Source organism: Periplaneta americana, chromosome 4 (assembly GCF_040183065.1).
Source record: "Periplaneta americana isolate PAMFEO1 chromosome 4, P.americana_PAMFEO1_priV1, whole genome shotgun sequence".
Taxonomy (NCBI): domain Eukaryota; kingdom Metazoa; phylum Arthropoda; class Insecta; order Blattodea; family Blattidae; genus Periplaneta; species Periplaneta americana.
In genome coordinates this window covers 171471431-171724359 of record NC_091120.1, presented here as the reverse complement: position 1 = coordinate 171724359, position 252929 = coordinate 171471431, and the positions used below count along the sequence as shown (strand labels likewise).

The 252929-nt window shown below is 34.8% G+C and overlaps 5 protein-coding genes across 7 annotated transcripts in view; 3 read left to right on the top strand and 2 right to left on the bottom strand.

Annotated features, from left to right (window-relative positions):
- Positions 1–17252: 17252 nt before the first annotated feature.
- Positions 17253–46000, top strand: LOC138698427 (uncharacterized). 2 transcript variants are annotated; one of them, XM_069824318.1, is made up of 2 exons: positions 17253–17610; positions 33550–46000. In XM_069824318.1, the coding sequence occupies exon 2, from the start codon at positions 33565–33567 to the stop codon at positions 37861–37863; it is 4299 nt and encodes a 1432-aa protein (XP_069680419.1). In that variant the 5' UTR covers positions 17253–17610; positions 33550–33564; the 3' UTR covers positions 37864–46000. The 2 variants fall into 2 exon arrangements, with proteins under 2 accessions (XP_069680419.1, XP_069680420.1); XM_069824319.1 differs by lacking the exon at positions 17253–17610 and adding an exon at positions 17628–17754.
- On the bottom strand, positions 44493–116796 carry LOC138698428 (FHIP family protein CG3558-like). 2 transcript variants are annotated; one of them, XM_069824320.1, is made up of 13 exons: positions 116713–116796; positions 116219–116399; positions 105677–105879; positions 103702–103959; positions 102045–102195; positions 97874–98119; positions 87913–87960; positions 77976–78143; positions 74129–75410; positions 68258–68436; positions 65090–65336; positions 63177–63294; positions 44493–59893 (listed from the first exon to the last, which is right to left on the bottom strand). In XM_069824320.1, exons 2-13 carry the CDS (start codon positions 116366–116368, stop codon positions 59737–59739), a joined length of 3207 nt encoding a protein of 1068 aa, XP_069680421.1. In that variant the 5' UTR covers positions 116369–116399; positions 116713–116796; the 3' UTR covers positions 44493–59736. The 2 variants fall into 2 exon arrangements, with proteins under 2 accessions (XP_069680421.1, XP_069680422.1); XM_069824321.1 differs by lacking the exon at positions 87913–87960.
- A 47-nt stretch (positions 116797–116843) lies between these two features.
- Positions 116844–121832, top strand: LOC138698429 (zinc finger matrin-type protein 2). The gene is made up of 4 exons (XM_069824324.1): positions 116844–116997; positions 117746–117966; positions 118707–118780; positions 121129–121832. The coding sequence occupies exons 1-4, from the start codon at positions 116887–116889 to the stop codon at positions 121416–121418; spliced, it is 696 nt and encodes a 231-aa protein (XP_069680425.1). The 5' UTR covers positions 116844–116886; the 3' UTR covers positions 121419–121832.
- On the bottom strand, positions 121206–144968 carry LOC138698971 (uncharacterized). Its single transcript, XM_069825159.1, has 5 exons — positions 144709–144968; positions 137205–138330; positions 135247–135389; positions 127334–127600; positions 121206–123513 (listed from the first exon to the last, which is right to left on the bottom strand). Exons 1-5 carry the CDS (start codon positions 144966–144968, stop codon positions 123456–123458), a joined length of 1854 nt encoding a protein of 617 aa, XP_069681260.1. The 3' UTR covers positions 121206–123455.
- A 13323-nt stretch (positions 144969–158291) lies between these two features.
- Positions 158292–252929, top strand: part of LOC138698423 (proton channel OtopLc-like) — a 707834-nt gene continuing 613196 nt past the window's right edge. Inside the window, exon 1 of the mRNA XM_069824314.1 lies at positions 158292–158572. Coding sequence (XP_069680415.1) covers positions 158560–158572 — 13 coding nt within the window. The 5' untranslated portion in view covers positions 158292–158559. The remainder of the gene's footprint in view (positions 158573–252929) is intronic.

Sequence of the window (252929 nt, the reverse complement as noted above, 5' to 3'; positions counted from 1 at the left end):
CTGCTAGATCTAATAACGCCTCTAACCACACATAGATGGCAGCACGATCAATTTCTACAACAGCGCCTCTAGTATGTGTTACGGGAAACTCAGTAAGTTTCGGATCCTATTATATATTTATCCATGACAATAGCGTGGAGCAGCATATTGCCGTATTGGTATTGGTGTTGTGAAATGGAAAACACTAGAACAAAAAGAAATCGTGGGTCTAATTTCTCTTCGTTCGAAAGAAACCTTCTGCTGGAAATTATTTTGCAATATAAACCAATTAATGAGAATAAACAAACAAACGGATCTAAGTTGAAAGCGAAAAGTGAGGCTTTGCAGAACTTCTGGTCTGTCAAATCACAGAAATCATCCGCTCTGTTTATGTATTCATGGTCATGGATATCATTTTCTAAATAATCCAGATATATAAGTTCAGCATCTAACGCACCAGCCATATTGGACACTTCTATGCTAACAGAGAGAGTTAAATGATTTAACTGCATGAAATAGGGCAGTTAAATTAACATAGGTTTTAGTACCAACAGTAGTTGAAGAAATGCTTCAGCTGTTAAGTTTACAGTTAAAATGGAAAAACACACTGTTATCATTTAAGAAACGTTGAAGAAACCGGCCTATCTGCATTTCTGGATTAGCCCATACGTGCTACCAAAGATGTTGTAGTTATATCTAGACACACTATTGGCGCTGGTGTCGTGTACAAATTTGAAACCTCTCGCGGAGGTTCGCGAGACGACATGTTTGGGGAGCACGAATGATTGTTTCTATAAAGCATTCGGAATTTAGATTAGATTAGATCTTTATTATTTATTATTAGAAAATACCATTGAGTACATAGGCGTTTTCTTAGCGGACATCCTCCTTCACTGTAATATAAGTAAACTTATTTACATATTTTCTAACGTATAATATAAAATGACAGAAGTAAATCTAAATAATGTAACTAAGCATTGCTTTAAATATAAACGCCTTATATTGCTCATAAATATACTTATTAGTTTATTTCTATTTCCTATAAACCGAATACATGGAATATTTTTACTTATGTTACTTTATATACGTCAGAAAATACGTAAATAATTTATTTAAATTATATTACAAAGAGAAGGATGTCCGCTAAAAATGCCTATATACTCAATGGTATTTTCCAAACACCTACGAAATGTAATAATAACCCTAAGTGTTGAGAATCAGAGGCGATATGATTCTTTAGAACTTTCAACTGCAGACATTGATTGCAATTTCCTCATTCTTACATCATTCTCAATGACACAATATTGTGAAAATGTGATTGTATTCATTGCTGGCTTAGTTTTTAAATCATTAAGAAAATATGGCGTAATAAATCTAAAGACAGCAGTAAACAAAATCTCTTTTATTTTTTAAGGAAAGAATAATGGGAGTCTTGTCATACCATCATCTGAGATAATAGAAATATGCCGCTTAAGTGAAAGAGCGATTATACAGATGTTGACAGTTGAATGGCATATTCTTACATCGTGTGAAAACAATGTGATCGAACAGTAGAACACTTGTACAATCTTTCCACACTTGTAGGAATATATTTTAGAAAATGTATCTCAGATTCCTTCCGAGAATCATATTTTAAACTTGTTAAACTGACCATAGAAGTACATAAAGAGTTACTGACATAGCTCAATGGGCTAAAGGCCTGCCGATCCGGAGTCGCACTCGGACGCGGGTTCGATTCGATTCAACGAACTCAATAATAATAATAATAATAATAATAATAATAATAATAATAATAATAATAATAATAATGATGATGAATCAATAGGCAAGATGTTCTTTACACTAGGCCTGAGTTCCATTATATGACTAATTCAAGTATGTGACGTTTATTTCATACTACATTTGTGATAATAAGCTGATGCATGGTAGCCCTACTTACGCTATATTTCAAACCAAAACATTAGGTATGTGTTTTTATTTTACAGGAATATATTATGCAATAAGGAAGAGGATAAATCATAATAATTGTTCGTTTCTCGCCCACATCAAAGCAAACATTCGTTTACAATATAGGCCTAATAAAATGTCTTACACAGGCAGTGTTTTGTTAATAATAGCTAATACTAATAATTTTCTTTTCATCTGAACTATTACTACAATATGCATTTGTATTTCTGTTCGCTCTATATGTTGTCAAATAACTATACATCTTTGGTTGCGGTATCAAATTGCTACATTCTTCTTTCGTTTCATGTCAATCTAACGATAACTAAGGTAGATTATGTTCATAACGTGGTCGCTTTAAATGTTAATAGGATTATTTTTTTCATTTATCCATTCAGATTGATTTATAAGACACACCAAACATATATATTAAACATTCAGCATTGTATAGCACAGCCATTTGTTAGCCGGTGCTTTTCCCAAAGCATGGCGGCGGACGCAAGCTTCAATTTGTCCCTACTCTTAAACTTCTGCGCAGCCTCGGCTGTAGGGGCTCGCGTGCTACATGCTCTGCCCATCTCAAAGGTCTGGATTTAATGTTCTAATTATGTCAGGTGAAGAATACAATGCGTGCAGTTCTGCGTTGTGTAAATAATAATAATAATAATAATAATAATAATAATAATAATAATAATAATAATAATAATAATAATAATAATAATCTGTGGTGCCACAGTCCTTGAAGGGCCCAGACAGACCAGCCGGCTGTTGGCCTCACGTTCACATTTCGATTTATTATACACTACTGTAAAAAAAAAAACTGAAAGCGTGTTTGGTCATGTTTTACCCAAGTTACAAACTTGGAGGCAAAGATTGTTTACTACAGTTAGGGCCTACTTTCATTCTATATCTTATGGTATAATACATACTGTAGTTTTGCAACGTGTAGAGACTGGGAAAACAATTTAATAAAATCATCCGAATCATACTCGTTCATTTTACAGGCAATCTTGCAGTCGCATTTAAAAGATGATACAAGTGTGATTATTATTTCAAGCAAACAAAACGATCATTTTATAAACACTTCTACTACAGTGCTGAATCTAACGAATGAATAGTTCCATGCAAATAAACTAGCACTTTATGTTGATAAAACCAGTGAAGTCAAATTTAGTACACACAATAGTGCTCAGGTTTCTTACAGTATTCGACTAAAGCTATGGTTCCGCTACGGCGATCATGGATCATCGCCGAGCGAACAACGCTGACGATCAGAGTCCGTGGATATCCAGAGTACCGCAATCGTTTGAGCCGGCAAATACCGACAAATCCGCCATTGTTAGTCCAGCGCGCGCTATGCAGTATACAGTTGTATAGGGAATTAATGTAATTTAAATGTGAAAAAATGCAGTGCTGCTGTGTTCAGAACTGTTCACAGAGCTGAAAAAAGAGCACATTTGTTTTCTCTGTGACAAGGTGAAAGAAATAAGGAAAAAGGAAAGAAGTGACTATAAATATAAAAAGGAACGATCCGCTGCCTAAGCGAGCATACATCGTGAGATTAATGAGTGACTGTATTTTGATATTTATTTTTTCAAAATTTGGGCCCCAAAACATTTTTATAAAACTAATCTAGAATTTAAGTTGTTTCAGCAATTATATTTCTAAGTAAAAAAAAAAAAAAAATGAAAATCACGTACCAATTAGGATCAATGTCAAATTTTTACCATCCTCTCCCTTTCAAACCAAGTATTTCTGAATTTAATCCTATTTGCTATTTGCAAGAATGACATAATATATTTGTGAAGTTCTGAATTCATTCTTGAGGCAAGAGTGTATTGTTTGGCTCGATTGGAAAATACAAAGACCGTAGAAACTAGAAATCCTACCTTGGAATCCATCACAGAAACACGCACCGTCTGAACCGGGCTTTAGACTGATGTGAAATTTCAATTTTCTAAACTATTCTAGGTAGATCTATGAAATTTTGTACTTTTAATTTGTGATTTTAAATTGTGTAAATTTAGGTTTTCAAAATTTGCTACTATTTTGGCCAGAATTTTTGTCTACATACGTGTCAGACCTTCAGAAACGAAACTTACTATATAATTTTCCTCTTTATTATACTAAAAAAATTAATTAAAACTATTTAATGCACTAAAAGTGTAAAAAACAGAAAAAATTCAACTCGAGCGTAAAAAAAATAACATTAAAAAACACCTCTTCTGGCTGATATGCAAAAGGGAAAAGGCGTTATTCTGTACAGTGAATTCACTCCCTCTAACAAATGGATAACTAAGCCCGATGGAATGACTAGCGGTGAATGGAAGGAGGCTATCAAGATGACTGCCAACGTAAGCGCTGTAAGAGCCATACCCGGTAGGTCTCAGGACAACCACTGCAGGCGATGCCTCAGTGAGATAGAAACCCTTGGACATATCCTGGGAGCCTGCCCTTATGGCGAAACATTGCGTATACATAGGCACCATGCAATTAGAACTAAATTGGCCGATGCCCTTAGAAAACTAAAATACACCGTCTATGAAGAAATCCACGGAACCGCCGACAATGGCAGTAACAGACGAATTGACATAATCGCCATTAGTGAATCCCTGTCTCAGGGTATGATAATCGACCCCACCATCAGGTTTGAAACGTACAAAGGACAGCCCGAAGACGTACATGAGGAGAAACGAGCAAACTACGTTCCAACCATCCCGTATTATAAAGATAAATACCAACTTCACGATATCAGTGTTACGGGATTGATGTTTGGAGCAAGAGGAACGATACCCAACTTCTGTTCTCAATTCTGTAAGACCCTAGGACTGCACAAATCTTTTCTGCACGAACTGGCCCTCCTCATAATTAAAGAGTCAGTCAAACTTTTACGGAACCACGTATATGGACTCTAATTCAGTGTATGGAAAAAAATTGACGCACCATTATAATTTTTCTTTTCCCTTCTTAGCTTTCATTGATTCTTTACTTGAAATTTTTTTTCTTCTGTAAACTACCTTTGTTTGTTTGTGTATTTGTTTGCCTTTTTTCTTATTCTTTTAGCTCTCATCTTCTATTTTGTTCTTGTATTGTTTTGTATGCTTTGTCTAATGGCAGCCTCTAATTTGAGGAAGCTCTGATAAATAATATATATATATATATATATATATATATAATCAGGCAGTACATCTCACTTGACGATATGTGTCAGAGGAAGGACATTGTTTGTAAGCATCTGAAGTCTGATTAGTGGAATATGTAGCTAATCGGCGAAGTATACATTCGAGAGGGAAAGAAAGTTGCCACCCTACCCCATTATCTCCTGGCCTAGTTGTCTCATGAATGATGCCTTATTGGTGGTACTTATGAGGTTCAAACCTGCCTTCGGACAGTTGACTAAACAACAACAAAAATGAGTGTTAGGTATAATACTGATAGTAAGTTTTGTTAAGAACATATTCAAAAACCTCTACAAAAAATCATGCATGTAGTACAGAATCTGTAGAAAGAGTAGCATTTTTAGCAATGCAAAATTTACAGAAAATTAAAGTGGAGAAAATTGACTGCAAAAGTTTGGGATAATAATAGTGAACCAGGTTTCTGTCTTTTTTATTTTCTAGGCATTTTGAAACATATAGAACTAGCATATTATATACAGAACTTATCCTTATATACACTACCATGCTGTGCACACCTAACCTACACTAGTAAATAAAGATGACTAAAAAAATTATGTAATCTTATGAAAACACTATAATAGATAAATATTATTTACAAATCACTATGGACTGCAGACACTATTATAACACTAACAATACAACTGTTAGAAACTTGCAAATATTTCTTGTATCACAAACAAAAACCAAGCAAGGAAAACACATTGTTATGGCTCCAACAACAAGTGGAATTTTCCTTTATACAAGAGTTGTGCTCTCCTTTGTAACTGAATATCTTTTAAAGGAAAGCAGCCTTTGAAGTAGGTCTAACATCGAGCGTATTCCGAATCTCACCGGTGAGCAATCCGATGGCATCACGGTGTTCCGGATTCCACCGATGTCGTCATTGATGCTCCACCGGTGTTGCACCGGTACCAACAACTTGTAGAGGTGGTGGCAGTCTCCATCAGCCGCCATCAGTGAATCTGATTGGTTCTTGTATAGGGCGGGAATTAGCAGACGAATAACATCGTGCAGTGTTGTGTCATGGCGGTGTGTTCTGCTTTAGTTCTGCTGTATTGTTTGTAATGAGCACAACGTAAAGCAATATGTTAATGGCTTATGAGCGAACATGTCAACGGACCCGTTATTACTACCGGTTCAAGAAATAAATTGTTTATGCTATCTTTTCTTTGAACGAGATGGGAGTATGAAAATTTCGCAAAATTTTGCTAGCGTAGCACAGACAACAACTTGTACAGTCGCCATGACAGCCATCGATCCTTCCAGCAGTTTTGTTCCTTATTTCGCTGCAACGTGACGTCATTGATGCCACCGGTCCGGTGTTGGATTCTATGAAGAAATATTTCGAGAAGTCGAGAAGCTACACTGGCTCAATCGGAAATCTAATATAATAAATAATGTATGAAATATAGTGTAATTTCCAAAATGGTCGCAGAATTCAGAGTGGAGGTCGTGGACGGATAATTTAAATTAACAGTCAGAGCCCGCAGCCTTTTAAAAATGTGATCCTAAACAGCTGATAGACCGGTCGTATGGTCTTGAAAACTGGCAGAAGGCATCTTTAGATCATAAATGAATTTTTAAAGATAAAAACAAAGAAACTATTCTTTTTACCAAAAGTGACAAAATCTCACATCAGTGTATTCTTGGGAACATTATACTGAAATTACTAACTTCCATATTTTTAAAGCTAAACTCATAAAATGTTAATCACTAGTATATCTGGTTGATAATAACACATGTACAAAATTTCGTCTCTCTCTATGATAAGTGGTTTGCATTTTATTAATAACTTAATTATATAGTGTATTGCTTAATGCAAAAAGTCCCTTGCGTCACAATTTACATTATTTTTCATTGATATTCACTTATAAGATTCTTTATATACATTGGAACAAACATTACTATTGGAATTTTCTGTACAGCGAATGGGTAAATTACTAGGAATTTTTATGACTATTAATTTGTTTATTTTTATAATAAAAAATTCTAGTAATTTACTTATTAATTTTACACCAAAACCCTATAGTAAGATTTGATTCCATGTATGTAAGTGAAAATCACTTAAGAATAATGTCAATTGTAGTGTAAGCGACTTTTTATATAAAGCGGTTCAATATTTAAAAAAATATATATTAATAAAGTACAAACCACGTATCATAGGCGGATGCAATTTTGTACACTTGTCACTATGAATGCGGCAGTGCTGACATCAACTCCTTCATAGTTTCACTTGGACATTGTTCACTTTATTTCGTTTTCTTTCCTTTTAGTTTTTATCGCCATTGTACGGCCAATGACTAGAGTCAAGCGCCACCGCACTGAATAATAATAATAAAAAAAACACTTGTCACTATTAAGTAGATATACCAGTGATCAAAATTTGGTGAATCTAGCTTCGTAAATATAGCAGTTATTAATTTCACTGTTGTGAACTCTTAAAACTAATGAACTTCGAGAAATTTCAGTATAGTGTCGCCTTATATGCGGAAGCCGGAGAGTTTGCACGAGGAATGCAGTTGAAAATGTTTAGATTTATTGTTATTTTATTTGCAATATTGTTGTTTTCATTTGTTACTTGTAATTTATTAAGTTCATGTTGCTGCAATACCTATACTGTGACGTTTATGAAGGAGTGTATTGGACACTTAAATGTATATTTATGCTGTAATAATTATTAAATAAAGTTTTTATACATTAGTACGTTGACTGACAATAATGTTCTAAAATGTAAGAACATTCTTTAGAAGTTTTTGCCGTTCGAATTAAAAATATCTGAGTTTTACTTTAAATATTCCTATCCCTAGCGTGTTGAAAAGGAATAACAATGGCGGCCAACTCGGTGATTGCGCTACTCTGGTATATCCCATAGACTTACTAAATAACCAAAGACGTTTTATAGTTGAACCGCGTATATCCACGGACTCTGCTGACGATGATCGCTCAGCGCTCAACGTCAGCTCATGGTGGTTCCACCATGCGTCGGCTATGCCACTGCCATCGTGATCTAAACCAGGCCGTAATGCAGGATGTGTGACGTCACTCGATGGGGCGGGCTTTTCTATTTGAGTATACGGAGCTGAGTGAAATATATTACTTTAATGCGTATTTCACCGGCATTACCACCTTCATCTCATTCAGACGCTAAATAACCTAAGCTGTTGATAAAGCGTCGTAAAATAACCTACTAAAATAAAAAAATAATAAAGAAGAATTATTTATATTGTGATTTTAATTTAGCACATCTATCTTCCTTACTTGTAGGTCCCTCCTATGAAATAAGTGTAGGTAATTACGTACGGTTGTGTTACTTCATCTGGTAGGTTAGATAAATAGAATTCAATACGACCCAGTATAGTAGGGAACAAATAAATAATACAATTAAATTGTTATTCAATGCAATGTGTGCATAAGTTCCGGCTAGTTCTATTTATTTGTTGCATAATGTGGCAGGAATAATTATAAAACTGTGTTATTCTTATTTGAAGATAATTCACCATGTTAACATAACCTATTTGCGCCAACATTTTAAGTTGAGAACGAAAGCTATTTTGAGATTTAATAAAGAAGAATATATTTAGGATAAACTTCAGAACACGGTTATCTTCCTTACTTTTAGCCTAGATCATATATGTAACAGATAACTCCTCGCTACGTTAAAATCGGCAGCACTTTGAAGAGAACAACCGCCAGGATCGCTACCCGTCTGCCGTAAACGAACACGAGATGGCAGCACAGTCGCTAATGCAATTCAAATGGAAATTATGACCTGACTCCTTATGTACAACTAGATGGCAGCGTAGTAAACCTGTCAAAAGTTGTTAACCTCAAAGCCTATAAGCCCGACATATCTGTTACATATATGATCTAGGCTTATAGGTAGAAAATTCACCACAGTCCCTCCTATGAAATGTACATACGGTTATATTACTTAAATAGGGTTAAACGAGCGCTGAGGTATAATTCCGGTAACTTCTGAACTGAAAACAGTTGAACTTATTTTTTGTGGAGATGCATTTCATCCTCTAAGCAAGGCATAATAAAAGCCTGAACTAACCGAACTAATTAGTATATGCAAGGTGTATGAATACGAAGGGAACTACCTCAGCGCTAGTTTAGCCCTGGTAACATATTAAACTAATCAGACTGGAGTACCGTATGAAACGAATAAATACAATTGAAGTGTAGACAAATTGCATTTACAAGTTATACGTAGCGTTATGCTTAATTATGATGCATAATTGCGAATATAGAAATAAGGCAAGTACTGATAGAGTAAACATAACCTATAATGTCAACACATCAAAATATGCGTGCGATGCAACTGAAAATTGAATGGTGAATTTGAAAAACGACTTAAGTCCACATTTTGGGGGTTTTGAGTTGAGATCTGATTATGTTACTGTGTGCAAGGGGCATCGTCTAGTACCAGAATGACTTTAATCTACGACTTTTGTATAGTTTCTATTAGCAGGAGAATATTTGGTTAAGAGGTAAAACGACTTTAGTCCTGGACTTAAGTTGTTTTTCCTGTCAAGTACTGAAGAAACTTACATAATATGTAATTTTAACCGTACACCCAGCTGACAAATTGTTTTTTGTCTGTTGTCATTGGTAATTGTTTTCGAACTTATCTCACGTTTACCATTCCTTCCAGTGCATCCTTCAGTAGACAGTTCTATTCAGCCAGTGACATAACCAATTCTTCTACTTCTTGATCATTTTCAGAATCATTTTTTCTCCACACTTCCCAACACAGTGGTTTATCCCCGATCAATGAAACTAAAATTCAGGATATTCGTAAAATGCTTAAGTACATTCGTGATTAAGAAGACGTGAATACATTTTACGAAAACATTATAGCATGGGAGACAACAAAGAATTTAAAGATGAAACTAACCTGTTGTCTCGTTATAACACTCCTAAGAGTTATCTGTGCTCTTGTGATTAACAAATTGTTCAAAATAATGTTGTTCAACAATTGCAATAAGGTTATTTTATGATTTTAGTTTAAATACATTTAGTTAAACATGTTGATGTGTCAGTAATCTAATAATTATAATGCAGGATTGAAGTTAATTTGCAGAACAACTTAAGTCCTGAAGGTAATTAAATTTTTTACGACCTGCAGAAGAATACAAAAGTATGAATTTTTATAACAAAACTATTTCTATTATATATCTCTTACATATAAAAAATTATGTTGTAACAATATAGGGTTCAGCGAGGCTAAAAACAGTTTTCTTTAATTTTCTCAAAACTACTTCTAGGGACTTAGGTCGTTTTGCAAATTCACCATTCAATTGTTGAAACGTGCTTAAATGAATGTGCAAGAATTTCGTAATGAAGTGAGCGTGCTTTATTTCAATTAATTACAATACTAGATACTGTAACAGTAATGAAAACTATAAGGTATAATTTTTCATAATATACTATATGTATCTCGCTTTTAGTTCAAATTGTGTATATTATCAAACGTCGTATTATTTATAATGTAGATTATTCACACATAAGAAGGGAGCAATAATTTAAATTTAATAAAACAAATAGGTAAACTAACAATAATGGATTAGACAAGAGTAACATCAGTAAGGCCTAATCATAATTTACTTTACATCCCAGTCAATGTTTCACTTTCACGTGTATATTATTACACATATTTACTGTTTATAACACCAAAAATTCACTTAACCACATAAGGGCGCAATATTTAATCGAAATAAAGGCATGTATTACATATACGAACTTTGCCTGCAACAACGTAATTTTCACACCAAAAATAATATTATACCTTATGTTGCAAGTGAATTGTGTCTCAAGTGTCTCACAATCACTGTTTAAAATTTTACTGACGCGATTACACTGCATTTCAGAGAAATATATGTTATTTTTCATGTACTGCAACTAATTGATATGGTTGAAAGACCGCCCTTCGCGATCAGCTGTTAAGCGAGTCACGTGGTCTGCCTTACGGCCTGTATTAGATCTCGATGGCAGTGGCTATGCGGTTTCCTTATGCAGCGAACATCGCCGTCTTTGCTGTAGAGAATAATCGATTTCTAAGAATCGACAATCAGTCGATCGAGGACATCGCAGATTAGTATCGATTGTCTCCAGCTGTTTAACAATGAACTTGAGAATTTACAAGTTGTTAAAATGGCTTTAAATAGGGAAGAAATAATGACTGTATTACTTCTTCAGGAAGAAGAATATGATCGAATTAAATATAATGTACACCAATAGACAGAAGTCTCCAAACCAATGATATGTTTAAAACCAGACGTACAGAAGGATGTTTCAATGCGCTAATTTGTAGACATATACTTAGGCCTACTGATCAAATTAAATCAAAGACTATTTTACACTGACCATAGAGCAGTTCAATTTTATTTTGTCTTTAATTGAAGGTGATGTGAAGAGAAATCCTACTTATTTGTTGAAAAACCATCCAGCGAGAAATTGTCTATTACTTTAAGATAGGCCTACCGGTACCGTAAAATGATATTGCAATTATGTTAAAACAATTATTCATGTTTATTAAATTCCATAATTTTCAGAAATATGTAGCTTTCCTCCGTCTGCTTGTTACAACGTAATACTCGACAGGTGCTAGAGCAATACCAAGGAGACTGACCACATAGGTAGGCTACAGTAATTCATTCTGGATCTCTCGCATGTTATTTTGGTAAATTAACAAGTGGAGTGGGGTTACAACAGTGTTTAGAATATATAGGTAGGCATTAAAGGATTTTTATTCCGTATTGAAAATACATGTGGCTGCAGACTAATACTAGGTCCGTGTTTATCAATATACAGTATGTAGCTAAAGCTCACAGAAGTCAGTGAAGGGAAAGAATATTGTGCCCTCTTTGTTTTAGCTTTTCTGGAAAAATACCTGTATTTTCCGAGCGTGCAAATCATGTCAACAAAATAAATTAGGCCTACACTGTTCGTTATAAATTGTAGTGGTTTCAATATTCAAGCTATGGCCAAGCTATTCAACTGAAATCTAATGATAAGACACACTTCATTTGAATTTTAAAATAGTCTCGAGTAGGCTAATTAATTAGACCTACATTACTGTAATCGTCGTTATTAAAGGTTGAAATTTCATGGAAGAGATTCTCTTGACACCCTGTTTATACATCCTTCTTAAAAACACTCAATTCGGGATTTTTATAACCACTGTCATTAAAAAGTTCATTTGTAATATTGTTTTTCTAATGTACCTATTCGCATATTATCCTATCTCGAAAACAAGTTACTTTACCACCCTTCCCTATAATTTCACCAACTTCCTTCCTCAACATTTATTTTTTATGGGCATCTCTATATACTTTCGAACCCATATCATACAGGCAGGATCACTGGAAACAAAATTAATTAAAATATCATTTATTGTTGAGGTTCTAAATACACGTTTTGAAGCCATATTGCTTTACTGTCATTCTTTTGTTTTCTGAATGTACGACGATCATCGCTCTCAATTTGAAGTCAAATCAATCCAGAGCGATGAACGCTGACGCACATCGCTGCAGCCAGCGATGAACGTCGTATAGAAACCAGCTCGGTATACGAGTATATTGACACGTAGAGCTAATCGAGCGGCGTTGTTCGCTCGGCGATGATCGCCGTAGCGGAACCATAGCTTAAATGGAACACATCTCAAAGAATCTATAATTACAAAGTTTTTTGGTTTAGAGTTGGATAATGACTTCAACTGGAAAACACACATAGAATTTATTACTCCTTATGCATTAAGATCCTTATCTGCTATTGGTGATATAAACTTACTTAAAATGTCATATTTTGCATATTTTCACTCTGTAATGAAATACAGATTAATATTCTGGGGTAACTCGTCTGAAGCTAAACACATTTTTGTTTTACAAAAGAAAGTTATAAGAATAATGGCTGGCGTGCATAAAAGGATATCACGTAAAAATATTTTCCGAAATTTAGAAATCTTGACCTTACTTTGTGAATACATTCTTTCCCTAATAATGTTGTATATTAAAAACCAAGATACATTTAATACTAATCAAGACATCCATAATTTTAATACAAGACATAAATCAAATCAAATCTACCTTCTGTTAGTCTAAGCTGTTATAAAAAAGGAGTTCGCTATTCATGTGTTACAGTCTTCAATGTACTGCCTAATTATCTTCAGGGGTTAGGTACAGCTTACAGTAGTAAATTTTTTTGGAAATATTCAACATTTTTTTCCTCCATTACTATATCTTGTACAATAATGAAAAATGGTAGGTATAAAACACTGTACTTCCGTTATATGAAAAAAAATGTATATATACGATTAAAAAAATATATATATCTATATTTTTTTTTTCAAAGTTCGAAATGTTTGCAGTTCACAATGCATTGACAAAGCGTTTCCCTCATAACTCAAAAACTTGTTAAATTTTTCATCTTCTCTCTCTTTTATTTTATTGCTGAAACTCGTGTTTACAATATCATGCTATTTCAACTACATTACTTAATGAGTAACATTTTTTTTATTTTGTGTAATGGAAAATATTGATATTTTACCATTTTAAAAAGAATTTGTTTTTTTATCAGACAATCTATCAAAGGTAGAGAAGTGATCTTGCATCATATTGTGAATATGACATACATAAATAGACATAAAAATTTCATCACAGAATGCTGGATAGTTTTTGAGTTATGTGGGAAACGCATCATCACTGCACAGTGAACTGAATTTTGAAAAGAAAAATTTAAAAAATTTTTTTTAAATGGTAAATATATATATATATATATACAGGGTGTTTGAAAAACACGGGGCATAATTTCAGGTATGTATTTCCCACATGTAGACAATCAAAATAGTTCATTACAACATGTGTCCGGAAATGCTTTATTTCAGAGTTATGGCCTTCACAACATTGAAATTTACCAGAACGTTTTTCTTTCCGCAGGTCGCTGCCATCAAAGGAGACATTAAGAGGACACTCTGACAGTTCATTCCGAGGCGAAGGTTACATTCAGTGTTGTGTAGGCGTTAGACTGTGCAACATATATTCAAATCAAGAGCTGGCAGAGATACACTTCATGTACGGTAAGGCGGACGGCAATGCTGCGCTGGCTCGTCGTTTGTACCAGGAGAGGTACCCACAGCGACAATGTCCAGATCGGAAGACATTTGTACGTCTCCATTACCGTCTGTGCGAGTATGGAAAATTTAACTCTCCTGGTTTGGGAAGGGGACGACCAAGATCTACAACTCCAGAAGTACAGGAGGAGATTCTGGAGGCTGTGAACATGACTCCTTCTATCAGCACACGAAGGGTAGCGTTGCAAGTCATTGTTCCTCATACGACTGTCTGGAGACTGTTGAAAGAGTATCAATTGTATCCTTATCATTTGCAACGTGTACAGGCCCTGTCACCAGCAGATTACCCTGCACGAGTTAGGTTCTGTCAGTGGTTCTTGCAGCAGTGTGGTGTAAATCCGAACTTTCCTGCCTTAGTATTATTTACAGATGAAGCACAGTTCACACGAGATGACATAACAAATTTCCACAATCAGCATGTATGGGGCAGGCGTACACAAACTTCCTGGAAAACACCATACTTCATGTTTTAGAAGACACTCCACTGATCAATCGTCAACACATTCACTTCTTGCATGATGGCGCTCCTGCATACTTCAGTCGTACGGCTCGCCGGTACTTGGATCGAAGGTTTCCTGATCGATGGATAGGTAGAGGTGGCCCAATTGCTTGGCCTCCACGCTCACCTGATCTGAACCCTCTCGATTTCTACTTGTGAGGCCATTTAAAATCATTGGTTTATTCGTCTCCGGTGCTTGATTTGGAATCCCTTCTGAATCGAATTGTGGCATGTTCTGAGGACATACGCAATACTCCTGGAGTTTGGGATCGTGTTCTCAGATCAATGAGACATCGATGTGAGGTCTGTATTCAAGCAGAAGGTGGACATTTTGAACATTTTCTGTAATGACAACGACCTGCGGAAAGAAAAACGTTCTGGTGAATTTCAATGTTGTGAAGGCCATAACTCGGAAATGAAGCATTTCCGGACACATGTTGTAATGAACTATTTGATTGTCTACATGTGGGAAATACATACCTGAAATTATGCCCCGTATTTTTTAAACATCCTGTATATATTTTTTCCATATAGCAGAAGGACAGTGTTTTACACCTACTAATTTTCGTTATTGTACAAGATACAATAATGGAAGAAGAAAAAAAGTTGAATATTTCCAAAATTTTACTGCTGTAAGCTGTACCTAACCCCTTAAAGCTTTGAAGGACAATGAGAAAAGGTTTAGAAAAGAATTAACCAAATTTCTTCATACTCATACCTTCTACACAACTGATGAATTGTTTATGCTTGTAAATTGAATTATTCTACTTAATTTGAAATGTTCAATTTTATATAGCTCATCTAAAATATGTTTTTATATTGACTTAATCTGTTTACTATATGTATTGTATATTTTGTTTAGCCAGATTCAAACTAAAACTGGCTTCCTTGGCATCTGACATACGGTATTTATCGAAAAGCACGATAGACAATCGCATAAGATAATATTAAAATGTATCCTAGACCTTTCACATTACAGGTGAAACACAATAAAGTCTTAAAATATTGCCAATTTGCTAGCCACAAATTTGTTAATTGAATGGAACATGAATACTGCATAGGAACTTACGTCTTTATTGCATTGTTGATTTCATTATTTTTGGTGCAAGGAATATCTTATTAATTTATTTATCTTTGTACTATCAATAAAAAAACATGTTTTATTTGTAATTATTTTAAGTGGCAGTCTTTGTATGCAAGTAATCTATTTACGCCGTGTTCTGAAGTATAGCTAATTGATTGCAATAAAACCCTATTTTCGAATCCATAATAATTTACATCACTACTCTGAATCTTGATCTTACCTTGGTGCATAAAGTAATACTGAAAAAACATACGTTGCATACAACGAAAGCAATGAGTAAGCACAATTAATATCACTTTAGAATTTCCCGCCTCCACTCAGAATTGCCAAACCTACCCATGCTCCGGCTTGTAACTGAAGAAGGCTCTGAATGAAGGTGATAATGCTGGTGAAATGAGTCCGGGGTCCAGCACCGATAGTTACCCAGCATTTGCTCATATTGGGTTGAGAGAAAACCCCGGAAAAAAACCTCAACTATACTTGTTTTTTTGAAAGATGGGCCATGACAGGAGCGTTGCGATCGGAAAAACAACTGAATGTCACATAGCGTGGTAGGCCTGTTGCTATGGTAACAACAGTTGAGTTGCCAAACTTAGTTTCCACGTGGTGAGTGCTTCACAGCTCTCTCGGTGACATTTCTGTGGTGTTTGGGTAAAGGGGTATAAGTCATTTTTTTGTCCAGGTGGAATTTTGTTCCCCAGATGAACACACAAGTTAAATTATACAAGTGGGTGTGCAAAAATCAAAGAATACAAGCAGTTGATGTGTTTTATTTGTGTAGAAAATTATTTGAAATAAGGGTTCCAAGTTTAATTTTCATTTATCTCCGAACTCATTTTTATGACTTATCTCCCTTTACCCAAACACCACAGATTTATTCTGCATACAATGTTAGCATTGGTACGTTTCGTCTCTGATTCTCTGTCGATTTTTGTATTATTTTCTTACCTTCGCGTCAATTGTCAATGAATGTTTTAACGTCAGTCATCTCAACGACAACTGCAAGCTCCATCAGCTGGCAGCGTGGTAGTCCATATTGGCAACATGGCACTGTAGTTCCACGCTCGGCCGCTTCACTGTCATGTCCCATCTTTCAAAAAAACAAGTATAAGTAACTTGCCCCGACCAGGATTCGAACCCGGGCCAACTAATTTCGCGGCCAGACGCCCTAACCGTTACTCCATACGTGTAGACTGTACTCATAGATAAATATGCTAGAAATTCATGGGGTTTCCTATGAAGCTAATGAAAATGTTAGTCGGTTAATGCAGAATGTAGAGTATGCACTAAGAGTTGATATTAAAAACAAATATATTGATGCACGATTGTCAATCACAACTCTGACTTTTAGATCCATTGCTGACGTCAGTACTTCAGCGAAACGAACGATAAGCTCTCCGGTCTTAATCGGCGCCCCGCCTTGTGTCATGATCAACTTATATTTGCCAAATATGGCGAATAATCTGAGTCACAAAATCATGTGACTTGTTATCATGGTCTTCGCGTCGTATCCGTTATAACTGTATTTTCGTGGCACAGGCTTATTAGGGTTATTACATCATTTTGATGCAGTTGTACACGTTGCAATAATGCCCTTTTGTGCATTCACTTAATTCGTATTGTTAGATTCTGAGAAGTTTAATGTAATCCTTTTCAATAAAAGCGAGTGAATGAAGCTTTTGAGTACGTGACTGTCAATGCGAAAAGACTGGTTATGTAACTTAATAAGTTACATGCACATGTGGTTTATTTGAAGTGAAGTAACGTCTTCTCGAGACTGTTATGTCAAATTGTAAGTTTTATTATGATCTATTGTCATATTGTGAGATAAAGTGGCGTACAGTGACTTGATGTGCGGTGCACGTATTTTTTTAGCGATCGAAGCAACGGAGTGACAGTCTAGAATACGAAGATCGGGTCGAAAAATCATTTTGAGGTGTGTGTGTGTGTACCGAGAGAAGGCCGGGCCAACTCCCTCCCACCCTCGAATGCCAAAAAAGATTACAAAGTGTTATTTTAGCAGTTATTTTACTTTAAACTAGCGCTGAGGTAGTTCCGGTGGTTTTCGAAGTGAAAATCGTTGAATTTATAAGGAATTTTTTTAAATGGAGAACCAGTTGATCATATATGCAAGACATAAGAAAAGCCTAAACTAACGAAACCTAACTTGTCACAGATTCGTATATGCAAGGTGTATAAACGGAGTACGACGGGGACTACGCTCTGCTCTAGTGTAACCAGATGAAATCAACGATTTTCACTTCCGAAATTACCGGAACTACCTCAACACTAGTTTCACGCAAACAACCTAACCTCATCTCTATAACGACAACTTACCCAAGTAGAGTAGACGAAGTGGTGAATACGCGATAACCATCGTCTCATCAAACCTCATCTTGTCACGGACAAGTGGGACTATCGGTACTTGCCACAAAAATGTATATCCCCTGATAAAATCCAACCTCACCTTGTCACTGATAGTGGTGGAACTACCTACTATATAAAAAAAAAAAATGTCGAAAATGTAGAGTGTTAGCGTTTGGCGATGAACATCAATCACAGTATAGGCACTCGAAATCCAAATGCTCTTTCTATAAAAACTTGACGGGATGGATCACGAAATAGAAAAACATTTATTTCGACACTTTGTTACTGAAATCTGACTAAAGTAAATAACTATTATGAAGCACACATTAATGAAATCCACATATCGTACTTACTTCTTCTTCTTCTTCTTCTTCCTAAAACACACGTTTTTTTCGGCATCGTTGTACCAATCTGCTTCTGAAATACCGGTACCTATTTCGGCATTCTATAATTCTCACACGTACAACTGTTAGGCAGAAGTATAATTTTTTTCACCGACACAATCTAACGAAATATAGCCTACAGTACTTCCATCGTAGTACATCCTTGACTTACAGCACAAGTCGCACTCATCGAAGCCAGAGCCTCTGAACTCTGAAGACAGACTAGACGCCCCTTTACACAAATCCGTCATTCGCCAATAACAGAACACACCCCCTAGTGCGTCATGTGTCGTAAAGACAGCTGGTTCTGCTTGTAATTTAAGCCTTAATCTAACCACGTGGATACAGCCAATTATCGTAATTTTCTCAAAATAAAAACTACATCATCATTCTCAGTTCATAAATGAACGGTAAAATCAGCCGGTTTCATTTCGAAATCCAATAAATACTAGTAGCCCTAATACTACTGCACAACAAAAGAAATAAAAAATTATAGCTATTGAGTTTAGTCATCTAAATCACAAGTGAATAACCCTTAAAAAACGTAAATTATTTATTTAATCCAGGGGCGTACACAAGGGGGGTTACCGGGTTTGAATCCCTTCCTTGAAATTAAAAAAAATACATATTTAGATTTGAATATTTTTTATCTATAATCGTTTTCCCTTCTCTAATTTTTCACTGTCACAGTAACAAAAATCTACATAGACATGAGACAAAACCCTCCTACCCCTCCTTCAATACAATCCGTGTTAGGTGCTATGGCACATTCGTTTTATAACAGTAGGTAATTCGAAATGTTTGGCCTACATATAGTCACGGACAGAAGTATAAGTATATAATACAGATTTCAAAATTTATATTTCACTCTATTTTTTTATTTTTATTTTAGTAGGTTATTTTACGACGCTTTATCAACATCTTAGGTTATTTAGCGTCTGAATGCAATGAAGATGATAATGCCGGTGAAATGAGTCTGGGCTCCAGCACTGATAGTTGGAATGGAATTTAACTGAGGGGGGGTGGCACAGTTGGCCCAGCACGGCGACCTGTTGACATCTACTGCGCTAACCCTCGATATGGAATGAGTTGCATGCCACAGATCCCCTATGCGCACCGACCTAACCACATGACTCCCTTAACGACCTATCCCTAAAGCCCACAGAAATCCATATACCATTATACCATTCCTGCTTCGGCAACTTCCCCCAAGGTCCCCCTGTCGGTCTGAGGCGAAACTCCTCTCCCCAAGTAGGTCCGTCTTGGTGCTCGTTGCAGAAGCCATCCAACGTCGCTTAATTACATTCCATGGAGGCCGGTTGAGAGAGCCTATAGCTTCGGGAGGCCGCTGATAGAGTGATCTGAAAAACCAGAAACAGGATGATGAGGAAAGGATGATGGGGGAGGAAAGAAAGTGGCGAAGATGAGTGAGGTTCCAATTCCTGATACAGTTACCTGATATTCATCCATAGGAGTGAGGGAAAAACCTCGAAAAAACCTCACCCAGGCAACTCGTCCTGACTGGGAATAGAACCTGGGACCACTGGGTTCGGAGTTAGACTCGCTAACCCCTCAGTCACAATGATGGACAGAACTGATAGTCACCCTGCATTTGCCCATATTGGGTTGAGGGAAAACTCTGGAAAAAACCTCAACCAGGTAACTTGTCCCAACCGGGAATCGAACCCGGGCCACCTGGTTTCGCGGCTAGATGCACTAACTGTTACTCCACAGCTGTGGACTATTTCACTCTATTATACATATTATAACACTGGAACTGAAAATAAATTAATCTTCACTACTGTAAGTACCAGTATAAAATAATATTTTAGAAATCAAAATAAAAGTTACTATAACACAGAAAATAAAATAATTATTCTTTTTGTCTCTGATAATGTTGGACACAAGTATAAACAATACAATTTTGGTCAGTTTTTTGCTTCCACACGCAAAATGATCACTCATTTAGTAATACGTCGTTAGCTTCCCTTTTCTATGAATAACCATCGTAACAGGGGCGTATTTTGCGGACTACCGGAGCTACCAGCGGTAGCCCAAGGAAATTACAAAAGAAAAAGTTTATAATATAACATAATGTAATAATTTTGTATTATTAGTTTTACCATAGTAATTAAAATTAAAGTAATTGTTAGATATATTTTGTGTAATAATAGGGTCAGCGGTAGCCCAAACCCTTTAACCAGTATACACCCCTGCATCGTAAGCCTGTTTTTCATGGAACCAACAAGCTTACTAGTGACTTCTGTCCCTATTTCTCGCCACTCTGTCAGAAGCATCTCCTTCAATTGTTTTTTGCTAGTAATGGCATGTTTATGCACTCTTCCGCCCAATTATCCAAAAGATGTTCGATGGGGTTAATGTTTGGTGACTGTGACGAACAATTTCTACAGTATATTCAGGATCGTTGTCCTATTGGAAGTAGGTAGTAACTGTCTGCCAGGCCCAGTTTATTTGCACTTTTCTCGAGATTTTGCAAAATATCTCTCTATGTAATTATATTTATCCATTGTCCCAAGCTCACTCACCCCATTAGCTGTCATACATCCCATACCATAACGTTACCACCTCCATGTTTTACAGTGGATTGGATATTATTCAAATCCCACTCTCTGTTCTTTGTTCTCAGCACCAAAATTCGTCCATTATTTTGAAAAATGTTAAACTTGCTTTCATCAGAAAATATAACTTTTTTTCCAGAACTTAGAATCATTGGACACATCTTCATTAGCAAACAACGCTCTCTTCATATTTACTTTGCTTATATAGGGCTTCTTTCTTGTCACTCTTGCATGGTACCCATTTTTAAGTAGTCCTCTTCTTAGTGTATGGGGATATACGTCTTTTCCTAAATATTCTTTTGAAAATTAAAAAAAATTATGGTTATTTAACGACGCTCGCAACTGCAGAGGTTATATCAGTGTTACTGGTGTGCCGGAATTTTGTCCCCCAGTTCTTTTACATGCCAGTAAATCTACTGACATGAGCCTGTCGCATTTAAACACTTAAATGCCATCGACCTGAGCCAGGATCGAACCCGCAACCTCAAGCATAGAAGGCCAGCACTAACTAACCAAGGCCGACTATTCTTTTAATTCTACTGTTGTGTTGAAGTAATCCTGGAATTTTTTTAAACCAGTTTCATAGTCTTCCTCCCTCTTAGATGGCTGCCCTGTTCATGGCTTGTTTATCAGTGTTTTTGTTTTGTTGAAATTCCTGAGTACTGTTCTTACTGTAAAGTGGTTTTCTTCACATCTTTGCCTATTTCACTGTAATATTTTTGTTGTTTATGTAGGTTCATTACAATTTCGCTTTCCTTAATTGCCAATTCTTTCCCATTGTGCTCAGTAATACACTTTATCCCGCTTAGAGGAATCGAGAAATAAGTAGTAATGATTTATTATAATACCTTTTATTCCACACCTGTGGAGCAACGGTTAGCGCGTCTGGCCGCGAAACCAGGTGGCCCGGGTTCGATTCCCAGTCAGGACAATTTACCTGGTTGAGGTTTTTTCCGGGGTTTTCCCTCAACCCAATATGAGCAAATGCTGGGTAACTTTCGGTGCTGGACCTCGGACTCATTTCACCGGTATTATCACCTTCAGACGCTAAATAACCTCAGCTGTTGTTAAAGCATCGTAAAATAACCTACTAAAATAAAAAAAAATATAATATCTTTTACATAACTTGATGTAAAAACTCTCCGAGTTTCGGGGAATGCTCAATGCAACTCAATGTGGGTGCCTTGAGTTGCTCTGCAGACATCTAAACAGTATTCAACCTCCTGCCAAGTGTTCTGTGGCATTTGTGATGTGTTGCCTCAGTGTTAGCTCTGCCTCTTTGGTACACAGCATCCTTCAAAAAGCCGCAGAAAAAAAAAAGTCCAAGGAGGTCGGTTTGGGTGGCCTGGCAAGGGGTCCTCGTCTTCCGATCCACCTATTGGTGAATTTTTCATCCAAGAACTCATGCACCCATTGATGATAATGGGGTGGGGCCCTATCCTGCTGAAAAACTGATCCTAGGGAAAGTTGGTCAACAACAAAGTTCTGCAACATGTCTAGATACACATTTCCTGTTATACTGTAGTCTCTACGAAGAAGAATGGTCCCCATCAATCCACACCAAACATTCGCTTTGGACATGTCTCTCTCATGTTCAAATATAACATGTAGATTTTCTGAACACCATACCTGGCAGTTGCGCCTGTTGCTTCGTCAGAGAAAACAATGTTGTCTAGGTACGTGTTGTCATTGTCAATTCGTAGAAGCATTTCAGCAGCAAACTTTTCCTTAAGTGGACGATCATTGAGCTTTATCTGGTGACGAAGGTGGATCTTGTATGCTTACAAATGTAGAAGCTTATGCATGATCCTGTGAATTGTTGCTCTAAGGATTTGAAGCTTGGCACTAACTCTTCATATCAACTTCTGTGGACTTCTAGTGAATGCTGTTAGCACAGTTCGATTGTCTCCTCAGTTACACACCGTTTCGCATGTTTACCAGTCTGTGGAAGCAAAGACCCTGTTTCTCGAAGTGTTGTGTTCCACTTGAGAATTGCTTTATGCCCAGGTGGATCTACAGTCCTTGTATGACGAACACGGTGTTGTACTAGCATAACAGATTTTTCTTCCGTTAGCCATAGCATGCACTGAACTTTCTGTTGTGGTGTCCACATGTTTACCATAGCGTGTTATCCTACAAAATGGCGCCAGGCTTGTTTTAGTGCCCTAGCAACAAACAAACTAAAGTTATGCATAACAAACAAAAGTTATGCCAGCTGTTTTCAGACTTTGTTGCATAAACTTGGACAGTTTCTCTATCTTGTCAGATGTAAATCACAACGATATCTTTATCTGATTTTAAGTGGTGAGCATTTATTTCTCGATCCCTATAAGCGGTACATTGTGTACAGTGTTGATTTATGAAGTAATAGCTTGCTGATGTGCATTCCACAACTAAGACAGTAGGCTACTGATACCTGTTTCCTGGATTTAGTTTGCTGTGCCTATATTTGTGTCCCATCATAAAGTGCCCCTATACAGATACAGATCATCATCATCATCATCATCATCATCATCATCATCAATGGCACGACAGCCCTTCATGGGCCCTGGCCTTCTTCAGAAGTTTTCGCCATTCCTCCCTGTCCAATGCCAAACTTCTCCAATTTCTAACACCCAAAATCTTGATGTCATCCATCACACAGTCTTCCCATCTCAATCTCGGTCTCCCAACCTTCCTTCTTTCCATCGAAATAAATTTAAAAACTCTCTTCGCAACCCTATCATCTTGCATTCTCACAACATGCCCGGCCCAATCCAATCTTCTTATTTTTATGAATTTAACAATGTCCGGCTCATTATATAATCTGTACAGTTCGAAATTATATCTTCTTCTCCATGCTCCGTTTTCTCTAACTGGTCCAAAGATTTGCCTAAGAATCTTTCTTTCAAATGTACATAATAATGTCGCATCTGACTTTGACAATGGCCAAGTCTCAGATGCGTAAGATAGTACAGACCTTATAAGAGTTTTATACATCATAATATTTGTATTCCTAATATAATTTTAGATTTCATATGTCTTCTAAGACCATAAAAGCATCTATTGGCAGATAATATTCGTTTTTTAATTTCAGAACTAACATTATTTTTGTTATTAATTTCAGAGCCAAGATAGATAAAACTATGGACAGTTTCAAATTTAAAAGAGCCTATTTCCAGGTAGGGGGGGTCCATTTATATTAGCTCTCGTGACTGGCATATACTTTGTTTTTTCTTCATTAATTTGTAAATGCATCTTTCTTGCTGCCTTTTCCAGCTTAATAAAGGCCTCTTTCATTGCTGCCTGACTTCTTCCTATGATATCTAAGTCGTCAGCATAAGCCAACACCTGAATCGACTTATAGAAAATAGTTCCCCTAGTATTAATACGTGAATCCCTCATGACTTTCTCCAGTGCTATATTAAAAAGGAGACAAGCTAGTGAATCTCCTTGTCGGACGCCACACCTAGTAGAAACAGGGTTAGACATCATGTTTTGAATTTTAACTATGCACTTGGACAGATACAGATACTTTAATATATTATTTGTTTTGGTGTTTTCAGTTTATTTTCTCTGTGTGTAGTATCTTGCACAACAAAAGGGTGAAGTGTCCTAATAGAAACATTTTTCGATACCTGTATATGTTTAAATGTTAGCATGAAGTTAATGTTTGGATTCCTCTGTGCTTATACTTCTGTCCATGACTGTTTGGATTTACTGGGATTAATCCATTACATGTCTGGCATCTCATTACATATACAATAGAGAAAATGCGAAAATTGATTAAATTACAAATTACATAATTCAGAACAAATTAATTACAATTTAAATTTTCAAAAATAAAAAAGAGAAAAGAGAGTGAAAATGACAGAGTTAAGCCATTCAGTTTCTGGAAATCCCATACAATTTACAAATGTCACCCTGTCTCAGAGAGTCTGTATCTAAACCTGAGCATGTTAGAAGCTGTTCTGAATTCATAACATGTACCAGTATTACAAACAAAGCACTCATTTGTATGACTTGAGGCTTTCCCGGCGTTTGATATAGAATAACTCTTCTTGGGTTCTTCAGCCAGGTGAGTTGGAGATTAGCTTCCAAGCTTTCGACAGCTAGCTTTGCCATCTTCTTCAGGGATGAAGATCCCTGAAGAAGATGGCAGAGCTAGCTGTCGAGAAGAGTTATTCTAAAGCACTCATTTGTTGGAAGTATTCCTATCCTACTTAGGTGTTCAGCCGATCAATCGTGACTTATTAATAGAAAGTTAGTTACTGCTTCCTTTCTAGGTTTATTACTAATGTAAGTGATTCCCAGCTATTTTGTACGTTTTTCCATTCTTTCCTTTTGATTTATTTACTAAGGCTGTTTAATAGGTTTCCATAAATTTTCTGTGAACAAACTTTTTGAGTGCCTTTAGTTTCTCGTGTCCGTGACACTTCTTAAGCTACAGAAAGTGGCAAATGGCATCTCGCTGCAAACAGAATCAAAATGTTGCTAATAAATTTCGCGACTATGTTCTTTAACAATTTAGTGTACTGGTTAAGTGCAAGAGTATAACATCGATTTTTTTTTATGCACTAAAAGAAAATACGTTTTCGAAGACAGACCATGTTATCACAGCAAAATGAAAGAGAAATATGATGTGATTCAGGGAATATCATTGAAGTCGATAATGTGTCTGACACTAATATATCTTCAAGTCCACACCTGTGGAGTAACGGTCAGCGTGTCTGGCCGCGAAACCAGGTGGCCTGGGTTCGAATCCCGGTCGGGGCAAGTTACCTGGTTGAGGTTTTTTCCGGGGTTTTCCCTCAACCCAATAAGAGCAAATGCTGGGTAACTTTCGGTGCTGGATCCCGGACTCATTTCACCGGCATTATCACCTTCATTTCATTCAGACGCTAAATAACCTAGATGTTGATACAGCGTCGTAAAATAACCTAATAAAATAAAAATATCTTCTTCAAATCCTACCTAACCTTATCACTGTAAGTGCGTCTAATTTACACTAATATAATTTTCTCATCAAACCCTGCCTAACCTTGTTGCAAATACTGGCACTACCTCTGAGTAATGTTAAGAATGAGAGAGAGGGGAGGGTGGGAGAGAGGGGAGGAGAGAGAGAAACGTCATGCCTTGCCCTTATGTTGGTAACATTGTGTACTTGGTAACGGCATGGTTGAAAGCTGCTGTACCTAATTCACCAGTTTAGCAAAAGAGATTGTTTATTTAATTATTTTTTAACCAGTAATATTCTCTTTTATAAACCCTGTCAATAAAACAACAAAAGTAAGACATAGTTTAAAATGTAATAGAGAAACAATGCCATAGCCTCGAGGACTGTGGTACAATTATAAATCTTAGGATTATCTGTTGCAGACCTTGGCCTGTCACTTAGCCAAACCCTCTCTAATCTCGTCGAAAAAAAACCTCGGTGTATCACTATCACAATTCTAGTGGGTGCAGAGTGGTATATTTGTACCTAATATTCAATCTTAATTTTTACCGAAACACATCTGCCTTGTCTTCAGGAGGTCAAGGTTTCGATACCAAGTACCAGCTATCTTTTGTCTTGTTGTTTTTCCAAGTCCCTCCAGGCAAATGCTGGAATAGTACCAATTACAAGGGCCATGACCAGACTCTTTCCCAATCCTACAGTAACCCTACTACTTAACATAATCGTCATTTTCCCACCATCTGCACAGGGGTATAGTCGTAAATAAAATAGTATCAGGACGCATCGCGAAAAGTTTATTATTATTATTATTACTACTACTATACTTATTATTATTATTTATTAGTAATGCCGCTGTTATTTACTACTAATTCATACTTATAAAATACAAAGTTGAATAAGAAGCAAGTAAGACAATTATTTAAAAAAGTAGAAATAAAGACCACATGTATGTATTTATTTACACTGCAAGTGGGCAAGCACCCGGTGGCAGTGGTATATACAATATTAACAATACACAGTTAAAATGATAAGCAATACACAATAAAATTTACAATACATAATAAAATTTACAACACATATACAATTTTATACCCAATACAATAAGAATACACAATACAATTTAACACAATAATAATAAAACATAAAATAAAACACCTAATTTTACAACACAACCTACATAATTATGTATAGGTCCTACGTAAGTTTTAATAGTCTTTCACTTTACTCTCATCTCATTCCCTGTAGTGGCACTATGACGCATTTCACTGACACTTTAGCACACATTTCACTGACACTCTGTAACACATTTCACTGACACTATAGAACACATTTCATTGACGCTATAAATTATCACTGATCGGAACTGTTCACTGCACTGTAAAACCATAACTTCACTGACTCACCTCGCTTCACTGATGCAACAGTTCAAATAAGTCAAATAATTGCATTCTTATGCATACTTATAAACAGAACTACATTTAAACTAAACATTTCTAGTCTAAGGCCCTCTTACACGCTATTTTTAAATAATTTACAATTCAAACCAAGGAAGTAAACTCGTCAGGCTAGATAAATACATGCCACCTTAAAAAATTAAATGTTGAATGTCACCTTAATTTTAATTTTCACTTTATACACAACTCTTTAAATTATTCTTGAATCTCCTTAAGGAAGGACAGCCCTCAAAGACCGCTGCAGGTAGGTCATTCCAATCATTTATAGTTCTATTTAAAAATGAGAATTTACCTACATCCGTTTTCTGTTTCCTACATTTGATTTTAAAATCATGATCGTTCCTACCATAGTACGTTGGCTTTTCTAACCGAGCCGTTATGTCTACCCATGCTTTCTGACCTAGATGTGCTCTATACAATGATGTTATTCTAGTTTTCCTACGTCTGTTTTCCAAAGTTTCCCATTTAAGTTCTTTTATCGTATCGTTCCCATCTTCTCTTTTACCTTTAACAAATTTAGCTGCCCTATACTGGATTCTTTCTAAGGAATTTATCTGATATATTCTATAGGGATCCCAACATGTAGTTCCGTATTCCATTAACGGTCGCACTAATGTTAGATATGCTATTTCCCTCGATTTGGGGCTAGCCTTTCTCAAGATTCTCATAATAAAGTGAAGTGCCCTCCATGCTTTGCCCGTAACATTATCAACATGCTCTCCCCAAGAAAGTTTGGAGTTTAAATACACTCCTAGGTATCTACAACATTGTTCTTGCGGAATTACAACACCACTGAATTCGTAATTAAGACTAGTTTCCTCTCGGGTTTTACAAAATGTTATAGATTTACTTTTAGAACCATTTATTTTCATCCTATGCTTTAACGCCCAGTTGTAAATGTTATTCAAGTCTGTTTGAATAGCATCTACATCTGAATTATTTCTAATCTTTCTATAGATAATGCAGTCGTCTGCAAATAGCCTCACATTTGATGTAATATCCTGGCATAGGTCATTTACGTATATTATAAAGAGTAATGGACCCAGAACGCTGCCCTGTGGCACCCCTGAACTTATATTTCCAATTTGCGATATTTCATGACCTACTCTAACTCTCTGGGTTCTACCTTTTAAGAATTCTTGGATCCATAGCACCACTCTTTTATCTATTCCTAGCCTACTTAACTTATCTATTAATATGTCATGTGGCACCAAATCAAATGCTTTCGAAAAGTCAATCACAACTGCATCGATTCTTCCGCCTCTATCTACCTCTTCAGCTAGATCCTGAACCAGCGACGTAATTTGACTATCACATGAGAAGCCTTCCCTAAAACCATGCTGGCGGTTGTAAAACCAGTCTTTCGCATTTAGAACATGACGAATATAATCCGATATCAAATGCTCCATGACTTTACATACGACAGATGTAAGGCTAATCGATCTGTAGTTTCCGACATCTAATTTATTTCCACCTTTATGTATGGGTACCACTATAGCTGATTTCCAGTCACATGGAATAGCTGCATTGTTTATGGAAACATGAAATATACGCATTAAGTATGGAATTATGGCCTCGGAACCTAATTTAAGAATCTCTGTAGCAATACTATCTGGTCCTCGAGACTTCCGATTTTTTAATTTCGTTATTCTCTCTCTAACCCCTTTGGAAGTTATTTTGAAAGTCGAATTTGGTTCACATTCACGGTCTGTGACACAACCACTCCTATCAGCGGGATTATTATTATTATTATTATTATTATTATTATTATTATTATTATTATTATTATTATTGAAAACCGAAATGAAATAGGAATTTAATAAGTCGGCCTTTTCTTTGTCATCAGTTATACTTTCTCCGTTCTGATTTCGTAAAAGCACTACTCCTTCATTTTTCCCTTTTCTCCTGCGTACATAATTATAAAACTGTCTCCAATTGTTACTTTCATCTTCTTTTAAAATAGTTTTTAGAAAATTTTCCTGAGCTAACCTTTTTTCACACTCAAGTTTCTTAATTAATTCAACATATTTTTCCCAATGCTCATGGCTCCGTTTACGTTTGCTAAATGCGCGCCTTGTCTTTTTCTTTAAGTAGCGAATATAATTAGTGTAATATTCTGGGTCCGGATTTTTCTTAATTATTTTAGAAGGTACACATTTTACTAATGCCTCGAAAATTATACACTTAAATTTATGCCACACATTTTCCATATTTCCTTCAGTCCTTAGAAAGTCATCATGCTTTTGTCGTAGAAACGTTTGTAATTCATGGACATCGGTTTTGTTAAAATTCCAGACAGACACTGGACTTGACCTCGGATTTACTGTGTTTTCCCATAAGATTTCTAATAAGACGCTATTGTGATCACTTATTTTATGAAGACTTTCAGAGTTGACAAAGAGAGAGACAGGTCTTAGTAGGTAAACATCTAAGAGGGCATTGTCACGCGTCGGACCATTTATATATATACCACCCGCGCGAAGAGGGATCCCATGTCTGCAGCCCCCCTCCGATTTAGGTGGATTCCGTCTCTTCCGAAGCATCTGTCGTCTATCCAGGAATTTGGATCGACGAAACGCGCACCAAGACACTCCGCTACCCACTCGAAAGCTTTATTCACACGACCCACTTTTCTCCAGTTCACATCCCTCCGTCTGACGATTCCACTGATGACAATCCCAGCTGCCGGATATTTCTTCTTCGTTTCCATCACCAAGTCATATACATCTGCCATGATATAATCAACACCTCTTCGCAAATCGTTTGTTCCTACGTGAAGGACGATGTTTTTCGGGTCCCCTCGTTCCTGATTCTCGATCACGCTTTTCATCTCATTCACTCTAATCCCAGGGTAACACTCTGTCGCCAGCTCCGATTGTAGATTCCCTACGTGTCGAATGATGGAGTCTCCGATGATAACACTTGCCGCACCATGCTTCTTCTTCTCCTCCCTCTCTTCGCCATTTTCCTTTTCCCGTCGCAACAACTTATTTTCGTCCTCCAGAAACTTGATCCGTTGCTCCGCCGTCTCTAGATTCTCCCGTAGCTTCTTCACCTCGTTCCGAAGACCGATGAGCTCCCTGCTGCCTGCCTCGTTCCCGCAGTCCTTGCACAGCCACGTTTCTTCTACTATCTGTTCCCTCTTGATCTTCTGACAAGTCAGATGGAACCACTTCTCGCACTGGTTGCACAGCACGCCTACTCGTAGGTTCTTTCTACAGCTGCCACACTTGACACTGATCACTCCGTTGTCGCTTGCAGGTCCTGGATTCAGTTCGATACCACCAATAATTAGTAGTATCGCGATCACTATGTGAAAGAAGAGACACTCAGCCAGACCTGCCAAAGCTGTCCCTTTCACGCTCCGCTGCATCCTTGACCTGGCCGCCCAGCCGCCTATCCTTGCCCGGTACAGCTCCAACTCACAGCCCATTGCTCAAACCTTTTCTCCGCTGCGAAAAATACGTCCTTCCTCTCCACCGGCCTGAAGAAGACTTCCAGGCTGCAGAAAAAAGTACTGGGTCGGCACCCTGGCACGACTACACCCCTGCTTCTGCAACAGACTGGTCATATGTCAAAGAAATATTGCAACCGGCTCTCCTCTATTGACAAGAAAGTGCATTAGAGGCAAACTGCAGGGGAATGGAAAAAGGCTTAAAAATACAGTGAAACCTGCCTTTGCAGTCACTTTATTTAAACGGCCACCTGGCCAAAAGGCCAATTTTCTCTGGAACCAATTGGATTTTCCATACGTTCAATACAAATTCTCTCTTTATTTAACGGCCACCTCATGCGCCGGCCACCGGCCGGGGTCTATTTGGATTGGAACCTGACTATAACGGTCACTGTCCAACAAAAAATCTTTTCACGGATACTGTCTGACCTATTTTTTCGACGGTTAGAGGACAGGAAGCAATAGCTAAGTGTACAACAGTACACCCTCCATATCTTAGGGTTAGTTGGTTACTGTTTTATGACTCTTTTGTCACTTTCCACTTCGACCCTGCACAGCTATAAATTCTTATTCGTTTTCTAAGGATTCAAACACGGACTTTTTCTATCGAAAATGTCACAGTATGTTTTAAGTAGTTAACCATTCGATTTTTTTGTTCTCCTCTTTGTGTCTTCCTCTATATGGACCAGCTTTTACGAATTTTTCTTCTTTTCATTCACTTGATTCAGAGGAACTGTGAAGTTAGTCTGAGAGAGAAATCATGTTTAACAATAAATTTAGAATGGTGTTGAGTTTAGAGGTGAGACGAAAAATGATTGAAGAAAGTGAGAAGGAAACATCTGCGAGAAAAATCGCAGAACTATTCAAATGTGGAAAGACACAAATAAACTGTATAATTAAGAATAAAGTTGAAATATTAAAAGAATGGGAGGAAGACAGAATCTGTGTTCAGTAATGGGAATGAGTTCGTTTACGAATGGTTCAAGTTGCGAGGTCGATGAAATTGCCTGTAAGTGGGCTTATGATTCAAGAGAAAGCTCTTGAAATTGCGAAAGAACTCAATGTAAGAAATTTTGTTGCTAGTAATGCGTGGTTAGAGTGCTTTAGAAAACGGCATAACATTACATTTCGTTCTGTGTCTGGTGACATTGCAACCAATGTTATTGAAGAATGAAGAAAATAGACTGCCTTCAATTCTTGCGGAATATGAACTCAGAGACATTTACAATGTTGACGAAACAGGTTTATTTTCAGGGCCCTCCCTAACAAAACTTAAGTTTCAAGAAAAAAGATTGTAAAGGGAGGCAGTTGGCAAAAGATAGAATAACCCTGCTATTGTTTTAATGCTGCAGGAGAAAAAGAACCACTCTTAATGATAGGGAAATCATTGAAACCGAGATGATTGAAAAATGTTGACATGGCCTTATTGGAGTTGAAGTGGACTGCCAACAATAAAACTTGGATGACATCATCATAGTTTGAGAATTAACTATGCGATTTCAATTCCAAGATTAAACGACAAAATCGCAATGTGATCCGTGAAATTGGCGTTTCTTCCCCCAAATACATCACATCTCCAGCCCCTTGATCAAGGTATTATCCAAAAATTTAAACTGAGGTACCGCAAGCGAGTTTTGAAAAGGCTAATTGCAAAAATGGAAGAGGTTGACATTGATATGTATGATTGTTGTACGTGCACAGTCCAAAAAAGTCAGTGAAATTCAGTATTTTCATGCTGATTCGTAAAAGAACCGCAACCTTAATCAAGCGGCCACCTGATAAAACGGCCATTTTACAAGGTAACTTCAGATGGCCGCTTTAGACAGGTTTCACTGTAAATAAATAAATATATATATATATATATATATATATATATATATATATATATATATAATAAAATTTCCTAAACTCTGATTGAAAATCCTTCCCTCATAGAAACAAATCCTACAGTCTATGCCACTGGTAATATTTATTTATTTCATCAATCGTTATTCATGTCATGGCGGATTAGATGTATTCGAGTTCTTAATCCGCCATCACTCTCTATACAAATATTACAAAAACTAATACATATTGAACCTATAAGTATTCTCTGTTTACAATAATAATAATAATAATAATAATAATAATAATAATAATAATAATAATCAACTAATAAGTATAACTTACCTCTTTTATTTAAAACTCCTACTTTAGCTTTTTCATTTTTATGCTCAATCTCTTAAGAATTATTCTGTTACTTCATTGACTACTCTTCATAGTTTCTTATCGTGTGACTACTCAACATTTATAATTCCAACTTTGTTAGAGCTTTGACTTTCTCTTCCCATCTAATTTTAACTCTAAAAAGAAATTTTCCTAATTTATGCAGATTGCTGGCATTTAGGTGACCATTCATTTTTTTATAAGCTACTATAGCGTTTATTTGTAGAAATTTTTTATCCACCCAACTGTTTCTCAAATCATTCGTTGCCTGACACTTTAACGCAGTATGCATTGCGTCTTCAGCTAGTCCACACAAAGGACCACTGGTAATATTGTATGTTGGTTTGTTACAGTTTTCCATAATCACCATGAAGTACAAGAAAACATCAGGATTCGCAAATATGAGTGGGGAGTTATACGAAGTGAAGATCTTGGCACTTATATTCAGCAGAAGCCTGCAAAATATGCAGTATTCAACTTACCTGGCATCCAACATGTTGGCAGCAGGTGCATTTGATGATATAGTACTGAAACGTGAACCAAAAGGTGGAACATGTTACGATATCTCTACTGATATGCAGAGTAAACATTTGAAGAATTTTACTATTTTATTCCAACTGAAGCACGAATTGATACCTAGCAACATAACAGACTCGCAACTTCTTCAGTTAAAGGGAAACTTTAGTTTGTTAAAATATTATAAATCTTACTGTAAGATGAAACAAGAATGGAGTCAGAAAAAAGACTTGCAGTTCTGTGGAAAGTTCGAAGACTTTATCTTTGTCTTGTATACAAATAGTAATATGGCTCGTAATGTACCGGTACTGAATCAAGTTGACTGTTCTGATTTATGGCAGAATTTCATAAAGACAGGAGAAAATTGTTTTTGTTTCACAAACGAGTTGTTTCCAGATGTATACGAGTGGTTCCAAAGTTTACCAAAGTGTAAAGATTTATTGGCTCATGCTGTTAATGATGATCATTTTGAATCAGAACAAGAATTACTTGGTTATGTGAAAAAACTATTGGATAACAATGCCAAAACTCTCCCTGATAAAGAGCAGCTAAAAGACTTGCTGAAACAATTAGATTCTTTGGGAGATTTATCAGATCACGAGGAATTTCTTTCTCGATTGTGGTTTTTTACAAGTCAAGCATCTGAAAAACAACTTAATGCTCTAGTTAGTAAAGAAATTGAAATTCTATTTGGAACAAGTACACCTTTTAAAGTGTTTTTGGAAAAAGTTCAGGATTGGTGGAGGAATTCAAACATTTTTCTCACAGAAAATATTCATTTTTGGCAGAAAATGGTGGAGTCGTGTGTTAATGACATTTCGAATTCTATGATACAAACATTGTCAAAGTTGGAAATTGAATTTAAAGATAATGAACTTATGGATAAACTATCGTCAACTGGCACAGTGGTACATGTTGTCAATGATGGAACATACGGTGCTAACATTCTTAGCTTTCTAAAAGTGTATCAGAGCTTAGGAAAGTCTAATATTTTGTTGGCAGATGACAATACATTGCAGAACCGCCTGAGTGAAGCTCTTGCCATGTGGAAATGGTGTAAAGCACTTGTAATTCAGAACAGCTCCTTGAACAGAGATAATGTAGTTAAACAAATTATTGATATTCTCCAGCGGGACCCATATGGAAAGTGTTTAGTTATTATAGGTGACAGTGCTGACAAAGTTTGGAAATTGTGTGAGCAAATTAAATACTTGACATACGACGACTCTTTCAAGATGACCCAATTAGACGAGAGATCTCAGAACAGAATTGGGGAATGTGAGATTGATTTTCAAGGTTACTTAATTAGACTCAGTTCTCTTGTGAGTGTTAATGTTTTATGTGACATAGCAACTGCTGATGATGTAGTTCAGTTATTAACAGGAGACACAAAATTAGAAGTAGGACAGAAGTTAATGGAACAAGATAAGTGTTATATTTCCCGCACCCTTTTACGTAGAGAATGTATTCAACTGAGCATATTCTCTGCTAAACAACCAGATTTGGTAGTTGTTAGTGGAATTACTGAAAAGGATCTTAAACAGCTAATGCCATCTGATGGGATTGTTGAGAAATTCGGAGTACATCCTCAACAGTACAGATATTGTTGGTGTTTGATTATTGATGGAATTACTGATTTTGTTAAGCTCTGTACATGGCCAGGCAACATTCATTGGTTACATAAGCAAGAGAGGTACTTCATTTGGAAGCAATCTAAAGGAGATGCAACTATAGTCAGAAAACACATAGCCCAAAATGTGGATTACATTCGGTACAACAATATAAAAGAAGTAATAGAGTGTCCTCATCAGATGGTATTACTTGTTTCTGAACCAGGGATGGGTAAGTCTACGGAACTGGCACATTTTGCCTTGGAATTAAAAATTACTGATCCATCACGTTGGGTGGTACGTGTCAATTTGAATGATTATGGAGATGATTTCAGGCAGCATGAGTCTTCTGTTATAGAGTTGCTGGTGAAGGCTGGAAAAATAAACACGAAGTTTCAGAGATTTCTCTTTAAACATGAAATTTCTAATGGTGGAAATGTTGATGTTATGTTGGATGGTTTCGATGAAATCAGTCCAAAATTTGTAGAAAAAGTGTTGAGTATGTTGAGAGAGCTTGCAGGAACAAACATAAAAAAAGTTTGGGTGACATCTCGTCCTGTCACACGAGAGACTTTGGAGCTAGAATTATCGTCATTGCCATTTGTACTAGAACCATTCTCAAGAAATGACCAGCACGACTTCTTGCTCAAGTTCTGGGGAGAGAAACTGACATATTCTTGTGACTTGAGTGAATTCATTACCAAGCTCTTGGACCTGACTGTAAGATCTCTCAATGACAGACTTGGAGCCTTCACTGGCATACCATTGCAGACTAAAATGCTGGCTGAAGCATTCTTATCCGAAGCTTTGCAGTTTTGCAAGTCTGGCGACATCAAATTACCTCATAAGCTAGATTTGTTACAGCTGTATGATACTTTTGTTGAACAGAAGTGGCATGTATACTATGAAAAGAACAAATTAGATACCAACAGAGTGGGAGTTTCAGAGAATTGCCAGGTTCTGAAAGAGAAATTAAGAGAGGATTGTATGATATGTGCTCTGCAAACATTACTAGGTCCAGGGGAAATTAAACAGTTACACAATTCGAAAAAAATTACTAGGGAATTTCAGAAAATCTTGAAGAAATTACAAAATTTTGAAGAAAAAATTGGTATAGTAATGGATGTTATCAATGATAGACCCTTGTTTACACACCGAACTTTTGCTGAATATTTTGCAGCAATGTGGTTTGCAGACAATTTTGAAGATGAGGAAAACTACTTGAAAGATAAAATATTTGACCTGAATTTTCAAATTGTGAGAACATTTTTTGACAGGATTTTGGCTGAAGAGTTGGAATTACATGTTGCCGTTTTGAATCAAGACAAAAATCTAATAGAAACTTTGTTGTCCAAATCAAACATCAATGACACAGATAAAGGGGGGAGAACAGCCTTGCATCTGGCAGTAATGAGCTACATTGATAAAAATGAGAATGTTGATCAGAGTGACGTTTTCACAGATTCTGATATTCCTCAATCTGATGATGACAGTTCTAGTAATGTTTTGCAGAACATTGTATCACATCTTCTGGATAATGGAGCTGATTTTAATGTAAAAGACGAGGTATTGTCCTGGACACCACTTCGTTTAGCTGATAAGATAAAAGCGTGGTCAGCAATAGAGCTGTTACTGAGAAAGGAGGCAGATCAGAATGACTTAGTTCTCACACTGAAAAATATAGGAAATGACGAGTACGTGCAGGAAATTTTGAGAGCAGCTGCTAAACACGGTTACACTGATCTTGCAAAGTTTATGCTGCAGCATGGTGTAAGTGTGGACTATCCCATCACTGTGACATATGAATGGGGATCTGATACCAAAGCAACAATGCTGCATGAAGCTTCAAGGTATGGGCAGCTGGAGATGATGCAATTACTCTTACAGCAGGGGGCAAAAATTGAGGCATATGACAGTGCATATGACAGCACAGCAATAATGTGGGCAGTTCAGAGTGATCAAATGGAGGCTGTGAAATTGTTAATAAGTCAAAAGGCTAATGTTAACACTCGTGACTGGCATGACAACACACCTTTCCTCAGAGCAGTTAGAAATGGAAGGAACGATATAGCCATATTGTTGTCGCAACATGCTGATGTGAAAGCTGCTGACAAACATGATTATACTGCACTTCACCATGTTGCTGTACTCGGTAATGTTGAAGTTTTGACGTACTTTCTGGGTCTGGGACTCGATATCAATCACTGTAGCAAAGACAAGCAAACTCCTCTGTGGTGTGCTGCATGGTCGGATCACGTGAAAGATGTACAGCTGTTGTGTGAGCAGGGTGCAGATCTATATATACAGGATAATGTGTATGGATATACACCCCTACATATAGCAGCTGCAGGAGGGTATCTTGACGTTGTTAAGTGTCTTGTGAATCACGACAGTGAAAGCCCTTCATCACGTGACAAAGATAATAAAACACCTCTTGATGTGGCTGAAGAATGGGAGCATCACAATGTGGTTGAATTTCTGCAACAGAAAATGAATGCAAGGATGGACAGCAACCACAGTTTCCAAAGTAAAGTTGAATAACGTTTCGAGATTAAAATTAAAGTAGAATCAAATATTTTCATTTAAATGCTGCTGTAGCATAAATATAACACACACACACAGAAAATCCCAGTCAGGTATCTGCAGGCCCCATACACGCAAGTGAAACAGCTACCTGCCAACAAACTCCTGATCCATAGGGTTCGTATATGTTCCGTATTTTACAGAATCGTCAGTTATGAGGTTGTGTCCCAATGTCCTGATAAACTTCTTCGGGACGCAGAATTGTCCTATATTTTAAGGATTTGCATTTAACATTCTTATTCTTGAACTTTGGTTTACAACTTTAATCAAATGGCAGAAAGTTTCAATATGGAAATTTCAACTGACAAATCTAAAGTGATGGCTTTTTTAGGAAAGGAACCAGTCCGTAGCAAAATATGCATCAATAATAAGATCATCGAACAAGTCAAAAATTTTAGTTATCTTGGTCACCAAATTTCATTTGAAGAAGAAAAGGATTTGAATGAGAAAATTATTAAATTCAACAGAGCAATGGAGATAATTAATCAGATATTCAAACCAACCTTAGTACAAAAACACACGCTCACCAAAATTTATAAAACATTGGCCAGACCTATACTCTGTGTTGGTAGTGAAGCTTGGACGATTCGTAATATTGATTCACAAAGATCAACGGCGGCAGAAATGAGATTTATGCGTCGTACAGCGGGATACACGAGAATGGATCACATTAAAAATTTTGACATTATGAAAGAACTGCAGATTGAACCGATTATGGCATACCTACAGAAATACAGACAAAACTGGAGATCACATATCATCAGAATGCCTAGTTCTAGAATTCCACGCCAAATTTTAAATTACCATCCTGTGGGCAAGAGATCCTTGGGCAGACCGTTCAAGTGTTGGCAAGAGACCGTAATGGGCCACTAGGCCCAATACATGCAAGGATGATGATGATGATGATGATGATGATGATGATTCTTGAACTTAAAAAACATGTAACTGTCAAGAAATTGATAGCTCTCGTTCATAAAAAGTCTTACTAATTGGCAATAACGTACTTTCATGTTACGAGAACAGTGCCACTAGCAGGCATGGTAATAACTATGCTAGTATTCAAAGACTGTTGTCCCGGATGAACTTCATATGGACAAACGAAAAGAATAGGTTATCTGTAGAAACTGTGAAAGCTATAATCATTGTTAAAGTGTTTTTAAATAAGGACTGTGTGGAATTTCATAATTTTATACTGGTAGTACATAATCATTCTTTACTTGTGAAAATGCTTTCATCTGAGAAGTACATTCTGGGGAAAGATGAATGATTTAGTATTGTTTAAAGTTCAATTTTAAGATTGCTATACCGTATAATCATTGTTAAAGTGTTTTTAAATAAGGGCTGTGTGGAATTTCATAACTTTGTACTGGTACTACATAATCATTCTTTACTTGTGAAAATGCTTTCATCTGAGAAGTACATTCTGGGGAAAGATGAATGATTTAGTATTGTTTAAAGTTCAATTTTAAGATTGCTATACCCTATAATCATTGTTAAAGTGTTTTTAAATAAGGGCTGTGTGGAATTTCATAACTTTGTACTGGTACTACATAATCATTCTTTACTTGTGAAAATGCTTTCATCTGAGAAGTACATTCTGGGGAAAGATGAATGATTTAGTATTGTTTAAAGTTCAATTTTAAGATTGCTATACCGTATAATCATTGTTAAAGTGTTTTTAAATAAGGGCTGTGTGGAATTTCATAACTTTGTACTGGTACTATATAATCATTCTTTACTTGTGAAAATGCTTTCATCTGAGAAGTACATTCTGGGGAAAGATGAATGATTTAGTATTGTTTAAAGTTCAATTTTAAGATTGCTATACCCTATAATCATTGTTAAAGTGTTTTTAAATAAGGACTGTGTGGAATTTCATAACTTTGTACTGGTACTACATAATCATTCCTTACTTGTGAAAATGCTTTCATCTGAGAAGTACATTCTGGGGAAAGATGAATGATTTAGTACTGTTTAAAGTTCAGTTTTAAGATTGCTATACCCTATAATTATTAATGTATGTTCTTTTCCCTTTGCTGATATTCGTAAATAAGAAAAACAATAAAATTTGGTTGGTTTATTTAAACCGAAAGTGTCCTGTATTTTTTTAAATATACAGTATGAATCATAATTCTCCCCACTCAAAGCCACAGTACGCATGGCCTAAGTCAGTGTGTGTCTAGCTTACAGTAAGTTAACGTTAACAACAGGTCTTCAGGTGCAAGTGTATTTAATATTATTGTGTGAATTCAAAAGTTCTTAATGTGTAAATGTCTTTAATATTAATTGTGTGTGAATGAAATTTAGTTTATTGAAATGTCACTCCACAAATTAACACTAGAAGGACAATTTTTGCATATGAGGACCGTTTTTGTAAAACTTGCTAACTGCAAAATTTTCAAAATTGAGATTTTGGTGGATTAGTTAACATAAGACAGGCCTCTACATGATGCTAAAGGCTTTTTAGGAAAATTTTATTATTTCCTTCGCAGTAGTGTGTCAAAGTGTGATCGTTTTTTTCAAAACTTGCTATCTGCTATGTGATAGTTATAGCAAAACTTGCAGTTATTTCAGTTTTTTGTGTTTCCTATAAAATTTAATTTTTACAGTTAGCAAGTTTTGCAATAACGGTCCTCATATACAGATAGTTCATTTTACGAGGAATGCTGAGACTAGCAACAGCACGCGCACATTCACTATATAATAGCGTCACTGTGTGCCGTTGTTGCCGTCAATGTGTGCTGTTGCCGTTAGATTTTTAATATGAAATATAGCGTACTTACCAATTACTTCAGATACTGCTGAAAATGACCTCTGTCTGCAGTGAGAAACGCCCTACATCTTTTAAACAAATTATGTGAATAATTTTTGTCACTTCCTGTAGCATTGCATCCTTCAGTTGTTCTAAGTATGGAGAATATTTTTATACATGTTATGTTTTAATAATTTCAAGGGAAAAATTGTTCCGGAGCCGGGTATCAATTACAAAAGGGTCACAAAAGATGCAGTTGTAAACTGAAATGTGAAACAAAAGAATGCAAGTGTCGAGCTGCAGGAACACTCTGCAACTCTAAATGTCATTCCAGCTTATCTTTCTTAAACAAGTAATAATTATAGTTCCTAAAGATATGTTAGTACACCTATTTTACGAGATCTTTACATTTAATTGTAGATTTTTTCATACTTTCAATTATATATTAAAATAACTGACAAAACAGCTATCTAATTTTCTTAGTTTACTTAATTTGTAATTGCAGACCATTTGTGCGTCTATTTACTTTACTTTGCTTTCTCTTTAATTTCTGAACATGTGTGAATTTACTTGTCAATATAATATTGTTGTTTTGTTTAATTTATTTATTTATTTGATTCTTATTATAAATTAGTTAATGTGCGATTGTGTATCTTTTGTGATTAATTACTTTACTTTTATTCTTTTTTCTGTGTATGTTAATGCAATTTGAATCTTTTATAAACTTAATCTAGGCTCATAACTGTATTTATCTGATTTAATAAAATATTTTCTGAGTTCTGAGACTGTCAAAATAATGTTTTAATCTCTTTAAATGTTTTATCCAAGGGACGTTGGATAGACTGCAGATTATCTGGATAAAATTGTATTTTAGTATAATCTTCTTGCTTTACCCGAAGGTTTTAGATAATTCTCAATATAGCTGGATAAATAGCGGTGTATCCAACTTCTAGCTTTACTCGTAACATATATATTCCAACTTCTCTCCAATTTCGTCCACTATATTGCTGACAACAAAGACATTCTATATCACCATTTGTATGTCTATTTACTTGTCAATATAATATTGTTTTGTTTAATTAATTTATTTGATTCTTATTATAAATTAGTTCATGTGCGATTGTGTATCTTTTGTGATTAATTACTTTACTTTTATTCTTTTTTCTGTGTAAGTTAATGCAATTTGAATCTTTTATAAACTTAATCTAGGCTTATAACTGTGTTTATCTGATTTAATAAAATATTGGCTGCGTTCAGCCAGGACAGTGCTAATTCAGCTATTCATTTTTGCTGAGTTACAGCAGCTGTGAGGTCCTGAACGACCACTGCAAAATGTCCGCTGTGTGCTATTGTTCCGTCTACTCCGGAATATATGATACCACTGGTTGTTGTCTACCCCCTCCATTTTCGCTGGCTAGTAGCAGGCTTGCAGCGAAAAAAATTTTGCTATGAAAAATGGCGCCCGCTATTTCAGCGCTGTCAGCCAGCAAGGTGTTCAGTGCTGTCGCTATTTCAGCGCTACCTCAGCGCTGTCCCGGTTGAACGCAACCATTTTCTGAGTTCTGAGACTGTCAAAATAATGTTTTAATCTCTTTAAATGTTTTATCCAAGGGACGTTGGATAGACTGCAGATTATCTGGATAAAACTGTATTATAGTATAATCTTCTTGCTTTACCCGAAGGTTCTGGATAATTCTCAATATATCTGGATAAATCGCAGTGTATCCAACTTCTAGCTTTACCCGTAACATATATATTCCAATCTCTCTACAATTTCGTGCACTATATTGCTGACAACAAAGACATTCTGTATCACTGTAAAAATTGTTCTCCTTATAGAACTTTCTATGTGAGAAATGACATTCTGAAGGTCAAAAGCATTTTTGCATTTAAAACACTATTCGCATCAGCCATCTCGAAACACGAGATATTAACTAAACATTTAGTTTAATATGTTACAATAAACCAGAGTTTTTCAAACGAGATATTAACTAAACATTTAGTTTAATATGTTACAATAAACCAGAGTTTTTCAACCTTTCTCAACAAGTGGCACACTAAAGATGGAATTTAAAATCCTGCGACACACTCATCGTAATCTAAACCAGTGGTTCCCAATCAGGGGGGGATTTTGAAGGTTTTAGGAGAGAGTGTGTTTACTGAATGTTAACTTGTGCTGTGTTCGCTGAATGTTGACTCTTGTGGACTCACTTTTTTACTACTCTTTTCACTTATTTTTCCAGTTTTTGCTACAACAACCTTTATTTTTTCATTTTATCGAGGCACACCAGGGATCATTCACGCAAAACCAGTTGAAAATGGCTGTAATAAACAGTTGTTAACAGAAGAGAATTTTTGTCAACTCCAGTGCTGAAATAAAATAAAAATTACACTCAAACAGAAGGATTACCAATGGGATCACCCATATCTAGCATACTAGCAGAGATATTTTCACACAACATAGAACAAACATACATACTCAACAATGAACACAATAAATATGTAGACAACATAATATACTGGCACAGATACGTAGACGACATACTCATACTATACAAAGGAAACAAACGACAAATACACAAACTACACCAATACATGAACAAAATACACCCAAAACTCCAATACACACTGGAACTTGAAAACAATAACTCCATAAATTTCCTAAACATCACCATAACAAAAGTTGACAACAAACACACCTTCAAAATATACAGAAAACCAACCACCACACATACACAACACATCCAATCACCCCACACAACACAAACATGCTGCATTCAGGACAACGGTACACAGATTATTCAACATACCCATGAGCCAACAACACTACAATGAAGAAGTGAACACAATCAAATACATAGCACAAGAAAATGGTTACAACCCAAACATAATAGACAACATCATAAGAAAGACAAAACAAAAACTCAACAAACACAACACAAACACAAGAAATACATCACACTAACATATGAAAACAAAAACACACACAAGATCGCATCCTCATTCAGAAAACAGAAATACAACATAGCATACATAACAGAAAACACACTACAAAGACATCAACACACAAACAAATAAATACAACCACACAGACGCATACAAACTCACATGCAATAGTTGCGACAGTTTCTACATTGGACAGACAGGCAGATCATTCCAAACTCGATACAAGAACACATTAAAGCAATAACCAGAGAACACAATACATCTACATATGCCGAACACAAGTAATGCTAACCACACATACAATAACATAAATACAGACATGGAAATCCTACACATACAACCCAAAAACCAAAAACTCAACACACTAGAATAATATGAAATATACAGACACACTAAAACACACCCCAATCAAATTCTCAACACACAGATCAATTTCAGAACACACACACTATTTGACACAACTCTTCATCACACGAACGCACCCACACAACAGGCAGAAAAGTTGAGATAGTGCTGAGATCTAGTAGGCTCTGAGGATGGTGTTGAATAGCACCAAAACAGCTGTAAGCCACACATGCTTACGTAATTAACACGAGTAAGATCGCCATTTAATCAATTATTTATATTCAAGTGTTAAAAGTAGTGTAATAAAGATTCAACATGGATAATTATTAAGATTTGTTGAAATCGATCCTTGGAATGAGTTGATATTTTCAAAACATGAAGAAATAGGAACTCACATGCAAGTCTTTGATGTAAAATACAAGACAATGGATAGTCCACTAGACCACACCAATTATTTAAATTGTTTTAATAATGGAGATAAATAGGTATGGAAGGTAAGTAAGGGAAAATAATAATTACGGGATTATAGTACAATTACCTTACACTTGTTTACAACAAAATTTATTTGTTAATTTGCAACACCTTAAAAGTTTCTTTGAAGTCATTCCCAAACATTTTATGTACTTGGGAAGTAAAAACAATTTGAAAATCCATTTAACATTAAAAATGACAAAGTGTACTGTACATTATAAACAAAAGTATTTTTATTATTATTATTCCAGCTAAAAATTACAATCCGTTTCAAAATATATCCCCGTATAATTCCAACTAAATCTTGGCCACAGGTTTATAAACATATTGCTAATGGCAACTAGTACTGTATGTATTTGTATTGTAAAGATATCTTACATTAAGACCAGTCAGTGGATTAGCAAAGCTCATTTAGAGAGCTTATATTAGTTACAACTGTGTGGTCAACAATTTATTGAGAAAATAGAAAGTCTCACTGATTAAAGTGAGCAATGAAGTTCACCATAATAAGATTTACATATATGTAATTCTGATAAACTTAAATTGTGCCTGCAACTATTGTTAGTAAGATAACATTCAAGATCTGTCATCAAATTTGGCACATGTTGAAAGACAAATTCTATGTATAGACTACAAAACTTCAGCTTGAACTGTGTTCTTATGCTTTATTCTGAAAAGTTAAGTTATTCTCTTTGACCTTCAATCTCGAAGATAATTTATAACAATGTTTAACTTCTCGCTTGTACAGAATGCTGTCAGCTTCTGTTTCTCTGTTGATTCGCAGCTTCATCTGTTCATGATATGGCAGACAGGTACAGATTATTCATTTACCATTCTCTTTGCTAATGATTAGAATGAATATTATTAGGAGACACACCATGCAATGGAGTACAAGCTGAAGGAAACACTAAGCAGTGTATCATGATGGATTATTTTTGTTCCTCTTATTTAATGACAAGTATTTTATGTATGTATTATCGGCACACCATTAGCCAAACAGATTTTACATTCTGGAAACTGGGTTCAAACCCCAGTGAGTCCATGTAGGTTAGAATTAATGGCGTACAAAGATACTGTTGGGCTGGTTTTTTCGGGATATTCCTTTCCCTTTTCATAATTTGTACTAATTCACTGTTATTTACCATCATCACAGGTTAACATATAATTAGATGTTCAAATGTTTTCTCAAAACCATTACCTCTTACTAAAAATACATATAAAATACTTCTTAGTAAACAAAAGTTAAAATTTGGTAATACCATCAGAAATGTCAGGCCAAATTTAAGTTGCCAAAATTACAATGTTAGTAAGATACGTAAAAAACAGCATTAAACAATTTAAGTACCAGTCATGAGTAAAGCATGTTGGGATAAACTTCATTACTTCTTTATATATAAATTAAAAACAACATAAATAACAAGCTGTTATATCTGAATTTTCTGGTTTAAGAATGGATCAAAGAACAGAATTCAACATTCCATAATGAATGAATGCAATACAATGAAGGTATCCTATCCTGCTTCAATAACGTGAATGTAATGAAGTGTGCAATGATTACTGTGTTACAGAAAAAACCAAGAATCTGTTCATTCTACCTACTAACAACTAGAAGTTAATATTATTGTAGGTTAAAACAAATGTTTCTTAGTGAAAATTAGAAACGACAATTATTTGGTAAAATCACGAATGTGAAGTTTTACTTCTAACCTAGCCTAGCCTAACATAACCTAATCTAAAATCACATTTTGAAGTAACTGAAAATAATTAATATCTGTTCAACATCATTCTTTTTTGTATAAAGCAATAATCGGTTTTGATTCATGTTTTAGGTTTGGTTGATTAGGTTAAGTTAGACTTATGTGTTGAGAAGTTAAATGCTCATTCCTGTTTCCACCAACAACAGTTTCTGGTTCTTACCACAGAACAAGATTAGTTTTTACCGACAACAGTAAGAACTTCTACTATTTACTAATAAAGATTATGGTAGTAGTGTAAACAAACTCCCGAGTTCTACGTTAACATAAACCAGTAATGAAAATACTGTATATACATGAATACTCCGTGCATATTTTTTCGGGAATTTAGCAAAGAAAAACTGGGGTGCGTGCATTATTTGAAACACAAATAAAATTACAGCCAATTTATTTTTTTTATTTTCTCTCTTAAAATCAGGGTGCGTGGATTATTCGTGTATATACAGTTTATTCATAGCTAGTGTAACAGAATACCACCCCCACTTGATTTTATTACAATGCAAGAATTACGTATGTTCCTGTTCATAGTGGTTCAAAAGGAAGGATTTCATTATTTCAACAAGTCTGTTTAAGGTTAAAATGGACAAACATGATGTCCAACTTAGCAAGGCATGTTATTTTTCTTTCAATGAGAAATATGAACCAATATATTATTTCTTGAAACAAATAAAGGAATAAAAAGACGTATGTACTGTGGATTCCGAGGACACTGCACAAATTCTGGTCTTTTAATAGCCTAATGTGACAAAACTGGAAAGTTAAAAAGTTTCTGATCATGAATAATTGTTACAAATAATTGGAACAAAAAATTACACAACAGTACCCAGATATCTTTGTTTTGACAACTAAAATGATAGCTTGAAGTATATACATACTTCCATAATCAAAATTACTGCTGTACATTGTACTTTTACACTAACTTTACTTAATTTTAATGCATTAAATTTGCTTCTGAAACAACAGCTTTTACAATTCTGCTGCAATTCCCATTATGGAAAGAGAACTACCTGCAAAGCTTAATACCAAATTTCTCAGCTGTAAATAAGTTCATCTGTAAACAAATTTACTTTGATATAATAAAGAAATAAATCCTTCACCTTTTCCCTATTGTGCATAACTTCAATGTAACATAATTTTTTAAATTTTATTTATCTTGTAATAGTGTTGAAAAAGTGTATAATCAAATTCAATTTGAAAAGTTAGTAATTAAAACAAACACACTTTCTTGAATACAGTAATGTCTTAGGTACCGGTATCGCATTATTTAATAAACCAAAGAATAATTCTAATATAGTTGCACTTCCAAAGGTATAAATAAGCACAGTGTATTTTACAAGTACATTTCAATGTTCGTAATGAAGACCATATTATATTTTATGTAAAGTAAGGAATGCTAATCGTATTATTTTAAGCTAAATATTCCACCCCTCTCCCACTTAAGGACAGTTTGGTGTCAAAATGCCACACATTCATACCATACGAATGCCTTTGTATTATGTTAAGACACAGTTCAATACAATTAAGAACTTCCTGTTTGATCTCTCCAATATATTGTTACAGTTTGAATTCTGTTATGATCATTCAAATAAACTTTGCAAAAGTGTGAAGGCCAAAACCTTACTTGTAATACAAAGGCAAAATTGAATGTTCTAACAAGACAAAACAGTAGAACATAGCTTTTGAATTGTGCAACAGTTTCGAAAAAGTTTGTTCTACTGCAGTTCATATTATAACTTTGTCACTAAAGAAAATTGGTAAATAAGATTTTGATGTTTCCAATATAAAAATTGAGGGGTTTGCCGGAAGAAAAGTGGATAGACCTCTACGCCCTTCATCGGGAAAACGGTTTAAAAAGTAGTGAATAATTCGCTACTTATAGTAGCAAAATTTTGTTTTGATTGTACTGTACATACCTGCAGGACAGGGCTGCGTGTGTGATTTAGTCAGTCAGTCTACAAGTAGAGCTAGTGCTGCGCGTTACCGCATACTGTACTGTGTGTGTTTTCTCTTGGTAGAGACTAAGCAAATGTATATAGTTCAATTTAGTCAGTCCAGTTGTTTCCTTTGACTGCTTTTTATGTTCATTATTGTCCAGTAAACAAACTTATGAAACTCGTAGATTCAGACAGAAATATTTTATGTTCTCTAAAGAGATTTGTTACAATATTCAGATTTTTGGGCTTATTGTTATCAGGATTATACAAAGAATATATTTTATGTATTTATGTTCACACAAAATGGAGATTTTCTTTTTCTGTTATATTCAGAGATTTTGCTTTGCATACTTAATGTCTACTCAGTAGATCTGAAATAATGTAAATTACTTTAGAAGAAGATAATAAATGTCATAAAATGTATCTTCGTTTCAATTCCGTGTGCAATTTAAATTTGAAATCTACATTAAATCCCCTAAGCAAATCATATGGATAAAGGGCGTATAGACCTAAGTTTTATATGGTACAAATATAAGGAAATTTAATAATATAAATTGCCTAAATGCTACAAAACATTTATACTCGCTAAGATTTTTAATTTAATGTATAATTTTGTTCACTATCTGTATAACATTTTATTCAGGTGCGTTTTAAAATCTTAGATTGCCTGTATCTCAATTCACCATATTGACGTATACGTCCTTTTTCTGGCAAACCCCTCAATTATTTCATATACCACAATATGAGTGAATAGGACGAATTTTTACTATTTTTTATTTCTTTGTGTCAAGAATAAATATAATAATGAGTGTATTTATTCGTTCACTTATTATGAATGAAAACAGAAACACTCATTATTTAGTCTTTGACACAAAGAAATAAAAAATAGTAAAAATTTATCCCTATTCACTCCTGCATCTCTATTCACCTCATTTTACTATACGATGCTTAATAACATCACCTCATTTTACTGTACGATGCTTAATAACATAAGTAATCTGAATTTCGATTCTGGCTGTATAACATATTTTACTGAGATTAAGTTCAAATAAAATGTTTTTGTGAATTATTATGGATTGTTTGGCAGAACAGTAGAAAGTAGACTCAGGATCCTATTCAGAGATCTCCTTCACCGGGAATATGGAGGCCTATTCATCTTTCTCTAACGGAAGAGATATGATTCCTATCTGCCGTCACCGTTACTACTACTACGACCTTAGTACATAGCTTCACCTTTACTTCAAACAATGTGCTACAAACCAGTACATGTCACTATTAGCTGTACATATCAGGTGAATAGGGCCGCCCATTGAAAGAAAGATTTGAGGGAGCAGAAATTTCAGGTCACCTCTATCCATTAATGATGTCATATTATGGATTGCCTATTTAAGACTTATAAGGAACTGTTAACCCTGCAGTAGCCGCACCACATTTTCACACAACAGTCACTGTGGACTGTGAGTTTGCATGTATATTTAGTAGGTTATTTTACGACGCTTTATCAACAGCTTAGGTTATTTAGCATCTGAATGAGATGAAGGTAATAATGCCAGTGAAATGAGTCCGGGGTCCAGCACCGAAAGTTACCCAGCATTTGCTCATATTGGTTTGAGGGAAAACCCCGGAAAAAACCTCAACCAGGTAACTTGCCCCGACTGGGAATCGAACCTGGGCCACCTGGTTTCGCGGCCAGATACTGTATGTATATAAAAGTGGATTTACGAGTAACAATAATAAAAGAAACACAGACTGTATTTATGACATATACATTTTAACTTACAAAGACAAAAACTCTTTCCAACTAAAAAAATTTTACATTAAATTTGTAAATTCCTAAATAGATAACTTTCATTCCAAAGTCATGTATGATTATAACGAAGATCAATAATAACAACCGAAACTTACACATGGAACACTGTAACATTTCTGTAGGCATGTTCTTTTTTCTGTTACAGTACGCACAATGACTTCTCTCCTTGTTGCCATTTTCAGGTCATTATCTTGCATCGTTTTAAATATTTCACAGATCCTTGACAGAATAGTGGTGGTAAGCTACTCATGGCACCTCAACAGGAACAAAGAACTTTTCCTAATGTCACTGATCGCACGTGACTGTGAGTCCGCATTTGTTAGTTGCTCCAATACCACTGCACTGATCAGAGTTAAGTGAAAGAATGACTCATAACAGCTGCTGAAATTACGTGATTCCTAAAGTCAAGGATATTACAGGGAAAGATAAAAATAAATTCGTACAGAGTGTGAGTCTATACATGACTACTGCGCACAGTGTTAGATCTCCATAGCAGGCAAAAGTTTAACTGGCGAAATTTAAGCTTTTTTAATAATAATAATTAGGGCAAAGTTTTCGATGAAATTGCATCTTTTTTCTAGTAAGCCAGAAACACAGCTGCTTTAGTATTTATATGTTATGTGATAAACTGAGAGTCCTAAGACATATTAATTTGTTAGGGCATATTTTTTCATTTTTTGCCTGTTTCAACTCGTAAGAGGATCTTTTGTTTTAGTAGGTCATTTTTTAGGCATTTTCATTTAATTTTGGCCATAAATCCCCATTATTAATGTAAAATAATGTTTATTTCCTTTGATATTTTCTTTACATATTTTGTCCATTAATACTCATTATTTTGTATAATATTTTAATCGCTTTTCTACACAAATATTGCCATTTTAACATAGTACACCCCATGTAATGGATCAGTCCAACCATCCCTTCAATATAGACGCCTCTATACCTGCTAATTCCGGATAAGAGTGGCCTTGTGGTAGACTACATGGAAACTAAAAGTAAAGTAAATCCATGGCGCTACAGCCCATGAAGGGCCAAGACTGACCAGCTGACTGCTGACCTCACGTCCACATGCTGAAGCAGAGGTGAACGATCATACATGGAAACTACATGAGGTAAAATAATTAATTAATTAAACGACGTAGAAAAAATTATGTAAAATTTAATTTAAATACTAGTATAAATATTAAGTAGTACAAAACCTATTTTCATACTAAGCCAATTATGTAAGATCAATTTTTAGGGCATTTTTAAGGGCATTTTTGAAAGATTTTTAGGTCATAAATGCACTGTTTTTAGGACAATTTTTCATGATTTATAGATCATCAAAATCCTAGCCCTAATAATAATAATAATAATAATAATAATAATAATAATAATAATAATAATAATAATAATAATAATAATATCCTAGTACGAGTACAGTATAGACCTAGTGATCTGTATCAGTCTCTAAGTGGATTTTTTGTCTGTTAGTTATTTCAAGGGTCTGCCAATCTTTTTCCTCTGGGTTGATACTGGAGAGTTATGAGTGTGTATCTGTCTCATGTCATTCTTGAGATGTGCTGTACCCAATTTGTCTTGTATTTTTCAATTTTTTATAAATACTGGTGTACTTTAAAATTCCTGTATCTTTTGTGGTCCATTGAGGTATATCGAGAGGAATTTAATTTCTTATGTTGTTAATTAGTTTCAATCCTGTTCTCCAATGTCCAAGTTTCACTTCCATATAAATAATAACACTGAAACTGATCAGGAAGAAAAAAATTGGCTGGGTCACTGGTTAAGAAGAAACTGTTACTGAAGGAAAGAAGGAATGGTGAAAGGAGAAAAAAATTCGGGGCAGGTGAACAGAAAGGCACAGATTGGAGAATGCTGTGTTTGCAGTGAAGGTTCTGCCCTTGGGCAGAAAACTATAAATAAATGAATGAATGAATGAATGAATGAATGAATGAATAGTTTGTAACTGCCATTATGCTACAGGCTCATAATCTGGTTGTTTGTTTTACTTGATTGTATTTCAGAATATTATTTAATAAGCCTATAATTTTGAGAAATTTTATAATTTTTATTTGATATCTATCTTTTTCGCTTTTATATGATAAATTACATATTAAACTATAGAAAAAAATAGTACTCCCAAGCTTTGAGCAGATACTGCTTACTCATTTGACACAGGTTTTGAGTATATGATCTCATCTCGCATGTCACTTATAGTGTAGGCATTCTGGGAAATGGTAACTCAACTACTCTCTCCAAGTACACGTCATTATTTCTTAATGCAACATTCCGAGTAAGTTTTCACATCCTTACAATTAGTATGGGAGCCACCGGTGTAGCTCAGTTGGCCAAGGTGCTAGTTTGTCAATCCAGAGTTGCACTCGGGTGTGGGTTCCATTCCTGCTTGGGTTTTTTCCCCCCGAGGTTTTCCCCATCCATAAAGAAAATATCAGGTGATCTATGGGAAATCCTTGGCCTCATCTCGCCAAAATATCATTTCGTTATCACCAATGTCATCAATGGTAAATAATCTCGTAGCTGATAAAGCATCGTTAAATAATGATATAAAAAATTAGAATGGGCAGCTATCTATCTGCTGTGAAAATCAATGTGTGCAGTTTGTGGGAGTTTAGAACATGAACTCATTTAACAGTTTCCTTGTTAGTATTATTAAGCAATGCATTTTATCACTTAAGGATGTGATATTTACGTATCTCAAATTACTGATAAGAAGTCAAAATACAAAATTGGCTATATCAATATAACAAACATCAGTCTTTTATGGGTTTGAATACAGCTCACCCATCAGAATTGCATTATATAACAAAATTTACGTTCTCCAGAAGTCTGAAATTACTTTTTCATTTCAATGATGAAAGATTTTACTTCATGTTATATATGAGATCTTCTTTTCACCTTAACTAAAGGACGACCCTACCACCCAATTGTATGATTTGATTATTATTCATTGCTAACAATGAAATATTGTTCTTGCTGTCATGAACATATTAGGAGCAGACCAAATATCAAGGTTTCAAAATGAATATACTACAATAAAACAAAAGAAACTACAAAATAATTTGTACTAATTTCTCAAACATATAATACGAGGATAATGTAATTGGAAATATTAATTGTATCTTATAAAGAATATTTCACAGGGAATAAAAAGCAGGATCTCTAACAAATGAGATTTCTCTTCAATCTTAAAATTCTTGCACTCAAGTTCATACTTGCTTGTATATAACCTGCCATCAACTCCAAATTAACATAAAATAAATACATTATTTGTTGGTGTACAAGATGCATCAGGCATACGAGACACACCCCTTTTTTTTGTTTACATTTTTGAGGGAAAAAACTTCATCACTGAATACTATAATGAATTTACAGTATTTCAAATATAAAGTAATACGTAAGTCTACTTTCAGCAAATACCTAATGTAACTAGGAACGAATACCTTTTAACCTTCTTTGTCAAAACTCAAAAATTCACCTCCAGAGCTAAATGAAGTGTCATTTGAAACTTCTTCTAAATCAGAATGTGAGTTCCCATACAGAAATTGTTCTCTGTACCATCCAGTGCATTAATAATGCCATACTACTTAAATGATTTAACCACCGTCTCAGTTTTCACAGAATCCCATGAAGCTTTGATCCTTCAGAAACTCAATATTGGTATATAAGACGCGTGCTGTTTTTCAGACCTATTTTCAAAGCAAAAGTGCGTCTTATACTCCGGCAAATATGGTATGTCTTAATAGGTAACGTGAAAATAAAAATGTATCTCCAGAATCCTATGGAAATCACTTCAACATACCATATAAAAAGAACGTGAGTCTTTTTCAGTGAAGCAAATAACTCAATCTATGTCACATTTATACTCTTGTTTTATGAAATAAAATGATATAATTTATCAAGGGCAGAAATCAGAAATAATACTCAAAACTATTTACTTACGTATAAAACTTAGCTCTCACTGACATTAAAACCCAGAGATGATTTCAGACTCAAAATATTTAAGTTACAGAACCTCATTACTAGGGGGCGGATGTTGATGAAAAGTCATCTTATTTTTCACATTAGGATGATGCCTATTAATATAGAAATCCTTTCTATGTTAATATCAACGTAAAAAAGTAATTTCTTATATTGCATTTTTTGACGTTTTTGAACTAATAGGTCATTTTTATATTTTTTCTGCAGTTTTTGGTCATTTTTAATACTTTGAAGAACTTTTACATCATTTGGAATGCATTTTACTTTCTTCTTTACCGGTAGATCTATTAAATCATTTTCTAACCAAATAGGTCAGTAATAATTACCTACTGAATAAGTGAATAACAGTTAAGTTTGAGTTTTATAGTTTGGAACAGACTCTAAAGTCCATCCCTCATTCCACTGAAGGCTTCATTTCACAAAACGGAAGTAATATAAAATGCTTGACAGCTAGCTTAGTTTAAGTGAGGACTTTGACTGCTACTGTTCTTTTGTCGGTACGAGGGTGTCTTTAGAATTTATGTTGGAAACTTTCACGATGTCCTGGACAGGACGTTGTGTCCTCAACATGGTCGGAAGGGATGTCTACTGTAGTAGACAGCATTTTTAACACAAAAATTGCAAGATTGCACGCTGCGCCCACAATTTGTTTTGTCATTCACACTCCATCTGGAACATCTAGTAACAAAAATGAAGTGCGTAAGGAGGAGGAGATGGAGAATGAAGGCACTGACATGGACCATCCCTGATTGAAATACATTGTAAACCCTTATTAAAATCTATAGTTTTCCCTTAAAACCTTCGTTTTGTTGCATGCTCTTTTCCTTCATCTTAGCCAAATTCCAGGAAGTTGTCTCCTCTCTCCGAGATTTGCAGGGCAGCCATTGAAACAAGGTGACTAATTTTTAAGAAGTTGTAGTGCGAGTACAGTGAATAATATTTAAATGTCATTTTCTTTTAATCTCATGTCATTTTCCATTAGTTTTAGGGCATTTTAATGATCATTTTAAGTAGATTTTTAGGTCATCAACATCCGCCCCCTACTCATTACTGAAGCAACAATTCAGAAATGAATTTGCTTGAGACAGACCTCAGGTTTTCTTTTCTTTTACAAAACCTCTTAGTGAAAAATGTAATGATCACTGTATTTTGGCACGAACGTTCTCTTTCTTTCGTCCTCCCCCGTGTTTATTACTATAAATAGAGAGGCTTTTGAGATGTAAGTTGCCACGAAAATATAATTTTGTATTTTAAAAAAGTTCCGAAATGCAATTAGAATCAATTCAACATTATTCAATGAACCAACTGAAATCATGACAATTTGAGTATACTGGTTGTATACAAGCAATTGTCAATTATCACATATCATCACTTGAAGAGTTCATCATTGTATAAAATAATATTCTACAGTAATCCATCAACAAGTTGTTTATACTTCTATTTCGTCAAAGCTGGTTGTAATACTGCACAGTACAAATAAGATTCCATATCAGGATAAAATCTCGCTCTAATTCTTCTTTGAATACCATTAAATTAAAAAAAAAAGGTGTTTACAAAGCCCATTTTGTATAAATCTAAGACAATACGTTCGCAATTACGTGCAAAAGAAAGAAAGACACAGTGCAATATTTTTGTAAAGTTAGTAAATATGGTAACCAATATGAAATTAACAACTTATATATTTGTATTAGCACACAAAAACTGAAACAATGCTAATCAAAAAAACAAAAAGCAGAATTTAAAAAACATGTTTATATGTGATTAGATTTTTCATGATGTATCCTACTCTTTCTATGTCTACACTATACCACTACCTTGGCTCACCGAAGATCTGGACATAAAATTCATGTGCACTAAGACTGTGATATATGTTAATTTCAAATGTTTCTACAATCACAGCGCAACGTAACTTTTAAATAACACACCATATAACAAAGAATATCCTAAATTCCGGCAATATACAACACATATTCGAACTTAAAATCAAGGGTCTCTATATAATGTTATATATTAAGAAGCACAAGAGTTTGCTATTAGGAACTGCCTTCATATTGATAATTTTTATTTCAATTGGATTATTTTAATATAGGAGATACAAATATAGTTTTTATTATAGGCCTATGCTTTTTTGTCATCTATACTCACTTCTCCATGTAATCTTCTTTAAGAATTCACATAATTCTGCAAATGATTAAAAGTCTCAATATTTTTTGCTGACACACGAGGGGACTTGCCTGTGGATTTGTATTTGTAAAAATAATTTTTATTTTGTGAATATTATCCCAGATCACATATATAACAGATTGCTCATCCCTATGTTAAAATCAGTAGCACTTTGAAGAGAACAACTGCTAGGATTGCCATCCGTCCACCGTAAACGAACACGAGATGGCAGTACAGTTGCTAACGCAATTCAAATGGGAGTTATGACGTGACTCCTTATGTAACAACTAGATGGTAGCATAGTAAACCTGAAAAAAAGTTGTTACCTTCAAAGTCTATAAGGCCGAGCAATCTGGGTATATATGATCTAGGATATTATTTATGATTTACTATTTTGGCAGATAGTTAGTGAGGTTTAAGATGGGCGCGTCAGTTTGGCAGATAAGTGTAATGGATTTAGAAGTTTTATATATAGGCTTTCTAAAACAATGGGTCAAACAATAAAAATAAAGTCAAAATAATAATAATAATAATAATGAAAATACGAAATACAGACTTAACCTCTAAGTCCTTACATGTATGAAGTCCTTTACATTGAAGATTTGGTGATATGTGACTTATATCTTTATTTTCAATAAAATTCTATATGGATTTTGTGAAAGGGACAACCAGAACTTTCATGAAGAATCAAAGTGTGGACTTATGTTATTAAATTTATCCATAGGTGAGAGAAATCTGAGGAAAATAGTGACAATTGTGAAGAGAAGTGAATACGGATAACAGAGTAGCATATTTCAAGAACTGCTTTCGAGTTCCCTTTATTACAATATAATTATTTTTAAAAAAATCGACATGAAGACATTATTTACAGTCAAATCTCATGAACACTGCTGTAAGGAGGCTTTAATGTGTTTCTGGCTGTAAATTCTAGTCGCGATAGTTGTCTTAGATTTATACATATATTACACCCAAAAATATTCCTGCAGGTGCCATCTGCAGTTGTTGCACTGAACATGAAGCTAGCACAATGACTGGATTAAATTGCGATAAATAAAATATACTTTCATTCATATCTTATCACATGATTCTCACGAACTGCCCATCAACAAAGTATGACAAACTATAAAGCAGTTAAGCATTAATATAAAGAATCAATGGAATTTACACCTAAAATGATAAAACAGCACCACTTAATTAAAAAGAGATCCGAAAGATCTAAGGCTTGTTTCCTATGAATACATAACTTGCTCTTACAACTGCAATAAATCATCTGATATTTAAATTATACTAAATTGTATTCTGTGTAATTAGTAAGATAATATATATCGTCACTATATGGCTGCCAGTTTGAGGGAGGAACTATATTTTTACTACCTGCATTACAAATCTGAACTGTTTGTGTCTTATCCCGAAATGATGATCTTTTTCTGCAATTCGACCATTTTGCAACACAATATTTTCTGAACAATCTCAGCATAAGATGGTTTGGGAAATGTGCTATATGTACTCTATACGAAATTAAAAAAAAAAGTTACAATATTAAAAACTACAACAAAGAATGAGGAATGAAATTACATTACTGAATGACACAAACAATCCAACTGTTGAAGAAATAAAACTTTCCGAAGTAATAATGGAGACTGAAGAAATAATTAACATTCCATATTTAGACAGGAAAAAATATGTTTTTTTTCTTTTCTCTAATGAAAAGGTTTTATTCATTTAGGATACATTCGATTCAATTACGAATCATTTAGTAAGATGGTTAATGAAGTACTAAGTAGATACATTGAAAAAGTTAGAACTAGGTGCTGCAAGAACAGGTTACATAGCAGTGCGCAGATATGGTAATTAAAATAATAATTATGATGATGATGATGATGATCGAAACTGTGTAGAAATTAAAGAAAGTCTTAACAGTTGCTGTAATAACAATAAAGGCGTCATAATTCGGTAGGTATTTGTTTTAGACCTATAATTACTGAAAGTTTCTAGTACGAATTTTGATGAAAACTATCTGTTCATAAAATCTGTAATACTCCGTACTTTATTTTGTGCTGACTAGCTCTGAAGACAAGATGGTAATATTGTGACGAGTAAAATACAATCATGATATCTTGTATTATTTATGCAAGATATTATTTACTTCAATCTCTTCATGAATCATCAGGAAAAACAGATGAATTCCAAAAAATAGAATTGAAAAATAATTTTCACAACTAATATTAAGATTTGTTTGCAAATGTGTTGAATGAGATCAAGAAGTGTACTTCAATTGTAATTTCTGAAATTAAATATATACAATACCTGATCAATCACAGAATAAATCTAATGTACGTAAATTCTGTAAATGTTACAATATTCTACTTCATGTAACTTCACAATTTTATTTACAATTATACAGTTTGGGTTAATCAGTATTACTGACCTATTTTATTATCAGTTTTTTCTCCAAAACTGTCTTAAATTATTTCATATAAACATTTGAAATTTTTCAAGAAACAAAGTAAGGAGTGTGTGGGCTAAAGATACACAGAAATAATAACATATAATGCAAAAGTTGTAAATTATAATTTTGTAACGTAAAGCACAATCGATAGAAGAACTCTTGGAAATTTGTTCTGTCACACTTGCAAGGTCACTGTTGCGTTATCTGCCACTTTAGTGCAGAATGGAATGAGGACAGGATATGCATCAATTGTTTCTTTTTCAGCCAAGATGTGGATACCACAGTGCGTGCTCTAGTTTACAGAATTTATAAATCAGTTACATGTGTTCAGTGGCATGCATGAAGAGAATAAAACATGGAAACTCTCACATGTAAATCTATTTATGAGTGGGCAAGAACTCTAATGAGAGACTCAAAGCTTCATTTAAAAAAACAGGGAAACATGCTAAAAGCATGTGACCAAAGAGACTGTGGATCAGGTGCATCAGTCATTCACTATAAGCCTATGTAAGTCAATTAGAGTATTGCAGGTTCCTTGTTCAACTGTTCACGACATTCTTCACAAGCATCTCCAATTGTGTGCTTACAAACTCCAATTCCATTTTAAACCAGATGATTGCCACAAATTAACTGATTTTGGTGCTGAGATAACTCATCGTATCAATGAAAATCACAGATTATTCAGCATGCACCGCACTTTACGCTGTGGCATCCACATTTTGACTGACAAGGAAACGACTTATGCATAACTTGTCCTCAAACTGTTTCTGCACTTGCATAGCAGGTGACACAGCAATGATCTCGCAAGTGTAGACAAAACAAATCTCAGAGAAATTTTCTATAGCTTGCACTTTACATTACAAAATTATAATGTATAATTCTAGCATTACATGCTGTTATTTATGTACACCTTCAACACAGTCATCTTATATGTGATCTTAATCATAATTAAGACAAATTTCTGCCTTCAGTCTAAGAACCTTATGAATAGGAAACAAGCCTAAGAAATACAACCTTAAAAAAAAAGACAGTCTGGTCCCTTCATTACTGTAATCTGAACAATACATGACATGACTGGACCAGCAGTTCAGTTGATACAAGAGGTAGAAATAGAAAAGTGTGAAGAAGTTTCTTTTTTGCTATTTTGTCGGTCTTAAAAATAATAACTACTGTATAAGCCTCTATCTATATCAGTGCCATATGCAATGAGCTCACCAAAACTCATGTAACCCGAGCCCTACAGTGGCCACAGCCTGTTCCTGCGTGACTGCAGCCAGTTCCTTCAGCCATTCATCCAATAGGACGGCGCACATTACTATGTTCCGCAACTCTGCAGTCTCCGACATCATTATTGAACGATTCAAATACCTGAAGCAAATGTTACTATGTAATTCCTGGAGTTTACAATGTTACAGTGCACAATGTTACAATTAAAACCTGTAATGCATCACATACAACATTATCAGAACAAATGGATAAATCATCTGCATCACATGCATAAAAAAAGAATCCTAAAAAACAGGAGGAGATCCCTACGTCATCCAATGAAGCATTAGGTGAAAATTCAATGGTGAGATTGTAAGAGGCCATAGGGCCTAACACTTGAAGGAAAGAAGAAGAGTGTACAATGGTATTCATTAGAAAGACCAGTAAATCTTTATATACCAGATTTATCATTTCATGGGGACTTTGATACATAAACAACAGAAATACCAAACATATTGTAAACACTATTGTTGCTTTTAAGATCCCTGCTAATATTTATTTTCCACTCAAATTCGTAATTAGGTTAAATCATTAAAATAAATCCGTGGTGTAACAGACCACGAAGGGGGAAGGCTGACCAGCTGGCTGCTGACCTCACATCCACATGGCTCAGAGAGGTGAACAATCTCCAACCAGAATGGAGGTATTGTGTGGTTAGCACGATGATCCCCCCAGCTGCTCCAACTGGTTTTTGTAAATGGATTTTGCTATCTCTCATAGCTCCCCAAATTCATCACGATGTTAGGTGGGTATTGGTCCCATACACTGACCGAAATTTCATGAAAAAATTCCCTTCCCAAGGGGTCTCGAACCAGCATGCATTCCAACACTAGTCTCAGGCATGATGCCTCAGGCCATGACACTACAGCGCGAGGCAAGTTACATCATTATTCCAATTTTAAAATGTTTCATTATATTTTAGTGAATATTATTTATTTTGTTTATGTGATCGTAATCTCTTAAATAAAAATTTGAAAGTAACATTTCATTTATTACTCTTATTGTTGTTTTATTATGTTTAGTTACTATCTTACCTTTTATTTGTAATAATTTTTATAACCTGGCAAGGTGAACTTCTGACTTGGCCTTGTAGGTCAGGACACTACAGTTGACCAAGTGTCTGTTTGTTATGATGAGATAATGTTACAACATTGTTGTTGCACAATATTTTCAGTGTCCAAAGTTTGCTTTGCTGGGTTATATTACTGTGTATTGACGTTACGACAATAATTACAAATATATATATATTATTATTATTATTATTAGTACTACTACAAAAATAATTAAAATGTTAGACCGTAATTCAATCACATTTCTGATAATTTTTTAGAATCAATTAATATAAAGGAAGTAAAGTCAGTGGTGCTAGGTAAAGAATTTCAAGAAAGTATAAGAGCCTACAAAATTTACAGATCATTTCTCGTTATGTCAAAAATAATTTCCAGTAGTTATTATCATTGGTATTATTTTCCATCATAAGCATGACATCTGCTTCACAAAGGCCTGCAGCCTCCGAAATGGAAGATAATTCTATGAGTACAGCAGAATTTCAGAAAGGACTTACTTATTTACTTGCTTAATAGACGCACTTTTTTTCCCACAATTTTTGGATTAAAAATTCAGAGTGCGTATTATATGCGAGGAAAAAAATCATAACTACCTAACATCCCACGTGATAATCACAACTGACTTCGACATTGGACATTCAAGTATACGAGGTCTGTCTAAAAAGTATCCGACCTTTAGCCAGAAAAAATATTTCAAATACCTGACAGGGTTGGGACCCTAATCCCCTTCAATGTAGGCCCCTTGTGCTTGCACACACTTAGCCCACCGATCCTTCCACTGCCGGAAACTCCTCTGGAAGTCTTCTTTTGGAATGGTGTTCAGCTCCGTCGTCGCATTCCGCATTATCTCTTCTCTACTCTCAAAATGGGATCCTTTCAGTGGTGTCTTCAATTTTGGAAACAACCAGAAGTCGCAAGGAGCCAGGTCTGGAGAGTAGGGAGGTTGGTGAACGGTTGTAATTCCATGTTTGGCCAAGAAAGTGTGTATCAATTGGGATGAATGTGCGGGGGCGTTGTCGTGATGCAAGTGCCAGTTGTTCGCCGTCCACATGTCTGGTCTTTTGCGCCGAACTGCATCACGGAGTCGCCAGAGAACATCGTGATAGTACTCCTTTGTCACCATTTGTCCTTCCGGTGCGTATTCGTGATGCACAATTCCACGGACATCAAAGAAAACAGTCAGCATCACCTTGATTTTGCTTCGCACCTGCCGCGCTTTCTTCGGCCTTGGAGACTCGGGATGCTTCCATTGCGACGACTGTCTTTTTGTTCCTGGGTCGTACCCGTACACCCATGACTCATCTCCAGTTATCACGGTGTTCAGAAACCCAGGATCAGTGTTGGCGGTGTCCAGAAGGTCCTGTGCAACGTCACGACGGAGGTCTTTTTGTTCCGGGGACAACAACTTCGGCACGAATTTCGCAGCCACTCGGTTCATGTTCAAATCATCACACAAAATTGCATGTGCAGAATCTTTACTCACTCCAACCTCTTCGGCAATCTCCCGCACGGTCAAACGACGATCTGCCATCACCAAATTTCGCACCCTCTCAACAACAGCTGCACTCCGAGCAGTTTGGGGCCTGCCACAACGCTGCTCACTCTCCGCTGATGTGCGGCCATCTTTGAATCGGTTGAACCACTCCTTAATTTGTGTTACACCCATCGCATCTTCCCCAAACACCTGCTGAATCTTACAAATTGTTTGACTTTGAGAATCACCAAGCTTTTGACAAAATTTGATGCAGTATCTTTGCTCAATTCGTTCAGTCATCTTGCGAGAAAACTAAATCCGACAAACACCTAGAACAGCACCTTACTTGGCGACCACCAGCCAGTGACTGGCACAAGCGAATGCGGTGAAAAAATTCAAGCATGCGCATTACAGTTCCTCCTTCCACCATGCACAGTGGCGCCGCCTTAGAATCACAACTTTACGCGGGAAAAATTAAGGTCGGATACTTTTTAGACAGACCTCGTATTGAGAATGATCGATTGTACAACTTTGGGAACATCGATATATTGAACACTTATGAGCAGTAATAATGTGAAGGATATAACATACGAAATTAATAAAAGATGTAGCACAGATTGTAGATTGTATGTTACCACAAGTCGGCTAGTCATTGAAAATGTAATGCATACATTATGCAGGAAATCCCCCCCCCCCCCATATATTAATGTAAAAAATTGAGGTGTGTGCATTATGCGATGGTGTCTAATATGCGAGTAAATATGGTAATTGACCATAACAGGAAATCAACCAACTGACTATATTTAAAGATAGCCTACATAGTTTTAGAGTTAAACTGTCTCACCTATATTGACCAGGACCAGGTCCTGTATTTTCCAACTGACTTTCTCGAATTGTCTGAGGTTGAGCACGCCGGAACACTGATGACAATGCTGAAGAGAAGCTTCGTCTTTTTGGTTCTCCTGGGAAGGGGGAAAAGTGAAGAAAAAATTATAGAAACAACTTGATGCTATAGAATCTGATTTATTCAGTTCACAGCATCTTTTTAAATTATAGGGACATACATCTAAGTATCACTATATTCAAATATCCGTCCAGAAGAAATGTAGAAGCTGTTCCACAATGATTTAAGCATGACCTTGGATGGATGCACTGTGAACGAAAATGCGTCTACTCCGTAAGATTTCCATGTGCTGCTGCTCATGAAACCTGCGCAAGATAACTATGCCATGGTTCAACTACAGTGGAACACCTTCTATCAAAGCTATTGATCATTTTACAATTTGTACACAATGTCTGCAGATCACCAAGCGAAAATGGATCTAAGATACAGAAAGGATATCGATATCATCAACATCATCATCATCATCATCATCATCCGCCGCCGCCGCCTCCTCCTCCTCCTCTTCTATCTTAGAAAATGTATTTCTATTCTGATCTCAGAAATCACTTCATTTTTCAAATGTGGTCTATCAACATTCAATTCCTGTTTGGATTATAAATTGAAATTTCTTTTGGTAATCTTTCTGCATTCATTCTTAGTACATGTTCCTTCCAGGTTATACTCACTGATTTCATGAAATATGGAATATACATTCTATTCGTTCCTTATTTCTTCAGTTTTGACATAAATACCTTTTTTTTTTTTTTTTTGAAAGTACAATAAACAAATTTTCCTAGAGGGTACCAATTTTAAAGATTTAACCACGTATAAAAAGAAAAACAATAAGATGTATTCACTCCTCCTGAGTTTTTTTATATATAATGGATTGACCTACCACTTCAAACTTAATTTTCTAATTAACTGTACATTTAATCACAAAACGTAATATAAGTTTTCTATTCATTTAAGTGTACCCTAATGTTTCTTTCAATCTGGAAGGTTGTTTCAATTCGATTCCACCCTGTATATGTATCAATGAAATGACAATGATTTGAATACAAGACCAGTATTCTATCACATACTGTGTTAGCTGAAAAGAGTAGGGATACCAAATTTACGTAAATATTATAATATTAAAATTATGACAATTTATTTTCAATTAATATTTGAGGAGAAAAATTCGCTCCAGCGCCGGGGATCGAACCCAGATCCTTGGTTTTACGTACCAAGCACTCTGACCACTGAGCTACACCGAATTCAATCCACAGCACCGGATCGAACTCTTCCCCTACAGTGTTTCCCTTTTGTGGCCTGACTCCAAGTTGGGCATATGCGTTGACATTTATATTCCAAGTCAATTGCCATTATACAAGGAGCGCACTCAGCTGAGTGACTAATTGCCGGGATTCCACAGTAAAGTGCACAGCAATCTGTACAGAGTCATGCACTGCTAGCTAGACGAATTTACTAAAGATGTTATTAATTGTCCCAACAGAATAATATCTGTTATAATGACAATATTTGAGTGGTCAGAGTGCTTGGTATGTAGAACCAAGGACCCGGGTTCGATCCCCAGCGCCGGAGCGAATTTTTCTCCTCAAATATTAATTGTCATTATAACAGATATTATTCTGTTGGACCAATTAATAATATCTTTAGTAAATTTATTTTCATGTAAACAATCCCGCAAAGAAAAAAAAAGCTCCTTTCTTACTAAATGTGAACTTCAAAAAGTGCAAAAATTAAAAAACGCAGAATGTGGATGTGATCAACAGTCTAAATCAGAGTTAGAACTGACAGAAATGTATCAAATCCAAGTCTTGCTTCTTGTAGCCGGAGCTATTAACAAAGAAATCAATTGTAAAACAACATACCTCTTGAGAATGGGTCACTAGACAAAGAGCTTCTTCTACTGCTTGTATTGCTGACACTATTGCCATTATTGATGTTTGGATTATGGAGGGCAAGGTTAGGATTTAATGCTTCCAGTGCATGCTTCCTTGCATTGACCAACTTGTCTTCGCGACCCACCAAGAAGTCTTGGGCCTGAGACACCAACTCCTCGATACATTGTTGCCGAGACAGGTACTGATCTATCTTTTGCTTAAGTGAACCCAAAACCTGAAAGACACAAATAAAATCTCCTGTAAATAACCAAATGTACTGCTGATAAATAAGTACACATACAGAAGTATAACAGGACAAAAAACACTAGAACACAATGCAACAGGCCAGGATAATAGAATGAAATTGAATACAAGAAATAATAAAGAATTTATTGAAAGATGCTGCTTCAAGAGTTATTTACAAAAAATACAAAAAATAAAAGGTACAGAAATAATGATGATTTGAACATAATTTACAACTAGTTAAAAAAAAGAGTTATAAATTTTAAAATAAGCCAAAATGATACATTGACATTATATCGAGTTATACAAAAGTTAAATGCCATACAGATGATTTGTTAAAATTAGCAATGATCCTTTTATTACAAAGAGAGCCATTTTCTTAATAAAGGTGTTATCCCTACAAAATGTAGCAAATAAATTAAGGATAGTGCTCTGCATAAGTCCAACAACTTCAACTGACATCAGATGGTGTTTTGCGTGATAGTAAAGTACAGTCAGTCGATTCAAAGATGTTACATTTCTCCTTGTGCTTTAGCAAAGAAGGGCAGCACTGCTACTTACAGACCTGTTACTAAATCTACGTATTACTCTGTGGAAAGATTTATTAAATCTACATACTTAGACTTCAACTTCTCAGACTCATTACTGGTGGAATCAAAACAACTTCAATAGATTCTATGAGATTCCTCACTAATATTAACAGCATCAAAATTACAATAGAAGAAAAAGCACTGATTCAATATGAAAAACTTATCAGATTACCAGGAAACAATTGGCATTCATACAGTCCTCTATGTAGATCGAAAACTCAAAAAAGTTTCATATCCATTATTTGAGAATTAAAACAGAAAATCAATATCCTGAATTTAAAAGAAAACTTACAAATTAAACCAAACCCTTTAACTCTATTAAATATATAATATAATCTAAATTTAACAGAAGAAATACTGAAATCAGAAGTAACACTGAAATACTGAAACAATTGTCTTTAGAGACAATTAATATTAGGTACCCTCCACAAAACTAGCTTCATTTATACACCGACGGATCCTTGATCTCCAGAAAACAAGGTGCCGGTGCAGGTGTTACGTGCTGTCTCTTCTCACTTTATTGATCTCTTGGATATGGAACAACAAGTTTTGATGGTGGAATCATTGCAATAAGTGAAAGTCTCAGGAATCTTCCATGCCACATCAATAAATTTAAAAATGCAGTTATATTGTTAGACTCCAAAGCAGCTATTCTATCAATAGTCTCTAAACACACGCCTTCATCTCAAACAGCAGAAATAACTAAAATGCTCTCTCAATTAATATCACTCAATAAAAGAATTGTATTCCAATGGATACCATCCCATTGTGGAATCCTGGGAAACGAGAATGCGGATGCTTTAGCAAAGAAGGGCAGTACTGCTACTTACAGACCTGTTACTAAATCTACGTATTACTCTGTGAAAAGATTTATTAAATCTACATACTTAGACTTCAACAAGCAAAATTTGATAACACAATCCCAAGGGAAAAAATGGAACTCTCTGCGTCATACCACAATTAATTCTCGATTTATCACGAAAATTGTATGTAGCTGCATTTAGATTGGCAACAGGCCATGACTGTTTGGCCAAACGCCAGCATAGAATTGGAATATATCAGTCCCCTAACTGCCCATTGTGCAACTCAAACCAAGAAATGGATTAGGAACACCTCAAAATCTGTGCTTCAGTGGCTGACTATGACAATATCTTTGAAAAATATTGGAGTGCAAAAGGTCAAATGGCTTTATTGTCAAACGTCTGGCATTAGAAAACAACAACATTTCTCATAAACTTCCTATCTAATTGTTGGATCAATAACAGTTGACGATGAGGAGATTAGAACAGAATACAGATGAATAGAACTAAAGAGGACAAGGAAAACATAATAGAGGAATTACAACAAAATAGAACAGAATAAAAAACTGACAGTGGAACCCTGGTTCGGATGAATTTGACGTGAATATGTCTTTTATTAAAATTACTTTTTAGGCATAGTGATCCTCCGATAGGATAGCTGTGAAGCTGATTAGGGGTGGTTCTCCAGCTTGGGGGGTTGGGCGAAGGGCTAACAACCCATCACTTGTGACAAAACCCCAACTTCAGCCTCAGAATGGGACTGATTCTTTGGTGCGATCAAAGCAAAGGAATAAGGTTATGAGATTTGGTACTTGTAATGTCACGAGTCTTTATAGAACAGGAGGGGAGGCCGAGACGTAGATGGGAGGATAATATTAAAATGCATTTGAGAAAGGTAGGATATGATGCTAGGGACTGGATTAATCTTGCTGAGGATAGGGACTGATGGCGGGCTTATGTGAAGTGGCGATGAACCTCCGGGTTCTCTAAAAGCTGTAAGTAAGTGATCCTTCGATACAGATGCATTTATGCTAAAAAATTCTCAATTATTATTTATGATGTTTGATTATCAGATTTTGAACTGCAATAGTCCAAATACACCCTAGTCCCTCTTCACTGGATTTCATCATATCCTTCCAGGAGATTTCAGACTTTTTTTTTAAACTAAAAAATATAACTTATAGAATATTACATTTCAATTTGTTGTGACTTTTCAGTAACTAAAATAAATTCTATTACGTAGATTTTCAGCAAGTTGTTTCCTTGAGGGTTGGTGGTCTGTCAGCTGATCTTGATTGTCTTAAATTTAAACTGTCTGAAATTTCAGTCTCCATTGTTACAGTTAATAAGTCGGGTGTGCAGTGATTTTATTGACGTAGTTTTCAGCGTTAGTTTGGTTTTCAAATATAATAACTAAAAGTCTTTGATTGTCCTGAAAGTAAATAAGAACCATACTATCCTAAACCATCATGCAGGTTAGGAATAATAAATCAAGTAAATTAACAACAATGAACACAAATTACCTGAAAAAGTGAGCGGATGCTTGGTTGGAAGACAAGAGAGTGGTTGAGCAGGAAAGAGTGAAGCAACGGCTGGGGATATACAGCAAGTCGGGAGATAAGGCCAGTCAGGTGCAGGTTCACATATAAACTGTTGGACATCATAGTCTCCAGCTTCTTTAGAATAACGTCGAGGAATGGACCTGAAACAGGAGAGATTACAAATTTGTTTATATGTAATGCAATTTAGAACTTGACCAATGGCCATTCTCTTAAGGGGAGAGGATAGTATTTTTTGGTGAAAAATGAGTAAATTAAAAAAAAAAATTCTTTAAAATACTCTGTGATATGTGTGGAATGCATAGCATAACATTTTGTGGGTATTTGTGCCCTTATCGGATGTTGAGTCGTCATTTTTAAACTTCCTGCGGTATTGATTTTTAAATCACTCGCCCACTTTTATTGTTGTTTCCGGTAAATTAAATTAAAAAAAAATTCTTTAAAATACCCATTGATATGTGTGGAATGCATTGCATAACATTTTGTGGGTATTTGTGCCCATATCGGATGTTGAGACATCATTTTTAAACTTCCTGCGCTATAGATTTTTAAATCACACGCCCACTTTTATAGGTTTTCAGTAACTTCATTTTTTTTTTTTTGCTGCATTGCCAGACAAAAATGGATATAATTTCTGAACTATTAAAGATACCTGCATGAAATTTAGAACACACATTCTTTAGACTATTAGCAAACTTTTCTCTGTAACAGAATTTTGTTAATTGATTTCATTTTAAAAATACGTCTGTTTGTTTGCAAGAAAGGAAATCAGAAAATTGTTATTAAATTTTAATTGTTTATTTTACAAACGTAGGGACTAATATCAAAATTCTGTTATAGACAGTTTGTAGAACATGCTTTTGCAAATACATTGCAAAAAATTGTTTGAATCTATCTTTAAAAAAAGGTTTAGATATATCGGTTTTAGTATAATCCTGCATTGGGTATTTTTTTTTTTTTTTCAAATTTGGGCCCCCAAATAATTTTTTTTTTATATTTTTATTTGGTTGAGTTGCCACAGCCATGAGCTCTCTAAATACAAAAAATTAATATTTTACACCAAATAGGAAAAAAGTTTTAAAAATACCATCCTCTCCCCTTAATACATACAATACACGAACAAAGGTTTGAAATAATAACAGTGATAACCAGAGACTGGAAGTTCGGCAGAATGCCTTTTTAAATGTGTTAAATCTATCTTCATTTTGAAAGTAAATCTGTATAATTTATACCTTATCACAGTTTTATGTTGCCCTTTTCTGCCTTTTTTAATATAAATGCCTGATTTACAAATTGGCTTTATTTGATTATTTATCTATTATTTATTAATTTATTATTAAAAATTGCCTACAGGTATATTTTAATTTATTTCTATAATCACTACAATGAAAATGACTTCACCGAATGTATATTACTGTCTTTCAGTCAGTTCATATTCTCTTTGCAACAATAAGTGCTGCAGTGCAAAAATGTATAACAGTAAAGATTTTAATTATCGCTTATGTTTATTTGACAACGCAACAATGAGTGCAGGTCTAACATTATTTTTCTTTCAGTTTTCATTGTGTCGTTATTGTAGCTAGCTAAATATTTCATATCGCAATATATCAGTACAACGAAACACAAAAATGCACTTTCCAAGGCTACTGGGAAGAAGATTTCTTTGCTTCCAACAGTAATTGCAACATCGAGTCGAAAATCTCAATTTGCATTCGACTTATGTAAAGTTTTTCTTGCTGCCAAAATCCCTTTGTGGAAAGTGCAAGGTTGTAGGTCTAGTGCAAGGTTTTGTAACTGCCTTTTATTGCGTATTTTAGCTATTTATAATGTCTTTTTGCCTGCCTATTTTAGCTATTTATGATGCCTTTTTGCCTATTTTAATGATTCATAATGCCTAAACTTCTGGTCTCTGGTGATAAGTAATAAAAAAAAAGAAGAAGAAAAACTATATATGACCTGCATTCTTTGATTCATGCTGCAAGTTTCACTCTGACAACTGAATCCCCTCGTTAGTTCTGGCTACATCAACATGAAAACTATGCCATTAGTTTGCACTGAAGGAGCATAGGGTGTTGTGAACCAACACTACCTCCCCTGCTACCATTATCACAACAAGATATCCACCCAAATAAAAAAAAAATTCGATATTTCCTTCTTTTCCAGACACAAAGTTATTTTTCTCCTGACATTACAATTTATACAATAAAGTAGTATTTTTTTAAATTTAACATTAAAATGCGGTTCTTGCTTTTGTTACTGACATTCTAACTGTAAAAAAAAAAAAAAAAAAAAAAAAAAAAAAAAAAAAAAAAAAAAAAAAAGAATAATTTCAAGGGAAAAATTGTTCTGGGGCTGGGTATCGAACCTGGGCTGCTCTACCGACTGAGCTACCCAGGAACTACACCAGACACCGGCTTAATTTTTCCCTTTATATCCACATACCTCAAAAGCTGCCAGAGACCCAACATTGACTGCACACAAACTGTGTGACTTGAATTGTGGATTTTCTGTTAATGAACAGTGACGTATATTATGCAAATCTCGTTTTCAGATATAGCTCTCTGTTCCTCTCTCAAAGTGAGAGTCAAAGTTTCACAACCATACAGAACAACCGGTAATATAACTGTTTTATAAATTCCAACTTTCAGCTTTTTTGACAGCAGACTGGATGACAAAAGCTTCTCAACTGAATAATAACAGGCCTTTCCCATATTTATTCTGAGTTTAATTTCCTCCCGAGTCTCATTTATATTTGTTACTGTTACTCAAAGATATTTGAACTTTTCCACCTCTTCAAAATAAATTTCCAATAAAGTAAATATGCTCCATAAAATATGAATAACCCTGAAAGTATCATCTTTCTTTCACTGCGAGAAAAATCTGTATCAATGTTTGGAATATGTTCCTGGTAATATTAAAATGAAGGCCTAGAAACAATATCCAAATTTCTAGCAATAGTACATTATAGTACCTGTTATATGATCATACATTATCATGTTTATCTTCCTCCAGTCTTGATACTAAACTTTCGGCTATTGATGCTGATCTTCAATTTATTTTCCAAATTTCTGATGTATCTACTTGTATAATTAATTATGATTTCATGACGCAATTTAATATCATAAAATATGCACCAACTTTATATGCACAAAGAACTATACCCAAAAAAACAACTGAGTAAATCTAATAACCTCTAAAGGAAAATAATATTTCAATGGATATGTAGCTACTGTGACAAAAATGGCAACTGTTACGGATTTTCTGTAATTTTTATGGACTTCCTCACACTATTGCGACATTATGGCCAAAGGGGAAAAGTTATTACAGAAAAACAAAATTATCAGGGCATTATATGTATTTTATTTTTATCTTCTGAAATAGGAGGAAAAATGTGTAAAAAATTTCCAATTGAGATAATTTCTTAAGTATGCAGAAGTTGTAAATATTACAAACAGAAACAATTTTTCATATTAACCTCTTGAATAATTTATTCAAAGATTCCCAAATTTGATTAATGAAGGTGAAAGTGACAGATTTGAAGAGTAATTTGCAGATTACTATTGCGATACTTCCCATGAATACATTATAAATGGATAAAATTGATACAAATAGGACCAAAATTGCAGACTTCAGAAATGAAAATGAGTACAGAACATTCAAGTTGTGTTTGTAGTACTAAGTGTGCCTTACAGTGACTCTCCTACAGAAAGAGTCTTCAGTATTGTGAGAAAATCAGAAAAAATTGAAGAGTTCAGAGCCATAGTGGGCCAAGCGTCATTTATTAAAAACAGAGAAAGGAAGGGTTAAAGTTAAGTGAATACCATAGTTTAATGAAGACTGACATATCATTTATAGTCCTGTAACTCTAATTTCCGGCAGCCAATCGTATTGCAGGTCGGCTACATTTAAACGTGTGCGTCTTGTGATTCATTCATTCATTCATTTCTTAAGGCTTGATAAATACTTAATATAATCGCCCGCCATTTTGGCTCTTTCGTTGGCGTTAGCAGAAAGCACACGAAGACGTTTTTGCCACTCAATTATTTGCTGAATTACAGTGCGTTTGATTTATCATCATAGGAGCTACGACATGATAATGTTTAACAGTGTGGCAAATAGATTCCTCGTATGGTAGCTCAGCAACGAAAGAACAAAAATGGCAAATGATACTACCTAGATAGACTTTATAGAGCCTTCACTTCCTAAGACATATGCAAAGAGGAGGAGTCATGCTGGGAATAACAGCGCCACAACTATAGTTTTAATGTGTATACTTTATATTACTTGCTATATGTTTCCATTAAATTATGGTAACTTCATTTTAACCCTTGTTTTCTATGGTTTTAGTAAATGGCGCTTGGCCCACTATGGTTCTGAACCCTTCAATTCAGGCTTACATTAAACACATCAGCACTGGAATCACTGCTGAACCAGGAGATCAATGTGAAGAAATTTCCAATGTATTTCCAACTGAGACCATTACAAATGGTACCTTTATCCAGTGCCTTTGCTTCAACTGACTCTTATTTTACACACCTATAGATCAACAATAGGCTCTCTTCTGTCAAAGGCAAAAGTTTACAGACCATACAAAAGGAACCAAATGACTTGAAAATGTGTAAAACTAGCCAAGACATAATCAAACATTTAACAAGAGCTACAACAGATCACACTGTCACGCAGTTTTATCTACACTGTTTCACATTCTTCTGATAGTCCTAATTATTTCTGGTGTAATAATCATGAATAAGATTTGGTACATATTCTTTTAGAGAAAATCCATAAATCCTAAATGGAGAAAATTGAAGTAATCAGTAACAGTTGCCCAAGATTCAGCTCTGCAACACATATTCACTGTATCTCAATTCTGTCTACTGACAGCAAGTATCTATAATGAACACCATCAAAGTATCCCTTGCATTTGTTAGGAGAAATCCCAGTTGAAGGCTACAGAGGACTACATTTGGCCTTTTATAATCAGTATTCTGCTGGATACATTAAGAAGATTGATGTAATTGCAGTACCATTTATTTCTGTAAATATTGTGTATTGGTTAAGGCACTGCAGAAAATATGATGATATATGGTATGTAAAATTACGTTTTATGTATATTTAACATGCTTATTTAACGTTAATGTTTCACTTTGCTTTCCATGTTATCGGCCATTTAAATGAACACATATTTCCTCACATTACCATTTTTTAACAATATTATGGATACAAAAACACTCACCAACAGATTTTTTATGTACAATAACAACGAAATTTTTTCAATGTATTGAAAAATGCCTATTAAAGAGAATAACATATAGATTTTCATCTAACAACAATTTTTAGAAATTATGGGCATTTTTAATTTATTGTATTATGATGCAAAAGAAAAATAATAATAATGAAAAAATAATTTTTTTTTAGTTTGTTAATTAACGACGCTGTATGAACTACTTGGTTATTTCGCGTCGATGAGATTGGTGATAGCGAGATGGTATTTGGTGAGATGAGGCCGAGGATTTGCCATAGATTATCTGACCTTCGCCTTATGGTTGGAGAAAACCTCGGAAGAAACCCAACCAGGTAATCAGACCAGGTAATCAGCCCAAGTGGGAATCGAACCCGCGCTCAAGCACAACTCCAGATCGGCACACAAGTGCCTCAGCTGACTGAGCTATGCCAGTGGTCAATAAAAAGTATTAAATTTAAAAAAATCATATCTTGCCTCTGTAATTTATTTACTAATCCCATATATTACTTTGCAGAAACATTCTTCCTGAGCAGGAAAATATAAGTTTGATATGAAAATCTCACAAATCTATTACTAAACATACAATTACTTACCTATATCTGGGGTCGTATTGAAGATGTCCAGATAAGATCCTTCCCTGGAGAACTTTCGATTAAATGGCCACAAGTCAGACTTAGAATTTGAAAAATCTTCTGTACGTGAATAAATAGAACTTGCGCTACCTAGTCGATGCCGAGGTACACTTTTCTCAGACGCACTTGGGTTGCTGATGCTTCCTTCTGTGCTGCTTTCCCTCGAATTATCCCTAGATTCTGGCAGGGAGTTATTTTCCACATTTTTAGGTACACTGGTCTGTATTCTCGTGTCCATCGAAACACCAAGATCTGAATCTGTTTGCCGGTCATCACAAGGTTCATTTTCAGGTGTTGATTCTGACGAGCCTTTCAGAGCAAAACTTTCATAACCACTACTTTCGCCTATGGACGGTAAACTGTGGTAATTCGATGCAACATTAGCGATGTCGTTGTTGCTGGTATTACTGTCTATATCGCCAGAGTTATCGCAAGATTCCACAACAAATTCACTCTCCCTTATTGCAGACATAACCTCACTCTTTTTCCCAGCAAGCTCAGAGGCTGCCTTCTCTTCACCCCCCACAGTTAAAGGACTACCAGCGTCCTCTCCCTCCCCCTTTGTTGTCATGGACATACTCTTTGAACTTTCTTTGTTATCAAGAGTAACAGGTACCGCATTGCTTTCAGTCCCTTCAGTTCCTTCCTTTACATTCACTTCCCTCATATTTACACTTTCGTCTCGACACTGACTTTGGTTAATATCACAGTTCTTGTTTTCTCTACTTGCAGTCAATGCATCGTGGGGCGGATTCTCTCCATCATACGGATAAGTCCAATTTGCACAGGCAGTGGCACATTCTTTGATCTTTCTCCTTGCATCACAGAGATAGGCATGGTAGTTGCCGTACAAACTCTCTCCCGCTCTCAGACCATAGAGTGTGCTAGTGGACGGTAGGGAGATGGGCTGATGATCGGAGAAAGAAGCACTACGTCTATGCTGGGCAGAAGTGGTCAGCATGGCTGGGAGGGAAGGACTGGGCGAAATGAACGAATGCGGGGGCGTGTGGTCTGGAGCAGCTGACGGCCGAAGAGCAGGAACAGACAAATTACAACATGCTGGAGATAACGACAGGAATTTGTCGGAACTGCGGCAGTATGGCTCAATGTCACGAACTCTTCGCCTCTGTGACAGCATCACATGAGTGCATGGCACCAGATGACGGAAAACCAACTCCAGCATCACGTCTTCGCAGTTCAGGTCCACCAAGGTTTCAAACAGAGCCAGAGTCACTAAACACAACTGCAAAAAGCCACAGAAAAATAAAAATGTATTAATTTTACAGCAACAATTACAGTATATATATCGTTCCTCCTCTAGCAAACTAGCGAAAGTGAAAAATAAGCGACCCTGCACTTAAGGTCTATATTGCACTATTTAATGGTGCAATATAGACCTTAAGTGCAGGGTCGCTAATTTGTCACTTTCGCTAGTTTGCCAGAGGAGGGACAATATAACTCCAACTCTGGCTACTAGCAACAGGCATCTATTATGAACACAGATCAAAATACCCCTCATTTCTCGTGAAAAACAAAAACTGAATAGACCACAGTGGACTTTATGTTGTCAGCAAACAGCTGGATACATTAAGAAGACTGACTGATATATATATATATATATATATATATATATATATATATATATATAAGCAAAGCTAAAATTTGGATGGGCAGTACAAATACTTCACGAATACGGCATCACTTGACTCCAACAGTCAACAAAATTATATAATTAGTATACTTTTTCTAGATGTCGGACTAGCTACATGTGCTCTGAGCAGTTTTGAGGTAAAGTATGACCAGGGGTGTGCTGAAGGGGGCTCGCAAGGGTTATGCAAGCCCTTTGTTAAATATTTATATTTGTTCTGAGCCCTTTGTTAACATTGCTCATGAGAAAAAGTCAGTTAAATAAACACACTTTTCTTCTGTTCTACATTCTGCTATGCTAAAGTAATAGGTTGAAAATATAGGAATTTAACGGCTACTGCATTGCTTGTTGGAGATTTTCTATAGTTTCTATTCATGAGATTTTGTAAATGATAGCTTAGGAAATATCTATGGCCCTTTGCCATTAACTATTGTTAAAGCCTAAAAAAAAGTCACAATTTCTATCACCATTAGCAGCACAGAAGCTGAAAGAGGCTTTAGCGTAATGAGTGACATTGCCACTTGTGAAAAAAAGAAAGCTGACAGTCTTGAACTACAGACCAACAGGGAAAAGATCACTAGGTCGCCCTGTGAAGAGATGGTGGGAAAACTTTTGTAGACTGGAACAGTCCATCTAGGACTATCATCTGTTAGGATGATGATGATATGATGATGATGATGATGATGATGATGATGATGGTGGTGGTGGTGGTGCTGATGATGATGATGATGATGATGATGATGATGATGATGATGATGATGATGATGATGATACTTAGGTTACGTTATAGCCAGGGATGTTTAAAGGCCATAGGAATACTTTTACATAATTCACTGATTCAATATGAAAAACTTATCAGATTACCAGGAAGCAATTGGCATTCATATAGTACTCTCTGTAGATTGAAAACTCAAAAAGTTTCATATCCATGGTTCAAGAATTAAAACAGAAAATCAATATCCCGAATTTAAAAGAAAACTTACAAATTAAACCAAACCCTTTAACTATATTAAATACAGAATATAATCTAAATTTAACAGAAGAAATACTGAAATCAGAAGTAAACACTGAAATACTGAAACAATTGTCTTTAGAGACAATTAATATTAGGTACCCTCCACAAAACTGGCTTCATTTATATACCGACAGATCCTGGATCTCCAGAGAACAAGATGCCAGTGCAGGTGTTATGTGCTGTCTCTTCTCACTTTATAGATCTCTTGGATATGGAACAATAAGTTTTGATGGAGAAATCGTTGCAATAAGTGAAAGTCTCAGGAATCTTCTATTTCACATCAATAAATTTAAGTATGTAGTTATATTGTCAGATTCCAAAGCAGCTATTCTATCAATAGTCTCTAAACACACACCTTCATCTCAAACAGCAGAAATAACTAAAATGCTCTCTCAATTAATATCACTCAATAAAAGAATTGTATTCCAATGGAAACCATCCCACTGTGGAATCCTGGGAAACGAGAATGCGGATGCACTAGCAAAGAAGGGCGGCACTGCTACTTACAGGCCTGTCACTAAATCTATATATTACTCTGTGAAAAGATTTATTAAATCTACATACTTAGCCTTCAACAAACAAAATTTGATAACACAATCCCAAGGGAAAAAATGGAACTCTCTGCATCATAATCCACAGTTAATTCTCGATTTACCACGAAAATCGTCTGTAGCTGCATTTAGATTGGCAACAGGCCATGATTGTTTGGCCAAACACCTGCATAGAATTGGAATATATCAGTCCCCTAACTGCCCATTGTGCAACTCAAACCAAGAAATGGATTCGGAACACCTCAAAATCTGTGCTTCAGTGGCTGACCATGATAATATCTTTGAAAAATATTGGAGTGCAAGAGGTCAAATGACTTTATTGTCAAACGCCTGGCATTAGAAAACAACAACAACATAATAAATAAAACTAATAAAACGGGAAAATACTACAAAAGCAGCTATATCTACGTTGATATGTAACAATATTGTACCAGATATGCATGGTCTATGAGATGAACGCAGAGTGAACCTGATAACTGGCTAGTAGATGAGAGGGTCTTTTCTTTTTATTAGTTGTGTAGAAAAACATTATGCTTATCTCAGTCTACTTCTAAATCTGTACTCTATTATGACTTAATTCCGAAATATAATTACCCGAGACTTGGTGTTAATCCTTTGGATGAGGCTGTCAAGGATTCTTTCTCCATCATATTTATCTTCTAGCAAGAAACGAACAAATGAATACAGAAGACCTGGATCTGTTATGCTTCTCAAGAACAGATCGAAATATGCGGTGGCTGCAACCAATTCTTCCACAGTGCTCTGAAATACGTCATTAATACCTTTATAATCCATGGCAAAAAATATCTAAAAGCAAAATAATGTTCCATAAAATTTATGAAAGTATAATATTAATAATATAATACATATAATATGTACACAAAATTTATGACTGTATTTTAATAGAAGTAGTGTAACAAGAGTGGAGAGGAGAAAAACCTTAGCATCTAGACATGCTCAATTTATATTGATTTTAAAAAATTCGCACCCCCAACCTCCAAATCATCTTTTTATTGTCCTTTCTAATAATAGGGCCTATCATGACACCACACACTGACCACTAGTTCTGTAACGTCTTGTTTGCTCTGTACATGGATATACGAAATGCAGATGCAAACAAGTTCTTATGAAAAGTAATTCTACAAAATATGGAGACCTCAAACATTAAAATTACTAACATATTTTTCTTACACAGATACTAATATAAACTGTATTTTTTTACATTTTAACTCTACTCGTCAATCCAATTTATTTAATTTACTTATTGAAGTACATGTATTTAATTCTCGCAAAAAATTAATGCCTATTCAAATAACTATAAATGACTCCAGATGTAGTAACATATGGAAAGATAAAAACTTTTCCAATTCAAGGGCTATTTCACTTCTCTTTCTTTCGCTTTTTTTTTAAACTCAAAATAAAAATTTCAGTTGTTATCTCTTATCCCCCTAAATCTTAACTACAATTTTTTTCTCGTCTTGAACATAATTTTTTTTATTTTACATTTTAGTAAGTTTTTCATCTTTCTAATTCTTTAGGAATTTTTATATAACATATAAAATTTCATAAAAAGCTTAAAAATTAAAAAAAAAAATGTTAAAATTATTAAATAAAAGTAACATAACTTATACAACCAGTGTCGAAACAGTACCATCCAGTTGCATAAGGTATATTACGGTTTTAAATAATTTTAACACTTTTAAAAGTTCTTAAAATTTTTAAATATAATCTTATATATTAATAACAAGTGTCAAAGTGAACCTCAAGAAGAATTAATTTTTATACATTCCGTTACTGTTGTATAACTTTTGTACAATTAATTATTAGTCCACAATCTTTACATTATTTACTTTCTAAAGAAACTTTTAAATTCAACACTCCTAACATGTGAATGCAAGCATAGGATAATTCTGACTTTGTTACATATTTTTAAAGATGACCAAGGTGATCAATATGAACAATTTACATATAGGAACCCATGTCTGGAAATGTTCTGTTTGGCAGTTACAAGCCTTGATATGTGTAATCAATATAGCCAGCTAGAACTGAACTCAAGGCCATATTTCTGAAGTTCAGTTACAGACTCCCTGTTCCTATGAACATTGGTGAATTCTTATAAATATAAATATGGTATCGACTAGTTAGCATCATATATAATACTTTAACTTAACTGATAACTTTGCACTCTTCTTTCATTTCCATTTGTCCTTCCATAAATGAAATGGATATCAGTAAGTTTTCTTAATGTCAATCTTCCCATGTTAACAAGACACTAAATAAACCAAAACTGTCTGTAGGTAATGTTTAACCCAAATAAACGTAACGTCATACAAGGACAACTACATACAGAATGTAACAAAAAGGTATGTCAAAACTTTAGGGAAATATTTCTCACATGTAGAAGATGAAAATATGTTATACAAACATGGGTTCGAAAATGCTTTATTTCCGTGTTAGAGCTCATTTTCTACAACTAGTCTTCCCCCAGTTTACAAATAAGAGTTTGTAATCTGACTGTAGTAGTGTTTACGTCTGATTAGTGGTAGTGGGGTCGTGACGTAATTCTTAGGTTCACAACCAATGTTGATTTGCAACTGTACGTACATAGGTCGTGCAGCTCACTTCACTGCTTGACTATGTCGGTTGCTAAATGAAAGGTTCCATGACAGATGGATAGGGAGAAGTTTACCAATTCCTTGGCCTCCACGCTCTCCGGACCTAAACCCACTAGACTTTTACTTATGGGGGCATTTGAAAGCTCTTGTTTATGAAACCTCGGTGCAAGATGTAGAGAGTCTTCACACCTGTATTGTGGAAGGTTGCGAAATAATACGACATTCTTCAGAGATACATCAGCATCTCCGGGATGCAATGCGACATCAATTTGATGCATGTATCCGTGCTAATGGAGAAAATTTTGAACACTTCTTGTAATGCAGAGTTTCTGTGTGTTTTCCATGATATGTACCCAAAGTTGTAGAAAATGAGTTCTAACACGGAAATAAAGTGTTTCTGGACCCATGTTTATATACTATATTTTCATCCTCTACATGTGAGAAATATTTCCCTAAAGTTTTGAGATACCTTTTTGTTTACTCTGTCTAAACTGAGGTGAAGTTTCAGTGCATTGTCTATGAGTTCGTTTCCAGATGGCTATTTTAATGTACATATTCGCATAAACTTTGTAATGTTTACAAAATCACCAGGGATACATCATGGCATACACTGAAGAAAACAAAATCATTTATTTTACCACTGTCCTCCAGTGATCACACACATCACATTCTGCAATTACCAAACACAACATTCCCAGACTTGGGTTCTAAATCGAAAGTTGTTCATAATGATTTCCTTTACCATCTCTAAAAGTCTGTAAAGAAGTCACAGAATCACTCTGTAGAAAGAAATCACACGTTACAGATCATAATATAATACATACTATTATGATGAAAACCCAATGACGACGAAATTTGGTATATTACATGCATGGATTGCAAAATTTAAAAAACGCAGGATAAGTTCTCACACGGACTAGCAGATGCTTCTTCACAGCATCACACGTGCTTACAAGATGTGCTAAATGTTATTTTTTTTTTTTAATCGCTGCATAGAACTTTCTGTTTTGAGAAGAAGTGTGAGAATTGTATGATCATAAGGCATGAAAACGAGCAAATTTCCACTCTTATTCAATTGAAAAATTAACACAAAACCCATTCATACATTTTCTTTCTATCAGACAAAAGCAGTAATTTCACACGTTAAAGAGAGTTGAGGGTTTTCTGAATTCAATTTAAGAAACTGAATGCACTAATATGACAAATTCTTTGGAACAATAGACATTTTTGTCTTTGAACTAACAAACAGAAAACATATAAGACAAATGAACAAAACGGTTGAAAAAGGAACAGATAATTCAAATGTGGTGCAAGAATGAAAGAGAGAGAGAGAGGCAAACGACAATATTTCCTTAGAAGATTTCTTAATAAACTTTTAGCAATAACTATTAGAAGCTACTTGAAAATCTAACCTTTATATTTGGCTACATAAATGACACATAACAAACATTTCTGAAAATTTACTTTTTGTGTACAAACTAAGATTTCAATCTGTGCTAATACAACTATAGTGATCAAGATAGGAACAGAATACTGATTGTAATTCTCTTTATCTAAGAATATTTTATGTAATAATACTAACAAAACACTAACTAAAATCTCTCAGAGCAGAAATGTTTTCTTTTGACCAGTTTAGTAACGTGTACATTTAATGTACAATGTCGCAACGATAAAATACAAAAAGTTTGGAGAAAAGCAAATGCAAAGGATTACACACCACTTGACAAGGTTTAGTTACGAAATACTAAATATGGTTCATCTCCATACAAATTAACTCCCAGAACAAAAAACTAACTTGAATTCTAGATTGACAAAGCTCTGTATCAAGACTTTGATAACGAACTCCCACAAACCTAATTAGTATTTTGAATGATGCCTTTCTCAGCCTAACCAGGAGAATTTTGATACAGTAACCTTACATTAACTTTAGTAATTTTAAAATCACTTTTGTAATTGTCACTATATTTCAGCCTAGCTAAAGGGGTCATTCCCAGAGATTCTTCAAACACTTGCTTAATTTTCCTTTTTTCCATAGTTCTGGTAACAGAAACATCTCATCTGAGTCGTCTTATTTTAATTTTGACAAGTATAAATTTAAATGATAAATTTCTTTATTATTTGGTTCCGTCCATTCTGATGTAATTCGGCCTTCTATAGCAGAAAATATTTTTTATTTTATAAAAATTTTATGTCTAAAAATCTTCACTGTATTTTAATTCAATTTGGTGGTGCACTATATTTCACACGCTTATAAAAGGGCAGGAAAAATTAATGATTTATAATTATACATTCTGTCTTCCTCGAAATAATTTTATATCCACTAGGGTGTAATAGAACCTTCTAATCATCTGTATTAAAATAATGATTTCTTTAGTTTCTGTATTCTATCATATCTTCTTGAAGTTCTGAAGCTGTTATATTCCAAAAAATTACGTCAAAATTTAAAAAGATAAATGTTTTCAATATTACTTTATACAGAAAAAAAGGGATTTTAGCATGCCATATGTCTGTCTGGGTACAGATTTGTACGGATTTTGTTTATATTCAGCATCTATGAGCCAATTAATCTAGGGATAATGCAAAACATATATCATCTTAATAAAAATTAATGGTTCTCTCATAAAAAAAAACCTTAAAATCGGCTCTAATAATTTTCTGCCTGAATTGCGCGCACGCACGCACACGCACACGCACACGCACACGCACACGCACACGCACACGCACACGCACACACACACACACACACACACAGAGAAAGAGATGCCTTCATATCCACCAAAATGGAGAATTGCTGTGCGCAGATTAATGCAATGAATGTCTGCAATTATGAATTTCATTAATAATGGTGTAACATAGGTTAAGGGTGTTCGAGAATAAGATGCTTCGGAAAATATTTGGGGTCAATATGGATGAAGTTACAGGAGAATGGAGAAAATTACACAATGCAGAACTGCACGCATTGTATTCTTCACCTGACATAATTAGGAACATTAAATCCAGACGTCTGAGATGGGCAGGGCTTGTAGCATGTAAGGGTGAGTTCAGAAATCCATACAGTGTTAGTTGGAAAACCTGAGGGTAAAAGACCTTTGGGTAGGCCGATACACAGATGGGAGGATAATATTAAAATGGATTTGAAGGAAGTGGGTTATGATGGTAGGGACCGGATTAATCTTGCTCAGTATAGGAACCGATGGCGGGCTTATGTGAGGACGGCAATGAACCTCCAGGTTCTCTAAAAGCCATTCGTAAGTAAGTAAACTAATAATGTTTTTTTTTTTCATGGAGACATACTCTTTCCCGCTTTATATCCAAATCTGTGTTGTATTGGACCATTCTGTATCAGGATTTTACTGTAGTAGTTCAATAATATAAGCTACAAACAGAAATATTATTGGTAACATGACAACTGAACTGTGATACATATAAAACATATGGTAAGAAATTGTCACCTTCAAGACACTAATTTTTTTTTTTCTTTAACACTCATCTAAAAACTGTTACTATTTTAATCAGCAATGTAAGCCCAAACATTTCTGCTCTTAAGTAAGGCAATAAAGATCTAAGTCCTATCATTTTATCAAATGGTAAATATAATCACTTCTTAGACTAGTTCTGGTTAATTTTCATGCCTACTAAGAGCCAAGCAATGTAATAAGTGGAAACATACAAGCAGAACATGCACACAAACTACTAAGGCAAATTAAACATTAACAAGCTGCACATACCCACTTCATATTTTTAATAATATTATTAACAAGAAAACACACACAAAATTATTCTGTGTATCAAAGAAGTCACTCCGCCACCCAAAGCAAAAATACAGTATTTACTGATTTGTTCATACATTTTTATTTAATTTTAAGAGAAAGATTAATTTCAAATAAACATTTTAATATGTATTTTATTAACAGTGTTATAAAAATTATATTCCAATCTTTTAATTCAATGAGTGAAATGCAGAACAGGGACAGTTATGAGAAAATATATACATATCTTTTGCAGATTAAAAAACAATGAACGACTTCAATTATCCATGAATTTCTGTAGAAATAAGCAATGCATTACAAAGATGAAAGTGTAAATAACAATAATTATAATTAAAATTGGAATGGTGAACAGTTACAAAGAAAGAAGCAAATTAATAACTATCAATATGAAAAAAAAAAAAAAAAAAAAAAATGTACCGGTATATAATATGTTTGCAAAATGTGATGTGCCAATATGTTCATTCTCACAGTGAACTGACATTTGATAATCACAAATCAGGTATGGCGAAACTTATTTTTCTGTGGCTGTGGAATTTCAATTTTCGTCACTGTTGAACATCATTACATTAAATTATATCGAAATAATTATACTAATCGTTGTTTCTGCTGGATCATCTACCATTACATTTCTCTTTAATGACTAATATTCGAACAATCTCGAGTAAAGGCTGGCTTACAATAAGCCAGGAACGGAAATGACGAGAACGGAAATAATGTTAAAATAAATGTATTTAAATATGAGCATTCACATAACGAGAAACTTGCCGGAGCCTGGAAACGGGAATGTGAAAGTTATTTGTGAATGCTCACATTTAAATACATTTTAACAATACTTCCGTTCTCATTTCTGTTTTATTGTGGACCACCCTTAACCAGTCACATGTCCGACTGTTTAGTTTTGAGGGCCCACTGTCCGGTAGCATAGAGATCTAAGAGTATGTCATTTGTTCATTTCAACTCGAAGCCAGGTAAACAAACATGGCATGTCATGGTAACATTCGTTTCGATGTTAACCAAATTTAAGCAAAATTTACTAACATTGTTTTATAAAGTTCCATAATAAATATAATGGATTTAACCATTTTTATTAAATTAAATCAATGTGTTAGTGTTATGTGATCATATTTCTTGTAATACGTAAATTTTCTGTAAGTTGTTATAGCCTTAAAGTAATATGTTTATATGTCACTTGTTTTTTGTTTTTTAAATCATCTATTATAGCATGGATTTAAATGACTAGATTATAGTTGTTTTGGTAACAGCTGCAGTTTTATGGAGTGAATTAACGACAATTATCGATGATCCATCATATACAAATTTGGAAAATAATAAAGAAAAGTGATTATAGTGACTTGAAAAGACTATTTATTAACAATCGTAAAAAAAACATTTAAAGAGTGTATAAATAAAATTATTTTTAATGTGGTACTGTATCATATTAATTAATTAAAAGTAGGATGTATTACTTTCGTCATACTTCCCATCTAGCTAGAGGAAGTTTGTAAAAAAAAATTAAAAACGAAGAAAATTTCTCACTTAAAATAATAATAATAATAATAATAATAATAATAATAATAATAATAATAATAATAATAATAATAATAATAATAATAATATTTACAGTGGGCCACAAAAAAACCATCTTTTATTCGCAAACAGCCATGGGCCTTACTGTAAATGTTATAGAGTCAAACGGCTAACAGTTACTTATGAGATACGTTTGTAAAAGTTCTCTTTTGGCACGACTATAAAGTTTGTTAAAAGAGGCGAAGTCGAGTTTCACAAATATACGAGAACCAAAAAGATAACTTTATAAATGTGTATCATGCAAGGTTTTTTCTACGATAGCACAAGATTACATTAAACAAAATATTTAAAGTTGAGGAAGTTATAAGATCACAATGTCATGACCATCTAAACTCAGAACCATTAAGAAATAAGTATCCATGGAATTACTGCCCGTTTTATACAAGATCACGATTTCACGGCTGTCTGAACTGCCATAATCAACAAAGTGGTTAAAAAAAGTTGAATGTTACTTCTTGTTGTATTAGGTTTGTTCCAGCAAGCAATTCAAAATGGATTCCGAACTAATACCGAACTTCTTTTGACGCATGCACCAGTTGTATATGGTGTCAGAACTAGTTCGTGATTTTACGTTGTTAAAATGTTTCTTGAACTCTTCTTTCACGTCTTTGGAGTTTCTTCTCATATTAAAATTATATTCATCTTCCAAACTTATCACCTTCCAAATCACTCATGATCGACTATTTTTTTATTTTAACCTGCCTTGTGTCGAAGCATTTTAACCATAACTTCAGATTAAACCATCTGCACATGCGTCAACAGTTCAGAATTTTTTCCAGTTTTGCTCTTCATCAAGAACCAATTTCACTAATTCCGAACGAGTTCTAAAGCAGATTGGAACAGGGAACTGGGAGTTCAGTAACGGTTTGGAATCATTTCTAGTCTTGTTGAAACACACACTGAGCTACTGCGCATGAACAGGCAGTTCAGAATCGATTCCGAACCGTGCTTGAACAAACCTATTGAGTACTACATGTAAAACTTCAGAATAATAACAGCTATGCGTAAAATTTAGATATGAATTTTACATTTGTTACCTATTTGTGTTAATGTGTAGCCTAATATTTAAGTAATGAAAGATCGAGGTAATACATTAATTTCTTACTGAATGAAGTTTGTACACTGAATATTACATTTTCTTTAGTACTGGTATTGCGTAAAATTAACAGCAATGTGTGAAGTGATTACTTACTTTTTTACACATTAGTGTTTTAAAGGCTCACTTTAAGCACTGATAACAGTAGGTAAAATGCAACTTACGCAATCGTAGAAAAAAAATATTACTTATTATTTATGGACAAACATATTTTGCTCACTCGTTAAATACAGTTTCTTCTGTGTTAGGGCTGAAGCAAATATTGCTGCACTACTGCAGCTGTTTTCTTTAAGGAAAAAAAAATGCAGTTGATGAACATTTTAGGACAACTGAAAAGTAAATTCAATTTTCATTTGCAACTATAAGCATCTACCTCGGGGTTATAATAGTTTTTAGCTTATATTTACATCCAATCATGATGCAAATAACGTTATTTAACATCATAGATGTATGTGCTTATATTCAATATTCTAGCACATACAAAATCCTGTAGCTAATACTAATGTAGCAAAGAAGATTCAACATAAGATTCCATTCCATTACAAGAGTGTGAAAATCTACATATTAATGCATCTTAACCAGTCCTTGGTGGTCGAATGGTTACCATGCTTGTCGTTACATACGACTCACGCAATGTTGCCACACTTTCAACTGTTTTTCGGCGACAATTTCTTTAGCTTTTCTACTGCTTAAACAGGAATTTAGTGATTTTTTCAGAACCTATAGTGACAAAAATAAATTTTCTCTATTGATAAAGAACTGCTGGCAACTTTCCGTGCATTTCAGTTGGCAACACTGTACACGAGGATCGCAAACTGAGACTCTGCCAAGGACGATAAAAATCCTCAACATGGTTTTCTTCAGAAACGAAGTGTTGTTGTTCTTTCTAATGTATAAGTTCTTGGAGTCTTCTTTCACTCTCTTGTTCCTCAGTATAGATTTCTAATTGCTTTACTTTTTTTTTTATTCAAGACTCTCATGATGTGAACGTATTATACATACATAACAAACTAGAGGGGACATACAGCTGAGGGTTCCATATTGTAGACTTACGGCATAGAAAATTACACTGTCCCTGAATGAGAGGGCTCCAGGGAAAATTTACCAGCTGTTTCTCACTCAAATCAAAATTCAACTCTGCTAGATGTCATCCTCACCTATCATCAGGGATTAATAAATTCTGCCTTACAGGTGACCCAACTCAAAATTGGTATTCAACACATAAGATTAGCAATGTCTAGTAAGGTGTATGTGACGATTCTGAAGGCATTAGTAACCAATTAACCAACCAACCAGGTATATCAATCATGTCATTTCCATTGTCAAGAGCGTGCAGGTATATACAGTAGTAACACATTCCATGCATCAAAGGAATGTTAGCTCATTAGAACAGAAACCGGTAGCATTGCAACCAAGGTTAGTGACAGCATAAAGACAAAACCATGACGTGTTGATGTACTGACCGCTTCTTGTGGTGAATCTAAGCGGTCAAGAGAAAGTCCCACAGAGTCCTATAAACGAACGCAGCAGGGACGGACGTAGCGAGCGAGGCAACAAGAGGGAGCGAGAACACACACCACATTTAGCTAGCAACCACCATATTTAAGTTAAGAGCACTTTCCAAATTATATTTTAATTTCATGTATGCAAACCCTTGGAGAATTAGTGATATGAGTCAAGTATAAACAATGTTTACTTAAGCTCTAATGCAAGTTACACATTAATATGTGTAGTTTACCAAATTATAGAAAATTTTGACACACAAATTTATAAAAATACATAAATACAGACATGTCTCAAATTATAACTTAACTAAATACCAATTTTTATCAATTATATGTATTCCCTTTCCGAACTTGTATTTAAAGTTTTTATTTCCACTTTATTTGGATAATGAATTGAGAATTTAATTATTAAATTAAATATAGTTTACACACTAATATTTAAAAAATGCATAAATTAAATAAACATAACCAAAACTCAGTAATTTCAATAATATCATATTTATTATGGAAAGATAAATTTTGTACAGCATTAGTCTGTGTATAAAGTTTTTCCCACAGCACATGCAAATGAAACAGAGAATTTCAATCATAAAATAAAATAAAATAAAATTTACGTAGTTCACCAAACTTTCATAAAATTATGTAAATTATATAAATATGGTCAAGTAAAAAGAGTAACTACCCAATAAACTTTTATTGTAAATGATTTCCTATGTTTTCTTATCATTTATCTTAATGTTTTTTTTTCTTTCAAATTGTCACATAATTGTTTTTAATGATTGTTCTTTGTGAAATGATTAGTAGGCCGATCTATTTAACTCTTATTTAGGGCGGCTTCTGTTAATAAAAATTTATTATTGCCTGACGAAAAGTGACAAATTTTGTCATTTCTGTATATTACTGCCTCAATCCTATGTCAAGTTCTATTTCTTTTTAACAGTAGAACGCAATAAAGAAATGAGAATTGTAATTATAAATTAAATATGATCTAAAGAGTTGTCTGTTTATTGTTATAAAATTACATAAATCAAATAAATACTATCATATCAATGAATATATGAACAACTTTATGTTCATGAAGAACAGTGAACAAATTTTGTTGATTCATTAAGTCCTGTTCTCTGAAAGTACAAGTGAAGTTTCTTTCCCAATTCTTACCACCAGAGAAAGATAATGATATGACCTAATTATGGCCTGAAATAATCCTCATCAAATTTAAGGCAATAATTTTTTTATAAGTTTTACTTCATTATAAACATGCCCAATAATCGTATTGTATGTTACTGAAATTTGCTAAATTCTCCACTTAACTAGATTTAATAATGTGCAATGAATTTACCATATTTTAATTTTTCACTTTTTACTTTAGGAGGAACATGATAGCATCACAATTAAGGCATAATGCTGCAAAGCCAAAAGATCACAGATCTGATTCTCAAAGGGGTAGGGACTTTTTCCATTGATCTAATCCTTCCGGCCACACTATGACCATGGGATTTATTCATCCTCTAACAGAAATGAGTAGAGGCATTACCTTGGGTGTAAAGGTGGTGGCCACATAGGACTGTCATTCCTACTGCCATTAACTTCCTGCCACCCGATTGCTTTACAAAAAAATTACAGAAGATATATTATATATACTACATTACTTTGAATTTAAAATATTTATTATCTTATAGAGAACTTACTTTTCATATATAAATTAGTTTGAACTAACTGTATCTAAAATGAAAGGGAAGCCAAAACTGTCTGAAAATTACTACAATTACTGGTTTATAAAGTCTTTTTTTTTTTAGGCTTTACACTCAATAATAATACTTAGAAGCAAAATAACCTTAAGAGCTCTATCCACAAGTCCAGATTGTTCTGTATCATTATAATATAAAGGATATTAAAAATGTATTTTATATTTGTCTTTTGTGGGCAATATCATTTAAAGTAACATATTTCTGAAATATTTTCTTTTTTTAACTAGAAAAACAAGGGAGCCAAGATTTTGTTTATCATAAGGAAACTGAACATAACTTTTTAATGAATTTAAATACTATTATAGTCACAATCATGCCATGGTATGAAAGAAAATTACGCAATCTCGAGCGGGAATCGAACCTGCGACTTCCTGTTCTCCGGTCAGGCGCTCTACCACTGAGCTATCGAGTTCGTCTCACACCAAAGGCTTGGAATTATCCTTTCATACTGGCAACTCTGTTATAGAGTACTGTCCATAGCGTCTGATCTAGTCAGCACTGCTTATGGGTGTATGTCACATCAATGGACGTATATACGTCACCAAACATCGTAAGATGAAGATTACAACTTTTTATACGATGGATATAGAAACACTGTTTAACCCATTAACTTCCCACACCATCACCAAACAGGGCAAAATTTCACGTGCAATTATTATTTTAGAATTTGTAAACCTTAAAATAAAATGTTTCTTATATACAAAACAAGTTTAATATGTACAAAGACATAACCTAACTATACATAAATTACCAGGTGGCTCAAATATAAACGGGACTGATTTGTTTTAGAAAATACTGTACTACAAACTGACCTGTTTTACATATTATCCTTCAAAGTAGTCCCCATGGGCTTCTATACACTTTTTCCAGCGTTTTGGCAACTGTTTTATTCCCTTTTCCCGAATGTCTTTTGCTTGGGTGCGTACCTATTCACAAACATGTGACATCACTGCATTGTTATCTTCAAACAGCACTCCCTCCATGCCAGTTTTAAGTCTCGCAAACAAAAATCACTTGGGGCGATATCTGAACTGTAAGATGGGTGGGGCACTTTACTTTCCTGATGGTTTTCATGGTTTTTCTGGCAGTGTGAGGCCTCACATTGTCTTAAAGGAAGGAAATCATATTTCCTCCTGCTTTCCTCTTTGATCGAATCATATTCTTCACTTCTCCCGAAAAAATGTTGGAATAATATTCTGCATTGATGGTCCTGCGTTCCTGAAGGAAATCAAGATGGATAACTCTCTTCCAATGCCAAATGAATGTTGGCATTACTTTTCCAATTCATTTTGTTTTCAGATAAATCTAGTTTGTTTTTTTTTTTAGTTTTTTTTTTATTAAAAAAAAAAGATAAATCTTATAGACTGAATTTGAAACTTTTATTATATTACTTTTCCAGCTGAGATTGTCCTCCTTGGTTTCTTAAGTTTTGGAGAACCGCTATGGTGCCACTCTTTCGTTGATTGTTGAGACTCAGGAATGAAATAGTGGACCCAAGTTTCATCAGTGATGACTATGGATTTCAGAAATAGTTTTCCTGCTTCAAACCATCCCAGGAGTTGACTGGCCATCTGCATGCGTACCATTTTGTTTTCATTGGTAAGTGTGCGTGGGACCCAATGGGCATTCACTTTCCTGTAGTGCAAATGTTTTTGCACGATAGTTTGTACACTACCAATACTTATACTTAATACTGAAGTAAGTTCTTTTACACTAATGCATCTGTTCTCCCATGTAAGCACATTAGCATGGTCAATATTGGTTGGGGTGATCAATGTTTGCAGTCGACGAGTATGCAGCATGTTCTCCAATCTCTCTCTTCCCTCTCTGAAGGTTTTACACCATTCAAACACTCAGGTTCTGGAGAGACATGCTTCTCCAAACTGTTTTTCGAGTCTCTGGAGAATTTCCGATGCTGGACTCCTTTCCCAGTAAGAAACTTGATAATAATGCGTTGTTCCATGCTAACTGGCACTTTCTGTTCACTCATCCCTCTACCAGAGTTCAGACAAGACTGAACATGCTCATAACTACCTAAGAGGGAGGGGAGGGAAGCAACGTCTCCCTTTCAAGGTCAGTAACGTGCTGGATGGGGTTTTATGTTTGTAAAAAAATCAGTCCCATTTGTATTTTAACCGCCTTGTGTAAGTGGTTGGTGGACAAAAGTATGTTACAAATCAGCAAATTCCATTCCCTGTCTTTCCAACTCTTTGTACAAATGTGTAATCTTGACTACACTACGTGGTTCTATATGCTATCCCCATTAACCACCACCTAAATTACTTAATTCTCAACTACTTCGAATCAGTTAGTCTAACGAAAATAATTGACATAAAACAAGCTAAAATTAAGACTGTCGAAAAAGAATCTATATTTTGAAGCTATAATCAAAGAATTGTTTCATGGTTGCACCCAGAGGGGAATTTACCAATAGGCTATAGAACAGAGCAGGAAATTTTAGGAGCAATAATTTTTTAAGGGACCTTTTACCTCTGTTATAACAGCTAGGTTTGCACAGAGAATGAGTGGTTGTTGAGATGATTATGGAGCTCAAGCATCAGTGGTATGATCTGTAGAGGGGAAATGTAGCCCTTCATTATGGCCTAAACACCTCCAATTGAATTCAGGAATAATTGCTCTGGTGAACATAGCTTTTCTTGTTTACAGCGAGTTAATTATTTACGTTAAAAAACATGAGGACAGACTTAGTGCTCCAGCTATTCTTAATATTAAGCAGAATTGTTGTGATCATTGCAATATGACGATCTAATAAATCAATTTGCTAGTCAAACATCAAAAAGTGATAGTTTAGGAATTTTGTCAATGTAACTGACACATGCATGTTTGTTATGGTAATAATTATGTACTGTGATACATGATCGTCTGCATAATGTTTAAATACACAATAAAACAGCCTACAATTTTCACTGGCATGAAAAGAGCCAAATACGAGGTGCGTCCATAAAGTAACTTTCCCACTCGTCCCACAGCTAGCAAACCATATGTTGTGCGAAGCGACTGTGTGTACGTGATAGAGTAATGCCCTGGCATGGCACATGTGCTAGCGGAACTTCTGAGTGCTCTCAGTAGCTTCGTTTCATTGGTTGAAGATGGATGCACCTATTCCAGCTCCCGCCATGTGTGAAGTTTTTGAATAAACAGGGCATAGTGCCGATTCAAATTTATCGTCAGCTGTGCCAGGTCTATGGGCCTAACGTCATGAGCAAGCAGATGGTGCGTTGCTCCACAAGGTCTTCTGTGATGATGGTTAGCCTCCCACTGAGCTCCTCATCATGCACATTTTGGCGTCCTGCTGAAAATTGTCTACAGCAGCAACGCACCATCTGCTTGCTCATGACGTTAGGCCCATAGACCTGGCATAGCTGGCGATAAATTTCAATCGGCGCTATGCCCCGTGCATTCAAAATCTTTATCACTAATCGCACTTCACACGTGGCGGAAGCTGGAATAGGAGCGTCCATCTTCAACCAATGAAACGAAGCTACTGAGAGCACTTGGGAAGTTCCGCTAGCGCATGCGCTATGCCAGGATATTACTCTATCACATACACACAGTCGCTTCGTGCAACATATGGTTTGCTAGCTGTGGGACGAGTAGGAAAGTTACTTTATGGACGCGTCTCATATCTATAGGAAAAAGACCAGAGCAGCCAAAGCTTCGCATCTGCCTCAGATTTCGCCACTGCCTAGTAGCTATGTTGTCTACAGTTTTCAAAAAGGATTTTTCAAATATAGTGGAAAAAAAAAAAAGTGCAGTTGTGTTATATGAGATCAATGGTATCACATTATTATTTATATAATTAAATTTGGATAATTTTATTGAAATCTGAGATACTGTCAGTAATTTTTACTGACTGAAAGTTGCCGTCACTAACTTCACTATATAGGTATAAATGCAAAATAGTAAATGGACTAATCGTCAGGTCTTAGGAGTTATACAAGAATCTTAAAATTGGATACCATCATAGTTCAATAATCTACTGCATGAAAAGCAATGCAGGGGCTATGTCATATTATAGATGACTTAATTTATTTTTTCACTTGGGATGGAATCTATGGATCATCAGTTATTATGAACCAACAAACCAAGTTCATATAAAATCTCGTGAACATGAATATTCAATCTCTAGTAATTTTGGAACCACAAAAAATAAATGGTGCACACTTGCTAATAAAATAAATATCATTTAACATTATATTCCATTTATTTTAGACATCTGCAATGTTAGATGAAAAGCTAGAGCAGTGGATTTACACGCTGATAAATTGGGTTGGAATCCCAGTGGGTCCAAGTGGAATTTGTGATGAACAAAAACAATGCTTAGTAGGTCCTCACAGGTTATTCCCGTTTTCCCTACTGACATTTCACCATTGCTCCATTAATCATGATTGAGTGGTTGTAGTTTGTCCCCCCATAGTGCACTGAGGGCAAAGCATATTATGGCAAAAATACAGTTTCAGCATGTCATTCCTAGATGACGACATTTGATAAAAAATGTTTTAGATTGTTTTAATTTCCCAATTTAACAGAACAAATCACTATAAAATTCCGTAAATATTTCCAGTTTTACAGGAATGGAAACCCTTTCATAAGAAGTACCAGATAGAGCACAAAACCTCTAAGATGTGTTATAATACCTCATTTTTTTTCATATGAATGGACTGTAATGACAGAACATTCCTTTAGATACTTTTACATCTAACTGGCAACTCCAGTTAAGTTGTGATTGACTTGGTTTGAAGATGTGTTAGGTGTATATTTATTTAATGTTTTATTTAAAGATTTCCACATGAAAAACGTCTCCAACAACAAATTTCTATATCATATCCCAATTTTTTTTAGCTGTAAATGTAAACAGATGAAGCGGTGAAAGAATAAAAAGGAAGGGAAGATATATATAACAACTGCCAGTCGACTGCACTTCTGACGGAGAAGTGAGGCTGTTAAAATTTTTGTATTACTTGTTTCAGAAAGGTCCATCTTAAATCAAGTGGGAGGTGTTTGTGAAACTGCTACCTGTTCTTGCTAGATTTTATAGAAAAACAAATACATTTTGTAATACATATAATGATGAGCGTACATAATGAATGGTGTTTGCAATTATATTGTGTATGTGCACAGTGAAGGTAAGGATGATTTTCTGTAGAAAGAAGCAAGTGACAAAGTCAGTAAACTGGGTAACCATCTAACTTTTTTTTTTCTCATTTTAACTCTCTTTTCATTTTCTTTTGCAAAACTGGAATGATTTATGGTGTTTTTGGGGAAGATATTATTACTATTATTATTATTATTATTGTTATTATTATTATTATTATTATTATTATTATTATTATTATTATTATTCAGATTGAAATTTAACTACGTAATCGGTATGTCAGTTGGTTCCTTTCTGCAGAATGGTATTGAAAGTTTTTTTCTCTGTTGTTGTAAGTGTATTTCTTTGCCTACTTATACAATTAAAAAATGAAACGTGTGACAATATTTCAATAATGTTTCTCAAGAATCCTGACAAATCAAAAAGTAATAATAATGAAGACGAAGAAGATAGTAATGCAGTGTCCAATTCCTCAGTATTACTGGGATTAAAATAGAAGTCGGGGGACGTGATAGTGTCTCATTTAAGGTATAATGCTGCAAGCCAGAAGGACGCAGGTTCAATTCCCAATGGGATCATGAATTTTTCCACTGATCTAATCCTTCCAGCCGCACTATGGTTCTGAGATCTACTCAGCCTTTAAAGAAATGAGTACCAGGGGCATTTCCTTGGGGGTAGAAAAGCGGTGGGCAAGTAGAACAGACATCCCTACTACCATTAAATGCCAACTGTCTGTAAAGGTAGGAGTCTTAACCTCTCGCCACCCTCTGAGCTGATTTGGCCTGTTGACTTTACCCTTACTTTTTAAAATAAAAGTCAAATTTAACTTTGTTTGGTTTAACAGTATACAATAGGTAATTTTACTTCATTTATAACCTCAAATAAAACACAATGTCAAATTTCAAAAGAATTACTGTAAGGTGTTTGTATTATCAGTGTCTATCATCAAAAGGAGAAGGGAAGACAAGTTACAAAATATTTAGACGTGATCTCAAACCACTCTTCAAGGGTTTGTATACATGTATAATATCCCTCAACAATTACAAATATATGAGTTCATAATTTATTTCTATAAACAAGTATAATACGAATTATATCACTTGCAAAACTTCCCTAAACCTTTCAAGATGCATGTAGCAAAATAACTGAAAGCTAGTGCAATATGCTCTACATAAATGAGTAAACATTATATACTTAATGATTCTAGGCATTACTGTTTTAAAATGTACACCCATAATATATACATAACAATCACCTGAGAAAAATCAGAACCATATTTATTTGCAACTTAATGAGAAAAAGCTTCAGGATTGTCCATAAATTATGTTTTTTTTTCTTTCTATTCACAGGTTACATGCATATACTTCATGATTACCAATCTGGTTCGTAACAAATTATTCCACATCTCGACTCTTACAAGCAAGTGTGCATCTGTTAGCCAATACCACACTTACAATCCGCAAATTTCCACTGTTTCACTATATTTGATCATCTCTTTCTGGGTCATCCCCTTTTTCACCCTTCAAGAGAGTTATTTTGATTGTAAATCAAGTCTTTTTCTACTTTTACTGTTTAAATAGCTAGCTGAAACGCAAGCAGAATGATGTTCTAGAACCTATCTTCCAAAACAATTCTATATGTACTGTATTTGTTAATAATTAATATATAAACTCACTCCATCCTGTTCAATAGAATATGATTTTATTAATACAGTGAAACTTCCCTTAACGGACACTTCCCAATAGCGGACTCCTCTCAATAGTGGACATTTTAAAATTCCCCTGCAAAATAACATTGGCCCTTATGATAAAATTCTTCCAAATAGCGGACATTCTCAATAATGGATGCGGACACTGAAATGTATCTCCCAACAACAATTAAAACTTCCAAATAACGGACAGCACAAAAGAAAAAAAGAAAAAGACGGTTGTAAATTAAACGGAATAATAACGGAATTCTTGGCAACAATCATTATCGTGCATTTGAACGTTCTTGTACTTTATTGAAGGTAAGCAGCACAGTTGTTAGTTGTGATATTGTAGTACGTGAGAAGTCCGTACTTTCTTAGGTTGTCAAGTTGAGTGTTCGGAAGTATAATCACATTAAAAATGTCACAAAAACGTAAACGTTTGTCAGTAAAAGAGAAAGTGGATATTGTAAAGCATAGTGAGAAGGAAAAATTAAGTGTTCGTGAGCTGGCCACAAAGTTTAATGTGTGGGAAAAACTCAGGTTAGTGAAATTTTGAAAAACAAGGATGTTATTTTAAAATCATACACTGAGAATGCAATTCTAGATTTCATTGTGTAAGGTGAAGTGGTACAGTGACTGATGTTTATTTTATTTACAAAACATTTACTGGTACGATTTCTCTCTGGATGGATACTGTAAACAATCTCACAATCTCACTGTCTACTGCACTGTACTGTAAAATATAGTGTTGAATATGTATGAGAAATTTAAAGTACTGTATACATACTAACGATTTTCTAAATAGCGGACACTTCTCAATAACGGACATTTAATTTTTCCCCGACGGTGTATGCTATTGGAAAATTTCACTGTACAACCAAGCTTTTCTCAGACACCTGACTACAAGTATTTTTTTTTTTTTAAATTGACAACAGTGCAGTTCACAATGTTTCAATTACGATCTGTTAGCTGTTGGAATGGCAACAGAATAATTAGCAGTGTTTTTTTAATAACATAGTGTGTTCTCAAATGAAAATGATGAGTACTCGTTTATGCGTACAAAAATATTCTGTTACACAGTGCATAGCTGTTACAAGAGTCCAGAATGGTCGCAAATAACCATAATAAGAGCTATTAACAATCAAACATATGTAAATATTGTTTTAATGTGATTTAAAATTGTGTTGATCAGAAAATGTTTACGTAATGTGTACCCAATTGTAGCTACAATCTGAAATGAGGCAACATGTAACCTGTAACACTGCTGACATAATTTATGGACATACCTAACCAATCTATTATTGTCTCCAATTTACTAATAACTAGCAATCCAAAGAGCAATGTAGAATAATGCATGTACATTACCTGTAGCAGTGCAGGCCCCATGACTGGTACCAGAAAGCCCTGGTAGAGGAACTCCAGCATTTGTTTTTTTACAACAGGATGTGCAACCTGCACAACAGCATTGCAGAACTCCAGAGAGTTCATGAACATTGTCAGTTCATTGATGTCGTTCACATCATCTGGGGTAAGACGATGCCAGTCCTCAGTCTCTATGACCAGTTTGCGTGGCAGCAGAGAGTAGAGCCCACTCAGTCCTGTTGCAAGCACCTGACACACAGAGAAAGAAGAAATAAATGTTTAGCACTCTCATGTTATTCGGGTTCGTAAGTCTCCCAGGAATTTCCCATATTTGTCAAACATTTTCTTTGATCTCCTAGCTCATATATTTAAGATTATTCCTTTTATGCTCGACCATTCCGAAATGTAGTAATTATACACCTGGTAGTAGCCCTTTAATGCACCTCATTAAAGTACACCTATTCATTATAATTCAGTTGGTCAGCCAATGACAAATCACCTTTGTACCATTATAAAACCGCAAGTATCGATTATTCTCGGATATGCAATCAAAAGACAATTAGCGAAAAGTCACGGAGTCTGGAAATCCAATACTGTTGCAGAAGGTTATGTTCTGTTACTATAATAATTAGCGTTAATTGTAAATAATATTCAAATAAATTCAATTTGTCATCTCGTTTTTCAATTCTAAATCAATTTCCAGGTTATATCAAGACTAATGTTCATCTTATTCTCTACGTTATATCAAGGTCAATGAGATTCGGCCTCGGAAAAAATCAATACTTTCGCGTCTGCGCACATCTCACAATTCAGGTCAGTTCGCTCCTCACTTAAATAACCATAACATGAATACTTTTGAATAATTTCAAGTTAGAAATATGGTCGAGCATAAAAAGTCGTATGAAACTTGCCTATAATGGTAATTAAGATGCTCGTATGAAAATTATGAAACTCGCTTGCACTCGTTTCATAAACAAACATACTCGCGTCTTAATTACTACCATTATAGGCTCGTTGCATAATGTACTATTATATTTCATTAAAAAAAAAAAAACATATATCGAAATGATAGCCATCCAAATCTTGGATTTTAAATATCGGCATCCTAATCAATTCGAATGAACAAAAAAGAAAATGTAAATTAATTAAAAAAAATAATAAATTTCTTTCTTTATTGTTTCTCTTGTTATTCGGGTTCGTTAAGTTTCCCAGGAATTTCCCATATTTGTCAAACATTTTCTTTGGTCCCCCAGCTCATATATTTAAGATTATTTCTCTTATATTTCATTAAAGTTTAAAATTAATTTATTAGTAAATTTCTTTCTTTCTTTATTGTTTCTCTTGTTATTCAGGTTCGTAAGTCTCCCAGGAATTTCCCATATTTGTCAACATTTTCTTTAGTCTCCCAGGTCATATAATTAAGATTATTTCTCTTGTATTTCATTAAAGTTTAAAATTAATTTATTAGTAAATTTCTTTCTTTCTTTCTTTCTTTATTCTATTTATTTATTTCCTAATTTATTCATTAATTAATTTATTAAATATTCCATTAAAATTTGCATATTGCTTGAAGCCTCCAGTTTATTACTTCCCCCTCCCCCCCATGACTAGGGGGACCAGATGAACAAAGCCAGAATAGGCTATCATTAAAAAGGAGGACTGAGCAGAAAAAAAAAAAAAGAGGACACACCAAAAATTTATAATGAATTTGTCATCATTTGTAATTTAATTAAATACCTTATATACACACAAATACTACATGCATATTTCTTCTGGAATTTAGCAAAGAAAAACGGAACTGTGTGCATTTTTTAAAATAAGGTTGGTATCACTTCACGGTATTACGTATTCACTTGATGGAACTGAGAATGATGTTCTATGGGAAGATGGCGACGACAACAATGATTCTTCCACTAATGATGATGAATAGAGACTTTAATATTTTATTGCGACCAGCCTCATGGTCTAATGGTCAGAGCATCTGGCTATAGTTCATGAGGTCCCGGGTTCGATTCCCGGTTAGAGCACAGGAATTTTTCCTTAAAGGGGATTATTCCTGTGTTCGTCCATGGTCTGGAATTTAGGTTAAGTTTAGATTTAAGACCTCATCATAATCATCCTATCACATCATCGGGGTAATGTAACTCTGCCTTCCAGGCACCCCAACCTCAGAAGTGGGTTACAACTAAGCCACGGCCAGGAGAGAAGACCAGAAATGTCGAAAAGACAACCTGGTGGCATTGGATTAAAAAAAATATATATATTTTATTGCACATATTAACATTAAATTGATAAGTTGTAGGTAGACTCCCGGATGCCTCTACAACAGCATGTGAAGATTATGATGTGTTTCTTAAAATAAATTGATATTTTATGTATACTATATTTTGTTACAAGTATTAGCAAAATAAAATAAAATTTAGTTTTGGAGTTTTCTTTATTTGTTATTATTGGCAGCTGTTTTCGACATTTTATTTTAGTCACTGAAAATGCAGTACACATTAAATCAACGGCTCTTCCTTGTGAAGCAATACTGGATTACGAATTCAATTACGCTACTCAAAGAGCATACCAGAGAGAATTTGGTGTTCGTAATCCCTCCCAAAGAAACACAATACTGGGACTGGTAAACAAATTGGAAACAAATGGAACTCTAGTGAGTGAAAAAGGCAAACATCGTAATCCATAATCGTAAACATCTGCGCATCTAGTGACAGGGAATCAAAGCTCCTGCTTAATTTGACGTTAAAAACTGGCCATTAAGTGAATTTCCAGCCAAATAAATAAAGATTTTTCAGCATTTGCTAAAGAGGTTAGTAATCTCCCAAAGATACTCTACATTTGAGATATAACAAAGTGGCTAGCATCATTTGTTTTGAAATAAATAAAGAAAGAAATGTGTTAGTTCTATATAAATCATTCTGTATATTCTAATATAGTTTAAGTCGTCTACATTTCAAGAAACCACATAAGGCTGGTTACATGACAAACTGCAATTGTCAGGAAACATAAGAAAACAATGCACATAAAAATAACCTTTGTTATCTTACGTACATCCAAGCTCTTCAATACTAAGATAAAATGATGATATCAGATAACGAATACAAACAGAACTGAATACACTATTTCTTCTTATCTCGTCCAGCTGGAATTAGCAGAGTACGTGAACTACACAATACGCTCAATATTTCTGACAGACTAATCGCCAATATTACGAACCCAAACAACTCCTACACTCCCAGTCTAAATTGAATAGAAACCCGGGACAACCAAATAAACTATTGAATGAAACAGTAACAGACCATGAGATCTGAAAGGAAAGGATGATGGTGATGACTATTAATATTACAAATGTTTATCAATTAAGAGAATTCATATTCGTTGAAGTCAAAAAAACTCTAAAATTATTACATAAAATAAACAAATATAACAGTAATTAAAATGATTTTAAGTATGCAAGCCTGATAATGACCAAAATGGCACATTGAAATTACACACATATGGTAACACGACAATGTAAAATAAAAAGGCTGAAGTGCATTTTTTAATGCCTCAGGTTGTCTTTCAACATTTCTGGTCTTCTCTCCTCTCCACTGTTGAGAAAGGCTTATGTGTAACTCATTTCTGAGGTTGGGGCACTTGCCTGGAAAGCTCATTACTTCGATATCATAGAATGACCACATATGGTTTTGTGGCATCAGGAATCTAAACCTTACCTGAATTCCAGATCATGGACGAACACAGGAAGAATTCCTGTGCTTTAACTGGGAATTGAACCCAGGACCTCATGAACTGTAGCCAGGAGCTCTGACCATTAGACCACTGTTGTTGTTTAGTTAATTGTCCGAAAACAGCTCTGAACCTCACAAGTGATATCAACAAGGCACCACTTATGAGGCAACTATGCCAGGAGATAATGGGTAGGGTGGCCAGTTCCTTTGAGGCATTATAATTACATAAAACATGGAAACCTGATAATGTTACTAACTCAAGCCAAAATTCACTAAAATTATTACATTACACAACTCTAACAATTTATTGTAATTTGAGTTAATTTTTTAATATGAAAAGAAGAGGCTGAAAGAAAGATTAAGAAAGCTAAGTTACATCCTTTTCGAGGAAGAGGTAAAATGAAAATGAAAGTTAACTGTTTAAAAATAAAGACGATACTTACTGGACAAACATTAGAATGCTCTGCAATGTAAGATCCAACATTCTCATTCTTCTTGGACAGAGACATACAAAGCAACAAAGCATCACGTGCTTGTTGACCAATTCCGCCCTCTCGGTGGACAAAAGGGATGAGAAGAGTGAAGATTACAAATCTAGAACCACAAAAATGTCACAGATTGTACACAAACTTTCTTTTAATTTATTATATATAATGAACTGAAAAATAAAAAACTCCATCAATATATCCAATGTAATGACTTTATATATTTTTTTCTCTGTTCCATATATTTTTTTTTCTGTTGAAAGCATATTTTGTTCTCCCTCCTACGGAATTTCATATGTCGAAGGTTAGTTTATGCATCCCAGATTGTTCTATGCAGTAACTGTTGTCCTTCGTATGTTCTTAATTCTGATCAATGCTATTTAGCTATGAGATTGCAATGTGTTGTAGTGTGGTAAGAGATAAGGCTTTTTTTAAAATTTGCAGTTCCCCAAGAATCAGTTTTAGGACAGATTTTGTTTATAATAATGGGAAATTATTTTGCTAATAATATGAATACAACTTCTATTCTTTACACAGACGATACCACATTTCTTAATAAACAACCCGATCTTTGTGAACTTTAAAGAAATGCTCAATTTATTCTTCATGGAAGCAAAGAATTGGTCCAAGTGTTAATGGACTTTTACTCAATGATACAAAAACCGAAACTACATTAAAGACTACAGAAAAAAAATTATTTCAAATTGCTTGGTGTGCATGTCGATACAAAATTGACTTGGCTCATACCGATTATGTATCAGTTAAATTACCTAGAGCAAAGTTTCCTAAACTTTCATAACATGCAGCCCACCAAGGTCTTCAATATTTCTTCACGACCCATGTCATACTTTAAGTTTTTATATTCATGAAGTTTTATCCTTTTACTCTGTTAGAATTTAACATTATTTTGTATTATTTCATCTCCTACACATTAGGATTAAGGGGACAAGGTACTCAGAATCATAAAAAAAAAATTTTGATTTTTTTTTTTTTTGTTTTTATATTATTGACTTTTTTTTTTTTTTCCGGATGAGATAAGTTAAATATTGAGTTACAGTTTTTTGATCTCATTAAGAAAAATGTTCATGCGAAATTTCTTGCACTGTTACAAAATTATGAAAAATATAATTCAAACAATTTTGAAAAATGTAATTTTGAGAAAACGAGTGATAAAATAATATACTGCTGGCTGGTATTGTGTTTGCATGGCAGGATATTTTAATGCATAATTTGGTTAATTTTATAGGTATTTTACAATTTCTTTCACAAATGTAAAGCTAAAGGTTCATACTAAATTAATTTAAGCAAAATGAAAAATTAATTTATTTTTCACCCTCAAACGTTTATGTACATACCCAGTGCTTAATGAGCATGCGCAGTAAGTTATAACTGGAACATGTAAAATTCAGGTAGCCCAAATTTTGTTTCTGGGTCTGTACCCCTTTAATAATAATAAAAAAAAAAAAAATTATTCTATAAAAATATGTGTCAAATGAAATGTCCACATTTACTATACTCTTCCAGACCACTTTCAATTCATAACTATTCCAATGCAGTTAAAATAAATTGCAGCAGGAGTTTCTCTTAAGTATAATTAGGATCTGTTTTCACTTACTTGGCCGGACCCTGATCTGGAGAGGCATAGAAGAAGAGGTCGAGTAGCTCAATGTTCTGCATAAGAGAGACGCACAGTTGGTTGAGCAACACAACAAGTCTTTTCTCTACTTCCACAGGAAAGACCTCACCAGCACACGAAGCAAGTAGCCTAAGTAATGGGCGGAGGAAAGGTTCATGGACTAGTAACTGGTGACGAGAATGACTAACCAGCAACTCATACAGCTTGAGCTGCTCCAGACGGATGGCATTTCCATACCTAAGAAGAAAGTGAAATACGCATCATGCAATCTGATTAGCTGTCACTATTTCAATGTTGATTAGTAAGTGTTGAGAGGTGTAAAAATAAGGCACAAACGGTGGGTAAATAAAAGACAATCTTACAATAATTGGAGTTTTGTAGAAAGTAGGAGAATACTTTTTCATTAAGTATATATAAACATGCCATGATGATGTTATCAAAAAATTGTTTTAAGTTGTAAATTATATAAAACAAATTGCACTTCATTTAAGCTTCATGAGAAACTTTCAGATTGGAGAGAAACTCCCACCTACCCACACACTTCACATCCATCTACCCACCCCCAACCACACCCCGCCCCCACACAACCCCCCAGACCCACCTACCCACACACACCCACCTCCACCCCAAACATTCCCCCTTCACACGCACCCACCTACCCACCCCACCCCCAAACACTCCATTTCCATACACGACCCCCAACACCCATCCACCCCACAGAAAAAACACACACCCCCAGCTACCCAAACCCACCCCCACACACACCCACCCACTCTCACCTACCCACACTCACACTCAGCCATATACACACAATTCCCCACACCACACACTCACCCACCCACCTACCAACACACATAAAACACACATCCACACACCCCACCCACCTCCACCTCCACCCCAAACATCCCCCCTCCACACACACACACCCACCCACATATACACACAACCCCCCACACCCACCCACCCCCACAAAGAAAAAAACACACCCCATACACCCACATATACACAACCCCCCACTCCAACCCACATCCACTACCCACACATGCACAACACACACCCACCCATCCCCACACCCAACCACCCACACACACACATACACACACAACCCCCCATACCCACCCACGCCCCACAAAGAAAAAACACACCCACCCACAACCCCCATGCCCACCCACCCCACAAAGAAAAAACACACCCACCCACCCCACCTACCCACACCCACCCACCCCACACCCACCCACCTACCCACACACACAAAACATACATCCACTCACCCCCACACAACCTCCCACATTCACCCCACCACCACCTACCCACCCCACACCCAAACATCCCCCTCCACACGCAGAGTCACTCACATACACGCACACCCACCAAACACCCACCCCCACAAAGAAAAAAACACACCCCACACATCCACATATACACAACCCCCCACTCCCGCCCCATCTCCCTCCACACGCACGCACGCACGCACGCACACAAAAAAAACACACACGTCAGTGGTGAGTAGGACATCTTCAAATTCGGCTACTCTTGTATGTTCTAATCAGGTTTAAACACTCTGCTAACCAGCTATCTTATTGGTTAAACTGCTGTTGTCATGGTTATAAATTTAAGAACTGTATTACAGACTCAAAGATGGCTGAAGTGTGAAATTCTAAATCTCTCTTGTGAAAATTTTACTAAATCAACTTAACTCGCTCTCCCCATATAGTCTTCAAATGCTATTTCTGATGTTATTAAATGTCATTTTCCATTAAACTCTTTTGTCACTTAATGTGTTTCTTTTTTTTTTCAGACTCCCATAAAAGCATATAAATGAAGTTTTATTGTATAACCCTAATATACGACATTGTACAACAGACTTTTACAAAGTGGGATATTAAAAACAAATAAACAAATTTAAATAACTACATAAAATAACGTAACAAAATGTACGATCATTAACAAATACCTTCCAGTGTGAATGCTCCATGCGAACAGTCTGTCTAACAAATTCTCACTGAGAAGATAATCCAAACACGGGCAAGACTGACGATTTTCATTGCTGGGACTGTTTCCAGCTGTCCTTAACTCTAAAAGTAGAAATGTAACCATTTGATCCAAATGGTTAACGACGCCCAGCACATCATCCTGAATTGGATAACCATTGGGTGGCTGAAAAGAGAAAGTTATTTATATACACAATTATACATGGGGTTCACAATAAAAGTAATTGAGCTGTGAAGGTGCAATTTCCAAAGTACATGAGGCATATTGTGACACACATGAAGATGAGGCTAATTATATAAAGTGAATAAATATCACTGCATAAACATGATTACATTCCCACAATAATTTTATACAAAACAGAAGGGAGCGTATTATGTTCCTTCTCAAATACAATTCCCAGAAATACGACTAACAGAAATGTATAACAACATTTTGTTCCTTTGCTGATGGTTTTTGGGGATGAGTGGGTACAGACATTCTGTGTTAAGTTTTTGACCATGGATTCCATGAAATTATTTAAAGATAGAGCTGCTATTTGTAGGAGATTGTATACTAAACTACTTATAATCATGTTTCAGAAGTAATCTAATTATATTTTTTATTTTTGTAGGTCATTTTACGACACTTTATCAACATCTTAGGTTATTTAGCATCTGAATGAGATGAAGGTGATAATGCCGGTGAAATGAGTCCGGGGTCCAACACCGAAAGTTACCCAGCATTTGCTCATATTGGGTTGGGGGAAAACCCCGGAAAAAACCTCAACTAGGTAACTTGCCCCGACCGGAAATCGAACCTGGGCCACCTGGTTTCGCAGCTAGACACTCTAACCGTTACTCCACAGGTGTGGACATCTAATTATAAATTCAATTAATTGCCTAAAAGGAAATTGTAAATTTCACTCATTAGTAACAATGCTACAGTCAGTCAGGGTACCTCAGGCAGAATTACACCCACAGCTCTGCAAGTCAGTAAAATGAAGGAGAACGATCTGTGATTCACACTTTTCAGGTCTGCTAAATGTTTCATTTCATTTCATTTCCTCGAAAAACTCAAAATTCTCAGTAAATATTGGTTTACAATAACTCTTCTCAGGTTCTCAGCCAGGTGAGTTCGAGATTAGCTTCCAAGCTTTCGACGGCTAGCTCTGCCATCTTCTTCAGGGATGGAGAAGATGGCAGAGCTAGCCGTTGAAAGCTTGGAAGCTAATCTCCAACTCACCTGGCTGAGAACCCGAGAAGAGTTATTCTATATCAAATGCCGGAAAGCCTCAAGTCACAAATTATTGGTTATAACAATAACATTTGACGAAATTGGTTCATAATGAACTCATCTATTACTCGCGTGAATTAATGTAGTATGTTCCCTTCCATCCTGTACAGGCCTACACATACAAAATATAACAAAAATACTTGGACTAACTTTGGGATCGAGTTCTCCATAACAAAACAAGAAATGCCAAATAAACAAATATTCGGAAATTACTGATTTATGAGTTATTCAATAACAAAGACAAATAGTGATAATTTAAAACAAACTGATGGAATACATTTATAATGACACATTAACAATGTTTTAAACTCTCAAATCACAGTAAATACTCAAAATATCCTGTGCCTGTTTCAACATATACACATGGACATTTCAGATCATGGATTATCCCACCCTTTCGAAGACCCCAGGACAGTGTCAAACAGTTTTGCAGGCTTCCTCAATACCTTGATGAAGTGCTTCTTTATTTAGAATATTTGTTGCATAAGCTAGGACTTTTAGGAGTCTTCACATATAAAAATCTGAACGACTGGGCGAATGTGCAGGAATGCAGGCCATGCAACTGGTCCTCCCTTACCTAAACATCTGTCACAGTAGATATTAGCAAATGCATCCCAAACAATGCTACTGAAATGTGCTGGTTTATGATTCGGTTTGTCTTCAGTCTGAGAATACAATCTAATACAGCTACTTAGCCCTGCGTCCATTACTATTAGCACACCCATACTTAAAAATCACGAAATGGATATTCTGTCATAGTAACTAAACAGCAGTACCGTAGAAGTGGGTAAAGTCGATCAGTGGGTGTATAATCGATCATTTGTGATTTTTATTGAAAAGTATATTTATCTCAGTTACTTGTTAAAATTTTGTTATGCTAACTTCATTGCCTGTCACTGCAAATGTAAGTGAGAGGGACAACAAAAAGCCTGCGCATGCCAACAATGGGAACACAGTGCATTTACTGTTGAAGTGAAAATGGTTATTCTCAACTTTTTCTCTTAAACGAAAACAAAGTCTTGCAAACTCTAAATTATCGTCAGCAGTGAAAGGAGGCAAGAAGTATATGTAAGTAATTTTGGTTGAGATTGTATCCTGAAATAATAGTTTTGCAGTTCGTAAATGTTAGTATTGAAACTTATTATTTTCAAAAAACTTGTACCTTTGTAGGGTTAGGTTGATCATGCCATCGACCTACTCGAAGCAGATAGGACCAGCAGGAAGAATAAATTTTTTCACCGAAATACCTCCAACTAACACTTATAAACAGAAAAGTGCCATAGTATAGCTTATATTGATGGGATAGTGGGGGGAGAGGAAGACGAATTTATGCTGAATTTCTTGCGTAAGAGAAGCACTGCCAAAGGAACATATTTTGTATACCCCTCTGTACCTGATGATGGGAACAACGTAGTTTCTAAAGTGACATGAGGAGGGGAAGATTTCAAATAATATCTGACATAAACCTAAACAATGTTGAATAGTATTTTAGATTATAATTGAAGTGTGGTATTTCAATGTAAATTTTGAATTCTTAAATCTTTGTTTGTTGATATTTATTTATTTAACCTGGTTGATATGTGAAGTATTAATTTTTTTTATGTTTATATATTGGCAATCATAGTCACGTTTGTACAGTGGAGACCTATAGGCCTAATTGTATCGAACTGTATGATCACAGTAACAAAATATACACTATATAATCCTATAGACTTATATAATAGATTATTGCTTTCTACACCCCTTATAACAAATAAAATACATGTAGTACACTTAATTTGTTTTTAAAAACATAAACAGTGATCGACTTTACTTCACAATATTTTAAAATCGATCTCAAACTAAAAATTCAATGGTGATCGACTTTACCCTATTTAAACAGGTAACTTCGATCACAAGTACAATAAAAAAAAAAAATCAGATTTTGGTAAATTGTAATTCACTTCTTGTAATGTGATTTCATAAGTGAAGAATATGACGACAAAATACTATTTTCTGAGGAACTTCGCTCCATTGCATAACCTCAATATCATTAAAAATTGCAAAATTTTTATCGACTTTACCCTCTTCTACAGTACATGTCAAATGTACGAAACAGACTAACCACGAATGCAAACAAGTTTCCTTGGCAGTGCATGGTCATCTAAGGTCCAATATACATTGGTGTCCATTCCGTAAAATGGACAAAAGTTTTGAATTTTAAAATCATAATTTTGTCTGAAACATGCATATTTCCTTGAATTTTCACAACATTAATATATTTTCTTCTGAAAATGCATTATTTTTGTATTTTCTCGCGAGTTAGTTTGTTGATGATTAGCACTTGCTACACCTGTTTACAAGCAACTCTTCAAGGCCGGTAGCATACTGTATCTGACTTTCTGTCCCGGACAGGATGGTTTTGTCTTGGAATGTTTGTTGTGGCAGTGATTACACACATTCTTAAGAGGCTGCAGCATACTGAATCAAATGAATATCCCGGGAAGAATGTCCATTATAGTATGCTGCAGCATCATAAGAATGCATGTAATCGTCATATCGAATGGTCTGAGACAAAATGTCCGATGCACTATGCTGCTGGCCTAAGTGTACAAAATTGTCCAGTTCTGAGATTAGTGTTATAAAAATATGGTTAATAACCATGCTAAGAAAACTGAAGTTAAATATATTTGCAGATGATGTAGTATAGTAGCAGACTTTAAAGATGGACTCCAATGCTCAGTTTTCCAAACGCAAATTACTTCTGATGAATATGGGATGGAAATTTCAGTCGATAAGACTAAAATAATGGGTTTCATTGGGAAAAATCATTTCCATAGCGAAATCTAAAGTAATGGGTTTCATTTGGAGAAATCATTTCTGTAGCAAAATATGTCTAACAAACCTGCAGAATAAGTATTGTGCTTTAAGTATTTAGGCTACCACTTGAGTTATGACTGTGAAAGGATAGCTCAGCAACATTACATTATTTTGATTATGCAATGAATACAATTAATAACATCTTTAAACCATCACTTGTCCAAAAACATACGAGAATTAAAGATCACAAAACAATGGCAAGACCAATTATAATGTATGTTAGTGAAGCTTGGACCATATATAATGTGATGAACAATGAATTACTGTCAATGAAATGAATTTTTAAGAACTGCAGGTTACTCAAAATTAAACAAGGAAAAAAATACTGATATTTTAGAAGAACTAAAAATTGATAGTAGTATTTCAGAGAAAATTCAAAATTATAGACAGAAGTGGAAATTCCATGTTCTCAGAATGCCTGCTTCAAGAATATCTCGCCAGATTATATATTACCATCCATTTGGAGAAAGAACTTTGGGTCGTCCACTGAAATGCTGGAATGAGACTGTAACAGACCATCAGGCCTAATACGTGGCAGGAAAAAGAAAAAGAAGAAGTATACATATTGTTATAAACAGAGAGATAATGGCCTAAAGTAAGTTATGACATGTTTAAACTTGAATATTATGTGTCCATTTTTCTTATGAGTTAAATATATCCATATGCCATATAATATGAGTTAAGAAACTATGCACTTTTTTTTCATGGAGGTGTTAATAATTCACATCTATCTCTTAAATTATTTACTCCTCTTAGCATTCCTGTTTATCTTCAATCATGACTAAAAGATGTATTATAAAGAGCCTATTTTAATACCTAAAAATATAATAATAAGAAACACTAGCACACAATGTGCATAGTTATTAACCTAGTTATGATTCACAAAATTGTGTTAATAACACTTCTTCGCTCACACTTCGCTACATGGTATCCGTCACATATATCTCCACATACACAGTGATCATTCGGCTGGTGGTATTTTTCGATGCTACAAATATGTAGTGAAACCCATGGACTGCGAAACGTGTCATCACATGTCTCAGTTCGTAATTGGCCTTCTTCCATTCTGTGTTCATCATTGCGTCCGTGGCGTAGAACTCCGTAAATATATCTGCTCTCTTTGCTTTTAGTTCCTGAGTAGGTCCTCATATGCCTTCGTAGATGTCAGTAGCATTTGATATCTTAGATCTTCGATGTAGAAAGAATCCTTGGACAATACGTATGTAAATCGTGATGGGGTGTATTTGGATGGACACAGTGCTTTCTTCAAAAATGTCACTTTGACTCTATGTCTGCTAGATTGTTTTTCCTTAGGTGTTCCCATATTATATCTATTCCATATGTTATTATGGGAGTGATTTTTAGTTTGAAAAGCTTCAATGCTGTCGACAGGGATATCTTATGTAGATTTTTTATTCCGTTCATAGCTATCACTGCTGCTCTGCTCTTTCCTTTATATGCAATGTGTATACATTGCCCTGTGTCTGCATGGTGATCCCTATGTGGGACTCTTGTCAGTGGTTCTGTTCCATACTTTATGATGTCGTTGACTGCTGCTCTACCTCCTTTCCTGAATGTCATTGTGACGGTCTTCTTTTTGTTTAGTAGTAGCTCATTTTTGTTTGCCCATTCTTTCAGGTAATTGAACGCTGTCTGAAGGTTTTCTATGTCTGTGGATAGAATCACCATGTCATCCGCATAGGCGTAGATTTTGACATGTCTGCTTCAATGTCTTTGTAGACATCTGATGTTGCTATGTTGAATAGCAGAGGGCTTAGCACATCGCCCTGCAGCACTACATTTGTCTGTTCCAGTGGCTGAGATCTGTTGATGTTGTCGTCAATTTGCACATAGTTACTTTCCATGATGTTCCTTAATAGTTTTGTGATGTAATTCTTTCCAGTAATGTTCTCTAGTTTATCTATAAGCATTGTTTTGTTCACGAGATCGAAAGCCTTTGTATATCAAAAAATATGTAATGTTATGTTAGCATGAGTTACGCAGATGTAACACGACATTTAGATTACTTTTTCTCAAATATTGCACTCAATGAGATGTTAAAATTCTTGATATCAGAAAGCAAGAAGCAAAATTACTTCCGATATGTGTCAGTTGCAAAGTTTTTAAGTTTGGTCTACTGTTTGCCTTTGTGTTTGATTGCTTCAATGATTAGTGGCAGACTTAATTTAAGTAGGCTACGATGCTTAAAAGTGCCACAAATATAAAAGAGATAGGCCTAAAAGAAGTATACTGCATTAAGTCTACTACATAAGAAAGAAAAGTTGCTACCTTCTTTTTAAGCAAGGAGGCCAGATATGATTATCAGACAGACAGGTGTCAGCCAATCGTCTGTTTCTAAGAATTCTTTGGTGCATGATGCAGACACTGATGAGTCTGCAGGTAAGTTTCTTTCAAGGAAAGGGATGAATTAATGTCTACGAATATTGAAGTAGAAACTTCTGTATTATTAGTCAAATTTGATGATGTATAACCGAAATTTCAAATATTTTGCAAAGTTTTGTAGATGAAGATGATGTTAAAATAACATAGTGCTCAAAAGTGCTGGCAGATGGATTGCTTTTTAGAATCAATGAAGAAGATACATCATATGAGAAACTGAACCAGATTTTATGCAAGCTATCTACATCAGTTGTTGAAATGAAAGGGGACAGAATGTTTTACAAATTTGATAAGAAACTAGATATGAAATAAGTGTGATTGGGTTTATATTATATGTAACACATTTGAATTTATTGTTCTTTTGAAATAAAATATTAATTTGTCATTGTGTATGAAGTAAAATTTTAAAATGATAGATGTGCTATACATCTTGTGATGAAGTAAGAAAATTGCTCTGGTTGGTAACATTATAAAAGACAGTTGATAAAAAAGTTTTGGTAATTATCTATAAATACTGATTTTGGTCTTTTATGAAATTAATTTTTTAAATTTTTTTATTATTATTCCTAATGTGAAAACACATAGAAAAAGTGAGTGGAAAGCAATTGTAGTTTTGATTTTATTATGTTATGTACTTACAGATAATGGCCGATTGGAAATGGGTCAACCATTTTATGTTTGTTGTTTATAAGTGGACAGGAACAGTTTCGTTGTGGCGCATGCACTGACCTGTCATGGAATGACTGCGTATTGTGATATTTATGTGGACATTTGTCAAGGACGTCAACTCAATACATGCTGTCATTCCCAAACGTAACATTCCAAATAGTTTTCACACCTTACAGTTAATCTGGACAACTAATTTATTTTTAGCTTTTATTTTGTCATACAATAACTACAGTAAAAAGAGAAACCTAAGCACAGGGTGGTTTTTACAGAACTTAATATCTACAGAAATCAAGTTTTTCAGTAGACACATTTTTTTTTTTTATTAACTTCCAATTCAAACACAGTATTTTCACAGGTAATAAATATTTACTGAAAAGAGGATAACTGAAATAGAATATGATATTATACATATTATTTTATAAGAAAGTACCATCCCTAAATAGACCTTGAAAATAACAAACTTTCACAAACGTCAACATCTATACAGAACTTTTCTATAATTTTCAAAATGTTTTTACTAATGTTTTCAATTTAAAATTCTGTTATCCTTTTAAATTTAGATTATAATGTGTAGGAAAGCTATTTCTATATATATATATATATATATATATAAATGCATCTGTTCGTTTTTACTACTCAATTAACGAATTGCGAATTAACGGAGGGGGGGGGAGCTTGGGGGATTCCCTCCGTTGGAAAGTTATCCCCCTCTCACAAAATATAATTGTTTTAATATGAGTATACTTTATAAAGTATAGAGTAAGCAAAGAAAATAATATTGATGTATTATCATCACCAGCAAGCTGACAACAATCAATAACTTAGGAATTACACATCTTATCTTAAGGCTGCTCATGGATATAATTATTATTATGATCAAGAAGCAAGACAAGCAACTCAGTGCGACCAAGTGTTGAGCCATATCGAATGAGGATAATAATAATTTTATGTATGGTATTCTCTATCTAGAAATCTATTCCCCCCCTCATCAGAAATCATAATTCGCACTCTGATTTTGTTCAATAATACTTAATGAAGACATACAAGAACAACAGCATTGTTCACTGGAACACACAATGGCACTTAACATGAAGCTTCATCATGATACATAGAGGCAGCATTATCTTCATCTTTCTTCTGGAAATCTTGGCACACGTCTCCATAAAATGTTCCAGCTTCTTCTGAAGATATGTTAAAGTACCTACTTCAATAATTTCTTTATGTCAGCACACTTTTTTTCACTAACATGATTTACAAATTTAAATTCTATAGTTATATTAATCTTCTTTGCATTATGGATTCCTGGCTTAAGAAATTCAACGTCAATACTTGATCCTGCATGTGTCTTGGTAAATACTTGTCCCTTCTCATATCGCAGCACACGCACATCAGTCATTTTGACTGAAAGCCTCTTCTTCAAAATTTCTTGCAATTTGAATTTAATATCAAATACTTGCCAGTCTTCACCAAGAACTAGGCATCTACCATGCTTTCCTACTATCGTATGGTACAGATCTCGTATTTTATCTCCGCCTCTGTGCAACATCATATTTACGGTGGGGAGGTGAGGCACTGGGAGAAAAGTTGTAATGCTTTTTAATATGCCGGCACCCACGTTGTAAGATGTCACTTGAAATTTAACGGCCACTGACCGAAAGAAATATAATCCGAGATCTGTATTCTGATTAGATATCTCACTTTATACTGTATAAAGTTTTTTAATTCACACAAACATAAAGACGTATCTTATCAACTTCTCATTTGCTACCATAAGAGTTTACTACCAACATTGACACTAGATTGCAGCTGATGAAATAAATTAATTGGAAACCGCAAATATTCACATAATAATTTACCATTCTTAACAGGTCAATTTAATTGAAGAAGATTAAGTTCAAATGAAATGCCGCGTAGATGTTCAGTTTTGTTAAAACTCATTGGCAAAAGACCTTAAATTTTATGAAAACTTTAGCAATTTATCGACATTTTATGCCGGTAGATATTAAGTTTAGTTAAAATTTTCGCCATGGTGATGAATTAGTGGGTGCTAAAACATAAGGATACATCAATATTTTTGTGAAAACGCCCCCGATTATTATTGCTTTATTCAGGGTAAATTTCACACTAAGCTATATGTTGGAAATTTAACTCTGAGTTTACATAATGATCAGAACAAAATGTAGTTTAACTATATGAGCATTCAGTCGCACAATCAACTAACGAAAGCAAACATAGTAGTCCTAATTTTTAAATTAAAACTGAGGCTTCCTGACTTCTCATAATTTAGAAATTTTACAGTTCTTCCAGAGGGTGAGGGGAAGGAATTAAACATTAAATTTTACAATATAATATTGCCTCTCATTTGTAGAACAGTATACTTACTGTAAAAATATGCAGCGAATTCCTAAAATTTAGTTTAAAAGGCGTAAGAAAGTGGAAATAAATTCCAGTAAGCAGATATAGCATGTAAATCATTTTCAAAGGATACAGGTCACTTAGGCTAATACTGTCTTTCCTAACAAAAAACAAAAGCAACACGACTGTTCTGTGCTGTCACCGTCTGTGAGATATGCGCAACACAGTGGGAGAATGATTATGATGATGACATAATAATAAAATAATCGCCAACGTAACGTTTCCACTGTTTTAACCTCTACAGTATTATCTTCGGTAAATTATTATAAAATCTCATTATTTAGGTACATTAAACTACGCAAATCAAATCTGGTACCGGTAGTAAAAAGGTTAGAACAGCAAGATAAAATATAAGTGTAACAATGAAACATACTACCGGTAGGTTGTAAATTTGAAACATACTACCGGTAGGTTGTAAATTTGTAACAAACATAATGGAGATGACGTTTATCTATTTACTAATTCCCTAGAAATTTACCTACTAAGGTTTCGACAAAGCAATACTAAAATTAACTTCAGATTCAGAACGTATTTATGTAAACTTTTTGTCATAAAAAGGTATATCAACTTTATATAATTTCAAAGTCATGTGACACTGTGCATGGTTGTGAGATTTATTCATCAAGCGCAACATATATTATACAGTACCTACTTAAATCCACATCTGTCACTTTCAGAAAAGAGTATCTAAAATTGAACTACTTCTAAATCTATTAATTGCATTGTTTTCCTTCAGACTTCATAAATACTAGTTAAACGTCTATTTCAGTGCTATATAAAACGCATTTAGATCATAATCACTACGTTTAAAAAGCATTTTCACTTTCTGGCAAGTAGCCAAAATGTGAGTACAGTATGTTTTCGTCTCAAGAGTTAACCTTGTACTTACTTGTGTTCTTTCTATAATTTCGTAAGTTTGCTGCCAATGTTTTTTGAAACTGTCATAGCAAGCAGTGGGATCACAATCTTTTGGTGGTGAGTTGGACGGTCTGCGTTTCCCAAAACTTGCCCTTAAAGGGCTGTTGCGCAGCCAACTCATATTTAGTTAACTGCAAACTGTCCTAAGCATCCTGAAATTGCAATAACATTTGTACATTAGTGAAAGATAACCACCAACTCACGAGCAATTCTCGATTACTAGTCTATTGTCTTGCTCATGCCTCTGTGAGATAAGTAGATTATTCATATCAACATTGCACAAATCTCTTCTGTCGGTTCCTGAATACCAAAGCTGTTTATGTCTATAGTCAGCATCGGCTACGCCTACAAGACATGCATTTTTGGCCATTATACGAAATATGGAGCAGAAATCACAAATGAAATTACAACTATATAATATTTAATGATCAAAAGTACAGTATTTACAAGTTGTAAATCACATACGTTTCAGAAAAACTCTTCCAAAAATACGAATTTCTTCCGCTGTCCCCGTTTCTCAAGTACACCCATTCCGCCATTACCATCGATGACATTTCGAAGAGCAAAAGTAAACAAATCAGTTTCAAATTAATAATGAAAGGAACAACTGCTTACATTAAAATAAAATAAATTTGAAAAATGTCTCTTAATGTTTTCATATTATTCTATTTTGTGAGTTTTTGGAATAAATATGTGAATAAGAATTTTGGGTTGAAGACTTCCATCAGTGTCAATATGGCTGCGAAGGAGGTAATGTTTATTATCCTGTTTTTGCAAATAAAATTTGTAAATAATTATGTACTAAACTGACCACTAATTCACAGCCACTGAAATGATTTAAATTGGTATTTTTTCCATGTGTTAAGCGTCCATATTATGTACAGTGAATGTTGAACGATTGAATAAATAATGTAACGTGAATGATGTAGTTAACCTTATTTATTTCGGATATTAGTATTGTGCTTAAAATATAATCACATCAGTAAGCTATGTAATTTTATTTTGTAGCAGCGAAAGTATTTCACCTAACTGTACGAAAAAAAATTTGTAAAGGATTTATAAATTTGAATTTTAGTATGTATTTATTTCTTGTACCACTAGACATTTTATGGCTGAATATGAACTGTATGAGATTCATATTGCATTCCAACAAAGAAACTTTTCTCATGAACCAGACATAAAATAGATCACAGTTTAGGATCATATTAGGTCTATGCAGACCTAAGTTAAATTTAATTTTCTCTCAGTCTGTATTGATGAAACAATGTTTTTCGCAATTTATTTTATGTCTAATTGTTTAATAGTGCAATAACTATAACTTAGGTAACAAGAATCTGTTGTCCCTATTTAAGTTATGATCAATGTTTTATTTATCATAGTTATATTGCATATAAATTGGAAGAAAGAATGAAAGGAACATCATGGTGTCTTAAAATTTAATATGCAATACATAGCTACCATATGTCATAGGCCTATAGCACAGTTTTTACTTGTTTAGAAATATGAAGACCATCGCCGTAAGTGGGACAGAGATGAATATGAACGGCTGGCGGCTGAAAGAATTCAAGAAGAATTGGATGCGCAAGAAAAAGCCAAGCAGAAGCAGCCACCTGTAAAACGAGAATTACTTCGTCAAAGAGATTATAGGGTTGACCTTGAATCAAAACTCGGAAAGAGTGTAGTAATCACAAAAAATACCCCTTCGTCACAAACTGGCGGGTAAGTGTTAATAATTTTGGATGCAAATAAGCCTTTTGTTGTAGGCTAGCTAAGTACTTTCTTTGCTATTTTTTTATTACACCAAATTTTATAAACAATGAAATTCAATAATTTTCGGCTAATACTTGTTTTCTATTTTCTGTCTTTAGTTAACAACGAAAAATAAAAACTTACCTGAATTAATGCACAAATTGAGGTAAACATGATTAACTTACAGAGATCTGAAAACTGTTAAGCTCGGTCTTCTTGGATTCACTTGAAAGCACGTAATTTTTACTTGTTGACAAGCAAACTTGTTGGGGATGGCATGTGGCTTTAAGTTAATGTTTTATTAATTTCATTCAAGTCTTTTCGTCATGTAGGTCTATCTACTAACGTGTCATGCGTGTGTTAATCACTAGTTTTAAAGAATGCTGACGTTATTTAAAATGAAATAGAATTACAGTAAAACTGTAAAATCATTCGACCTAAAATATATTAAGAATTAATACATCACATTAGACACTCGAACTTCCTCCTATACCACTTTTGTTAACCTTGTGTATTAGTTGTAGTGACATAAAAGAAATCGAAGTCTTAAATCATTTTGAATTTAATCTTAAAAAATTTTGAACTTAATAAAAAGAAACTCAGGCACCACATAAAAGTTTTTAAGCGTCATGGCGACCTGACACCTGGGATTTGTCTACCTCTGACATTGACAATGATTACATTTTAATGGTTAATAAATTTAATTTCAGATACTACTGCAATGTCTGTGATTGTGTTGTGAAGGACTCTATAAATTTTTTGGACCACATCAATGGAAAGAAACGTATGTATCTACAGTCTTTTACGTTTATCCCTGTTATTTACGTGTATATTAGCTACGTACATGGATAAGTTTTTTTATTCACACAAGGATCTTGACAATAAATTTAACCAATAAATCCACATTTTCTTCCTTTATTTTGAATGCTGGTTTGTTGAGTAATAGTTTTGTTTTCTCAATTTTGTTACCACATATAAGAATAATGTTAGTATTTCTGAAGTTTATGTTCCAGTTCTATTTTATAAATAGCCTAACTTGATTATGAAAATAATTATTATGTTGCTATTTGTACTGTGTAAAGTTATGGTTTTATTTTCTTCATAATTCTAGTAGTTAAATTATGGTATTATTGCTTTTATATTTTAAAGGTTAAATTAAGTAAATAGAATAGGAAGATACGAGTACTGTTTTCATAATATTGTACTAATTGGTTATTTTAGTTACATTAATTTGTAAATATAGCATTGAAAACTCCTACACACTATGCTGTTTCATTCCACGGTGAAAGTTTGAACAGTGATGAGAAGTTGAGAATCCCTGGTCTAGAACATTAGTGATGGAGTGCAGGTATAAATATAAGCTTTCAAGATGAGATCACCAATGTTCTACATCAGAGAATGCATATTTATGTGTGTATGTGTAGGTGTGTGTATTTATTTGTATTATAATTATTCTTGTTTACTAATGTTCAGGAAATTAGATTTCTTGCAGTTTCCTTCTAGTGCCGCAGTAATATTTTGAATATATGTTAGTATATGCCCTCAGTTTTGGCATTGGTTTGGCAGTAAAGTCCATAGATGGTCTCCGTCCCTGATCAATTAGCTCATAATTTGAATTACTTATAATACGAATGTTTTGTACAAATGAATGGTTCACATACCTTTTTTAGTCTTCATAGGGCTTAGTGTGAAACTAACATATCTACAAAATGAACATTTTTAGGTGTTTACACAAATCTATAGCAAATTCGTTCTTTTACTTAGTCACAAAAAATCGTAACTCAGTTCCGAACAGTTTTGTACAGGGACATCATTTTATTTTTACTTCAATTTTTATTGTACCTGAGTTTTTGAATGTACTTCACTCCCACCCCTTCTACTAACGAAGTTCCAACTGTCCTCCACACAGTTAGTGATTATAGTACATTTCAAAAATATGTTCGCGTTTTGCAGTGACGAAAACTTCCAATATTGAATCATATTTTCGCACAGGTACTGTCATCCATTTGCCTACGTCGCATCCCGATTTCCCCCACCTGTTTCTGCTCGCTCCACTGTAAAGACTAGTGGCTGGGCTTTCTTAGCTCTTTTCTGAAAACATTAATTTCTGTTAGGAATTAATTGGACGTCTACTTAATATTATGAAACTGTTTAAAATAACTTAAATAAAAGGGCCTCGTTAAGTAATTAACTATCGCGTGATTCCCCCCCACCTTTCTACGATCCTGGGGCATAACCACTTGGACGGACAGTAGATAGCATGTCTGAGTAATTTTATCTGTGTGGGTTGGGCAGAAGTGAAGACTGAATTTACAGTACGTAAGGTACTCTTTTATAGAGTAGGTACAGAATTATTTCAACATGAGTTACTAAGTATGAAGGACGAAACTGGTAATTGGAATTAGATGCAATAGTCTATAGTGCGATAATAGGCACAAAAGAACTGAAGCCTGTATCGAAATGAATGGCTACCATTTTAAAAAATGTGTTTAAATATCCATATTATGATTATTTTTCATTTTAACTTCATTCTCTATATCGTACGCTAATGTGCTGTAGACAGTGTAATATACACTGGATAATTAATACGTTCACATGGATTGAGTAAAAACACTTATTGTTAATACTGTACTGTATTTTGATTAAACAAAACCTAATGAAAGTTATCACACTCAAAATCGCAATATTTCCTACTTTACGTAAATGGATGAACTACTTTTCTTCCCTCCTGTACCTAGTAAAGTGATTTGTTTGTATTTTACACCAGTATCATCGAACTCGAGTCATGGAAGGGGGTAGCAAACCGTGTTTCCGGGTCTCAATCATTAATCCAAATGTATAGCCAGGTTAATATTAAAATTGTTATTAAAAATAAAATAATGTCCCTGTATATAACTTAATACATTTCGTAACTACAAAACATGATGATATAGTTCATGTGAAATGAGTGTATTACCTGCTAAAAATTTTGTTGTGAATAAAATATCGATTGTAGTTATGTTTGTTTCACATTAAGTTCTCTATTATTATTCCCAATTTTACACACCAAAATTCTGTATGAAATGGTTTACCTGTATAAATTATGCTTTAAAATGGTTTAGTTTTATTATTATTATTATTAATTTTTTCCAGATCAACGGAACTTGGGTATGTCCATGCGTGTTGAGAGGTCATCTCTTGATCAGGTGAAGAAGCGTTTTGAAATGAACAAGAAAAAATTAGAAGAAAAGAAGAAAGATTATGACATTGAGCAAAGAATGAAGGAATTGAGAGAAGAAGAAGAAAAGCTTAAGGAATATCGAAAAGAAAAACGTAAAGAGAGAAAACGTAAACTTGAAGAAGAGACTGAAACTCATAATGAAACTGAATCAGAACTTGCTTCAATTATGGGATTTTCTGGATTTGGGTCATCAAAAAAATAATTTTTGTAAGAAAATTTTCCTTTTGGATTTTGTACAATCGACTAATATTGAACAATATCTTCTTGTTAATTGTGAATTGTAACAATATATGACATTAAATCAGACAAGACTCGTACAGAGAACAGTGAATGCAGTGCTGATTTATGAATTAGATCAAAGTTGGTGGAAAGTATTATATAAGTGAAAAGAATGGAATGTATTTTATTGTGTAATGGAGAGAATGATGATGATGATGATGCTCATTATACCAGTTTTTCACATTGACAATCATTCAAAATATTCATACAGAAAGTAGAATACCGTATTTATATTTTTGGCTTGTGTGAATTTTCGTTATAGACTTGCAAATTATTGACAAGAAATGTAAATAATGTAGACATTATAATTCAAATAAATAATTGTAAAAAAGAGGAACATTTAATTTGTGTAGAAATGTTTTTGTAATTATTACAATTGAATATACAATTATATATGTACAAATATTAAACTAATAACTTCATATGTAACAATATTCAATATTTGACAATGATAACATTTTGAACAAAGAAAACTAAAAGAATTTATTCCTTCACTTTTTTAGAGTAGGGCATTGCTCATTTCATTACTGATAAATTGCGATTATTTATATAGTCAGTATCTGTTTAAAATTACATATTAGCAGATACAAATTTACTTTCGCAATAATACACATTTTGTTTACAGTGGTTCCTGCTTAAGAGGATCCTATTTAAAATGTTTTTCTGCCTGAAGTGTTGAAATTGTTTGGTCCCGAAAATAACTCCACAAGAATAAAGGTTTTAATTTTAATTTAAAACAATTTCTGACAGAGGCAATTTTCAGAATATGGATCTAATATTTTGCCATTTTAATATATTTTGATGATTCTGGAACCACTCATACACATGTGAAACTTCGTCGAGTTCTGTAAAATTAATTAGTGAAATACTGTATTACTCTCCATACTTCAGCTGTTTATGTTAAAAATGACAGTGAAAGTTGGTAAAAAGCAAAATGCATTGTCAGTTTCCGAAAAAATAAATGTTATCAATAAAGTAACACCCTTCAATCTGGCAAAGGAATTGGGTTTACCATTTTACAGCAAGGGAGAAGTGCAGAATGAAGAAAAAGAAGAAGCTAAAATCTTCAAAATCGGATAATATCAAACAATGTTGCTAGAATGGTTTCGTAAAAAACATGGCTTGCATATTTTATATTTCAGGTTTAATATTATAGCAAGAAGCAGAGGAAATAACTTTAAGGGCAAATACATTACTGGTTTAAGGCATCAAATGTCAGTCAATTGAGAAAATGTTGACACAGTTATGTAACAATAAGTGGGGAAGCAAAAAGTATTTATATACTGATGGTTCTATTATTGCATAAACCTAGTTATTTCAGGCTTTCCACACTTCATTAAATTTCAATAGTGATTATGTTACAATTCCGTCATAATTTTTAGTTTACTCTTTTAAGAGGTTTTTTCCTCACATGTGCTGGTGCCTTGGAAAATATCTTAAGTGAGAATCACAGTATATATTTATAAAGTATTAATTATTAATCGTGAAGAACGCTGAAAATGACACATATATGCATTTTATTAGTGGAAATTATAGCAATGAAACATAATTTTAAAATGTATGAAATTAAGCACAGAATGGGATTACAGGTTTCCAGTTTCCTATATTTATAGTTTTTGAGCATTACTGATTTTTATCTTACCATTTTGTTCAATGTCCAAAATGTACATTCGTAAATGCAGGAGAAGTCATAACCTCTATATGTAAAGTAAATTTTACTATTCTCTAAAAGTGAAGGAACAAATGCAAAACAAATATAACAAAAATATACAAAGAAGAGATGAGAGTTTATATATCTCAGATACTTTACAATATTTTTCAGTAATAAGTAAATACATTATATAATAACATAATTTTGTAACATTACAGTTATTATTACAATATTTAATACAGTTTTTTTTTACTAGTTGTTTTCAATAATTCTTGGCATCAATGAACCTTGGAGTTCTGGAGTGCAGAATCACATATCCAGTAATGTTTTGCAGTTGACTAGTTTCAGATTTCTGTGAGGTGTGACTCTGGAATATATGAGGACAATAAATCCTTAGATTAATCTTTATTTTCTGAACTAGAATACCCATAATCCTCCAAACACTCATATCATATTCAATTGAATTTAATTTTCCCAGTAATTTTATTAAATTAAATTATGGTTTATTTAACGATGCTCGCAACTACAGAGATTATATCAGCATCGCCGGTGTGCCGGAATTTTGTACCGCAGGAGTTCTTTTACATGCCACTAAATCTAGTGACATGAGCCTGTCGCATTTAAGCACACTTAAATGCCATCGACTTGGGCCGGGATCGAACTCGCAACCTCGGACATAGAAGGTCAGCGCTATACCAAGTGCGCTGCTGAGGGCGACCCCAGTAATTTTGGCTCCAGGTATTATGTAAGAGGGATTCTGAAAACTACATATTCAGACTCAGAGATATTGAAAACGTCATTTTCGTCAAAATGTTAAGGTAGAATTTGTTTTAAATATCTCAGTACTTTTACTTTCTCGTTATACAGAGTCTAAAGAGAAAATATTAAGATGTTAGAAAAAAAACTTATTTTGAGATTTTCACAAAAATACCAGTTTCCAGCATACGGAAGTATTAAAAAAAATTGGTTTTTGACATGTGATTCGACCTAAACTATTTTATGGATTTTGTTCATAGTGCTTATTTTATAAATTACTACATCAAGAAATGATGCACATTAAGTAATTAAAATAAATACTTTTGAAACAGTCAACTAGTTCAAATATCTTGGTGTTTTGATAGACAATTCTAATGACAGAAAATATGAAATACTTAACAGACTACATAATGCAAGTCCAATTTTTTACCCACTTGAAAACAAGTGGAAAATTCGACATAATAATTCACAAACTTTATAATCAGTCATCAATTTTAGATGTAATACGGACCAGAAAATTAAATTGGGCAGGACATATTACATATATGGATGATTCTAGCAGTGCAAAATGAATATACAGTGAAACCTGTTCAAGACGGAAGTGACATGGTCCTAATTTTTTTTCCGTTGTGAACAGGTTTCTGTATTATTCAGATGTGACATTAAAATGGAATATTTTGTCATTCATATACATGAAAAACAAAATGGCATGCCGCAAACTGCAAGAAGTACAAAATATTCCATTTAACACTCATCACATTAATCAGTTTTCTGTCGCTTATTATGTTGGTGAATCATCTTGATTAAAATCTCATTTTCTGTATAAATATCGTAACTCACTCATTAGTCATTAAACATTACTAAAGTTTACTAATCTCATTCTACTTAATATCTAACACTATACTGTAATACTGTACTGCATATCACTGCACATTATTAATTAATTGGACTAGAAGCCATCTATTAGAAGCCTTGAATTCTGGTTTATTTAATTTCTTTCCCAGTCAATAGCTTGCTTTGCAGAACAGATCCAGAAATTGGCTTGTTCTTTGAAAGGTCATAAAGAGCCCACTCTCACAACAGTTCATTTATTTTCACATAAACAGTTGCTTTCTGGTTCCTTTTGTGTCACCAATATTAGCCACACGCCACTCACTCATTATGATCTTTATTTTTTAAACTGTCACTCCTGAGTTTTCCACAACTGTACTTCAATATTATTTCACATAGACTTTGTTTCTAATTTTCCTTTATCTCGATAACTTTTACTTCATCACTTAATGTTAATGCCACATTTTATGCAACTTTTTTTTTTTTTACCTGGAAATCACTACACTTGCTCTCTGTTTAGCTACGACAGTATATGGGTGTGAAGCATCGAAAATCTTTGAAGGGACTCGTCTGCCTAGTCAACAGGGTAATAAAATTTATGACCAACAGGCCAACACACCCTCGTACCGTCTAGAATTTTGCAAAGAAAACTTGTTTTTATCTTAGTGACCTACATATTTCGTATATTCCTTGAAATTACACGCTGTTTCAAAGTATAGTTACAAAATATAGTGTGTGTCCAAAATATTGTTTCCGTTTTGAACAGTAGCAGACAGTTTCCGTTTCCACGTTGGACAGTTTCCGTTTTATTCAGGAAAAATTACACATAATACATACAAATTTCGCCGGGACCAATAAATTGTTCCGAAATAGACAGGATTCCGGATTATTCAGGTTCCAATTTGAACAGGTTTCACTGTATATGAACACCTTTAACACAAGGCCACTGGAAAGACCTCGAAATAGATGGAAAGATGAAATGCAGAAGGAATGCATGAAAATGGGAATTACCAACTAGGAGGAACTAACAAAAGACAGAACAGAGTGGAAGCATTTTGTGAAATTGACATGGAGTCGACATGCTCCATAATGTCCTTTGATTGATTGATTGATTGATTGATTGATTGAACTTTCCAAGTGTGCTGCATAGGGAGAAAAATTGAGCAATGAAGGTATGGTCCCAATCAAGCTGAAGAGACACTTTAAGACGAAACATAATCATTTAATAGATGAAGATAAAACGTATTTCAGTCGTCTGCTCTTTTTTTCGAATAAAGTCGTTAAGTCATTGGGGAAAATAACAATTATAGGAAAAGCGTAAGTAGCGAGCTACAAGTATCAGAAATAATTGCCAATAAAATACAATCGCAGACAGTAGCAGAAACTTTAATTTTACCTGCTTGTAAGGAAATGGTTAAATCTGTGATAGGAGAGGATGCCAAGGGGAGATACCATATCAAGAGTACCATTATCAAATTATATTACTGCTCGCAACATAGAAGACATTTCCTCAGACATTCAGGAACAAATACTGTAGTGGAAAAATTATATTTTGGTAAAAAATTTGCCCTTTAACTTGAAGAATCGACAGACATAAGCCAAAAATGCCAGTTATTGAGCCACATAAGATTTCTAAATGAAGACTCGCTTGTTGAACGCTTTCTATAGTGCAAAGAATTGCCTCTGATGTCAACAGGATTAGACATCTACAATCTGTAACAGCTACATTGGAAGAAAATGAACTACCTGTGTAATGAAAAAATTGCATTTCAGTATACACTAATGGCACATTAGCAATAACTGGTCGAATAATGACTTTACTACAAGATTAAACAAGATTTTCCTAACATTGAGTCAACTCATCGTTTTTTGCGTCGAATTAGTATCAGCTGTGAGAGAAAACTTTTAAGGTCACTGTTTTCACTTTTTGATTACCATATTTTGATTTTTCTTAAGAACCCATTCAGCTTGTCACTTATAAGGATATGTTCTTCCTTTCTCTGCATATTAACAGTAGGATTATTCAAATTTAAAAAAAATATCTGCTATTCGTCTGTAATTAGGGCAGCAAACAGCTGCTTATTTATGCATATGTAGCTACCAACTTGACAGCATAAAAATACTGGTCGAGTTTTACCGTATCTTACAACAAACAGAACCAATTAATTTCATTCCTTTATTGCCTGCTCATTTTGGACAGCATGTATTTATCTTTATGAAACTGAATGATTTTCTTTACTCTGTTACATACTACAAAGCAACAAACTGATTCTGAACCTAAACCAGGATAGCCAAGGAGGTAGGACAACAGATACGAATTTACAAATCAAGCTTTCAGGTATAACTTAAGTCACACAGGGTTAGTGTGCACTCAATGTTGGTTGCTTGATGGTTGTCAGCCCACTTTGAGTTCTGTGGATATAGAGGGAAAAATTGGATCGGTGTCTGGCAGAGTTCCTGGGTAGCTCAGTTGGTACGTTTAACCAAAGGTCCTGGGTTCGATGCCCGGCCCTGGGCATTTCCCTCGAAATTATTCAGATACAAATTTTCTCAAAACAAAACATGCCAACTTCGAAGCAAATATTACATCACATACATACCTTAACTTATGATGATAAGCATGTTGTGTGGAGTCAAACATGTCTGCCAAAAAATTGACATCACTTAATGCACTGCTGCTCTGTTGTGTGCTGCATTCTTTATCATTGATTTCATTCCGGCTATCATCAACATAATCATCATCGTCATCAATGCCATCATGATTCTGATCTTCACCTAGGTTAGTTGAAGTAATGGCAGAAGTAACATTGTGTGAGGATATAGACTTATTGGTAGGTACTTCGTCAATTTCTGGAGGTAATACTGTCCTGGGAAAAAAAAAAAAAAAAACACTTTTTATTTTACTGAAGGCCTACCATGGGATCATCCATCTCCAAAATTCTAGCAGAAAATTTTCACACATAACATGGAACAGACACATTCTAAACAAAGACAACAGTAAACACGCAGACAACATAATTTTCTGGCACAGATATGTAGACGACATACTAATACTATATAAAGGAAACAAAAGACAGATTGAAAACCTACTCAAATACATAAACAAAATACATCTAAAACTACACTACAATCTTACTTACTTACTTACAAATGGCTTTTAAGGAACCCGGAGGTTCATTGCCGCCCTCACATAAGCCCGCCATCGGTCCCTATCCTGAGCAAGATTAAACCAGTCCCTACCATCATATCCCACCTCCCTCAAATCCATTTTAATATTATACTCCCATCTACGTCTCGGCCTCCCTAAAGGTCTTTTTCCCTCCGGTCTCCCAACTAACACTCTATATGCATTCTGGATTCGCCCATACGTGCTACATGCCCTGCCCATCTCAAACGTTTGGATTTAATGTTCCTAATTATGTCAGGTGAAGAATACAATGCGTGCAGTTTTGCGTTGTGTAACTTTCTCCATTCTCCTGTAACTTCATCCCTCTTAGGCCCAAATATTTTCCTAAGAACCTTATTCTCAAATGCCCTTAATCTCTGTTCCTCTCTCAAAGTGAGAGTCCAAGTCTCACAACCATAAAGAACAACCGGTAATATAACTGTTTTATAAATTCTAACTTTCAGATTTTTTGACAGCAGACTAGATGACAAAAGCTTCTCAACCGAATAATAACACGCATTTCCCCTTATTTATTCTGCGTTTAATTTCCTCCTGAATGTCATTTATATTTGTTACTGTAGCTGCAAAAGGGTATCTGTCGGATACAGGGGGGGAGAGCCATTAATCCTTCCCATTGAAGGCTTTAAGGAACCAACCTGGACAAATACCCAATGTCCCATCCCTACCTTCCCGTGGTGCAGCTGTTAGTAAGCATAATTTTACGAGCTGAACTAAAGGGAGGGGCTACTCATCCATTAGCACTGGTCAGCTTGATGAGTTAATGACTGAATTTGGTATAATTTTCCTCTATCCAATACCTAATTCCCTCTTTACCCTTTCCTATCCAGTCCTCTGACTGAACTCTTACTTTCTTCGACCCTAATGGCATTAGAGCATTCGAGGCCTAGGGGTTCATTTCCCTTTCCTTCCTTCTCTTTCTACTTTTCTGTTCCTAGTGCTGACCTGCTATGGCACTAAAATCGTCCTCCAGTGGCTTAAGGAGGGAAAGCTGGTGATCAACAATATCTCCCAGCTAGGTCCAATGGACCCGTCGACCAACAGCAGGTGTGGTCCTCCAGACATTCTGGGGGTTGTGTGTGAATGAAGTAGCCACCAAAACGTTAAAATATGGTGTTCACTTAAATCGGCTACAACTTGCCATGTAACTCCAATATGAAATGAGTACCATTAAGGTAAAATAGTCCCCCAATCGGATCTCCGGGCGGGGACTACTTTAATGGTACAGAATCAACTAAACATCTTACAATGGAATGCTGGCGGTATAACAACCTCAAAATCTGTGCTTCAGTGGCTGGTCATGATAATATCTTTGAAAAATATTGGAGTGCAAGAGGTCAAATTACTTTATTGTCAAACGCCTGGCATTAGAAAACAACAACAACATATTTGTTACTGTTGCTCTAAGATATTTGAATATTTTCACCTCTTTGAAGGATAAATCTCCAATTTTTATGTTTCCATTTCGTACATTATTTTGGTCACGAGACATAATCATATACTTTGTCTTTTCGGGATTTACTTCCAAACCGATCGCTTTACTTGCTTGAAGTAAAATTTCCGTGTTTTCCCTAATCGTTTGTGGATTTTCTCCTACCATATTCATGTCATCTGCATATACAAGCAGCTGATGTAACCCATTCAATTCCAAACCCTGTCTGTTATCCTGAACTTTCCTAATGGCATATTCTAAAGCAAAAGTAAAGGTGATAGTGTATCTCCTTGCTTTAGCCCGCAGTGAATTGGAAAAGCATCAGATAGAAACTGGCCTATATGGACTCTGCTGTACGTTTCACTGAGACACATTTTAATTAATCGAACTAGTTTCTTGGGAATACCAAATTCAATAAGAATATCATATAATACTTCTCTCTTAACCGAGTCATATGCCTTTTTGAAATCTATGAATAACTGATGTACTGTACCCTTATACTCCCATTTTTTCTCCAATATCTGTCGAATACAAAAAATCTGATCAATAGTCGATCTATTACGCCTAAAACCACATTGATGATCCCCAATAATTTCATACACTACACTCTAGAAATAGAAAATAAAAAATCCATAAATTTCTTTAGACATCACCATAACAAAAACAAAACCACCGGCGTGGCTCAGTCGGTTAAGGCGCTTGCCTGCCGATCTGAAGTTGCGTTCGGGCGCGGGTTCGATCCCCGCTTGGGCTGATTACCTGGTTGGGTTTTTTCCGAGGTTTTCCCCAATCGTAATGTGAATGCAAGGTAATCCAAGGCGAATCCTCGGCCTCATCTCGCCAAATATCATCTCGCTATCACCAATCTCATCGACGCTAAATAACCTAATAGTTGATACAGCGTCGTTAAATAACCAAAAAAAAAAAAACAAACAACAAACATAATATGTTCAAAATATACAGGAAATCACTACCACAGTAACACACATACACAACACCTCCAATCACCCCACATAACATAAACACGCAGCATTTCGATCCATGATACACAGACTCATCAACATTCCTATGAGCCAACAAGACTATAAGGAACAAATATACATTATCAAATACATAGCACAGGAAAATGGATACAACTCCAACATAATAGACAACATAAGAAAGACTTTACGCAAACAAGAAAACGCAACACAAACACAAGAACAAAACAAATACACCACACTACATACGAAAACAAGAATACATATAAGATTGCATCATCTTTCAGGAAACTAAAATACAACATTGCATACAGAACATAGAACACACTACAAAAACATCTTAACACAAACAAGACAAAAACAAATAAATAAACTTAACAGGTGTATACAAACTATCATGCAGTAGTTGCAACGACTTCTACATTGGACAGACTGGAAAATCATTTCAAACACGTTACAAGGAACATATCACAGCCATAACCAAACCACACAACAATTCAAAGAACACATCACAAACTCCAATCACAACTACAGCAACATAGACAATGACATGAAAATACTACAGATCCAGCCAAAAAACTAGAAACTTGACACTCTATACCGGTAACAATATGAAATTTACAAAAATACAAAAACACACTCACAGCACATCCTGAACACTCAATTGAATTTCAAAACACACACCCTTTTCGACGCAATCATCAAAACACTCCATCGCAACAAGAAACCCAAAGATACCGGTAGCATAGGAACTTCACTAGGCTTCAGACAATGAAGAATACCACTTCGAAACTAGTCATCCACGTAATTTTCTAATTTTAACACAGTAAAGAAGTTATGAAGTTAATCAGTGACTTTTTATTTTAGTCGCAGTACCTCAGTTCAGTGCTGTCAAAACAGAAGTGACATCCTCAGCTATCTGAAATAGCCATTTTTCCTTCATTTGTGGCTCAAGAACTAAGGTTTACATGAGAACTGACTACAAAAAACATGTGGTATTTATTTCCTTACTTCTCTTGATTCTCTATAATTGATCACAGTCATATTATTATTATTGTGTAGTAGAATACATATAATGGAAAAGTATGACCTGAAGTTATATCAAACGAAGAATTGAGGTGGTAGCCGGAAAAAGAGCCCATAAGCAAAAGTCATGTTTTGAGAAAACAATGATTGAAAAATTTATTTTTATGTCATTGCGATTTGGATGCACTTTTATCAAGACAACAATTTTCATACTGTTACAATAAAATTTGTCTACAATGAACTATAACAATTTTGTTGGGCCACCTGTACTTATCTTCTTAAATAGTTTTTTATAACATTAAGGTTTTCGATACTACTTATGTATCATCATCAGATGTTAGTGCATTATGTTGACAGTATGTAATGAAAACCTAGCCTCATGGTGTTTTATGAATTTAGTATTTGGTTTCATATTGCTTATCGTAATGTCTAAGCCTTGTTAGAGTTAACATAGTGGTAGTTCGTTGTGATTTCTTAGCCTAGGTCAGTGTTTCTAGTTCACAATAACATACACTTAAAATACGATGTAAAATACAATAAGATAAAGTTTAAACAATTTAAAAACACTATATGAAATATAACATGTAAAATTCTATGTGAGCTTGTTGGAATGGCTGTGTTGGTCAATCGTTTATGCCGTTAAATAGGGCGGTTTCTGCTGGTCCTATTTCAAAAATCATTGTCTTTAAAATGGAGCACTTTTTGAAGTCGCTGAATTTCTGTAGTTGTCTATGCTGTATGTTATTATTAAGACCATATTGGGCTTTTCACTTATAACACATATCACTCTAACTTAACTATTTAAAATTCATTGATGTCTACTAATATGCAAGTATCGGTAATTAGACGTATGTAATTACAAGCAGTTTAATGTCGAGCTCCGTGAATCTAGCAAAGCCGTGCGTGTGATTTTGCTGTTTGTCGTGTTGTTCTTGTTAGTTGCATGGCTGGGACTAGACTTAAGAAGATAAGCACAGGTGGCCCAACAAAATTGTTATAGTTCATAATAGCAGCTTATAGGCACACAACAAAATGAAAGTGATTTGTCTACAAGTTTTTGTTAAATAATAAATTCCGACTTTAATAGTGTTAATAAAATAATATATTTTATGAACCATTTTATAGGCCCTTTTTCCAGAGAACAAGTTTATTTTATAAAAATACTTTCAATATGATTATATTTTAGCAGAAATTTTAATATCAGCATTGAACGGCGCACATTACAGTGGTTTACAATTTCATAATCAATTTAGTAAAATTTTATTTCTTACATATATCTGACAGTTACGACATAAACTGTACCGAATACTTGAGAATCAAGAATATCTATTGGGTACAGAATACAGATTACAGGTTATTTAATATTAATCTAGAATGGACTCACATAGTGCAGTTTACACTTTAGTGCACATCCTGGATGGACTCACACTCACTTTGAGAATCATCTTCATTGATGTTTTCTCCCAATGCAATTTTGCTCTCTTCAATGATGTTGTCAAGCCAACTGTTTGAAATATTTGAAATATGTTTTGTACTTCAAATTCAGTCTTTCACCAGTCTTTTCTTTGTAATAATCACAGAATAACTCAAAGAGAATCTTGATATTTAGGTTTGGGGTAGTTGACAATATTAGATCTTGCTATGTGGGATGGATTGTAGATGGACTGCAGTAAATCCCATTATATTGTTGTTCATTTTATATGGTCTGTTTTCATGAGAACCCCCTTTTTCCTCAAATGTTTCACCTTTCAATATTTTCCCTTGTATTACTCTGTCTTTTGGCAGAAATTTTGAAGAGTCCCAAAATCATTTGACGACACACCTCTTGCTGAACACCACGTCGACGCAGAGAATATGTTCATGCATTTTCATGACTTACATTTGGATTTTAAGTTACATTTACGACTAAAAGACTTTTTTGATAACAAGCCTGCCACTGTAGTATCCTGCAATAACTTTGCCCACTGTAAAATATTTCGAAGAGATCTTCCTGTTCATCAGCAGTGAATTTGGAGAAACATTCCTTCTGACAGCAGAAATAACTGGTGCAAAAACGTACCTTCAATAATAGCATATACGTATTATCATGTTGTTTATTCATTTTTCTGTCTCCTCGTTTTAAGTTCATTTTCATGCCCTCTCTCCTCTTTTTTCGTTTATGTTCTCCATTTTTAAACAATTCAGATCGCACACAGACTGATCACAACTACTACACACAACACAATTATACTGCTTGCAGTGCCTGTCTCAAGCTGACTGTGTTGATGTTTGCTGCGTTTCAAAACTACGTAAGAGTGCATGGATTCATTCAATTAGCTACCCTGCCCTCTGTTTACAAGATATTGAAACGAAAATACGTAAGCAAGTAGATTTTAACACGGAGAATCGAATTAAATATTCTCCCGAAAAAGGGCCTATAGACCCATGGGCCCCTTTTCCGGCTACCGCCTCAACTGTAGCAAGTGCAGGGTTGGCCGCATAAAATTACATGATACATATTTTGCGTAAATTATATGTTTGAATTGTTAGCTGTACTGGTTCTTTTATCTGCTAACTGTAACATAAAGGTGTAATAACTAACTATAAGGCAGACCTGCCAAGTGCATGATAGACATTAATTCGAGGCCAATCTCACGCTCACATGCACTCGAGCTGAAATCTCACGCATTTGTGGATTACACAATTTTAATAGAAGACAGTATCCCTGAAGATGTGTGGAAAAATGCTAAAGTCCAAGATGAGGTGCAAGTAAGTCGGTACATTTACCGAAAGGATGTAATTTTTGGGCATATTTATCTCAGATCCTATATCATAATATATAATATATAGCCTACCCAGATTGCTTGGCCTTATAGGCTTTGACGGTAACAACTTTTGTCAGGTTTACTATGCTGCCATCTAGTTGTTACATAAGAAGTCACGTCATAACTCCCATTTGAATTGCATTAGCGACCGTACAGCAATCTCGTGTTCGTTTACGGTGACGAGTGGCGATCCTGGCAGTTGTTCTCTTCAAAGTGCTACCGATTTTAACATAGGGATGAGCAATCTGTTATATATATATATATATATATATATATATATATATATATATGTGATCTGGGCTCAGATGAAACTAGCAAATGGAGAAATGAGGTACAAGAGACTATCTGAGGTTGCAAAATTGGTTTTGATAATTTTACATTCTAATGCTGGCAAAGAACGTGTTTTTCTATGATAAGGAAAAATGAAACAGCTTTTAGACCTTCATTGAACGTGGATGGTGCATTATTATCTGTCTAGACCATGAAAATGGCCATTCTGAACCATGCCACACATTCGAACCACTGCTGAAAGAAGTAGTTGCTAATGCTAAGAAAGAAACGCATCAGGAGGCTATAATAAAACACATTGCAATAAAGAGTGAGATTTGTATCGTTTACAATTAAAGTACAATATTTGGAATATATTAACTTATTTTGTGTTCTGTTCTTTTCCAAAAAACTTATGAATATTGCATAAAAATAATTTGCATTATAAAAAAATTGTGGTTTCCTAGATTAATTGTGAAATAAATGGATACAAGTATATAAAAGAAATTTGTTGTCTCACACATTTTCCTTGAATCTCACTCTTCCTGACCAGTGATCTCACTTAGTTACCATGAGGATCCTTGACAGCTCTGTATAAGGAGTTTTAAATTTCAGACTTTGTCCAAGAACATGGAGTTGAGCAGTGTTAAGGAGAATAGTATCATCTGCCTACATTGTTTCTCTCAACTGTAATACATAAGAGACTTAGCACTGGACATTAATAGGCCTACATTTCAAAATGATTAACAATGAATAGACTACCAGTACTGGCACCTATTTAAGTTCTTACTGTTGTGAACTGAAGTTCGGTAAAGATTACCTTGTATTACAATCTTCGTTCGATGACGCTTCATTTTTCTCTTCCAGAAATATATGATTCATCCTTTTCTTCTTTAGGGAAGATTCTGGAGGTGAGAAATATGCCAATCGATCGGTGTTGTCTGAAGAACTTTCTTGTGATGACTACAAATATGAAAGCAAAGTTAGTTATTATGCATTTTAAACAGTGATGTAAAAATAAAGAATTTTACCATCTTTTGCAGTTAAGTACTGGTATATAAATAAATAAAACAAAAACAAATCTGTGTATATCCAATGCCTACCCACTTCACTTGCGTGATTCAGGTTCTGCATATTGCGGATAGATGGCAGGACTGTGACCATTTTAAAGTTATATAACCAACCTACAAAGTTTATTTAGTTTTTTTCTCTTTCTTTATATATCAGTTTATAACTATTATTAATATAATAAAGTCAGTGTGATATTGCAAAGCAAATGCTGTTTCATTGTTCATTGTTGTGTTGTATTGTATTTAATAATATTCCATGGTATGCGTACATTGCTTCACAGCTAGAATATGGAACAAGTCAAAAAACTTAATATGTACTACTATAAAGTCTTAATTTATAGTCACAGTCTAGTTGAAATATACACAGAAGAGGTTTACAGTACAACACAAAGTTTTAGTATCAATTTCATTTGTGATTAATGTTAAAAGTATAAATTATTTGAACAAAAAAAAATGGTTTAAATAAAAAACAGCTTCCTTGATTAAAAAAAAAACAGATTTTTCTCACATCCATGATTGCGAACATCGTAGCAGCTGAAGAAGACATTGATTATAAGTTAGTAACAGTTTTTTTTTTTTTTTTTTTTTTTGAGTTTATACATTGTTAAAAATTTTACTTGGGGTGCACATATTGATTTTATATGTTGTTTAGTCAACTGTCCGAAGACAGGTCTGAACCTCACAAGTGATACCACTTATGAAGCAACTAGGCCAGGAGATAATGGGATAGGGTGGCAAGTTCCTTTCTTCCTCCATTGCATACATCACCAACTAGCTACTGTACATATTACACTAGTCAGATTTCAGATGCATACAAACAATTGTTCTTCCTCTGACACATATCGTCAAGTGAGATGTACTGCCTGATAATAGATAAGTATACGTATCAGCCAGAACCTCAATCAGATGATTTGATTTTATATGTAGTCTAATAAAATTAGCAAAGGAATCTTTTTGCTATTGTTATCGAGGTACTTCGACAAGCAAACTTTAAAAATGGTACATTATGGAGTATTTTTCCTTAACTTATTGCATTGATATTGACTTATGGTGGCATGGACTACTATCAATGCAAACATGAAAAGAAATTTAGTAGTATTGCAAAACAAAATGTATTAGAATAATTTGTAAATTAAATAGCATGCACTGATGCCGAGAAGTTTTCAGATTTGAAGGAGTATTAGCAATGATCTCACTGTATTATATAGATTTATACTATTAACGAGAAAGAAACGTATCGAAACGACAGTGATATTAACTAATAGGGCACAAAGAATAAATTAAACCTACACAAGATAGAGTATACTAAAAATAGCCAGAAAAAAAAAGATCCACTAATTATAGGCAAAAGTTTAATAAATTGTCAGGGATTATAAAAGTATTTAGTAAAAAAAATCAATCATGTATTCTAGTGAGTAATTACTGTTAGTTTAAATTATGTACCAGTGTCTAATTATGCGTCTATTAGTTCATGTTAATTAAGTGTATTCTATTTCTTTCTGTATAAATTAACGAAACCAATAACCTATACAGAATTTTATGGTGAATATAATGCTAACTTACTTAATAATGACGATGAAGAGGTTACAATAATAATGATTTTGTTGATGATTCATGACAAATTATGATGATCATGATGGTGATTATTTGTTGCTTAAAAATGTCTCCCTCCTCCCCCCCATTAACATATTTACTTCGATATACTTACAGAGTAGATGTCAACAGGTGCATACTGAAGAGGCGAACACTGAGGTAGAATATCTGTTTCCGTTTCTGTCTCTAGACAAAGAGATTTGTCACTGAATTTAGGCGAACAGCTGGGATAATCTGACAGCTCAGAGTTGATATTGTATGGATTATGCGATTTCTTTGCTTTTGGAGTTGAACATGGCAATCTGACGTCAAAGGCAAGTGGATCTCTGATTGTTTGCTTTTGTTTTCCACATTCGTTTTTGTTATGCATTTCAAGACTTCCATTATAGTTGTCCTCGTCCTGATCAGAGTCAAAAATTTCATTTTCCTTATCTTCATTTGTTTTGCACATTGAAGTCCAAAATAATTTTCGTTTACTCTTCTTATTCTTATTTTTAGGTCTTTTTCTTTTCTTCTCCACACTTAACATTAAGTTTTCTTCCTTATCAGTAATGCGACAATTCTTTTTACTTTTCCCTAACTGATAATTTTTTCGTTTATAATCATCTAACTCAAAACCATCTAAATTTGAAGGTTTTCCATAGTGTTCAGTATTAGAAGGTAAATTCTGAATTTCCTTAAAAATTCTACGTGAAGGAAAAGATTTATTTCGTGAATTAGCATAATTTTCGTTGATTTTTTCAGAATCTTCACACAACTTTTGGTTAGGTTGTTTTCTTAGTTTAGTATCCATTCTAGCATGGTAAGTATGTGTTGACATTTCTAAACGATCAGTTCCCTGCTCTAAACTCTCTGACTTATTTGGGGTCGTGTTCAGAATTTTTTCACGTTTTTTAGTTAATGTTTCAGGTTCTCTTCTCTTTTTCAGAAGTGTGTTTTCATTATACACAGTTGTTTTCTCTTCTTCTGAAATATTAACATAGTTTATAGTTTTTAAAGGTGGACTGTGTGTTTTGAACAACTTATTAGTGAAATCTGGAAGGACATATGAGCTGCTGTGTGACGTGTCTTCATTGAGTTCTTCAAAGTCTTCATAAATTTGGATAGTTCTCTTCTTCATACTCGTGTCATTGACAAGTTTGGACTTCTTGCCCTTCTTGAGCTTGGTGTTGATTTCAGAGACAATTTGGAAAAGATCATCCTTGTTACTAGGTGATGCCAACTGATAAATTGTTTTTAAACTGAAAAAGGATAAAAGTAAATGTGTTAGCCTCATCTTTCCATACCCTGTTTTGCTATTTATGTTTTTATAAGGCGTCCACTAAATGCCAAATTGTTTCAATGCTAAAGAGAATATAAGTTAGAATGTTGAAAATACATGCACTCAATTCTTAAAAAAAATAAAATGCAGAGTACAGGAAAGGAAAAAATAAATACGGTACATAGAAATTACGTCGTGTTTTAATAGTGAAGTCGCAGTAGTCTCTGGAAAGTGTGGGGAAGGTGGTTTATTAGGGGTGTCCTTAAATACCAGACTTTTTAAATTAATTTTATTTCCTAATTTCTCTTTACTGCATTTATTCTAAGACTATTAATCTTTATGGCATTAGGAGTGACGTGAATGTGTCTATTTCTTAGTGGTTCAAGGGTCCCATTTTACGATATCCTACACACTAACTAATGCACAAGTCTATCTTTTGTGAATCTTTCTTTACCGGTATTGTTTAGTTATTTGTTATTGTCAAAGTTGCTAAAATATATTCATTAGCAGTCAACTTAGATTATTTCAAGAAACTATTGTTATATGTTAGACTGGCATTTTTTATAGTTGAGTGTATAACCACTAAGAAATTGTACTGTATAAGTGCATGTCATGATATGCTTCACTTTCCCTCATTTTAACCTGGAAACAAATTTAAAACAATCAAACTGGAGCATACATAATTATTACGTTCACAACAATTATTTACGATGCAATTATTCTTACACTTTAAAAATTGAACAAAAGTTAGTAAGGTAAGTAGTGCATTACCTAATCACCTATAGAACCAACAAACACAAAAGAGTTTTCTTTTCAGATTGTTATCAACTTACTTTGGCATTTGTCCCATGAATGTAGGTATTTTCAGTTTTGCAAGTGCATGACCTCTACGTTGTGAAGCTTCTAAAAAGGGATATTTTATATTCATTACTGCCATTTCATATTGTAACTTCTTCATAACATTTCTTTCTTGCTTAACTTTTATTGCATAACGTTCTTCCCATTTTTTCAGCATATATTCTTCTCTAGATTTTTCTCTTGGAAGAGGACAAAAGAATTCAAAATAACACTCATCCATTTCAATATTTATAATATAAGTTCTAATGATTTTTTATGAATTACATAACAAACACTGTAATTATGGTTAAATTTTATAACGCATAAAATTATGAAATTATATTTAAAACATCGTCGTAATAAGGAATGCTAAGAATATCATGAGCAATAGTAAAGCACAACCTCAAAGCTGACATAAAACATTTGAAAGTGCCGCCGTACCACAACATGAAAAAAAGTTTTATTGAGCGAAGAAATATGGCAGTAGATTCGATATATCCTGAAGCGGGAATGTATTGAACTGCTCTGAAAAATGAAGTACTTACGGGTTCATCTAAAATGATTTAGGGGTCACTGAAAGTGTTCTGTTCCTTTGTAGTTACATAATACAATAATAAATTAATAATAGTCTACCGTCATTCGAAACGTTAAGTATAAACAGTTGAAACTCGTATCTTACGTAATTGGCCGTGTGTATTAAATTTATTGTTTATTTGTGACAACTTAAAGTTGAAAGAAAAGTTGAACCGTGTAATTCACCTTAAGCATTTAAGCAATGCATGCAAGAGTGAACGAAACGCATTCAATTATGCATGCTTTTTTCCACTAAAAATGAAAGCGCATGCAGCAATTGAAAGCTACCCATCGTTGGTGGACTGGGTATCTTGTGCGTATTTCGTTCCAAGTGCAACAGTAGCATATATAGCGAGCAACTGAATGTTTTAGGTGGCCGTGAATAAACTATTCTTTTGTTTAGTGATGGTGGACCTTTTAAGCTGAAAATGGCGGCAAGTACGTTTAGCTTTTTGAAGATTATCGCAAATATGAGTGCCTATGGAGTGTTTGATTCAACCACAATAGTTTGCGAATCAAGTAGGCGTAAGTATTGGATTAATATTTATTAATTAATATACAGAGTGAATCTTCTCATTCTGCGGATTGGTAACTAGGCAAACCTGCATTTTACAGACGATGCGAAATGCAGGTGCTCACATCGCATTCACCACCCCGTCCGATAAGGCTACGATGTTGAACCACAGTCTAGTAGCACAGTCTACTATATACAGTCGCGAAGCTCAATATGTAGTAAAAATGCAAACATGGGTAGTTGCCCACCACTAGGATCGCTACTATCGCCTCATCATCGCAGATCTCTCTCCTAGTAGACGACAAAATATGTTACACTTTCGTTATGTTCTTTTGGAAAAATTAACACCTTCCTTCCATTATTGAAATATTAAATGCATAAAGTTAATTTGTTATTTTAATCAAGTATATTAAATTCCACCATAAACTCGAAGATACCTGCAAGAAATAGGTTAATGTTATTTTTGTTTGTGCAAAACGAACTGAAATGTACTATAATCGCTTCACTCATTCAAGATTATAGTGATAATTAGCTATGAAACCAAAAAATATTAATTTTCATTTCCCTTTACAACAATAATAATGGAAATATGAATTAATGGAGTAACTTACGTGTACCGGTACTTGTAGTGTAGGCTTACGTAGTTAACAAAGTGGGATGAGGTTAAGCAATAATAATCTCAACAGAATTGGAAATAAAAAGTGATCAATAAATTTTATTGTAACAGACTTTTTCTACGTCTCTAGTAAAGTAACAAATAAAAATAACAACAAAATTAACAGCTACAATTAAAAACATATCCTTTGAAAAAAAAAGTAGGCCTAAGCAATAATAATCCCACCAGAATTGAAATAAAACGTGATCAACAGGGAAAGGATTTATATGTAAATACATATTTACTTATAAAGCTAATATAATTTATATTTTGCATTATCTTTATGTTTCACAATGTGTAGGGTTGAAAAATCCTACTTTTATTTTCCATATTTTTCCATATTTTAGAGTTTAGTACATATTTTCGTTAATTTCCATATATTTTCCATATTTCATATAAAACAGTCCATATTATATTAGGTTTAACAATAAAACAAAACAAAATTCCATTAACTTTTAAAAATACATTTCAACAATAGAGATTTAAACACATGTTCAGTAATCCCTTTAACATCAGAGTTATTTGAAAATTAGCAGTCCTATCAACAATGGGAAAGTAAGTTACAAAACTGTATTAATTTAATTTAAAATTTTTAACAGACTTCAGTTGTGCAGCTCAACAGTTAAATGCCAGTCAGAGTACACATAGGTTCAGTTTTGTAAATCATACTATAAAGACGGTAAATATGCCAAAAGTACGTCATTCAGTCAATTTAAAATCAAAACTAACAAGTTACATTTCAGAATTTAAAGAAGATGGTTTATCAACTGACAATAAAATATTATTTTGTAATTTGTGTCAGTGTGCAGTATCATCTACACAAAAGTTCCTGGTGCAACAACACATTACAACTAGTAAACATCAGGCCAACAAACAACTAAATTCCAAGCAGAGACAATTGTTTTTAACACAACCAACAACATCGAATGTAAGATCTGAGTTTAACATCGACCTGTGCCGTTCTCTCATCTCTGCTGATATTCCTCTCTACAAACTAAAGAATAAGGTCTTCAGGGAATTCCTTGAAAAATATACTCAACATACAATCCCGGATGAGTCAACACTTAGGAAGACGTATGCTCCATCCATCTACGATGAGACAATACAGAAGATAAGAGATGAAATTAAAGATAGTTCAATTTGGGTTTCCATTGATGAGACTCCCGACAAAGAAGGTAGACTTGTTGGTAATGTAGTTATCGGTTTGTTAAGTGAACAATATTCTGAACGAATTCTTTTACATTGTGATGTTCTAGAAAAGTGCAATAACAAAACTATAGTTAAACTGTTCAACGAAGCTATGGGTATCCTGTGGCCAAGGGGTATTATGTACGATAATGTGTTATTCTTTATTAGCGATGCTGCCCCTTATATGGTCAAAGCTGGACAAGCATTATCTGTTGTATATCCTAAATTGACTCATTTTACTTGTGTGGCGCATGCATTTCATCGTGTGGCAGAAGTGGTCAGAGACAATTTCCCTAAAGTAGATTTGTTGATTTCATCAGTGAAAAAAGTATTTCTCAAAGCTCCCAGTAGAGTTAACGTGTTGAAAGAAATGTACCCTGAAATTCCATTGCCACCAAAGCCAATTTTAACTAGATGGGGTACATGGCTAGAAGCAGTTGAATATTATGCCGAACATATAGACTCTATTAACAATGTTCTCCTTGCATTGGACTCTGAAGATGCAGTCTCAATTGATACTGCGAAAACAGTTACCTGTGACATAAGTGTGAAGAATGACTTAGCTCACATTCAGCATACATTTTCATGCATCATAAAAACGCTCAAAAGTCTCCAAAATAGGCACCTTTCACTATCTGAAAGTTTTGAAATTATAAATAGTACTGTGGAACAACTGAATCGTGGTAGAGGTAAAGTTGCAGATGCAGTAAGAGCTAAGGTGGACACTGTACTTTCAAAAAACCCTGGATATGAAGAACTACAAAAGGTTGTTGCTGTGATGAGTGGTGAATCAACAGTGAAGATTAACTTGGACTTATCCCCAGCAGACATTGTGAAATTGAATTATGTACCAGTTACTTCTTGTGACGTCGAACGCTCTTTTAGTCAGTATAAATCTATCCTCAGAGACAATAGAAGAAGATTCACTTTTCAGCACTTGAAAGAAATGTTTGTAACCTATTGTTATGGTAACAGACAATAAAAATTGTGTTTTGTTGAAACTACATTGGAAGATAAGGTACGTCCATTATATTTTTTGTTTAGTTTGATTAAAATGTACCAATATTTAACGTACATAGTCATTTTTTTATAATTTTAAGTCCATATTTAATTCCATATTTTGGTAAAAATCCATATTTAATTCCATATTTTGGTAAAAATAACTACATATATATTTACATATTTCATATATTTTTAGTCCATATAAATCCGTTCCCTGGTGATCAATAATTTCATTAAAATAAACTTATTTTTTCTACGTCTCTAGTAAAATATTTATTATTCCAATTATTGTATTTAGCCATTAACATTTTCATTACAACCAATAACGAACATTTCACAAGCATCAATGTGAAATACGCAACGAGCTAGCACTCGATGGAAATACGACACAGTCCAAAGTCGACCGTGGACAGTCTATTGTTTCCAGTTGCTAACCGCTTGGAGCGCTTTATCACGAGATTTGCAAAAAATCACCTCAAGCTTCGCGACTGTATATAGTAGACTGTGCTAGTAGTATATATAGTCACGAAGCTCAATATGCATCCATAGATAGTTGCTGACCACTAGGATCGCTAATATCGCCCCATTACAGACAATGCGAAATAGTATCGGTACAGTCTATTGTTTCTAGTACCCTCAACAACTCAAGCTTCGTGACTGTATATACTAGACTGTGGTTGAACTATGTTACTGTGCTGTAATAGCGCAACGATTAACACGCTGTATTGTCCCGGTGCAGGTCCGGGTTCAAATCACGGCTCTGGATAAGTACTTATTTTTTTTTTCATAATCTACCTGTGTTTCGAGAACATTCTAGAAAAGCATGTTTTCTGTCCGAATGAGTAGAACATTCAACCTTATGAATACTGCGGGCCAATATTAAATAAAAGAAAATGTTCTTTTGAAGGGCCGCAGACATCCTGCAATAATAAATAATTTACAAAAACGTCTTACTAATTAGTGATTACTGTAATTTATAGTAATTAATAATACCAGTTTGATCAAATATTTTTTTAAATTTTAAGTTTGAAACTTTACTATAGGGCCGCAGCAAACATAGTGGCGGGCCGCAGGTTGTGTACCGCTGTTCTAAACATTGAAGTTGCCTGTAAATAAATAGTTCCAGCCACTTGTGCTCAGTGCGGTACGTAGCAGCCAATTCGGCCGAAAGTTATACAACGCAGGAAATTGCGTTTACGGTATAGTCTGTAAAACGCCGGTACCATAGACATGTATAACTTCTCAATCCGCAGGATGAGAAGATTCACCCTCTATAGGCCTATACGTAGTGAAGATGACGTTCAACACGGCGCACCGTGTAGACACAAAATTTGCATGTATCTTAATTGAACGTTTTCAATTTGCTTCTTTCAATATTCTCCCCAGATTGCATGCGTAAACGCATGAAAAATTGAACCGTGTAGATGCACCTTTATTATTATAGCCTAAACAACTAGGGCAGTGGCGTATTAAGGTATTTCCCGCCCCCAGGCCCGCAGTAAAATGCCGCCCTCACATTTAATGAGCATATATAACCTATAAATTTCGTAAATTGGTAATAATTCTATTATGACTCATCCAAAATGTACCAGAATGTTCTACGTCTTGCTCCTCGCTCTGTGAAGATATTTATCACATCCTCGTAGTCCAGTGTCCTTGTAATATCGTTTTCAATTCGTAGAACTGCCAAGTTGCTAAGCTTTTCTTCTGTCACTGTTGTTCTATGGTAGTCTTTCAACCTTTTGAGAGCGTAAAACGATCGTTCAGCTGGACAGTTTGTTGAGTGGTCGTACGCCGGCGTTTGACCAAGTCCATACACGCTGCCCTTCGCAGATGGGTCCCACTCCATGCTTTACCGCTTAAGGCTGGTTCACAATAAACCGCGAACGGAAACGACAATGACAACGAGAATGAAAATATTGCTAAAATAAATGTATTCAAATGTGAACATTCACAATTAACTATTGTGAATGCTCACATTTAAATACATTTTAACATTATTTCCGTTGTCGTTTCCGTTCCCGGTTTATTATGAACCAGCCTTTAGCTTCCTCGGGCGATCCTCACTACGGTCATTAAGCCGACTGAACATTAGCCCTACTGTCTGACTTCGGTATAAATAGGAACTCTGCGATTTTCTTCGAATTATAGTAATATAATCAGGGACAAAGACTGATTCAGGAATAATTATACCACCATACTACTAGGAAAATACTCTCTTCATTCAAATGAATACAAAAATTAAAATACCGTACTAGGTTAAATCTCTGAAAGTAAAGGCTGGTTCACAATAAACCGGGAACGAGAACCAGAATGAAAACGAGAAGCAGAGGACGTGAATATGAACATTTTTGATTCACAATAAACCGAGAACGTAGACGACTATGCATATCGATATGGATGTCAATAACGATATGTAGTCGTGGAGGGAGTAAGAATATGGAGTTGGCGCTATAGGCGAATATTGACGAGGGGAAGCGTGCCAGGTGACGGAAGGGGGGAAGAGGTGCGGGAAGCCATACTACACGCCACTTCGCTATGCGATTAAATACACAGAAACTGTTTTTAAAAGGAAATCAGGTTGTAATAATACACAAACTTTATTTAATGTCAGGTTTTCATAATTCACAAACTTCATTTAAGAAGACATAGTGAAAGAAACGAAATTATTCGAATGTTTTAAAGAAAAAAATTCCGTTCTTTACATAATCATGGTACACTACACCCGTGTCTGTTACATCTATATGACAAATTAATTATATTTCAGTATTTTAAAATTATAAGCATATGAAATTACAACAATAATAAATTATAATAGTGTGCACGGATATCGGTTTCTTAATTAAAATGTACAACTGGTTGAAGTTTAAATCAATGATATAATATTTTATTTCAGGTATGTTTAAGAGAGATTCAACGTAACATAGGCACATTGGTTGAAACTATGAATTAGGTCTACAGTAAAATTTCATTTATAAATTTCTCACTTATAGGCTACTTTTTTCTTAAGTCCCCGCAAAATTCCAATATCTTCCATGTTAATTGAAGAGTCCACTGCAAGAATGATTGATGTCATTTGGAATACATTTTGCAGGAGAAGCAAATGAAAGTTTGAAATGCTTAGCGCTCAAAGCTTAACTGTGATTTTCCGATCATTACTGGACAATGACTATCAGTGTTAATGCCATATAACTCTGTATGTACATTCTATATGTCTTAAACTATGCATTGACAGTCTTGGTTCATTTTCGACAAGAAAGTGACATCAATCATTCTTGCAGTGAACTCTTCAATTTGTTTCAGTTATTCATTTTTCTCACACGATCGAATTTTATACCCCAAGAGGTACAAAACATTCATTTATACGCTCTAATTAAATTTTTCTCAGATTTAGGTTTGCCGTGAAAATGTAAGAACTCGAAAGTACCGTATTCACCCCATTGAATATAATACACGCGCCAATTTTTTATCGTAAAATAGCCTACAGAAAAAAACTGGCGAATACAATACACACCTGTGCTAAAAACCACTCAAGTTTAAAATTACATCAAGACAGGTTAAATAAAGGCACAGCCTTATCTCTAGCCGTACATCACATTCACCCTCATTTGCAATATCAGAACTCGAACTTCTGGTCAACAGGGGTGCCAGAACATCTACTGACAACAACTAACGTCATGCTACTCTATCGTCTATAAGTTAATTATTTGTAAATCTTTTGGCTTAATTAAAGACGCGCCGTTTCTGTCAGCTGTTTCCCACCATATCCCGTAACATAAATAGAGCGTTAATTTTAATTTGTTAAATTCTGAGTGTTTGAGTACGAATTAATACGCATCCCAGTTTTCAAGACAACATTTTGTAAAAACAAATGTGCGTAACCTATTATAATCACGCAAATACGGTTTAATGTGTGTTCATTGTTAAGATGTGGCCGGTTTTGAAATTCTTGGAAATTCGAAGCTGCCCATTCTTGTCTCCGCACGTGGTAGCTAAGTAGCTTCAGTAAATCGGTTATGTGCCAGTAGGAGAATCAATTCCGAGAGGGAAGAGAGTAGGGCTATGTGCAGAGGGAAGAAATAGAACATTTTAAACAATGAGAATCCAAGTCCAAAGCTGTGACCGTACTGAATACAACTATCCTAACATCCCTGCAAACTGAAAATATTTGACAATTGACTCAACCTGATATGACGAGAAGGTTGCTGATTGGTTTTTGAACTCCAATGAGTGGATTTGTTTGTAACTAGTTTTTTTTTTTTTTTTTTTTTGTAAAATAACCACATGTTGTTAACTATTAATGCTATTTCAGATGTAATTAAATGCCATTTCAGTTATGTTTCTTTCTTCAGACTGCTGCAGCCAAAAGCAGCACAAAAGCTCATCTTGTTTGTAAATAACACGCTTATACATTAATATAATTGGTATGAATATTTGACATTCTAATACACACTGGATATATAAGTATTATCTCTGTAAAGTATTTAAATACACGTTCTCCTCCTTCTGAGCAATGCAAGCACGGCGTGTAGTGGGAGGGGATCCTAGCAGACGGCTTTCCAGAAAACTGGCCGCAAGCTGGCAGGCTAAGGCTGACTCCACATTCAACGAGTTAGAAAGAGATATTCTTACTCCCTCCACGTGTAAAGTCGATATTACGCATTCTGATGTCATTTGTGTATAATTGACCAATGGCGTTCTCTCATGAGTACAAGGCAGCCAACATAAACACAGGTTAACCAACTTCGAAATTTCAACTGAAACATTTCATTAGGTACGGTACTATAAATATGCCCATGCATCTTTATTATCACAACCTATTTTAAGTCTACCATAACGTAAAATAATTAGAGAAAAAACATTTCTAATAGAACAAAAATGAACACAGCAGTAGTTATTGAATTGAGTGTGAATATGTAGTGTGTAATACAACCAATATAGTAATAAAATATGATTCACTTATGATCGGTGTTCAAAGATGCAGCTATTGAAAGCCACGTATTCTCCTTCATTTTCTCATCTTTATACAAGGCGCGCCGCTTATCGTAAACGTGTGGATCTTCTTACTACAAAATATACGACGACAAAATAGCTTTTAGATGGCAATAGAATGAATCTAGTGGTCTGTGATCGGAAACGTGAACGCAAAAGTTGAAACTTGGCCAACTCTCCGTTCCCGATCCCGGGCTCTGGCAAGCTTTTCGTTAATTGTGAATGCTCACATTTAAATGTACACATTTTAAAAATTTTACAGTTTTCGTTTTCGTTCCGATTCTCGTTTCCGGTTTATTGTGAACCAGCCTTAAAACCTTGAGTAAGATCCCTTCTTAATACCAATTTTGTTGACTCTCAGAAACAATTAATTTAAGATATTGATGTTAATTTACAGCAGCTATACTTAATCGTTTCGTTTCAGTTATCACCAGAGAAAATTAACGAGTTCGCCTTTCTTTTAATTCCTCTGAGAACGCTAGAGTCCCCATCAAATGATACAAATTATAGGAGATGTAATTGTTTGACAGGTTTGATATGATTTAATTGCCACCGTACATCACAATTACACCATGCTATTATAATTTCGCATTGGTTCCCTCGTAAGACACAATTAAAAATAATTCAAAATAATTAGAGAAATTATTATTGCACTCATGAGTTTAAACATCTTATAAACAAACCTATCGGAGCATACGGCGTAGATCTGACTCGAAAATAAAACTGCTCTCTACAGTATTAACGCCACACAATTATCACTATCTTTTATCGGTTCAAGTGAAACTTCAGCCCTCGTTATGAGAAAATATGGGTCACTTTGATATGTAATAAACTTTAACGAGTATCTGCTGATTTATACTGGAAAAAAATATTCTGCGGCAGTCGACGCAATCTACCTGTGACCATAACACAAAAATACCAACAGTAAAAGAGCAGCAACAGCAGTAGTAGCAGAAATAGTAATAGAAGTACTAAATGTAAAAATAATAGTTATAATTTGTATTGGGTTCCCTGGACACCAAATTTTATTAATTGCCGGGGAACCATTTGGGTGGAATATTACTGCACGTACAGTTGTCAAAAGAAAAAGTGGCCGCTCTCTAGAAGCAAAGTTCCCTTCGGGTATCTTCGCTATAGTTCGGAGACAGGCGATGTTACATGTTGTTGGACTACGTTGTCTGATATCTACAGTTATAATTAAAATACTATGTGTGTTGCTTTATAGCGTAATGGTAGCGTTCCGGCCTGGTATTCGTGAGGTCCTGCGTTCGAACACAACCTAGTACTTTTTATGTCCTTTTTTGTTTTGTTTTTAAGAGAGAGAGAAAATATACATAATTGCTCCTGTCTCTTTTAATATTATTTTAGTAATTAATATCAGGTTCATGAATGTATTATGCCATGACTATCATTATTTATTATGACAATATGGCTGCAAATGGAAAGAAAAAAGGATTTTATTCTCAACAAAAATATCTTTCGTGGCATAAACAAAACAAACTTACTGGCGTCTGCCTTAGAACATTCAAACAATTAAGCGTTCAAAAAATAAAACAAAGAGCCACGATTCAATATTTAGTCTTTCTTCCTCATATCTGGATCACATCTTGGAGTCGAGTGGGCATGGAATCGACTAGTCTTTGCAACTAGCGACTGTTCTCAGACACGACATTCCAGGCATCCTGGACATACATACGTGTTCTGCCCATGAGCAGGTCTTTCACTGCAAACCCAGCATTCTCCAATCTTTCCTATTTTCTGCCTTCCTCTTAGTTTCCGCACATGATCCACATATCTTAATGTCGTCTATTATTCTTCTCAACCAGTGACCCAACCAATTCCTTTTTCTCTTTCTAATCAGTTTCAGTATCATTCTTTCTTCACCCATTTTTTCCAATACAACCTCATTTCTTATTCTATCTGTCCACTTCACACGCTCCGTTCTTCTCCGCATCCACATTTCAAATGCTTCTATTCGTTTCTCTTCATTTCGTCGTAATGTCCATGTTTCTTCCCCATACAGTACCACATTCCACACAAAGCACTTCAATAGTCTCTTTCTTAGTTATTTTTCCAGAGGTCCGCCGTTCACGAGTGCGGTCACTTTTTTTGAAACTGTACATCTGATTGAGGTTCTGGCTGATATGTGCATCTACATCTCACTTGATATGTGTCAGAGGAAAAACAATTGTTTGTATACATCTGAAATCTGATTAGTGAGGCCTAATATGTTACTGTCAGCGATGTATGTAATGGAGGGAGACAGGAACTGGCCACCCTACCCCATTATCTCCTGGCTTAGTTACTTCATGAGTAATGCCATATTGGTGTCATAAGGTTCAATGTCTTCCGACAGTTGACTGAACAACTATTGCACGAAGGAGCAATAATAATAATAATAATAATAATAATAATAATAATAATAATAATAATAATAATAATAATAATAATGTGAAGTTTTGTATATATGCACGTAGTCGATCTTGAAACGAAAACAATTAATTGTAGTAGTAGTAGTAGTAGTAGTAGTAGTAGTAGTAGTAATAGTAGAATATTGACATTGATGGTGTTTGTAAGCCTAGATGTACCAACAGTACTGGTAGTGATGTCGCAGTAGTGGGGATTGTAGTAGTAGAAACAATGGTTGTAGAAGTGATAGTAACGACGGCGGTAGAAACGGTAGAAGTGATAGTAATGATGGTGGTAGAAGCGGCAAAGGACGGCGGTAGAAGCGGCAGTAAAGATAGCATGGAAGCGGCAATAACGACGGCGCGGCGGTAGAAGCGGCAATAAGGACGGCGGTAGAAGCGGCAATAACGACGGCGGTGGATGTGGTAGTAATGACGGCTGTAGAATCGGCAGTAACGACGGTGGCAGTAACGACGTTGGTAGAAGCGGCAATAACGACGCCGGTAGAAACGGAGTGACGATGGCGGTGGACATGGTAGTAATAACGGCTGTAGAATCGGCAGTAACGACGTTGGTAGAAGCGGCAATAACGACGGCTGTAGAAGCGGCAATAATGACGTTGGTAGAAGCGGCAATAACGACGGCGGTAGAAGCGGCAATAACAACGGCGGTAGAAGCGGCAATAACGACGGCTGTAGAAGCGGAGTGACGATGGCGATGGACGTGGTAGTAATGACGGCTGTAAAATCGGCAGTAACGACGTTGGTAGAAGCGGCAATAACGACGGCTGTAGAAGCGGCAATAATAACGTTGGTAGAAGCGGCAATAACGACGGTTGTAGAAGCGGAGTGACGATGGCGATGGACGTGGTAGTAATGACGGCTGTAGAATCGGCAGTAAAGACGTTGGTAGAAGCGGCAATAACGACGGCTGTAGAAGCGGCAATAATAACGTTGGTAGAAGCGGCAATAACGACGGCGGTAGAAGCGGCAATAACGACGGCTGTAGAAGCGGAGTGACGGTGGCGGTGGACGTGGTAGTAATGAGGCTGTAGAATCGGCAGTAACGACGTTGGTAGAAGCGGAAATAATGACGGCGGTAGAAGCGGCAATAACGACGGTTGTAGAAGCGGAGTGACGATGGCGATGGACGTGGTAGTAATGACGGCTGTAGAATCGGCAGTAAAGACGTTGGTAGAAGCGGCAATAACGACGGCTGTAGAAGCGGCAATAATAACGTTGGTAGAAGCGGCAATAACGATGGCGGTAGAAGCGGCAATAACGACGGCTGTAGAAGCGGAGTGACGGTGGCGGTGGACGTGGTAGTAATGAGGCTGTAGAATCGGCAGTAACGACGGCGGCAGTAACGACGTTGGTAGAAGCGGAAATAATGACGGCGGTAGAAGCGGCAATAACGACGGCGGTAGAAGCGGAGTAATGACGACGGTGGACGTGGTAGTAATGACGGCTGTAAAGTTGGCAGTATCGACGGCGGCAGTAACGACGTTAGTAGAAGCATAATAATAATAATAATAATAATAATAATAATAATAATAATAATAATAATAATAATAATAATAATAATAATAGGAACCATAGTTCAAATACGTCCTAGAAGGATTATTTTTAACATATCTGTGTTTTTAATGAGTAAGATTTAACCTGTATTCACTAACACAATTCAGAAACTGGCTTTCGGTATAGCTCACAGCCTCATGGAGAGACTATGATAACAATACACGTTTTGTTCACAAGGAAATTAAGATGCGGAGTTTGATTAATATTTTCTGCAAGCTTCTTAATGTAAAGCGTTCCAGTGGGAATCCTATGCCTTGGTTTCATGTTTCATTGTTTTTTTTTAGGGGATATGCATTATTTTATTCTCGTGCAACTAACTCTTGATAGACATCTTTTGAAGGAAGCCGCATGATAACACGCACATTTCAACAAAATGGAGACGTGATTAATTCCAGGATACGAGATCGGGGCCATATTCTTATTATGTGATTCTGGCTCTATTATTTCATAAATTATAAACCGAGGATTTTGCGGAGTTAGATTTCGGCTAACTTACGGTATTTTATGGCGTCATGTAGTACGATATCGTAGTTACTGACTGGTTACTGGATAACGGTCTTACTAATAAACCTTGTACAGTTTTTATACGAGACTTGTGCAGAGTTGAGACAGAAAACGTTAGGCCTACTAATAAACCATGCATAAGCGATGGATGTATAAACAATCTGCAACTATGCAATGGGAATTGCTTTACAGTAGTTATATACACGAAACCCCTTGTTTAAACGTTGTATATAGAGAAAAAAATGGCCGCCTCTCTAACAGCTGTTCGTATCGACTGTCATTTTATGATGATAGATGCCTTGTAACCACAGTAGAACACACCAAAGAGCACAGAATAAGTAGAATAATATTGCTGTAGCTTGTACTCTTTGACCAAAATATAGTGTGTAATCGATCAGAGCCAATTGTACTATCGATAGTTAACACAGCACACTAGAGCGCTCTACCGGATGCAATAGAGAATCTCAGATATTCTATTACATTTTGTAATGAAGTAATGACGAAACTATGACGTAGCTGCGGTAACAGTTATACTGTTATACACGACGTATGTAGTGATTATTAGTAAGGAATTTACACACGACTTATAAACGAGCTACTCATTGTATAAGTATAAGACAGTTAAACGTCTGTATATAGAGTTTTTATTAATAAGACCGTAAAAAAATAACGAGTATCACACGATCGAACCCGTGCCGCCTAGATGGAAGACCAGCGCTCTAGCACTTGACCGGTGCACGCCTAGCATCGTGATGAATTTGGGAAGCCACTAGCGAAATCAGGTTACTGAAAGCAGTCACAACGACTGTGCTGATAAATGTGCTGACCACACGTTATCTCGTTCAGGTTGGATGATCGTACACCTCTGCTGAAACGGCTTGTCGGACTTGGATTATCATGGGCTGTTGCGCCAAGGATTGTTATTAGTTGAAATACGTATGTAGAGAGTATACTTTCAATTTTAAATTATTAATGGAACAATAAAAGGAGTAGGTAAGGTTTGTTTGAATCTGATGAAGTATGAAATTCAAATTACATTGAATTACCAGTGTGAATTGTCAGTGCTGTATGACCTTATTACGAATGATATAAACTTTTTAACATATAAAGAAAGTGGTAAATTGATGTGGTTGTTATGCATAATTCACAGGTAGGCCTAACTGATTTTTTTGTTAATGTATTCTATAGTCCGAATTAGCTTATTTAATACGTAAGGGTAAAACATAACCATTTTCCTCCTATTATTACATGTGCTAGTGGATTATAGTGATTTTTCTAGCTCTCAGGTTTAATTTTCTTTCTCCAATTTCGTTTCGAATTGCAGGTACTGACAAATACTACACTTGGCTGTTATTTTCTAACTGTTATGTTGACAGCAATAATTTCGGTTTGCAATAAAGGAAACAGATGAAAATACATGTAGGCCTACCTAAGCTTTTGAATTATAATTAATTAGTAATACAGGCATTAATATTAATATCAATACTTACTTACTTACAAATGGCTTTTAAGGAACCCGAAGGTTCATTGCCGCCCTCACATAAGCCCGCCATCGGTCCCTATCCTGTGCAAGATTAATCCAGTCTCTATCATCATACCCCACCTCCCTCAAATCCATTTTAATATTATCCTCCCATCTACGTCTCGGCCTCCCTAAAGGTCTTTTTCCCTTCGGTCTCCCAACTAACACTCTATATGCATTTCTGGATTCGCCCATACGTGCTACATGCCCTGCCCATCTCAAACGTCTGAATTTTAAGTTCCTAATTATGTCAGGTGAAGAATACAATGCGTGCAGTTCTGTGTTGTGTAACTTTCTCCATTCTCCTGTAACTTCATCCCTCTTAGCCCCAAATATTTTCCTAAGAACCTTATTCTCAAACACCCTTAACCTATCTTCCTCTCTCAGAGTGAGAGTCCAAGTTTCACAACCATATAGAAGAACCGGTAATATAACTGTTTTATAAATGCTAACTTTCAGATTTTTGGACAGCAGACTGGATGATAAGAGCTTCTCAACCGAATAATAACACGCATTTCCCATATTTATTCTGCGTTTAATTTCCTCCCGAGTGTCATTTATATTTGTTACTGTTGCTCCAAGATATTTGAATTTTTCCACCTCTTCGAAGGATAAATCTCCAATTTTTATATTTCCATTTCGTACAATATTCTGGTCACGAGACATAATCATATACTTTGTCTTTTCGGGATTTACTTCCAAACCGACCGCTTTACTTGCTTCAAGTAAAATTCCCGTGTTTTCCCTAATCGTTTGTGTATTTTCTCCTAACATATTCACGTCATCCGCATAGACAAGAAGCTGATGTAACCCGTTCAATTCCAAACCCTGCCTGTTATCCTGAACTTTCCTAATGCCATATTCTAAAATTAATATCAATACACAATTCAGTTCTGTTGCGTTGTGATTTCAATTCAACTCTATATTCAGGTAATTGTAAGTAAATGAGAAATAGCGTATAGGCCTATTTGGTATGAAATATGCACGTAGCTAATGGACAGAAATATATTTCACATTTTAATGAATTCCTTTCGTGTTTAGATTTTTATTAAAATATCCAAGAGAGGAAATAGCATGATAGCGACTTCTCCAAGAAAGAAAGTGCTTGTAAATATTTTAAGTAGGCTATACATTTCAAAGTGGTATTCTGTTTTCCGAATTCGTACTAATCATTTCACGTGATCAAACAAAATACATTTTTAGGTTAGGTCTCATGAATTGTAAACTATTCAGCCAAAGCAATGAATTTCACGTTGCCAGACAAAATAGATTTTAATATTAATCCTGATTACCAACATAATATCCGAGAAGTCCAGGAGGAAAATATATTTCATAAATTATTGAATCATTCAGTGCCACCGGCGTGGCTCAGTCGGTTAAGGCGCTTGCCTGCCGGTCTGAAGTTGCGTTCGGGCGCGGGTTCGATCCCCGCTTGGGCTGATGACCTGGTTGGGTTTTTCCGAGGTTTTCCCCAACCGTAATGTGAATGCAAGGTAATTTATGGCGAATCCTCGGCCTCATCTCGCCAAATATCATCTCGCTATCACCAATCTCATCGACGCTAAATAACCTGGTAGTTGATACAACGTCGTTAAATAACCAACTAAAATAAATAAATAAAAAATTAACATGAGATGTGATTAATAAGCAAGACATTGTTATTTTTAATACTATATTATTATTATTATTATTATTATTATTATTATTATTATTATTATTATTTCAGTACGCGGAATTGTGATTTTACCTTCTTTGGTAATATTTGGTTTTAGTTGGCAACAATGAAGAGACGGCCAAATTGGACTTTCAGGAACTAAACTTATGTGATACTGTATTTGAGATAATTTCATATGACGGATAAAAAAAGGCAAATAAGTTTCGTACAAAAAGATGGTAATCCTTATAATTCATTTTATTGTTTTTGTACACATTTAAGTCCACATCTGTGGAGTAACGGCTAGTGCGTCTGACCTCGAAACCAGGTGGCCCGGGTTCGAATCCCGGTCGGGGCAAGTTACCTACTTGAGGTTTTTTCCGGGGTTTTCCCTCAACCCATTATGAGCAAATGCTGGGTAACTATCGGTGCTGGACCCCGGACTCATTTCACCGGCATTATCACCTTCACTTCATTCAGACGCTAAATAATCCGAGATATTGATACAACGTCGTAAAACAACCTACTAAAAAAAGTACACATTTCAGACCAAAAACGTCTAGACCTATATAAAATACAGGAGTGAATTTTAACTCATAATAATAAAAAATAAATCTATTGAATTAATTGGAATATAGGTCCAAGTTTTTTTTTGAGCCACTGCTTGAGGACCTTCTTTGGCCCTGGTCTTCGAGAGGAAATAAAACTTTCTTTAGTCTTCTTTCGCATGGTGACTCAAAAGTAAAAATGGTAAGTGACCCTTATTTGTCTATTTGTCCCTCATTGACATTTTGAAAATCTGGAAAATCTAATGGAAGCCAATATTCTGTAAAAGCTGTAGTAATGTTGTTGCTATTGCCCTATCCCTGAAGGAGAACTCCAAGCAAAACTCGTCTGCTATTCTTCACTCATGCGGTATCTACGATGAATAACACTGAACAACAAGAATTTTTCTCCGAATTAAAACAATGTGTCACTTATGGTTTGATGTGCGCTGAATCCGAAAATGTATCTCTTTTCTTCGTATCACGTAAGATTTTAAGATATATACTGTACTATGATTTTACTTTTCGATAAACGCTCCCCCAGGAAACATCTGGCGCGGGTTGGGAGTTGTAAACCAAAACAAAAGCTAATGCATTTTATGAGTTTATGACTTATTTCTGATTTCTTATGGTTGTAGGCATATTCTTTTGTACTTCTAATAAATAAACAGACATTGGTCCCTTCTATTCAATAAATTTCAAGCAGTTCAAATTGAGGTCTATGCAATGAACAAACAAGTACGTGGTTTTCAGTATTTAAAAGAAAAGTTTACCAGTTTGAGCGAAGGAAAATTAAAAGAGGGCATTTTCATCGATCCACAAATTCACAAAGTTACGACTGACGTTTTGTTTGAGGAAAAACTTTCCGTTACAGACAGAATGGCATGGCGCGCTTTCAAAGATGTTTGCTCAAATTTCCTTGGAAATTCTAGGGCACACAGCTACATAGAACTTGTTGTGGAAACCATGTCACGTGCATATGAGAAAATGGGGTGTAATGTGTCTCTCAAAATACACTTTTTGCATTCTCATTTGGATTTCTTTCCTCCTAACCTTGAAGCGATAAGCGACGAGCATGGGGAAAGATTTCATCAAGAAATATCTGAAATGGAAAGGCAATATAAAGGAAGATTATCATCCAGCATGCTTGTAGACTATTGTTGTTTCCTTGTAAAAGACAGTCTCGGGTTTAGTTTTAAACAGAAGTCATCCAGAAAATTCTTTTAAATAGGTTCAAATTCCGAGATTTTTCTCATACGCATGAAATACTTTTATTGTTGTCGTGTTTCAAACTATGTAACATCATTTTTGTATCCAGTACATATTTTGCAAGTATTATGAGGCATTTTGAATGCCTAGTGTGTTGTAATTTTATCAGTAGCAGTGAAAAATTAAAAACAAATAAGTTTTGTAATAAAAAATTCAATCCATTTTTCCCGGAAAATGGTACGTGATGGGGAAATTTCGATTTTAAATTCAGATTTAGGGCACACACATTACTAATATTCACCTATTTTTATTTCGGAGCAAGACAAAAAGTAAAAATTTGTTGTTCAGTGTAATCTGTGTAGTTGAAGGCTCTGAAATCTATGCTTGCTCGAAACGAACTGGATACTCGTGGTCAGGCAATAATAGAAAATGTCTACAAAGACTTAAAACAGGCTTCAGTGCAAATATCCGGGTCATACACGCAGATGTTAAGTTACTGACGTGTTAGCAAGTGACATACGAGTTCCTTTGAATATAAGAAAAAGAGAGAGAAAATAAATGCATCTCTATTCCAGCGATAGGAAGGAGAGAACGAGTTAATAGTACATACTACGATAAAGAACGAAACTAAAATATGTGTTTACAGAAAGTCTTTCACCCATGCAAAAGTTGTGGGCACTAAATATAATAGCCTCGAGGAGAAAGCAAGAAGTAACACGAAGAGATTTTGATAGCCATTGGCTAGCTTACCGCCGTGCGTAAAGCCACAGAAACACCAGCCACTGGGTAACTGCACAGGTGCGAGGAGGCATGGAGCCGATGCTAAGATGCTGGTGGCACTGGTAGTAGTCTGCTGGTGTAAGAAGACGTAGGTCGGTTTATTCGCTTCTTTAGTTGGGTCTCACCGGTCGGGCGATTTGGTTGGTGGTGTGTTGGTGCGTGTGTGCTGTATTGCTGTCAACTGGAAGTATAGTGCTGGACTATTCTAACCCTTAAGAGTGAATTTTATCGCTCAGAAAACAACACAGATGGCTGCAGCCGGTAAGTATATGTCTGAATGCTTTCTTATATAGTTATTAATTCAGTTGTTTTTAATAGCTATGCACTCCTACAATTTTTACATAATTACAGTAATATTCATAACATATTTATGCTTTCATTTTTTTTTTCGAATTTACAAAGAGACAGAAATTAACAGAATAAAGCAGCAAACAAATAATAATAATAATAATAATAATAATAATAATAATAACAATAATAATTAGGGTAAGGATTTTTAGGTCGTTAAAATGTAATTTTAGGTGCCTAATTATTATTTTTCTTTATAAAAAAGCCGCCCTAAATAAGGGTTCGAATAGATCGGCCTACTAATCAATTCATAAAGAATAATCATGAAAACCAATTGTGTGACAATTTGAAAGGAAAAAGAAAACATTAAGATAAATGATATGAAAACATAGGAAATCATTTACAATAAAAGTTTGTTGGGTAAAAATGATTACTAATTATAGCTAAGGCTTAAAAGTGTAGGAAATAGTCTCTAAAGAATCGAAAATAGGTTCTAACAAAAATAGTTTAAAAAAAACATGTTCCAAATCATCAGGAATTCAATTCAGACTTTAATAATTTTAAATGCTTATACGCCGTTACTACCACTACTAATAAAAGTAAGAGAACAACAAATATCTAACTAGTTATACATAAACTAAACAATTAAATGTGAAAAATAAGTTTTAGATATAAATTCAGTAAACAAACAAGTGAAAATATAAAAAAACATTTTACCAAGTCTTGTCCGTTAATTTCCATAATACTTTTTCTAAATTTTCAACTAAAAAGCAATGCCGTCTCTCACTCAACACAAATTTGTATGCTGAAAATGAACGCTCCACATCCACTGAAGTAACAGGAGCGTATTTCAATTTTGACACTAGATGGACAGGAATGTTACATTGTAAATCCGTGTTCTTCCCTGCTATGACATCTGAAGCAGTACGCAGGTCCTTCAGTCCTACATTTCTCTGCAGAATTTGCTCCAGTTTATCCCGTAGGCCTACTTTATTTCCAACAGAACCAGAAATACATATGAAATTTAAGACACAAATTTTCGATATAAGAATGGGTGTTTTGACCTATTAGAGTTAAAACATACTTAATAGGTCAAAATAAGCATTTTTGAGTGCTATTAAAATACCAATTTTAGGCATAGTTTTATATGAAATGTGTACTTGCAAGTTTTGATGAATTTATCTTTTAAAGATTAAAATAGGTTTTTACCTAAAATCCGAAGTCTAATAATAATAATAATAATAATAATAATAATAATAATAATAATAATAATAATAATAATAATAATAATAATACTAATAGTTAATGGAGGTTTAAAAAGGGCGCGTCAGCTGCTATGGCTATTTGCCCCTTACCTAAAATTCTTTAAAAAACAAAAACACAAACAATACCATAAGCTGAATGATAACACGAATTAAAAAGAAACGTTATCACATTAAAAACGAGACAAACAAATGCATTATAAACAAGGTGACTCGTAAAAACCATAAAAATGAACAGTTCTTAGACTCCAGATAGTGTTTGACAAAGAAACAATAAAATAATAAAACAAATACTATCAGAAACAAATTATCTGGTGATTTCCAAACAATAAACTTCTATAAAATATTCGGACGTGGAAGGTCCGAAACGTCAAGTATAACTAAAACCAAATATAAAACAACAAATGCAATCTCCGGATGTAAAGGGTCCGGAAGATAAGCAACAACGGGTCAATAAAAACCAAATTACCCTGTCAAGTTCTGTACTGGATAAAAATCTCAGAACTGCAATTTTTCAGAATCAAAATCAATTCCAAGAACGTCACGTAGAGTCGGACGATTTGCGTATTGTCGACGGACAGGGTCATATTTCCTGCAATGTAATAGAAAATGTTCGAACGTAATATTGATACATGGCATATCTCACACTCCGGTTGAGGCTCGCTACTATAATAATAATAATAATAATAATAATAATAATAATAATAATAATAATAATAATAATAATAATAATAAGTGACGAAAATTCCATGCAAACGCGTGTTTTTATAGGAACATAAGACAGCTCAAACTTAGTACTTAATCATTTCATTACTTTCCGGTTCCAAATAAGTGTACTTTTTCCGTGCATATTTGCATGTTCCGGCTTTTTTGGGGATAGAAACAATGTTTAACTTAACATGCATATACCGGTAATATACATTATATTCAGTTTAAATGCATATTTTAATCGTTTTTAGTGGACATCTCAGTTTCTCGATTTCTAGGCCCCTTATTTTAGCTTCAGAAATCAGGAGTGAAGAAGGAAAACAAAGAAAAACTAAATAACAGATGAAGGTTCATTCATGTTTGCACCCGTAACTTTTTGCAATGTAGAGATGTCATTCTCTGCCTACAAAAACATATTGACTGACAAGTGCAGGAACCTCACAGAAACCAATTTAGAAATGTTGTTAGTTGTTAACTGAGCAAAAAAAAAAAAAAAAAAAAGTGAAATGAAGTGAAGTGAAATAAGAAATTTGGAACAAAAATTAAAGTGCATATTTTAGTGCATTTTTCGCTTGATCGTGCATGTTTCATAGTTCGATAGTGCATGAATGGATGTATATTTGGAATTCTATAATGCATGAAATTCTCGTCTCTAATAATAATAATAATAATAATAATAATAATAATAATAATAATAATAATAATAATAATAATAATAATAATAATCTTCATTATCATCCTCTTAATGAAAACCATAGCCTAGTTTATGTTGGCAGACATTTAATTGGCCTTATATTTTATTAATTGCACTTAATTAATGAAATTGACATTCAATCAACAACATGTACGTAATGACAAGTTGGTATAAGAACAATACATATTATTACTTACAAATGGCTTTTAGAGAATCCGAAGGTTCTCCCAATTCACACTCTATACGCATTTCTGAATTCACCCATACGTGCTACATACCTTGTCCATCTCAAACGTCTGAATTTAATGTTCCTAATTATGTCAGGTGAAGAACACAATGCGTGCAGTTCTGCGTTAACTTTCTCCATTCTCCTGTAACTTCATCCCCTTTAGTCCCACATGTTTTTGTAAGCACCTTATTGTCGAATACTCTTAACCTCTGTTTCTCTCTCAAAGTCAGAGTCCAAGTTTCACAACCATACAGAACAACCGGTAATATAACTGTTTTATAAATTCTAACATTATTATTATTTTTTTTTTTGAAAGCAGACCAGATGACAAAAACTTTCCAACCGAATAATAGCAGGCATTTCCCACTTATTCTGTGTTTAATTTCCTCTCGAGTGTCATTTATGTTTGTTACTGTTTCTCCAAATATTTGAAATTTTCTACATGTACTCGTATCATAATGAAATAATAGTAATACAAGTAGTAATAACAATAATAATAATGATAATAATAATAATAATAAGAAATAATAATGATTAGTAATAATAATAATAATAATAATAATAATAATAATAATAATAATAATAATAATAATAATAATAATAATAATAGGATTTGCCACGAAGTAGAGTTTCTACTTTTATCATAGGGTTACGGTTCTCTTTTCAGGTCATTTATTACGACTAAGAACAAAAACTTATGTGATTTTTTAAAATTTGCTGAGGAGGAATCAAGATACTTTTAAACAGATCATCGCTGTTTTATTTTTATTCTCCTATTCATTACTCTAGCATTTCACAATGTAGTTAAATTAATTGCAATATTATGTTTTATAATCGAATAATGTAGCTTAATTTGAAGTGATTTTCTCTTGTTTTCAATTTCTGATTAAGCAGCATACAGAGAAAGTTTAGATACTGAAATAGTATAGGCCTATTACGATACAAGGTTGGGAAGTGCTTTTTACAAAATCGAGGAAAAGTTTTAAAAATGAGCAGAGTGAGTTTTTCAATTTTCGAGATTTTGTAATCTACTTCACAAACGTGTATTGTACAACTTTTTTGCACGATCATATTTTTAAAATTACAAATACAATATATTTTGGATTGAAAATTTAGAGCTATATTACAGTATTTCAAAGCCTTTGCAAAACTGCACTGTAATGGTAAATAAGTAACAACAAATTAGTGCATTGTAATGGGTCTATTTCAGTATAGTATTATGTTATGAAGAATGGTTTCTCTAGCAACAAGTTTCTGTGTGGGAATTCTAACTTTCAAGATCTAACAACAGTAACTGTAAATACAGCCTCCCCCCTCCCAAAAAAAAAAAGATCGTGAAAAAAAAATCTATTTCACAATTCTGTATTGTTTGGGTAAAGGGAGATAAGTCATAAAAATGAGTTTGGTGGAGATAAATGAAAATTAAACTTCGGATCCTTATTGAAAATAATTTTCTACACAAATAAAACACATCAATTGCTAGTATTCTTTTGATTTTGTACACTCACTTGTATAATTTAACTTCTATCACAGTCTAGTATATACAGTCGCGAAGCTCAATACGTAGTAAATATGCAAACATTAGATAGTTGCTCACCACTAGGATCGCTAATATCGCCTCATTACATACAATGCAAAATAGTACCGTCACAGTCTATTGTTTCTAGCACCCTCAAAACTCAAGCTTCGTGACTATATATAGTAGACTGTGCTTCTATGTTCATCTGGGGAACAAAATTCCATCTGCACAAGAATGACTTATCCCCCTTAACCCGAACACCACGTAATTGTTACTGAAATATGCTTTTTCAGCGTTAATTTTTTATATTGGAGATCAGTTTACGTCTGATTTATCAGCACTCGAATGAAGCCGAACTTATAATATATCAGCAATTTGTTTCATTGTTTAAATATACTAACTGAAAGTTACAACAGGCCTGAGTTGCGATGAAATATTAAGTCCTTATGAACTGTAGTAGCCTGTATAGGCTATTGAATACATTTTGTATTTTTATTAATTACGAAATAAATATAATACTTCCGCATTTTGAAAATTTTGCTTATAGAACTTGTTACACTAAATATAATTATTACCAAGATGTTAGTAATTTGGTATAACATTTTCTGTTAATTTCAAACAGTGTTATGGAATGGTTAATGAGTTGGGTGTAAATATTTGAATCTTTAACCCTTAAATTGGCAAAGTACCCTGTAGGATACAACAGGTTAATAGGCTATATGCTATAATTTTATATAAAACTAGCCGTACCCGTGCGCTCTGCTGCATCCTTTAGAAATAAATATAAAGTAATTACATAATTAAAATAGGACATTTGATCCAGGGAACATTCGTGTTTGATAGAAGGATAAATCGTTTATTATGTTACTTAATTTAAATTTAATTAAAAAATTAAAATGCGATCATTTTGATCCAGAGACCACTCATTTGGTCATAAAAATTATTTTAGGAAATACAGGAAACGAATGCCTAAGAAGTTTTCTGTGCATAAGAAACTATTTTAATCTTACCTGTCCTCGATTCACTAAGAAGTTACTGTAATAACATTATGGAATTATGTCCATCTAGAGAAACTACACTTCCCAATGGTGAATTAATAATGAATCATACAAATCGGTTAATTTAGCTTCCGATATTACTTCATACAAACACAGAAACATTCTCTGTAGGCTATGTTTCATAGCTTTCGATTGCTGTTGTCCAAGGCCTCTTATAGACGAAGTCATTTGTTTTTTATTTCATTACACCGCCTTAGATGGCGTTGTTATTGTAATTTTGAAACTCATTTATCTCATTAAATGTCAGTCGTATCAAAATTTCGCATGGAATAAAACTTATCGGAAATTATTTTTAAAGAAACTTGTGTTATGTAATATGTTTCATGAAAATTAATAATAAGGGAGATATTTCGATTTATTTAATTCAAGCCCCCTTATAACCCCCCTTTTAAATAAAATATTTTGAATGCCATATAGCCTAAATTCTAAGTTACGACGAACTTAATTTATATTCCAATTTTCATATAAATCGGTTCAGCCATTATCACGTGAAAAGGTAACAAACATCCAGACAGACATACAAACAAAAATTAAAAAAAAAAGCGATTTCCGGTTTCAGGGCGGTTAATTATATACGTTAGGACCAATTATTTTTGGAAAATCTAAAATTACCAGAAAAATTTCGGCTACAGATTTATTATTAGTAATAGATAATAGAAAAAATTGGTAGGAAAATTAAAATTTCACAATACTATAATATTATACAACATATATAAAATATGGACATTGAGTTAGTCGTTTTCTTTACAGTCCGACACGGTTTAATAAACTAATGTGAGAAATGAAGTTTTGCCAATTTAAGGGTTAAGAGTAAAATTACTTGACCAAATTTTAGTATTGTGGACAGACATTTAATCGGATATAATGGACCCATGGCCAATTCATTAGAAATAAATTACTAGCCGCTTATAAATACCTGATCGCGTCTTTCTTTCGTCCCTGTTAACTCTGAAGATTCTGATGATTTTCATGTAGACATAATAAAATTAGCTAGTAGTTCTCGTTGCTATGAATTTAAGAATGACCTTAGTAAATGTTAAATTATATTCAGGTGTTTTTTAAATGGGTTATTTTACGACGCTGTATCAACGTCTCAGGTTATTTAGCGTCTAAATGGAATGAAGGTGATAATACCAGTGAAATGAGTCCGGGGTCCATCACCAAAGTTACCCAGCATTTGCTCATATTGGATTGAGGGAAAACTGCGGAAAAAACCTCACCCAGGTAAATTTCCCCGACCGGGATTCGAACCCGCGCCACCTAGTTTCGCGGTCAGGCACACTAACCGTTACCCCACAGGTATGGGCTATTCAGGTGTTACTGATTTTTATTTTAATATGTGAAGGTGGCAGTAATTTAAAATATATTAAAAGAATAACATACCATTAGGGTAGGCCACTAAAGGGAAAACTGAGAAGTAGAACTTAAACTGAGGGGATTCGATCCGGCATCGGAGCTGGAAAGTGGTGTGGCTTAATGTATAAGCGTCAGCACGTAGGGCTGAAAAAACCGGGTTCGAGTCCCGGTGCCGAAGAGAATTTTTCTTTGTTCTATCCATCCTTCATCATATGATATCGCAGAATTTCTGCACGGAAATATCATATGTACTTCGGTGCATCATAATAATACACGTATACCTAAACAACCAGTGAAATGTTCGTTCCTAGTATTGCAATAGACAGTTGAAGATAAGTTATGAAATAATATGCAATACATGTAGGCCTATATATTCTGCGAACCATTTTGTATATTTTAATACAGTGTAATTGACATATATGCATAAATTAGTATAAAAAGCTAGGCTGTACTACAGTGGAAAAGGAAATGCTAATATTAGAATTATTACTAGAAGCTCCACTCTATAAAAAAATTTCCCTACTCAATTTTTTTTCGTTGCAGTATGCAACAATTGGTACGATTTTTTTCAATTAATTTATTTTATGACGATTTATCAACTGCGATGTGTAACTAGCGCTTTTTTTTTTTAGTGAAATAGAGGTGACAATGCCATGGAAATGAATCCAGGGTCCAGTGCCGAAAGTTACCCATAATTTTTGTTCTTCATTATTCTATATACACTTTTAATACTTATACGAGTATAATCTCTGATTAACTTCATATCTTCTTTACTATGTTAATATGAGGAAATTACCTGGCTGACTAGCCTCGAAGTGATATTCTTCATTGTCCGAAACCTAGTGAAGGTCCTACGCTATCTTCTGGTTTCGTGTTGTGGTGAGGTGTGTTCATGATTGTGTCGAAAAGGATGTGTGTTTTGAAATCGAGTTGAGTGTTCAGGTTGTACTGGAGTGTGTTTTGTATTGTTTGTAATAATTGTTATATTGTTCTAGAGACTCTAGAACAAAACGAAATTCTCTAGAACACTATGAAATTCTCTAGAACAACAGAGTATTGTCGTACCATCGGATCTATGCCCCTTCAGCGCTGTTGTCGTTCTTTGAAAAGTTAACGCCTCTACTCACCCCATTCCACCCGTTTCTCTCCCACTACGTCAAATAGCAGGCCACGAACCTTGCCGAATAGGAATGTTGCCAAACTTCCGTCAAACAGTGTCATGTCTCTTGAATATTGCTTATAATACTGTAAGGTTAATTATTACTTATTCATAATTTAATTTAAGTAGGTCTAATGACGCTGATTGACTTATACAAAATGCTATTACTTGCGTAATAATATTTCTTTCACCACTCCGTGCTACAGTATTCATGTTGAGTTGACAACGCTGGACTGCAAGTGCAAATAAACTGTCCCGCAAGAAGGCTCAAAATTGTGAGTAGTGGGGGAGAGAAAGAGAGAGGGGTAGAAAAGAGAGAAATAGGAATACAGGGAGAGAAATGAATTGCCGAGGCTGAAAAGGAATTAAGGTTCAGTTCGCATATCTTACGGGGGCACAGAACCGATGGTCGGACTACAATAGTGTAATTTTCTGTGTTTTACATTTTGTGTATTTGTGTAAAACATAGTATTTTTGTGACTGAATCTTTAAATTATTTATTAACAAGAAGACGAAAAAGACTAGTTTGTGAAAATTTTACTCACAATAGATAGTGGCTGGTTTTGTTAAACTGCTTTAAGCGAACTCGTAAAAATACTTTCTATATTTTAAACTAAACGCTACGTTTAGTGAATATTCAATTAAAACTTCGCTACATTAAGTGAAAGCGCAAATCCACGTATAGCCTATAACTTATGATGTGTGTGAAACATGTTTTATGGTACAGTACTACATATATATTTTATACATAGTACATGTATTTTATGACGCTGAGTTTAATAATGCGCCATTTGATATTTTACATATTTAACGATGCTGAACAGCGAACTGTGTGGTTTCTTCTTTATAGTCGATCGGATATAACTAGAATGTGTAATGTAGTTATGATATTAAGTGTGAAGACATACAGAGATTTTACTGCAGGTATGATTAAACCTACATAACTCCTTCCAGTGGAATACTTAGTCTGCCCCTGGGAATGAACCTGAACATACAGTACTTTCATATGCGCTTTTTGGTAGATATAGTGAGGATCACGTAAGTGTAGTTCCTAAAAATCTAATTTGGCCGTCTCTTCAGTGTTGCCAACTAATACCAGATATCACCAAAGAGGGTAAAATCACAATGCTACGTAATATAATAATAATACTTACTTACTTACTGGCTTTTAAGGAACCCGTAGGTTCATTGCCGCCCTCACATAAGCCCGCCATTGGTCCCTATCCTGAGCAAGATTAATCCAGTCTCTACCATCATATCCTACCTCCCTCAAATCCATTTTAATATTATCTTCCCATCTACGTCTCGGCCTCCCTAAAGGTCTTTTTCCCTCCGGCCTCCCAACTAACACTCTATATGCATTTCTGGATTCGCCCATACGTGCTACATGTCCTGCCCATCTCAAACGTCTGGATTTTATGTTCCTAATTATGTCAGGTGAAGTATACAATGCGTGCAGCTCTGCGTTGTGTAACTTCCTCCATTCTTCTGTAACTTCATCCCTCTTAGCCCCAAATATTTTCCTAAGAACCTTATTCTCAAGCACCCTTAATCTCTGTTCCTCTCTCAAAGTGAGAGTCCAAGTTTCACAACCATACAGAACAACCGGTAATATAACTGTTTTATAAATTCTAACTTTCAGACTTTTTGACAGAAGACTAGATGACAAAAGCTTCTCAACCGAATAATAACAGGCATTTCCCATATTTATTCTGCGTTTAATTTCCTCCCGAGTGTCATTTAGATTTGTTACTGTTGCTCCAAGATATTTGAATTTTTCCACCTCTTCGAAGGATAAATCTCCAATTTTTATAGTTCCATTTCGTACAATATTCTGGTCACGAGACATAATCATATACTTAGTCTTTTCGGGATTTACTTCCAACCCTATCGCTCTATTCGCTTCAACAAGAATTTCCGCGTTTTCCCTAATCGTTTGTGGATTTTCTCCTAACATATTCACGTCATCTGCATAGACAAGAAGCTGATGTAACCCGTTCAATTCCAAACCCTCTGTGTTATCCTGAACTTTCCTAATGGCATATTCTAGAGCGAAGTTAAAAAGTAAAAATATAATAATAATATAATAATAATAATAATAATAATAATAATAATAATAATAATAATAATATAGTATTAACAATAACAATGTCTTGCTTATTTACCACATTTCATCTTTATGTTGCGAGGTGTTTTTTAAATGCTCATTCTTGATCCCACTGTCCGTTTTGAGAAGGATGATCAACAAGCCAATAACGTTAACGATGAAAAGAAGTCTATTTACAACCCATGTATTCCTCACTTCAGTGAGAGATACAAAATGAATATTAATACATGGGAAGTGAAAGGACTTCTTTTTGGCGCTAAGGGAACTTCATTTAAGTTAACCAAAACCATTCTCCTTTCTCTTAAATTTTCTAATGAGGACATTAACAAAATTTGTCTAATGATATTGAGAGATTCATTATATATTTTACACAATCACTTGTATAATACTACGCAATATTTCTTTTTCTACTTCATTTCATTATTCTTCATTGTACTTTCATCTCATGTTTCTCCGAAATCAAATTGTACTTTATTTTTAAATTCATCATTGTTCCGTATTCTCTCCGCAATCATATTGTATTTTTAATTTAACCTCTGCTTTGTATTCTGGATCCTAGTGGTCAGTCGTAGATGTCGGCCAGATGTCCCAAATTGTGGAATTTGTGTGTAAAATCTATTTTGTCTGGCAACATGAAATTCATTGCTTTGACTAAACAATTTACGATTGATGAGATCTAACTTAAAAATATATTTACTTGCTTGCATTTTCATCAGTTTCCTTTACTGCAAACCAAAATTGTTGCTGCCAACATACCAGTTAAAAAATAACTGCCAGTTGTATTTGTCAGTACTCGAAATTCGAAACGAAGTTGGTAAAAGAAAATTCAACCTGAGAGCTAGAAAATCACTATAACCTAGTAGCATATGTAGTAATAGAGGAAGAATGGTTAGGATTCACCCTTAGGGTATCAAGTAAGGTGATCCAGACTATACATATGTAGGAGAAACGAGTTTTCGTAAGGTTGAGGATCAGTGGCAGGTTAGTTTGGTTAGTTCACGCTTATAACGTGCAGATTTTAACAGCTTATTTCTTGGATAGACTATAACAAAGAAAACTCTCGTATCATATTAGTTCCAAATGAATAGATACTCTTCTCAGAAAAAAAAAATCCCCCTAAATGTTAACACTATTTTATTTTGCAAGTACTATCTCTGCGATTCTGATTTTTACTCTTATTAGAGAAACTGATAAGTTTTAAATAAAATGGACGGTTTTCTTGAAAATTAAAAAAAAAAAAAGTTAACATGCATCGTTATTTCCTGCTTTAGGAAATCTGGCAACGCTACTACAGTGACCAAGGGGCGGAACTTGGCTATTCAGTTTGAATGCGTGCATACGTATATTCATACGTGAGCCAGGAATGCGCTGTTGCCAAACTACGCAGACTTTTAGCCTCATTTTCTAATAAACAATGCATATAATTACAAAACGCATAATTATTTTCTTATTTATTGTAATGCATTCTATTGTCTCTTTCAATTTGCACAGTTATATCACTTCCACCCTGTATGTGTGTGTGTATATATAATAGAATTGGTGTTTAGAATAAATAGTAATTTTGAATTATTTTTTAAGTAAGCGATATTTATTTTTAAAGTAAATTTTCATGATGGACAACTAAGATATTCGGAGATGAAGAGGAAGGCGGGGAAGAAGAAAGATCGTAGAATGCTGGGTTTGTAATGTTTGCAGTGAAGAACCTGCCTTTGGGCAGAAAATTATGAATAATAATAATAATTAGGGCTAGGATTTTGATGAAATTGCATCCTTTTTCTAGTAAGCCAGAAACATAGCTGCTTTAGTATTTATATGTTATGTGATAAACTTAGTGTTTTAAGACATATTTGTTAGGACATTTTTTTTGCATTTTTTGCCTGTTTCAACTCATAAGAGCAGCTTTTGTTGTATTCGGACATTTTTGAGGAATTTTCATTTAATTTTGGCCACAAATCCCCATTATTAATATAAAATAATGTTTATTTCCTTTGATATTTGTCTACATATTTTGTCCATTAATACCCATTATTTTTTTACTTGGTTATTTAACGACGCTGTATCAACTACGAGGTTATTTAGTGTCGATGGAATTGGTGATAGCGATATGATATTTGGCGAGATGAGGCCGAGGATTCGCCATAGATTACCTGATATTTGTCTTATAGTTGGGAAAAACCTCGGAAAAAACCCAACCAGATAATCAACCCAAGCGGGAGTCGAACCTGCGACCGAGTGAAACTCCGAATTGGCAGGCAAGCGCCTTCACCGACAACGCTACGCCGATGGCTAATACCCATTATTTTGTATATTTAATCGTTTTTCTACACAAATATTGCCATTTTAACGTCGTACACTCCAACCACCCCTTCAATATAGACTCCTCTATACCTGCTAATTCCGGGTAAGAGTGGCCTTGTAGTGAGCTACATGGAAATTACATCAGGTAAAATAATTAATTAAAGTGTACCACTTAGAGAAAATTATGTAAAATTAAATAAACTTAAATGTTGGTACTACTCGTAGAATTTAATTTAATTACTAGTCTAAATATTAAATAGTACAAAACCAATTATATAAGAACAATTTTAGGGCATTTTTAAGGGCATTTTTGAAAGATTTTCAGGTCATAAATGCATTGTTTTTAGGACATTTTTCATGATTTATAGGTCATCAAAATCCTAGCCCTAATAATAATAATGATGATAATAATAATAATAATAATAATAATGATGATGATGATGATGATGACAAATATAATCGGAGAAATCCTGTCGGGGCATTGCTTTGTTTAGAATAAGATTGAATCACCGCGTTGTGCCTGCCGGCCATTGTGACAACAGTCAGCTGACCGTACAGCGAGGGAATACCGATACAAGGATAACGCTGGTAGTCTTACTTGTCATGATTATTGTTACGATTGTGTTACCAGAGGCAGAATTTTTTATTTCTTTGCCCTCTGTGCAGTAAATAGCTGCTAGCTGGCAGACAGGTTCGCTGGGCCGGCTGTTGGCCAGCAGTTCAGTCGTGCCGTTCGTTTTTCATTGTCATAGGATTGATAATTTATTGAGTGGCACTGCCACCGGACTGGAGACGAGTTCATAACTGCAGCGCTCGCTCCAACAAGAACCCCCATATAGCACGGCTCAGAATAACTATCAGATATAGATAAAGATGAATTATTGTGATGCTGTAGGAAATTAGTTTCTAAAATTTGTAAGTAAATACATATTTTCAACTGATCTGAGGTCTAAAATGCGGGCTTGGACCGTCTGATTTCCCTTCGCACAAGAATTTCTGCAAAATATTATATGTATTTTGTGCGAAATCGTGCGTATTTGCTTGTTTTCCGCACAGAACCAATACACGGTAAGTGTGAAATACCACATTCAGTATTCCCAACGTAACACATATAACAATTTCCCTCTTCTTACCGCTTAAGCGCGACATTCATTTTACTGCTTTAGGCTTTTAACATATTATTTTTAGAGACGTTTAACATAGTAATAATTATAAATTGGAAACTTACCACTGCAATTTCATCTAAATTGCAATGTTAATTATTGTTTTTAAATATTTGCAAAAATTAAGTAAAGTCTACTACTCCACGAAACTTATTGCATTCCTGATACAAGTAACATTAAGGAAGCCGTGAAAAAATCAACAAGATTCCAGATGCCGATGTTATTACTGCAATATGTCATATAAATAATATTGTTAAAATATTAAAATGAAAAATAAATCATTACATAACCTTACCGTTTGTTTTAAGTTCGCATTTATAGACTGGGGGGAAAAAAAGACAGACGTATATCACGGCCTGCTGGTGTATAGTAAACACAGAAAACATTTTATAGCAACAATGTTGAAGAAAGATATTTTGGTGTTCCGAAGTTGCCGTCATTAAACAGAAACCAAGATGGAGATTTCATTGCAACTAATTAGAAATTCGTCTTTCAGGTATGTAATAAACGATCTTAGCACAAAATAATGTACGATACACGAGCGGTATGTTTGTTTTCATGTTCTCGGAAATTAAAAAAGCTCAACTACGTTTCGCTTTTTCAATCTTTTCCTCGACCATGAAAACGTCAACATACCGCTCTTGTAACGTATATTACTATTATTCCTGGGCTCTTGTCCGCAAGGTGAAGTACTCCGTAACTCACGACACCATCGAATTGGTTCGATGATCGCCGAACAGTTTAGATCAAGTGTTCCAAGAAGTACACGGACTGGCAGACAATGGCAGTACAAGAAAAATAGACATGATTGTCATCCCACCAAATAACAACTATGGCTACATAATCGATCCCACCGTTAGATTTGAAAACGAAAGAGTCAATCTGAAGATGTAAATAGGGGGGGGGGGAAAAAACGACATCTAGTAGTATTATTAGTAGTATTTATTTATTTAACCTGGTAGAGATAAGGCCGTCAGGCCTTCTCTGCCCCTCTACCAGGGGATTAAAACTATAATATGAACAATAAAATTACAATTAGTATTAAATTTACAATTACAATTACAATAAAAATTAAAGTACGACAAGATTACCTGATCAATGAAAGCTAGACATTTTATCATAGAAGTTAAAAACAAAGAATATTTTTGTATTTACTAAATTACAAATTAAACCTACAATAACAAAATTCTATAGTGATGAAATTACCGGATATTGAGATATTTTGTGGTAGATTAAAAGAACTATTTACAAGAAACCATGTCTGAACGAGTCTCAATTACTGACCAAGTGCCTAGTAAGTTTGCGTTTGAATTCAATTTTATTTCGATAGTCCCTGATGCTAGCAGGTAACGAATTCCAGAGTCTTGGCAGGGCTATTGTGAAAGAGGATGAGTATGAGGAGGTGCGATGGGATGGTATTGTTAGTATTGTTTCATGGCGAGAGCGTGTGTTCAGATTGTGGTAGGAAGAAAGGTAAGTGAAGCGAGACGGCAGGTACGAAGGAATAGAAGAGTTCAAGATTTCAAAGAGAAGAAGTGAATGTAAATTTCTTTTCTTATCTAGTTTAAGCCAACCTATTGTTTCCAGGGATGAGGTAATATGATCATATTTACGAACATTGCTTACAAAACGTACACACAAATTATGAGCACGTTGAAGTTTTGTTTTGTTGTCGCTGGAAAGGTCAGTCAGTAAAATGTCAGCATAGTCAAAATAGGGAAATACAAGCGTCTGAACAAGGGACTTTTTTAAGCATCTATGTACGTACCGTTCCATATTTTATGGATAAATACGGCATACAACAAATTGAAGTAATAGGCCTTATTCCCAGTTTCTTCCAAACCTGGGAACGTTTCGACCTACAGAGGAAGGCAATTGATGACATCGTTCTTGCAGCGCTGAAAGGATCCATATCTCCACTCAGAAACCATCTCTACGGTCTACAGTGATTTTCAAATAAATAATTAGTACCGGTACCTAATTATTTATTCAATCATTTCTTGTCATTGTTGTGTGACTCCATTAAACTTAAACATGTGTATGTTATTTATACTTTCAATTGCCTCAATCGGAGGCTCTGGCTGATATGTACATCTGTCAGACAGTACATCTCACTTGACGATATGTGTCGGAGTAAGAATAATATTTGTATATATCTGAAATCTGACTAGTGTAATATGTTATTAGTCAGCGATGTATGCAATGGAGGGGGAAAGGCACTGGCCACCCTATCCCATTATCTCCTGGCCTTGTTGCCTCATGAATGATGCCTTCTTGGTATCGCTTGTGAGATTCAGACCTGTCTTCGGACAGTTGACTGAACAACAATATTGAAATACGATATATACTTTAACCGCACGCTCTCAGATGCTTTGTAACTGGTTTAGGAAGTAACTGCAAAACGCTCTTGGTATTATAATGAGATGTGCGACTGTATCTAATCGTGGTGCTGATTGTTAAATTACTTCAGTTTTATAACCCACTGTTTTATAGTGCAGGAAACATCTTTATAAAAGAACCAATAAAGTAGAGTTCAAGTTTTTAAGCTAATTACAATCAGACAACATTGGCTTCCAGCATTCGAGGCCGTGAAGTGCTTCGTCGTTAAAAGTGATGGTAGGAAGAGGATTTAAGATCGCTAACTTCTTTTTCAATATCGCGCTTTACTGCAGTCCGCCATGGTGCTCAGTGGTAGAGGTGGAAGTGGAGTGTAACAACGTTCTGCCGTCACAGCTCCGAACTGTGACAGCTCCGGAAAAATCGCTGTGACACATAATAGCGATTTTGTCACAGTGTGATTTTTGTGTTCGGATGATTCTTGGTGAATGCGAATGTTGTAATATCCTGGCATTCACAGAGTCATTCATTAAAGAGATGACACGAAATACATCCCACATTCCAATGGTAATGTCATCATCGTCTTAATGTAGAAGTTTTTTGTTGCTTTAAGTCCCAGCTTGTCTGGGTTCTTCAAGTCTTCAATTGGCGGCCACTTTACAAATTTATAGAATAAAACTGTTCTTTTCAAGGGGTACTGTATTACCAAAATTTCTGTGGCTTTGACCTAGAAAATCGAGCGCTAGTGCAGTTCTTATCACCTACTAGCTGGGGCGTGGGCAAAGCTACTTGCAACTGGAGTATAGTCTAAGCGCCAGCTCTGAAACCGTGACGTATGAGGAAGTGGGGAGCGGGGAACGTAACTCAGCAAATAGAGTACAGTCTACTGGGTTCCATGCCGCATTCCTGCCGCGGTTTCAGAGCTAGCGCTCAGACAGTACGATTCTCATGATTGCGTCAGTTACTGTGTTGCCACGTCTAATAAAATCATCATTAAGGGTGGTGAAAACTATGTTCTGTCGACCACTAATCGAGAGTACAACACTGTAGGTGACAACACTGGAGGCACTGGAGAGAAATTCAACCAGCTGATAAGGAGAGTTGTGACTTAGCGGCTGGGTGAAAACTCAGTCAGATAATGTCAGTCGATCTACAGCAGTGGTTCGCATATTTTCCGCGTCGTCAGAAGTTTTGGCGCATCAGTATCTATTTTTAGCAGGTTATTTTACGACGCTTCATCAACATCTTAGGTTATTTAGCGTCTGAATGTGATGAAGGTGATAATGCTGGTGAAATGAGTCCGGGGTCCAGCACCGAAAGTTACCCAGAATTTGCTCATATTGGGTTGAGGGAAAACCCCGGAAAAACCTCAACCAGGTAACTTGCTCCGACCGGGAATCGAACCCGGGCCACCTGGTTTCGCGGCCAGACGCGCTAACCGATACTCCACAGGTGTGGGCACCAGAATGAATCCGAACATTACAATCAATAGGCCGAAAGCAAATCTTCATTTTGAGACCGAAACCATTACTTCTAACTGGTGACCAGTGATGTGTTCAGTCTTCTCTTTCACAAAGTCCATAACATTCGATTATTGAGATTTTACAGAAATCAGCAAAGGAGTTTCGTTGTATAGAAACTCGGCAAACATGAACCGAACGTAAGATCTCTTACCGGTTTTCAATGAACTCGGCTATTTTAGTTTACATGCTTCACTTCTACGTATATTGCTGGGTGCCTAAGGAGAGAGACGAAATTTGTAGTATCTTGATATCCCCTCTCATGTTCGAACATTGCACGACAGCAGCAGCAGCAGTAGCAGTAGTAGTAGTTTGCCTTTCAGAGTTAAGGCCATAAGGCCTTCTCTTCCACTCAACCAGGTTTCAATAATATACATGAAATACAAAATTATGTGTTAGATTACAAAACAATACAAAAAAAAAAGATAGTCTACCTTAGAAATTACATAAAATATAGATGAAAATTACAAATAGTCAAGATCAGTTACATAATATAAGGAGAATATAAAATAAAGTAGAAAATTACATAATCAAAATCAGTTACATAACATAAGGGAAATGAATTTATATATACAATTTATAAGACATAAACTGCTCGAGAAAAATTCGACGATTAATTCACTTGAGATATAGTACACAGTTATTACAGTTAACATACTAATAGGAAAATACATGTGGGTTACAAGACATAAAACAGTGAATAGCAAAAACGTACTGTATGGCATACAGATACAAATGATTAAGTAATATATCAAGATGATAAAAAAGTAAAAAAAAAAAAAAAAAAGAGAGAGAGGAGAAAAAAATAACTTGGTAATTTTGGACTATTTAGAGACTTCCGCAAGAGTCTAGTTCTGTTCAATAAAAAAACATTTCTAAGTAGAGTGTGCTTAAAAGATTTTAGACTCCGACTGCTCCTGATTTCCTGTGACAAGGAATTCCAGGAACGGGCTGTGTGTATTGTGAAGGAAGCAGAGTAGAGAGATGTTTGATGATATGAAATTGTCAGAACAAGGTTACGCTGTGAACGTGTGTCACGGTTGTGATATCAGTACCAGTAGTAGTGCCAGTAGCAGTACCAGAACCAGTAGCAGCAGCACCAGTAGTAGTAGTAGTAGTAGTAGTAGTAGTAGCAGTAGTAGTAGTAGTAGTAGTAGTAGTAGCAGCAGCAGTAGCAGTAGTAATAGTAGTAGTAGTAGTGTCATCTTTCACAACTTGTATCGCGAAGTGTAACTTTTCTCATGTTGAAGAGTGAAGCAGGGACGCTTATCGCTCACTATAATTTGACATTTCTCGGCTAAATACCACTGTAGGTAGCAACAACTACCGTCACCGATATAAGTGATTTATTGTCCAGTGCATTTCCTTGTACAACTAATGTATCACGTAGGAGGTTCTGATATCGATCTAATTAAGCAGCATAAAAAACAGAAGATGTACGTCCAGTCTCGCGCAGTTGGTTTTACAGAGGTACGATTAATGATTTGCGCTGCGACTGAGGTGAAAATGTATGTCGATAAGGAAGAAATAGAGGAAGGAAAGAAGAGAGACGTGGGGCAGGAAAGTATTGAAACTGAGAAACAAAAAGAAGGAAACGGAGAATAGAGATGAAAATCAGGAAAAGAAGGAAGGAAGGAAGGAAGGAAGGAAGGAAGGAAGGAAGGAAGGAAGGAAGGAAGGAAGGACGAAATAAAGAACCATTTTGAAAGATAATTTAAAAAGAAAGAAAGAGAGATAAGAGAAAATAAGAAAGTTTATTTCCGTTCTTCAATGAAATTGCGACCAAATCATTAATGTTAAGCAATAAACTAATATGAAACACATTTATTGGTATTTGCTCTACAAAAACTCCCAATATAAACTCTCCAAGGTCTCCCGTTTTTCTAGAATACTCATCCCCAAGATTCAAGTAAAAAGGCTACTTTCCTCCAAACTCGTTCAAAAAGACCACATTGATATTAGACTTCTTTCTACTAGTGGCTTGTGCAGGAAATGCTGCGAGCAAAGTTCACGTTCGATTAAAAATTTTTCAGATTAATTTTCAATGAAACATACCAAACATTTTGAAAGTTATTTGCTTCCATAATAATGAAACATACTCCCTCTGAATGTTTTTTTATGCCAAATACTTATTCTTTCAGTTCTTGAGTTTCAACGCGAAAACGCAAGTAACAATGTCAGGACGATCAGTGTCTTTTTCATGTAGGAGTAAAGCAATAGCTATTTCAGGTCATTGTGGATTGTAGGTGAAAGTTAAAAAAGTAAGGTTTGCTAAGCTATCGAACAATAGACATAGCATCTTGTTATAGGTGCTGCATGTAGAGCTTCAAATGTAGAGGGTAAAACCATTTTATCCTGCCAAGAGATCTTGCTGAAATGATCGGGAGACTACAAAATTTTGTAGGTCTCTTATTTTGTCAGTAAATAATACCGTCTTTTCTTAGGAACTGTAATTTTTGCGCTCTCTCGAGCCAATACTGAAGAGAATGACGCATATAAGTATCTACACCACACCGCCATTAAATAGGTCTATATGAAAAAGATCCAACATCACTTGATTAATAACTATAAAAATATTTGATTTTTAATAGCAATATTATCAACTTAGGCAAGTTTTGTAGTTTTATATATACTCGTGTGTGTATATATATATATATATATATATATATATATATATATATATATATATATATATAAAAACATCATGGCATTAACTATAATAATATTTCATTTCTAATGGTAATAATGTTATCAAACCACCTCAAGTTTTGTAAATTTTAATATCCAATACACAGCTGTACTCAGAAAATTACACACCGCAGAATCAGAACTGAAAATTATTTTTAGTAAGTCTTGAAGTTTTTAATAACCAATTCAATTTAAACTCTATACATCGGCAATCCTGCAGGTCATGGCCTTCGTGTAATAGCCTATTGTTTATTGTAGTGTGTGTGTGTTTTTTTTTTTCGGAAATGCAATTAGTTCTCAAAACTGACGAAAAATGGATTTTGAAAAATAGGAAAATTATGTAGGAAAACTAACGCTTCACTGAAAGTTACTATTTTTCTGAAATTCCTTGAATGACAAGCTTCAAAATGAGGGGTCATTCATTAAAATCCGTTGAGCCGTTTTCCCGTAATTTCCATTACCAGTTCAAATTATATATATAGATGTTTAACTCACAACCCTGATTGATATTTGAAATGGACCCTATTTAGTCCATTTTCACTCAGTATAACTCTGCTGTAAACTTCTGTTAAAGAAAATAAGATCCTAACTGAAACAATTTCATACACAGGAGATCCTATCAGTGTGAGACATATTAACTATTTCGTCATCTGTGCCCGTGTGAATGCACAAAATTGCAGAATTAACTGTAAATTCATTATAGCAATGTGTGGTGTCATTTGTTGCGAGCTCATACAGTATCTTGTAACAAAGGCCGAGACTCCAGACGCCTTCGCAACAGGTTTAAATAGAATTTAAAGGAGGCCTAGCAATGCTACACCGTACGGTAACGGAACTGCAGCGACATCTTTTAACTTACATATCCGATGTCATCTGCATTTCATTAAGTCAGAAAAGCTGAGAGTTCCTTACTTCGAAAGAAAATAATAGAAGGCTTGACTAAAATATATTGTAATACGATCTGCTGACTACTGATTTATACATAATAAGCAGCTAGCGCATTTTCGTTCTCAAACAAGTTAGAAATGTTATCGGTTAGTATATCCTGGAGTTTTAGAGTTCAATCTCTGACCCTAAATGCTTAACGTCAGCACGCTACGAAAGGTATAACCTAACTTCGATAAATAATAATAATAATAATAATAATAATAATAATAATAATAATAATAATAATAATAATAATAATAATAATAATGGAGCATGACAACTGTAACTGGGATTGCTACTAAATTGAAATGGTCTGCCCAGCTACTTTTTAACCATTTAAACGCACTAACACTGGGAAACTAGCTCTGTACAAAATAGTATTAGTGCTACATATTACAGGAAATATAATTAGATCGATAATAATACTGAATTAGTATATAATATATATATATATATATATATATATATATATATATATATATATATATGCTCTATATGTAATATATACAATTAATTCATTTAACGAAACTCTGTTACGGTGAACAAAAAAACATAGCCTACCCTATATTTTGAGATTATGAAATTCATATCTTTTACTATAACTGTCAGTAAAAATTTGTTTATGATAAGAAAATGTTCTTCCTACGTCACATGACGTTACAGGGACAAAATAATAACAAGAAGAATGAATATACAAATTATCAATATTTACATTTTACACAATATAGACAAATAATTCGTTTATCAAAACCTATCCCGTTGCAGTGAACGAAAACATATATTCTGAGGTTATGAAATGCAAATCTTTTACGATTACATAAAATTTGTTTAAACTAAGAGAATGTTCTTTCTACGTCATATGACGTTACAGGGGCATACTTATATTACATTACATCATTGTTATTTAATGACCCCATGCGTGCCTGCTTGCAATTCGACCTTGCTTATGCATCCACGTGATGTAATAGATGTAGCTACCAGAAGAAACTACTCGAGCCGCTGTACAGTTGAGAACGAAAATGCGCTGCCAGATAATAAGTTATTCAGAAGCGACGAGAGTTCAACTTAGGCTATAAACACTTATACACACATTTCTTGTTTGGTGACTACTGTATGTTTTTTTCACTTTTTTATTACAAAACCATGTAATTCTTTATATTTTTACATTCCACATTTATATAAAATATATTAGTATTATTCTAGTCTACATCATAGAACATCATACCATGTGAACATAAACGTAAACTAATGAACAGAAAACATGCATTATAAACCATAACATTACCTGATGTATTACCTTCTATCATACCATTATATCACCTTATATCATATTATCTGTAAGAACTTACATTATATTACATTATGCTAATTTATATGCACCGTAGTACAGTGTGTCCCGTAGAATCACTATCACAAATAAACCTGAATATCTCCTAAACTAATAGTGACAGAATAACCGGACTTAGATTTTATGTTAGAAAAACTCACCAAGTTTCAATAGATCTGCACATGTGCGCCTCTGGTGGCAATATCAAGAAGGTATTCTATCTTCTTCCATGTGTTCCGCAGCATTACATTTATCATTTCTCTGCAGCTTTTGCACAAGTTGGATTTTGTATGCTCTAAGTCGCAATCTTTCATGGACAATGTTGTGAACAGTCGACTTCGGAATACCCAGCTCTGAACTAGCCCTCGAATTGATTCCCTTACTTACGCTTATCATATTACTATGATGTACCGAAGTACATATGATATTTCCATGCATCACCATATGGTGAAGAATGGGTAGAACGGGTTCGAGTCCCGGTGCTGGAGCGAATTTTTCTCCGTTTACCCATGGAATGGAATGAAATGGAATTTAACTGCGCTAACCCTTGATATGGAATGAGTTGCATGTCACAGATCCCCACATGATTCCCTTAACGACCAGTCCCTACAGCCGACAGAACCCATATACCGTTCCTGCTTCGGCAAATTCCCCCAAGGCTCCCCTGTCGGTCAGAGACGAAACTCCTCCCCCCCCCCCGAGTAGGTCCGCCTCGGGTGCCATTGCAGAAGCCAGCCAACATCGCTGAACTACATTCCACGGAGGCTGGTCGAGGGGTCGGCAGCTTCGGGAGGCCATCGGTAGAGTGATCTGAAAAACCAGAAAAGGGATTATGAGGAAAGGATGATGGGAGAGGAAAGGAAGTGGCGGAGATGAGTGGGGTTCCAATCGCCTGATATTCATCCATAGGAGTGAGGGAAAAACCCCGAAAAAACCTCACCCAGGCAACTCGTCCTGACTGGGAATCGAACCCGGGATCGCTGGGTTCGGAGTTAGACTCACTAACCCCTCATCAACGTTGGACCCGTTCTAACCATTCTTCAACATAGGCTATGAAACGTTTAATATAAATCAATTTTTACCTCGGAAAGGAAGCACAAACGAGCAAAACTGTATTAAACTATTTTATTTGCAGTATCTCAAAGAATAACTTCATGAAATTAATGACATTATTGCGGTTTACTCTGTTAATGTGTATGTATATCAAATAACATACACTACAGTGTTTATGGGTTTAATTCGAGTGTAGAAATTTCTAGTAATTATTGAGATTTCTTTAAGTCCCTTGTCAATTTTTTTTTCTCAGTAGTAATCCTATAATGCTATTTAGATACTCCAAGTTTACACGATTGCTGATAAGTTTCAACTGTAATTCATTATGCAACGTCCTTTTAAACACAGGAGCTACTCCAGGATGAAGGCATGACAAGGTAATGAGTAATAACAGTGGATTGAGACTGACAAGTAGAATTAACGTACTCTGAGAAAATTCGCCTGACGGATTGAAGGAAAATAACACACCTGTATTTGTAACATTGGTATCAATGGCGATATTCCCTTTCCTGTCTTTAGTTGTAGGCAAGTTCAGTAAGAATTAATCATCCCATTTATATGCTAGCACAGCTTTAGGAATGAATTCTGCTTCACCACCTGTAATTAAGTTTTTCAAGGATGTTACACTTACAATCCGGAACGCTCAAATTAGTTTGCCGAACAGAAAAGAAGAGTTGAAAAGTGCAGCCCACAACGTGCTGACTTTCTCTTAGTCCGCTGCCTGTGATCTGTAGCGTGAAATATGTAGGCTGTTTCAATTATTTTGCTTCTCCACTTGACTGTAATTCAGTAGCCCATCCGTGAAGTACGCGATCGCTTGAGCGCAGCCTTGAAGACATGTGTGTAATTTGTTTGTTGTCTATGAGGCGTACTATGAAATCTTCAATGAAAACAATAACATAGTATTCAAGTGTTACAGAGTTCCACAGAATATCCGTTTTAGTGGAATGAGAAACTCATCTGAATGATCACCGATTTCATTTGTTATTATTGCCATCTGAAACCACTATCACAGATTAAGAGAGACTGAAAAACTGTTCTTAATGACCACCGATTTCATTTGTTATTATTATGGTTTGAAACAACTGTCGTAGATTAAAAGAAGTCTGAAAACATATCTGAATGACCACCGATTTCATTTGTTATTATTATCATCTGAAATCACTATCACATATTAAGAGAGACTGAAAAACTGTTCTTAATGACCACTGATTTCATTTGTTATTATTATGATCTGAAATATCTGTCGTAGATTAAAAGAAGTCTGAAAAACGTATCTCAATGACCACCGATTTCATTTGTTATTATTATGAATTGAAAATACTCTCGTAGATTAAATGAAGTCTGAAAAACGTATCTGAATGACCACCGATTTCATTTGTTATTATGGTTTGAAACAAATGTCGTAGATTAAAAGAAGTCTGAAAACATATCTGAATGACCACCGATTTCATTTGTTATTATTATGATCTGAAATATCTGTCGTAGATTAAAAGAAGTCTGAAAAAGTATCTCAATGACCACCGATTTCATTTGTTATCATTATGATCTGAAGTAACTGTCGTGGATTAAAAGAAGTCGAAAAACGTATCTGAATGACCACCGATTTCATTTGTTATTATTGTCAACTGAAACCACTATCACAGATTAAAAAGACTTAAAAACTGATCTGAATGACCACCGATTTCATTTGTTACTATTGTCAACTGAAACCACTATCACAGATTAAAAAGGACTGAGAAACGTATCTGAATGACCATCGATTTCATTTGTCATTCTTGTCATCTTCAATGACTATTATAGATTAAAAAAAGGTCAAAAAAACTTATCTGAATGATCACCGATTTCATTTGTTATAATTGTCATCTGAAATCGCTATCATAGATTAAAAAAGACTGGAAAACTTATCAGCGTCTTGTATCCATTTTCACAATAGAAATGAAAACAAATTCATTGTAACTATTGAAATACCATGACCTACCTTATTTTGAAGAAATGAAAACTTTTTCCTCAAAAATCGTGTGTATGATCACATAAACATAAACTGAATCACTATCCATAGCCCGTAACTGTTAACATTTCTTTAGAGACACGGTATATACGCCTGCCAATTTAATTTGGAAATATCCGTCGAAAAAAAGTAAAAGAATGGCCTTTCACGACAAAAATATACTACGATATAATATATTACGCTTAGAAAACAAAACTACGAGTTTCTGGGCTTTCACGTGACTGTGGCCAGAATTAGGTTTTGGGTAATCCAACGTTCCAGGACACTGTGAAATTATCTCAAACCACAATGACATTATTTAGAAAGCATTGATCATAAAGAAAAAAAAAAGAGAAATTCAATTATAAAAATAGCACAATCAGGAGAATTTCAGACAATAAAGTAAGAAAAGAGTGGTACAATCAGGAGAAATTTAGGCAATAAAGTAAGAAAAGAATGACACAATCAGAAGAACTTTAGGCAATAAAGTAAGAAAAGGATGATACAATCAGAAGAACTTTAGGCAATAAAGTAAGAAAAGAATGGCACAATCAGAAGAACTTTATGCAATAAAGTAAGATAAGAATGGCACAATCAGAAGAACTTTAGGCAATAAAGTAAGAAAATAATGGTACGATGAGAAGAACTTTATGCAATAAAGTTAGAAAAGAATGGCACAATCAGACGAACTTTAGGCAATAATCTAAGAAAATAATGGTACAATGAGAAGAACTTTATGCAATAACGTTAGAAAAGAATGGCACAATCAGACGAACTTTAGGCAATAAACTAAGAAAATAATGGTACAATGAGAAGAACTTTATGCAATAAAGTTAGAAAAGGATGGCACAATCAGACGAACTTTAGGCAATAAAGTAAGAAAATAATGTACAATCAGAAGTACTTTAGGAAATAAAGTAAGAAAAGAATGGCACAATCAGAAGAACTTTAGGCAATAACCTAAGAAAAGAATGTTAACATCAGAAGAACTTTAGGCAATGAAGTAACAAAAGAAACGATATTACAATTTTACATGGTTATATCGGTCCCTTGCCCTTGTATGGCAGTGAAACATGGATCTTGAGAGGAAAAGATAATCAAGGTTGCAAGCAAATGAAATGAAATTCCTCAGATATGTTGCATGTTATAGAAAAACTATACTATGAGTGAAAGAAAGATATCCTTTTACAATTATACATTTTTTAAATTAATGATAAAATTAACAATTACAGAAATAAGTAGAAATTACATTTAATAAGGATGTAGACATCAGACTTCACTGCAGTTTTGAAACTATCACCCAATTGGCAAGAAAGACATTGAAAGACCAGCAAAACGTTGGAGATTCAAGTGTAGTTGTTACAAGCAGAAGATGTCTAATACATGGATAATTATGATGATTATTCTATTTTTTAATGTATTTTTATGGAATTTATTTCTGTATTAAACATTTAGTTCGAGTTTATCTTTTCCAACTTTCTGCTTCTAAATTCTGTACTCAAACGAAAACTTCATAGTGGCAGTGACTTGTTGGATTTTCTCTTAAAGTTGAGAAGAGATGGCAACTGTAACATAAACGATTCGTCGCCATTAAGTAGGAGGAGTCCTTTTTCACGTATTTCAGAGTAATGACACCCTTATAATGGTGACGTTGACAAATTGCGAACAAAAATGTTCGTGGCGTCGTTAGGAGATTCTATTTTAATACATTATCTCTGGCTCATTCGTAAAAAGTGAGGGTGGACGACCTGAGCCGACAGCCGAGACTTATAGCTCAATGATTTTAGATAAAGTCTTGAAAATAAAGTGTACATTATTCATTTTATAGATATAGGTAGGTAGGTAGGTAGGTAGGTAGGTAGGTATGTGAACGGATGAGTGCATGGTTAAATATGAACTATGCACGAATATGTGATGGAAGAGTAAGTGGATAATTGAGTGGAGTGATTGTTGGACTGTAGGCAGATATATACTGTACGAGTATCATACAGGGTGATTCACGAGATTTACCGTCCTTTACGGAGCTTATTTCCGAAGACATTCTGAGCAAAAAATGTCATATAAACATGGGTCCTATTCTCAATATTTATAGAGTTACGTTTCGTTATTGGAACGCATTGCTGTGAACGCGTGATCTTGGTTAGCGTGCAGTCAGCAGCCAGCGCGAGCGCTATAGAAATCAAAGATAGCCGTATGCAGTTACGTAGAGCGACGAGTGCCGTTCACAAGCGTGCGACCAAGTGTAAACAAATGGACGGCGACATTTTTAAAAATGTGTTGTAAACTCTTCAAGACCATAAATTAGGATGCAAAATTGAACTGCAAATAATTAAGTCGATGGAAGTGGTGTGATTTGTAATAATTGTTGCGAAAAGTGCGTAAGAATAATGTAATTTTCTAATTAAAGATAGAAAAAAGATGTCTGTACGAAGCAACTAAGAAGTTCACAGCATATTTTTAGCTTCATAATACTTGCCAATTAAAGAAATGATACTTCTGAATGGTTCATTCTCTATTTGTATTATTCTTTTATCTTCAAACTAAAGAAAAAACGTATTTTACAAACAACTTTAAATTAGTGTAACTCTGAAAATATTGAGAATAGGAACTATGTTTATATGACTTTTTTTGCTCAAAATGTGTTTAGAAATAAGCTCCGTAATGGAAGGTAAATCCTCGTGAATCACCCTGTATAGAACAGCGGTCATCAGCACAGTGCACCCTCGGGCTAGCGTCTCTTACTAGCGTGTACCCGTGACTGTGGCGGATATGCTTTCTATCTCTCCCTTCTGCACGACGACGGTGCATATTCCAATACTCTCCTTACCCCTTACGCATTTCAGAGTGTGCTGACGATCACTGATATAGATGGAGAGATACAGTTAGCTGGGTAGATGTAGTTATAAATATAGATAGCTGGAGATAAACATCAAATAGATATACAGGGTGAATATTAAATGCTGTGTTCGAAGACCAGGGCACAATAGAACACGTCGAGACAAGCATAAATAAGATATGAACCAATATTCTATCTTGCAATTTTCTCCAAATGTCTAATGGGAAAAGTATTATTTCCGTGGGTAACGCTTATGTATGCACGGGTTTAAGCTCAGACTGTTGGCTGGCAATCCTATCCTGGACAAAAATTGGCCAGGAAACTGGTCTTAGGTCTAAACAACTCTCTCTCCTCATCTCTAATCATATAAGACAGAAGAGGAATGAGAAGTATAGTTCAATAATTACTGGTCTTGGTCACTTCAGGAAACAGCTACGCACAGTGGGGTTCTATAAAGAGGAATCCATCTGTCGAATGTGGAAACAGGAGGAAGAGACTGCCTCCGATATCCTGTTTGACTGTCCATTCCTAGAAAGGAAACAAGGGAAGATTTAGGAATGGACACTAATGTTGGAGCCAAAATTCTGTTGCTAGTCAAAGAAGACAATGCTAGTGTCCATTAAAAGGGAATGCACAATAAGCCTTTTAGGCTGACGTGCAGGAGGTCTTTAAAACTCCTTAAAGCCCCCATAACCTAACCTAACCTAACCTTCCACACCTGTGGAGTAACGATCAGCGCGTCTGGCCGCGAAACCAGGTGGCCCGGGTTCGAATTCCGGTCGGGGCAAGTTACCTGGTTGAAGTTTTTTTCCAGGGTTTTCCCTCAATCCAATACGAGCAAATGCTGGGTAACTTTCGGTGCTGGACCCCGGACTCATTTCACCGGCATTATCACCTTCATTTCATTCAGATGTTGACACGGCGTCGTAAAGTAGCCCTAACCTAACCTAACCCAACCTAACCTAACCTAACCTCAGACTGTAACTCCCACATGTCCTAGTCGAATATCCGCACTTTCAAATTGCACTTTCGTCACTCCAAGCATCGCGCACACAGGTTTGCTAGGATGTATATTTGACAAAATTGACAGACGCCTTTGATTTAAATCAAATGCTTGCATATGGTAAGTAATCTCTATGCAGTACGAAAATGCACCCAATTCATGGATTATTCGTTGAACTGACGTACTCATCGGATTTAATTCTTTTTCGATCAGTCGCTGACTTTTCTTAGGAGAATTCACAATTTTGTCAAACACCATACCCATATGTGCATTGTCTGTAACTGTTTTTCTCCTCCCACTTCTTCCTTTGCGTTGACAAAAAATGACCAGTTCGCCTGAATTTACTCACCAAGAGTAATACTGTCCACTTTGATTGTGGATCTTTATGAAACTTCTCTTCAGGAAGTTCACATACTGTTTTCACACTAGCTCCGCCACCAACCAACTACGTATGAACGAAAATAACGCTCTACGAGGAATTCTTTTTCTTGGACACTGAGTTCCATTTTGATTACGTTTCTTTCACAGCCTTCTTTAGCAACAACTGAAGTAACAATTAATAATGCAGTCAATAATTTTTTCTCACTGAACTGCGAATGCAACATAATCCAACTTCAGTATACTTGATTCTGGGTCATATTGCATGTTTACTGCAATTTACAGATTATAGTTAAATTGATTTTGTTCTCCATAATGTTAAATACTTCAATATTTTGGTAATGTAACTCGTATTGCGATGTTTGTTATCATAAAATACTCTTCCAGGATTAAAATAATCCCCTGTAGCCATACTGATGACATGCAATTTTTCTGTGTTACACAGATATTACGTTGAATTGTCACGAATTTAACACAAAAACCATCACTTACCTAAAACGAGAGTTTCTTTTTTTTTTTTTTTTTACTGTTGTCGCATTCAACTTTCTCGCGGACTCCACATTACCACAAAGCTTCAGTCTGTTTATTTATTTGTTGTTTTACAAAAGTTAATATGTAAGATGTTACTTTCACAAAACTTAACGAAATATTTTTCAAGAACAAGTTAGTAAACAGGTAATTGAAGAGGAGGATTCCAAATGTCCCAAATAATTTTTTTAAAGATTTTAACTTGTTTTATTCACGTTTATATATATATATATATATATATATATATATATATATATATACTATATATACTTTTCAAGTCTATAAGTTTATTTAACAGACTCTTCAAATCGCGACTTAGATCCGTTTGAAAAAACATATGCAGACACTAGGGGCGTCGAGTTTGTTTGATCAGTTTTTGTCATTTTTCTCATAACTTGTCATTTTGACTTACGTTAGTTTGGAATCAACCTCTTAAATTTTGTTAATAAACACAGGTAATAGGGATGGTCTCTCTATATCCGAGTGGAAGGAGGCAATTAAAATGATAGGACAAGTATCAAACGTGCGTGCCATGCCAGGTCGGTCTCAGGATGGCTCCCAGTGCAGACATTGCACTGAGATAGAAACCTTACCCCATATCCTGGGATTCTGCCAACATGGAACTCTCGTCCGGAATACTAGACACCATGCAATACGAGAACTTATGCTAAAAGTCTTCCTTCCTTCTACGAGGTTCACCAAGAAGTCCACTGCCTTGCAAAAGATGGAAGTTCTCGGCGCATCATTGCCATTGATAGAAGAAATGACAGAGCAATTATCATCGATCCCACCGTGCGCTTTGAAACTGCAGTTGAACAACCTGTAGCCGTACATGAAGAAAAGAAGACCATCTATGACCCTATAATTCAATACTTTAGAGATTATTATCATATACAAGGACATATTGAAGTATTTGGCCTATTGTTCGGAGCAAGGGGAACAATTCCAAAATTCTCAGTTGAATGTTTTAAGTATTTTGGAATTCCTTTAAATATTTTGAAAATTATTGCTATAGACGTAATGAAATATTCTATTCAGATTTTACGTAATCACCTGTACACCTAAATTTCCTTATATTCTACTTGATTACTAATAATTATTGAATAAAAGTACTTTCCCAAGGGTAGCTTTCATTTGAAAATAAAAATCGTAAATAGTGATAACCAGGGAAAGGATTTATATGTAAATACATATTTACTTATAAAGCTAATATAATTTATATTTTGCATTATCTTTATGTTTCACAATGTGTAGGGTTGAAAAATCCTACTTTTATTTTCCATATTTTTCCATATTTTAGAGTTTAGTACATATTTTCGTTAATTTCCATATATTTTCCATATTTCATATAAAACAGTCCATATTATATTAGGTTTAACAATAAAACAAAACAAAATTCCATTAACTTTTAAAAATACATTTCAACAATAGAGATTTAAACACATGTTCAGTAATCCCTTTAACATCAGAGTTATTTGAAAATTAGCAGTCCTATCAACAATGGGAAAGTAAGTTACAAAACTGTATTAATTTAATTTAAAATTTTTAACAGACTTCAGTTGTGCAGCTCAACAGTTAAATGCCAGTCAGAGTACACATAGGTTCAGTTTTGTAAATCATACTATAAAGACGGTAAATATGCCAAAAGTACGTCATTCAGTCAATTTAAAATCAAAACTAACAAGTTACATTTCAGAATTTAAAGAAGATGGTTTATCAACTGACAATAAAATATTATTTTGTAATTTGTGTCAGTGTGCAGTATCATCTACACAAAAGTTCCTGGTGCAACAACACATTACAACTAGTAAACATCAGGCCAACAAACAACTAAATTCCAAGCAGAGACAATTGTTTTTAACACAACCAACAACATCGAATGTAAGATCTGAGTTTAACATCGACCTGTGCCGTTCTCTCATCTCTGCTGATATTCCTCTCTACAAACTAAAGAATAAGGTCTTCAGGGAATTCCTTGAAAAATATACTCAACATACAATCCCGGATGAGTCAACACTTAGGAAGACGTATGCTCCATCCATCTACGATGAGACAATACAGAAGATAAGAGATGAAATTAAAGATAGTTCAATTTGGGTTTCCATTGATGAGACTCCCGACAAAGAAGGTAGACTTGTTGGTAATGTAGTTATCGGTTTGTTAAGTGAACAATATTCTGAACGAATTCTTTTACATTGTGATGTTCTAGAAAAGTGCAATAACAAAACTATAGTTAAACTGTTCAACGAAGCTATGGGTATCCTGTGGCCAAAGGGTATTATGTACGATAATGTGTTATTCTTTATTAGCGATGCTGCCCCTTATATGGTCAAAGCTGGACAAGCATTATCTGTTGTATATCCTAAATTGACTCATTTTACTTGTGTGGCGCATGCATTTCATCGTGTGGCAGAAGTGGTCAGAGACAATTTCCCTAAAGTAGATTTGTTGATTTCATCAGTGAAAAAAGTATTTCTCAAAGCTCCCAGTAGAGTTAACGTGTTGAAAGAAATGTACCCTGAAATTCCATTGCCACCAAAGCCAATTTTAACTAGATGGGGTACATGGCTAGAAGCAGTTGAATATTATGCCGAACATATAGACTCTATTAACAATGTTCTCCTTGCATTGGACTCTGAAGATGCAGTCTCAATTGATACTGCGAAAACAGTTACCTGTGACATAAGTGTGAAGAATGACTTAGCTCACATTCAGCATACATTTTCATGCATCATAAAAACGCTCAAAAGTCTCCAAAATAGGCACCTTTCACTATCTGAAAGTTTTGAAATTATAAATAGTACTGTGGAACAACTGAATCGTGGTAGAGGTAAAGTTGCAGATGCAGTAAGAGCTAAGGTGGACACTGTACTTTCAAAAAACCCTGGATATGAAGAACTACAAAAGGTTGTTGCTGTGATGAGTGGTGAATCAACAGTGAAGATTAACTTGGACTTATCCCCAGCAGACATTGTGAAATTGAATTATGTACCAGTTACTTCTTGTGACGTCGAACGCTCTTTTAGTCAGTATAAATCTATCCTCAGAGACAATAGAAGAAGATTCACTTTTCAGCACTTGAAAGAAATGTTTGTAACCTATTGTTATGGTAATAGACAATAAAAATTGTGTTTTGTTGAAACTACATTGGAAGATAAGGTACGTCCATTATATTTTTTGTTTAGTTTGATTAAAATGTACCAATATTTAATGTACATAGTCATTTTTTTATAATTTTAAGTCCATATTTAATTCCATATTTTGGTAAAAATCCATATTTAATTCCATATTTTGGTAAAAATAACTACATATATATTTACATATTTCATATATTTTTAGTCCATATAAATCCGTTCCCTGGTGATAACGCAAATGTTTATTTTTATTTTATTTGTTTAATATGCTGTGTCTTTTGGTAACCCTTACTGAAGGGCAGCTACCCTTGTGGGATTTATATATAATATGATTTGATTACAGAATTAAAGACAACCTTGCTTGTAAACGCATAATAGGCCTATAAGTACAGTTATGAAAGCACCAGAGACAACTTCAATGTACAAGACCGTAAACTCATTTTAAGAGTCGCAAATCATTTTAAGATTGTGATTCATCAGCATTGAAGCGATGATTGAATCAGAATGACAGAATAAACCAAAATAGACCTATTCAAATAAAGACGAATGCAAGGCAGCTTTTATAAAAAATATCAAAGGGTCTGCAATAAATTGCATTCAGTATCCTACAGCAGGCATGTCAATTGATGCCCACAGGAGCAAGCGCGCGCTTTAGAGCCAGGAGAGCCTGGGCGCTTTACAGCGGAAAGGAAAGAGACAGACGAAAGAGGTGGTATATGCCGCTTGGTCGAGCTATATTCAGGGATGGCCAGCACTGATTCAATAGATAAAGGGAAGAGAACTTATTAAAACTGTATCCATATTAATTTTTAGATTTGCCTGAGAAGTGTAAGTGCATTATAAGAATGTAAGTTTTAATTTTAATGCTCATTTTTCACAAGTTTGATTTTTTTATTCAAAAGAAATATTTTCTCAACTTTTCGTAAAGAAAAGTGAAATTTTCAGGTATAGGCCTATTTATTTAGTAGTCTTACAGAATGTTTTCGTAAATCTAATATACCGTATATACGTATTACTGAAGATATTGTATTGAAAATTTTGAAATATTCGCATGGAAATTGTTTCTAAGGAAATATATTAACAAAGCAACTACTGTTACATCATAAGCAAAAGATACGTGCCCATGTGTTGTAAAAATGTCAGCTCTATAACTTCAGCAGATTTCGAGAAAATAATTTAATATTCTGATGATAGGAAGTTGCTCACAAATATCACCTTAAAAGCATAATGCGATAAGAGTTTTGTTATGTAATATTAGTTACACTTAAAACAGATAGAGTACCTAGGTAACTTTGCTTTGTACTGTAATATTGTTTTGATTAGTTTATTGATTACTTTTGTAAGGCTAAAGATACCATCAATATAAATTCCAACTTATCATGTCATACTCAATCTCTTTCTTTGGAATATCACTTTCTTTATGAATGATGTGTTTCATCCATTTAATACAGTATAATATTATACTACTATGAAATTTAAGTGAATATTCCTTCTTAACTCTCTATTATGTTATTAAGATTTAAAACACAAGTGCAATATTAAGAAATCAGTGTTAGTACATTTGTTTTACAGACAATATAGATAATATTAAACAGAAAGAAGCCATATAAAAATAACGACATAAAATTTCACGTTCCGTTTGAAGTTTGTGCACCACTGTTTTCTTAATCCAAAGGTTGCTTATTCATATAAACAACCCTTCCTCTTTCCATACTTAGCGCTTGCTGCCCGCACACGACGTCAAGGTCAGAAAAATGCGCTTGCTTTGACATCACTGTCCTACAGTAAGAAGACGTTAGCTAAATGACTTACCTGTGTCTAAAAGTCAGAAGTTTTTTTTTTCTTCTCTTGAAGCAACAACAAGTGGTCTTGGCATTTAGGCTCTTGACTCAGAAATTTAATAACTACTTATAATGATAGCTGTATGATTGCCTGTCAAAGTAAGTGGTGATTTATGCACTGTCTGAGGATGAATTAACAACTAAATGAAAAGAAAACTTCCTTTGTTTCTATCCAAACGTAATTATTTACACAGCTGGTATTACTTTTGTGAACTAAGGTTCACAAATCATTTTTGAATACTGGTGATATCCATTTCAACGGCTTCCAAGTTTTGAAAATTTCTTCCACGCAGGAAGTGGGCCATGAATCGAAACAAGTGGTAATCTGAAGGTGTAAGATCAGGACTATATGCCGGATATGATAACAGTTCGGTTCCTATTCATTTCTGGATTTTTTTTCCATGGTTTTCGAGGGGTATGAAGTCTCGGCATTTTCTTGTTGCAAAAGAGTTTTATTTCGATTAACTAACGCCGGGTATTTATCTCTCAAAATTTCATGAACTTTTTCTATCTGTTGATAATAAAGATGCCACCGACTGCACGTCCCTTTAAAACAACTCCTAGTGAATCAAACGTTCAAAATTCTACCAGGCACATAACATTATTCTGGGATCGAACCGATTTTGTTTAACGAAGACTTTGGCGGGCTGAAGGGGATCGGACAATGTTTCGAAGTGCCAGGGTTGCTTTAGTATACCCAATTTTCATCACATGTGACAGTTCTCCTGACAAATCTGTTATGTATGGGATTAGCGATACACTGACGACACATAACTTCTTTGCGTTGAGCTTGTTCAGGTGTTAATTCGTAAGACAGATATACAACTTCTGTGTGATTTTCTAAGCGTCTAAATGTGATGATGTATTGTATCTTTTAAAGCGCCGTCAAAAAATCCGAAAGTTAGAATTTATAAAACAGTTATATTACCGGTTGTTCTGTATGGTTGCGAAACTTGGACTCTCACTTTGAAAGAGGAACAGATATTAAGAGTCTTTGAGAATAAGGTCCTTAGAAAAATGTTTGGGGCTAAGAGGGATGAAGTTACAGGAGAATGGAGAAAGTTACACAACGCAGAACTGCACGCATTGTATTCTTCACCTGACATAATTAGGAACATTAAATTCAGACGTTTGAGATGGGCAGGGCATGTAGCACGTATGGGCGAATCCAGAAATGCATATAGAGTGAGAGTTGGGAGGCCTGAGGGAAAAAGACCTTTGGGGAGGCCGAGACATAGATGGGAGGATAATATTAAAATGGATTTGAGGGAGGTGGGATATGATGATAGAGAGTGGATTAATCTTGCACAGGATAAGGACAGATAGCGGGCTTATGCGAGGGCGGCAATGAATCTGCGGGTTCCTTAAAAGCAATTTGTAACTAACTAAAGTGGCAAGTTCTTCTGACAACCAAGAATTTTTCTTTTGTAGATTTTCTTCCAAAACTCTACGTGTAATCTCTGTTTCCCATACCTTAGGTCTTTGAGGACGTTATATATTTTTAATATTTTCTTATACAGTGTTGAAATGCTAGAATCATTGTTGTGGTACACGCTCACTAACAACACTTTCACCCTCGAGCTTTATAATTTTGTTTCCAATAGCGCTTTAGAAGGACTCTGATCTCAAACTTTACCACCTCTATTTCATATTCTTTCTATTAGCAATTGACGACTGCCACTAAAATGCTCAGTAATAACCATAGCGTAAATTTCATTGCTTAACCAAAGAAAATCATTAAAATCTTAGAAAACACCAAACTTAAAAACCGACATTGTTCATGAGACGACCTAATAGTATTTTTCCTTTCGCTGTGAATGTTCTAGCGATCCAAAAAACCAATAAAATAGAACACTTTCTGTATTATACAGTAAGATGAAGTATTACAAGTTGGTCTTGACTACAGAATCGATTACGAACAATGTCTCTTCTCGCTGCATTGAGACTGCTGAACTATCTCCTCTACTTAGCGGATGAATATTTCAAATGCGGGACCCTCAGGGCTAAAAAACATTCTTTGCATAAGAATCGTTTATTTGCGTACGGAAATTTTCTCATTGATGGGGACATCGACCTATCAATCTACTGGGCTACTTAGCTGGATCAAGTCGAGCTATTGCTTGTCGACTGAGCGTCCATGAGTAGAGGCGTACAAAGAATTGCTACTCGAGTGACGGGTTTTCATTTTGTTTTGTTATACCTAGGCTTTTAATTCTTCCGCCTCGGACAAGAAGTCTGTTCCTTGTCCAAGTAATGGTCAGTCTGTGTAGAGGCCCGCCGTCATATTCCAGATTTACATTACATAGGGTCACCAGATTTATCAACAGTAATCTCACTAGAGGTTTTGATTTATATAGAGAAAATCTAAACTCGAGTGGGGACTTAATTGACTATTACACGATTAGAAGAAAGTATATAAAGATTAGAAGAAATAAAGTACTCTAGTATAATAAAATATAATTGACTTACTGTAATTCTATTTCACTAATGTTAGCTTCACAAAAACGTTTGAACGGAGCCGCCATTTTCAGTCGACTATCCATGCGAGAAACAAATGATAATCGCAAAGCATGTTTTATAGTACCGTAAGGAATTTGTAGTTCGAAATGTTGGCAAACAAAGAAACAAATGGTAGGTTGGTAATAAAAACAGAAGAAAGTAGGGGAGAGTCGGGTAGTATCGGACATCGGGTAATATCGGACAGAGAGTTTCTTTCATCTACCACACGATGATAGTACCTGATTGACATGGTTACGTTTCTGTGATGTCGCATAGAGAAACGTAACCATGTCATTCAGGTACTACCATATGCTGGTAGATGAAAGAAACGCACTGTCCGATACTACCCGATGTCCGATACTACCCGACTCTCCCCTATATAAAGATTAGAAGAAATAAAATACTCTAATAAAATAAAATATTGACTTACTAAAATTCTATTTCACTAATGTTACCTCACCAAAACGTTTGGACGGAGCCGCCATTTTCAGTCAACCATCTATGAGGGAAACAAATTACGATCGCAAAGCATGTTTTATAGAACCGTAAAAAATTTACAGTTTGAAATGTTGGCAAACAAAGAAACAAATGCTGTGGTAGTGATAAAAACAAACAAATGCTAGGGAAACGATAAAATTAAACAAATGCTAGGGAAGCGATAAAACTGTGTGATAAGCAGCCATGATTAGTTAAAAGACGTCCTTTTGTACCGTTTTATTGGTCAAAAATAGTATGACGTAGTAAAAGTGTAATAGTCGAACAAAAATCAGGACATTTCATAAATTTAAACACAAAAAAGAGACAAAAAAGAACACTTAAATAACAAATTTTATCAATTGTTTGACTTTTACGGCCGTACTGAAGTTTATAAGCAGTAGTATCTAAATGGCTCAGTTGGTAGAGGAACTGGCTACGACCGGGAAATCCTGGGTTCAATCTCGGGTCGTGGCGGAGTTTTTCTTGTTGCCAAAACATCCGAAAAGTCCCGGAGTGACTCAGCCTCTTGTAAAATTGTGTACCAGGTCTTTCCTAGGATTAAAAAGGCGTTCAAAGCCTGATGTTGACCACATCACCTCTTCCTAGTACACAGGTCACGAAAGCACAGAGCTAGAGTTGCGTATCGGTTCGGTAGTTTTGGTAGAATACAAAAAATCGGGTATTCTGCGGTAGAAATAGCCGTAGAATTGGTATTAGTCAGAAAAGAAACTTGAATGCACGTATAGCAATCGAACAATTTTTTAAATTACATATTACAGAATCATATAACAGCAACGAAATGGCTTTATATGATATCCAAATAGAGCTGATTATGAGTGTTGTATTGTGGATTTTATTTAAATTTCGAATTTTCATTTTTTATTATTTTATTACATTCCATTTGTTGTATTCTTCCTTACGTTTTCTCTTTTAAGTATTTGTACTGAGTTGCCTTTATTATATTCCAATCTTTAGAACTGTATTTTAGTTTCTTTTTTTATTATGGTAGTATTTTCATATTGTTTAGTAATAATAATAATAATAATAATAATAATAATAATAATAATAATAATAATAATAATAATAATAATAATTTATTTAACCTGCCAGAGTTAAGGCCATACGGCCTTCTCTAACACTCAACCAGGAGTAAAACTGCGTTACAAAAAACACTACAAATTTACAAAGTACACTACAATTTTACACACAAAACTGAATAAGATAATAATAATAAAATGTAAACAACAAGTAGAAATCAGACATAATATATAACATACAGAAAGAAAGAAAAAAGCATAATAAAATGCGAATAGCAGGTCAAAATAAATGAGATATACAAAGTATAAAAAAATTAGACAATTATTGATAATAATAATAATAATAATGATAAAAAATAAGAATAGTAATAATAATAATAATAATAATAATAATAATAGTAGTAATAAAATAGTGCAGTACAAAGCATACAACGAATACAATATTTTTAAGTACACACAGTAAGGAAAATTATGATTATATACAGCTCAACTTATCACATTATAGATATACCATTATCGGAAAATATGAAAACAAAAATATAAAATAAGTTAAATATCACTAGAACATAATAGTGTCGATTTTGTTATGAGATTATTTTCTTGTAATATGTTAGTATTCCGTTCTTTAACTTTTTGTTAAATTTCACTGCTTGTATACTTTGTGACCTGGTAGAGTGTAAGAGAAGGCACTATGGCCTTAACTCTGCTAGTACTAAAATAAATTATTATTTAAAATTATTATTATTATTATTATTATTATTATCATCATCATCATCATTATAATCATTATTATTATTATTATTATTATTATTATTATTATTATTATTATTATTATTATTAAAGCCTACCTGTGCGGATGTTGACATTTTGTGTGCATTGTAATATTTAATCTTACACGACGCGTAAAAAAAATCCTTGTCAAACACGTTCTAACAAAGATGACTTCATCGACCAATAAGATGAATAGCTGTTCTGATCTTACAATGCATTAGGTGTTGCGGCTTTAGGAATAATAAATCCTGTGGCTTTAGACAACAAAGGTCTGAGACCCTAACGGGAAACGTCACTGCTCATTTTGACACAGAGGGGGGCCTGATACAGACGATGTGAACATCGCTAAAAGATCTTGACGTTATTAGGTATAAGCGAATCAAGAAGCGTTGCGGAGTGAAATCCGCTCGCTGCGAAACCCGGGTTAAATTTATTGCAGATATCCTTCGATATATCGGGCTTCGCTATTAATATTATTCCATTATACAGAGAGGAATGTTTTACATTGTTTCAAAGGTGTATGTCCTAGAAATATGGCGAACAATATTTTGTTACATTGCGGACGGTTTTAGAATAAATAAGGTTTTTTTTTTTGTTAAAATGTTGATTGCATATTTCACGATATTGTTTAAAATAAGATATTAGGGCATTATAGAGTAAGCTATTCATTCCTACGGACCATACTTCGTCCCAGGAGGCTGCAAGATTAAGTATTACTGGAGCTTTTAAGTAGACGACAACACTGCGGTGGCTGAGTGGTCAGACCTCCAGCCTGTCACGCAGGCGGCCCGGGTTCGAGTCCTGGTCAGGTCTGAAATTCTTTTATAATTATACATTGCAAAGTTCATGCAGATAGCTACAGAGTCTTGTTTACAGTATAATTAAAATAGTCATCTGACACAGAACTCCTGGCCAATGTGCTGAAACCTCACCTCAGTTTATATGTAGCTGTCCATTCTGTATGACGCAAGGCTCATTTGGGTTAGTCATTACTTACATACAATAATTTTGGTTGCATTAGTTTCTTATTATCAAGGAAAGATTCACATTAAGAGAATTTCCTTATATATGCATTTCGTTTATGGAAGAGCGAATCGAAATGGAAGAAAACTGCAAGTCTTTATCAGTCAAAATATTATTTACGATGTCACAGAGAAGGTAAATAGAACAGATAGTGGAAACAGAGCGGGGAGCAGAAAGGAAAAACCATCTTATAATCTAAGGAAATGGTGTGTTAGTGGATTGAAGGATTAGTTAAGTGTGCAGTGAATATGGATGAATAGTGATTAAGTATTAGGAGAAGGGTATGCGTTTATTTAAATAGTGGGAAAGAATAGTAGGTACGTATTGTAAAGATGGTAAGAGTAGATGAGCTAAAAGTAGGATTAGAAAAGACAGGTAGGTCTATCGGTAGGGGCAAAGAGGTAACATAGATAGATGTAAAGTACATAATAGAGTGTAGGCCTAACTAAGACAATAGTACAGTAACATGACTGTAGTGTAATTGTAAATAAATAGGGACTGTAAGAATACGGAGTAGTAAAAGAAATTGTTATGTTTTATTATGAACCGGAAATAGTAGAAGATAGGATTAGAATGAAAGAAGGATTAGTTAATAAGTGTAGAAATATAGTAAGTGTGGTGAATGAACATGAAAGACATAGTGCATGAACAATGAAATGATGAATATGCGTCGGTCACTCTTAAGCGTCTGGTAGCGTAAAAGTTGTAAATAGTGTAAGAACGGGACTGCTGGTCCGAATACAAAAATGTGAAGGGCCAGCAGCAACAGAGACTAGAGTGAGAATATATATCATATCATATCATATCATATCATATCATATCATATCATATCATATCATATCATATCATATCATATCATATCATATCATATCATATCATATCATATCATATCATATCATATCATATCATATCATATATCATATCGTATCGTATCGTATCGTATCGTATCACATATCATATCATATCATATCATATCATATCATATCATATCATATCATATCATATCATATCATATCATATCATATCATATCATATCATATCATATCATATCATATCATATCATATATTTTATACTGTATATCATTTACGATTTCGGCTAACCCACACTATGTTTGCAAAACTTCACCAACGATTGCAGGAACAGGGAGTCAGTAACCAAGTTTCAGATAGATGACCTTGTGTTCACTGCTAGTTGGCTACACTGATTACACATATGAAGACTTGCAACTAACAAACGGAACGTTTTCGGACGTGGATTTCTATACGAAAATTGTTCATATTAATCAGTTGTTATCACCCCTAAAAGTTTGTAAGGACATCACAGAATGGAGCGTATGTAAATTCCGGACAAAAACACGTTTCTTATCTTTGGTCTCGTCATGGGCTAGCGAAAGGTACACGTAAATTCCGGAACGAATATAACCGGTGAAGTTACGAGGGGTAGTGGGGATAAACCAATGAAGACAGAGACATTCTCTCATCAGCTGTTTATATGAGTTGAACAGTTCATTCCTAGTTGGAGTTACCTAGGTTAAGGGGTTCGGTACAGCTTACAGCAGTAAAAGTTTGGAAATATTCAACATTTTTTTTCCTCCATTACTGTATCTTGTACAATAATGAAAATTGGTAAGTGTAAAAAACTGTCCTCCTGATATATGAAAAAAATATTTTTACGATTTAAAAAGAATTATTTACATTTTTGTTTTCAAAATTCATTTTACTGAGCAGTGATGAAGTGTTTTCCACATAGCTAAAAAACTATCCAACATTCTGCGATGAAATATTTTGTGTGTAGTTATGCATGTCATATCTACAATATGATGCAAGATCACTTCTCTACCTTTGATAAATTCTCTGATAAAAAATAAATTCATTTAAAAATGGTCAAATATCAGTACTTTCTTCTACCACAAAATAAAAAAAAAATATTATTTATTGAGGAATGTAGCTGAAAGAGCATGATATTGTAAACATGAGTTTCAGCAATAAAATAAAAGAGAGAGAACATGAAAAAGTTAACAAGTTTATAAGTTATGAGGGAAACGCTTAATCACTGCACAATAGACTGCCACCATTATCAATTAAAAATAAATAAATATTTTTTTTTAATCTTAAAAATATTTTTTTCATATAGGAGAAGGATAGTGTTTTACACATACCAATTTTCATTATTGTACAAGATACAATAATGGAGGAAACAAAAGTTGAATATTTCCAAAACTTTATAATCTAATCTAATCTAATCTAATCTAATCTAATCTAATCTAATCTAATCTAATCTAATCTAATCTAATCTAATCTAATCTAATCTCGTCAGTAATATAGTTAACTAATAGTAAAGCAAGTTGAACCATATCAGGTTTTCGATTAAATCTGCCAGTTATAAATCTGGTAAAGTGGGAAGGAACCTGTTAACCTAGCTTCAGTGCCTCCACCATTTTGATAGCTTCTTTTTCTATTCCGCAATTTAAGCGCACCCGTCATCAGTTTGCTCCGCAATTTACATAGGAGATTAACAGCCAGTCTAATCTTATTCCGGAATCTACATAGACCTACTACATTAGAATCGCCCGGTATAGAATTATTAAGAAACTAGCTAATATAGTTGAAATTAATATGATTTATAAACAAATTAAGCAATCAAGATGAATTTGTTTAGTATGGATTTAGTTATTCAATGCTTAGACAAAATGCTTTCATAGCTGTGATGCAACAATTTATTAATCTTTGAAAATCAGACAGAAGTTTGTTGGCCATTTGAATTGTTTATTAAGTTAGTTATTACACATTTTGCCCATGTTTGAGAGACTGGTTTTAAATCTTCAGACAAGAATTAGTTTGTTGCAATGTTTTTTATGAATGTTGTAGAAACGTCACTGCCGGATTGAGAAGAATTCAGACAAAATTGCATCTGGAAAACAGGCCATGTACCATGTTTTTTTTATCGTGCATTAATTAAGAAGACTGAAGAAACTGGTTCCGTTCAATAAAAACTCAATTAATTAACCAAACATCATAGAGGCAAAACTGATATATCTTTTAAAACTAGAAAGTTCAAGTTTTCAGCTGACATAAAAATAAAAATATAAACATTTTTAAGAAAAATTAAAAATAAAGGGTAAATGAGTACTGTAGCTTAATGTAGGCCCAATAAGTTCCCTTCCACTCTGCTTAGTGTTATTTCGTCGTATCTGAATTACATCTCATAGTTTTTTAATGTCATTCGCTTTAGTTTAGTGGGCAACATACGCGCTTCTCATCCTGGTTCGATTCCCGACGTGGGAAATGGAAGATATTTTATCTTCGTCACAAGATCGGGTGTTTGTCCCTTGTGCGCTGTTCGGTGTTGTCTCCAAGGATATATTGTACGAAGGAATACAAACCTCGTCATCGAAAAGATAAAAAGAGGAAGACGACAAATTGAAAAGGATGTCAGTGTTTCGTAGGAAGTGGATCATTCTTTATAAAAGCGGGATTGCGCAATCCGTCATCTGTTTCAGCATATCCTACGAGTTGACAGGAGAGAGCTCATTTCTTGTCACAAATCGCAGAGGTCTGCATGTCTGCACTTCCTAACATGAGACAAGAAGTCCATATCAGGAGATGGAACTCATTAAGGACTTCGGACAAGTTTAAACCGTGGTCGAAAAGTGATATATTGTCATGGGAAACGATACCCACAGTGATGGAATGATAATAATGATGAAATCATGTTAACATGGTTAGGTTAATGTATAAACGATGAACCGTAAGGTCGCCCTAAGTGGCGCAGTTGGTATAGCGCTCGCCTTCTGTGCCCGAGGTTCCGGGTTCGATCCCGGCCCAGGTCTATGGCATTTAAGTGTGCTTAAATGCGACAGGCTCGTGTCACTAGATTTAGTGGTATGTAAAAGAACTCCTGCGGGACAAAATTCCGACACACCGGCGACGCTGATATAACTTCGGCAGTTGCGAGCGTTGTTAAATAAACCATAATTGAATTGAACCGTAAGTAATGTCATTAATTTCAGAAGGTTATTCTTTGAGATATTTTAAACAAAAAGTTTAATGAAATTTTGCTAGTTTTTGCTTTCTTTTCGGGATAAAAAACATTTAATATGAAACATTTCATGTCGTGTTTTGGGAAAGCCATTGATTTAAATTCCAACATGCTTGTCCAGTTTAAGAGAGCATTATATTATGATAATAAATGATTGAAAGAATTTTAGAATTTTAGTTTTGTTCTTTAAATGTTCAGAAATTTGATCCGAACAAATGTTACATTGTAAATTCCTTTGCTGAACGAAAAGTTAAATTTGTTGGAATTAAATTTCTGCACATTTAAAGGACAAAGCTAAAATTCTTTCAATAAGGTATTATCATAATACTCTCTTAAATTGACTGAGCATATTGGGAATTGAACCAATGGCTTTCCTAAAATACCTATAAAATATTTTATTCATTCTTTCATAGTGTTCTGCCCAAGGGCAGGTCTTTCACTGCAAACCCTATTTTCTGTCTTCATCTTAGTCTCCACATATACATTTTTTTATTTAAATTTAAATATACAGAATACAGAATATAATTAGAACAATAGAAATAAAATAATACAATCAATATAAAAAAGAAGATACAGTAATATTAACACAATTTGAGGACCGAATGAGCAGCGCTCGTGTTCGGTCGCAGTTCAAATATATAATTAATAGGCCTATAAGAGAATATAGTCCACACCTGTGGAGTAACAGCGCGCCTGGCCGCGAAACAAGGTGACCCGGGTTCGATTCCCGGTCGAAGCAAGTTACCTGGTTGAGGTTTTTCTTGGGTTTTACCTCAACCCAATATGAGCAAATGCTGGGTAACTTTCGGTGCTGGACCCTGGACTCATTTCTCCTTCATTATCACCATCTCATTCAGACGCTAAATAACCTAAGATGTTGATAAAGCGTCGTAAAATACCTACTTAAAAAAAGAGAATATACAAAATAAAATAAAATAGGAACTAAAATTAAAATTACAGCTACAGTGAAATAATATAATACAATACAATACAATGCAATGCAATACAATACAACACAACACAATGCAATACAATATAATATAAGAGGAATATAGAAAATAAAATAGGAATTAAAATTAAAATTACAGTTGCAATGAAATTATATTATATATATAATATAATATTAACATAGAGAAGAAGAATAATATCGTACATCAATGAAGTAGGACAATTTATGAAAAAATGTATATTCCAGAATTATAGAAAACAAATATAATATAGGCTGATTAATTCATACACATAGGCTATAAATTTATTTAATCAAATTGAAGACATTAACAATTTTCTTGTTATATATTAGTGGGTTACATGTTAGAAGTTCTGGGTGTAATTTAGCTAAAGAATTATACAACCGAGGGCCAAAATTAATGCTATGCTTTAGACCAGCTTTAGGTTTAGGTTCTACTAATGTTGAATTATTATTTCGTCTTGTGTAATGATTATGTGCCTGTAATATAAACTTATTACGATTTTTATGATAAAATTTTAACAGTATATTTATAAATTTGTTGAATGTTAAATACATTAAATTCAGAATAAATTAATTTAGTTGGATAATCAAAACGTTTCTTCAAACAAATTTTAATTATTCTATTAGATGCTTCATGGTTGTGCTCACAGATGGAGTTACTTGTCAACAATGTGACACTGAAACGTGTGTTCAGGCTACTGCCCAACGACAGCCCTGATGTATTTTTATACTAAGTGATGATTGGTTAATTAATATTAACCCGGCACTCACAATCACACTCACATTCATACAAATTTCCAGACTCTAGACACCCAGGGAATTCCTCCTCTTCAAGAAAAATTCACCGAGAGCGGAGCCCGGGAATCGAACCCGGGACCTCCTGATCTGGAAGCCAGCATGCTGACCAACAGACCACGGAGGCAGTCGTAATAAATTTAACGGACTAAGATTAATTTTTGTGCTTCCACCTCGTGATCCATATATCTTAATGTCGTCTATTATCTGATATCTTCTTCTGCCCTGAACTCTTCTCCCGTAAAATATTTGATATAACACAATTTTTTATCTAAAAAAGGGAACAAAAAAACGAGCAAAATTATATTAAGCTTTTTTGTTTGAAATATCTCAAAGAATGACCCCCTGAAATTAATAATCTACGGTTGACTCTGTATACAGGCTGGTTTGAAATTTCATTATAGTCTGATCCAGTGACGTCTTATAGTTTAAAACAAATTTTGACAAATTTTATCTTGCCATTACCATTTCAGCACTGATCTATTATTACCTTATCATCATAATGACCCGTTGCGCTAAAAAGGGACCTAAAGTCGTGAAAGAAAATTTTACAGGAGAACAAAATAACGAATTTGCGGTGTAAAAACTTCATTTCTATGTTTCGACATCTTGCGCTACCAGTAGGCTTTTTTTACATACTAAAGTGGGACGTAGTTTTACACAGTGCTTCTTAAATACCCAAATCTTTATTATAGTTGCTAAGAAAACAAATGAAAACTTTAATTTGCATTTTTCTCGAAAAGTACATAATGTAATATCAATATTCAATAAGTGATATATTAAAAACTACAGCACCTAGAACCATGATTTTTTTTAAATGCTCAGTATGTCATCCTCTTTTTGAAACCACAAAAAAAAAAAAAAAAAATGAAAAATCCGACTTTAGGTCCCGTTTCCTGCAACTAGTCTCATATGACAGATTGCCATGTCTCCAGTAGAACGGCCATACCCAGCACGTACCATTAATGTCGTTGATTTCGCTGCTTTATTTTAAAGATCAATCGGACTCAAAATAAAGAATTGATTAGTTTGATATGTTGATGATAGAGACTGGATTAATCTTGCACAGGATAGGGACCGATGGCGGATTTATGTGAGGGCGGCAATGAACCTTCGGGTTCCTTAAAAGCCATTTGTAAGTAAGTAAGTAAGAATGGACGCACTTCAGAGTTAAATGAATTAAGCCCAAGAATTTGAACAGTAGATGGCATCGTAACTTTGAATACGTGTAATTATATAGCGATTTACAAGAGAAGTACGGAACACGGGTTTGTAATGTGACTGGGGACCATCTGTTGGCCGGATGTGTGTGTGCAGACCCTGAATTTATGATGAATCATTTTAACGCAAGCGTTTGTTACCTTAGAAGCAGCTGGTCCTGCAAAAAGCACAGAATCACGACCAGTTTGCTTCTCTTTCCTGATTCTTGGCCTGTTCGTATATGCTAAAATACCATCAACATGTAATCTTCTGACATATGTAGATTAGATGAAATAAACGCATTGCTTTAGGTTTTGATTTGTATGATATAATAATTACACAGAGAGTACTGTTCTTACTCAACAAATTAATTGCTGATTAATATTTATTACATATAATGAGACTAACATCTGTCCATTCTTATTATTATCATTAATTTTTCTAAATAGATTTACAAAACCTCTAATGGCAATTACATTAATATTCTCATTATAGAATTATATTTTAGATTTATATACAGTATAGTTTTTTCTCCCTGTAACATAGTTCTAGTAAGCTTATATTAAATTAATTTTCATCATTTTACTAGCCATCTCAAATCTCAAATTAATTATAATTGATTGAATTAAATTAGCTCATAAATTAAGTTACTACTTTACCTTATAGGTTTATCTAAATTTAAATAAATATGTAGTCTACTAGTCGTTAAAACTTAACTGAAGAATATTGCTGGAGAACCTTTTAAGTGTAGTGTAAATATTCGTAATTTAAATATGTATTGTATTGATTAAGGCTGGTTGAGTGGAAAAGAAGGCCTTATGGCCTTAACTCTGCCAGCGAAAATAAAACATTATTATTATTATTATTATTATTATTATTATTATTATTATTATTATTATTATTACTGTAAGAGTTCAAAACGAGGTTTAGTAATTCTAACGGAAATATGTGTGTTTAGAATATTGGATAAGGAAAAGTAGGCTACTTATTCTTATTCCTGTCCATTTTTCAGTCTCTTATCTTCACAGACTTTCACAGTAAGTGCTAAACGAATTTTGGTCGTCTTTCTATAGCCATAAACCGTATTGGATGCGGGTCATTTAAACTGACCGGAGGCAATGGATTTCAAAGACGATACAATTTTTTAAGTTGGTTATTTAACGAAGCTGTATCAACTAGTAGGTTATTTAGTGTCGATGGGATTGGTGACAGCGAGATGGTATTTGGAGAGATGAGACCGAGGATTCGCCAAACATTACCTGTCATTCGCCTTACGGTTGGGGAAAACGTCGGAGAAAACTCTACCAGATAATTACCCCAAGAGGGAATCGAACCTGCTCCCGAGCGCAACTCTGGATCGGCAGATAAGCGCCTTAGCCGACAGAGCTACGTCGGAGGCTACGATACAATTCTTAGCACGGTTTACTCCGAGAGGAAAGTAAACCACCACCACCACCACCACCACCACCACCAGCACCACCGTACAACACATCTAGGCCTATTAGTAGTACTTTTTTCTTTACTTAGTTCTTGCAGTACTTTAATCCAAACTACATTATCCTGAAATATTTTACTTTCCTCCTGAGGCATCCAGTATAATATGAATCAGAATTAAGAGCGCAACAAATTAACTGAATGAAATATAGGGTTCTCATTAAAATACGTAACTTTGTGTCACTACGAATTCCTATAACAGTCTGCATAATTGTCAACTACTCCAAACAATAGGTTTTCGTCAACTCTTTAACGTAAATGCAAAACTATTTTTGGACAGATTAAAATATGCTAGTTATAGCACTCTCCCAAACTTTATGGAACACAGTGTATAGGCCCAATCATAAATTCATTATGCCACTTTATTTTTATTTTAGTAGGTTATTTTACGACGCTTTATCAACATCTTAGGTTATTTAGCGTCTGAATGAGATGAAGGTGATAATGCCGGTGAAATGAGTCCGGGGTCCAGCACCGAAAGTTACCCAACATTTGATCATATTGGGTTGAGGAAAAACACCGGAAAAAATCTCAACCAGGTAAAGGCTGGTTCACAATAAACCGGAAACGAGAATCTGAACGAAAACGAAAACGGTAAAATTGTTAAAATGTGTACATTTAAATGTGAGAATTCACAATTAACGAAAAGCTTGCCAGAGCCCTGGATCGGGAACGGAGAGTTGGCCAAGTTTCAACTTTGGCGTTCACTTTTCCGACCACAGCCCACTAGATTCATTCTATTGCAATCTAAAAGCTATTTTGTCGTCGTATATTTTGTAGCAAGAAGACCGTGACATAACCTATGCATTATTTTGTTCTGTGCTGTGCATCATGGATCAAGTTATACTTGATGAGATTCTAATATTGAGTGTTGAGGAAAATCTTCACGTTTACGATAAGCGGCGTGCCTCGTATAAAGATGAGAAAATGAAGGAGAATACGTGGCTTTCAATAGCTGCATCTTTGAACACAGAATCATATTGGTTGCATTACACACTACATATTCACGCTTCAATTCAATAACTACTGTTGTGTTCATTTTTGTTCTATTACAAATGTTTCTTCTCTAATTATTTTACGTTATGGTAGACTTAAAATAGGTTGTGATAATAAAGATGCATGGGCATATTTATAGTACCGTACCTAATGAATTGTTTCAGTTGAAATTTCGAAGTTCGTTAACCTGTGTTTATGTTGGCTGCCTAGTACTCATGAGAGAACGTCATTGGTCAATTATACACAAATAACATCAGAATGCGTAATATCGACTTTACATATCGTTATTGACATGCATATCGATATGCATAGTCGTCTACGTTCTCGGTTTATTGTGAATAAAAAATTTTCACATTCACGTCCTCTGCTTCTCGTTTTCATTCTGGTTCTCGTTCCCGGTTTATTGTGAACCAGCCTTAACTTGCCCCCACCGGGAATCGAACCCGGGCCACCTGGTTTCGCGGCCAGGCGCGCTGACCGTTACTCAACAGGTGGGGACTTCATTCTGCCATATTTAATGACAGGTATTAAATCTATATTAATGAATTTCATGTAGATTTTTACTCCATAGAAAGTTTACCCCAAGAATCCCATGAATTATAGAGGAATGAGAGGGAAATTAAAAAAGTCTAGTGCTGAATAAAAGAGAAAGATTGTCAGCTGGCGTACTGTTTGTACGTAACTTCGCGTCGCACATGTTGAAGAATTTCTTGAATTCCTTTCATGCTTTTGTGTACTGAAAACAATGTTGGGTGAACTGTAAATTATATTTTGGGTGTGGATACCGCATATGGATGCCATGGAGTGATATGTCTTCCTTCCTGTTTATTTGGAAGCTTTATTTGCATTCCCATGCGGTTGCTTAGTAACATGTGGACAGTAGACAAAGGACAGTCACCTTGGTCAAGATTTACCTACGCACTGACAAGTGAAGGCAAATTCATTAAAATACTAGCGAAAGGTTACGATGTACCGGTTTTTGGCTTTTAATTTACTTGACCTACGGGACTATCTACATACCGAATTTCTGGTCTTATTGTGGATACGAATTACCACTGTTCGATGAGAGAGTGTACTCATCCATGAAAACACTTCACGATATCATTATGCTTGTCGTAGCCTAATTGCAAAAAGATGATTTTTTTTAGTGTTATAATGTTAATTGAATATTTATTTTGAATAAAAAAAATTTAATAATAATAATAATAATAATAATAATAATAATAATAATAATAATAATCATCATAATAATAAAAATATTATTCTTAGTATACCTCTCTAAAACGGTTGCTTTGAAGATCAGTTAATAGCCCGCAAAATGGTACTTATTTCCTTAGAGGTAAAAGCGGCGGGCACGTAAGACTGACATCCTTACTGCCATTAATGCAGATGTCTCTACAGCTGGAAAGCAGCCTTAACCTCCCGTCATCATCTGCACCGATTTGGCCTGTGGGGTTCACTTTACCTTTACAATAATAACAATAACCCTAACTACATTTATAGAAACTTGCAGGAAACAACAGATCTTGATACTAAATCTTGTTTGTTTGTTTGTTTGCTTGTTTGTTTGTTTGTAAGGGACAAATATTATATAGAATTTAGCGAAATCAATCTTTTAAAGTCACCATAACGATATTTTAGCGGACGATAAATAAGCACGTCGTATAAAGACAAATATAAAAAACACTTGATTTTATTAAACAAAAATTACTTTAATACGTGCAAAATTTATTTCGACACATGCAAGTGCAAATGACAACTTTCAGCAAATTTGAAATTGTTTCCCAGGTCACTAGATATCGGTACATTTTATCATCAACCGATTTAAACAAAGTGTTCACTTCTTCTCTAGAGTCGGCCTCGGTAGCGTAGTCGGTAGCGCTGGCCTTATGTGCCCGAGGTTGCGGGTTCGATCCCGGCCCAGGTCGATGGCATTTAAGTGTGTTTAAATGCGACAGGCTCATGTCAGTAAATTTACTGGCATGTAGAAGAACTCTTGCGGGACAAAATTCCGGCACACTAGCGACGCTGATATAACCTCTGGAGTTGCGAGCGTCGGTAAATAAACCATAATTTATAATTATTCTCCAGAAAGCATCTTCGACTTCTGCAGCTCGTAACCCCACCGTCGCTTTTGAGAATTTCTGCATGTTAAGTTAATACTTTATTTTACGCACGAAGTTACCTTCAACCTAAAGTATTATGACTAGTGTTGTGGGATTTAATCGATTAATCTGATCGATTAATAGATCAATTTCTACTGTAAGACAAATCGATCGAAAATATTTAATCGAATAATCGAGTCGATTAAAATTAACCGGTTATACTTGATATTAATTATTATTTTGTTAATGCAAACTCAGGGTAAAAATTCCGACAATATTCGTCTCTCAGAAACTGCTTACTTCAAACATGATAATACCGTTATTTTGTAACTGCAAAGCAGGTAGCTTAGGGCAAATCTTTGCACAGACACTTGAGAAAGAGATTAAGATATGATGACAGTGACCTGGTCTATCTCTATTGAAAGTTAAAACACAATGCGAAACCCTTATTAAGTTTGTCAGCTCGTCCTCCTAGCATATGAAATAAATACTTTCTGGAATTCGCCCCCCTCAAACCTTAGCCATGGCTACACTGTGTGCAAGTGAGAGAGTAACTATCATCTTCTCTTTCTAAAATGTTGTAACCCGATTACAATAGGGATCAATCTGCTGTTCTGTTGCAATTTCTTTACTGGGTTTCTAGATGAAGGTTGTGTGTTTAGTTTGCTAAAGAAAACAATAAAAAAGTGAAAACTCTATTATGTCATAGGCTATGAGAATTTGAGGAGTAAACTCGGTGAAACGTTTGGATTTAAATTAAACAATCGTGCCGAAGTGCTTGACAGAAAAAAAAATCGTGTTTAGTGATGCAGGAAACATTGTTACTGTACTAAATGTAGAGAAGCACTTAATTCGGAGCATGTGAATGCAGTCACATGTTTAAAATCATGGATGAAGCAGTATTAACTAGGTGAGTCTTCATACTTTTTTATTTGTGTTTATCTAAAAAATTCCCGGAGAAGTGACACAATAAATTATAAGCCTACATAATGAATATGTTAGTAAATAACTAAAATAGTATTGTTTTGTAATACAACGATAGTTTATATATATACTACATTTTATATTTATGCTTATCACCAAACACAAATTGAATTTAACAATAATTATGTATTAGAGTACTATATTAATAGTACATTATGCAACGAGCCTATAATGGTAGTAATTAAGACGCGAGTATGTTTATGAAACGAGCGCAAGCGAGTTTCATAATTTTTCACACGAGCATCTTAATTACCATTATAGTCAAGTTTCATATGACTTTTTATGCTCGACCATATTTCTAACTTGAAATTATTCATAAGTATTCATGTTATTCTTATCTGACTGAGGAGCGGAACTGACCTTGTGCAATACCTCGTAAATTGTGAGATGTGCGCAGACGCGAAAGTATTGATTTTTTCCGAGAAACAAATGTCGATATTGACCTTGATATAATCTAGAGAGTAAAATAAACATTAATCTTGATATAACCTTGAAATTGAATTAGACATTGAAAAACGAGATGACAATTTGAATTTATTTGAATATTATTTACAATTAACGCTAATTATTAATCTAATCTCCCGCTAATTATTAATCTAATCTCCCGCTAATTATTAATCTAATCTCGCCCTAGTTGTCTTTCGATTGCATATCCGTGAATAATCGATACTTGCGCTTTCATATTGCTACAATGGTATTTTCTGATTGGTGGAACACCTGAATAGGTGTACTTTAATGAAGTCCATTAAAGGGCTGCTACCAGGTGTGTAATTACTACATTTCGGCATGGTCGAGCATAAAACTTTTTTCAAATCGATCAATCGACAGCACTAATTTAAATCCAGATAGGCTTTCTATGCTTCCGTTATGGAAAAAGCTACGTGCCGATTGTGCTGTCGGGTTAATCAGACTCCATAAATCGCGTCATTACTCATACTTCTCTAATTACAAAATCCGTATACCATACGTCTGGTGGTGGTCTGCCGTACCTCAGATCTATACGAGTTATGTACCATTAAAGCAATGACGAAGCTCTGGGGGAGGGCTCCAGTGCCCCTTATGCATAACTATGAAGCATCTTGAATCCACCATCACTGCCATCTACTAATATTACTTAGAAAACCCTTATGGCGGACAATCGATTTGACATCAGACAAACACAAGTGGTGCCCTATTATTCGAAACGGAAATTATGAGAAGAGAAATGTTGAGTGTTAGTGGAGTGGGAGGAAAACTAGAGAATCCTTAGAAAAATAACCACATTTTGGTACTATGCAATGGAATTCTGAAAAAAAGTTCGCGTTCCCTAACCGACCGTGTAAGCACATGAATATTTGGATGTTCTGTTATTTTCTTATGACTCCTGGTTCTTGGATTTAAGAAATCTGTCGTTCCGATTAAAAAGAAAGCTTATTTCTAATTGCCTTCTGTCAATATATTGGTCATAAATTATGTAGGTCTATAGATTTAACTCACATTAATTTTTCTCCTAAGTTTGGATTCATTTTATACAGTGCAAATACAAACGGAATTACAGTACAAGCATTACAATGTATGTAACAGTTGAAGCTCTGAATTATTAGGCCTACTTAAAGGCAGTTGAAGTATCGACCTGAACAAAGAATAGACCTTTCTTCAGAAAGCCCAATTATGTCTGGCGGCTCGCTTTTCCAGTCAAAGTCTGCACATATTTCAAGCTTTATGCGAATACCTTTCCTTTTGAAGACAAGAAAAAAAAAAAACTCGAGCAACGCGTGTAAAAGCAGCGCATTCGTTCCAGATGAAAACATTATCCTGCAAGCATCAATTTTACTCAGCTTCATTTGGAGGACTTAGCAATGATTCCAATAACTTGTGATTTGATAGTTTACTAGTTTGAATTCCAGTAACACGAGTCTGCATTTATTCTTCTTATTCTATCCTTCTTCTTCCTCCTCCGGTTTTAATTAGAGCGACTATAATCCCATTACAAACTGAACCGTTATCTTTTTTAACATAATACAGAAATGGAAACAAAAGAACCCTAAAGTATAAATGTAGGTAATAATAAACAAGTAAATACCATAATATTCGTGGACTACAAGCACTACTAGCATAGACGGAAGATCATCTTCAGAAAATTGTAAGAAAATTAAATATAACGCTGCAAAGCTAAAATATGAAAATATCTGTGAATAAGACCTTAGATCATATATACCCAGATATGTCGGCCTTATAGGTTTTGAGGTTAACAACTTTTGTCAGGTTTACTACTCTGCCATCTAGTTGTTACATAAGGAGTCACGTCATAATTCCCATTTGAACTGCATTGAACACATCCAAATCCATTGCTCAATAGTTTAGTAATTTCTCATGTTTAATGAATGAGTGATTTCTTGTAAAACACTTCACTCTTGGTGAAAGTGTTTGAATGTAAATTGTATTTTTATACTGAATCATGTACTAGGTTACATACATCTTGTAAAAGGCATGGGTCCATTTTGCGACCTGGTACTTAAATAAATATACATTTCTGGGGGGGGGGGAAATTGAACTGCATTAGCGACTGTACTGCCATCTCGTGTTCGTTTACGGCGGACGGGTGGCGATCCTGGCGGTTGTTCTCTTCAAAGTGTTTCCGATTTTAACATAGCGATGAGTTATCTGTTACATATTTGATCTAGGATAAGACTAAGGTTATGGCCACAAAACAGAGCAATAAATGAGCCAACATTCTGATGATTGGCCGTATTGTTGAACAAAAGAATTCTTTTCAAATATTTGGGGCGTGAAATATAAATTTACTTTTTGCTGAGTAACTGTAAAGTTATTTAATTTAGTAAATAACTACTGTTCTGTGTTAACATTTTAAAAGATTTGAATAAATTCAAGGGAAAAATTGTTCCGGGCCAGGTATCGATCCCGGGACCTTTGCCTGAGCGCGCCAACGCTCTATCGACTGGGCTACCTGAGAACTTCACCCGACACCATCTCAATTTTCCCCTTTTATCCACATAACTCGAGTGGGCTGACAAAACGCCAGAAACCCACATCGAGTGCACACAAACTCTGTGTGACTTAAATTGTTGTTTTCTGTTACCGTATCTACAGTAATATACAGAGTGTCCCATTTATCTTCTGCACCTATTATAACTTTTTTTTTGTTGTTTGGATAGGTATTGGAATTTTTGTTTTTGAGAGTTATGTTAGAACGAGGGGCTAACATGAGTGTAGCGATTTGGTGCATGTAACTACATTATGGTACAAGATACACGCGACGTCATCAATTTTTCAAACAGCACTAGGCTACATACATTAATCATGTTACATTAATTACACATTAAGACGAGTTCAAAAATGTATCACAATGTCACCTTCCCGATCAATAACAACAAAATGCAAAATGAATGCAATTAGAATGTGTCGTTTGTTGTGGTGCCCCATTCATCTTGTGCATTAACTTAAACAAAACGAAAGATGACTGACGTTCGTACACGTCGTGTGTTGTGTGTTTTCTGTCTAACATGTAAACAAACCACAACTATCGACGCCACAATCCACGTACAGTGGCCTGAACGTTCTCCGAACCTGTGGCCACTCGACTTCTTCCTGTGAGGAACTGTAAAGGACAGAGTGTAACAGAACTTTGACAACATCAGACGACATGCAGCAACGCATTCGATAGGCTTGTGTGTGTATTCAGCCAGCAACATGCGGGGCAGTCATACGGTCTTTCGGGGAACGTCTTCGAATGTGCATTAATGTGAATGGTCATCATTTGAAACATCTTCTGTGACTCTCAAAGCATAACATTATCACATTGGAAGTACGTTTTTGTTTCGTTTTGTTGTTATTGATTAGGAAGGTGACATTGTGACACATTTTTGAACTCGTCTTAATATGTGTAATCAGTGTAACATGATTAAAGTATGTAGTGCTATTTGAAAAATTGATGACATCACGTGTATCTTGTACCATAATGTAGTTACATGCACCATATCTCCACACTCATGTTAGCCCCTTGTTCTAACATAACGCTCAAAGACAAAATTTCCAATATCTATCCAAACAAAAAAGTTATTTATTTTATTGGGTTATTTTACGACGCTGTATCAACATCTAGGTTATTTAGCGTCTGAATGAAATGAAGGTGACAATGCCGGAAATGAGTCCGGGGTCCAGCACCGAAAGTTACCCAGCATTTGCTCGTATTGGGTTGAGGGAAAAACCCGGAAAAAACCTCAACCAGGTAACTTGCCCCGACCGGGATTCGAACCCGGGCCACCTGGTTTCGTGGCCAAACGCTCTGACCGTTACTCCACAGGTGTGGACCAAAAAAGTTATAATAGGTGCACAAGATAAATGGGACATTCTGTATATTATGCGAATCTAGCTATCAGCTAAAGCTCCCTGTGAAGCAGACTTGAATAAATTCAAGGGAAAAATGAAGATTTCCCTTGATATTATTTAAGTCTGTATCATAGCGAAAAATGAGTTAAATCCTCAATATTAACACAGTAAAGAAGTTAGAAATTTAATCAGTGATTAAAATATTACCCAAAAGAACAAAATTTTCCACCATTGTAATATGACATGGACTGAATAAACATCAAAGAGATCTGGTGGCAGTGGGAATCCCTGTCCACTATTTGATAACTTACAACTATGAATTTATGTGCGAGGTCTTAATCATTTAATATGTATTGGAGACAGTTTTTCTTGTTTTCCATTTATAGCAATACTAGTGGCTTGTGCAGCAAATGCTGCAAACTAAGTTCATTAGAAGTTCAAATTAAAATTTTTCAAATTTATTTCCATTGAAGAATACAGACATTTTGGAAGTTATTTGCTTCCATAATAATAAAACATATCCCTCTGAATGGTTTTCTTTGTGCTAAATATTTTTTTATTAAACCTATACATCTTCAGTTCTTGAGTTTCATTAAATATATGGAAAAGACCTATACCACTTGATTAATAACTATAAAAATATTTCATTTTTAATAACAATATTATCTTACTTCAATTTTGTATAGACTACTATATAGACGTCACTCAGTAAGTATTATAGAAATGAAGATCTAACTTCAGATATTCTCTACGCCTACTTATATAACCCCAAAAGCTTTCATTTTCATATCATCAATAAAGCATCAATCTGTATAATAAGTTACAAATATTCACATCATGGCATTCACTATAATAATATTTCATTTTTAATGGTAATAATGTCATCAAACATTCTTAAGTTTTGTAGTTTTTAATATCCAATACACAGACAGCTGTACTCAGAAAATTACACACCAGAGAATCTGACCTGTAAATTTTTTGTAGTAAATCTTGAAGTTCTTAATAACCAATATTAATTCCGCATCCCAGTGGTCAACCTCACTTGAGGACGGATGATTTGTAATAAATCTTAGTAGTCTCTATCACCACGGCATGGCGCGTCCTCAGGTTGCGGATAGAGGAGACGGCCTCCAGATATGGAGGGTAGCTGCGAATATATTGAATAAGCAATCGTGGACAGCCGATAAGGGATGGTCCTCCAGCTTGGGAGTTGGGCGAAGGGCTAACAACCCATCACCGTAAGAAACAGCTTGTTACGAAACCTAACAATAAATGTTCTTTATGGCTGTGAAACTTGGACTCTCACTTTGAGAGAGGAACAGAGATTGAGGGTTTTTGAGAATAAGGTTCTTAGGAAACTATTTGGGGCTAAGAGGGATGAAGTTACAGGAGAATGGAGAAAGTTACACAACGCAGAGCTGCACGCATTGTATCCTTCACCTGACATAATTAGGAACATTAAATCCAGACGTTTGAGATGGACAGGGCATGTAGCACGTATGGGCGAATCCAGAAATGCATATAGAGTGTTAGTTGGGAGGCCAGAGGGGAGAAGACCTTTGGGGAGGCCGAGACGTAGATGGGAAGATAATGTTAAAATGGATTTGAGGGAGGTGGGATATGATGGTAGGGACTGGATTAATCTTGCTCAGGATAGGGACCAATGGCCGGCTTATGTGAGGGCGGTAATGAACCTCCGGGTTCCTTAAAAGCCAGTAAGTAAGTAAGTCTCTAAAAGCGAAATATTTCTGAAAACTGACGACAGATGGATTTTGGAAAATAGGAAAATGATGTAGGAAAACTGAAATTTCACTGAAAACTACTATTTTTCTGAAAAATTTTGGGTGCCAAGCTTCAAAATGACGGGTAATTTATTAAAATCCGTTCAGCCGTTTACCCATAATTTCCATTACCAGTTCAAATTATATATATATATATATATATATATATATATATATATACACAGATATTTCTCTATTCACACTATCGAATGCCTTTTCAAAATCTATAAAAAAAATGAGCAGCCAGTTATAAAAGAGAACTGGAACGAACGTACTACATTGCGTGGGAATTGAACGTTTCTGCAAATGTCATTATTAGACTTTAATAGAATAAATCTGTCAGTCTCGCGTTACTTGTTATGCCTGAAGGAAGGTCGTTAAGTCAAAAACAAGTTTACTTGTAACTGAAGAAGCTGCGGAGATCCAGTTAATTGGCACATGCGTACAGCTAAGTAGTTATTGCCGACATATCCAAGAGGTTACTTAGTGGCTTGCCCCGAGGATCGAGCACTGACAGGATAAGTAAGCCAGCGAGGCGAAAAAGCGGAGCTAATTCAGCATCAGCAATGACGTGAGGTGATTGAGAGCCTCGCCAACAGCCGTCATTTGTAACACAGAAACCAGCTGCTACAGCCTGAGACGGGAATTAAATGTTCGCCGCCTGCACATCTTTCATTGGGTGTCACATAATTCATTACGAATCAGGTCTGATGTACGGATTTTATATAGAGAGATATCATTTCTCATTAATTGCAGCTATTTCGTTTTAGTAAGTTAAGACTGGTTCACAATAAACCGGGAACGGAAACGACAACGAGAACGAGAACGGAAATATTGTTAAAAATAAATGTATTTAAATGTGAACATTCACAATTAACTATCGTGAACGCTCACATTTAAATGCATTTATTTTAACAATATTTCCGTTCTCGTTGTCGTTTCCGTTCCCGGTTTATTGTGAACCAGCCTTTAGTCTTTACAAAACAGAACCAGAAAAAAATACTGTTTTTAAAAATTTACAACGTAACTAATAGTTGTACTAAATTTTTCTAATTTTTTAAACTGTTATTAACCGATGCTGTATATGACTCGGTTAAGAGAGAAGTTTTGTATGATATTCTTATTGAATTTGGTATTCCCAAGAAACTAGTTCGATTAATTAAAATGTGTCTCAATGAAACGTACAGCAGAGTCCGTACAGGCCAGTTTCTGTCGGATGCTTTTGCAATTCACTGTGGGCTAAAACAAGGAGATGCACTATCACCTTTACTTTTTAACTTTGCTCTAGAATATGCTATTAGGAAAGTCCAGGATAGCAGAGAGAGTTTGGAATTGAACGGGTTTATCAGCTGCTTGTCTATGCGGATGACGTGAATGTGTTAGGAAAAATCCACAAACTATTAGAGGAAACACGGAAATTTTACTTAAAGCAAGTAAAGAGATAGACTTTAAAGTAAATCAAAGTATATGATTATGTCTCGTGACCAGAGTGTTGTACGAAATGGAAATATAAAAAGTGAAAATTTATCCTTTGAAAAAAATGGAAAAATTCAAATATCTTGGAGCAACAGTAACAAATATAAATGACACTCGGGAGGAAATTAAACCCGAATAAATATGGGAAATATATGTTATTATTTGATTGAGAAGCTTTTGGCATCCAGTCTGCTGTCAAAAAATCTGAAAGTTAGAATTTGTAAAACAGTTATATTACCGGTTGTTCTGTATGGTTTGTTTGTCCAAGGATTAATTTTAGTTTATCAGGAAGAAAGTATTTCAGTCGTTTTAATGAATTAACAATAGAACATATTTCTTTGGAAGTGTGATTCACTTTTTCATTCAATTTCAGGTGGCAGTCCACTTAAATTCTAGGTTTTTCACAGTCGAGCTGTATGAAATAATGGTATTATTTACAATAATCGGTGGCAAATTTTCTTTGTCACACCTCGGTCTTTGATGTTCTAATAAGATAGGTTAAGACTTACTTGCAATTAAATTAAGTACGTACATTTTCGACCATGACTGATTGATTGGCTGATTGATTGATTTGAAAAGGTCAATGATGCACGAACAAAGACACACTATGATCGTAAAGTTGTTCCCACATTTTACAAAGCTTTAAATCCTTATATACTATATTCGAGGGTACAAGATTTGGGGCGCAATTTATTTCTATATTTGTCATTACGTACGTATGTGAGCAATTTTTCTGACTTGTAAACCTCACAAAACCAAGACCAAGATCAGGATTATCAGATGATAATATGCGGGCTATGCTACATCTTGCTGCAGGAATAATATTTCGCCCGTCATAAGAAGGCTGGTGTCGGCAAGAAGCAAAAAAAAAAAAAAAAGCACTTCTGAATTAGGCGAGAATGCAGGAATTTAAATTTGTTTCTAGAAGTGTGATGTTCATATAAGTACACAATATGTAATAGTTACATAACAATTAATTAGATGGGCCTCATTATCTAAAACTGCTTAAGTTAAAGAGAATATACTGTAATATGTTTAGTGTTTGTTGTAGGGCTATTATTTCATTTTACCATATCGATGGCTCAGAACCAGACTGTTCCAAGTCCATTTTACTACTTTTTTTTTTCTCAGGAGAGCTGTTTTAAGCTTCTGACATTCAAAGCTTCATGAAACAATTTAGAATAGCTTCATAGCAACCTTATGGAGAGGAATATTTACAAATTTGTTCGATTCATATATGCAGACAAGAACTGGAACACAATGAAACACAGATTTCTTTCTTATAAAAAGTTGGACTTAGAACAGTCTGGTTCTCAGCCATCGATATGCAGAATGTCCTATGCTTTCATTTTCTTTTGTATTAGTTTAAAACACAAAAACAACGTCTATATACTAATTGCATTATTAGATAACTAAAACAATTAATGAGATCCTAGTCATTATCTGAAACTGTACAAGTTAGGGGGAGTCTACGTTCATTATTAAATTATGCTTCTTTATAATTAATTGTATTATAAGAGAGGAACATGCTGCAAAACATGCTTTGATTTCCTGTTGTCTTGTATGAATTATCTACTGCTTAAAAGCAGTTTAATTCACCTCGCAGTGGTAGGTCAATAGAGCTCATTTTGCTCACCCCTTTATGTACACTGCTACTGCCTGCAGAATAGATTCATTGCAACCACTCAGTGCTTGATAGCATGTACAGGGACATCATTTTATTTTACTAACATTTCTAATATTAACCTGCTTATACCTTTGGATCAACGATTAAGAACCGGAAACACGTTTGCTGACCCTTTCCACGACTGGAGTTCGATGATACTGGCGTAAAATACAAACAAATCACATTACTAGGTATAGGAGGGAAGAAAAGTAGTTCATCCATTTACGTAAACTAGGAAATATCGCGATTTTGAGTTTGGTAATTTTCATTAGGTTTTTGTTTAATCAAAATATAGTATAGTATTAACAATAAGTGTTTTTACTCACGAACTGAGCTTTCCATGCGGACGTATTCATTATGCAGTGTATATTATAATGTCTACAACACATTAGCGTACACTATGGAGAATGAATTTAAATTGAAATATAATCATAATATGGATATTTAAAGAGATTTTTGGAAATGGTGGCCGTTCATTTCGATACAGGCTTCAGTTCTAATGTGCATATTATCGCACTATAGACTATTGTTCGTAATTCCAATTACCAGGTTCGTACTTTGTATCAGTAACTCATGTTGAAATAATTCTGTACCTACTCTATAAAAGAGACCTTACGTACTGTAAATTCAATCTTCACTTCTGCCCGATCCGAAAAGATAAAATTACTCAGACATGCTATCTACTGTCCGTCCAAGTGGTTACGTCGCAGCGTCGTAGAAAGGGAGGAAATCACATGACAGTTAATTACTTAACGAGGCCTTTTTATTTAAGTTATTTTAAACAATTATATGAGTATAATATTACGTAGACGTCCAGTTCCTAACAGAAATTAATGTTCCCAGAAAAGAGCTAAGACAGCCCAGCCACTAGCATTTACAGTGAGGCGAATAGAAGCAGGTGGGGGAAACGGGGATGCGACGCAGGCAAATGGAAAATGATGCAATATTGAAAGCTCTTTCGTCACTGGAAAACGCGAACATATTTTTGGAACGTACTGTTCACTATGACCGTAAGGCTACTATGACTGTATATGCTGTCTTGGATCTGTGTGGAGGACGGTTGAACTTCATTAGTAAAAGGGGTGGGAGTGAAGTACATTAAAAAACTCAGGTACAATAAAAACTGAAGTAAAAATAAAATGATGTCCCTGTAGAATCGTGTACGTGCTTCTGACCTTGACATCCCTGCCTTAGAAACTAGATCAACGTCGAAAACCTTACTATCCTAGACATCTCCTCAGCCTACTTTTACTATTAGGCTTACGGATTATAGACAAAGTAAGGGCGAAGTGAAATGTGTTGGCGAAATGAAAAAGGTCAACAGAAGTACCCCGAGAAAAATCCTCTGTAACATCTGTCTTGTCCACCACAAATTCAACCCACACCTGATCGGGAATCGGACCTGGGCCGCCTGGATGCAATGCCATCGCGCTAGAACTGTAGCCACACATGCGGCAGATTTCTAGGCTTAAGTGCTACTAGGTCAACGCCTTTGTAAAAAGCATATTTTTCATTAATGAATACCGCCTCTATATGTCTGTTGTTGTCTATTGTTTCATTATGATCTATTGTTATTCTCCAATGGGTATGCATATGAAGACTGTGATATCGAGAAATGAACGAGGACGAATTGAACCCAATTAAATTAATCACTTGCCTGACCTGGCTTAATACCCGGCAGGGTAACTCTCCGAAGCAAAGTCGTCTTGATTCATTGAATTTCAATGAGGCCGCAGAGGAGAGTAGAAGAAGCGTATAAATTACAATATCTAATCGTTCGTAGGGCGGTAACATGAAACTGCGAGAGATATTCATGTTTTGACATGGCTCCTAACCTCAGAACCGCTTCTTTACGCATCACGAATTTACGATTCATCTTCGCTACCGAAGCGCAGTCTCTCAGAAAAGGAGTGGAGGGATGTCAAAACACGAGCAGCGCCTTGAGAGACGCGAGAAATGAACGCAATAAGGAAAAAAGAACCATTAGGTATTCTGATAGCATTCATGCTGGAGTGCGAGACTTTATTCGGTTTACGTCGGCAGATTCGGAAAGACACTTTCTAGTTCGAGAATCTCTTATGACGCATTTATCATGTTCATGTTTTTGAAGGTTTTACGGGAACTATCTCATAAGTAGAGCATTCATTTTTAGCCCCTTACCTTTAAGTTGTGTGCACATGGAGTTCACGTAGTTAGTTTATTGACATCAGCTCGAAGGGGTGGAGTACCCGCTGGAACACACTGGACACGTACACTCGCATTAATATAAAGGTGAGTCACTTCCGTTAATCAATCTTGAGCGAACAAATGAACTTCAACTGTTGCAATTTATGACTAAGTGCATGTGTAAAGTATCGAAATTAAAGCTTCTCTACAATGGACTATTGTTCATTGCCTACCCTGGTGAACAAATGTACGTGTATATTTCTTCGGATTACAATGTTGTTTCAAGTATTTATTTTTACTTCCCCTTATTGACGTCTTACACAGAACATATATTATAGGCCTAGAGTAGGCATGTGACTTTATACGTTCATTTCCAAAGTCCTCCAAAATCTTACTCAAACAATCCTGTAAAGAACGTTTTGCTTTCGGCATTGTAAATGCACTGAACTTGTACAATTAAATATAATTAACACGATACGTTCGCTGTGTGCTCTACGTAGACGGTCTGTCTTACAACTCCGCAACTATTGTGTATGTGATCTGTACGTACGCAAGGTCAAGTGACGTCATCTATACTCCGTATAGCTAACTTAACATTCGCTCTCTGTCGTGTTATGGGGCTAAAAATGAATGCTCTACTCATAAGTAAAGACCATTTTCTTAGTCCCACAACATTGGAATAGGAACATACTTGTTGTTTGTCTTGGCGGTTTTTTTTTTACAATAGTGCTGAAACGGAATTAAATAGCAACCCAAAAATCCTTCGAACGGAACTGAGGTAGAAAACTGATCACGGAACGGAATTGACTTTCCCCGACTTCTTCATTCATCGGAAGATAAACTTATTTTGAAGAGTATTGCTATACTGCAATAGGCTTTGTTATTTCAATGAAAACAACTGAAAACTGAATGCCAATACATTTTTTGATGACAGTTCTACGCATTTAACAAGAATTACGGATTCCGTATCCCCCAACATCGAGAGGCTAAGTTAATGAGTGATTTACGGAATCGTGAGGCCTACTGAACATTCGAGAAAACCATTTATAATACGGTATTTACATACTCATTATCTTTCATGAATACTTAAATATTGTTCGAGAAATCGGCCGTAAGTCACATTTGTCGAATAATATAACTTTGGCGTTTGTTCCAAAATGTTGTAGGCAACATACATTTTGCATCTAAATCCGAGCTCTACTTACGAAGTTAAAAAGTTGTTAAATAACTTAAGCACTTTTAAAATTATATGTATACAACCTGCTCCCATTTCTTTAGCCTCTTATATTGTAAGAAAAGCAGGTGTCAGACTTGTCAAAAGTTTTTGTTGGTACTTGTTGTAGCGCTCTCTTGTTCAGTTCTGTGTTTATTTGAAAGTTATTTGCATTTCGAATGTTCTTTCTTCTACATGAATGGTTGCTTGGTTAGTTCGTAATTAAAGAAAAAATGTTGTAGTGTAAAGTCTCGCGTAGAATGAATTCTCTACAGGATCTCAACGGTAAGAGTACGTAGTTGTAAAATTTGGTTTTCTTGTTGATTAAATTAGAGAAGAACTTGATTAGAGAGTGTGGATTAGGGTGGAGTGAATCTAAACATGAAATTGGTTTTTTATCTGTTTTCTAAATGTAGGCCTATTAGTTTAAAAATCTGTATTTTCACTTAACTTAGGAATGTACAAAATTTGGAATTTCTACATTTAATTTTTGAGGTGCTCCAAGGGTTGTCAAGTCTTTTAAAATTATAACTTTTTACCCCTTTGTATATTTGTTCTATTATTTTGTTTTTCATTACATAGCTAATGAACTGCTGTAAAATCACATATTTAAACTTTATTTGGAAGACTCTAAATTGGGGTTGTAGTATACAGTATTTTTTTAGAAAATCCAAAGAGACAAAATATGAATATAGTATTTTACCTAAAATATGACAAAAATTCCATTTCAGCCCATTTATTTTTTTAGTTCGAATTTATTCTTGTTTTCTTTTTCATTTCTTTCTGAGTGGTAACCAAATCAACAGGTTCAATTACCATCCTTCTTTCTGTTCTTTGCTCTAGTAAAACATTCTTTATTGTTTTGGAACATGGAGGTCTTTATCACAATTAGGCCTACAGTACTAATTTTTTTTTTGCATTTGCAACTGAATATAGGCCGATCAAATAGTTTGTTTGCTTCTTCTTTGAATTTTGCAATGTTGTCATTTTAGTTGTCGTCATTATGTCGTTTCTTACAAGGCTTCATTAAGTTTGTGTATTGATCATGGTAAGCACGAATCAGTAATATTCTTGTATGACTGACTTTCAGAATTTATGCATTTACCTGGATTTCCTAGTTTTGATAGCAACTCTTTCTGAAATATCTCTAACAGTAGATTCTTTTGATTTGAAGTCAGATTTTAATTCATTTTTGACCCATAGATAATATTTCATTACGTCATGATAGATAGGTAATTGTGATGGGTTCAGTGCCTCTGGCATTGCGAATACAGGGTAGAAGGACAGATTTCCTGTATTAATATTAGAAATATTCTGATTTAAATACCCTGCAACATAAGAAGAATGAATTTCCATTAATTTTATTATATTAATTATATCATACCTAAGAGTTTTGTGATTATTCCCAATTTTCTTATAAATTGAGGTTTCTGTGACACTTCAAAATGAAACAACAGGGGACCAAAAATATGCAGAGTCTTTTAACATGTATTTTTTAATATGTTCCTGGTATCCTGTTCAGATTAAATCACTGGAGAATGTTCTCTCGATAAAAAATCTGAACCTAAAAATTTTGTGAAAATTTCAAAATATGATGTTCTTGAGGCACCTCTAAATATTAATCTAGAGAAAATATATTTTGCATTGTTCTTTATGATATCACCCCACAACTTTTCCCTGGTATTACATTTTGATTCCATAAACTTCATATTTTCATTCCACCCTAGTGTGGATGTTTCCCAAATCATTTTTTTTTAGAATATTTATATATATTTTTGTTCACACGTAAAGAAAGGTACATAAATGGTATAGGTGCGTAGATTATGTAGACAGTAGGTTAAAAGAAAGTGTTCGTATATCTCACGGAGCGACAGGATTAGTAATGAAGCGTTATGAAGGTGAAATGACTTTTAATTTGTGACATTTTCAATGGGGAAAGCAGTGGCGAGACTCGATGACATTATTAAAGTGAAATCAGAAGTCAAATTAAAAAAAAAACAAACAAATAATTTTGAGTTTGTCCCAAATAATTATTTGGAATTTTCTGCGTTATTTGGTATATCATTTATTGAATTTTTCTAATTTTAAGTGATTTCAATCACGTAATACGTTTTATGTATCAATTTTTATTTCCCCCCATCTCACACTATCGTATAAAAATATAAATATCTTTGAAATTATTTTGTAAAATAGGTTGTGGTTTGGCGTGTTTTGTAGCGGAATGTTTGTTTCATAAGTTGGCGACACTGTCGAAGACAGTAGTGGTTTACTTTATTGTGAATTTTCAAAACAAATTTAGTATTCTATGTGGTTTACTTTATTGTGAATTTTCAAAACAAATTTAGTATTCTATGTTTTTGAAAATGTAGTTAGGTTTATCAAATGTTTACGTATGTTGCTTATTGTCTCAGAAGTTAAAAGTTCACAACACATGTATCTTTTTTCTCAGAAACTAAGATAACTAAAAGCATGACTACTGATCTATAGTTTCAAGTCTTTTGGATAAAAACTTTGTTGTGCTTGAACATTAATGTAATTTCACTTTTCCTTAAAAAGTAGTCGGTTACAAAGAAAGCCATAACTTACTATTTTCACAAAGTACAGTTCCTAAACAAGAGCTCAGTGCTTTCAGGCTAATAAAGAATTAGCAGTAAAATTTTCACAGAGATATATGCATTACTTTCCTATTTAAGTTTTCTCGAGTCACACTCGACATGCGGAGGGGGGGGGGATGCAACACGAAACTATAGGATATATTCGTTTCGATGTAGAACGGAATAAGTGCAGTCATTTTTAGACATTCACTATCATATTTTCAGAGATTTTTTCTCAACTGATCTAAAATACAACCCGCGTTTCACATCGTGAGTATATAGCTAGATCAGACCTGCAGAACTGATGAGTCTCAGAATTCATAGTGGACTGAAACCAAAATGAGACAAATTTTCTTGCAGTTTTTCCCTTTTCACTTCTGCATTCCGCCATTCATTAAAAGAAAGCTATGACAAGAAAGCCTTCAGGTTGTACTAAATATGAGCCTTCTTTGTCAATATACAGGGCGATTCAAAAGTCACGCGACATAGACAAACTCCGTTATTAGTGCAGATAGCGAAAAATGGAAAGAGGAGAAAATTGTTAGAAATAGGTAGTTTTCAATCTAACGTGCTTGAATTTTCAACGTAGAATGCACCGTTTAGACTGTACACTAGTACGACACACATGCCAGTCCCGATGCTGCCATATTAGTGGATTTTCGGCTAGTTCTACCGGATTTCAAATACGTATTATTTAACGGGGGAAAATAGTTGACATGCAGAGTTTAGCGGTTATTTAACTTCTCACAGTGCAAAGAAGCATTTCTTTACATTGATGGCATAAGAATTCTGGGGAATTTCATTCTTGCTTGGCGGTTTTCCCTGAATATGTATTGGCTACACTGCTAATTTAATCGTCATTTCGTAATTTACCCTATGCACTACGAATCTAAAATCCGGTAAAACTAGCGGAAAATCCACTAATTTCGCAACATTGGGATTGGCGGGTGTGTCGCACTAGTGTACAGACTCAACGGTGTATTCTACGTTGAAAATTCAGGCACATTAGATTGTAAACTACCTATTTCCAACAACTTTCCACTCTTTACATTTTTCGTAACGGAGTTTGTCTATGTCGCGTGACTTTTGAATCACTCTGTATATTTTACGAGCTTCTAAAATATTAAGTTATTCATCATGTTACTAATGAGAAACCTGTTCACAATTTATTTCCTTAAACTGTAATTAAAAACACACATTTCCTTTTGTTTCATTTTCAAAGTCACTTTAACTGCGAGATCATATCGCGACTATTTGTTGGGAATGGATCCAGATCTACCAATTAGAAAATGAAATTCCAAGACAAAATAATGAAATTATTATTTATCTACCTATTAGCACAGTCTAGTATATAGAGTCACGAAGCTTGAGTTGTGAGAGTGCTAGGAACAATAGACTGTGCCGGTACTTTCGCATTGTCTGTAATGAGGCGATAGTAGCGATCCTAGTGGTTAGCAACTATCTATGGACGCATATTTACTACGTATTGAGCTTCGTGACTGTATATACTAGACTGTGCTATTAGTCCGCACACGTGTGTACTTTAGACGTGTGGCCATCTATAGGATATTACAGCTAACGAACCCCTGATCGAACAGTATCATGTAGTAGCCATTATATTTTTACTATACAGAGTGAACCTAAGTAATATTATTAACTTCAGGGGTCATTCTTTGAGATATTTCAAACATAAAAGTGTAATACAATTTTGATCGTTTTTTTCCTTTCGGAGATAAAAATTGTTTCGTATGAAACATATCATTGCGTGTTTTGGGAAAGCCATTGATTTAATTCCCAGTATGCTCGATCAGTTTAAGGAGACTGGATAGTCTCAGCGTATGGCTCTTGTGTATGTGTGAAGGAATTTTGCTATTACTATTCAACTTTTGAATCCATCTATTTACAATTTTTACAGCACACACAATGTTTGCAGGTATATTTTGGTATTAAGATTATATTTCTACCTCATATACTTCATTTTATAAAAATGTTTAAACTTGAAAAATATTAAATTTAAGTAGAAAACAAGAGTATATTAGGAACATTTTTCCCAGAAACCCTTTGTACTACAGGTTCCTACAAATTCAAGCATATTTCCAATACAGTTGGCTGTACTTGCTGCCATTTTCATCACATTATGAATATTCATTCAATACAAAGAAATTATTTTCTTTCCTGAAAAAAAAGTTATTTAAAAATGTTTATATTTTTTCATACTTTTCTGGCTGTAAAATGCACAATAATATTGATAACTATGTGAAACTGGCCATGCTTCTTCACCACCATATGAAATAAGAGTATGCAAAATTTCAGCCTCCTCTCTCCAGTAATTTCTCTGAATAATGTTCCTAAATTACCCTTGTTTTAAACTTAAATTAGATTAATATTTTTTCAGGTTTAAAATTTTTTTATAAAATTAAGTATATGAGTAGAAATATAATACAAAAACCAAAATACACCTGCAAATATTGCATGTATGCTTTAAAAATTGCAAGTTGATAGATGTAAAAGTTGAAGAATAATAGCAAAATTTCGTAACTTACATACAATGGGCATACACTCTACCGAGTTCCATTAGGAGAGCAGTGTATTACAATAATAAAAGATGATTGAAAGAATTTTAATTTTGTCCTTTAAATGGCCACAAGTTTGATTAGTACAAATGTAACATTTTAAATTCCTTTTCAGAATGAAAGACAGAGAACGAGAGAAAATATTTAATAAATAAATTATTACATATTTATATTCTTCTAGTGGTTCCGTGTAAGAAACCGTTTAATAATTTCAGTTTATTGACAATATGAAAGAAAATATTTCATAAATAAACTGTTCAGGATTTATTTCAACCTGTTTGCCCTATGAAAGAAAATATTTAATAAATAAACTGTTACGTATTTATTTTATCCTACTGGTTCCGTGTAAAAAATGGTTTAATAATTTCAGTCTGTTGGCTATATGAAAGAAAATATTTAATAATAGTACATTATGCAACGAGCCTATAATTACCATTATAGGCGAGTTTCATACGACTTTTTATGCTCGACCATATTTCTAACTTGATATTATTAATTTTTAAGCAATGTCCCGTATGTTGTGAGATGTGCGCAGACGCGAAAGTATTGATTTTTTCCGAGGAACAGATGTCCACATTGACCTTGCTAGGCCATAAGAACCTACAGAGATAACATTGAAATAAAATTAGACATTGAAAAACGAGATGACAAATTGAATTTATTTGAATATTATTTACAATTAACGCTAATTATTATAGTAACAGAACATAAACTTCTGCGACAGTATTGGATTTCCAGCCTCCGTGACTTTTCGCTAATTCTCTTTCGATTGCATATCCGAGAATAATGGATACTTGCCGTTTTATAACGGTAGAAAGCTGACTTGTCATTGGCTGAACAGTTGTAACCTGAGTCGTCATTGGCTGAAAGACCTGACCATTAATGAGTAGGTATACTTTAATGACATGCATTAAAGGTCTGCTACCAGGTGTATAATTACTACATTTCGGCATGGTCGAGCATAAATAAACTGTTAAGTATTTATTTCAACCTATTTGCTATATGAAAGAAAAGACTTCATAAACAAACCGTTAAGTATTCATTTCAATCTATTTTCTTTATGAAAGGAAATATTTAACTAAGTATTTCTTTCAACCTATTTGCTCTATGAAAGAAAATGTTTCATAAATAAACTGTTAGGTATTTATTTCAACCTATTTCCTCTATGAAAGAAAATATTTAATAAATATACTGTTAAGTATTTATTTCAACCTATTTGCTCTATGGAAGGAAATATTTCATAAATAAACTGTTAGGTATTTATTTCAACCAATTTGCTATATGAAAGAAAATATTTCATAAATAAACTATTAGGTATTTATATCAGTCTACTGGCTTCATGAAAAAAAATGTAAGGAATAAAACTGTTAGGAATTAAAGCCTATTAACTTGTGAAAAAGAAATTAGTTCGGGAGTCGTAAACCTGGAAAGCTTGGGTGTTTCCGCAATATTTTTACCTCATGAGGTTTCTCTGCTCTAAGTTGTAGATAACAGCGACGTAAACTAGTTTTCTAGCTTTTGTGTAGATGGAAACATATTTCAAACTGTGACTAATGTTATTGCCTTGCAGCAAAGTGGCGGCTAGTGGCATGCCAAACGAGTTAGGAATTCAAATCTTCCTCAACACATAGAGCTTGCCCGTAATCTTCGATCTTTAGGTGTGGCCAGTCTGGTGTTAATGACCACTATATTTCCGTAGATAAAATTGTGCAAATGTGGCAGACCTGATCTGAATGCAAAGTTAAACGTGTCTGCCTTTCCTGTAGCTATCATTTTAACATCCTCATTATTTAAGGATTTAGAGTTAAAGGTTATTTTTCAAGAAGATTCCGGGAAATTCTATTACATTCTTGCAATAAGCTGAAGTAAATTTACAAAAGACTGTGTTTCTCTTAAGGCGAGACTCCACTGAAAATAATAAAAATTATCCCAAAAAATTTTATTATCTACTTCACTTCTTTAGAATTATATTTTCATACTCCAAATGGATGTAGTTCAATTCCGATTACAAATATATTACGTTTATTTTTTTTTTAATTAAGACTGTAAGACGACGTGGCATGTAAAGAGCTGTCAAAATTATTTTTTCATCAAATAACATTTTTACAAATTTCTAATTACAAATCTAGTAACTTTTTGTTCTAAAGTTGACTCCCTGAAGTTATTAGATGAATGTAACAGAGGAGAATTTTGATAGGTATGTGTTACACAAATATCATCGTTGTTCCTGCAATAACTCCTATGCGACATATTTATCGATTTTTCAGATTTTTTTCTCTATTAAATAACTTAAATAGTGATACAGCAAATAATAAAATCTCCTATAGGTAATTATATTTATTTCTTTCGAAAATTTAAGAATTCACAGTCTCCTATGTACGGCTACCATAGGATGAATAAATCTGTTTTTCTTCCTCCTGAAAAAATTTATATTTTGCACATAGGAGTTATCGCAGGAACAACGACGATATTCACTTTACTTTGAAATCCTGTTTTCCGTAAGTATATTTTTCTTGATTCAACACCAGCTTTTTTATTCCAAATATTAATAAATCTGGTTGAACTTTTAATGCAATTATTTATGAGATATCTGCATGTTTCTATACATTTCTTATGTAAGAAGTACAGCTAGTTAATTTTATTAATATTGTTTTATGAATTATTATAGAAGAAATGACATTTCAAATTTTCAAAAAAGTTTTTGAAAGTGAACAAATGAGAAATTTCATAAAACGAATGCATAGAAATGTTTCTTTAGGTCTTGAGAATGAAATAAAAAATGAATTAATATTTGAGGAGAAAAATTCGCTCCGGCGCCCGGGATCGAACCCGGGTCCTTGGTTCTACACCATCCGGTCTGACCACTGAGCTACGCCGAAACACTGAAGAAGGGAGGTTCGGTCCGGTACTGTGGATTGAATTCGGCGTACGTAGAACCAAGGACTCGGGTTGGATCCCCGGCGCAGGAGCGAATTTTTCTCCTCAAATATTAATTGTCAATATTACAGATATTATTCTGTAGGACAAATTAATATATCTATAATATTCTCATAGCTGCAGTGAATATGTCTGTACAGATTACTGTGCACTTAACTGCGGAATCCCGGCCAAACAAGTCACTCAACTGAGTGCGCTCCTAATATAATGGCAGTTGACATTGGACATATACGTCAACATACTGTATATGCCTAACTTGGAGTCAGGCCACAAAGGGAAACATTGAAGGAGGAAGGTTCGGTCCGGTACTGTAGATGGAATTCGGCGTAGGTCAGTGGTCAGAGCGCTTGTTACGTAGAACCAAGGACCCGGGTTCGATCTCTGGCCCCGGAGCGAATTTTTCTCCTCAAATATTAATTGTCAATATTACATATATTATTCTGTAGGACAAATTAATAGTCGAAATTGCGATAGAAAATCTGAAAAAGTACAAGTCTCCAGGTATCGACCAAATTCCAGCAGAATTAATACAAGAGGGTGGAAGTGCATTATATAGCGAAATTTATAAACTTGTACTTGCTATTTGGGAAAAGGAAATTGTACCAGAACAATGGAAGGAGTCCATAATTGTACCTATTTTTAAAAAGGGGGACAAAACCAACTGTGGTAACTTTCGAGGAATATCACTTTTGTTGACGTCGTACAAAATTTTGTCCAATATTCTTTTGAGGAGATTAACTCCGTACGTAGATGAAATTATTGGGGATCATCAGTGCGGTTTTCGGCGTAATAGATCGACTATTCATCAGATTTTTTGTATTCGGCAGATAATGGAGAAAAAATGGGAGTATAAGGGTACAGTACATCAGTTATTCATAGATTTCAAAAAGGCATATGACTCGGTTAAGAGGGAAGTATTATATGATATTCTTATTGAATTTGGTATTCCCAAGAAACTAGTTCGATTAATTAAAATGTGTCTCAGTGAAACATACAGCAGAGTCCGTATAGGTCAGTTTCTATCTGATCCTTTTCCAATTCACTGCGGGCTAAAGCAGGGAGATGCACTATCACCTTTACTTTTTAACTTCGCTTTAGAATATGCCATTAGGAAAGTTGAGGATAACAGGCAGGGTTTGGAATTGAACGGGCTACATCAGCTTCTTGTCTATGCAGATGACGTGAATATGTTAGGAGAAAATACACAAACGGTTAGGGAAAACACGGAAATTTTACTTGAAGCAAGTAAAGCGATCGGTTTGGAAGTAAATCCCGAAAAGACAAAGTATATAATTATGTCTCGTGACGGGAATATTGTACGAAATGGAAATATAAATATTGGAGATTTATCCTTCGAAGAGGTGGAAAAATTCAAATATCTTGGAGCAACAGTAACAAATATAAATGACACTCGGGAGGAAATTAAACGCAGAATAAATATGGGAAATGCGTGTTATTATTCGGTTGAAAAGCTCTTATCATCCAGTCTGCTGTCCAAAAATCTGAAAGTTAGAATTTATAAAACAGTTATATTACCGGTTCTTCTATATGGCTGTGAAACTTGGACTCTCACTCTGAGAGAGGAACATAGGTTAAGGGTGTTTGAGAATAAGGTGCTTAGGAAAATATTTGGGGCTAAGCGGGATGAAGTTACAGGAGAATGGAGAAAGTTACACAACACAGAACTGCACGCATTGTATTCTTCACCTGACATAATTAGGAACTTAAAATCCAGACGTTTGAGATGGGCAGGGCATGTAGCACGTATGGGCGAATCCAGAAATGCATATAGAGTGTTAGTTGGGAGACCGGAGGGAAAAAGACCTTTAGGGAGGCCGAGACGTAGATGGGAGGATAATATTAAAATGGATTTGAGGGAGGTGGGGTATGATGATAGAGACTGGCTTAATCTTGCACAGGATAGGGACCGATGGCGGGCTTATGTGAGGGCGGCAATGAACCTTCGGGTTCCTTAAGTAAGTAAGTAAGGACAAATTAATAAATGTATAATAAAAAATGAAGCTTAAAAATAAGATCTTCTATAAAAAATTTGGGTTTGAAAGTATACCTAAAAAAAATAGAAAAAATCAAAAGGCAAAAGCATTTGGGAATTAAAAATTTGGATTTTGTTAATCTTTTACATGGTAAACATGTTCTCAAAATTTTGCTGGAAAAAAAGATTAGGAAAAATGTTGTAATTTTTAGTGGAGTGTCCCTTTAACATTGCCAGAAGCTGTAATCTAAGTAGAAAATATAAATATACACAGAAATCAGAATTATTTGGTTTTAAAGTTTCAGGTCATCTAAAATGTAAGGCAGTAGATGATAATCCGCAAGTTGTCTATATCCGGAGGTTAGGTCTCATACTTGCATTCAAAGAAATCTGCTGAAATTAATTTTCCACAAATGTCTGTTCCATTAATGAGAAAGTTTCTTAATGAAGTTAAAAGACACACAACTCTTCAAATGTAATATAATGCTGTTACTCGTTCTACAGGAATCAGGGAAAAAAGACAAAAAAAAAAAAAAAAAAAGAAAGAAACTTACACACAATATAATAATAATAATAATAATAATAATAATAATAATAATAATAATAATAATAATAATAATAATAATAACAAAAACCTCATGTGTGTGCGACTAATACCTACCCACTTTACTTGCGTGATTAGGGTTCCGCATACTGCGGATAGACGGCAGGACTGTGACCCATTTTCAAATACTTCGTAATAATCGCAATTATAACGAAACGGAATAACGAAAATATGTCACCTTGTCACTTCATTTTCCTTCAGTATAGGCCTACAAGTCTGAAATTAGTCCCGCTTCTTTATTGGATCAGTCTGTACCCATGATTTGAAGAAATTAAATCTGCTAAAAATAAAGAGCAAGTCATTTTATAATACCTAAAACTATACTACTGTGAACCATAAAGAATTTCGCATACCGATACAGCTCTGTGGTATCATGTCCACAGATTTGCTTTTCATTTCTACTCATTCTTCTTCTTCTTCTTTTTCTCCTTCTTCTTCTTCTTCTGGCTCTGCAGCCTATTTCTAGTCTTGACCGACCCGACATTTCTCCAGCGATCTTTCCTTCCATCCTCCGACAATTGCGGATTTACATATGATCTTCTTCAAACTCTTTCAACAAGATATGAGGGTAGTTCAGTTCTTTTCGCTCCATATTATGGTTGGGTCAGGATTAGATTTTACAAGGATTACTTTCTACCCTTCCTTATGACTTGTCTCAGCCATTTAACTTTTCTTGCTTTAATTTATTAATATTGTCAGGTTCATGAATTGTGCTTTGAGATCATTAATACTCCTGTGTATAGATATCTTTCTTCACAAAGACTCAAAAAATAAATCGTGTAGTGTCAGGTCTGGAGAATGTGGAGGCCACGTAATTTGCCACCACAACCGCACCAGTTGATGTCTCATGTTATTCAGAAATATCATGAACTTGTTTTCCTCAATGAGTGGTGATACGTTTCATGCAATATAGGCAGAGTTTTGGATGAAGTTGACAAGTGTTGTATCGCATAGCCATCTCTATGGAGTGACGTCTAAGACTTTTCTTGAGACTTGATGCCATATCAGCGCTAACAGCAGCTTCGGTTTCGACAACAGACCTATGTATGTCCACCAATGTGTGGCAATGTCCACTTCTTCAAGCGTGCGATAGGCCTAATAACATTATCGAATTGTAATTCGGAGCTCTCCGAACATCACACTGACGGCGAAAACGTTGTTGAACTTATGTTATGTATAATATACATAGTGTTCTGCCAAATGACTGGTCCTTCACTGGAAACCCAACTTTCTCCAATCTTTTCTATTTTCTGCCTTCCTCTTTGTCTCCGCATATATTTTAATCTTAATCTGTACGCTTTTAAGGGATTTTTTAAAAGAAGAAAGACTTATTTTCGAGAAGAATGCTTAACTTAAACAGTAAAAAACAGCTCCACTTATTATAGATTATTAAAAATAATATACAGAAATAAAATATCACTTCATTAACTCATAATGTTCTTTCAATGCAAACCCAGTTTTCTCCAATCTTTCCTATTTTCTGCCATCCTCTTTTCTGCTTTCTTTGTCTCCGCATATGATCCATATATCTTAATGTCGTCTATCATCTGATATCTTCTTCTGCACCGAACTCTTCTTCCGTTCACCATCCCTTCCAGTGCATCCATCAGTAGACAGTTTCTTCTCAGCCAATGACCCAACCAATTCCTTTTCCTCTTCCTGATGATCAGTTCCAGCATCATTATTTCTTCTCCCATCTTTTCAAAACAGCTTCATTTCTTATTCTGTCTGTCCATTTTACACTTTCCATTCTTCTCCATATCTACATTTGAAATGGTTCTATTCGCTTCTCTTCACTTCGTCGTAATATCCAGGTTTCTGCTTCATATAATGCCACACTCCACACAAAGCACTTCACTAATCTCTTTCTTACTTCTGCATCCGCAGAAGATGCTCCTCTTTCTGATACTGTAAAAGCTTTCTTTGCCATAGCTATCCTCCTTTTGACTTCCTAGCAGCAGCTCATGTTACTGCTTACAGTACACCCCAAGTATTTGAAGCTGTCCACTTGCTCTACTGCCTCGTTTAATAATCGCACGTTTATTAACACTTTCAAATTCTGTACAACATAACACGCGTTTTGTTAGTTGTCTTGCAGTGAACGGCAATTTTGTTTATTCAGTCGAGTCATTGCGAAGAGACAATCTGATATCTTTTTTCGTAAGAATGATACAAAGTCCTGTTTTTTAAATAATATTGAAAATGAATAACTAAATATCTTTTGTATCCTTGCTCATATCATTTTATAACAATTTTATTTCATGTCTTCCCAAACGAATTAAGCTCTATTTTAGTAAATCTTATTAATTTCGGTCATGCGATGGTAATTTGTTAGACAGAAAATTGAAGTAACATTTATTATTATTTGCTTATTATAAAAAAATAACATAAATCACATGTTTATAAAAATAACTAAATCCATCCAAAAACATGTTCATCGTGTCTTTTTTTATAAACGTTCCTAGATACGCCACTGCTGATGAAAGTTGTAATTACTTATGTCGGTGTAATATTTATCACTTACCCTTGTATAATATTGACTTAGTTATTCACGGTTTACTGATTTAAATTTGTTTCGTGATTCAAACATGCATATGTTAATAATTAATAACACTCCATGAAGTCGGCCATTCCAGAGGAAACTAGTTCTTGTGGGTAATAAAACATTTTTATGCTTTCTCAGCGTTTGGTCTCTTGAATGGAGATGCTGTGAATTCATATCTAAATGTCCTCGATCTGTCACACTTATCTTCCTTGCATGGTAAAAGCAGTTAAATCTATCATACCATTTTATAACAAAATGTTGTATGTTACTTGTCTGGCCTACGCCTTTCATCGAATCGCGGAGGTAATGGGAAATTAAAATTTTGAAAAGTAGATAGACAGTAAAGAAAATATTTGTGAAAGTTCCGTTCCGAACTAAATGTTTCAAAGACAAGTCACCAGACATAACTTTGCCCCGTTTTAACACGTTGAGGTAGCATACATATACCATTGTGACAATTTTCAGACAGTGAATAGTTTTGATAGGGCAGATGCTAACCCGTCTATGGTCCGTCCCAGCATTCTGTGGAGTTACTTTACGCATATAAGGCCGGAATGTATTGCGGGCAGCATCATTTTGAGTCTGCTAAGGGGTAAGATGCTCGTGGTAGAAGGTAGAGTTCAAATAGAAATGATCCAATCCCTGCAAGCGATTGCTAGCTTCGTTCAACCAACACCTCCCCCCCCCCCACAGCGATCATTGGCCCTAGCCCTCCCACATATCACTTGCGCAGAGGTTTTGTTTCGCCTTTCTACTCTACAGATTCCAGGGACAGACCATAGAAGAAAGTACCATGGCATTGGGCATGTCAATAGAGTTAGTCAGAAATGCAGAAGGTTGTACACAAAATGTAAAAGATGAGATTGGGCACATAGTAAGACAATATGTTGTTTTCTAATGGCAGGCGTTTGACAATAGTCATTTGAGCTCTTGCATTCCAATATTTTTCAAAGATATTATCATGGTCAACCACTGAAGCACAGATTTTGAGGTGTTCCGAATCCATTTCTTGGTTTGAGTTGCACAGTGGGCAGTTAGGGGACTGATGTATTCCAATTATGTAGTGAGACAATATAAAATCTTTATTGGATAAAAATAAAAGAGTATAAGACAGTGTGCCAAATAGCCAGTATTTTGTCAGGCGAAGACTTCAGAACTGACATTTTTGAAGAAGATTAAACAGTCATAGGAAGAAGAAGAACACGAAGAAAAGCATCATATTAATAAAAGACAAACAGCCATGTTCTACAGCCAAACATACAACCGTGGCTTCTCGCAACGTTATAGGTGATCATTCCGTATGCCATGTTTGGTAGTTCGATAATTTATTGTCTTTCGTTTGCCAGATACGGTATTAAGTAATGTAGACTGCATTTTATCACGTATTTTATTATCTTAGTCAGTTGGTGCAGTAACTGGCTACGGACTGAAAAGTCCCAGGTTGAATTCCGAGTGGTGGCGCGACATTTCTCTTTGTCAAAACTTTCAGAATGGCCCCAAGGTTCATTCAGCCTCTTGTAAAATTGAGTATTTGGTCTTTCCCGGAGGTAAAAGGCAGTCGGAACCTGGTGCTGACAGCATCACCTCATTCGAGTGCGAAGGGCATGGAAATATGGACCTCTAAATTCATACTTCAATACACTTTTATTGAATGCCATATCTTTACATTTTTGCACTTACATTGAAATTCCACATTCTTGAAGAAGAAATAATAAAATGTATGTAATCGGAAATTACATTTTTGAAAGTATGATACAAATCTATTACGGAGAAGCATAGTTTCGGGCACTTTATACCCGTAACGATACATTGTTTAATAGTTCCTGCAAAAGAATGCTTTTGAAACTGAAAGAATTTGTGACAGAATTCTGTAGGATATAATACCAAATAAATAAAAGACGAATGCAAAGCGAGACATTGATAGTATTCATAAAGAGGCCTTGAATCTTACAACCCGCCATAACGACCATAACTTAATAATCCGTTAGTTAACAAAACACTAACATGTTAGAGAAATGTAATATTTTTATCAGCTGTTTTCTTACTTGGTTATTTAGCGACACTGTATCAATTACTAGATTATTTAGCGTTGATGTGATTGATGATAGCGAAATGGTATTTGGCGAGATAAGGCCGAGGATTCGCCAAAGATTACCCGACATTCGCCTTACGGTTGGGAAAAACCTCGGAAAAAACCCAAACAGGTAATCAGCACAAGCGGGAATCGAACCGTCTCCCGAGCGCAACTCCGGATCGACAGGCAAGCGCCTCAGTCGACTGAGCTACGCCGGTGGCTCCTAGGGTGTTAAACCAATAACAAACTGTTAGCTTACATCTGTTAAGATATCTATTTAACATAACCTACGTTGATGAAACTGGCCGAAAAGGACGTATAAGAATTGGTGTTAAGTTCTGGAAATGATGACAGTAGATAAATATACGTATAGTATAAATAGTCCTATAATCTAACAAAGAGAATAACAAAACATGAAAAGACCAAGAAAATGACACAGGCTACAATGTCTAATCCTTGACTTTCTTTCACGGCTTTCATGACTTTCTTTAAGCGTGTACTCTGAGACTTCCAACAGTGACACTGTGTTCTGTATGGTTTGACAAGCTCCTCTCTTGTCATCTTCAATAGGTCCAGAGAGAAGGTTACGCACGTGGCAACCGTAGTAATCGTTTCTTGGAAGATCTGAATCCTTACAACGGAGATAATGTTACGAAAAAAAAAAGAAAACGTTTTGTTCACCTGCCTTAACTTAAGGCTCTCGGGACCATGAAACCCGTTTCTATTATGCTAAAATTTGAGTAACCTGTGTATCATGTTAAAGAATAATATGATTACGATTGTTCACGATAAATCGAAGTATTGAGATGAATTGAAATGAAAGTATTAGATAAGCGAATGATTAATATATCAAGTACAAATCTATTTATTGTTCTACTGATTAGGTCTCCTTGCTGTGTAGCAAACATCCAGACTAATATATTATATCTGCATACATTAGAACAGGTATGGGCAGTATGTTCCCGCGCGGACATTGTATTACACCAGCCCTTCATTTCTCCCTACACAAATATTTTACCTTCCTGTGTGTACGTACAATAAGCAGAAGCTCAGGGAAATTAGAACTGCTTCCAGTTTATCCTATCCAACTAAACATCTATCACGAAGGAATCAAGTTCTCATCAATCGACTACGTCAGAGCTGGGCAGCAAGAGCGGATTCTACTCTCTCACGGGGAGCCATATGATTTCTCTTCATCCCCTTTCTTCCCCGCCGAACACCGCGCAGCGTTGATTCAGTAACGGATGAATATTAAGGGAAGACTCCACTGAAAATCATGAAAATATTTCCAAATTTTTTTTTAGCTATTTCACTTATTCAGAATTTATATTTTCATACCCCAAATAGATTCAGCTCAATTCTGATTACAAATATTCGTATGTTTACACTTTTTAAAGTAAGGCTGGAAGGGGGAGTGGAATTTAAAGAGCTGCCAAAATTGTTTTTCATCGAAGAATTCTTTATTAAAATTTCTGATTACAAATCTAGTAACTTTTTGTTTGCTCCCTGAAGTTACTAGATGAATGTAGCGGAGGAGAATATTAATTTACATAAATATTCATTTTATTTTTAAATCTATTTTTCTGTGTTCATTTTTGTTGATTCAACACCAACTTTCTTATGCCAAATATCAATCAATCTGGATGAAATTTTTACTGCAAGTATTTATGAGGTAGCTGCATGTTTCTTAAGAAAAATATTAATAAAACAAACTAGCAGCATTTCTCACAAAATAAATGCATAGAAACATGCAGCTACCTCATAAATACTTGCAGTAAAAATTTCATCCAGATTGATTAATATTTGGCATAAGAAAGTTGGTGTTGAATGAACAAAAATGAACACAGAAAAATATATTTGAAAATAAAATGAATATTTATGTAAATTAATATTCTCCTCCGCTACATTCATCTAGTAACTTCAGGGAGCCAACAAAAAGTTACTAGATTTGTAATTAGAAATTTAAAAAAAAGAATTCTTCGATGAAAAACAATTTTGACAGCTCTTTAAATTTCACGCCCCCTTCCAGACTTAATTTAAAAAATGTAAACATACGAGTATTTGTAATCAGAATTGAGCTGAATCCATTTGGGGTATGAAAATATAAATTCTGAATAAGTGAAATAGCTAAAAATATTTGGGAAAATTTTCATGATTTTCAGTGGAGTCTTCCCTTAAGCGTCCTCGTTTAGAGCCTAGTTCCGCTCCCGACGCCCAGGCCTGGACTATGTATTGGACATACCAAGCTCACACATGATTATTTACTAAAGAAGAAACCTCCTCCAGTTTGTAACACTTGCAGTGAAACTCTTTCTATGAAGCACATCATCCAGGACTGTCCTCAATATAATCAGTTACGACAACAACTAAAAATCCCCAACGATATAGCAAGGTCTCTTGGTGAACCTTCTTACTGCAATAGTGTGATAAAGTTTTTCAAATTAACTGGATTATTTGATAAAATTGTGTAATGTGTACTGTAATGAATTAACTTGTTAAATGTTCTGTTATTATTAAAATAAGTTTGTGTCGCGATATGACTTTTGTTATAAGTTAAAGCGACAATAAATAAATTAAATAGAAGAAAGAAATAAGCAGAAATTGAACTCGGTACCATAGAGTTTTAATCAGAGGTATGTAAAGTGTTTGAATATAGCAAATGAATTGTAGGTTTCGCTTTAATTCCCAAGAAGCATAGTAACAAGGATATTTTGTTATTATGAATAAAGGTAAAGCTCAATGCTTTAACTGTTCAGTTGAGATTTATACAGGGACATCACTTTATTTTTACTAACACTTTTAATATCAACCTGGCTATATCTTCGGATTAAAGGTCTAGAACCGGAAACACCGTTTGCTCCCCCTTCCAAGACTGGAGTTCGATGATACTGGCGTAAAATACAAACAAATCACTTGATTAGGTATAGGAGGAAAGAAAAGTAATTCATCCGTTTATGTAAACTAGGAAATGTCACAATTTTGAGTTTGATAATTTTTTTGTTTAATCAAAATACAGTACTGTATTAACACTTTGTGCTTTTACTCACGAATTGAGCTATCCATTCGGACGTATTAATTATGCAGTGTATATTGTAGGCCTATTGTTACAGCACATTAGCGTATAATATAGAAAATGAAGTTAATTGAAAAATAATCATAATATGGATATTTAAACACATTTTTGAAAATGGTAGCCGTTTATTTCGATACAGGCTTCAATTCTTTTGTGCATATTATCGCACTATAGACCAAGGTACTTAATGCCAATTACCATTTTCGTTCTTCGTACGAGTAACTCATGTTGAAATAATTCTATACCTACTCTATAAAAGAGTACCTTACGTACTGTAAATTTAATCTTCAGTTCTGCCCGATCCGAAAAGATAAAATTACTCAAATTCTATCTACTGTCCGTTCAAGTGGTTTTGTCGCAGGGTCGTAGAAAGGGGGGGGGGATCATGCGACAGTTAATGACTTAACGAGGCCATTTTATTTAAGTTATTTTAAACAGTTGTATAATATTACGTAGATTCCAATTCCTAACAGAAATTAATGTTTTCAGAAAAGAGCTAAGACAGCTCAGCTACTAGACTTTGCAGAGGGGCTAACAGAAGCAGGTGGGGGAAACCGGATGCGACGTAGGCAAACGGACGACAGTATCTGTGCGAATATATGATTCAATATTGAAAGTTCTTTCGTCAATGGAAAACGCGAACGTGTTTCTGGAACGTACTGTGGTGGACGGTTGGAAGTTTACTAGTAGAGGGGGTGGGAGTGAAGTACATTAAAAAATTCAGGTACAATAAAAATTGAAGTAAAAATAAAATGATGTCCCTGTATAAAACATTATAATATTAGACAGCACTTCGAACTTGAACGTAAGAAGAATTTTGGCAAACATAAACTTATAGGTAAGAGTTTCAAATAAGATTGTTAAAATGGTTGATATAAAACAATATTTGTTACATGTGATAAAGCTATATGTTACTTTAATTTAATTTGTTGTGCAGGTTGAAATAGTGAGAAAGATTTCAGGAACCTACAATAATAATTGTTATTGGAAAAGCCGACACATACGATCACTACAGGTCGAAAATGCAGATCGATTAATTTATCGCATTTCAAAAACCTAGGCGAGTTCTGGAAAAGTGTACCATTTTTCAAATGTTATGTAATATCGGTAAGGAACTATATGAATTGTTACCTAATGGCGAGCCACCTAACATGTACAGTAATTTCGCTTCTAAGATGCTGGCAACCTTTGAATCCACGTAGACCTATCCTGCAATCATTTTTTCTAAAATGAACATGATGAAAAATATTGCATGTACACATCTAACAGCCTATCATCTCATAACTGCTTTAAGTTTATGTAGTAATAGTATTCATCATAATAGTAGACAGACTCGTCCTGACTAAACAGTACAGGCGATGTAGAGCTTATAAGTGATTATTTATAAAGAATGCTAAGCCACAGTGAACACATGAATGCCTGTATTACTTATTTGACTTGTTTAATGCAATGGCATGTAGCATTAGTTTTGTACATCCTTAAGCGGAAGAGAAGTCTAGTTCAAGTAGTTACGCGTTGATATAAACACAGCAGCTACGTCCGAAATAATGTGGAAAAAGTGAACTCGATCATCTATGCCTCCCCTCCCTTATGCCAATGTCTGATTTAGAATGTATGTCACTTCTAGTTGTCTCTGCTGCTGAACGAAATTTTTCAGCGTGATTTCTTTCAACTAAAGTGTCAACAAGGAAACTTTCCATATCAGGTCGAAATCACCTTTGTACGTTTGTGCAGAGTAAATACCGTGAAAGAAAAATGACCTACAAAAACGCAGTTGTTAAATACGAACTGTAAATAAAAAAGTAAAGTCTTTGTGACACGGCAGCCAACTCCATTCCGCTGACTGCTGGCCTAACGTCTACAACTCTATATGTTTCAGCGCATGCGAATGATCAACAAACCAGTTTGGAAGTAATGTGTGGTTAGCATATGTTACACCTGGTTTTGAATGAACAATGCCATTGCCTGGTTATGTGCCCTGTGATACAAGGAGCATATATTCTTTAGTAGGTTATTTAAGGACGTTGTATCAACTACTACATTATGTAGAGTCGATGGATTTGGTGATAGCGAGATGGTATTTGGCGAGATGAGGCCGAGGATTCTCCGTAGATTATCTGACATTCGTTTTATGGTTGGGGAAAATCTCGGGGAAAAAACAAATAGATAATCGGCCCAAACAGGAATTGAACCTACGTCCGAACGCAGCTTCGAATCAGTAGGCAAGCACCTCTGCCTACTGAGCTACACCGGTGATGAACATCTGTGAGTTCCCGAAGTGAACTTTAAAACATACTTTAAAGCAATGTAAACTGATTCCTGATAATGTTAATAGTTTCGGATTTATAAAACACAGAAAGTGTCTATTTCTTTTTTAGTAATCCTGTATATTTAAAATATTGCGTATTATAGCCTCCTAGTAGACTACTTGAATAACTTTTCTTCTTATTGTTTACAAAGACAAATTATAGAATAAGCTCCCCAGTCAACATTATAAATCACCAATCAGTAGCTTCAAAATTCGATTTTACAATTGGTTATTAAATAATCCTTTTTATTCTGTTGGTGAGCTTTTAACACACATTTGTATGAAATTGTTTTCATAATAAATACATTTAAATGCAACCAGTTACAATCAATACATTAAGGATGAAATATTTTCATTAATTTAAAAGTTAAATTATTTCATGTTTTCATTGTATTATTTAAATTTCACTAATTTAATTATATTAGTTTTTTTTTCAAATGTATAATATGTTTTTCAATATATCTGTGACGAAACCTATAGTCTAACATTATGTTTAATGCCCTAATAAATTGAATTAAATTGAATCCAGATGCGTTGTACAATACATTTGCAGTAGGTAGTTAACAAGTTACTTTAAGTTAATTTGTGCTATTTTCATTTAAATGTTTGCAATTATTTTCTAGTTCATAATTTATCGCACGGTTCTTCCTTTGTGATTACTACAGTATTTACTGAATTTAAATTATTCGGTTTGACCTAAGTTCTCAATGTTGATTACGCCACTATCAGCTTCATTACAACAAAATCTGTAGTGATATTATCACATCATTATCACCATAATAATAATGATAATAATAATAATAATAATAATACTAATAATGATTACTATTATTATTACTATTATTATTATTATTATTATTATTATTATTATTATTCATACAGATTATTTGTTCAGATTCTTAATCATCATCATAATCATCATCACCATCACACATGTAGCTTCCAAGGAGTTGGGCCACATACTGGCTCGTTTCGGTCTCATATTAGAGGCCGAGAAATTTCTTCAGTGGTCGTCCAGAGTTTCTTGTACCGGCCAGGATGTAATTCCTGTTGCAGAGCCTCCTACAGACATATTGTATCCACTGTGACTTATAATTTAAAATTTGTTCAAAGGCTGATGCCATTCTTAATTCTTTCAAAATTTCTATTTATTTAATAGTTATTCGATTTATAACCCGCTGTTCTTCGTAATGAACACTAAAAATTAAAAAAAAACCTGGAAATTGTAATCGTATGGTTACCATGGTCACCCTACAAAACAAGCAAATTATGAGAAAGATTCCCTGCTGAAAAGTAGAGTAATCTTTAATTTCATGCCAGAAACCGAGTACATTTTTTGTGTTTAGAGCTGAAAACGCTACCACTTGAACCGCAGAGGAAGAATAAAAGTAAAGAATAGCTGGGTAGGAAGAGTTGTAAACCGCATAAACAGGTATTTATTAATGGAGAAAAATTCGTTCCGACACCGGGAATCGAACCAAGGGCTTTCAACTTGACGCGCTGAGTGCTCTTACCATCTGAGCTATGCCGGGATACGACCCACAGCTCCGGCAACTCTCCTCCATTTGTATCGTCACGTGATTATATAAAGTCATTGATTACACATTATTCAGTAGGCAGCGAGGTTCTCTAATAAGAATATATACATAAATAGAACTAAAACGTAAATTAAGTTCGAACTGAGTGCAGATAAAACTATAGCTGTGGTTGGGCCGTAAGGTTTCAATACATCATCGCCATAAAGCTACTTTTAGTGCAACATTTTTAAGTTTAATTTTTCTACTATTTATTTAGGACTGCATAGAATAGCATTTATTTTCCTTGCAAAGGAAGATGTGAGAAATGGGCGATAAATTTTACAAATGGAGATCAATCTTATCTTCACTTTCCGCCAAAATTATGCAATAACTGTGCAATAGAACATTCTGGTTAGTTTTGTTGTATCCTTTGCATTGAGAGACGTTTGAATTGTTAGCTGTATCAGTTCCTCTATCTGCTACAACGTTAAAGTGGGCTATAAAACTCAACTGTGTGTAACGCTCATTGACATTCGAAACTGCGCAGGTAACAGTCCAGAAACATTCGGTCCGTTAAAGGCAGGATGTGGCTCTAATATTACTACAGCGTCAAGGAATTTTTTGTCATAAAATAGTCTGCTATAAAAAATGTCTCTGCTCTGAATTGAGTAACCTGTGTTGAGATGTTTAGGCTCTTTTGGATACAAGTTTGTTCAATAGAAACGTCAACAGGAAAAATATATAAAGGATATGGATATACAATTGCATTACGCAAAATGAGTATTTTATCAATAGTAATCTCACTAGATGTTTTGACTTATCTAGAGAAAATGAAAACCCGAGTGGGATTTAATTGACTATTACACGATTAGAAGAAATTATAAGTACTCTAATACAATAAATTATTAATTCACTTACTAAAATTCTATTTCACTAATGTTACCTTCACCAAAACGTTTCAACGAAGCCGCCATTTTCAGTCGACTATCTATGCGGGAAACAAATGACGATCGCAAAGCATGTTTTATAGTACCGTAAAGAATTTGTAATTTGATATGTTGGCAAACAAAGAAACAAATGTTAGGGAGGTGATAAAGACAGAAGAAAGTATATAAAGATTAGAAGAAATAAATTACTCTAATACAATAAAATAGATATTAATTGACTTACTAAAATTCTGTTACACTAATGTTAGCTTCATCAAAACGTTTGAACGGAGTCGCCATTTTCAGTTGACTGTCTATGCGGTAAACAAATGACGATTTCAAAGCATGTTTTATAGTACCGTAAAGAATTTGCAGTTTGAAATGTTGACAAACAAAGAAACAAATGCTAGGGAAGTGATAAAAACAAATGCTAGAAAAGTGATAAAAACAAAGAAATGCTCTGGAAGTGATAAAATTGTGCGATAAGCAGCCATGATTGGTTGAAAGACGTCCTTTCGTACCGTTTTATTGGTCAAAAGTAGTATGACGTAGTAAAAGTGTAATGGTCACTAGAATCTGATGTCATATGCAAAACGCATTTAATACTATTCTGGACTACACCGTATGTACATGTACATAATATCTGTATGTTCGAATATTTAATTGATAATTAACTCATGTCCGAGTATTTAACATGTAATACTGCAGTCGCGGAAGCAAGCCTGTAGAGCGTGAGGTAAAACGCAACATATTAAAGATCTGTAATCACAGGCATATTGCACTCGTATAACTTTGATTAATGGCATGAACACAATCATCATTTTACGTCACTAACCTGTGTTACAGTAGTTGTTGAAAGTGGTGTCCATTAGCATTCAGACATTCCCGACATCTTTTGATGAAATTTGAATTCACACACCAAAGTTCTTCTTCCGTTATCCTTCTGATTTCTGTTCTTATATTGTCTTTCCTCTGGAAAAGAAAGGAAGAGACTAGTGAAGTGCTTTGTATGGAGTGTGGCATTGTATGGGGCAGAAATGTGGACATTACGACGAAGAGAAGAGAAGCGAATACAAGCATTTAAATGTAGATTTGGAGAAGAATGGAACGTGTGAAATGGGTAGACAGAATAAGAAATGAAGCTGTGTTGGAAAGAGTGGGTGAAGAAAGAATGATGCTGAAACTGATCAGGAAGAGGAAAAGGAATTGGTTGGGTCACTGACTGAGAAGAAATTGCCTACTAAAGGATGCACTGCAAGGAATAGTGAACGGCAGAAGAGTTCGGTGCAGAAGAAGATATCAGATGAAGAGGACATTAATATACAGGGTGTTTCAAAAATACGGGGCATAATTTCAGGTATGTATTTCCCACATGCAGACAATCAAAATAGTTCATTACAACATGTGTCCGGAAATGCTTTATTTCCGAGTTATGGCCTTCACAACATTGAAATTCACCGGAACCATACCCCATGTTTTAGAATACACTCCACTGATCAATCGTCAACACATTCACTTCTTGCATGATGGCGCTCCTGCACACTTCAGTCGTACGGCTCGCCGGTACTTGGATCGAAGGTTTCCTGATCGATGGATAGGTAGAGGTGGCCCAATTGCTTGGCCTCCACGCTCACCTGATCTGAACCCTCTCGATTTCTACTTGTGGGGCCATTTAAAATCATTGGTTTATTCGTCTCCGGTGCCTGATTTGGAATCCCTTCGGAATCGAATTGTGGCATGTTCTGAGGACATACGCAATACTCCTGGAGTTTGGGATCGTGTTCGCAGGTCAATGAGACATCGATGTGAGGTCTGTATTCAAGCAGGAGGTGGACATTTTGAACATCTTCTGTAATGACAACGACCTGCGGAAAGAAAAACGTTCCGGTGAATTTCAATGTTGTGAAGGCCATAACTCGGAAATGAAGCATTTCCCTATGTGTCCATATGTTGTAATGAACTATTTTGATTGTCTACATGTGGGAAATACATACCTGAAATTATGCCCCGTATTTTTGAAACACCCTGTATATGGATCATATGAGGAGACTAAGAGGAAGGCAGAAAATAGGAAAGATTGGAGAAAACTGGGTTTGCAGTGAAAGACCTGCCCTTGGGCAGAACACTAAATGAATGAATGAATGAATGAATGAATGAATGAATGAATATTGTCTTTCAGTTCATTGATGATGTGGGGGTTATTTCTAATGGACTATTTTTTAGGATTCCCCACAAATAACAATAGCAAGCGGTAAGATGTGGGGAACGTGCTGCAGGTGCTTCTTTGGAGGCTATAAGGGAGGTTTCTGATGACTAGGGTCGTGACATCGGTATATTTGTGTTAATCTGAGGTGAACATACGACGCTCCGAACAGAATGTAGTCGGCGTTTCAAGTACAGGCAGCGGAAGCGAATTTGACACACACCTAAGCAAGCACGTTCCTTGCTTTCGTATACGATTATTGCATATTATAAAATCAAGGCAATACAACAATTTTATCGTATAATTAGGGTTAATATCAGAAAGGTCTAAAATGCTGGCTAGCTTGAGAATAATTGTTGGAAATCATATTTATATGTCACAAAGTGGTAAAACATAAGTCTGAAAATATGTTCTTTTTTAGATTTTGCATTACAGTTTTTGAATGCCGAAAACGTATATGGCGTACAGTTTTGCTTTCCCTATATTTAACTGTTACATTAATTTATTTATCACATCTATTATGTACCTTACTTTTTTTGCATGTTGTTCGTCTGGTTTCGGTTCATGCTGCAATAAACAACATTTCTTTTCAAAGTTTCAAATGAAAATGACCGCGAGTGTCGGCTAGTATAACCTTGTATGCGGAAAAACTGCGTAAGGTAAGGAATAGATGTGATAAATAAATTAATGTAACAGTTAAATATAGGGAAAGCAAAATTGTACACCATATAAGGGACATCACTTTATTTTTACCAACATTTTTAACATTAACCTGGCTATACTCGGAAACACTGTTGCCCCCTTCCATTACAGGAGTTTGATGTTACTAGTGCAATATGTAAACAAATCATTTTACTAGGTATAGGAGGAGAGAAAAGTAGTGTATCCATTTATGTTGTAGGGAAATACGATATTACGATTTTCAGTTTGATCATCATTTTTACGGAATTTATCAAAATACAGTAGAGTAGTAATATTTTTTTTCAAAAACTCAACTTTTCAGGCGGCTATGTTCGTTATGTAATGTCTACTTTATTTAGCATATTAATTATTGATGTTAACATACAATATAGAGAGTGCATTTAAATTGAGGGGGTCATAAGTAAAGGGCTGTAAGTGCACTTAAGTTACTTTTGAGAAAATGGGGTTTAAATATTTAAGCTTTCGTAAAATCGGTGAAATTTTTATTTAAATTTTAATGTGTGATGCGATTAAAATATCCCTTTGCCACTAAAATTTTAGATACTTTTGCTTACACTGGATGCACTTAACTCATGTATTACTAGACATCGGATTTTTAGGCACTAAAAATTGCAGTTTTAGGCGCCTAAAATAAGCTCAAAATTTGTAAAATTAGGCTCTGTTTTAATGAAAATAGGCATTTTAGGCACATCAAGGTATCATACTTATTTCTTTCACTGAAATTTTTAGTTATACACTAAATTACGCACAAAAAAGTATGTTTAAACATTAAAAAAGAATACTATATTATATTTATAAACAGAGCTGCAAAAATTTAATATATTGAAACTAATGAAATAATGATTATTGATATCAAGATTACTCATTTTAAGTTATTGAAATTCAGTTCCATGCTCAGACTTTATTATAATTATCTGCACAGTACACCACCAGAATTTTTTCTAAATTCTCCACAGTTAACCTTTGCCTTTTGTCACTGAGAATCATTTTGAAAGCAGAAAAACTTCTTTCAACCGAAACTGATGTGAGAGGCGCAAATTTTAAATTAGGTACAATAGAAACATCAATATTTACTGGAACATTTACACTTTCCCCCGATATCACTCTTGATACTTTTTCCAACAATGAAAATCCTACATTCTTATTTAATACGTTGTCCCACTTATTTTTAACTTTTTTCCCAGTTTCGCCCAAAGCAGAATGTATGTTCACTTGAGCTTCCTTTACTATTGCTATTTGGCTACAAAGAGATTGTTTTTCACGTTCTAATTGTTCAATGCTTGCAGGTATGAAAGAAAAGTTTGATGTTATATAGGCAATATCGTTTTTCACTCGTGAGTCATTCAGACAATCTTTCACTGCTTTCACACACGCTGCACTATCAGTTTCAGGTAATTTGTCAATAACTGTGACCACTTCTTTAAAATACTTAGAATAATACACCACTGACTGAATCCAGGTTCCCCATCGTGTAACAACCGGCTGAGGTGGGAGTGGGATATCTGGAAAGTTCTCTCTGAATATTGAAATCCTGGATGGGGCTTTACAAAAACTTTTTTTTGTGTTAGAAATAAACGAATTGACAAGAGGAAATTCATTCCGGATTGTTTCAGAAACCCTGTGAAGGTCATGTGCTAGACAGGTTACATGCGTGAGGTTAGGATAAAATGTTTTAAGAAGTGGAGCTGCAGCAACCATGTATGAGGCAGCATCAGTACAAAACAACAGAACTTTAGAATCGTCTATATTACCTGAGTATAAAGACTGTATGCCTTTATTTACAAAATAAGCAATGGCTTGGCTATTCACTTTCGAAAGTTCCTTAACATATACGAGGTGTGGAATCGAAGGTCCATCAGGACTAAGTTTTCCTACTACCATATTTGCTATATACCTATTCAGAGGATCTGAGGTTTCATCCACAGAGACCCATATGTAAGAATCACCTATATCCTCCCGAATGGAAGCTAAAGTTTCATTGTATATTCTGTATAAGTAATTTTTTCTTAGGGTCGACTCAGATGGGATATTTTGTTTGCAGTATTTTTGTAAAAACTGTCTTAAAACCGGATTGTCAATTGCATTCCAGGGAATGTTAGCAGCAACAAACGCTCTGGTTAAATCAGCATAGAAATTGCTGCTGAG

Excerpts from the sequence above, each read along its gene's own strand:
- LOC138698427 (XM_069824318.1), top strand. The coding sequence starts at position 33,565 with ATGAAGTACAAGAAAACATCAGGATTCGCAAATATGAGTGGGGAGTTA.
- LOC138698428 (XM_069824320.1), bottom strand. The coding sequence starts at position 116,368 with ATGAGTTGGCTGCGCAACAGCCCTTTAAGGGCAAGTTTTGGGAAACGC. Across the intron at positions 78,144-87,912 it reads TAGATTCACCACAAGAAGCG|AGCACTGTGGAAGAATTGGT; the intron begins GTCAGTACATCA and ends GACGTATTTCAG. Across the intron at positions 65,337-68,257 it reads GCATCCGCTCACTTTTTCAG|GTTTTGGGTTCACTTAAGCA; the intron begins GTAATTTGTGTT and ends TGTGTCTTTCAG.
- LOC138698429 (XM_069824324.1), top strand. The coding sequence starts at position 116,887 with ATGTCTCTTAATGTTTTCATATTATTCTATTTTGTGAGTTTTTGGAAT. Across the intron at positions 116,998-117,745 it reads TCAATATGGCTGCGAAGGAG|AAATATGAAGACCATCGCCG; the intron begins GTAATGTTTATT and ends TTACTTGTTTAG. Across the intron at positions 118,781-121,128 it reads CCACATCAATGGAAAGAAAC|ATCAACGGAACTTGGGTATG; the intron begins GTATGTATCTAC and ends AATTTTTTCCAG.
- LOC138698971 (XM_069825159.1), bottom strand. The coding sequence starts at position 144,968 with ATGGAGTGGGACCCATCTGCGAAGGGCAGCGTGTATGGACTTGGTCAA. Across the intron at positions 138,331-144,708 it reads GCAAGACGTAGAACATTCTG|TTTAAAAACAATTTATCAGT; the intron begins GTACATTTTGGA and ends ATCCTTTTTCAG. Across the intron at positions 135,390-137,204 it reads CACCTGTTGACATCTACTCT|TCATCACAAGAAAGTTCTTC; the intron begins GTAAGTATATCG and ends TCATATTTGTAG.